The sequence below is a fragment of the Sander vitreus genome, chromosome 22 (genome assembly GCF_031162955.1).
Source record: "Sander vitreus isolate 19-12246 chromosome 22, sanVit1, whole genome shotgun sequence".
NCBI lineage: Eukaryota > Metazoa > Chordata > Actinopteri > Perciformes > Percidae > Sander > Sander vitreus.
In genome coordinates, this window is record NC_135876.1 from 12,462,940 (window position 1) to 12,680,788 (window position 217,849).

Below are 217,849 nucleotides of genomic sequence, written 5' to 3' on the forward strand. Positions count from 1 at the left end.
TGATGGAGTAGTCAGATGCTACTTGAATTTCATTATCTTATCAGATGTGATATATCCATTACTGAAATAAAAACGCTGAGTTAATAAACATAAATGAAATTCAATGTCAGATGGGTATAGAAAGGTACTTTGGGTTGTTGATTCTTGGATTGAGTACAGTTTGTTTGAGAGAGATCTTGAGGCGGCAATTGAGGAAAACATGATCGCTCCTGTTTAAGGTGTGAATGTCCTACCCAACAACGACACTTAGCAGCTTGTAAGCGCCAGAAACCCCACAAATGGTGTTGAATAGCCCCCGTATTTCCTCACATGCTAAGCAGCTTCTTTGGGCAGGAACAGTCTCCAGCTTGCCAACGGGGTTCCTCCTAATCCAACTTGTTTTCACTATCTTGCTGGTGCTGTGTGTGTTGGACAGCTGTTAATTATCTGGGCAGCCTGGGAAGAAAGCGTTTGCACATTAGCACTACGTTAACATGAACAAAAGACATGCATTCCCGAAACTTAGTCCTTCAACAGTGAATGGTATTCTGCATAGCCACAGGGAGACCCTACTGTGCTCAAAACACCCCCGAATGTTGCGCGCTCTCAGCACCACCAATGTCTCCAAATTATGTATTCTGCGTCAGATGACCAATACCAATTTGTACATTTTCCTCAAAATAGAAAAGCTTTTTGAGGGGTGGCCATGTGCATGGTTTTCTCTCTGGAATAACCTGCATCAGAAATAGCCTATAGTAACTTGGCTTCTTTCAATGTATTCCTCACAATCTAAAAATGCTTAAACATGATTTAAGACTGATTAATTTCATGTAGCCTATCAAAAGGAATGGATCCTTAATGATTCCATTAATGTTTCAACGTTTGTATATTAGCCATTCCTCATGTATATTGCTCACCAAAAATTGTTGATTGCATGTAAGCTTCAATCGAAATTACTTCTTTCTTGCACCCAACCCCCATTCCCCACAAGTTTTACTTTTCGCCTCTGCGCCCAAGTGTCACTCTTAAGAGAAACGTCTTCATGATTTAATATCTACAGGCAACATGATACGTGGTTTTAAATGGAGATCCTACGATGAAGAAGTTGCCCATGTCTCTGGAATTGTTAAAACAGAAAGTGTATTGCCTACTCCAAATACGCACTTAATACTTAAGGCCTTTGTGCGTAAATCTTCTAAGCACTGATTCCAGAGCAAACTCGGAATATTTGCGTTGTAAATGGCATGTTGATATTATCATAAGGGTTATTTACAGGTTTACTGTCTTTCTCTCGCCCCTCCTCGTACACAGACCCTCCCCAGCCCCCCGGGGCGATCAGTCATTCTGCTCTCAGATAACGCGTCATTCTCCCCACGATTACGCAGCGGGATTTACATGAAACTGTTAATTGTTTGCTCTTCAAATAGAGTCAGCCTGGAGCCAGCAGTCTGCCAGAAGTTAAGGACCGACTCTTTGACCTCCCTCCCCCTCTTCGTGCTCCTGTCCGAACGTGCGGGCCGATCTCCCCCCCAGGCTGATCAGCATGACAAAGCACTGGCCGGAGCAGAGCCTCTTGGCACCACCCGCTCTGTCCCACCTTGGAGAACATCACGACCATCAACTTGACTTCCACAGAAATGCGCAGCAGAGTTTTTCACAAAGCGGTGTAGCGCGGAGCTCTTCAGCTGAACATTGGCCTTACCACCTGGCTCGGATGGTTCCCCAGCAGTTGTCGCGCTTGGAGAAACCCGCAGCGCGCCTCGAACACCTCACCAGTGCCACGGCATTCATGGATACAGCCGTACTGCCGGACTCATCGTACCCGAATCCTCAAGATGCCCACTTCAAACAGGAAGGTATCACCCGGGACTCGTGTAACAGTGAACGGGAGAAGAGTAGCACGAGTGGTGGGAAGAAAAAGAACTATCAGCGGTATCCAAAACCACCGTACTCGTACCTTGCTATGATTGCTATGGTCATCCAAAGGTCGCCAGAGAAGAAACTGCCGTTATCTGAGGTAAGAATTAATTTAGATTGCTCACATATTTGTATGCCCAGTGCTTTACTTGAGGCAATTTGGGTAGAGGTGGCGCACGGTGTATTTTACGCACGGTGCTGCTTATAATGCTCACTTTTGTTCCGCACTATTTTATTGAAATACAGTACATCTCAGATGAAATACAAGAGTATATTTCTATCATGAAAGTCAGTAGAATCAGAGAGTTATTGTTACTTTACTATTAAATATATCGATAACACAGTGGCAGATCATTTTGTCATAAAGTGACACAAAACAGCAGCCTCACGGTGACACTTGATTGACCACCACTTCTTCCATTCTTGGTTTGCTTTGATAAGGTTGTCTGCAGTGAAACCAGACACTGATCTGTATCAGAAAAGTGATAACATAGCGATATACAGTGCATGGTAAAATCACGTTTCAGTTGAGGTTGTTAAACTATAAACATACTGCCCATACAACTTAAATTCTCATATTGATTATCTTGTATTCTTTTTTAATTCATTAACAAAGTTTAAGTGAAATGTACAGTATATGTAGTTGGCACTCACTTCTGCAACTATGTACACTAACTCACCATACATACATCACATCAGTGTGTATTTAAATAGAGTTGGCCCACAGTGAAGACGAGCATCTTCAGACAGCCATTCTGACATTTTTGTTTTATTTCCAGATCCTCAAGGAGATCAGTACTCTCTTCCCATTCTTCAAAGGAAACTACAAGGGATGGCGGGATTCTGTGCGACACAACCTCTCCTCTTATGACTGCTTTGTAAAGGTATGTACAAACTGGTAAACAATTCCATGGTTAAATCCCCATTTAGTCTTGTCAGTGGGCTTGATGGAAAGAGATCACAAAATACAAGGTTAACATTTGCATTGCACTATCCTGAGTTGAGATTTGTAGATGTCTTTAACCTTTGTAGAAATACAATCTGAGGGCATTTGGAATGATTGTTAATGTGAAACTAGGTCATTCCTGCTGGGTTAGGTTCTCAGACCAAGTGCTCATCTCATTGTCCATCCTCCCTCCACCTGTAGGTGCTGAAGGACCCGGGGAAGCCTCAGGGCAAAGGCAACTTCTGGGCGGTGGAGTTGAGCCGCGTTCCTCTGGAGCTCCTCAAGAGGCAAAACACGGCTGTGTCTCGCCAGGATGAGACAATCTTTGCCCAGGATCTGGCCCCCTACATCCTGCAGGGACACAAACCAGAATCTGAACCACCACCTGCCCTTCTCAGCCCCCACCCAACCATGCGCTCAAGAAACCCCTCCCCAGCTCAGGAGGACTTGTTCCGACCCAAGCTGGAGTCATCCTTCGCCATCGACTCTCTGCTACACAGCCTGCAGCCACCTAGTGCCTCCGGGGATGTGGATGTGTCTAGCAGGGACTGCTGGGGCAAGGTGGAGCGCCCTCGGTCTTCACCACCTCCGCGGCCTCGCTACGCCTCCTCTGCCCGTAGTGCCTCGGCCAGCTCTGCCAGCCCAGCCTCCACCTCCTCCTCTGATGAGGAATGGAAAGGGATGTCCCTGTCTGGGAAGCATGTTCCTCTTGATGGTGAGGCTGGGTCAGACGGTTATGAGGACTACAGACCGCCGCTGCACAAGTCCGCCCGACGGGAGACTGTTGCACCTCCATGGGAGCTTCCCACCTCCTACGCTAAATATGCTCCCCCTAATGCTGTTGCCCCACCCAGCATGCGGTTCAACGGAGGTCCTCTAATGCCACTGCATGGAGGACTTCCTCTTTATGGCTACAGTGGCTCTCCTGTGGCACCTGGTCACTTCTTAGGTCACGCCTATTGGCCCATCCTCCCCAGCGGACGAGTTTCTGTCCAAGCCCCTTCCCTCATCATGGACCTGGACAACATGTTGCAATCTGTGCCTCCAAATAAAAGTGTGTTTGACGTGTTAGTACCAACCAATCAGAACTCTCACCCACATCATCAACAACCCAGTCAGTACACCCTGCAGAATGGGCCTCCCCTAAACAGGTATCCTCAGTACTGACTCTGAAATACTTATGTATGAGACTTGGTTCCTCATACTGAGCCATACTGTCACTCAGAAATACACGGATGCTAACCCACTAGGATGCAGGATGAGAGGTTTAATCAAGATCCACAAGGGAAACACATTTCTGCTGCACACTCTCTTAAATCCAGTCTCAAGCTAAATAAATGTTGACTGTTTAAGATGCAAAAAGGGCGCTGAACTACAGACAGTGTAATGGATTCATGTTTTTAACAAGATGAAAAGTCAATGTTGACTTTTTTAAGATCAAGTTTTTTAAAAGCAAACACCTTATTTCTCATCAATGTGTGGAGTATTACATGGTTTCACTGGAGAAAATGTACCTCAAACAGCTATACAATTAAACAAGTATCTACCTCAGGATTTCAATGAAATGGAGTATTGTGGAGTAATGTATTTCTACAGGCTCTTTGCACTGCAGGTGTTTTTATTGGCATGAATTTGTTTTCTTACACACAATTCTTTTGCATGTTGTCTAGTTATTGTGACTGCTGAATGTACTGTTGGAATGAATCTTGAATTTTACAGTTGTGTGAAAAATGAGTGATGAGCTGGACTGTTGATTTACGTACAGTCAACTTGAGCTTAAAGTATCAAATGCAATATATTTCTTTACAGTTTATCCTGCCAGCATAATGTATAGGATTTTTTTAGGGAAATAACTTGCATCATTTCAGTAAAAAAAAAGTTTTTTTGTCAAGGTATGTCTGTGTGAACAGATCAATGTGTACACACACTTGTGTTCTTTGTGAGTTTCAGTTTGTTTGTTCAGATGGTGAAATACAGGACCGGCTGTTTACCGTAATCTTAAATGTCAGTCTAAACTGTCTGCATTGGTCTTACAGCATATTAACCAGTATCTACCTCAGGTTTTTAAATGGACTGGGACATGTTTTCTGTGGACTTTGCACTGCCGGTTATTTGCACTATTTTTGTGTCATTATGATCATCTTCCAAAAGGAAATTGCTTATAAACGTTTGCCTACCTCGACAGGTGAATATTTTGTAAGTTGTTTTTTTGCCATTTTCCTGTGGTCTTGTTAGAAGTTTGTACAGTACTGAGCTGAAGTTTCAAAAGAAGGGTATGGAGTTGAACAGGGTATGTAATAAAATGCTGTTTATTTTAACTGTGCTGCTGATTGTTGTATATGGCAATAAGTGAACTAAAACTGCACAATCTTAACTTAATTTCCTTTGTATGGTATTTGTACATGTGGGACTCTATCATTTATATGTTACTTTATATGTTTGTTCAGGTGGCTGTTTAGTCCTGGTTGGTTTATTTGCTTGACCTTCCATGTCTTTAAAGCTGGACTGCAAATTATTTAGTTCTTACCAAGATAAAAAAAAAACTTAGATTTAGAAGTGTTAGATAATTTATCTTGTTTTAAGAGTGAAGTTCTTATTTTAAGTGTTCGACTTGACACTATAATCTTAAATCAAGCACAACCTTATCTTTTTTGTCTCAAATAGGCAGGAAATCTTAAAATGAGGTAAATAACTGTTAAAATAAGATTACATATCTCCCCCAAATTCTCATCAAAATAAATCTTGTTTTAAGATTCAGTAACAAACTCAAGTTGCTTGATTCAAGAGTCGCACAAAAAGCATCTGAAAGAAACCGAGTTTATTATTGCTCTGACTTCAAGGACTGTAGTAGTTCAGCACAACTCGCAGCTGTCTTAAGGTTAGACATCTATAGATCGTAACAGGATTTCTGGGTTCAGTGTCGGTAAACTACAGTCACTCTTCATTTGCGTTCTTGGTGGCAGTTTAGAATTTGACCACTTTCACATGGCCTAACGTTGTTCTGATTTAGTTTTATTGCAGTCAGGGTGGCGTCTTTCCTCCTTGGTAAATACAAGCTCTAAATTCTCATGGCAGCTACATAGAAAAGGCCACTTTCATTTCAAACCCTTCGAGTGTAATTGTTTCATGAGAATATAATGGAAAAACTCCAGCCGACCAGCTCAATCATCTTTGCTCTATAGTCATTTGGTGCATAAAATGTATAAGAAGCAGCAAAAGTAGCAATACTACAATGTACTAATAATCCTTTACAAGTAAAATGTAAAAAAGAAATAAGGTAAATGTACCTGTAAGTACCAAAAGTAAAAAACCGTAAAGCAGAAAAGTCCCCTGTGAGTGTTATACTATAATACATCATTAAGTTACTGTTAATGACAAATTAATATGTAAGCATTTTACTGTTGTGGCTGGTTATGGTGGAACTAATTTTGACAATTTTATATTTTGTTGGGTAGTTTAACCTACACAATGTCAAGTTATATGGAATGATCTCATGTTTGATTGAATCTTAACTTGTAAAGTAACGTCAGCTGTCAAATGTAGTGGAGTAAAAAGTACAATATTTCCATTAAATTAAATTTTTTTAGCTTAAGCTATTAGATTATCCTCTAAAATGTAATAACAGAAGTATAAAGTAACAAGACAAGTTAATTTCAAGGTATACCTGCATGTTTAAAAAAAAAACTATTAAATGTACTTTACTTTAAGCAGCTGCCTAACTACAGGCTAGTTCAGACTTTAACAGAAATTGAAAATATTTCACTAGTGGGACTCTGAATAGTGTATTTGCCCAACAGTTGCACCCTCTGTTTTCCCGTCCCACAAAAGTCACTGGATGCTCTATGACTCTGTTAGCATTTGAATTAACTGTGGATATTTACCTTCACGAATAAGGACTTTCTCGTGATTCACGCTTGTTTTCTGTTCACACAGTCTCACATTCTCCCATAATGAGAGCACAGATCCCAAAACCTAAAGCTGACTATTAGCCAACGGATGAAGTGTAAAGATGGAGAGATTGTCCCAGGCAGCAGCAGGGGGTGAGTCTCAAATCCTCTCAGTATGATAGATTGTTTTACCACAGGAATGATCTATAAACAAGGAAACTTTGATCCAGTCCATTGACACACACACACACACACACACACACACACACACACCCTGATTTCCTTCAACAGTCCAGCAGCCGTCAGCCTCCTGCTGCTTCCACTGCTATCTCTTTATCAGCTGCCTACGCATGCCTGCACTCCCCTCACCATCCTTCCTCCTCTCCTCCCCGATCATTCCTGACCAAAAGATGGGAGGAGGGGACACCACTTAAACAGGGACATGTCCCCCTCCCCCAAACACACACCCCCATTCTGGATTCCAGAATGTGTGTGTGTGTTCCCAGTGTGACTGTCAATCATGCATTTACATGTATCATACTAGGAACTGGGTTGTTTCCGCAGTTTCAAGTCCCTGACCAACTGCTTACATGTTGAAGAAATATCTTTGAATGAGCCAAATCAATGTTGATAGATAACTCGACTAAACAACCCTTTAACAAGGAGATAAGACTGGCATTATAAAACTGATATGGTATGGAGACGGAGCATGCCTCAAAAAATAAATCACAATATGATTTGATAATAATAATCGTTGCAACCATTTCACATAATTTCTACATACTCTCTAAACCGATTCCCCCTGTCCTACACTCTTAAAATAAGTGAAACTACTGTTTTCATTGAAAAGGATAGTAGGGAACAAAAAGAGGACACTCTTATTAGTAGAAATGGGGTTTATTTGTCTGTCCTGTTAAAGTAACAGAAGAACAGTAACCACGTTGTGGCTTTGTGTTGTTAGATAAGTGGTTGTTCCAGTTGAAACTGATTAGCAGCTGCTTCCTGCACAGTTAGACTGGAACTCATTTAAAAAAATTTCAGTTGGAAAAAATACACACTGTTTTACCTTCAAATGTGAACACTAGGATATGTATTATCAAAATGAGACTGTAAAACTTGCTGTTCCGGGAGCGAGGTTCGCCCGCCATAAAATGACGTCACCACGGCTGTTTCCAGCGCGAAGGCTCCGCAAGCTGTCGCGGTGCAGGGTCGTGCACCTCTGCGCTTTCAATTCAACACTGTCGGCTAGGAAGAGCAGGTTCGTCTGTACAATATGTATGATTCTTCATGTACAGACCACAGCGAGTCAAACAGAGTTCGACTCCAGTTTACCCGACGCTTTATGTGTCCGTCACTCAAATCTAAATGATGCTTGAACTATTAGTATTCACTTACTTGGCCTGCTAATGTAAGCAGAGCCTTATTGTCTTTTGAATATATGTTAGACACACAGATTCTGCAAAACAGTAATATTGAAGACATTTTAGTTGTAATGGTTGACTAGGATGATAGATAACAAGGGTTGCTAGTCTACATCTTGAAATGTTTTTCCCCTTTTAACTGTAGCATGTTCCTTCCTCATTCATTCCTCACGGTATAATGCTGTTCCCACTGTTTTCCTCGATCATTTTAAAGAATCTTTCCATCTCTCACTCTGCTTGAGTTCCTGTTATTTCCCTACCTCTTTCATTCTTCTCTTCTGGCTTGTCTGTTAACTCTCCCTCCCTTTTTTATTTTCTATTCACACTCCCTCTTGTGCCATTCGGTATTCAAAGACGCTGCCTCTCTCAGGGAAAGACTCATTCAAGCGCCTGCGCTTCGTCTGGGGTCTTCCGTTCGCGTCCTCCTCTCTTCCATATCCCCCTCCTCCAGGGGTGTAGAGGCAGAACATGTCCTGTAAGGGGAGACACACAGCCAAAGAGTGGATTCAGCTCACTAATCACTTTATACTAACAGTTACCTCATTACAATTCTAAAGGATTAACCAATGTCAATTCGGAAAAGAAAGGGGGGGGGGGAGAGGGGGGAGATATGCAGCAAAGGGCCGCAAGTCGGATTCAAACCCTGGGCTGCTGCAGTAAGGACTGAACCTTGGTACATGGGGCGCACACTCTTCCAAGTGAGCTACCAGGGCTCCCTCTATGGTTAATTCTTGATAGTATTTCGTTCACACATCTTACCCCGGGCTGAAGGCTGACGCTGGTTTTGGCTCCCAGGTTGAGGACTCGGCCGTCTGCTCTGTGAAGCAGGTTCAGCCCTGCTGCACCGTCCTCACCACCTAACCAGCAGAGAGAGGTTACACAGGACAGAGTGTAAACAGTAGAAGAAAGAAAGATGTCCCCAGTTGGTTTTTAAGAAAATGGTTTGCAATACTATTTTTGAGGGTTACAAATGTGGTTAATTTTCTTGTTTCTTTACTTCCTTTCAGTTACTGTTTACTGTTTGAGTTTACACTGTGATAAGTATATCATTATTGTTTTTATGATGACTGAATAAAACTACTACTACCATCATTTCAAAACCAAATAGAAAAACATGAAAATGGCTGATGAGGACTTTTGCTGGCAGGTTCTAAGGGTCAGAGTTTACCCAGCAGGCCGTAGGGCCGGGTGGATCGCCTCTCGGTCAGAACAGATAGAACCACTGTGTTCCTGAATAGAAGTTTCCGCATCACACCGTCTCCACCGCTGTATTTTCCTGCACCTCCTGAGCCGGGCCGCAGAGAGAACTGCTCTAAAATGACTGGATACCTGAACACCGGATGGACAGCAGCAACATACAGATCAATAATATTGGAAACATTATTATTACTGGACACCAAAACTTAAATTCATGGCTGACCTCTTCTCCAGAATCTCGGGATCAGTGATGCGGGTGTTGGTCATGTGACTGTGAACCCCACTCCGCCCATTCCAGCCTGGCCCCGCCCCTGCTCCCCCGGCAACTGTCTCATAGTAACCTATACTCTCACTGCCAAATGAAATGTTGTTCATGCAGCCCTGATGGAAAGAGGAATGCCAATAAATAAGCAAATAACACAAAGAAATCCAATACATGGATCAATTTACCAATTAAGATGTTTAGTGCTTTATCATAATTCATTTGGCTAAACTACCTGAGAAGGATTTTTTATTTTAAATGTACAAAACCAGTTTTTCTTACTTGCGAAGCGGCGCACACCTCAAATGCCCTAAAGATGACATCAACCACTCTCTGGGATGTGAGGACATTTCCTCCAACCACAGCGGCATTCTGGGAAGGCTGAAGGATTGAGCCAGGGGGTATGATGACTTTGATTGGTGCAAGACAGCCCTGGATATAAAAAAAAGAAAGAAAAAGGAAACACCTGAATAATACAAACTATATGGAATTGAATATAATTTTTTTAAGCACCCACTTTACCTGATTAAGGGGAATGTCCTGTCCGACCATGCAGCGCAGGCAGTAGATGAGGGCAGAGAGGGTGATGGCGCGTGGAGCATTGCAGTTCCCCCAAACCTCTGTTCCCGTCCCTGTGAAATCAAACACCGCACTGCCCTGTGGTGATGGAGGTTTTAATATACATTGATCAGTTCATTGTGCAAGACAAAACCTTTAGATTATCATGAGAGGATTCTCCCTGCTCACCTCTTCATTTATCTGAACCCGCAGTCTGATTGCGGTCCCATCGTCCATGAAATCTTCTGACTCCACCGCCAAGGATCCAGTCTGTTGCCGTCGACGATGTGCAAAGTCTCTCAGCATGTCCCTCACTGCCAGCTCTGCATTACTCTGAAACATTAACATTATTAAGGCTGTAGCAGCACAACACCAGCAGTACTCACTATTACTACTTTGCACAATAACAGTATGTTGGTTTTTCTTCTGTCCCTTGAAGCCACAGTTACCTGAATGTATCCCATGTAGGCCTGGACCACAGCTAACCCGTAACTGTCAATCAACTCCCCTACCAGCTGGCTGCCTCTCTGATTGGCTGCCACCTGAGCCCGCAGGTCTGACAGGTTGTCATGGAGATTACGAGTCCCAGAGGAGTCTGGGTACTGGGCCGGAGCCATCAGAGCTTCAGTTACAGCTGATATGGAGATAGAAAGAAAAGGCAAGAGAGGAATCCAGTGGGGGAAAAGAGACAAAGAGAAAAGCATTATGGGAAGTAAGATTGGGCAAAGTAATGTGAATGTTTAGTAAGATAAACAAACGGTGCATGTTGGATTCATGTTGATTTCTCGGATCTCCTTACAGGACCATACTGCCTGGTGGTTTTGCATGTTTTAGCTCATTAACTATATATATTTATTTTATTTTTTATTTATATTTATTTATGAATTTCTCCCAAAGCATGCAGTATATTTTTAGAGCTTGACTGGTTTGTATTCACTTCAATATGCAAAATAAGTATGCTTAAAGAGAAACCTTGTGCAAGTTGAGTAATTCATCCCCCGCCTTTATTTTTTTTGTTAAAGTTACAATATTGCAGTGTAACACAGTTGCGAGCAGTGGCTATTTTAAAAGCTGACCTTTATGGTGCGTTCAAAGACATTCTGACATATGAGATTTCAGTCTGCTGCCAAACAGTAACCTCTTAATGTCAGAAAATGACCAAATTCACAGCATTCATGCATGCTTTTTATTTGTCTTCCAAACTTGCCCCTTCTCACCTGTGCATTACATTACATTTAGCTGACGCTTACAGTTGCTGTAAGAGGCCTTGTAGTTGCTGTCAGAGGCCGCACGCCTCATCACGGTTAAGTGTGATGCTGTGTCTTGCTCAGGATGCATTGGTTGACGTATCGCAGTGGGAATCGAACCCAAGTCTCCCACACCAAAGGCATGTGTCATATCCACTGCGCCATCACCACCCATTACCACATAATTAACATAAAATACAGGTCACTAGGCATTTATAAAAAGGTGTATTGCCTATCTCAAGTAAGTTGGTAAGCTTTGGAAAATGAGAGGTAGTAACGTTAAGTATCAGCTACTTGTAGTTTTTTTGGCTACAGTATGCAAAGCGACTGTGTGTATAGTGAACACTATGGCAATATGGCTCTTTATCTAGACTTGTCAACAACACAGCTCTGTATTATCTCTGTTACCTCCTTTCATCAGTCTCTCACATTCATTCTTGGGTCACCCTCCTCCTCCCTTACCCTCTTCCTGGAAGACGCCACCAGTGACGAGTTTAAAGGAAGTGAAGACGGCCCCCTCCTGCTGAAGGGAGGTGGAGTGGGGGGGCATGGAGCCTGGAGTGATGCCCCCAATGTCAGCATGGTGCCCTCTGCTGGCTACAAAGAACACTGGACTGCTCACCCCTTTCCTAAACACCTGGGGGGGAAAGGTGGACCAAAAACAGATGAAAGTAAAAGGTATGTAGTGAAGAAAAAAAAAAAAGTTTGTAAATGAGGACAGCAAGAATATACAAAGCTTGACGGACTGACCGGTGTGATGACTGTGAGGTCTGGGAGGTGGCTGCCCCCGGCACGTGGGTGGTTACTCAGAATCACATCGCCTTCTTTCAGCTTGTTCCCCAACGATCTGATCTGCACAGAGAAGAAGAAGAAAGAACAGAACATTCTTTGTGTCACAGTGGGGTTTTTTAATAGTATGTCCAAACTCTGAAACACACGGGAGGTACACTTCCTGCACCTGGTACTGGACGGTCTCTTGCATGGCCCCCAGGTGGACAGGGATGTGGGGCGCATTGGACACTAAACCACCGTCCGGTCCAAACACAGCGCAGGAGAAATCGAGACGTTCCTTGATGTTGGTGGAGATGGAGGTTCTTTGGAGAACTCGACCCATCTGTTCTGTAGAGGTAGAGAGGTAGAACACAACTGAGCAAGCTAATAGGAAATTAATAAAACCCTCTTTCACTTCACACCTTCATTTTCTGCCTGCCTTCTCATAGTTTCTCCCTAACAACCTTTCACTCCTTCCTCATTCTCGCCTCTCCATCCTCTCTCCTCTGTTGTGTACCTGCTATGCTCATGAAGCGGTGGGAGAAGATGGAGAGCTGCACAGTGTTGAGCTCAGTGCCCAGGGCGCAGTGAGGGTCAGAGCCTACAGTCATACTAACATCGCCCCCTTCTGTCAGACGGGCCTCACAGCACGGCTCCACCAGGATGGTACTGATGGAGGAGAAAAAGAAATACATTTGCACAAGCACAGACGTTTAGACAGGGTAAATACAGGCATTTTGAAGCATTTTAAAAAGGCCCAAAAAAAGACCTAATTTACTTTAAACTTAACCCAGAAAAATAAAAAAGTACAGTGGAAGTATTTGAGTATGTAAGTAAAGTATTGAAGCAACAAAACAAAATGTAAAGCCTTTGAAACTGTACTACAAATTCAAAGGCATCATTTTACAGTATTTAATAGATTTTAATGTCCTTTAAACAAATAAGTTGAAAACATTAAAGTAAAATTTAGAATAGCCGATACTATAATAAAATATAGAAAAATAATAGTAAGGAGGTCCCAATGAAGTTTCTTTGGACCCGATCCCAAGACTTATATTTACCTACATGTTGATTTAATATGTACCTGACACATTGAAATAACAGCTGTAGCCTTCTTAATTTGGCACACCTTATTTTTTCACATCCTACTTGATCCAAATAATAAAAATGTCCTCATCATAATAGCTTAAATTATTGATGCGATATGATTGAAAGTATAACTGGGAGAATGTGACTCCTGAAATTGACGTGAAGCGATCAGTGAGAGAGAAGACTTCTCCCTCTGTTGGAGTTGTTGGGACACAAAGGGCCCTATTTTGCACCCGGCGCAGCGCTGCGCAAAGCCCGACGCAAGACAGTGTCTTTGCTAGTTTAAGACCGACGAGTTGTTAATTTCCCATCCAGCACCCGCGTCGTTTAAATAGCAAATGCACCTGCGCCCATCTGTGCGCCCATCTGTGCGCCCATCTGTGCGCCCATGGGTGTGCTGGTCTTACAGGGAGGTGTGTTCAGTTGAATTCTAGGCGTATTGCTATCTTGAGGCAGCGGGTGATCGCGCCTTTGACCAACAAAAACATGGTCTATAGACAATAACGCAGCATTTCATTGTTATTTTAACAGCAAATTAGTAAAATGTGCCTATGCTTATACACAGCGCGCACACACTATGCTTGTCACACACACACACACACACACAGGGAAGTGCAGCAGCACACAAACATGCAAAAGATTATAAATAAAAATATTACAGTACAAATCCGCCATCATAATAGCAATGCGCCAAGGCACAAACGCGCCTGGCCTTTAAAGGGAATGGGAGATGACACTGATTAGTTTATTGCATGTTACACCCAAAACACACCTATGAATTAATGAAGACACCAAGTACAACCCTTTTAAACCATGCGCCCGTCGCACGGACCCTTTTTTCCACCATCAAACTAGCAAAAGTGGATTTGGACATGCCCTAAACGCACCTACGCCATGTGCTTCACGCCGTGTGCTTAAATCGTTAAAATAGGGCCCAAAAACTGAGAACTGTCGAGTTTAGTAAAAAAGAATCAGCTTTTGATACCGATCTATTAAAATATGCCCCGATTGGCCCGATACAGATACTTAGGATTGGCTCTGCACATCTATAATAATTATGTTTTCATTGATGCTTTTTGAAAGCACAGTAATGGGTAAATGCCTGCCTGTTTTTGTCAATGATGATGGCTGGTCCCTGGATGCTGTGACCACAAGGCAGCTCCTCCCATAGATACACACCGGTGTCCAGGTAACCTTCCTCAAAGTAACACTTGGTCATCTACAGAGAAGGACAGAGATTGCCACAAGTTAACTGTTTTCAGACCAAAAAGTCTCATTACGTTAAGAACAAATAAATTCATAAATGTTTTCATTGTTATCTATAAAGTATAATTTATATGTTTGTGAAAGGAAGGGAAAGGAAATGCAATGTTGATGAAAAAGATTCAGGCTTCAACAAGATGACTATCATTCCCTGGTCTAAGTTATAATAGAATGGTGTTTATATGTATATGTGCAGCTGTATGTACTGTATGTATAAGAGTCTGTTTACCGTGACTGGTTTGGCCTGTCCGTGCCCCATCTTTGTGTTATACACTGATTTAATACCAGATTTCCCACAACCCCTCACTCTGATGTCATCAACCATGATGGCTCTGTCTGGGATAGTGAATCCAAACTCCTTCAGATAACTAAAGAGAAGATATGTAGAGTGATTAAGGTTAGAGGAACATTAAAAGCCATTAGTAGTGTAAACAAATGCCAGCTCCAAAGTTTACTGAGCTTATCTCGGAAAAATGACACATTAACTTGGTGCGTTTGCTAAAAACCATGTAAACAGAGGGCACAAAGAAGCAAAATGTAAGTAATGATTTATCCACAATAACTCAGTACATGATTAAACTAACAAATCATTGAGCAAATGAGTGAACATAGAGCTAACCGCTTGGTAAAGGCACTGCGGAAGTCTCCAGCTAGACAGGTCTGGGCGTTGCTGGGGTAACCGGCAGCAGTTACCATGAGAGCGCAGTCGGTGCCCTTGTAACGCAGGTGAAGGAAAACCTCAGTGGTTATCTGACCGCTGAAGAGGACAAGAAACACAAGGTGGCATCATTACTTAGTGAGTGTAGCAGTGAAAAGACAACGGCTAACACCAGAGGCCTGTACTACGAAGCAAGATTTGGCGTAAACGAGGTAACTTCAGGTTCAACCCATGGTTTTCTGTACCACGATGGTGGATCACTTGTTACCGGGTTCAATCGCTGTGTTAACTTATGCTGAACACCTAATCTGGTCGGGAGCAGGTTAAATTGGAGATTAGAGATCAGCTGGTGTAAAAGCACCGCCTACTGACCAATCAATACTCAATTGATAACGGCGTCACCGTTCTTAGAAGATCAGGCGGAGCTCGGTGCGCGGAGAGGGAAAGAGGGGGAGAGAGGGATGCGCTCATAAAAGTTAAAACATTTAGAGACCGACAACCCCGTTAACATTCCCTGATGGGTATCTTTATGAAAGATATAGATTTTCAGCAGAGGGAGTTACGTATCTTTGTCAGCTTCTTGAGCCGTGTGTTGCCAATGCGACACATCGGTTTCAATTATGTTTTTATATTTTTTATTTATCATTATTATATCACGATCATTATTATATCATGATCGCTTACCACTGCCAGGGTTGCAACTGAAATAATAGACTAAAGCAACGACAGTTTATGGAAAGCACAAGTGTAATTATGGTCAGATCTTGTGCCTGACTGATGGAGAAGTGATATTGCTAAGCGTTGTGATTTACGCATTTACAGCGTCGGCCTTTTTTTTGCCAGCTTTCTTTCCTGGGTTAGGAAGCAGCGACTGTGTTGCGTTTTGCTTGTAAAACCGTGTCTGTGTTCTTCATATTTATGTATGATTATCGTTTGCTATTCTTATGTAAAATATGCAGCTCTGGTAGACTTGTCCATGTTTGTGATTGGTCATATAGAGCAAACACTGCCGCTTTTATGTGAACGTGCGCGTCGCTGGATTGGCAAACCCTGGGTTGATTGAACTAGTTGTTAACTACCGTTGTGACACAGCTTATGCGGGACCGCGGTTGTTAGGGTTAGTGAAGCCAGGTAACTGAAAAAAAATCCAGGGCATGTTGATCTTGCTTCGTAGTACAGGCCTCTGGAGAGGCATACGGTTAACCCCAAACCATGCAGTGTTTTGTGGGTGCTGACCTAGTGAATCCACGTGCACAGAGTGTATCGTGGCAGCGTTTTATGAGCTGCTCCACCCTCCGATCAAGCTCGCTGAAAGAGTGCTGCTCGTACTGCAGCGAGCACGGCTCCTGCACTTCCTCTACCACGTCAGCTAGAGCCAGACCATAGGCTGACAGCACGCCGCTGTATCTGCAACACACACAACACACATTACAGCCAAAATATTGTATACACACACACACACACACACGAAAAACAACCTATTCCTCTTACTTGTGTATGAAGACAGTCTTCATCCCCAGGGCTCGGGCGATAGCACAGGCATGTTGGCCACCTGCACCCCCGAAACATGCCAACACATGCTGAGATGTATCATGGCCCTTAGCCTATGGAGGTATGGGAGGTGGGCGAGGAGTGAGAGAGCGACAGAGTGAGAGTAAGAAAAAAAACAACAACATTATTTTAAATTGTTTAACAACCAAACATTCAGCGTACTATTTCACCTGGAGCAAAGACTTCAAAACCCAAAATACTGTACCTGTGTCAGCGCTCTGATTGGTCGGCACATGGCCTCATTTGCAACGCGAATGAATCCCATAGCGACCTCCTCCACGCTCATCTCTGACGTGCTGTTGTGTGAGCGGTTGGCCCCATTTGTGCTAACCTGCGAATGAAAACACATTTTAGCCTCATCATTAACACTCCCTTATATAATTATTAAAGAAGATTTGACACTCTACTCAAAATCTCAGTAAATATTCGTGCCTGTGATTGGTTAGAAGACAAGAAGAGGTTGATCTCCCGGGTCAGATGATGGAAATGCTTCATGGTTTCTTCCAATGACAGCGGTTCATTTTCCCCTGGCCCAAAGATCTTTGGGAAGAAGGAAGGGAGGAGTCGACCCAGGGCTAAGTTAGCATCGGTGACAGTCAGAGGGCCGCCTAAGAGAATCCGCAGGGAATCAATATTAGGTTTTTGTGTATGATGCTTCACTAGGTGTTTCAGTCTTGTATTTTTGTGTACTAGTGCAGTGCCCGCTGAAAATGTGCCTGTTTGGAACGGGCGATTACTTGGCCTGTGGTATTGCTGCTTGTAGAATTCATCAAAACTAAATTGTACCCCAAAATGACTTAATATGCAACTCCACTATATAGCCTACTACTGACTTACAGTGTAGGCTACTTCTACATCAGAGGAAGACATTGTACTACTGTATTTACCTGACAGAGAACGCTGCAGATTCAGAATGTAATCACAAATTATCACAATAACAATGCGGAGTAATCAGACATTAGCGTCATGGACTCATGGCCGTGTGCTACCCACCCGGCCCGTTATGAGAGCTAATCAGCACATATCTGCGTTCACGGACTGTTTGTGTGCAGAGAGAGAGAGAGAGAGAGAGAGAGAGAGAGAGAGAGAGAGAGAGAGAGAGAGAGAGAGAGAGAGAGAGAGAGAGAGAGAGAGAGAGAGAGAGAGAGAGAGAGAGAGAGAGAGAGAGAGAGAGAGAGAGAGAGAGAGAATTGTTAATGAATTTAACACTTCAGCAGAGGTGTTCATTTCCATACAGGTTTAGTGGCTTGACAGTTAACGGTGACGTAGGGGATTTGATTTGCAGGGGTATTTTGGCGACTTAACTAACCCGACCCAGGGCGAGTCTGATGAAAACTGATGTGTCTGCCCGGTTCAACTCTGAGATTTTCTCGCATTGCACAGCGCTCTGAAGGAATGATCTCCGAGATTACGTTATGTTCTGCCAGCTCACAGCAATTTAATACAATAGCAGGAAAAGAGTCCCCCCGCTGTTCTAAAGCATTCTGCATGTGGCATCTGCTGATATGCAGGTTACCTTCCCCCCAAAGACGGACACACATATATACAGATACGTCTCGCTTTATAAGATAAATAGCCTGCTTATAAGTGGCATCACGCTCTGTCTGCACTTGTTGTCTGGTTGTGCTTTGTGTGGGATGTGTGGGGTTGTCGATTGTTTATTCAAAGTCAAAGACAGTCCAAAGTAGTGCTACTTTGCACATTTTTGTGGGTCTGAAGTGTATGTCACATTTTAGCTGCCAAAGCTCTGCTGCTCTCTGTCTCTGGTCCTCAGTGTCAGAGGGGGAGTGGCCAGCGGCTAGAGCGGCAAAAGCCAACGTGTGCTTCTTTTACCGATATATATTTAATGATATCTTTTGCATTTCTAATCCAAACGTCAAACTTGGCACCGCACTTACTCGTGCCCGTAGCAAGACACCTGTCAAGTTTGACGGTTCGAGAGATATGCGCATAACACCCACACTGACAGACAGACGTTCCTGCATTTTATAGATAGATGATGCTTCACTAGGTGTTTCAGTTTTGTATTTTTAACATTATTTTATGTAATTCTGTGAAAAATGTGAAAGCACTGAAGATTATGTCTGAAATGGAGCTAAATGCTTCCCAACTGTCCTATAGGGAACATCAGCAAGGAAGTCAGCAAGAGTCATGTTTCTTTTTGTTAGCACACATCCCAGTTCCAACTGAGAACTATGAGGCAAGCTTCAGTTGTATAATCTGAAACTTGGACTTTTGCCAATGTCCAACCTTCATGCAACTAAACCAGATTCTATATCATGAGAAGGGGGAAGAAAACAGGACATGGGAACGCAGAAGCTTTGTGTGGATTTTTTTTCTAACAGCTGGATTTAATGATTTAAAGAGTAGAAGAAACCACTAAAAGGTGGGGAAAGTGACCCAGAAATGTATAGTTTATCATCTACCATGTCATGGGAAGATGAAATCACAATAATGCATTGAAAGAATTTGGAAAGAGTAAAGCAGAAATAAAAAGGAGTTATGGTCTATTACCTTTTCTGTAACAGGCTGGTCCTGGATGGGCCCCTGCAGACTCTGGTCCAACCACAAACATCCCTGATCTGAGAGGGAAGAAGGAGTAAAGGAAGGAGAGAAAACAGAAAGGAGAGAGGTCACATAACAGGGGGAAAAAGTAGAAAATAATAGTTGAAATACAATCTTGATTCAATTCACAGGATTTGATTTGGAATTAAAGTTAAAACAATTTTAACTTCAAATAAGCAGGTGGAATCAAATCACAAGTAAGCCGTTTCCACATCCAGTTCTGAAGAGTTGCGTCATGACAGATTTTTAGCCAATCATGATGTCTTACTTAAAAGACACCAATTTAGCACTCCGTCTGAAATTGTCAGACTCACGATGGACAATTTAAAAAAGACATTGTATTTTTATTCCATGCATACTTCCTTGTTGGTGCCTACATTACCCACAATGCAACTCAACTGCTGACAGTGTAGTCAAAGATTCGGGGGAGGGGGAAATGGCTTCAAAGCTCAGCCGAAATGAGGAGCCACAGAGGTCCGACTAACAGACCTGAAGAAGAGTCGTGATCCTCCGCCTGCAGCCACAGTGTTGATGTCCAGCTGAGGTGCCTGCAGGGTGACTCCAGCTGTGGTAGCCTCAAACACGTGTTCATACTGGCCAGCATACCGACTTACATCAGTGGATGTTCCTGGAGAGAAAGACAAGACAGAGGCAGTCAGGAAGACAAGACGCATGAAAAAGCTTTAAAACTGAGCATTTCTCCTGTGTCAAACACAAAGATTTTTCTTTAATCTGTAATCTGTAATTAGTCTATGCAGTTAAATACCATTTGTAATATGTGTACTTGAAAGTCAGAAATAAAAAAAACAAGTGCAACGTCACATGTAATAATAAAAATTGGAGACAATTTAAATGCACAGTAAATTGTGGAACAAAATACTACAAAACAATAGCAAAGTCTGTGCACTCAGTTACTGTCCAAGGTATCAACACTATCCCTCAGCATCCCCCTACTCACCACCCATGTCAAAGCCAATCACAGGTTTTTTCTCCATTTGGCTGTATGAAGTGATGGCGTATCCCACCACCCCCCCCGCTGGGCCAGATAGAACGGCCCGTGAACCGCAGAACTGCTCCATGGGAGTCAGACCGCCATCTGACTGCATGAACAGGACATCCACATCCTAAAACAACAGAGGAAAATAAGAGATGGAGGAGATCATTCCAATGTTGAGATGAAACAGGCTCTTGAATTGACCCCCAGCTGGAAGGATCATCTGGAAAATCCTGCCTGTGATCTGTAAGGTGGAGGCCATGAGTGACCCACTCACAGCTCTTTAGAAGAATAAGCACACACGAAAGAAAATGTGGTATTTTGTAATAACAACAATAAAGAAGAACACAAATATTGATGTGAGAAACACACCTTCAGGCCACCCTTGAACCCAGAGGTGAAGCCTTTTAAATACTGATGAATTTTTGGTGTGAGGTAGGCATCGGCGCAGACGGTGTAGCCCCGAGGCACCGCCCGCACCATGGGCATAACCTCGCTGGACAGAGACACCTGGGTAAAGCCCAGGCGACGTGCCAGGGCGCCCACTGCTTTCTCATGATCGGACCATCTGAAGGAGAGGGGGAGAGGGAGAAGAATGGGGTGGAGCTGGACTGCAAGACAAACATAAAGCTCTTATGCAATTTCACCGCTGCTATACAGCCTATTCTGTCGGTCTTATCACTTAAAAGCTTTGGTCAACTGCTGGTTTCCAGAAAGTGCCTTTTAAACTCAATCCATCTGCTTTGATCACTTTCACTAAAGTGAATAAGAGGTAACAACATTATAAGTGTGAATGGATTTCGAGGAATACATAGGAACTCGAAGTTAAGTGGAAAACTTTCACCCAGTTAACCACATGGTAGAAACCAGACACCTCTGATATGTACAGTGCACATGCCACTACTCCCACAGGGACAAGAGCAAGAGTTGTGTAATTGAGTGTACAGTGACAAAGAGAAAAAAACGAATGAGTTCTATAAGTAAGTTAAAAGATAAAATAAAATATTGGCTTGGAGAGAGCCCAAGATATCGGATTAGGTAAGTACCCCTGTATGCCTAATAGTACAAAAACAAGATGTACTACTGACGTGTACGAGTGCAGCAGAAGGACAGCAAGACTGGTGATCCCACGAGACAGAACTCCCTGAAGGTCTTTTTCCACCCGCTCCAGATCCAGATCCCTCCACACCTCCAGAGAATCCCCTGTACTGCCTGGGACACACACACACACACACACACACACACACACACACACACACACACACACACACACACACACACACACACACACACACACACACACACACACACACACACACACACACACACACAATGTAAACGTTAAGAACATAAGCAGAATGAAAGCTGAGGAGAACTAGAAGGAGATTTGGAGGTAGAGGCAGTACAACAAGAAGTACACAGTAGTATTTCAGACCTGTGACGATACGTTTGGGATCTTTTCTAACCAGCTGGCAGCCATCTTGCCTGAGAACGACTCGCTCATCCACCTCTATTACCTCTTCATACAGCACTTCAGGAACCGCCACCTCCTACACAAACACACACAGTGATGAGATGATCAGATCACACACACACACACACACACGCACACACAGTGTACTAACAACAGGAACAACAACTAAGTAACAGTACATGCCAGTGACATACAGATTAGAATGAATGCATCATAATGCAACATGCATAGAGAGCATCAGCTTAAAACAGTAGATATGTGACCATTTAAAGCATTAATGGTACAACTGGTCTGGGGACAAACTCCAAGACACGCCCCCTGTTTCTGTGACACAAAATAATGTCTAAACCTCAAGCCGTACTCAGGTGACTTATGACAGTATAGTGACAAAGGTTGGTGCTGACTGGGGTAGCTGTGGTTTAAGTGGTTCTCACTACTCAGAGTCAAGTATTTCATCTGTGGCTTTTTCACAAGCGTTTGTGTATATTGCATATATATATATATATAGAAAAAAGCATTACAAACCAGATCAAACAGCTTTGGCCTGGCCTGTGTGCCGATGTGCAACAAGTCTTTAAAGCCCAGCGTGACCAGGAGAGCAGTCCTCTCTCCCTCTCTCTCCAGCAGCGCATTGGTCGCCACCGTTGTGCCCATTCTGATCCAGCCAATCAGAGAGGTGTCTACAGGCTGGTCGCGAGGAAAGGCCCGCCCCGTTTCCTGTCAACAAATTCACATAAATATGTATATATTATATACTGTTCATGATGTAGAGGTGTAACTGTGATTATACATGACATGGTATGAAATACTATGACTCAAGTCTCTCTCTGGTTCATGCTTTGTTCGACTGCTGTCTGATCTGGTTTGCAGATATGTTTTGATCTGCTTTCATGCTGTCTGCTCAATAATTATAGAATAGTGCAACAGCAATAACACTGACAATTATTTAGCTAAAAGTGGTGATTCCTGCTTCACATTGTTTTTGTTTTAATGTTTATTTAATGAGTAAACAGTACAAAGATTTTCCATTTCCGCTCTAATGAACTACAAAAGCTACACGGATCATTGTAGCATGCATTCATCTACCACAACATGTGTACAGACAAGGGCACGTCATTGCTGTGCCAACAAATACATCTATTTGAATGTTGAATCCTGCTATTTTTAGAACAACAGCCTGCTTTATACTCATAAAGTTACACACACTTCCATGTGCTAGCTGTCCATTACAAACACAATCTCTTTGTTTTGACCGTTGGTATAAATGGCATCAGCAGAGATGTGGACTCAATCTAATGACGATGATAGTATCGTGTTAAATCTGTGAGAATTTAATAAGAAGCACTTAAGGAGTCAAAGAGCAAAGTTTAGATTTGGGACAGCTATCTTGAAAATCTCAAGCTCAACCACACATTGACTGGTGAGTGATTCCACAAAACTCTTTGTATAAATTGAATATGAACTATAAAGTGCTTGCTAATATTTCAAAAAAAGTATGTATTAGTACATCCTTCCCATGATCATGTCACCTTTTCCAGGACTCTGCGTATTCCCTCCGTGGGAGCGTCTTTGTAGTTCTGGGGGTCCCGGGACAGCAGTTTCAGGACTCTCTCTTGACCGTCAGGCAGCCGGGCAAACACATCGGTGAAGGTGCCACCCCGGTCGATGGCAAAGTCGAATTTCCCCTTAGTCTCAGCCATAGTGTAGAGAGAGAAGAGCTGCTGCTGCTGCTGAGTCTGTGACTAACTGGACACAAGGTAGGAGAGAGGGAGAGAGTATCCACTCTGTAACACTGTACTGATAAGAGAACAGCTGAGACACCGGTTCATTCACAAAATCAATACAATGACACAACAACTACTTTTCTTTTTAGCCACCACCAAGCTCCTATAAGCCACTGCTCCTAGGCTTCACAGCTCCAGGTTTTGGTTTGACATGTTGCTGCCTACAACACTCGCTCACACATTCCTCACTCATGTCATGATACATTTCATAAACACCTGATGCATCTGAACTTCCCACCTCATGCTTATCTTTCCCTAAACAGTCACACTTGATGAAATAAAACCACATTTATTGGCACTTTAACGTGGCTTGTCTCCTCTCAGTCTCATTCTTTGAGCTGGTCTGTGACAATTTTTTTTTAAATGCAGGTATTCAGGAATAGCCTACGAATAAACCAGACTGCCATCAAATAAAATAAGGCCACTATTAACTAGCAAAGATGAATTCTCCGTTGCGAGTTTATCTTTTAGACCGTTATTTGGGCTGTTCCAGAGACAGTACGAGAGGCACAGTGGATACATGAGAAAACTGCACTACCTCAATGCAATCGAGTTCAAAACTAAATACTTGAAGGGTCAGCAGCAGCTATGCATGCTTTGGCTATACAACCCAGTCACTGTCTGTGTGCAACGGGAGCATGCACATGCTGAATTCGAAGCAACGAAGCTAAAGATTCAGTAACCAACATCTTTACTCACCTGTCCGCCGCCGCCGCTGCTGCTGCTGCACAGGAAGAGTGTTAATCTTTGATAATCCAGTAATTGACACCTCCCTTCACCTCTCTGCTGCTCTCGTTAGAACAGGAAACAGAACACGCATTGATGAAGTCCGGGCTCTTTCTATGGGCTACTGGCCTGGGGTTTAAACCCCGCCCTCCTGCGAGGACCCTGTGTATATATGCCGAGAACCGCACAGCTTTAACCTATCTGATTACTAGACGGGCTTTCCCACATTATATAAAGGTCCGTAACGGGTCTGAATCACAAAGATTTCAATAAGAAGAGGCTGCAGTTGTTTCTTTTAATCAAGAAACCCTTTCAGCAGTTTATTACCCGAAACATTTCAGAAAACATTTCAAAATTGAAACGCTACAGTGCCTTTTATGAGTCAATCCAATCTCTCGTTATCTCTAGGGTGACACTAGACTTGCCATGCTAGCATGCTGTCCACGCGTCTATGGTGTCCACCACTCCCATTCATAGACTGTATAGGGTCTATGCCCCCATTAACCGGACATTACCCCGATGTCCACACATAGCGTGTAACAACACTACACAGCGACACTGACACCTGTTGACAATTTACTGGTAGTACATTATATGGACAAATATATGTAATATAGAGAAAAAAAACTTGTGAACTGGAAGACAAAAAAAGGGCATCTAAAATATGCCAATATAGATTTTAATATGTCTTTTTAATTACCTTCTGACTAGAAATATTGAAAAAAAGAGATGGACTTCATTCAGAAGTGATATGCTGAGAAGATTTTCCCATTTTTAAAAGTTGGTATAAAGTAATTATAAAAACAGCGGCTATGTTTTGTATAGAACTGAACTTGAGAATTAGAAGGGAACTGTCATGTATTTTATCATACGCTCAACATTTTACAGGTTTTTACTCAACAGTAATATTCTACATAAAATGTATTTGCACAAATACATATACAGTATAAAACAATGGTTTTTTTTCAAAATAATGTTATAATGCAACCCCCGGCCATACATGAGAAGTTAAACTGAGTTGTTGGGTTGGTGTTTTTTACGTGTATCCATTTCTAAGAGCAATAACGTAATCTAAATCAGTTTGGATTTTCTTCAAAAGTCTATTAACACAAACAGAGGGCAGAGGAGATAATGAAAAAGTTGTTGATTTCACTGCTGAATGATGAAAAAAGCAAAAGTGTGTCTTAAAAACTGATTAAAGTCTATAATTTTGAATTCTTTACTACAGATATATAGGCAATAAAAGGCATTATATCAACCATACTCTTCTTTATTTATATTAGAGCTAAAACTTTTTAAGACTGTACTACCAGTGCCAAAATTGCATCTCACCAAAAACTAGAACATGATTAATACCCACAGACTTGTGTGCAGTACATGTAAATAACACAGGGGAGCTGTCTAACCCAGACAGTTGGTGTGTGATAAATAATAAAATAAATCTGATGCCCCTTGTTCCAAAATATGTTTTCTTTTTTAGGGTTAGGGTCAGAAATATTCACCTAAATGCATTTGAACTTGTGATCACTGCGTCACTATCACCATCAGCAGCAGCAGCAGCACATTTATAGTTTATGATATAGGCAGGAGCCTGACCTTTACCAGAATAAAGCATGTTGGAATTGTCAAGTCTGGGGTCGCATGACCTTTTCTAGATCTGCAGATGAAAGGAATGGCCTAATTTTGGTTAAATGTGACAGTTGGACCGTACCACATTAGTCACCTAAACATCAAAAGACAATTCAGAGTCAAAAAGTACAGAACCACATAAGTAAAATAAGTTTGATAAAATCAGAAGAAAGAAGTAGCAGCAAAAAGAGACCTGAGAACAACTAAAGTCATTTCTGTGCGTTACTGCGAGGCCACCGCCTCGACCAATCAATCTTGGCTGGTGGAAAAATAAAATCAATCCTCTACACTGCCAGTAATCAAATTCTTATGGATAAAACTTTTTTTTTTCGTTGGCTTAACATATCCACATAATTTAGTTGTATCTAAATAAAATAAAGACCAAAGAAGTCTGTGAGTTTGAAGGGTATTTATTTAAGGCACAATCAGCAACACAGAGCTGGTATTTTAACACAAGTAACAGTGAAGACCTAATAATGGCTTGTCAGTGCAGGACAGTAGTGTAGTCGAGGGCAGTCTGGGTAACAGAGAGTGCAGTTGGTGAGCCTACATGCTCTTATCCTGGTAAAGGGGATACAGGATACGTTGTTGATTTACATTAATGTAGTAGAATAACAAATTCATGCACAGATGAATTAAAAAAATATTTCCATGGTTACAAAGCTTTCACATATTAAAAAAGCTGTTAAGTAGCCTATGCTGGCTAACATCATCATATGCACCGTATCATATTTAAACAGGATTATGAGCTTATCGTCAAAATATATTCACATGTGCCTTCTCAGAAAGTATTCAAGTATTGCATCTAACATCTGACTATTAATCAATTCCCTCTGCTATTTATTGATGATGTCATCATCAAGTAACACACAGCTAGTCAGCAGTACCTCAGTGACCTCTGCACCGCTTGTCAAATACAGAACCTTGTGAGAGATTAACAGAATGCAAACAGCCTGGTTCCACTCAAATCAGTCTCAAACAACATGAGACTCAGATTAACACTCAGACACATTTCAGACCTCTTTGGTAACAAAGGAGCACATGCAGTCAGGCTTTCACACAGACACAAAAATGATTACCATGTATAACTCCATACACTTGTTTGATCTATCTCAATGCAGAAAAATTGCATATAAAAGAACACAAAAAGTGTCATCATAAAACACCCTGCTACAGCTTTTGTGCACAATAATAAGGCCGCTTCAGTTTAATTTAATATATCCTGGTATGTAACTACCAAAACAGAAAACAACACACCTGTATTGCTAGATGTACATTGCAATCATTGTGAAGTTAATACTCTTTCCCTGCATACTTGTAACCATACTTCTCATCATTACAGTCAGATGTGATAACTTCATTTATACTGTTATAACGCTGACTTCAAATCACACGGCCTGCATCTTAATGTTTGTGAGAGGCAGAGCTAAGCGCCGTATAATTTAAAACGTATAATTTATGTTATTCTGATGGCACTGAAAAGCCAAGGGAAACAAGTGATGGTTAGAAATTTGCTGAGAGAAAATTGAGATGTCTTTCCAGTTATAACAAGCAAGATGCATCGTATGTAACAATCCTGCAGTTTCGACTTAAATATACTTTTTTTTTATTCACCTTAATCCTCTTTTTTTCCTATTTTAGAGAATAGTTTGTTTCAGTTTGACTCTTTCATTCCCTTCTACAAACTGACCACTCTTGAGATTCTCAGTGGCAGTTTTGGCATTTGGGATGGCATTTCTGATTGTTGACATTGCAGCGACATCCTCCGCTGGTGTCTCCAGGACCCTTGGAAAGGATCAGAATAAGAGTTATCAAACCTTTGACTTACCTTGCAAATAAAACCTTCTTTTTTTAAACCACCATGCCCTGGCTGTATTTTGGCTTTTGAGAGACTAACAAAAGGTTTACGAATTATACTTCCATTCCATAGACTAGAGCTGGGCAATATATCGATATTATATCAATATCGTGACATGAGACTAGATATCGTCTTAGATTTTGGATATCGTAATATCGTAATATGGCATAAGTGTTGTCTTTTCCTGGTTTTAAAAGCTGCATTACAGTAAAGTGATGTCATTTTCTGAACTTACCAGACTGGTATAGCTGTTCTATTATTTGCCTTTACCCACTTAGTCATAATATCCACATTACTGATGATTATTTATCAAAAATCTCATGGTGTAAATATTTTGTGAAAGCACCGATCAACACTACAATATCGTTTGCGGTATCGATATCGAGGTATTTGGTCAAAAATATCGTGATATTTGATTTTCTCCATATTGCCCAGCCCTACCATAGACCATCAAAAGAATCAGTTTACAAATCCTGAGGGTGTCGGAGATCAGTTAGCTACATTAGGAAATAAAATATGCCATTAGGAAAGGAAGGAAAGATTTCTTACCCTAGGTCCCCAGCGGGGTCCTCTGGTTACCCAGCAGATCTCAGTGTGACAGACAGTGCAGCGTAGCCAATCACATCCATCCCTTTTCTGCACAATGATGCCACACTGGGGACAGTGCATTGCCTCGCCTGACTGCACAAGAGTCTGTTTGTGAGACAGAAAATGAGTTTCAGCTTCTGTTTGATCTGTAAGCACGTGGGACACAAAGGCCATCCATCTCTGGGTAACACAGCTTAGATTCCCCTCTTTCCCTTTCACTGCATATGTACACATATACACAAGTGTATTACACAGCTTGCCTTGAGTAGATGTGTTGTCCTTCTAGCAGCAGAGTCATTTATAGCGCGGGCTGCAAGGTCATCCTGATATTGCTTACAGTTCATTCCCTCATGGATAGACTGAGGAGAGAAGAAAAAAAGAAACAGGGACAGAAAAAGATGTGATCATTTTCATGTGCATTTAACCTCAGTGAAAGTCTCAGATTCATAAAGACAGAAACATGGCTGTTTTTGAACAGCAGTTAGCTTGAGGGGACGAGGCCCGTTAAAAACATGTGACTACTCTCAAATGTGTAATGTCACTTGCTTCTTTCAAAGGATTTGTTGTTATCAATTGGCTCTGACTAACGGATTGGTGCACGCTACAATCTCTCACCCCATTTGTACCATGGTTGTGCGTTTATTGATATGTAAATTTAGTGCACATCTCTTTTAGAGTGCTCATATTATGCTCATTTTCAGGTTGATAATTGTATTTAGAGGTTATATCAGAATAGGTTTACATAGTTTAATTTTCAAAAAACACCATCTTTTTTGTTGTACTGCACATTGCTGCACCTCCTCTTTTCCCCCTGTGTGTTGAGCTCTCTGTTTTAGCTACAGAGTGAGGCATCTCACTTCTATTCCATCTTTGTTGGGAGTCGCACATGCGCAGTACCTAGGTCAGCAATACAAGCCAGTCAGAAGCAGAGTATGAGGGCGTGCCATGCTAGCAGCTAGGCGAGCATTATACCATGTTACAAAGTGACGCACGTTTGTCTCTGAAGTAAAGGCTGGACTACAATAGAGCTGTTTGGAGGAGTTTGTGAACAGTGTTTTCTGTTGGAGATGGTAAGACCCTTTGGGGTGGACTTTGGGATTTTTCACTTTGTAAACCTATTACATGCACAAAAAAGATATATAATACAATAAAGGAAAGGGAAAAAGCCAAAAAGCATAATATGAGCACTTTAAGTACACCAAGACAATTTCCTAAAATCTACGGTAGTAAATAACCAAATACTATATTACTTGTTTGTGTGTACTTATATATTTCATACCTTGCAAATCAGACAGTTGTGTTTCCTGCAGACGGGGCAGTGGAAGACATTGACTGTGTCCTCGTACACACACCAGCCAAGACAGTCTGGGGTGGCACAGTGATAGCTGCCCTCACATCGAGACTCTGCCACTGACAGGCCTCTTTGCAGCCAGCGCTCATACTCCTCTGCTGGCACCAACTGTAAAGGAAAAATGGGATGGGAATTGTGGTTGGACCATAGTTTATTGTTTAACATTTAGCAGCTGGGGAAGTTGCCTAACTGTTGCTTCATATTAGCTGAAGCAGCTGAAGGCTGTCCACGCACAGAGAGAACGGTCAAAGTCTGGGCTGACAACATGTGGCGGAGCAGCAGCTTCGGCTTCTTGGCTGGTACTGACAGTGATGAAATGAGCTTTTCTTGCTACATTAAAACGTAATTAACAGTAAGATGGATTTACATATTCTGATGCTTTAGGATGCCGATACTGCCTGCTAATGCTTGTGTATGAGAGCTGTGTTTGTTGTGTGTAACTCACAGCTCTGATCTCCCTCTCCTGCAGGGAGCAGGAACAGGAATATGTGTCATCTCTGTAGGGACAGGCCACCTCTGGCTCCTCACTCAGCATGATGACTGAACGTAAGCACTCTCTGGACAGACATACGCACAAACATGCAAACTCAGACAGAAACAAGGATATTCAATCAGGGTGAAAAAACACTTCCTGAGCTACAAACCTGCTTCTTTCTCAAAACCTCTTTCTATTCAGTATTTTTTATATATCCCCCCCACCTCCTGAATCTTACCTGCAGAAGCAGTGGAGACACTCCCTGAGCAGGACCCCCTCTCTAGGCTGCAGGTCCACGTAACAGATCCTACAGTCCACAGGCTCTGGGTTAGGCAGCAGGTCCTGTCCATCCATCATCACTAGCCGGGCAAAATTCTCCCTACGCTCCTCTTCCCTTGCCTGGTGGTGTTGTTGGGAGGGTTAAACATATAGTCCTTAAACTATTTCCCTTTAGTTTTTATTATAGGGGCACAATAAGATTGGCAATGCATATCATGTATATGAAGTATTGTTGGCTAGATTTACACAGTCACAGTACAGACATGCATACACGTATACACACACACACACGGTAAACATTTTATTTTAATCTGTTTCACAGAGTATATACAATGAACAGTGCAAAATTAACAGTCAGGCTAATACATTCAATTTAGTAGCAATCTCTGCTATTTAGGTGTTCATTAAAAATCCACCCGATGCGGAAAGTCAACAGTGATCGTGATTATCCAGCTGGATTGTCAATATAGGGAAAAGTCTTTCATAACCTTTTTACCTAGAGTTTGACCAATCTATATTGCCAGGGGGGTTACCACGAAGTGAAATTAGTGGGTTATAGTCAGATATCTTTGGACTTCACTCAGGTTTTCCACTATCGCGACGCTGGCTCACTTTTAACCCTGGTGGTAGATCACCATGGTAACCTATGCTGCATGGCTAACTACAGAGGATTAGATCAAAACCTGTACACAGCCTGACCACTGACCAGTCGGCTCCCTGGAAATACGGAGTTATCATTCCTACAGGATCCTGACAGGGACAAAGTAGTGAAGCCAGGTAGCCCTAAGAGAGTCAGACTACAGGCCCAAAAAATATTGCATTTATTAGGTGTTTATGTGATTTAAAAAAAAATCATCTTTCCCAGATTTTTTTAAAAGTCTCAAATGTCAATATTGGCCTCTAAAGTCCAGTATCGGTCAGGTACTATTTTTCACCAGAACAGAGTTGGCACGCAGCTAAAATGTGTAATCAACTGTTTTCATACAGTTTCTCTACTGTAGGATCTCATGAACATGGGATAACAGAACCATATGCTTTTAATTCAAGCACATAGATGTGTAGACATAGCTTTGTGCATGATGATTTCTTATGTGATCTAAAAGTGAGTGTCTGATGAGTGCAACAGAAATGATGCTACAAGTGTGATGGAAACATAAATAACCATGGAGTGTATGTGTGCCTGTGTGTGTTCAGTAGTCCTGGTCCAGGTTATACAGGAGTGAGTTGTTTTGAGCCTCAGCACTCCTCAGCACCTCTCTTCTCCCTTTCTCCTTCAAAAAAACAGAGACAGAAGAGAAGAGAGTCAACCTGAGAGGGCCTGCAAATTTGAATTCAAATGTCAACTTTGTATCAATTTCATACTTTCCTCATACTAATTAGTATTGGGTCCAATTTGGAGCCCTATGCTGCCTTGCACTCTTTGACCAAGGCTCGTTGTTGAACTCTTCTATGTAATTGTCACCAAATGGTATGCCAAAATAAGGTTTTACTCTGAGTATTTATGGGTAAAAGAAATTGTCGCTTCATACATACAGGTGTGTGATTGTATATGTAAGACTGTGGGTGTGTGGTACGCTCAGTGGTACAGGTGTGAGTGTGAGTTTTACATACCTGCTGGTACTGTCTGATAGCCTCCTTCTCCTGCTGGATCCGTCTGAGTTCCAGTGCATCAGGTCGGTATCCCCCCGGGATGACGTAGTTCTCAGGGCGATTTGTACTGCAGATCTCACAGCCCGGCCGTGTTGGTTTGTTAATGTAAGTGCAAGAAGGGCACGACCAACCCTAAGGAACAGAGTAGTGCGGTATAGAGTATGTTTTACCACGTGAGAAACAGCACTACATGCAACTTCTGTCTCATCCAATGATTTTTCTTATGACATATTTTATCAAAACATTGACCATTTTGAACACGACTCTAATTAAACCACCATAACTGCCGTCTATTACCTGGGTGGAGGCTGTGTTGGGGCTTAGTGCTTCATTGAGTTGAGGCATCTCTAGGTTGATGAGATCTCTGATCTCACTGATGTTTCTTCTCTCTGAGCCACGTGAAACATTTAAGGAGAAAAAAGTATCTAATAAGCAACCAGTGACAATATGTGCACCCATTATGTTTATGAACGGTTTGTACAAATTGATGTACCCTTTGATACAGTATATCTGCTGTATGCAGGATATTCCATTTATACAAGAGTTTTGAACAAGAGTTTATTACGAGGCTAAGGATATTTAAATCACAAATCTATTTTACTTTTCCCATTACTGTCCACTGCTATATTCTTGTGGCATTGCTTATGTTTTGTGTTGTACAGCAGCTCTATAATAGGTCAGGTCAGAAATAAGTTATTCTTCTTCTTCTACCTACTACTAAAAGAGTTTATGACTGAGCATTATTGTAAACTTTAATAAATACACCAGTGAGTTTAGACTTTTCCTGGGCAATAATGTTAACAGGAAACTGGTATTACCATCTGTGGGGCACTAGCATTAGTCTAAAGCACTAAATAAACAGGTCTAATCTCATGTGTGCTCAATGAAATTGAAAAGTTAAAGCAAATCTGATCTGATACCTGTCAAACTCATGTGCTCTTGCCCTCACTCACCAGTGTTGCTGCTGGTATGGAGTCTAGGAGGCAGGGTGGTGTAAGCCCTCCGGCACAGAGATGAGGGGCCATTTGCAGAGGTAGCAGGGAGGGGAGGAGTGGGGAGAGACAGAGATGGAGGACTAAGGAGGAGGGCACTCTCCTGGTCCTGCTGGAGGACTTGGTGGGTCAAGCGAGCATGACGGGCTGACAGGAGGTACAAGAAGGCTGTGTTACTGTCCTGACGAACCCCATATGAGGCCAGAGAGCGCTGGTCGGTGCACAGACACTGGCCAATCACCCAGCGCTGCACCCGCGGGTGAAAGCCATACTCAAGAAACATCTGAGGTTGTAGAAAACCAGAGAAGGAGAGAAGAAAAAGAAATAGTGAGATAGAAATGTGAACCTTTTAGATAAACTGATAGTGATTCTTTTTGTTTTCTGTGATCAACTTTTTTTATTGGCACCTTCAGACATACAAAACAAATTCCACAACGTGTGACAGGTAATAGCAGATTGTGCACAGAACAGATACTGATAGTGATTCTTTAAGGAAAATGTGATTTGTAATTTTGGGCGACATCAATAAAATTGTCTTGAGAAAAGTTCTTTCAGGACACAAATGAAGAGGAGAAGCTTTCTTCAGACTAACCTGCTGTTTCAGTGCTGCGGTAGTCATATGTGGGTAGACTTTCACAGTGACACAACAGGACGAAGAACAATCCTCAACCGCAACAGCCAAGCTGTTAGATAAAATAAGACACAATCCATAAGCCACATCATTTGTGTAAACTGGGAAATAATCTACTCTCTATCACATCTTAAAACAACCATCAATTGTGTTTTTGAATGAGGATGCACCTACTTGATTTCACTGTCTTCATAGTCTCTGGCAGAGGGACAAATCTTGAGCGTGGCATTTTGTCGGGCGAGTGTGGCAGCAAAGACAGACGCAGACTGCATGTCACCTGCTTCTATGGCTCGGGTTAGCTCTATGCAGGCTTCCTCTACAGATGGACACACACACAGACACAAACAGACACACAGACACACACACAGACACACAGACAGACAAACAGACACACACACACACAGACACGTGAACATATGGGCAAGTGCGTGCAGAGGATGTTGCCATACCTCCAAACAGCAACTAGAGGGCTTAAATGATTAAATGAATGAATGAATGAATCAAATGAGTGAAGAAATCATTGAATTAGTTAAATCACTTCTAAAATGAAAAAGATAAGATAATAATTTATATTGGAAGGAAGATGTTCGGTATACACACCGGTCTGTTGCAAAGCCAAGGTGTTCTGACCATCCTGCGGGAGCTGTGGACCATCATCTTGAGGGGCTACTGCCAATGTTGAAAACCAGAAAGAAGCATTTAGATAAACAAATGGATAGAAAACACAAGAAAGAAACCAACAGCCAACATGTTCTACTAAAAACCTTGCCTAATGTCTAATTGTTCTCTGTCTGTAACAGCAGACTGAACTCTTTAACTGTTCGTCCACACAGGAAAGGAAAGATTTGTCTTAACAGCGACACTTTTTAGTAGAACAGTCAGCAACATAGTAAATAGAAAGGTGAAGATTTCCTTCAGATCTTGGATGCTTATTTATCATGCTTTTTATCATGCTTTCAAATGCATTTGAGTGCGTAAACAAGGACATATTATGTAAGTAAGCACAGACCAATTCATTGAAATCCCCTCTGAAGTCAAAATATGAAGTTTGGTTTCAGTGGTTGAGATTGACTGTGGAGATGTTAACAGGGCAATGAAAAGCTCTTTTGTTTAAATAAATAAATAAGCAGCTTGATTTGTCAAGCTCAATTCACATTAACTAAGTTCACTGTAGGGCAAATGAATTCCACATTATCGCACACAACAGGGGTTTCCTAGAACATTGTACTGTGGGTTTAAAAAGGCTCATGGGATCCTGTTACAAGGTATCATATACATTTTCCCACCTTGCTGTGTTATCTTAAAGAACATTAAGTATTTAGCAAGTAGGGTGACTGACCTCTTTGTGCTTCCCTCAACGAGGACATCACCACTGTAGCCCATTCCCGGGCCTCCTGCTCACAGCGGAAGTTGAAGCTGATGCGGTCATGCGGAGGCACAGCCAAACTCAGATCGTGGCACTTTGGTGACTTCACCTCATAGTTTACCGTCCTCAAATCAAATTCAGCGATGGTCTGGAAAAAGAGGAAGAAAGCAAGAGATGAGTTAACACAAATTAGGGAAGGTAAATGAATCACTGGTTACGTTGTATGTGTGCACTTGGTATGGTGAAACGTAATTTTAACATTTTATTATACTATAAACTTAAATACTGTATATTATAGGTGCACTGTTACGGTATGTAAGTAAGAAAAATATTGGGTGTGTAGCTATAATAACACTTGTTAAAAAAATAAAGGCTCTGTATGTAAGTTACAGGAGCGACCAATATTCAAAGACTAGTTGATTTCAGACTTGGATTGTGTGAACCCTTCTTTGCATCTTTTGGTAAGACCAGGGTTTAGCTGTACCTTAGCATTCTCAGACTCCTCAAAGGGATGGCTGCTTGCTAACACAGTGGGCTGAACTCTTGTCCTCTCTGCCAGTGATTTCTAACCTAAGGCGCCAAAAGCTTAATCTGTGGGGTCTCCATAGATGATTAATAGGATAAGGAAGAAAAAACAGTTATGCTACAACACAGTGTACAGTATATAGTTTATTCTGTTTTATCTGTGTAATACTGGAAAGGTTTACCTCTTCAGTCATTTACAACCTGTAACACTGCTTCGTATTACTGGGGTCCAAGCAGTGCTAAATTACCAACTGGGCAACTGCTCCATGGCCCCTGACATTCACAGGGACCAAAGGCTCCAGGTTCACAGTAGTAGTCTGGCAATAATTCTGAGGTTATTGCATGCTACTTTGATAAATTGTACCAAAACATTTTTAGCCCGTCTTGAGGCCCTGACTAGTAGAAGGAAATTAATACCTTTATTGTTTCAGTTGTTATTATGCTAACATGTTGCATATTCCCAAATAAACGTGCTGAAACAAATTACCACAATAATCTGGCCCTGGTGGTAAACGAGTAGCCTTTAGAAACCACTGCCCTAGGTGGTCCCTGTGAGTTAGGTCAAATGAAGTTTTATTTCACCTTATTTCCACACACCAAGTATGGAGTCATATCTAGCATAATTAGTCTTCCTCTGGACATATTTTTTATTAAATTGGGGGTATTCCCACTCAAACCACACACGTAGGCTATCACAACAAGTCCAACACTACTGCCGCCTTGCTGCCGTGAACTCACCACACTCCGTCCAGTCCCGCAGCTGTCCTGGAGCGACAGCCGGAATTCCCCGGATTTCCCCGGGTCCATACTGAGCTGCAGGCGGAGTGTCTCATCACCTGCTCCGGGAAGACACAGCGGCCGAATACCAGAATGGCATACCGACACCCGAACCGACATGAGGACGGTTTGGCAGCCAAGTTGTGACTGCGAGGCCCCATAGTGACTGGGGAGGGCGGCGGACTGGTCCGGTGGGTAGCCAGGGGTGTGAGTCCAACCGCCTGAACTCAGCGACATTCTGCCAAGAGACTCATGTAGAAAACAGACTCACGGAGTCCGGTGGTTTGTTTACTTCCTGTTGTTACCTGCCCTTGATTTGAGTATCCTTTCACGATATTTCTTACATTGTATCTCGTCGCTGGGTATTCTAATAGCCACACTAACAACAGGAAGGAAGCAAGCACGTCGAGTCTGTCAACTGTTTCGGGTGACTTCCAAAAAAAGTAAAGTTAGCCAGCTGCTCCAGCTAGAGGTTTCACTTCTCTCTTCTTCCACTTTACTATAGCGTCGTTTCAGGCAGAGTTAGTGTTTCTGTTTTTGCTGCGAAGCACTAACAGTATTCTTCTAAGTATCTGATACCTTTCTAACATCAAGGTTATTGACAATAGTTTGACACTGGTAACGCTGAGTATGTTGTTGATCCGTATGCTTTTACTTCGTATGCGCATGCGTTGCTTGTAGGCTGACGTATGTGTTATAATATTCATGAAGGTTGTCTTTTTCTCCTCCCTTTTGAGATTACGCGGCAACTGGCATCCTTAGTGGTGCATTACTGCCATCTGCCGGAGATAGTTAACTCCTACAGTATTCGGTTTGTCAGATATTTCTTTTCGGCAAGCTGACAAAGCATAATCTGCAATACCCACTTTATGTCTTCCCCTTATCTCTTGATCTCAGTGTTGTTGCCACGCTTTATTGATTGTCTTCTATAGCCTGCAATGCCTTTCCCCTCTGACTTACAGTACTATGCAAAAGTGTTATGCAGGTATGAAAAAATGCTGTAAACTAAGAATACTTTTAAAAATGGAAGTGTTAATAGTTTATTTTCATCAATTAACAAAATGCAGTGAATGAACAGAAGAGAAATCTAAATCAAATCATATTGCTGTGACCACCGTTTGCATCAATTCTTCTAGGTACACTTGCACAAAGTTTTTGAAGGAACTCGGCAGGTAGGTTATTCCAAACATCTTGGAGAACTAACCACAGATCTTCTGTGGATGTAGGCTTCCTCAAATCCTTCTGTCTCTTCATGTTATCCCAGACAGACTCGATGATGCTGAGATCAGGGCTCTGTGGGCCCATGCCATCACTTCCAGGACTTCTTGTTCTTTACACTGAAGATAGTTCTTAATGATCTTGGCTGTATATTTGGGGTTGTTGTCCTGCTGCAGAATAAATTTGGGGCCAATCATACGCCTCCCTGATGGTATTGCATAATAGATAAGTATCTGCCTGTATTTCTCAGCATTGAGGAGACCATTAATCCTGAACAAATCTCCAACTCCATTTGCAGAAATGCAGCCCCAAACTTGCAAGGAACTTCCATCATGCTTCACTGTTGCCTGCAGACACTCATTATTGTACCGCTCTACAGCCCTTCGGCGAACATCCTGCCTTCTGCTACAGCTAAATATTTCTAATTTTGACTCATCAGTCCAGAGCACCTGCTGCCATTTTTCTGCACCCCAGTTCCTATGTTTTTGTGTATAGTTAAGTCGCTTGGCCTTGTTTCTATGTCGGAGGTATGGCTTTTTGGCTGCAACTCTTCCATGAAGACCACTTCTGGCCAGACTTCTCCAGACAGTAGATGGGTGTACCTGGGTCCCACTGGTTTCTGCCAGTTCTGAGCTGATGGCACTGCTGGACATCTTCCGATTTCGAAGGGAAGTAAGCTTGATGTGTTTTTCATCTGCTGCACTAAGTTTTCTTGGCCGACCACTGCGTCTACGATCCTCAACGTTGCCTGTTTCTTTGTGCTTTTTCAAAAGAGCTTGAACAGCACATCTTGAAACACCAGTCTGCTTTGAAATATTTGTCTTGGGAGAGACCTTGCTGATGCAGTATAACTACCTACATACTATAATTGGTTGATCATACACCTGACTACAATCCTACAAAATCCCTGACTTTTTGCAAGTACCTATAATAATTAATGCTGGTTTGAAGGCAAAGGGTAGTAACACCAAATATTGATGTGATTTAGATTTTTCTTTTGTTCGCTCACTTTGCATTTTGTAAATTGATAAAAATAAACAATCATTATTTATATTTTTGAAAGCATTCTTAGTTTACAGCATTTTTTCATACCTGCCTAAGACTTTTGCACAGTACTGTATACAGTGGTGTGAAAAAGTGTTTGCCCCCTTCCTCATTTCCTGTTCCTTTGCATGTTTGTCACACTTAAGTGTTTCGGAACATCAAACCAATTTAAACAAAAGTCAAGGACAACACAAGTAAACACAAAATGCAATTTGTAAATGAAGGTGTTTATTATTAAAGGTGAAAAAAAATCCAAACCATCATGGCCCTGTGTGAAAAAGTGATTGCCCCCCTTGTTAAAACATACTATAACTGTGGTTGTCCACACCTGAGTTCAATTTCTCTAGCCACACCCAGGCCTGATTATTGCCACACCTGTTCACAATCAAGGCATCACTTAAATAGGAGCTGCTTGACACAGTAAGGTCCACCAGAAGATCCTTAAAAGCTACACATCATGCCGAGACCCAAAGAAATTCAGGAACAATTGAGAAAGAAAGTAATTGAGATCTATCAGTCTGGAAAGGGTTATAAAGCCATTTCCAAAGCTTTGGGAATCCAGCGAACCACAGTGAGAGCCATTATCCACAAATGGCGAAGACATGGAACAGTGGTGAACCTTCCCAGGAGTGGCCGGCCGCCCAAAATTACCCCAAGAGCGCAGCGACGACTCATCCAAGAGGTCACAAAAGACCCCACAACAACGTCCAAAGAACTGCAGGCCTCACTTGCCTCAGTTAAGGTCAGCGTTCATGCCTCCACCATCAGGAAAAGACTGGGCAAAAATGGCCTGCATGGCAGAGTTCCAAGGAGAAAACCACTGCTGAGCAAAAAGAACATCAAAGCTTGTCTCAATTTCTCCAGAACACATCTTGATGATCCCCAAGACTTTTGGGACAACATTCTGTGGACCGATGAGACAAAAGTGGAACTCTTTGGAAGGTGTGTGTCCAAGTATATCTGGCGTAGAAGGAACACTGCATTTCATAAAAAGAACATTATACCAACTGTAAAATATGGTGGTGGTAGTGTGATGGTCTGGGGCTGTTTTGCTGCTTCAGGACCTGGAAGACTTGCCGTGATAAAAGGAACTATGAATTCTGCTGTCTACCAAGAGATCCTGAAGGAGAATGTCCGACCATCTGTTCGTGTACTCAAGCTGAAACGAACTTGGGTTCTGCAGCAGGACAATGATCCTAAACACACCAGCAAGTCCACCACCGAATGGCTGAAGAAAAACTAAATGAAGACTTTGGAGTGGCCTAGCCAAAGTCCTGACCTGAATCCTATTGAGATGTTGTGGTATGACCTTAAAAAGGCCGTTCATGCTCGAAAACCCTCTAATGTAACTGAATTAGGACAATTCTGCAAAGATGAGTGGGCCAAAATTCCTCCAGGACGCTGTAAAAGCCTCATTGCACGTTATCGCAAACGCTTGGTTGCAGTTGTTGCTGCTAAGGGTGGCCCAACCAGTTATTAGGTTTAGGGGGCAATCACTTTTTCACACAGGGCCATGATGGTTTGGATTTTTTTTTCACCTTTTAATAATTAACACCTTCATTTACAAATTGCATTTTGTGTTTACTTGTGTTGTCCTTGACTATTGTTTAAATTGGTTTGATGTTCCGAAACACTTAAGTGTGACAAACATGCAAAGGAACAGGAAATGAGGAAGGGGGCAAACACTTTTTCACACCACTGTATGTCTGTGTTTTCTTTTCTTTTTTAACAGCTTGTTCGGCTAGTTTGTCTGCTCTATCATTACCCAGAATGCTCTTGAATGTTCCATCATTTCAAATAGTAAGTCCTGGCCATTACTAGCCTGACAAGCTAGACCCACATCAAATCAAATTTGCTGCCGCTACGGTGCGTCTAGATTTCTAGGCTAGGACATTACTGGATTTAAGACTGAACTAGAACTTTGTTCAATCCATTCTAAAGTCGCAATGAGCTAGGCTACATATATTTCAAGAATGCAATATTGGCTCCCCAGTCCAACCCTACAAGGCATCTCATTGCAAATGTTTTTTTTATAGGCTACTTATCCACAATATTATATTTTGAAGGTGTTCCCTCCAAAATAAGTTCTCCCTCTTTTCCACAAAGGCCCATCATCAGCAAATAACGATCTTCCCATATATATTGATACATTTTCATGATGATACATTTTCAAATGACGGATGACAGACTTTTTGTTAAAATTTAGATTTTAGACAAGTATGCCATGCATTATCATTGCAGTGCAGTAGAAGCTATTGGTATTATACGTGTGTGTGTGTGTGTGTGTGTGTGTGTGTGTGTGTGTGTGTGTGTGTGTGTGTGTGCACATATTTTACCACAAAGGGGCAGCAAATCATCCCATATAAAACGTTATATGGCCTCCCCTCTCTTTTTCATAATAAAAATATCAAATATGTCCCATAAACAATAAATGATGCTTGTTAATGTGGCAGTAATTTTAATCCAGTAGTATTATACTTAAGGTATATATGTATACCTAAAATATATTTAGCTAAGTAACATTTTGAGACTCAAGACTTTTATTTTAACTTGTTTAACTCTAGTACCAATATTTAACCATCACAAAACAGAATGCTTTCTTTGCTGCGTTCAGTTATTTAATTAAGATAACATGCCTGATAAGGTTATTTACCATGAGAAATGACCATAACAACAAACATGTCCTTCTTCACAACAGCAGCTTAATGCACTATATTTACAGGACCTATGTGCAAGGCAAAATATTACTTTCATTTTGATTACAAGGTCTCACACACTGTTTCATTTTTTACAGTTATCTGTGACCCAAACCTATGATATATTAGGGTCATTCTATCATCATTAACAATCTTTAACATAGTGTAGGTCTTTTCACAAGCAGATAATTTGACATTCTATTCATTCTATTCAGGCGTCCCCTGATATGCCATCAATGATTTTATAATGTTCCTACAGTGACATGTCAAACGGTCTTATGTGAAAAGGGCCAATGTTCCGTGCACTTCATTCCTGCAGTGCAGTTATTATAAACATGTTGATGCATCATAAGATGGATGAAAGTACAATCCAGACCCACATGACCCAGGTCATGGCCACTGGGCCATGAATAAAATCCTAGACCAACAGGAACTGACCACTGGCCTCCCAACTGAAGTCTTTTTCAGAAAGAGGGTCAACCAAACAGGGTCAATGAAATGTCCCGGCCCACACACTCTGTGGGTCACGAATTACGAGGCAATTAACAAAATATACTGTAGCACGTAAAGGGAATGATTTAGACCACAAACCTTGGCCGGTTCAAGCTGTTAATCATTCTGCAAGCGGGGATTTCTCAATCAATACTGCATTCCTCAGAACCCTCATGTCCAACAATATCATGGAAATATCCTTTTTAATCATTATAGTTTTCATGAATGAATTCTATAACGGAATATCTTTTCTCAGTTGCTCATATGGATACATAGGTCAGGATCCCTCAGAAATGTTATTCACAAAGTATAATGAAGCGTGAAAGTGCCAGACGCCTCATGCTGTGACTCAACTGGTGGTCCTTTTCCCTACATTCACAAAAACACAGATAACACAGGCGAGATGAAGGCATTCAATCAGCAATCAGATTTAGTGAGTTTAGAGCAGTGATGATTCAAGGGCCATATGCATAAAAATAGGTTTAGAATGACTCTAAATCTATAATAAAAATCTATTATATCTATTCATAAACAAGACCACATTTTAACCACAAAGCAAGGATGACCAAACCTTTCACACCTGCCTGTGACTGGGCATCAAAAAGAGGCAACGAACCATTCACTGTGTTTTCAAATAAAGGCTCCCTATCATAAATTTACATTAGCTTCATCAGTTGAGGATTCTTTCATGTTGTGGTGTTATTACACATCCGCAGGTAGTTTTCTTCTCATTATTGCAGCCATATACTCTCCCACAGGCAGGGCTTGTGTCTGCAGCATACACCATCAAGACAAAGTAATGGCTGCCCTAATGCGTGGAGGAGAACCAAAGTGCTGCCCGAAGGTGTACGTGCACATACTCACATGGTAACACACATACACCCTTTTACATCACATGCTACGCAGGACGTTGATATCATCCCGATTTTCTTTAATAGAGTTTTAGATGATTATATTGTATATGGGAAAGGTTTATTTCAACAGGATCATAATGATTCTACCAGTTAAAATACCATGTAAGGAAACTGACATCAGAAAGTGATGTCAGAAGTGAATTCTTCAACATGTACAGTACAGCACAAATGTTCACATTTACACTATGCACATTGTTACTATTCTGATCAAAAGGCACATGTACCTAAAGCTGCAGCTATTTATTTTCATTATAGAGTCATATGTTGATTATTTTCTCGATTTTTATTAATTTGTGCTAGAAAATGTCAGAAAACAGTGAAAAACAATCTGTGATGTCTTCAGACACGACTACTCCAAAACTCATATTCAATTTACTATCACATAAGAAAATAAAAAGCATTACATTTTCACATTTGAGAAGTTGGAACCAGCGACTGTTTGTCATTTTTACATGAAAAAAAGATTTAAATGGCTATTGCTTTTCTGTCGATTGACCAATTGATTCATTGACAACTTTAGCTCTACATCTAGTTCAGAATCCATTGACTTGGCTTTGCAAATAAGCATGTATTCCTTTAATAAGTTACAAATGAAAATAATGAATTACAATATGCACATCTTAAAGGGGAACACCACCTAAATTAAGAATTCCAATATGTGATTTCCATGGCCGAAGAATGAGCTACTCTCTCTCAAAGCCAGCAACCAGAGAAGTATGTCTCAAACTTGTGATGTCATCAAGTATAAAGTCTGGAGTTGCTCCACAGACAATGAATGCAGGACTGATTTTATGGACCCATAGAATGTTTGTTTGCTTGTTTTATACACAAATGAGCTTTATTCTATTGTAGAGTTCTCAGTTCTGAAACAGAAACTGTACCTATATCGACCCAATCACAATGTTTGTTTACAATAACTTCTAGGTAGAAAACTCCTGCGTCCGGTGCATACAACTTAAAAGCGTTGAGAAAACGGGGATGAGAAACAATGTGATACACTCTCATCTCATTCATCTAAAATGCATGTTTGATGCTTTCATATTTCAACAATTAATTAATTAACATTAGGTTGGAGACCTAATTTGCCTGTTGGGTCACAGACTGAAGAAATTACACCACCCAAACTAGCAAGCTGGGGAGCTGTGAGATGTTGCTGTTCGTAACACTAGATTTGGTTCATCAAAGATGCTAGCAAAGCAATATAGTACAGAAAATAAGCACAGCAGAAACGTCAAATAAGTTGAACCACAGTGTTTAACGATAGATAAATATATATATATATATATATATATATATATATATATATATATGTATATATATATGTTACAGTTATGGCTAAAAATGACAACAGAAATAAACAAGTTTGCCGATTTCACATATCTCTGCAATTCAAATCAACTGCCATGTGTCCACTTAGAAGTGATTTTTGTATTAGCGTGACTTCACAGTGATTCGGTCTATACTCAGAACATTACCCTGGGAGCTCTCCGTGACATTTCTCAAGGTAACATTTATTGTCTATGGAGCAGTTCCGCACTTTCGTTGTGGCACTCTTGTTTTTGGATTTGGGAGAAAGTTGTTCATGTTTACTAATATTTTTGGACCGTCTTAGACTATAGGAATAACATGTATGACTTTTGAAAATGGGCGTAGATCCCCTTGAAGGTTACATTTTGAGCAGCATTGTCACACAGTATCGTGACCTTTACAGGCCTTGAGGCAACCTTACACCTGAGAACATTTGACCTTTCACTTGTTATTCATCACTGTCACCTCTCAGCACATACTGGTGGCAAATGCGTGGCATGCAGTAGAATGAATTCACACACACCTACAGTATAGTTAAAGCTCTCACCCCTTCCTGAATCAGTTTGATTGAAATACTAGTATTATTCAAACGTAAGCTCTATTCTTGTATTTAACTATCAGACATTGATTTTATATCTTAACAGAGTGACAGAGGCAGTGGGCTGCTTGCATTTATAATCTTTGGAGCGGATTATTATTAAGAAAGTTCCAAAAGCTTAGTTTCCGATGACAACACCGTCTGCTCAACAATAGCTGATTGTGTCCTGCCTTGTCCCCTGTAATCAAGCTGATCGATGAAAGGCTCATCAAAAAACGCCCACCACAGATCCCAGTCAGTCTGACAGGCCTACTTGAGGCGGTGGGTCTCCCCATGTTCACTAATTTAAAGTTGTCCCTGTGTCATTGACTTCCTGATGGACTGCTATGCTGCGTGACAGACATCAGGAAAACTCCAAAACCAAAGCTCCTTTCTCAAAGAGAGGATGGGGTTTAAAGAGTGGGAGGAGGGGAGGAGAAGGGAGGGGAGGTGGGGGGGTGATGCATCTTGTTGTCTGGGATCACTGTGTGTGACTGACGTTCTTGATTCATCATCCAACAACCACATGAGCAGCATGGATATATAAGCTGGAGCACACCTGCTCCACAATAACGACTTCAGAGCTCCGCCAACTGACCTCAGCCTGTTACCAAAGTCCAGGGTAAGGAGCTGCTGTTTGGGGTCCAGATTGTATATTTCTTTTTTTTTTTTACAGATTCACTGTATTAAATGCAAGAGAAGGAGGACACCACAGGTTATGTGTTTAACCAATTATTTTAAGAAGGTTCCTCCTGGTGAATTTGTGTTAACTATTTTAACACTTTGCTTTAACAATTGAGTGACATTACTAACGGGGTGAATACTTATATGATATTGATGGACTACAGTTTGTAATGGTCACCATTGTGTATTTTTGAATCCTAGTAAATTCAGTATATATATATATATCATAATATCACATATGAGCTTTTTGGTGCTTACTGCTTCATAATGAAATTTAAATGATTTAATCCTATTTCATGGTATTTTTTAATCTCTTATAAATAATGTCCTACCATGTTCCTATCTGGAAGTACAGTTTTTCTATAATACTGAAAGTAATTTTAATGATCTTCCCTAACTTCAAGATATGTTTTATGTCTAATTGTATGAGTTGCAGCATTCTTTGGGCTCTTTTTTTCACAAGTCTTTCTGTTTTCAGTGTCCTTCCTTAAACGGTGGTTGCTAAGCTACTTCACTGACCAGCGTCCCTCCGTCCTCTCTAGTGCCTTGAGCGAGTCCACAGCATGCTGCCCGGGAGAGCGGCTGATGTCCGGCACTGCGTCCTGATGAGCCGCTGTCTGCCTGCAGCTCTGGCGCTCCTCCTCCTCCTCTCCTCCAGCTTCAGCAGCGCTCACAGCACCACGGTGGAGCACGACTTCCACATTGTTCACAATGTCGACAACAGAAGTAAGACTTGGTTTTATTCTTCTCTTAATATATATATATATATATATAACCTGCAGAAATTGTGGAAGAAATTTAATGGTAAAACATGTTTTAGCATACAGAATGTTTATGGGCTGTTCTTGGCTCCTAGTGGTGAGTTCACTGACCTTCTTCTACTTTCTGTTCCAATAGGGATTTATTTTAAGATACCTGAACAATATCCTTCTTCTTTTCTTCTGTTTAGCCTACTATTAGATGTTTTACTTCTAGAAATTAAGTGTTTTTGGAAAAACCTCTCTGAGTCACATTTACTGCATTTAAGTATTAGCTGTTTGTTTGTCAAGAGAGATGCTCAACATGAAGAATATCCTCATCCACTTATTGGTCGTAGACTAGTTCATCATATAACCTACTTAGTGCATTATTTTGTGATACAATACAAAAGCAGCTCGATTATTGCTGTATTCATTGGTACAATATAGCCTGGTGGATTCATTTAAATGTAAAATATATTTGAATGTGATTTGCTCTAGATCGCAGTTGAAGACATGTTTTAGTACTATACTATTTTCTGTTCCCTTCTGTACCGTATCACATGCTTATATCACAATGGCTTGAAGTAAATGTATCCATATAGTTTCTGAACGCATCAAATCATCTTAGAAAATCACGTATGTTCAAATAGACAACAGTGTATGTCGACAAGAGTATGTGAACACTAAAAAAAGAAACTATAGACTAAAAAAATATTGTAGCCTTTGTACCAATCTTTTAGGTTTTCTATCAAAATTAGATTTCCGTTTTGTTTTTTTAGGACTGAAAATGGACTCATTGAAGTAAAAGCATGATAAAGTCACAGTTTTCTGGGAGTAATGTTTTGAACATAATCACCACAGCATTTCGGTAGTTGTTTCCAGCATCGAAAGAGACTTTCAGTGCTTGCCAACGTTTTCCCAAAAGTGAATTCTGTTCTCAAATGAGCTGTTAATATTGTACACATGATTAACCCCATCTGCCATTGATGTACTTGTGTGGTGTCCAGGTCCAGAGATAGACCCATTCTGGTACGTGGGGCGTGGAGTGAGACCCATCGGGCGCTTCGGGAAGAGGGACAGCAGCGTTGAGGCTCTGGGCAGCGGAGGGATGCAGCCTGTCCTCAGGACGTTAGGGCTGCTGCTCAGCAGCCTCAGAAACAAGGAGAATCTTGGGAAAATGCTGGATGGGGAAGACAGGGATTGGTTACCGTGACAGCTAGTCCTCCTCCCTTCATCTACAAACTTAGTGTCTTGTTTTTTTTTTTTTTAAATCTTGATTGAGGTTATATACTCTTTTGCTCTAGCTCTTAACTGTATTTCTCTCTGGTGTCTGCTATGAGGCCTTGGTTGATAGGATCCTTGATATCTGTACAGAAAAAAAACATTCTATATTGATTAATAAACCAGATTGTTGTGATTATATATCTGTTTGTCAACAAACATTTTCGTTCAAAAGAGGAAGCTTTTAAGTTTGCAAATTTTATTCATTTCATAATACATGTTTTTCTCAGAGTACTGTGGCACATAGAGAATCTGTATTTTTTGCTTGTTAATATTTTCCCCAACATGTCATATGGATCGCAGCAAATGATTGCACATAAAAGTGAATGGCCCTCCTGTGGAGCTGTGCACAGTGAACCTCATCATAATCATTCACACTGGATTTAAACAGGAACAAAAGTGAGCTCTGTGTGAATCTCATCATTTCGGAGTATCTGGGACACCGTTTCAGTAAATTAGACGTCCTGTGTGAATCCAGCCGACAAGTCATGACAATTATACACTGTCTCTCGCACACAACACTGAAAGATTGGTCAACTATGATTGGGCAATACACATATTATTCTATATCATATCCATCTTTTCACACATATACATATATTAATAAATTCTGTGACGAGATATTTTTTTTTTTACATTAGAAAAATACAGGACACTAATGATTGGACCCTTGTGGCTGTGCTTTTCATGGGACATTTTACATCAATTTTGATAAAACCAGAAACATGCTTTTATACATCGACACCTCATGAGAACAATATTGACAAAAGTACAGGATCAATGTGCAAAACCCGAGATGTGAAAGGCTGGGATGAAAAGGTCACTAATAGAAGGGGCTGAGCATTCATACTGAAGATTATCACACCTTTTAGTTCAAGCAGTCCATCAGGAAATCCAACTCTGCTCTTGAGCTGTATAGCCAGAGCAAACACTTTGACAACCGTATACATGGCTAACTGAGATACTGACTAATGTAAGTGGTCACAGAATGAAGAAAAGTAACCCAAAATGAAAGGCAGTATTCTCAAATCTAGTGTTTAAGGAGTACAAATACAGTATGAATTGTACTAGCCGCTCCAAAAAAATGCCTCTTGTCACCCGTGTTTTTGTAACATTTACCATTGTCATTACTGGCAGAATATCAAATGGTAAATGCAGGCATACACTGAAAGCACTTTGAATCATCACACATGAGAGGGTCTAATAGGACTGACTGAGGAGGGCTCCTTTGAGGAGAGAATAAAGCCTTTAATTTGCAATAGTACTTATTTCAGTGGTATTGCATAAAAACGTTCAGTAAGTACAAAAATAAATTGCTTGTAACAAAATCATGGTTTCATGGCATTTGTCATATAGCCCATCAGACTTCATTATGTAAAAATCTTTACAGTATTTTCTGAACGCAACACGAAAGTTCGGACATAACCCAGCAAAGTGGAAACATGAACATACCTTTTTTGTTCAAATAAAAGGCCACAACGTTTGAAAGTAAAGTAAATGAAGAAAATGACAGAGGACGAGAATGACTTTGGGTCGAAGAATGCTGCAAGAGGGAAGGCTGTCAGACCGAACCTGAATGTCAAACTACTGAGACAATCTGTCGAGCTGAGTTTGTCTGACATTCAGACATTATTCAAACCTTATTTTGACTCATTTCAATTTAAAAGCCCACAGCTTCCATATTAAGGCTGTTAAGGAAACAGCTAGCCTGGCTTTGTCTGAAGGTAACAATACTTGCCTAGTTGTACAGTTTAAACAAACAAAAAATATATGTTAATCAGTGAGCTTTAGAAGTGCTGCTCGGCTTATATTTTTACCTTTTTAAAAAGGAGTCAATCTATCTTTTTCCCAGTTTCCAGTCTTTATGATAAGCTAAGCTAACAGGCTACATTTTTACTGTACAGACATCGATCTTCTCCTGTAACTCCTGAATTTCCCAACACTATTCCTTTAACTTTTTTAAACTATGTTTACAAAGAATGACAGACTTCCCAAATGTGCTTTGTGTTCCATTATTGCCATCTAGCAATTTTAGCGTCAGGAAGGGAGTACAAACATGTTTTGGCCCTGATGATTTGCGTATTTAAACACTGATTTTCTGGTAAGTCCATTAATTCTTAAAATGGTTAAATGTCAAAAGGTGTTACAATCGTTCCCCAAATGAGGATTACCATCTGATAGCTGTGTGTGTGTGTGTGTGTGTGTGTGTGTGTGTGTGTGAGAAAACAGACAATCATCCAAAAAAGCTCTTAAAGGCCCAGTGTGTAACGTGTTTAGTTGTTCATTATCAAAATCTGTGTTGCCCGTTCACAAACGTGTCCTTTTTCATGAATATTTACCACCACCATCAATTCCAAGTATTTCTTTTGGCTTGAAATTTTACATTTGCATTTGCATGAACTGGGGTAAATGCTCCATATTCATGCGGCATCTTGAAATACGTTAGCCGGTAAGGGACATACAGGACATACTGCTCCGCCTTTCACGTTTTCGCTGTCACATGATAAACTCACAGGTGCTGCTAATGCTGCTAATGGGTATCGTAGCTTCCCGCCCTGGCAATTTTGAAGAAGGAAACATGGAGGACCACACGTATTCAAAATCAAAATTTCAGGAACAGGAGTCTTCTTCTTCGCCCAGAAAAAGAAAATGGATATTGAAAAGAGCAAGAGACCGGCTTTTTGAAGCGTGAAGGCTACCGTAGCTGTAATACGTACTTTGAACTGCGTGGTGTGAGAGAGTTGATTGCGATATATGATCTCAACGCTAGATGGGAGAAATTCCTACACATTGGACCTTTAAGGGGCTTATGATAAGATTCCTCATGACATTTCATTTGGTGAGAAAGAAGATGCAGTACAAAACACAGCTCAGCCTCTTTTTGGGACACTGAATCACAGAAAGTTTCACATGAAGTTTTTCCACATCTTCATTGTACAGTAAATCACAATACTCTTGCAAACAGATAGAAAAAGGAAATGAGTTATTTTTGTCTGTACATATATTCTATTTCAGTTGGGTCATGAGGAGTGTTTTTAAGTGATTTTTAAGGCAGAGACACCGACTGCTGAGTCATCCTTGCTTGATGTTGTGTGCGTGGAGAGGAGGAGAAAATGGAGGATAAAGTGGAAAGAGCCAGTCATCTTTTCTGTGAGGCATTTGACTGACAGGGTACCGTGCCTGGCTGAGGGCTGAGTGCTTGGTAGGTCACACAGGGCAGGTGTTGGCCCCTGCTTGGCCTGGAGCTGGAGGCGGACACTGGGTCAAGGCACTGGATGAGACGGGCCCCCGTCCCTGGGGCTCTGAAGTGGCCCTGAGGGACTTATTATGCTGCTGACTGTCACTATGGCCGAAACACTTTCACCTGTAGCTCTGGCTCCAACTTCTCTGAAATTCAAAAAACAAAAAAACAGCATTAAGCAAAGTAGCATGTAAAAAAGAAATATATTAGTTACATGTGATAAAGATGAACACAGCTGACTTCTATAAGTCAGGACAGTCTTCCCAGCTATAAATATAAAGCATACTGTACGATGGACTGATAATAAGGACACGCTAAGCTGGAATCAATGATATGATTACAAGTCTTGGTCACTGATTTTGCCCCATTGTCCTGCAGGCTGTCTGTCTTTGGAGCTGTGCTGAAAAGCTATTCTGAATCAGAGCTATTGTGTGGATGCTGCTGAAGAAAAAAAAGAGACGACAGAAATGAAAATAAAGACAGCCCCAACAGAAAAAGGCCATTCACTGATATCAAAAGGAAGCGTTGTCTTCTTCTTTGGTTGATAAAACAGCCTTATCCTGTACCGTGCGTGTTTCCATTTGGCTGCTTTACATCTAATGGAGCTATTCAGTTACTTAGCAGATGTATTCACTTTTACATCCATTTAGCTGCCAATCTCTTCTTTTAGGACAAAGCGCAAAATGTGTGATGTGAACTAAAGGTCCTCTCGTCTCCGTCTCACTCCCCCTCTCTAGAAAGTAATTTTGCTCCAAAGCTGATAACCTTAATCATTCTACACACAGAGGGCTTGCTAATCCTACTTGAAAAGGATTTTATTTAAATGACAAGTACTATATATATATATATATATATATATATATATATATATATATATATATATATATATATATATACACACACATATACACACACATACATATATATATATGCATATACACACACACACATATATATATATATATATATATATATATATAATTATATAATTATATAAATTACATATAAACTGTTATAAATAAATATATGATATAATTAAAACTATTTTATTTATTTATGCATACACATTTTTTCTTTACGTTCACTTATAATTTTTAGGAAAAACTGAGAGGTAGTTAGGTACCTCTCAGTGGAGGGGCTGGAAGCTTCCTCCTTTGATGGCGTGATGAGTCCAGGGTTTGAGGCTGTAATCAGAGTATTTGTATTATACACTTCATACACATTCAAAATTAGCAAATCATCCTTGCTCAGAGCTGCTAATATCTTCTAATTTTCTCACTTTAAGTATCAGGTTTAGTTTAGTTACTTTATTAGTAGTAAGTTAGAGTAGTGTACACATCCAGAAAAGCTCAGTGGGCAAAATTTGCCTGTACTAATTTACAGGCAAATGTTACTTAACATACCGGTACTTTGTGATAAAATGGTACACAACCAGACAAACATTGCACATATGGCTGTGTGGGAGAATTGTTAGGTAAAGGGGCAGTGAGTTACCTTAGCATTTGGCTTGAACTTGGAGAACTGATTGCAGACAGTCACATTCAACCCAGCTGTTTTCAGTGCTGATATCCTGGCCTCAATGTTTGAAATCTTAAAATGATGCACAGACTTTGTTTAAAAGCACAATCCAATACAACATTAAAAAAAAACAACAACAACGGTATCATTGAGTTGGGTTAAAAGTCTGGGATTTAGGGGCTGTTTGGCATAAACAAAACTGAAGAACAAGATAGCTGCAGAGAAGAAGTCCTTTAGTACAGTGTTTCTCAAATTGGGGTAAGAATACCTAGGGGTTTTACTGCATAGAGGAATTGATAAACCAAAATGATAAAAAAGAAATGAAAATAGCAATTCAAATGTGTCTCTAAATGTGTTTAAGAGCAATTTACCAAACAACCATTGAACAAGCAGAATATAAACTTGAATATGAGAGCTAATCTCAGTTTTATTTTTTTCTAGATTCAGGCTGTACCAGGCTCTCTCAGTGATTTATTTAAATATTAATATTATTTGTTTAACCAGTTTTGTGAATTGGGGTTTTATTTTTCTCAAGCATAATATACATTTTTGTTTATCAAATTGTCAGAAATAACAGGCAAATGCATAGATTTCTGTCAAATAAGGTAACAGACCGACGGACCGATCACGCTTACTGCCGTGCGTAACACACACACACACACACACACACACACACACACACACACCCAAAGGCCCATTCTGAGCCAGGAAAAACCCTGATACACCTAGGGGTACTTTGGAGTACTGCAGTTGGTACGTGAGATTTCATTTATGCATAATTCCTAAAATAATTACACTATAATAACAAACAAACCTCTTTATATAGACTTTTCTTTCCTAACAACAATGTTTTGCACTGTTCAGGGGACAGTTGGCTAAAAACATATTTCAAAGCGGGTACATTATCATTATTGAAAAAAGTTTGAGAACCACTGTTCCAGTACCTGTAGCTCAGAGTGCTGAACCTGAGCGGCTGCGGTGGCCACCTGGTCCTCCAGGAAGGCCAGCTCTGTGTCTGTGGTGCCACTCTCAATACCACGGGCACACTGCTCCAGGTCCCCCAGCGCCCCCTCTAGCCCATACACAGCACCAGCAGCCAGGTAGACCTGTACAGAGAACAAACATTTAGACTTGAAACTCAACCTTTTCTTATTGGGTGGAAATACACTGAGTGGTAAAACTAAGGTGCCCTTTTAGCTTACATTCTCCTCCATCTTGGTCAGCCTCTGGTCCAGCCTGCGGGTCTCTGAGCTGTTGGAGATGGGAGAAGCACTCATGGACTCAGATGGGATGTAGCTCTCACCTACTGCCTCACCGATCAGCTCTTCTGTAGCGTTCAAAACCTTCAGCACCTCGGTGGTAATGCTGCAGAGAGAGGCCGCCGAGTACTTCTGCTTCATTTAAAGAGCATATACACACACGCACACACACACACACACACACACACACACACACACACACACACACACACACACACACATCAGTAATCTAGGTGGCTAATGGCCATAAATATTAGGTGCAGTGATGAACTGAGAAACATTTTTTTTAAGACATAGGCTATTGGGAGCAAAAGGACTTGGTATAGAGAAAATTTGGCACCCTTAGGTTCTTTATCAGCACCTCTGCTCAATGCAGTAGTAAGGACAAAGGAGGAGGAAACGAAACAAAGAAAGTTTCTAAGACATAGCTGGAGAAGTGAAGATCGTTTTTTTGGGCTTTGATCAGTTAAAAGTCTGACTAATTTTGCAGGGAATATCTCTTATTAGTGTACAACAGTGGGCTGAAGGATAGCAATTATGGAGTTTGGGTGTGCAGCTGAGGAATCAGGAATTCAATCAGTTCATCATGTTTCAAATTTAAGCTTATATCCATGATTGTATGTCCATTTTAAGCAATACCCAAAATGCTGATGAAAAATCATTTGTTTTGACCTTTCAGTTTGAAAATTGGCATTTGAGTTTCCAAAAAAAGAGACCAAAAAAGTGTAGTTAAATGTCACAGGCTCATTGATTTTGGAATGGATGTACAAATCAGTTAGCGGACATATCAAAATGCCTTAGACAGACAAAGGGGAAAAAAAAAAAGTTTAGTCATTGTGTATACTGCCAGTCAGTGTTAACTAGAGCAGCTTGTTCCATCCAAATCCAAGCTGGTTTCCAAATTAATTTTCTTTTTCAATAGATGAAAACACTAAGCAAGAAAAGAAAAGGGCAGTGAAGAGAGACACATGTAATTCAATAATGAATGAATCACTGGCCGAAGCTTTGATCAGTAGGATCGGAGGTGTATTAATCCTTCTCTCAGCCAGACAGACACTGTGAAAGGAAGCGTTTTAGGCGGTGACAGGAGAGCCAGCTACAAGAAGAAGAAAAAAGAAAAAAACACCATTCAGTGATCTTATAAATACTTGAGAAGCAGAGACACACGGTCTGAGATATTGATTTGTGTTGGTCGATGGAGAAAAGGATGTTAAGAGTCTGACGTTCTCATCCTCTCCACAGAACCAGACCATCACCATGCAGATCAAACAGTCTGACACACCAACACGTCACACGGATATTGATGTTTGATGTGATTTTTGTGTTTTTGATGTGATTAAACATATATAAAAATAACGTTGGGTTCCATATCAAGATAGAAATACTGTATAATGTAAGTAAGGAAAATATGAGTTGCTAGAATATAAGCAAAGCACTGTGGTTTAGTTTACAATTACAATGGTTCCTCCGTGAGGAGCTCGGAGTAGAGCCGCTGCTCCTTTGCGTCGAAAGGAGCCAGTTGAGGTGGTTCGGGCATCTGGTAAGGATGCCCCCTGGGCGCCTCCCTAGGGAGGTGTTCCAGGCACGTCCAGCTGGGAGGAGGCCTCGGGGAGACCCAGGACTAGGTGGAGGGATTATATCTCTAACCTGGCCTGGGAACGCCTCGGGATCCCCCAGTCGGAGCTGGTTAATGTGGCCCGGGAAAGGGAAGTTTGGGGTCCCCTGCTGAGCTGCTACCCCCGCGACCCGACCCCGGATAAGCGGATGAAGATGGATGGATGGATGGATGGTTAACAGCAGGAAACCTTTAAATGGGGAGGCCAGACTGGGGCACATATTTGAAGAAGGGGGCACAATTGCAAAAAAGTATTAAGACTTCAATTGTCTCTTTCTGGTCATTCTGCCTCTTTTTAGTTTTTTTACGCCTCGTTCGTGTCTTAGTGGTCATTTTGTGTCTTTTTGTGGGTGTTTGATTGACTTTCAAACAAGAAATGACGGCTGCATCTGCAAAGGTGTCTGAGTGAGTGTACCTGTGTGTGTGTGTGTGTGTGTGTGTGTGTGTCTCCATGTGTGAAAGAGTGAGAAAACTTGATCCGCTTTCTGTTAAGAGAAAATGGAAAAGATACAACAAGTACATGTCTGTATTGGTATTTCTTTTCTTTGTTATTATTACAACCTAACTTCTTTGTTTCCCAATGGTTCTTTCAAAAGTTGGATGTTTTGTCCTCCAACATTGATCATTCAGTGCTGTGTGTAATACTTAACTTTACAACTATTGCAAAATACAGCTACACAGGCAGAACTTTTATTTTTGTTTTTATTTAGTCTTTTTTTAAGCCATTTGGAGGCAATTAGTGTCCAATTTGTGTCTTTGGAGTATGGGAAGAACAGAAGCAAACAGGGGAAACTCACGCTGACACGGGAGGGGTATGGGTCTTAGTTGGAGGGCCTGCCTGACCTCTACCTCAGCTTTGAGCTTGGTGTCAGGCTTGAGGTTGGTTCAAGTCAGTTCCTCCAGTCTTATTTTTCAGTTCGCTCATCTCTTGACGGATGGCAAACTGCTCACTCCTCAGATTCTAGATCAGCTACTGATCCTCTTTCACCCTTTCAGTGTGAGACTTTTTCTCTGCCCCAAGTTGCTGCTGTTGATCTTTTTGTTGCTGCAACTGCTCACTGAGCTCAAGCCAAGCTCACCAAGCTCCATTCTTTCTGGAGCTTCTCTGGAGTTTCCCCAGAGAATTGTTGTCTTTGGTCTCTGTCTCCAGCCTGGCAGAGAGCTCACACACCTTCTCCTCCCTGCAGGCAACATTCTGCTCTGCACCCTGTCGTCTCTGTTCAAAGTTTTCTCTCTCTAAAAAATGCTGTGTCACCTTTTGAAATGTCTCAAAAGAAATGATTCTGCTATTAAAGTAAACATGTTATCAATGTATACGTTTTTATGTATAAATATGTATAAACTTGTCAGTTATATTTGTGGAAATATCTGTAATCAGGAGCCGATTTAGAAACTACGTCAAGTAGATTTGATGTAAATACAAAATAAAGCCACAAATATCACAGTCATCGTCACGTTTTCCCTTATTCACATCAAACTGAGCTGTCCTGGTTGGTTTCTAAAGGAGCTGTGAAAACCAGCACAAATAGATCACACTAGTACATGTGTCATACACATTTTAAAAGACACACATTACTCACAGGAGCTCTTATAATGAGTCTGACTAATGACCAACATCGACCCACACGCCTCAGATGTAACACTACAGGATGTGAGCATGTAAGTGCCTGTCCAAGTGTGTGTGTGTGTGCATTTTATGTCTATCGACCTGTCTTTGTGTGGGTTTTGACTTGTCCGTATGTTCATGAATGGAGTGGATTTACTATGTGAAAATATCAATACTGGAACACTGCTGTTAAACTAAGGGATCATAAATATTACATCCAGTTTATGAAATGTAAGCAACTTCAGATTGTTTGGATATCTCGAACCATAGCTGTATCCCAATTCCCTAATAACTTACATACAGCATTCAGTGTGTACTGTATACACTTTTTCATACACTTTTTCTTTTGTAGTTAATATACAACGTATCAATGTACCTCTTTTACAGGACAATTTAAACTGTAATTTTGGAAAGAAAAAGCTCATTCATTTTACTGTGTGCAGAGCATTGCTGCACAATAGCGTACATCAACAGCACGCACAAGCTGAACCAAGCAGATTTAGTGCATACTGACATCTTTATGTCTTTATGTACAGTTTATAGTTGATTTTGTCACGTTTCTAGTATGAACACACTACATTCCCAAAAACCTGCTTAGAGTTCGTAACAGGATGCAACTTGTCTATTAATAAAAGTGCACCACAATTTTGCACAGATTTTAAATCGATTTTGGGAGTTGGTGCATTTTCCTTCATGAGTGACTTTTTTATTTAAAAAGGATGTCATTGTCATTTGTTTCAATATACTGTGTGGATGCCTCTTGTCACTGTGTACTACATGTTCATTGTTTTGGATGCTCCTGCTCGATGCATTTCAGGAGATATTTGTGTTTGTACTTTACACTACCCACTTTAACTCAACCTGCCTTTGTCTGATTCAGCTATGGTTAAACCTGTAGATGAAAAAAGTGATATCTACAGCAACAGGACAGAGGCAGTCAAAATGAATAAATAAAAGTTGTCTTCATAAACACAACTGGGCCGGTGGCTGTGTTGCATTCTGCCCTTTTGAGGCTTTTATTAATGAAATAAATTATATTTGCAGCTCTTCTGTGATAGATGTATTCCAGTATGATTATTGAAAACCACTGCAAAGCAGGGGGCTTAGACACAAGACCTTGCTGCTTGGCTGTTTTCTTTTGAGTGACTAACAGCTAAAATGTTACCACTTTATGTTTAGAGAGCTACACCAATTTGATGCTACATGCTAATTTAGCTGCAATGTACTGGCCTGAAGCTTCATCTGCAGAAAAAAACACACCTGTGTGTGTGTGTGTGTGTGTGTGTGTGTGTGTGTGTGTGTGTGTGTGTGTGTGTGTGTGTGTGTGTGTGTGAGAGAGAGAGTGTGTGTGTGTGTGTGCATGCATGTTAAGATGGAGGTTTAGAGTTGCATCCTGCAGAAGTCATCTCAGAATCCTTTTGCTTTCTAGTCGATGTCTCACCTGCTGTAAGAGAGAGGAAAGCAACTGAAGCCTCTGCTGTTGCTCCAAGTCATTCTGTTCCGAGTCCTGACACACAGACACACACCACACCCACCCACACACCCACCCACACACAAGCCAAAAAAGAAGGGAAGCACAAAAAAAGAGGGAAAACACAGGATGAGGGACACAGAAGGACAGCAGTGATTGTCACATAAATAAAGAGAGGAATGTGGGAGGATTAAGAGTTATTGAGGGTAAAGCGAGAAAGAAAGAAAAATAAATGTATCAAAAGGCAGACAGACAGAAAGCACCAAAAGCAGAAGACGAGCGGTGGACATGAATCAATCTACTGTGCTTTCTCTAATCTCCTTACCTGGTTGTCTGACAGCACCCTCTCCTGGGAAGAAGGTGTACTAGCAGGTGAATTTGTGCTGGAGCCACTCCTTCTTGCTCCTCCTTTCTGTCCTGCTTCTTTCTCCACATCTCTTTTATGTTGTCTCTTACTTTGTCTGTTCAGCTCTCTGTTATCTCCCCTCTTTTGCTCCCGGTCGCCTACGTTCTCTTCCAAACATTCCACTCCCATCTCTAACCACCTCTCCCTGCCTCTCCCTTCCTCTCTCACTGAATTAATCTTTATTAGTCTCTGACTTCTTTTCACCACTTGTCCATTCACTTGTTCCACTGTTTCACACACTTTCTCTCTTTCTTTACTGCCGGTCCTGTCTCTTAATCTGTCACTTCCCTTCTGCCTTTCTCTTTCAGTGTCTTTTGGCCTCGTCTTCTCTCTCTGTCTGTCAATTCCTTTATCCGTCTGCTTCGTGCACTCCTCCTCAGATGAGCTGCTGTCTTTGCTGTTAGCACGGCTGACCAGCTGGCTGAGTCTGGATCGTAGCTCCTCTTCCAGAGGGTCTCCAGGCCATGAGCTGCTGGGTGATTGCTGGGACCCCGGATCCAGAGCATGGGGCTGTGGAGGGATCAAGACTGCTGAGTTCGGGGCCACTGTGTCCAAGGCATCTGGCTCGGGTGTCACAGCGCCTAATTTGAAGGCGTCTGGTGCAGTTGTGGCCATTGGTGTAGTGCCAGGTACTGACTGTTCCTCACTTAGACCCCTCTTCAGAAGGGCGTTGTGTAAAAAAACACTGTTCTCCTTTAGTGGGGAGACAAAGGGACATAAATATATACTCAGAAAGCATAGTACACCTATTTCAACTACTCATTATTTAACAAAGAGTACAAACAAGACTAGGGAGCCTGAACTGCATATTCAAACACTTCTTCCTCCCAATGGGGAAACAATATGTTACACTACATTTTTCACTGGGATGGCGAGAATCAATTAGAAAACTACTAAGAGCAGTGTAAGTGCAGGTGTAATGATATCTTACCTGTACTAATGGGTAGATGGACTGTGTGTGGCTCTGGCCTCCAGCTTTGCTCTGCTCTGTTGACGACTCTCTCTTGCTTTTCCTGCGTCGCCGTGATCTTCTGACTGGGTCGCTCTGCCTCTCCTCCGCCTCGCTGCTGTCTCCCATCACCTGGGAACAGACATTACATTCACTCAAGTACAGTTCTGACGTAGTTACTGGTCACACAAAATACTATTATACAAAAAAAACTACAGTTATCGCCTTGTATTGCCGTATGCCTCTGCCAACCAGTGAAGTTGCAGTTAACAACTTCCATTTGTCTATCCTGACTCATATAATATATGTAGTAAAGACTTTGAAGCAATTTAATGAAAAGGTATTAAGTGTATTATTTGGCAAAAGTGGATGCTTCACGCATATCTTCAACCCAGCAGCACAGAAGACCTATACAATCACAAGTTTCAAGATTAGTGTCCCCAATTCAGTATCCGACCAAACGCTCTCCTTCTGTTCCTGAGTTATAGCGTTGAATAATGGCCAGAAAAGTGTTTTTGCAGAACTTTATGATGTCACAGTGAAGGTGACCTTTGCCATTTTGGATATGGAAAGTCATCACTTCATCATTTTATTATATTAGACATTTGTGTGAAATGTTATCATAATTAGAGTAAGAGTTCTTGAGTTATGGCCAAAAAGACGTTTTGTGAGGTCCCAGTGACCTTATCCTTTGACCACCAAAAACCTAATCAGTTCATCCTTAAGTCCAAGAGGATGTTTGTGTGAAATTGGAGATACCCCGTTCATGAGAATGGGACAGAGGGCAACTCAAAAACATAATGCCGGGCACCCAGATAGCTCAGTTGGTAGAGCGGCCGCCCATATATAGAGGTTTACTCCTCGACGCAGCAAAAAAAGTTTGCTTCAAAACTTTTTAAAAATTGAAATAAAATATTTGTTCAAGGTACAAAAAGGTCAAATTATCTAATTCACAAAAAGAGTGTCAACAGATTTGTGTAGTATAACCACTGAATTAAACTAACTGTTCTGTTTCTAAAGTAGTTAAAAGACAAAACTCAACCAGCTAGTCACAGGGGCCAATTTCTGCTGAATGAGTACTTTTACTTTGATACTTTTAAGTACACTTTGCTTCTGTACTATTTTTTTTATATATAATTTTACTTGTAATGGAGTATTTTATTACATTGTTCTATTGGTTCTTTTATTTAATGTTTTTCCATGCTTAACTTGCTAGATAATGAGACACAGACTAAGTCACATTTTCAGTGCAAATTCATCCCATCTAATAATATAAAACACATTATTGACATAAGACTTTGTAGTACAGAATAACCAATAGTTATAATGTAATGTAAAGACAAATCACCTTAGGGTTAAAGTTGACATCCAGTGCCTCTGAGTTGCGTCGATGGGGAGATTTCTGGTGAAGAAGATTTCCGGGGAGGTTCTGGTGAAGGTGTTGTTGGTAGAGCGGCTGGTGATGAGGGTGCAGGTGTGTGTCTGGCGGTCCTTTCTTCCTCAGCAGGTTGTGAGGCGGTTTGCGAGGACATGCAGACAGCGCTGATGAGGCCTCTGAGTCTGAGTTGAGAGTCTCTGTGTTGGTGTACTGGCCAGAGGACGGCGAGGTAATTGGAAGGTGCTGGGTGTACGTCCACTCCGGGTCGTGCTGCGAGTCTGTGTAGTAAGTCTCGTCGGAGAGTTTGCGCCGGAACTGTCGCAACGCTGCACCCCAGCCACCTTTGTCGTCCTCCTCAGGGTCGGATCCCATCTCGTCGTAAGCCGACACGACGCCGGACTCCTTTTCCAACACGCTGAACACCAGGTTCTTCCTCTTTGTTAGCAGGCTGGGCCGGGACATCTGTGAGCTGTGCAGAGCGATCCAGTTACCGTCTGGGCTCTGGAGCACTGAGGATGCACCTTGAAGAACATGAACAGACCGTTTAGAAAAACTCACTCCTATTTCCAACTGTACTTTTTGGATAGGCTGTGACCCCAACTTCTTTAAGTGTCACTAAGCACAGTGGCAACAGCAGAAGTAATTGTATTTAGCCAAGTCTTGACAAAACAATGACGTTTGTATGGACTTTTTAATAGTTTTTACCATAGTAAAAACATTGGAAACCAGTGGAACCACTGAATTCAAGATGATTTATATGGGCACAAGTCAAACTACTTTACAGTTAAATTCCACAAAAGCCTTGTTTCACCAGTGAGCAGGTTTGGATTTAATTAGATTCAAGTTTTAAATTTGAAAAGGACATGGTGGTGCTGTCTTTCAATTATTTTACCCTAGTATGCTCTGCATCATTAAGATATTAGCAGGAAATGCTTTAATCAATGCAATTGTGTATCCTTTGTGTCTGCATCTGAGATCAAGAGGGCTCAAAAGAACACAGCTTAGCCAACTGACATTAAACAGTCTGTGAGTGGGATATTTACTGGAGTTGTCCAGGCGGTCAACACTCTTCCAGCTGGGTAGAGACGTGGCCTTGCCCTCCCTCTTCAGAGAAGAGTACTCCTCCAAGCCGCCTCCCGCCTCGGCCCCCTCCTCGTCTGGACCTTTCTCCGGGGAGTCGTCACTGGTGAGGGAGAACGCGGACTGCGACCGCTGCAAGCACACACATAAAACACACAGGTTTGAGACACACAAATGTGATTTGTGAGCAAAAAAAATGCTGCCGTGAAAAAATTATATAATGTGGACTCACAAGTGCATGCTGGCATAAACTCCATAGTGAAAGTCAGAGGTCAGACATTGTCTTTCTCAAAAAGAAACCTCAATGAGGAAGATGTTTGACAGCTCTGGAAAAGTTAAACCCGATCTTTTTAATATCGGGTCATTGCTCACTTGAGTCTGAGCAGGTGCTTCAGACAGACATTCAATCAAAGCAGCTCCAGACAGGTTATTACTGCTTGGGCAGAGGTAGCAGCACAGTGGCCAGGAGCAGTCACATATAATATCCACATACAGTAATAACATAATATAAAGGAGAGCACTTGGTCCAGCTGGCTAGTCTACTTCCTGTCTGGGCAGATATCTGTTCAGTCATTAATCTCATCAGCAGGTGGAGCTAGAAGACAACTAAATAACAAGGCAGACAGCAGAGGCTCTACACGTCTATCTCTGTGTGTGTGTGTGTGTGTGTGTGTGTGTGTGTGTGTGTGTGTGTGTGTGTGTGACGTATGACCAACTACCTTTACGTATGATCATAAAATATCTCTATAATGAAAGAAATATGTTCAAAATGTTCGCTAAAAAGACATTTTGCCATATTGATACAGAGGAGTTATCAGCACTTTTACATTTCTCCGCCATGTTTCATTCATAAAATAGTGATACCATGGCGGCAGGAAAAATGAGGATGATAGCAGCTAGCAGCTGACCTGATGACAGCAAGGGTCCCAGGTTAAGAGGTCCCGGAGGTTTGGCCTACTAAGTAGCCTGCCTACAATTTTAAGCGAGAAGAAAAATATATAGTTTTTATACAGACTTTTGTATACATTATATATTCTAGTGTATTATCATAATTTGTTTAACATGTGCAAATATTTTGTTTTACCTCAACCTCAAACCAGATAAAGACTTGCGCACCCCCTGTGATCTTTGCCGCCCACCTGAGGGGTCCCCGGACCCCAGGTTGGGAACCACGGTAAAAGGGCACAGAAGAATTAGAGAAATAAAATATCAGTTCTTAAAATGGGTGGGATGCACCATTAAGATTACCCTAAGGATCAATGTTAAGGCAGCACACCACAGATTTTAGAGTGCATTTGCATGCATGGTGTCTTAGTGAGTGTGTCGGCAGAGAGCTGATAAACAGGGCCTGTCCCATGGCAGGCCGAGCAGCTGAGGAGGATCCCTTCGTATTTCACAGGACTTTGATCTTCGCTGAGTGAAACAGAACGGCGATGCCACGGGAGCGCAGCTTTGATGCTTCGCTCACACAAGGGACGATGACAAATCTCGAGCCGCTGCTGGCTGACTAGCAGCGCAAACCACTGCCAGGTGTGTGTGCATTGCCAATTTGTGTGTATGTGTTCCTGTGTGTGCTATATAACTGTCTGTGCCCGTGTAACCTGGGTGTTGTTATCATATTGTGTGTACTCAGAATTGGCTCGTACTTGGTTCAAATCTCATTTGCAGTATATCTAAATCTTTCCTTTAAAACACTTAAAACAGTGGTAACAAGTGCTATTAGCCATGCACATAGGGATCTATTTCTTGCTTGGTGCTCTTTTTTCTCTTAATCTTGAGGAAAATGGTGAAACTTACAGTAGATGAAACTCAAAGTCCAAGCAATCCTTTAAATGTATTGCTTTATTGTTTAGACTTGCTACACACCAATGTGTAGCACCCAATGTGTAGCACCCCCCTGGGTGATAAACAGCAGCCTTACTACGCCAGACGCTCACCACACATCAGCTCAGTAGAGAGGAAGGGGAACATGTTTTTAGTGGTGGGGGAAACTGGAGCACCCGGAGAAATCCAGAACAGCATCAAAATACACATCAAGGGGTCAGACCCCTCACCACTGGCTTTCTATACAACAGCTACAAGAGCCACAGAGCACATCTGGCAAAGAAAGAGACCAGAATACAATGCTTAATGAGACCACATGTGTGCGTGTGTGTGACCAGTGCTACTAAAAAGTTAGAGATTTTTTGCCAAACACAACATTCCTGTTTTTTAAACCTGACAAACACACAGTGGCTGGTCCACCCAGAGGAACACATACCTATACACAGACAGAGGGAATAGTATACGGTATGTGCTGTAAAATGAATTGAAAAAACCAAACCACCCTTCTTTAAACACACAGTGCACGATATGAAAGCAAAATGCTTCTGGCCAAGACTCTGCAGTTCCGACCCGCCTGTTACAGGACAGATATATGGTTATTTGTTGTTTTTAACAGTTTGAGTGGAGGCAAAGACTGACCCAGAGGGAGTTTGAGGTCTTTAGGGGGTCCTGCGGTCCTTGTGAAGAAGCTTGAGGCTGAGACGGAGAGGGGAGTTCACTGGACTGGATCAGGGACTGAGGCCAGACTAGGTCATATTCTGTGTGCATCTCTGAACGCCTCCTCCTCTGAATGATCTGAGAAGCAAAGAGAGGAAGGAGAAAAAGAAAGTGAAAGAAGACAAAGCTTTATTTAAATAATACATTAAAATAATTGCAAATTGGAAAATGCAAATGCAATCCCATAACAGCATTTCACGTTTACCCCTAGGCATGAATAATTTGCTATAATGAAACTTTAAAACCAATGATCAAGTTTCCATTTGAATCTTTATGTATTAGTATCCACCGGCATCCTTAAAGTGGAGATACAAAATTTTTTTTATTTTTTATTTCACCTTCAAAGACTTAATGGCCAACATATGTTAATTAAAACTGCGAACTTTGTCTCCATTTACTATGTGTATGCAAATTACAAGACATGATTAAATGATGGTTGTCATTTCAATCTTAATTCAAATTAAAATATGTTCAAAGACTCTCTGCCCTTTTCCTCAAACAGTTCTGTAATCCCAATTTAAAAAAAAGAGATACTTTTATTTAACATTTTAATGGTCTACTGATCTGTTAGTCTGTCAAAGAAAAAAAAACTGAAAACTGAGATGGGACCTAGCTTGATGTATTACATTTTTTTTCATTTTCTAGTGTGCAATTACATTTGAATGGTGTTAACTACACATACAAAAGGAAAATAAACATGTAAAAATAAAAACTTACTCAACCTACTTTTTGTACAATTGTTGTGGCGAGTTCCTCTATGAGCTCCTCTTTGTGGTCCTGCAGATACCGAGCCTCATTCTGCTTTTCCTACACACACACACACACACACACACACACACACACACACACACACACACACAGTTCAAAGTGCCTGTGAATAACCAGGAGACCAGGGACCAGGGATAACCAGTCAGAGGCCATGACAGAGAAAGCAGGAATCAAAAAGAGGGGCAAATGGAGAAGAGAGGAGGGAGACAGAGAGAGAAAGAAAGGAAGAAGAGCAACAGAGGGATGTCTCACCAAGCTGTCACTGAACTCCTCTGCCTTAGCGATGGCCTCCTCTATAGCCTCCTCAGCAACACGCAGGGCGACTGTGAGCGTCTCTGCCATACTGTGTCCTGATATCAAACACATGAGCCACACATAAACATGTCTGAGCTGTTACACCTGTGTAAAACAACCTCTAGACAACCCTTCACACAATTCCAAGTGAAATTAATAAGCAATGTGATATTTTATGTGATGTTTTATTTAGCAGAATTACATTGTGTTGTTCTATCCTATCCAATATTTCCAAGCAGATTTTCTATGCTGTATTCTGATAAAATTGTATAAAGCCTTTTGTGGCTCCAGAGGGAGTTGCGTGGGGGCTGAAGACTACAAGTTTGCAAATGAAAGAAATCTGGCGGTGTGGAGTTAGAAAGAAGAGATCCAGCCGGCTCTACAGCCGCTCTACTAGCATACCACACCAAATCTCTAACCCCACTGTCGGCGCTCCAGTTGCATTGTAGGTAATGTAGGCACCAGGTTTTGACAAGGAAGAAGAATGTGTGGAATAAAAAAAGATGATATCTCTGGTTCAGCTGCATCAATTTTTATACTTTTTTTGTCCATTGGGATCGACGTCAAAGTGCAATGCTAAATAGATAAGAGTACTCTTATATGGTTCAAATGCAGATGCTCCTAACACATTTTATTCCTAGCTTTAACCCTTTAACAATTTTTTTTTATTTATTTCTGTAAATAATTACACACAAAAAACAGTACAGTAGTAGAAAACAATGCAACATGGTTCAAACTACCCATTTGAACACAGGTTTAATGAAAGCACAGATCCCACACACACACACACACACACACACACACACACACACACACACACACACACACACACACACACTTTGTTTGTGGGCTTCTCAAGAGCTGCCATCATCTCAATGACAGATCTCGATCCTTGCATAAACAATTGATAATTACTGGCAACCAAATTAAATTAGCTTTATCATGAGATTGGGGCTATTTGGTTGTTTGTGTATTTATTTGTGTATGAAGGGATGTGTGCTGTAAATGGCGCCAGAATATGTGTCTAAATGTTTTGCCTGTGGTGTGTAGGAGGCTATAATTTTATTTGTGCGTGTGTGTTTGTTCGAGACAGCACAACAGTGATTTTATGTTTATCCTGCGGATTCATGTGTGTGTCTGTGTGTGAATTTGAATGTGTGTGCAGTTTAATGATCAACAAGAACTGGCACTCTGTGTTTCAACACACTTTAATGTTGTGTAACACTGATATGATCCTCGCCCCTACACACATGACCTTTGCAGAATGGTCTATATATGGAAAGGCAACAATTAATGAGCAATAAACATAAAAGCTCAACCTTTTAAGAAAATGGGACAAACGGTGTAGAAAAAAATCAATACGGCCACCACAGCAGGCAAGAAACGACTGTAAGGTGGAAAAGATAATGTCAATTATAATTGTGGCTGAAATTACCCATCTGCACTGCCACAAACCGCTGCCCGTTCATCACCGCATCGCTCACCTTCACTCTGTTTGTAGAAGGCGGAGTCGCTACCACAGACGCTGCCATCATTGTCGTTGTCATCGTTGTCGTTGCCGGTGCTTCCCTCGTGAACACTGCTTTCTAAAGGGGGGAGAGAAAGACAAATGAAGTGGGCAGATGAAAGTCTTCAAACTGACGCCTGTCAGACAAATGCAAATATCACGCTCATATCATACCATATAATAATGTAGCTGCACATTCTTTTACACTGTTGCCACATTAAAAGTAGGTTACACTGCGCACAATGCTACTAAACCCCTTTTTGTACTCTTGTCAACTGTATTCCCAACTCATCTTGTCATCTTGTCAATTATATAGTCTTATTTCTTCTACTTAGTGCCTTTCCCTATTGTGCATAAAAAACACACAAAATGAAACAAAATGACAGTTGAAAGAAAATTACAATTCCTTTTGCCTTTCAAACTCAACATGCTTTATGACACTTATCAAAGGCATATTCTCAGTGCACATAAGCATCACCATGTAGTATGTTGTTTTCTTTATAGCTCATTCAGGCCAAGTCTCTTGTGAGTTAGTGCTATATTTGTGAATGTATCCTTTTCAAACTAACTCCAAAATCTAGAGTTACAGCAAAGGGACATTTCATGTCACCCCAAATTGACAATTTGGGAGTATAATTCTAAGACAGGTCTACTAAAAGAGCTGTGAAAGCCTGGAGAAGGTGTAGTGGTTACAACATCCCCGCCTTCAAAACCACATATTCCCTTAGTGGCCCATTAACTCCTGTTAGACAGCTCTCCTGTGGTTTGCATTTATTGTATGCCTTCTCATCAATCCAGCTGTAAAAGTGAAGAGAGCATAAATGGACATGCAGGTTATTAAAAAGACAAACTGTCAGACAAAGCCGGCAGGAGAGGGATTTGGAGACCACCAAGGTAGAATATAATGCTACTGGAATGAGGGAAGTAAGTCCTCTAACTGACCACACTCCAGCTACATTTCCATCTAATCCTGTGACCAGAGTCCATCCATACCCACTCTTAAACATGGCTCCAGACAAAGCACAAGAGCACCCTGGCTCCGGTTCCACCTCTGATCCCCACTTTAGCTCATTTCCATCCCCTAACCAGAGCCAAAACCAAACCAAACCTATCCCAAACCCAGGCCTTGTTCCAAAGCTTTGGCCTCTGCTGCTAGCAAAACACAAGCACAACCAAACTCCATGACTCCTGTCCTTGGCTAGTCTCCTTCGCCTCCAACATTCATTTAGTCAACACTGTCCTGTTGCTGCTCCTGTTGGACAGGCTGCAGCTTCTGGCTGAATGCGCAGAGCCGTTAAAATGCTTGCTGGTTTGGTCCGCCTTCAAGGAGCCAGAACCACTCATGATCTCTGCCATAGCTAACTTTAACACCGCCAGGAATACAGCCAAACACCCAGCAATCACTTTTCTATGCCACAATGTTGCCAATGGATGAGTTCTTGGTATCTCCCACAAGAGTACGTCTTATTGAAATACATACATTTCACATAAAATAGCAATAAATGTAATAGAATAATTTCAGAAGGAGTTTAATGAGCCCAAAACATGAAAGTTTAAAGCCAGGCAAACAAAAAGAAATGCATCAAAATCAAAGAAGCTGGCCTTTTCTATTTCTTTTTTCCGTTGACGCATAGCAGTAACAGCGCCAGCTGTCAGATATGTTATACCATTTCAGCTTTACTGCAAAATAAACTGCTGTTTGTCAAAGCACTGCGAGATTCAGTGCAGAGCCTGTAAGCCAGCAATCACAAACTCTTACAGTGACATGCTGTCACTCTTTTTTTATATTCTTCTACACATCCAACAACAGGCAACATGTCTTAACAGTAGCTTCACCTGAAAGATGTGTGTGTAGCTCCACTTTGATGAGTGTGTATTTGATTTCATGCCGCCCTGTGTGTATCTCCGTTCACAGGCCCAGTCCTCCCAGTCGCAGCAACAAGTCCCCAAACCATTACACGCTCCACCTGTCCTTCACTCCCAGAGTTGTCTCACTCTGACTGAAGCGGTGTTCGACAGAGCTGTACGGTTCTCGCTTGGTTAGAGCTGAATTACAGTTTCTGGGAGTGTGGAAGGGGACAAAAGGTGGGGAAATTACCTGCAGCAGCTCAGGACAGAAGTACTGCTGTCAGAGTAAGTGAGCCGCCTGGTAAGAAACACACACACACACACACACACACACACACACACACACACACACACACACACACACACACACACACACACACACACACACACACACACACACACACACACACACACACACACACACACACACACACACACACACGGGATTGACCGATATGGATTCTTTAGTGCCTTAGCTGATGACCTGCCAATTTTCTTGAGCCGATACTGCCTTTGCTCCCTCAATTTACATCATAAAAATGTAAACCCTGCCACACTGGATTTGTTTTTGGAATCTGCTCTCCCATTTCTTTAAAAATAATAAACAAAAACACAGCTCAGTTTCACTTCTGCAATCATCTTACATTCATATCACCCATATGGATGGGTGCACTGCATATGGTTAACTGTGCAAGGGTAAAAGGCTTTCATCAACATCTACAACACAGCCTTGATGATGCATTGCTTGCTGACACATTATAAGATATATAATCAGGTCATCACAAAATGTCCTTTGTCAACATATTTAAATCATTTAAGAAAACAATAAACCTGAAAAGTAGCCATTGAAATAAAGTGCTTGATTTGTAATTTAAGACTGCACCAGCACTCTGCTATTGGGGGAGGGACAGTGCATGGTCTGCACGTGAACTGCAGCGTCTCCAGCAACACAGAGCTGCCTGTGGACATCGGTCTGTAAATAATGTCGGGAAAAAACTATCGGTGAACGCAGCAGCCACATATCGGCCGATGCACGTAAAAACACAAATATCGGCCCAATATATCGGCACACACACACAAAGCTCCTGAGGAAAGGGTATCACGATAATTCATCCCAAACCGAAACCAGCTTACTGTTCACATACCAATGTCAACCTCTGTCACAACAGCTTGTTAGCATAACAGCTTGGCCATCTGTGAGATATCCAGAAAAGTGTTGCTGTCACCTGTCAGTCATATGGCTGCAGCCTGCAGCAAGCAGTCCTGTACGCAGCGTATGTTTAAGCAGGAAAATGTACCTGCGTGTCACCGTGTATTGGGACTAAACATCATGTCCTTAGCTCCCTCATTAGTTTGTCAGATGCAGTGGTCAGAGATAACGCTGTATATTTACTCAAGCAGTGTAATCTCTTACAGTTTTGAGGCATTTGCACCTTACTTGACTATTTGTTTGATGCTATTTTGTACTTTTACCCAACTAGATTTCAGAGCAAAATATTTTACTTTTCCATCACATTTATGAGAGCTGCGGTTACTTTTTTCAGATTGAGATTTTACTCGTAAACATTAAATCAGTATGATGCATTGGTAAGTACTTATTTGAACCCAAACCATTATCTTTCCTTAAACCTAAGTAGTTTATGTTCCGAAACCATCACAGTACAGATTTATTTACCATCTTCAGCATTTTTAAGATGACAGTGATCACTAAGAGGGGGGACGCCACATCAGTTTTGTTCGTCATTCTTTCCACTCACATCTGCTGTTCATCCATGAGTCAAATATGACAAGGCAGCAGTGATACAATGACTAGTGTGACCCAACAGAGTGATGCTTTTGTCTTTAATTGGCCCTGAATGCTGAATGGCAATGCTGTCATTACAAAGGTGATGGAACGTCAGAGTGTGTGTGTCCAGTACATTTCTCCTCGCGTCCAACTTCTGTATTTTTTCACCAAGACCATTGTCTGATCTTTGTCCCTCACTACTCAGGGGAGTGGAGGAGTAAATCGCTCAATATCTCCATGGTAACCACACAGACAGTGGTGGCCTGCAACTGCAAGGGTCTCTGAGTGTGTGTGTGCCAATGTACGTTGTATGTGAGTGAGTGGGTTTTTCTGTGAGTGAGAGAGCGGGAGAACTGCATAACCTTTCGGATAAGAGAAAATGGAAAAGAAACAACAATGCATGTATGTATTGGGATATTTTTCCTCTTTTTTATTATTACAACGACAACATTATTCTGTTTCCAAGATGCTTTTGTAAATGACTGATGTGTAATTTAAAGACATGTAAGTGGATTTTGGTACTGAAAGTTAGCACCTCGTAAAGCAACTTTTATATAACACTGGTATTAATCAATCAAATACTATTTAACCTTTGCAGATGTGCTATATTCATTTTGTGCTATGGGGAAGTTAAATATAGGCCTTGTCCAAAAGCACTTCCTTAAAATCACATTTATCGAGGTAGGCCATTCTGATAGATATTTTCTGCCCCACAGAATGAGCTACCCTCCTTTTAGTCTTGCGTTGCCAGATCTTCCTCCACAGCGATGCGGAGGAGGGTCTGGCTAGTCCACACAGCATTCCGGGATGGGAGAAAAACATGCTCTGGTTTATTGGCATTTCTTTAAACCAATCACAATCGTCTTGGGCGGTGCTAAGCGCCATACGGAGCGACGGTGCCGCTGCAAAATAGCTTCTGGAAGGAACTTGTTTTGGTGGACCATGTGTACGTTCAAAAGTTGTTTTAGTCGTGCAACAGAAAACTCAGATTGGACAGATAGTCTAGCTAGCTGTCTGGATTTACCCTGCAGAGATCTGAGGAGCAGTTAACCATAGTCCTCATAAATCAACCAGAGTTTAAAATGCCAACACAAAGGAAGCCCAAGGCAACGGATATCCGGCTGAAATGTGTGAAATCCGGCGGAATTTTCGTTGGCAACGGAGCAATCCCAGAAGTGGAACGTCGTGGATATAGACTACCCTCCTTTTAATCACTTGTTCACTACTTCCTATATAGTAGACGCTCACTATAATGAATCATCGTCAATTTGTGTTATCACTGACAGATGTAGAGCATTTAAAATACATCCATGTTGTGGAGTCGCACAACATTAATCTTTGCATGTATAATATAAAATGTTACGCTTTGCATTTTGGGATTGTTGACAGAAAGTAGTGCATTTTCTTTCTCAATTGTGAAGAATTGGAGAGCACTATATAGTACGGTGGCCCTGAAGTGCAAATCACAACAGCAAATAGAAAAACGCAACAGCAAATCATAAAACACAACGGCAAATAGGAAAACAGAACGGCAAATATGAAAACACGACAGCAAATATGAAAACACGACAGCAAATATGAGAACACGACAGCAAACATGAGAACACGACAGCAAACATGAGAACACGACAGCAAACATGAGAACACGACAGCAAACATGAGAACACGACAGCAAATAGGAAAACACGACAGCAAACATGAAAACACGACAGCAAACATGAAAACACGACAGCAAATAGGAAAACACTTCAATAAATCATAAAACACAACGGCAAATACGAAAACATGACAGCAAATAGGAAAACACTTCAATAAATCATAAAACACAACGGCAAATACGAAAACATGACAGCAAATAGGAAAACACGACAGCAAATAGAAAAACATGAAAGCAAATAGGAAAACAAAATGGCATCAACTTCTACTGGAAAAGGTAGGGCCTATCTAGCAGAGGACGAAGCCTCCTGATTGGACAGACGGACTGTCTCTCTGTTAAAAGTAGGCGCTTTTCCGTGTTTTTCACCTCTCCTTCCTGTTAAAAGACAGACAGTCCGTCTGTCCAATCAGGAGGGTCCATCCTCTGCTAGATAGGCCCTACCTTTTCCGGTAGAAGTTAATGCTGTCGTGTTTTCATATTTGCTGTTGTGAGTTCCTATTTGCTGTTGTGTTTTCATATTTGCTGTCGCGTTTTCCCATTTGCTGTCGTATTTTCCGATTTGCTGTTGTGTTTTATGATTTGTTGAAGTGTTTTCATATTTGCTGTCGTGTTTTCCTATTTGCTGTCATGTTTTCCTATTTGCCGTTGTGTTTTATGATTTGTTGAAGTGTTTTCATATTTGCTGTCGTGTTTTCCTATTTGCCGTTGTGTTTTATGATTTGTTGAAGTGTTTTCATATTTGCTGTCGTGTTTTCCTATTTGCCGTTGTGTTTTATGATTTGTTGAAGTGTTTTCATATTTGCTGTCGTGTTTTCCTATTTGCCGTTGTGTTTTATGATTTGCTGTTGCGTTTTTCTATTTGCTGTTGTGATTTGCACTTCAGGGCCACCGTAATATAGTGCAGAACCTTGACACGATTACAACATAAAATGGATACACGTAGTGAACTATAAAGTAAACAGGGAGTGATTTAAGACACAATTATTAAATCATGTCAAAACAAGTTTTAGACCAAACACAACTTGGATGTTTTGTCTACAACAATCGCGCTGTCATACATTGATTATTAAGTGCTCTGTACTTCACAACTTACCTTTAACAACTACTACAAAATAGAGCTACACAGGCAGAACTTTTATTTTGAAATGTTTTCATGAAAGCCCGAATTGGAGTGGGAGGAAATCGAAGCACTTGGAGGAAACCTACGCTAACTCCAGAAAGGGACATGAGGACTCCACACAAAGAGAACCAAGCTGGTTGGCTAAGGTCTGTGCGTGTGGCCAGACCTTACCACTAGGCCACCGTGCCACCCTGTAGCATACAGCTGCTGATGGTGAAAGGTGCTGAGCTGCTGAGGTGTAGGAGTCTTAGTTGGATGTGGACTCCTCCTCCCGCCTCTCCTTATACTTCTTCTTCAAACCGAGGAAGTGGCGGACTCTTTTCCAGACTGAGCGCCTCTTTTTTTTTTTTTTTTTCCCTACTCAGAGACTTTGGGCTCTGGAACAAGTATGAGGGCCTGTAAAACAGTGAGGGACTCCACCTCCTGCTCCTTCAGCTGGGCAGTTTCTCTCTCTTTCTTTGGTTGGTTCAAGTCGGTCTTATTTTTCAGTTCGCTCATCTCTTGACGGATGGCAAACTGCTCACTCCTCAGATTCTGGATCAGCTACTGATCCTCTTTCACCCTTTCAGTGTGAGACTTTTTCTCTGCTTCAAGTTGCTGCTGATGATCTTTTTGATGCTGCAACTGCTCACTCAGCTCAAGTCTCAAGCTCCATTCTTTCTGGAGCTCGATGGTAAGACATGTTGTATATTTAGTTGCAGCACTGCGTTGCCGATGTGTGGAGAAGGAACTTCGTTGACACTGTTCTTGATTATAAAAAGGTTTATTACATCAAAGATTCCAGCATCAATTTACAGACTCCATGGACATCTGGAGAGATGACCGACCCAATCTTCAAAATTTGTCGCTCTGAAGTTCTGCAGCTATCTCATTGTATATATTCTGTGCATTTAGTGGGGGTGTGAGTATATGCTTGGAGTAGGGAACTGACCATTTAAGACCCCATACATGGTACAGCTCCAACAAAATATCTTCTGTCTTAGGGGGCCCCTTCTAATGTTAACAGTTTCCAAATGTTTCAGCAACAGTAGGATAAAGTTCATAGGAATTCCCTTATATGGCAATCCTTAAGTCAAAGTTGTAAATCTTCAGATACCACAGACACTCTAGCTGTTTCCCCAGAGACTTGTTGTCTTTGGTCTCTGTCTCCAGCCTGGCAGAGAGCTCACCCACCTTCTCCTCCCTGCAGGCAATAGGCCTCCTGCACACTCTTGTACACATGTATGTTTCCCATTGATAAAATAAAATGGTAGCATTTTCTTCAACTTTATTTTGTCAATATTTTTGTGTTTGTACATTTGTTTGCATATAATTCAATATATATATAGTTTTTATTTCAATTCCCTTTCCTGAGATAATAAAGTCCATGTTATTGTTTTATTAGAATCCAATTGAAATTTAAAAAGGAAGAGAAAATGTCATTTATTAAATGTATTTGTGTCAAAATGACATATAAACATCTTTTTTCGTATTCTATTTTGCCTGGAAACGCTTCCAACGCGCTTGCGTGTCGCGTGAAAATAGGCGTCGATCCTATTTCTAGCATGCACACGTTTTCTGATACATGCGTGTGCAGGCAGTGTGTAAGCTCTAACCTGTTAACATGGGAGCTGAAATAAAAACGGACACACCACGCAGCTGACACGCTCACGCCACGCAGGCAGTGTGCAGGAGCCCATATTTTGCTCTGCACCCTGGAGGTGAGCCTTCAACACCTCGGCCTGGGTGCCTAGAGCCTTGTTTCTGTCTCAGTCTTCCAGCTGCTTGGCCCACTTGTTGGAGCCCCAGGCTGATAGATTAAGCTTAAAGTTCATGGTGCAGTTATAGTTGGTCTCTGAACAACTTTTGTTGCAGATGAACGCAGAGTTGAATAATATGGTTTGATGGGACCACTTGAAGCAAAAGAAATCAGAACATTCTGTTGTTTTGGCTGAAGCATTTTGAAATTTTGCAAATTGCTCATTCAGTGTGGGGATTAAGTTGAGTGAAATAGCGTGTCAGGAAGAGACAATATGTGGAGGGACAGAGAGAACTAACAAAAGACCGTATAAATAAATGAGCCAGTAAAGTTCCACTTAGAGCTAACGTTCCTGAAGTGCCAGCAGCAGCAGGAGGAGGAAGGAGAGTCCAGATGGTTTTTCTTTCAATTAACAATGCAGCATCTGGCAACACACACAGTCTCATAAACAACGTCGTCAGAACAACGACTGAACGACAGGATGTCCGTTTACATCACGACAGGCTGGGAGGTAGTTTGCCTCTTTTATATGGGAGATGAGAGTTTTTACTCACCTTTTGTGGAGATGATGCCAATGTAAATAGGGTGTTCTCGGACAAAACTGCACTCTAAAATGAATATGTTTTGATCCATAATACTGACTATTCAGGTGGTGCTCGCAGCATTTACATTTGTGTGTGTGTGTGTCTGTGTGTGTACTGTATGTGTACTGTGTGTGTGTGTGTGTGTGTGTGTGTGTATATACAGAAATTAATTGGTCCATTAATTGGTCCCAGGGCCAACATGGCCTTTAAAGTTCAAATGACGGAGGTGGAATGCAAAATGAAGGAGCAAACTATCGGCAGTAATTAACAATAGCTTTTAGTGTTTAATTTTTACAATTTTTATAATGCAACTACTGTCACTGCCGCGGGCCACTGCACCGGCTTAAAAAGTGCTGTAGAAAGCCTTGAATGAATCTGTTGAATGAGGTGAATCGGCAGGTCCTTGTGTTTTGTTACTACATTCTGCTTTGCTATTTTGGCAGAACTGCAGCAAGGTCACTGTTCACATTGCCCTGGCTCTGACTCACTAGATTAGCCACATCTAACCTACTGCACTGGAGTTCAATGCTGAGACAGTTTTTGGCAAAGTAACCACTTGGACAGAAAAAGATCAGCAGCATAGCACTCACTCTGCTTGACAAGTGGAATTTTCATGCAGAATGCTCACTTCCTATTCTACCTTCTTGATATAACCACAGTTATGAAACATTGCTAGTTTTCATGGAGGCATTTGCAACCAACCAACAGCTGTAAAACCAAAAAGGTGGCAAACATTTGCAACTAGTTGTTTAGCATAATGGCACAAAATAAAAGTTGGGCCAAAGAGGGAAATAGGATTGCAGAAACACAGCTACAGCTATGAAGGCACTTTGTGTAGAACAAACATTAATTAACACTGAACAATGATCCCAACTGCAGGGTTGCAGTTTCGGTTAACAGTTTATATTTGTTTATTCTTTATCTTTTTTATTTGTTTATTCTGTATCTTTTTTAACAAAACAGAGCATGATTGGAAAGCTGCTCTTCAGCAGCTCAAAAGGTAGCCCACATGTCAAACTCTCGCTCATAAACTCAGCACAGTAGTGACGGTCAGAAAAACTGTATGATGGAGAAAAACTCACATTCACTATCCTGTTACTAACTGATTTATAAGCCAACAGCAATTTGACCACCAATTCACTTGTAAACTCTGAGGTGGTAATTTAGCTTCTCAACTTTGGAAATGGACACAGAACTGATGGTGTTTATCTCTAGGAATTTGTCTACCGACTAATTTTTTTACAAAGTGCATCACTGCATGCTCTGATGCTATAAGATGTGATTGAGTCTCTGTCCCACATACACAAGGACAACATCTCTTCCTTTGATACCGTACTGAAAAGAGGGCTGCAGCCATAGAAAGCTTCAAAAGACTGCACTGCTTCTCCTCTATCTCTCAATCTTTTTCACCAGAGAGAGAATAATGTGTGATAATACTGTGTGTTTGAACATTTCTTGAGTCACCGTCATCTTACTGGATAGGTGGGAAGCCTCCCGCAGACATTTGGAGGGATGCGACAACAAACACGAAATGCAGGAGAAAAGTGGGACAACAGTAATCCCCTGTTTGAAATGAATGAGATTTAAGTGTAAAAAAAAATTCATTCCTGCTTTTGATACTTCATAACAGACTCATCAGGTTGCATTTCATGGTGGATTTTATGATGCTATATCATTAAACCAGACTGGAGAGGTAATGTCCAAAAATGACACTGTGATGGAGAACCGAATAGCTGAGCCGTTTTTTTTATTTTTTTATAATCACTATAAGCTATGAATTACAAGTATAGCCAATGTGCTTATTCTAGGGCTGCAGACTGATCTCATGAAGTGGCGTATGTATGACACTCCAATTCGTATGCCGTTATAGCCGTGTTATGAAAACGCACACTCGCTTTTCAGCGTGTTTATCAACGCCGTTTGTCCTCCATTGACTTACATTTCCTTGCGTTTGTGTGTGAATTGACGCCGTAGCGAGTAGTATGAAAGGGCAAAAATCCACATATGGAGGTTGGTCGGGGTGGTGGATGGGTAAAACACAGGACTTTCACACAGGAGAGCAGGGATCGCGTCCCGCCAACCGTAGCCTCGCGATAACACGCCACTTGGCATTAGCAAAGTGGCGTGTATGTTTACATGTGTGGTATCTGACGATTTACACTTTGACTTAAGATTTGGTTTAAGGAGATGCATGAACTTTACCCCACTTGTATGAAAACATCTGGAAACTGTTAACATGAACAGAGGGCCCCAAGACAGAAGAGTCCTGTTTCTGGCATTGTGCCAGATAAAAGGCATCGATTGGTCAGTTCCCTACTCCAATCATATACTTACACATATCACACCTTATGTTATTACAATGTAAAGGATATCTACTGAATTCACACAAAGAAAAGGCAGAGCGACAAATTTGGAAGATTGGGTCGGTCATCTCTCCAGATGTCCATGGAGTCTGTAAATTGATGCTGGAATCTTTGATGTAATAAACCTTTTTATAATCAAGAACAGTGTCAACGAAGTTCCTTCTCCACACATCGGCAACGCAGTGCTGCAACTAAATATACAACAAATCTGGCGTCACGTGATTCGGCTTTGTCGGCCACGGACGCATCGCCTGTGGGGCTTCGGTGGAGGGTGAATGTTCCTCACATTTTTGGGGTGGCAGTCGTTCATGGGAGCCGCGTGTGCGTGTGTGTGTGTGTGTGTGCGTGTGTGCGTGTGTGTGTGTGTCAGGCTGCATTGAAAAGAAACCTGTGTGTGCAGCTGCGGTACTGAGTGTGTTGATGTGGGGGCTGGGACTTTGTTTCAAATTTCTTTGCATTGTGATAAAGGGGGAAATGTGGTATCTGACGATTTACACTTTGACTTAAGATTTGGTATAAGGAGCTGCATGAACTTTACCCCACTTGTACTGAAAACATCTGGAAACTGTTAACATGAGCAGAGGGCCCCCCAAGACAGAAGAGTCCTGTTTTTGGGGTTATGCCAAATAAAAGGCACCGATTGGTCAGTTCCCTACTCCAATCATATACTTACACATATCACGCCTTATGTTATTACAATGTAAAGGATATATACTGGATTGACACAAAGAAAAGGGAGAGAGCGACAATATTTGAAGATTGGGTTGGTCGCCTCTCCGAGCTCCTGCAGAAGCTTGTAAAATTAACCTTTTTATAATCAAGAACAGTGTCAACAAAGTTCCTTCTCCATACATCAGCAACGCAGTGCTGCAACTAAATATACAACACATGAAGTCATGATATCACGTTGAAGGCTGTGCAATTAATCAAATTTTAATCGCGATTTTGATTTTGACTTCCAACAATCACAATAATAATGTAATCGAGAAAAACGATTATTGTCATGGTTATTGTTTTGGTGGAACGTGTATGTTCAAAAGTTGTTTTAGTCGTGCGAGTGAAAACTCAGATTGAACAGATAGTCAGGCTAGCTGTCTGGATTTACCCTGCAGAGATCTGAGGAGCAGTTAACCATAGTCCTCATAAATCGACTGGAGTTTGCACTGGAGCAATTCCGGAAGTCGAACGTCGTGGATATAGACTACCAACACTATATCGTATTTTTGTTTAATGTTAAAAGTCTCTAAAGGCCACATCTCTATCATGCAGAGCAACACTCTCACTTTCTTCTGCACGTGCACACATACACACACACACACACACACACACACACACACACACACACACACAAGTATGATATTTGTAACAGGTCACACAGGAGCATTGCTCCCTTCCACCGGAGATGATGGGCAGGAAAGTACAAGTCGCTCGCTCGCTGTTGAAGGTCACACATTTTCTCTGGGGAATTGATAGATGTAAAACGCTCACATCTCTCTTACCAACTGTCATGTCAGCTGCCATTTCACACAGAATTGATTTCACAAGCATTGGCCCCTTTAGGAACTTTACTAGCACACGTATAGAAACATACAGTGGGGCAAAAAAGTATTTAGTCAGCCAACAATTGTGCAAGTTCTCCCACTTAAAAAGATGAGAGAGGCCTGTAATTGTCATCATAGGTCCACTTCAACTATGAGAGACAAAGTGAGAAAAAAAAATCCAGAAAATCACATTGTAGGAGTTTTAATGAATTTATTTGCAAATTCCTCGGGAAAATAAGTATTTGGTCACCTATAAACAAGCAAGATTTCTGGCTCTCACAGACCTGTAACTTCTTCTTTAAGAGGCTCCTCTGTCCTCCACTCGTTACCTGTATGAATGGCACCTGTTTGAACTTGTTATCAGTATAAAAGACACCTGTCCACAACCTCAAACAGTCACACTCCAAACTCCACTATGGCCAAGACCAAAGAGCTGTCAGAGGACACCAGAAACAAAATTGTAGACCTGCACCAGGCTGGGAAGACTGAATCTGCAATAGGTAAGCAGCTTGGTGTGAAGAAATCAACTGTGGGAGCAATTATAAGAAAATGGAAGACATATAAGACCACTAATAATCTCCCTCGATCCAGGGCTCCACGCAAGATCTCACCCCGTGGGGTCAAAATGATCACAAGAACGATGAGCAAAAATCCCAGGACCACACGGGGGGACCTAGTGAATGACCTGCAGAGAGCTGGGACCAAAGTAACAAAGGCTACCATCAGTAACACACTACGCCGCCAGGGACTCCTGCAGTGCCAGACGTGTCCCCCTGCTTAAGCCAGTACATGTCCAGGCCCGTCTGGAGTTTGCTAGAGAGCATTTGGATGATCCAGAAGAGGATTGGGAGAATGTCCTATGGTCAGATGAAACCAAAATAGAACTTTTTGGTAAAAATTCAACTCAAGGGCATTGAAGATGAAACGTGGCTTGGTCTTTCAGCATGACAATGATCTCAAACACACCGCCCGGGCAACGAAGGAGTGGCTTCGTAAGAAGCATTTCAAGGTCCTGGAGTGGCCTAGCCAGTCTCCAGATCTCAACCCCATAGAAAATCTTTGGAGGGAGTTGAAAGTCCGTGTTGCCCAGCGACAGCCCCAAAACATCACTGCTCTAGAGGAGATCTGCATGGAGGAATGGGCCAAAATACCAACAACAGTGTGTGAAAACCTTGTGAAGACTTACAGAAAACGTTTGACCTCTGTCATTGCCAAAAAAGGGTATATAACAAAGTATTGAGATGAACTTTTGTTATTGACCAAATACTCATTTTCCACCATAATTTGCAAATAAATTCATTAAAAATCCTACAATGTGATTTTCTGGATTTTTTTTCTCATTTTGTCTCTCATAGTTGAAGTGTACCTATGATGACAATTACAGGCCTCTCTCATCTTTTTAAGTGTGAGAACTTGCACAATGGGTGGCTGACTAAATACTTTTTTGCCCCACTGTATGGTTGGGAAACAGTTTATGAGAATGTTTTACATTCCTGCGGCTGCTTTTCTATATGCATGAAGAGAGGGGACCAGTATTAAGACTGTAGCAGAGTTTCTGGTCTTCATGATAAAAGCTCCTTTCCTTGGAGCGTAATAGACAGAGCGAGATGTTGCAACATCAGTGTGTTAATGAGCAACATCTTTATCTAATTTAATGTTTTTTTTCCAATCTAGTGCTGATTTACTTGCCAAAGTAAAATCTCATTATATTCTGTTCAATTGAAAGCACAGACGTTCTGATATACATCACCATAATCTGTTACTGTTAAAAACTCGTTCTAACACTTGACATATCCAATTACTTGCTGCAAAAGAGGTTTAAAAATGCATTTTGTTTTCAAATAAATAAAAACTCAATCATATTTTTGACAGGTCTAGCTTTGGCTTTTTTGTTGTTGACATTTTTATAATCCCTTTTAATTAAATCTGATATATAACATGGAGGGGTGGGCGAAGGATGAAAAAACAAGATATTTTCATGTACACACATATAAGAATACATCAAATGGAGAAAAAGATTATACCGTAAATCAGGAAACATTTCTCGTGGACGAGCCAACAATATCGGCTTTAACATCCAGATACACAAAAGCAACATACACACACATCACAGTATATCCATAATTATATGGCAAGTCAGCTAGCCAGTTAGTGGAAGTGGTGGTGCGAGTATTTGAGAATTGGAAGAGGTTTAATCTATTGGGCTCATGTGAGCTGGGAGACCAGCAGCCGTGTCGCATAATCCTTCATCCTCCACCCCAGATGATGTGAGAGGAGAGGAGAGAGCTGGGAAGAGTGGAGTGGGATTGATGAATAAAGTGGAGTAAAGAGAGGAAATCAGAAAACTGCAGGTTTAGAAGGAGAATCATTCTGTCCACTCATAATAATAATAATAATAATGAATTACATTTATATAGCGCTTTATCATAGACAATCAAAGCGCTTTGGGGGGGGACGACTATTCTCTACCACCACCAATGTGTAGCACCAACACATACACCACAGTAGAAGCTATGGTCACAACAAATATCATGATTGCTCTGGGAGAGCTTCCAATGTAGAGTCAGACTCTATCATGATAGTAAAATTATTGCTGGGGAACTGAACACATATATTTTCACTGTACATATTTTCACATTCATGTGTTTCCTTTTTGAGTGTGTTGTTGTAATGGTTTAAGGTTCCTGTTTCTTGATTTTGCACTGGAACTGAGCTACCATGCTGTACCAAAACAATTACCACCAGCACAGTAGCATGGCAATAACAAAGTATCTATCTATCTATCTATCTATCTATCTATCTATCTATCAAGTAGCCTAAATGAACTGTAAAATGCCAAAAATGTCAGGGGGAAACTTAGCCAATACTGTATTTCATGCCTTTAGTTTTGGCTTTTTTACACTGCAGACTATGATTGATAAATACAGTTAAGCTATAAAAACAACTAAAGCATTAAAGCGACTTAATTGGTTATCTCAGCTCTTATTTTTGCAATTATCCTCGCTTGTATCACATAAACCTTTGTTTTCTGTAATGTTTGGGCAGTACTTAAAAAGTGTTCAATTGCCTTAGTGTTTTTATTGTGTTTATGCGTTATGATTTCATGTTTTTATGCTGCATAGAATTCCCTCTTGTGGGACAATACAAATGTGAACTGAACTATTGTGTTATTAGGCTAAACACTTGAAAGCTTCTTTCTGACCAACATATTTTTAGATTTCAAGTGAGCCAAATCTAGCAATGTTATCCTGTAAATATAGTCATGCCGGCTTTTACAAGACATGCTGTCTGCAAAAAGGAAAATTTAATAATGTTTCGGTAAAAACTGTAGCTGTACTGTATTGTACTGTAACTGTCCTCTACTGTGTGCAGACATTATTTCTTATGATTACGATGGAACTCTTTTTGTTCGTATCACTCAGGTCTACAAACTCACTTTACACAATACAGACTAAATAAACTTCAGTTGGCTCATCCAGTTCTGCCTCAAGTCTGACCTGATTTATCCTCTCTGTGCTCTCTTCATCCATTTAATCCCATGTACCAGGGTTTGAAATAATGCCTTGTAGTCAGCCACAGAGGCAGACCGATCATGTTGCGGCTGGGTCAAAACAATGTTATCTGGAGCGAGGGAGGCTGGATAAAAGCTGCCCTGCTGCTGTCCTGCACACGAACAATTCACTGAGGATGCAAAGTGGCCTGAGCCACCACACAGGGATTAACTGGCAGGACGAGTCCGCGGGGCAGCCGTAGTCTGTCACCACCATCACTACTGACACACTCACACACAAACACCAACGCTGCCTTACTCACACATAGCAAATGCAAGTTCATAACAGGCTATACTTCAGCCATGGAAGAAAGTGGTTTGCTCAAATCAAACTAACAATGTTGCGATCAAAGTAAAGTGAAAATAGAAATAGTTCCACTTAGCAATCACCGGCCCTGAACATAACCCTGGAGATGTGTGTATATATGTGTGTTTGTCTGTGGGAAAATCTTTGTCTCTACATGCCAGTGAAAAAGTAATTAAGTGAATCAGTCAGTGAGAGAACAAAAATGTGTGAAACAGAGTGAGTTATCATTTAACAAAGCAAACTAATGAGCAATCAAGTGAGCTTGTCTGTATTTACTCTTAATGTCCGACCAAAACCTTGCATCTCAAATGAAGCCTTGTTTTTTTTCTTTGAGTTGTTTGAGGACGTTATATTACGTCTCTGGCCAAATTGCCGTTAATCACAATGTGACACAACAGAAACAGAAGGCTGCTCTGCAATCAAAATCATGCAGACAAGAATTATTAAAAGCATATAAACAGCAAAAGAATGGCAATATAACAAAGATCATGCATGGCTGATTAAAAATGAGTGAGACGATGAAGTTACCTGGGAGATCAGACAACGCTCCGCTCTCTATAATGTGCTTTCTGTACAGAGTCTTCAAAACCTTGGCGCTGCCGAACCTCTTGAAGCGACTCTTCACAATGTTATAATACCATTCAAGCGACTGTGTCCTTAAAACCCTGCAGACAAGAAAGAAAGAAAGAAGGATGGGAGGAGGGAAGAAAGAAAACATGATATTAAGTCAAAAAGAACAGATGGCAAAGACACTGGCAGGAATCAGATTTGATTATAATTACACCAGGATTAAAACTTTGAGTTCAAGCCAAGTCTTCCATTAAAATCTGCTTTAAATAATGTAGATAACCAGACCTTAGCGACTTTTTCAATGATTTTAAGAAATAAAGGATATATATATATATAAAATAAATTGAGTCAGGTAGGACTGCGGTTTACTTTTAATATAGGTTTGTATTTTCTGTCAGGCTGTCATATTTAAAGCCCTGCTATTTGATTTAAAGTAAATAATGTTTTAAGAAGATATTCTCTCTCTCTCTCTCTCTCTCTCTCTTATTAAAGATATGAAGCATATTTATTAACAGTCATATTATGCAGGATCCAAGCTGTGTCTTGTAGCCGTTGATGCATAGGTTTTCAGATGTGACGTCACATCATTTTCCAGGCTTTTCCTCATGTCATGGTGCACGGCCAGTTGGTGCTCGAATGCCAGCCAGTCAGACCTCAGCACAGAGCAGGTGATTACATAAGCAGTAATTCTAAACGGAGAGGGTTATGCAAAGCCCTCAGAAAAGCGCTCCCTTTGCGCCAGTGTGGCATCGGCTTGCAGGTTATTCGGCCAACTCTGTGTTTAATCACGCGGTCCCTCCTGCTCTCGTTTTGCTTTTTCACACCACTGTCACACACACATTAGTGAGGCTAAACAAAAAATGCACACATACTAACAGCCTACTTTATTTGTGTATTTATTAACAGAATGAGAGTTAACTTTTCTAAATTTTTTTAATTCCTGTGTTTTTGTATTTAACGACTTATATTTAGTTTAGTTTTAACACACATGGATATAACCAGGTGAATATGACATTTTCTGTTTTCATTGGGTACAGTATTTGCTAGGCGAAGAACACGTTTGGTACCAGTAACACCTGTCTTTAAAAGATAAGGCTGATGATATTCTATAGGCTATTTTTGTTATAGTCAACAATCACCATGAAAAGAGCAAAACCAAGTGTTGCCTGTGTTGCCAAAGCCTGATTGATTCTGTGCCAGAGGCCTCCACAAACTATTAAAAACACATCAATTAGCTACACCTTCATCACAATGAACACAGGCACTGTAGTTTATTTTGAGTCAATCCCACATGCATGTTGATGCTTCTGCTCAATGAAGAGACAGGCTGAAAGAGTCAGGGTGAAAATAGCCATGCTAATAAAGGGATCCTGAGTGCCCCTGAGGCTGCATGGGCTGCCACATTCATCCCACACCCCCTCCTTCTTAACCTCCCTCCTCTTTCTCAGTGGATTTATTATCCTCTGCCTCTATCAGCTGGGCTGCTCAATGGGCCTCAGCTCCTTAATTTCTTGCCACGGGTCAACCTAGTCACTCTAATGGTGGCTGCTGAGCTCCAGTAAAGAGGCCCGACTCTTTTTATCTCCCTCTGGGCCCGAGGAAGGCGGTGCAGAAATGAATCTGGAAGATCAATGCAGCGTCTAGTTGGCATCATACGAGGCAGAAATACAAATTGGTTCCACCTGTACTCTGAAATGAGCTGGAGCCACAGGGAGCCATATTTGAACTGAAAAGGTATATTCAAGGAGATGGGTGCCAGGGATATGGTGGAGATATTGTTATCTGAGTGGAATCTTGGTTCACTTCAAATTATGCTGTAGCCTATGCCTGAGTAGCATGGGTGATCACACTATCAAATTAAAGATAAGTAATTGACTGTTTGCTACACCCCTATGTTACTGTTGCTAAGCCCTCCATTCTTCGTTTTCAATAACACTGGCAGATTTACCACTCAAAACAATTTTATGATTACATTTTTTTGTGATTAACAATTTTTGTTTTATTTTTAAGAAAACACACAATTTGCAATATGCACCTATCCCCCCCTTATCATTACCACCCACCCAGACAAAAATCAAGAAAATATGACACAATAACCACAATATTCAAGACCATACAACAAAATAATAAAGTAGACACACTATAAACCAAATAAACATGTATAAATGACAACCATACATCATATTAGCACAAAGCTTCTTAGGAGCCTTCCAGAAAGCTTGAGTACCTTCCCCATTTTCCCATGTAGACATCCAATCTGGCGAACCGTTTGCATGAAACATCTTTTTAATGCCGCCACCCTAGCAATCTCACAAGCCCACTCTTGAATTAACGGCACCCCTTCATTCCTCCATCCTCTTATCATTGGCTATCATTAAACTATTTTGGACCCAACTTCTTATGTGCTTATCTATTCCGCTTAGGATTGATCCATCTTCTAGAACAAATAATCTCAGGCTGAATGGAAGATGGGTCCCTGTGATCCGACATAGGTTATCATGTATCCCGGTCCAAAATTCCTAGACCTTATCACAGGACCACAGGACATAAAGTAATTGGCTGTTCTCTCTCTTACATTTCCAACAATTTGTGTGTGTTCAAACCAAGTCGAAACAATCTGGAGGTAGTCTAATAGAAACAATGCACAATCTTGAACTGAATGAGGCGCACCCACACATTGCATTAAAATTCTGTCCCACTCCTCATTATCCAGTTTAATACTCAGATCCCTTTCCCATGTCTTCTTGAGGGCTGACCAGGCTCAATCCCCCAGGTTCTGCATAAGCATAGAATAATACCCAGAGCCCAAATTTCCTTTTCCATAGCTTTCATACCTTTTCTTCAGCCGTCGGGCTGAAGAACTGGATCCAAAAATCCTAACTAAAAGATGGCGAAGTTGCAAAAAGTGGAGACATAGGGACTCCAAATTGCTGTACCACATCCTCAAAGGATTTCAATATGCCACCATTCTTTGTCATTTTTGAAACACTGGGTGTTTGACAAAGGTAATGCGATCTCAGGTAACAAGTTTGGCTTGGCAAGTTTTGGCTCCCAAAATTCAATAGCAAAGTGCAAGTCAGAGCTGCTAAAGTTAGCCTACATTCATATATACAGAACTAGTATCCACAAAGAGGGAAAAATACTACACAGTGGATGTACATGTTTTTTTAATGTAACCCCACAAAATATAGTAGCTAATGATGTGCTCCTTGGCCTGGGAAGTAATGCTGGATTAGTTTACTACTGTAGGAAGTAAGATAGTTAACTGGACAATCTAACGTTTGCAGTTTACGTTGAAATAGCTTTGGAAAAGCTAAGACACCTCCCTCCAAATACTGAAATTAAATTGCTCTTACTAAAGCCCAAAGCACACCGTTTCTGCATGTGGAGAAATCCAAAGCGTACAGATGCTAAACTATGATTACACAATCGCGGAGGGGTTTAACTGAAGAAACTAGTATTTACAGTACAGTACATTTTAACAGAAGAAAATTACTTTGCATGCTGCTTGGCTTTAAATGTTGTTGCACAGTGATTCAATGTCACTTGCTTTTGGCACAAAAACAGATAAGTAAATGCAAAGTTTAGCTAAAGCATTTGCTGCCTTCCATGCCAGTTACACAAACTTGTTGAAATTGGCCAAGCTTTCCTTTTTAGAGAAATAGGAGAGGGATTTAGGATGATGCGAGAAGCGTCTCGATGAATCAAGCATGACATTGCTTCCCTAGAGCGATCTGATCTAAAAAAGATAGGAAGAAGGGAGGAGAGTGGAGTGGATAAGCAGAGGCTTTCAAGCAAGAGCTGCACTGCTTTGTGAGCTTCTGCAAACACATTTCGTAATGAGGCTGGGAGATTCCCTGATGCTCGGCTGATGCATGAATAAGTAAGAGGGATTCCTGTGGATGGTCTCCTGACACTTGGTTTACCCTTCCTCTATCATCCCTTTGCCTTAGCTCAACTACGTGCAACCAACGCCTCTTTTCTAATCCTCTCCTCTCTAGCCCTTTTGCCCTCTATACTTCAGAAGATCGATTTGCACATTTAAATGAGGTATAAATAAAATATATAGAAGAATATGTAGAAGTGCAATAAAAAGTATCTGGCTTTGCTGAGTTTCCACCTCCCCTGGCAAAAGGAACCATTACCATAATTGACTTTCTGAGCCTTCTAATGAATTGGTTCAGCTTCTGTTGAGGCTGCTGTAGAGAGGGGAGCAAAGAGAGAAGAAAGAAGGGTGGGGATTGCCTTAAACAGAACATAAAATAGACTCTTCTGATGACTTGCAGAGTGACTGTTCTTGTTATAGAAGAAAATAAGACAACAAATTAGATTGTTCTCAGTTCCAGGGTTAGATCAAAGTGTCTGATGTTCGGGAAGTAAAAGCCCTCGAGTTGTGAGGTCTCAATGAGCGAAAAGCTGAAGGAGTTATTATATGTAGTACAGTCTTGCTTTCTTTCCACAAATAAAACCTTTATGCACACATGAAAATTTCTATTTTATTTTATATCTATTTTATGAGGGAATATGAAAGTAATGAAAAAACAGACATGACGAGATATCAGCTGAAACTTAAATAGGTTTATCTGATATCTATGTATGCAATAGACTACTAAAAGTATTAGATACAAGTATTTTTAAAGGAAGACAATCAGCTACCAACACTCAACTGGAAATTCTTTTTGGCAAATTAACAAAAATGTACGTTTGGCGAATTATTAATTGGATAGGGGACTCTATACACATCACCTATGGCCAGTTTTATGCAGATGATGTGTTACTGTTCCTACAGGACTCTCAGTCGTCCCTACAGAAATCCTTTATTCTATCCAACTACTCAGCTAACTAGTCAAAATCTACTATTGTACTCTCTGCATGGATGGATGGGAATACTAAAAGAATAGTGACCAGCATTCATTTGATGATACTTACAGATCCCTGAAGGAAAATTCTATCTTTACCCAACCCTCCTCCACAGAAAGGTCAACAATGGAGATTTAGTGTCTTGCTCTGTAGGGTTGGATACCGAAACCCGGTGCCAATACGCCGCAGGTTCCTTAACGACCGGTATCTACCGGACAAAATAGCAACGCTGTTTTCGGTGCCTCATTTAGGTGACACTTAAATGCCTGCACTGCTTGTGACGCTAGTTAACATTACACTTGGCAGCCGGTAATGTTAGCCTAACGTTAGCTAGTAGCTGGCTTAAACATGAAACATGAAAATGCTGACAGCTAAACGGTCTAATATGTGGCTGTATTTCACTGGAAAGGATTCCAACAACAGGATGTGCAACAGTCTGCAGCTAAAGACACAGAGTAGACTAGCTGCACTTTGAGACACCATTGCCACTGCCATAGTCAGAGTTGTCGGAGAAACAACACCGACGGGACTTAATGATGCTTTCAATTGCAACTTGTAAGATCATGGTGCATTCAAAGTTATTGTAAAATACCCTCCTCTAGTTTTTCTTCTTTTTGATGTTTAACAGCAATTTACTGGTAAAAGAAGTTATTGTTATAAAAAAATCATTTAAATTTGACCATATGGCCTCAGCAATAACAAGACATTCTTTAATGTGTCGTTTGTGCTCTTCTTCTGTTTTTTGAAGTATTGGTTCAGGCACCGTCAGTTTTAAAAATATCGTTTTAGCAGTTATTGGAGAAAAAAAAAACAATACCCAACCCCATTGCTCAGTAAAAATGACTGACTTCCCTTCCATCATTCCATCATTATTCTACCATATTCTACCTGATCTGTTACACAAATATGTAAACTGCAACCCAAATATGTCCTCAGCTGAAGGCGGGCCAATTCAAAAACAACAAATGTAGCACACAACCGGGAAGGGATATTAATATTGATTCATTTCTGTTATAAGGACTAGGAGAAAACCTAATCCCAAACAAGAATTAATGGCCTTTTAGCCACATCTCTTGCCGCTTCTGTGGTTGTGTATTTATACATGTCAGAGCAGATTTGTGTAAGAGGGAGAAGTGGGAAAAGGACGATTTATTTGTTTTATTGTGAAATAAAACAAGAAATGTGTGCTTTTAAGATATATTTTTTTAAACTGTGTAAGTAAATATTCATATACTGTAGATATCTTTACAGGCATGACACCTGGATGTTCACTTCCTAAATGTGTCGACTAGGTTTACAGACCACGTATTTATATACTTTTTAAATATTTTTGTATAAAGCATGTAGGTTGTCGTATACTGTAGTACTGTGAAAATGTCTGCACATTTGAGGCATTGTTTTGCTGCACAGATTCTCTCTGAGCTATGCTGTCTGTGTCGCTACAATACAGCACTAAAAACATAAAATATATTCAGTGCTGGCAGAACAGGCCGAAGGACAGAGGACAAGGTTGTGGGTCAACTGCTAAAAAGCCCATGAGATTTTCAGCAAACCCAGGGACAGCTGTACTAACCTGTTGGTATGATTTAAAACAGGCAGAAAAAAACAACTCTCTTCCAGCAGTGGCTCTGTACATAACCTTTACAGGAAGCAGCTGGAATTCTGTACCTCTGTGATTGACATTCAGACATTCAGACAGGCAGGAAGGGGAATATAAAAAGAGCTTGTCCTGCATACTAAGGTAGTTAGAGATGTTCTTGTGTTCATGCACTATGTCTTCTCTGTTTACTTTCCCTCTACCTTCTCATCTCATACGTTTAAAAACTGGCAAATTGGCCAGGCTGCAACCAAAACAACACATTCCATGCCGCTCATTTAGAAGATCAATTCATTTGAGACAAGACTTCTTATGTTGAGAGGATGCGTGCCCTTACAGTGTATGATCATAGAAGCAGGGTCTATATAAAACACGGTTTCTATTTTATTTAGACAACCCAGTGGCTGGCACGCTCTCCCATACAGAGCAGAGGGTCACTGAATGACCTGTACGACTGGAGACATATTTTCATGCCACACAGCAGTTTGAATTTGCACAATTGTTATTGTGTTTCTGGTACACTGCAGCATTTAACCTGGACAGCTACTGCAGGTTCACAGCAGGGATTCTGCAACATTCACTTCACTTACCTGTGTCTTTAAATAGTCTAAATTTAGGAGTAACACAGCTGCAGTCAATTTACGCTGCCATCCCTTACTACATACTCTTTCTTTTAAGACCTAAAGCTCTCTCTCTCTCTCTCTCTCCCATACATGGTGATACAGATGAATGTGTCAGCATGTGAGAGAGCCCATGGCACAGTATGGAAGACTGGAAATTAGTTCTGTGGTGATAAAGTGTTTTGAAAAGATGATTAGAGATTCATCACATCCTCCTTACCTGCCACCCTAGACCCCTTGCAATTCGCATATCGTCCCAACAGATCCACAGATGACGCCATAGCCTACATGCTCCACAAAAAACACTAGCCCACTTAGAGTGGATTATTGCTCCGCATTTAACACAATAACCCCCCCAGACTGGCCACTAAGCTGAGAGACCTAGGTCTGCACTCCTCCCTGTGCAGCTGGGTCCTCGACTTTCTGACCAGCAGTACCCAGGTAGTGCAAGTGGGCCACCATGTCTCATCCCCCCTCATCCTCAACACCGGAGCCTGCCAAGGCTGTGTACTGAACCCCCTGTTGTACTCCTTATACACATACGACTGCATGGCCACATCTGACTCGAACATCATTGTAAATTGTTTGCTGACGATACAGCTGTGGTGGGTCTGATCACTGATAATGATGAGAAGGCCTACCTGAAGGAACTCGACCACCTTGAGAATTGGTGCCAGGAAAACAATCAGCGGGGCTCAGGTAGAGAGGGTTGACAGCTATAAATATCTTGGGGTTCATATTACTCAGGAGCTAACATGGTCGCTCCACATCACCTCCCTAGTGAAGGTCTTCTGTCACTTATACACAGCTGAATACTGATTTTGTATTAGTTATTCAATGAAAAGTAGGATAAGCCCTTATCCCTTTAGGTTAAAAAACAAACATGACAGCTAAATAATCAATCTTATATCTCTCTAATATTCTCTGTGTGGACGAGGCACATCCATCCATCCATCCATCTTCATCCTCTTATCCGGGGTCGGGTCGCGGGGGTAGCAGCTCCAGCAGGGGACCCCAAACTTCCCTTTCCCGGGCCACATTAACCAGCTCCGACTGGGGGATCCCGAGGCGTTCCCAGGCCAGGTTAGAGATATAATCCCTCCACCTAGTCCTGGGTCTCCCCCGAGGCCTCCTCCCAGCTGGACGTGCCTGGAACACCTCCCTAGGGAGGCGCCCAGGGGGCATCCTTACCAGATGCCCAAACCACCTCAACTGGCTCCTTTCGACGCAAAGGAGCAGCGGCTCTACTCCGAGCTCCTCACGGATAACTGAGCTTCTCACCCTATCTCTAAGGGAGACGCCAGCTACCCTCCTGAGGAAACCCATTTCGCCGCTTGTACCCTGGATCTTGTTCTTCGGTCATGACCCAGCCTTCATGACCATAGGTGAGGGTAGGAACAAAAACTGACCGGTAGATTGAGAGCTTTGCCTTCTGGCTCAGCTCTCTTTTCGCCACAACGGTGCGATAAATTGAATGTAATACCGCACCTGCTGTGCCGATTCTCCGACCAATCTCCCGCTCCATTGTCCCCTCACTCGCGAACAAGACCCCAAGGTACTTGAACTCCTTCACTTGGGGTAAGGACTCATTCCCTACCTGGAGAAGGCACTCCATCGGTTTCCTGCTGAGAACCATGGCCTCCGATTTAGAGGTGCTGATCCTCATCCCAGCCGCTTCACACTCGGGCTGCGAACCGATCCAGTGAGTGCTGAAGGTCACAGGCCGATGATGCCATCAGGACCACATCATCTGCAAAAGCAGCGATGAGATCCCCAGCCCACCGAACTGCAACCCCTCTCCACCCCGACTCACGCCGATATCCTGTCCATAAATACTACAAACAGGATTGGTGACAAAGCGCAGCCCTGGCGGAGGCCAACTCTCACCTGAAACGAGTCCGACTTACTGCCGAGAACCCGACACAGCTCTCGCTTGGTCGTACAGAGATTGGATGGCCCTGAGAAGGGACCCCCTCACCCCGTACTCCCGCAGCACCTCCCACAGTATCTCCCGGGGCACCCGGTCATACGCCTTCTCCAGATCCACAAAACACATGTAGACTGGTTGGGCATACTCCCAGGCTCCCTCCAGGATCCTTGCGAGAGTAAAGATCTGGTCCGTTGTTCCACGACCAGGACGGAAACCGCATTGTTCCTCTTCAACCTGAGATTCGACTATCGACCGAACCCTCCTTTCCAGCACCTTGGAGTAGACTTTACCGGGAGGCTGAGAAGTGTGATACCCCTGTAATTGGCACACACCCTCTGGTCCCCCCTTTTAAAAAGGGGAACCACCACCCCGGTCTGCCACTCCTTAGGCACCGTCCCCAGACTTCCACGCAATGTTGAAGAGGCGTGTCAACCAAGACAACCCCTCCACACCCAGAGCTTTAAGCATTTCTGGACGGATCTCATCAATTCCTGGGGCTTTGCCACTGTGGAGTTGTTTAACTACCTCAGCAACCTCCACCAGGGAAATTGATGCCAATCCCCTCATCCTCCAGCTCTGCCTCTACCATAGAGGGCGATTAGTCGGATTTAGGAGTTCCTCAAAGTGCTCCTTCCACCGCCCCTATTACCTCCTCAGTTGAGGTCAACAGCGTCCCCATCCTTACTGTACACAGCTTGGATGGTTCACCGCTCCCCTCCTGAGGTGGCGAACGGTTTTCCAGAAGTACCTTGGTGCCGACCGAAAGTCCTTCTCCATGTCTTCTCCCAAACTTCTCCCACACACGCTGCTTTGCCTCTTTCACGGCAGAGGCTGCAGCCCTTCGGGCCCTTCGGTACCTTGCAACTGCCTCCGGAGTCGTCTGGGATAACATATCCCGGAAAGACTCCTTCTTCAGTCGGACGGCTTCCCTGACCACCGGTGTCCACCACGGTGTTCGTGGGTTACCGCCCCTTGAGGCACCTAAGACCCTAAGACCACAGCTCCCTCACCGCAGCTTCAGCAATGGAAACTTTGAACATTGTCCACTCGGGTTCAATGCCCCCCAGCCTCCACAGGGATGCACGAAAAGCTCCGCCGGAGGTGTGAGTTGAAAGTCTGTCGGACAGGGGCCTCCTCCAGACGTTCCCAATTTACCCGCACTACCCGCTTGGGCTTACCAGGTCTGTCCAGAGTCTTCCCCCACCCCCTGACCCAACTCACCACCAGATGGTGATCGGTTGACAGCTCCGCCCCTCTCTTCACCCGAGTGTCCAAAACATATGGCCTCAGATCAGATGAAACGATTATAAAATCGATCATTGACCTTTGGCCTAGGGTGCTCTGGGTACCAAGTACACTTATGAGCATCCCTATGTTCGAACATGGTGTTCAAGTATAGACAATCCATGACTAGCACAGAAGTCCAACAACAAACAACCACTCTGGTTTAGATCAGGGAGGCCGTTCCTCCCAATCACGCCTCTCCATGTGTCTCCATCATTACCCACGTGCGCGTTGAAGTCCCCCCAGCAGAACTATGGAGTCCCCGACTGGAGCCCCCATGCAGGACTCCACTCAAGGTCTCCAAGAAGGTCGAATACTCTGAACTCTTGTTTGGTGCATATGCACAAACAACAGTCAGAGTTTTTCCCCCACAACCCGCAGGCGTAGGGAGGCGACCCTCTCGTCCCACCGGGTTAAACTCCAACGTAGCGGCGCTCAGCCGGGGGCTTGTGAGTATCCCCACACCCGCCCGGCGCCTCACACCCTGGGCAACTCCGGAGAAGAAAAGAGTCCAACCCCTATCCAGGAGTATGGTTCCAGAACCAAGACTGTGCGTAGAGGTAAGCCCCCACCAGATCTAACCGGTAGCGCTCCACCTCCCGCACAAGTTCCGGCTCCTTCCCCCACAGAGAGGTGACATTCCACGTCCCCCAGAGCCAGCCTCTGCTGCCCGGGTCTGGTCCGTCGAGGCCCCTGACCTTCACTGCCACCCATGTGGCAGCGCACCCGACCCAAGCGGTTCCTCCCACAGGTGGTGGGCCCATGGGATGGAGGGATGTCTGCCACGTAGCTTTTTCGGGCTGTGCCCGACCGGGCTCCGTGGCAAACCCGGCCACCAGACGCTCGCTGACGAGCCCTCCATCTGGGCCTGGCTCCAGACGGGGGCCCCGGGCTTCCTCCGGGCAGGGTCACTTCATCCCTTCCTCGATTTTTCATAGGATTTTTTGAACCATTCTTTGTCTGGCCCCTCACCTGAGACCACTTTGCCTTGGGAGACCCTACCAGGAGCACCAAGCTCCAGACAACACAGCCCTCAGGTTCATAGGGACACACAAACCTCTCCACCACGATAAGGTGATGGTTCCCGGAGAAGTGATGGTTCCCTCGGACGAGGCACAAAGTTTAGTAAATGGGGTTTAATTTCTGAAATGTTTCATAAAACAATCTCACTCAGTCTCTGAAATTCTTCAATACCATATCTATCCTCTTTTAGGTCATTCACTTAACATCTGTTACCTGATATACTGGTATCAGTGCATCCTGACACAGCAATAGATTGCACTCTCTCCACTGCAGATCAGAAGATGAATGTAATAAGAGTATTAACGTGCACCTTTATCACTGTAGTGTGATACAATAGTCTATTATCATCTTTCTTCAGAGCAGCTTTTGAGGGAACCCTACCTCACCTCAGTTCATTTTATGAAGCATTTGGTCCTATCATGCCAAAAGTAAGTCTCTGAGAGTCTGATAACTACAATCCAAGAATGCTATTCAGTACAAAGAGTGATATATCCTTTATAATGCTTACTATCAGTTCGGAATGACTCCTCAATAATGCATTTACAAGACTTGAGCTACAGTGAGACTGCAGGTAAAAGTATTCTTAATCAATTTTTTAAGGAATTTCATGGTTTGAAATGTCATACTACATCATAATATGTCTTATCCGTGTCCATGTGCCTGCAGTCTGAAATTACCAGATACCACAATTTGTATTGTTTTTACGGTCACTCTGCATGGAACAGAATATAATTAGAGCATACAGTAGTGTGATCCAGCATTTGAAAGGTTAGAGCATGGACCACAATTTGGCTCCCACAACAGCTGGCCAGATGTCACATCATTTGTTGTTGTTCAGCTGCACATGTGGGTTATTTCAGCATGGAGGTCTGTTCAAAATGATATCAGATATAGGTCACACACAGAGTCCAAATCATACTCCAACAGGCTGCGGTGTATTTACATATACTTATGTGTGGATGTATATAGAACATATGGTGAAAGTGAGATAATCTGCTCTCAGCCTCCTGCTTCTGCCCAGCCAGAGCACCACATGGGATTTAAGGGGAGCATTCGGAGAGGCAGAGCTCTGCAGCAGCCCAGCAATGTGGGGAAATCTATCGACAGAATAGACTGTGGTTATGCTTTCCACCACTCAAGTCTTTCTCCATCTGGCTATTCTGTGCGGATAATGAAAACGGCAGCTCCCCGCAGCCTTTATCTGAGCAATTATGTGGAGCCAAAATCGTGAAAAGCCAATATGATTAGGGGCTGAAAGAGGCAAATGTCTGTAAACAAAATGAATTTGTTAAATGTCATGTGAGATAACTACAAAGCCAATGATGGCAATTCAATCTCAATAAGGTGGCTTTTTCAAGGTTTTCTTTTAGGTCACTGTAGGAGTGGAAACCCCGGTTTCATCCTCTTAATGTCATCAAACACCTCGGACAGGAAATGAAAATCCACGGAAATAACAGGATTTTAGAGATTACACAACAACTGTGCAAGAAAGCTTATTTTTTTAATGATTATTTAAGTGTTTTATTTTCTATTGCACCACATACAGGGGGATAGAGTTACTTAAAAGTGGCCAACTTGTTATTGAGATAGACCTGTAACCAGAGGATCAGTCATCCTAACATTCAACAACCATGTGTCTTGCAGAAATGCTCTTTTGCAAATTATAGACAACCCCCATTCTTTGTAACCTCAGGTGGATAATGATCTCAGCAATACATGTACACCATAACATGTAAAAGCAGTCAGTGAAGAATGAGAGAGGAAGGCTTGGGTAAATGTCAATAACCTAATTCAAACCCCAGACATTGTACACAAGTCAAGAAAAGGAAAAACAACTGGATAATGGGGGAATAGCATCCTGACGCTGCCAGAGCCCAATGTACTGACGTGTCAGTCTTAACAGCCTGTTAGGGAGCAGAAGGAACCAGCCAGACAACACCAGACTACATACACTGCTGTCACCTGAAGAGAGGAGCAACGGAGGGGAAAGAGAGGCCAGAGGAGGACAGTGAAAGGGATATACAGACAAAGGGGAAAAGAATGACACAATGATCATATTAAGAAAAAGGTCCTTGCTTTGATTGCATCATGGAGCCAAGGCATATGGGGGCATTTGTTTCGTGGGATCTATTTTAAGAGGTCCCTTTTTTAAAGCACAACCCCAGTCTATGTAATCCATCTTCAGTGGAAAAATGGGGGAAGCAGAGAGACCGTCTTTTGGCTGCAGTTGCTCTTTTAGAACCTGTGTGTGTGTGTGTGTGTGTGTGTGTGTGCCTGATAAGCTAGGAAGCTGTGAAAAAGGTTCTTTTCACAGAAGAAGAACATAGTGTATGGGTAGTATTTTACAGAAGGTTACGGAACAGCTCCAGGCATCAAGGTTTGACAGTTGTGGCAAGTGCCTGTCTAAAGCAGTGACCTATACTATGACCAAGGGCCCTATCTAGCACCCGGCGCAGTAGGGAGGTGTGTTCAGGTGCATTCTTTGTGTATTGCTATCTTGAGGCAGCGGGAAGTGATCGCGCCATTGACCAACAAAAACCTGGTCTAAAGTCAATAGTGCAGCATTTCATTGTTATTTTAACAGCGCATTAGTAAAATGCGCCTATGCTTATGCACAGCACGCACACTATGCTTGTTACACACACACACACACAGGGAAGTGCAGCAGCACACAAACATGCAAAAGATTACAAATAAAAATATTATGGTGCAAATCCGCCATCATAATAGCAATGCGCCAAGGTACAAACGCGCCTGGCTTTTAAAAGGAATGGGAGATGACACTGATTGGTTTATTGCATGTTACACCAAAAACACACCTATGTAAGTAATGAAGACACTAAGTACAACCCTTTTGAACCATGCGCCCGGAACGGACCCTTTTTTCCGCCATTAAACTAGCAAAAGTGGATTTGGACACGCCCTAAACGCATCTATGCCATGTGCTTCACGCCGTGCGCTTAGATCGTTAAAATAGGGCCCCAAGGCCGATTTGAATGGAAATGTAAAAGATCATCTCACTTCCTGTTTGCATAACGGAAAACTGTCTGTGAAGTGCTTACTGCCTGAGCAGAGATTAAAACACTCCAGATTAGAAAGGTTTCAGGTCGTGTTTATGCAGCAGATAAAGCACACGCCCTTGGCTTTAAAGACATTTACCATTAATGCACCAGTTTCATTTATAACATAAGTAGAGCTTTATTATTCTATACACCAGAGAGGCTGCATGGAGTTGAAGAGAAATCAGATTAACACCGGGTATACGTAATGTTTTTAAGTGCAGATTATTTCCTGTCAAACACTAAAACACTGCATTGCTTTGTGTCTGAAATTCAAACACATATAGGGAATAAAGACTCACAGTCAGAAGATTCAGACACACACATGGCTTAAAAAATCATATCCACAAATCTGATCACAAACACCAGCATGTCTGGCTCTATTTTACAAGGACTTTTGATGAATATTATGGATGGCATCAGAAGATCTCTGATCAAGATTAAGACATTTAAATAACCCCAACAAACCTCCTGCTACATCTCAGTGTGTGTTTTATGTCTGTAAGTATTTTCATATTGAAATTATTCCTGTGTTTCTGTGACCTGAGGGCCACATCCTCCACTCAGTGGTGCATTTCATTGGAGGAAAGGCAGCCAAAAATCAGGCCAATAAAGTTAGCCATTTCACTGCACTCCCACCAATTAGGAAACCAATGAATGGCCCGCTTCCCAAACAAGCCTCTGGCTGCCCTCATCCTGGGAGCAGTTCCCATCAAGTTAGTCACACAACACCAACCAAGAAACAGAAATCGCAGTTGGAACCGCAGACTCTACTTACAACCTCTCTCTGTCTCTCTCTCTCTCTCTCTCTCTCTGGAACAGTGCAGATGTATGGAAGTGCAGATTGCATGATGCTTATTCCCTTATTGTATTACCTTATTTAACCAACAACAAGTTTTGTGCCATTGAATACGTCCTTTGGCCGTGCTCAGCTAGAGAAAGGAACTAATGTGTATTTTTAATGGGCCAAAAATGCATACACCTAAAAAAACAACATTCATTGAAATGGGGGGCCATGATCTGCAACTTGGAGTAAAACAAAGCGTAAAACTGCAACGATTCCTCAACCCGTTCAATTGGCTGCAGACACATGTTGGGAAGCCAGTGAGGAATCATGTCCTTGTCGCTGCATTAGCACCTCTTACGGATTTGTCCCCTAGCATGGAGTGTAAAGGCGTAGCCACACTTGTGTCAGTCTTTAATCGAAGCTCATGCAACTGAGACATTTCCTGTTTCAGTGCTGGATTAAGCTGACTCGCAGGTCAAAACTCGCCATTGTTCAACCTGCAAATTTGCATGGCAGGTCAACAGAAACTGTGTTGTGTTGATGCGTATTTAGTTTGAAAATGAAGGGGTAATTGTTGTTGTGGCGTGTCATCTCCTTGTGTAAATTACACTAGACTAGACTTATAACTTAATTATTATTGTTAATTATCATCTGACATGTGGCATCACGTCCTTTTTCGGGGCAGTTTTGTTGGACTGAATGTGACCATACAGTACCTTGAGCTCTCTCTCACAAACTCTGGTACAAAGCAAACAATGCTCTCCTGTATCAGTCTGGCAGACAGGGCGTGGGAGACGGATGACGATGAATCATTGATGCTCGGCACACAGATCACAAACAAAACACACAAGCACACACACCAGATGCATGTATGCACGCACACACACACACACACACACACACACAGACAGACAGACAGACAGAGACACACACACACACACACACACACCTCCTCTCTCTTACTCATAAGTCCTTTCCCGTTTACAGTGTGGTGTTTTTCTCTGTGCCATCACTGATTTTGTGGTGACAGAGACAGATGGAGGGATTGAGAGGGGAATGGCTCAGCAACAGAAAAGAGAGAAATCTCCCTCTGCCATTTACTTTGGTCTGATATACCATTAATAGCCACTGTGAGCCTTTTTTCTGGCTTGGACTTTTGAATCAATCCCTCTTTGCACTCTTTGTTCCTTTGTGTCTCTCAGTCTTTATTTCCCATCACAACCTGATATCTATCTTATAACAGTTAGAGAGAAGTGTCACAGTAGCAGAGAGTCTCTTTATACAGTAGAATGTTGCAGATTATCAAACACATTTGATATATTCAGGAGAGAAATGTGTCAAATGTTTAAGGTCAATGTCTGCGTGTTTTTTAAAATGCTTCTGTAAATGGTTCTATGACAGTTAATATTAGTTTTAAGATAAACAAATAAAAAACATCCAAAAGGTCTTTGTTTGTTGTAAATGATGATGTCGGACTGTAACAGTCCAGTCACGCACGGATGGCTATCGTATCTTCAGGCTAGAGATCATAAGAGAGGACTGTATATAGGAGAAGGGTGATGGTGTGAAGTAGGAGCGAGGGTGACAGATTGCATGTGGAGATGGATGCCATATAGACGAAATGCAGCGCCATTCATCAACCGATGGCCCCTGTGACAGTCAACTCCATACCCTGCATGACTTACTGATCACAATACCAGCCTGGAAAGAATATAACACAGTGTGAGAGGACACATTTTGGCCTTGAAACTATTTCATTATGCAGTTGGATTAGTTTTTTTTAAATCTACGGTACATTTTATCCAGCCTTTTAATTACCCATGTAAGCCTCATTAGGATAAAACATCCCTCAACAGTATCAAAGGAGCCTGAAGCAAAAACATCCCCGGGAAAAAAAAAGCTCAGCTTTAAACACTATTAATCATAGAAATGCTGAATAACAATGACAGCTGAGTACAAGGATCATGTGGGGTTACATGTTGAGTGGAATGCATGCCTCAGTGATTGAGCTCATTTGGGTGACCAGTGTATAACACACTGCTGTTTCAGCTTCTGCATTGTTCTTATTTGATCATTCATAAGAACCTTTGCCCTCTCACTTTCATGTCAGTAGGCACACATAGGCGTTCATCTCACTCCAGGCCAGGGCAGGGGACCACTGCATTATTCATACTAGTGCCGTCACAGCGAGTAATTGAAGCCATGCAGCGGGGGAGAAGGAGGGTGGAAGGCGCAGGCGTATAGACACATTCTAGCTCTGCCGCTCAGGAGAAATTGTTTTGATCATTATCGGTGACCTCTGAGTGTGATCAGTGCAGACATCAAGGTACTCTCCATCTGAGGGCAAAGTGAAATCTGAAAAAATAAAACTTTTTTCAGAAATGGAATACATAGCATTGCTCGCTTTATCTGTTTAAGTCATGTTTTATGCTGGCTTCCATCTTCTGTAGGTAATACACTGACTATGGATAAGTATACAACACCACTTCAAAATATCTCAACTATCCCTCTGATTATTGACCATCGTCAGCACGGCGGACACTTGCCCTCATTTCTCACTAAAAAGAGAAAATGATAATAAATACATTATCCCATCAATTGCTGCTTTTTTGGCAATGTACAGCCAACGCACAAGGATAGACTAACTACATCATAGACTGATCTGTCATTAAAAATTCCTCAGCAACTTAAAAAGGGTTTATTCACTGCCTTTTGTGGTTTAATTTCTCTTTGTGCTTAAGAGATGACGCTAAAGTGATAAATTACAGTGCTCTTACTAAGGCATATGCATCTAATCTCTCGCTGTGCATATTTAACCGTGTGGCGTGTGCTTCTGCAGCCTTTATGTTATCATGACGACATTCAATTCACACCTATGTTGCCATGTTGAACGTGTTATGGAAATGGTACTAGGTCTGTTGTCTTATTTGTACTATCTACTTTGTAATTGTGCTTTTTCATAAGTGCTATATGAATAAAGAAATAATATTAATATGATTGTATCAATAAAACACAGTAACATCAGGAAATGCCCTCATATACACCTGTGTGTGTAAATACTCATGCAAGATTAAAGGTTTCCTGTGGAGTTTGGGACCTCTAGTAGCACTGTGGAGCTGTTTTTCTATACGTAGGTCCCTGTATCGTTTATCTCAAGCACCCGCATGAGGACTTACTGTACATGCACACGAGTGATGCAGTACACAGTCCTGTAAATGGTTTCACACTATTCCACTGATCAACAGGTGGCGTTAACATGCCAAGGTATGCAACCAACAAATGGCAGGGAAGAAGAAGAATGCAAGCTAGTAAACATGGAGGTAAACAATAATAGTGAATTTAATGTACTTAAAAAAAATTTAATTAGCAAATGTTTTATGAGGAAGGAAAGGCACTCAACACGTTTGTTACACCTCAAGGGTACACAATGCATTTTAGTGAGTAAATATAACTTGTTAGTTTACAAGAAAACTCCACAGGGCATCTTGAAACACATTACAAAATAGAATAATCAAACTACTGGACTGGAAAAGGTTTTCTGCTTGGTTCATGTTTATTTATGTAGCACAGCTCGGCTTGTGCTGTGACTGTGACTGCTGCCCTCACGTAAATGTATAAAATGTAAATGCTGTGAAGCTAATTGTAAGGATAGGCATACTGATGCGACAACCCACAGTTAGAAATGGAAATGTTGGGTGCTGTTAAATGAATCCCTCATTAAGACTGGTATGCGTGTATATAGGTGTTCTCTGTATCGCACAGGGGACTCAAATATGGACAGTGGTGAGACAAACTAATGAACTGCACGTGACTTAGAAATCAAACTGCCCAAAAGCTCCATACCCTTACACTGTAAAACTACAGCAAATGCAGCATTAAGGCAAACTGCTGTGTGTTGTGGCATGTGGAGGTGGAAAGGGATTAGCGTGCATGACAGGCTTACCAAAATACGTGTTTAGCCTACACTCAGTTTTTCTTTCCCTTTCTTGTTTGTCCCCATGTGTTTTTTTTCCTGTCTTTGTGTTTATTTCATTCTGTCTTTGTGCTGTCTTAGTACTCCTGTGTGCTGTCTTAGTACTCCTGTATTCCTGTGTCTGTTGGTACTTCAATATTCTTTTTGCAGCTGTTACCTTGTCCTACATGTTGTGTTACATCCGTGCGTGTCTGAGAAAGGAGGTGTGTTTGTGTGCTTGTAGACACCAGATCTATGCTTGTTTATCTGCCTGAAGGTATTTGAGGCAGGGACACCAGGTGGGAGCCATTACGTCAGTGCGTGTTCTCTGCAGGTAGGCAGGCTAGCAAAGTCATATTTACCTTTAGTGCATCAACAGGAGACTGAGAATGAGGAGGGAGGCAGGTTCAGAGGATATCAAGCACACTCACTCACTCTAGCTGGGAAAAAAAGTGTTTGCGGAAACCAATTTGCCCAAGATGTGTACGTTTCATAATGTGTTGAAGTAAACAGAAAGTGCATCCTGCGGCTGTTTGGTGGCGTGAAAAATGATCTCAACTGCAGACGGGTGTGGAAGAGAGAGGAGAGCAGAGATACAGAATGAGAGAGCGACAGGGTGAAAGAGTGGGGGGAGAGAGAGAGAGAGAGAGAGAGAGAGAGAGAGAGAGAGAGAGAGAGGGGGGAACTGGAAGATATATAGAGAGACCTTCATTCAAAATGGATGAATCTACTTCAGAACCTGCAGGGCCTCCACAACTCACCTCTCTGCAGGTGAGAGCAAGTACACTTGACACAAATGGCACTTACACTCACACACAACTCAAGTTAGTTAGATATGTAAGTGTCCAGCCCACATAGACCCATCAGAGCATACTGCAGAAAACTGGAGAATAAGGCAAACACACACACGCACAAAATGACCACAAGACCAGATAGATTTACAGTGGTGCATTTGTGTTTCTGTTAGTGCATTTGTGTGCTCTCGTGAGCCATCATGCAGGATGTACACACAGTGCCTCCCTTTGTGTTTGTTTGTGTGTGTGTGTGTGTGTGTGTGTGTGTGTGTGTGTGTGTGTGTGTGTGTGTGTGTGTGTGTGTGTGTCAGCTGGATATGTGTGTCTGGTTGCCGCTTTGATATCTCTCCCATTGGCAGCCCTGATATGAATGCATGCTTTGATCCCATTTGAATCAGACAGCATCACCCGAGTTCCTTTGCTACTGCTCTGAACAAATAGCCCAAAAGACAGAGAGACAGAGAAAGAAAGAGAGAGGGGGGGGGAGGGGATCCCTATTTTTTCCCAGTTGTTTTGGTTGTTCCAGGCCACTCTGTGTTGCAACAGTATAGCAGCTAGCTGCTACAAGATGCCCTGTGGTATTTCAACCGTCAACAGCTTAATAATACTGAACTGTCCATATTTGTTAAACGGTATTGTTTTTAGTGTATGTACACCATTTTTCTAAAGCAAAGTAAAGTAGGAAACCCATAACTTTCTGCATGGTATTATTCTCTGCAGCAGAAACAGATCCACAGCAAAGATGGTGGAAGGTATTGTGAAACTGATTACGGCCCTTATGCTTGATTTGAATGCATGAAAATGATGAAATCTGAAATGTATCCCCTCCTGCTCCGTTCTGACTGTACATATCATGACTAACCAATCAACACTTCTAGAGTGTAGTTTCTAAATATACAGATTGATTTAAGTTAACTAATCAACTGAAAACAATTACCTTCTTAGCTAAATTACCACAGCAAATGCCAGAAAGCACAAGTAGTTGTGAAATATAGCAGGACTAAGGCAAGAAAATGTTTTCCAGACTGCACTCTCAGAGCTGACCACAGGGGCAAACAGCCAGCACCAACCTGCTAGTCCCAGAAGCCCAGGAGGTACAGACTTAACATCAGATGATTTTAAACAAATGAGATCAAACAGCATTCCTCGCTCAGGTGGGAAATCATGACCAAACAAGGTGAGCAGAGTGCAGTCAGCTCTGCAGCAAAGCACCGGCTATGCCTCATTTAAAGTTCTGAAAAAATGGGTGAGGCGGTGCAATGAGACAGCGGCCTGGAGCGATGCACAACCATTGATATGCAAGAGAGAGAGAGAGAGAGAGAGAGAGAGAGAGAGAGAGAGAGAGAGAGATAGATAGATCAATAACTTCACCATCTGAAGTCCCTCGGAACTCCACCAGTACGGGGAAAGTGAGATAACAACATTAGCATATTCTGCTAATTATTATTCATTAACACAGGCTATATTTCCCAGTACATCACGTCCATGTGTGTGAGATGTGTGCATTCTATTTCTCAGCATGCATGTGCATATGCTTCAAAAACTACACTTACTTAACTATACAAAAACTATTGTTAACCAAGTTTCCAGCTTATTGTCCATTAATACATTTATTTCCTAATTCTGCCTTTCAATTATGAATTCAATCATGGCATTTATACATTTTTAAATGTCTTTTAAATGTGTGTTTGTGTGTGTATTTCTATCTAAATACATCTCTTATGAACTGTATTAACCTTCTTCACATACATTCAAAGTTTTTGTGTGGTTCATATTTTATTTTAAGATATACAGCTGAAATTTGTTTTTTTTGTTTGTTTGTTTTTTCCTAAAGCCTATTAGCTACTAGTTATTCTGGTGGTAGTGCACTCCAGCCTCCAGAAAAACTGACCTGGTAGTCCACATGAATGAATTTGAGTACTGTGAATGCCTCAGGTCCCATTATCACGCTTTACCTGCTGGTGAGTTATGAGTAATGGCCAAGAAAATGTGCTCCAAATTCGATCCAGGACTTCATCATGTGCTACTATTATTATTTGTAGTTCTGCGGTTTTGAGAAATAATCCACAACATGACACACATTCAGATTATCATTAAACATCATACACTTTTACAGAATAGCCTTTCTTAACAACTCCTATACTTTCTTTTATCATGAGCTGGCCACTGCTTCGGTACATTTTCCTAACGTTGGAAAACACTTTGTGCTCATTGCTTGGAAAATAAAACTGTGATTATCATCATCATCATTATTATTATTAACAACAGTATACTAAAATACCAGGACATTGGAAAAAAACTAAAATGTCTCTTTAATCAAAGGGGTTCTTGGTTTGACAGGCGTAGAATGGGCAATGAGTATGAAAATCCTGCGGTACCAATATCTTATCTCTCTCATGCTACAGAGAGTTGACTGTGGCAGGAGATCAGACAGCGTGATCTGCCTAAGGGAGGGGATGACGGCGCAAGATAGTTAGAAAAAAAAGTGAAGGGGGTGAAGTTAGAGGAGGAGGAAGAAAGATTACTATTCATCCAGCAGCTTAAGTCCCCTTCCGACCGCAGGGCTTTTTGCAGTTCCTAGAACATAACGTTCCTACAACCCATTTTTTCTCGTGTTCCGACTGGACCAATTTGGGGATTATTAAGTTCCTTTGACCGCAATTCCTGTAACTCTTTCAGCTCCTACTTCAGGGCGGGGTCTTTCCCCTTTTCCCTTTTCCACAAAGGAACCCTTAGTGACCTAGCAACATCTGAAACACAAACAGTACATATTCTTCACTGTCTGTTGCAATTCGCCTACGTATGCTAACTCATAAGACAAACATCACGCATTCAACCAGCTAATTGTTAATGCTAGTTAAACTTACACGTCGTTTCATTTGCCTGTTGCGCTCTGCTCTTCTATCTTCTTCCATCATATTAATAAGGACCATATTACGCTGGAGCCTTCGTCTTCTGTGTTTCTCTGTTAAGTACTCCAGCCTAGTCTTTAAACGCCGCTGTTCAAACTCCGTTATGAGGATCCCGGCAAGGCACAACAGGAACATTCTGATGGCCTCCTCCATGCTGGTTTGTTGTTGTATGTGGCGCTAAAGTCAAGTGACGACGCTATAAAGACCGTTGCCGTGCTTGCGTCACTCCCTTATCCCTCCTACCAGTTCCTATGGCCACTTGGCCAGTGCGAATGCAAATGGCAAAACCGGTTTTGGGGGTGAGTAGTTAGTAGAACTGTTTAGAAGTGGACTGTTCCTATAACTACGTTCCTGTAACTACTTGGTCGGAAAGAGGCTTTAGAGAGGTTTCTATCATTCTGTGCCAAATTCTTAGAAAGATACACAGAAAACGAGGGCAAAAAGAGTGATTTAACAGTTTAGTGAAAAACATCAAACTAAATTGTTAATCAGAAAAGCAGAGAGCCACTTCGTCTGCCATTAATGCAGCTCACATCCTCTCCTGCCAGCCTACAAGGATATGAGACACGACTGGCTGCTCTGTGGGGTGCCTCCCATGCTTGAGATGTTTTTGATAGATCACATCTGCAGAATCAGGAGGGAAGGATTCAGAGGGAATAGAGATTCAATGCAGGCATTAACATTCATAACAGCTTCTGAGCCACTGTAAAGGTTTGTAGATGGATCAAAAGTCATGACCTCAGAAGCCATGATTGAAACATAACTTAACATAACTTAAGTTCTTTACCAGCAGCAATGCACCAGTGCTGGGCCAAACAGTAGCAGCAAATAAATCTCTTAAATCAGTTTGAATCACCTTGGAAAATACATTTGGCTTTAATTACCAAATTAAATTTGAACTGAAATTGTATAAACTATAATGATTCTGCAGCTATTGTGCCTATTGTTTAAATAGATATATTTAAATATATTTAAAGGAAACTGTTTAAGTTTCAGGATTTTGGTTGGGAGATTCCCACAGCAGCAGTTGACTGACATACGAGGGGCCAGTGTTGCTAGGGGATGCATTCATTTTTGTGGTGCACTAAAATAAATGTTGGTTTCCGTCCCTTTACATTTTGGAGAACCTGTCGTGTTTGTATTTCACTCAGATACTGGAAACATGCAAGCTAAGCTAACGAGCTTCCACTCAGCAGAAGGTAAAAGCTAGTTAACCTAGCTAGTTAAAGCTGCAGTAGGTAGAAAGCAAAAAAAACGTCAGAATTAGACGTAAAGTGGGGCAGCCTCTGGCTCACCCAGTGGGAGCGTTCGCCCCATGTTGGCCGAGTCCTGCAGCGACGCAGGGTTCGAGTCCGACCTGCTGCCCTTTGCTGTGTGTCGTCCCACATCTCTCTCCCCCTTTCATGTCTATCCACTTTCAAATAGAGGGAAAAGCTGCAAAAAATAATCTTAAAAAAAAAAGAAAAAAAGAACAATTTCAAGTGAGACATCCTCCTGTAACTCTCCCTCTTCCATCTGTATGTATGTGTAGAACAGCCAATAGGAACACTCTCTCTATGGAATGACCTGTGATTGGCCAAAGTCTCCTGTCACGGCTAGATTTTCTAAAGGTATTCCAAATATGCGGAAAGGTTATAATGGACATTTTTGCCCAATGACGCCAAATATATACTGCCTACCACAGCTTTAACCTAGTTTGTGTTTGACTTTAAGATAATTCAAATAAATTAAGGAGAGTTGTCAGTTACAGAGACATTAAACTGTACCAAAAAAAGGAAGAAAAGTAATAAGGCTCAAAGCAAAATTAGATTTTGACCACTGAATGCAACACACAGAGGACAGACACACAACTGTAAAACATCCAGAGTGGAAGTGTTATTGGGCATTACCTGTGTCTTGCTCCACTCTGTGGCAAACCGTTTCTGTCTCCAATCCCACTAACCTACAATAAAAACAAGCTGCTTTAGCTTCTGTTCTGATCCACTAGCCAACTTACTGCATAAACCGATTTAAGAATCATGACATTTCCAATCACCTACAGAGTGAGCACTGTGAGCCACAAATTACCTGTTCACATGGAGTTTCCTCAATCATGAAATGATGGGAATTTACAGAACATACCCGCAGGTACACATAACAGGAACTACAGACTGTACTGGCTCACTGTAACTGGCTTCACAACTGGACCTGGAGTGGTGCTCAGATTGTAGGTGTTACTGATTCAGTCTCACCCACCTCCACACTCAAACACACACAGGAGGCCTGGGAGATGGAGGCCGACCAGTGAAGTCAGAGAGGCTGTGACTTATAGAAATTGAAGCAAAATAACACACAACGGTATTCACACAACTGACAGGAATTAACATACCCACAAGAAGGTGTGTGTCTATCTCTGTGCATGTATGTGTACATATTGTTTATCTGGATAGCCGTGATTTATCACCTGCTACAGAACCCCCACACACACACACACACACACACACACACACACACACACACACACACACAGCTTCAAGGCTGAACTCAGCAGTAATTTGTTTTAAAGGAAACTCTTGCACATTGCATTAGTAAGATTAAGGCGCTGATTCTGATTTAGGCAATGTTTCAATTAATGAGACCAAGGTACTTAAATAGATCTTAGTCAAAGCTAAGTCGGGACCACCAGGAGGTGTTTAGAACTTAAAACCCCAGTGTGTGTGTGTGTGTGTGTGTGTGTGTGTGTGTGTGTGTGTGTATTGTGTGTAAGGAATTCTCCCATGTGTGTACCTACTGTCGAGCCCGACTGTGTATAAAGTGCAAAATCATCATTGAGAGTTACGATCGACTGGTGGCTCCTGTGTCAGCTGGGTTGGACACGAGACAAGGCCGCGGAAGGGGGGGGGGGAAGAGCAGGATATGGAAGGAGAGAGGGTGATTAGTGGCTCTCCTTCCTGTGCCTGCAGCTCATAGAGATGAGCCCGTTGGTTCAGCTGCACTCTATGTACTTTAAACCGTTTCAATTGATGAAAAGCTTCCTGGGTATCAAGTGTGGGAATGTTCAGACACCTGATTTAGTCAATTTTGTGTGCTGATTGGAATGAAAAATTGCTTTATTAATCCCGAGCACGTTAACATGTGGGGTTAGCTGTGACTGCAGAGATGAAATATGGCACACATAAACTTTCTTTGCCATTAATGTTGTGGTGTGTGATTTAAAAGCTCCAACCTGCAAATTGATAGCGCCACAGTGTGACGAATGAGAGGGGAGACTTCATCTACTAAGGCTTGCTGCTTGCTGTTTTGGCGTCTGTGGCTCAGGAGGTTGAGCGGGTCGTCCTTTAACCACAAGGTTGACGGTTCGATCGCAAGCTCCTCCTGTCCGCATGTCCAAGTGTCCTTGAGCAAGACACTGAACTCCAAGTTGCTCCCGATGGCAGGCCAGTGCCTTGCATGGCAGCTCCGCCACTTTTGGTGTGTGAATGGGTGAACGAGGCAATGGCAAATTGTAAAGCGCTTTGTCTGATAAGGTAGAAAGGCGCTATATAAATGCAGACCATTTTAACATTTTATTGGAAAAAAAACACACACAATAATAAGTCCTGCAATCCATTGTTCATCCATCTGCTATAAAACCAGACAAACACAGAGCTAACAAGCAGCAAGACACGAACAGACTTAGACATGTAAATGCCTTATTAAAGCTGAGACATCGGTGGTGGTGTGCACACATTTTCATCTGTAGCCTGGTGCTGTAGGGCAGACCCACCCTGTCTAAGACTAGTCTTGCTCACCCGCACTGATAGAAAATACCCCCGCAAGGAGGACAGAAAAAGATCACACTTTGACTCTCTGCCTCTCCTAGCCGCAGGTGCTTGTCTGACAGCAACAACAGAGGGTTCATGGAGTTTATAATGCTGGTGTCTTTAGAAACACACATAGACTGCTATTGTTGTGGGATCGTTTTGAGATGTAAAAATAAATATTCATGCACGTGAAATATACATGCATGGAAACATGAGAAACATACGCCTACACTTTTGTATGGAGGTCTTAATATGGAGCAGGTGAATGGAACAGAAGCTGACAGACAGGTGAAGGGTCACAGAAACCGTGCAGTCCAGGGAAAAAGTCCCTTCGTTTATTTCCTGCCTCTCAATACCATTATACATGTCCATTAAATCTACAGAAACAATACAAACACTGTCATAAAGGATTCTGGATTTGTCAGCCTGTTTAAGAAATCAAACGGTTATAGGATCTATTTTCTTTGTGGACAACAACAAAAAAGGCAGCATATAGATTTATTCAAGCAATAAAGCATCTACAATATTAATCCATAAATAAAAAGGGGTGTTGGGACCATCAGTTGTGTTAAACCTGATTTTAACCAAAAGGCCTCAGAGCATCTGTCTCTGAAAGACAAAAGACCAAGCGGTCTTTCAGACAAAGAGATTTTCGGCCTACATGGAAAATTCCAATCCATGTCTCCTCAGAAAACAGGGTGAAGCCATTTCACGGCAACAACCAGCAAGTCACACGTAGGTGCTACTGCACAAAATGGCCACAGGTCAGAGAACTCTGATCTCCCATTGGCTCCTGGGACCATAAAACAGCATGGAGCCAGGTCAGGGGACCTGAGCCATAAATAGCCTGACCACCCAAAAATCCCGGTCTTCCGCTGGTGGCTCACGCTGCTGCAGGAAGCACACAAGCGCTTGTGCTAAAAACTTCAATTTCTGAACAAAGTGGATTTAATTAAGGGGATCCTGGAAACAATGCTGCAGAGAGAACAACAACGTTCTCTAGAAGAAAATCGGACACGGACACCGTTGTTTTTTAAAGACGACTCTGGCCTGTTCCCCGCTGCCCTGGGGATCAGAACGCTTTTCTCCGCGCCCGTTGACAAGCGGCCGGATTGCCTTCTGTTTTTTCTGTGGAAACCTACGGACTGATGGACTGAACACACAGTAAGAAGGCTTAAGGTTTTCTGGGCAGAGGAATAGTGTGTTTTATTAAAGTGTACAGTGCATTTGTTGATATGTTGTGTTGAATATGTAGCTTGTTCAGACTGTAAAGGCTTGTGCTTCTCCCACTGCTGAGGAGTTTAGTTACTGTTCGGCGAGATAATAATCTCCGTCGGTCCGTCTGTTCATAGCCGCGAGGCGACGAGGACGCCACCCTGCGGTCTGTGTAGACCGGCGGAGCTGTGTTATCTCCGCAGAGAATCAGCTGTTTAGCGCACCAGAGTGGTTATAATGAACGTCCCCTCAGTCAGACGAAATACTCAGAGTCTGCCCTAATTTCACGTTAGTCCAGACCTGAGTGACTGAGAGGGCTGGTCATTATCGATAACTAAGATCTAAGTGTGTCCCTTTCTTTCCCCTTTCTTCTTTCACTAACCTAATGCACACAAACACACACACACACACACACACGCACGCACACAAACACACACGCACGCACGCAAACTCGTGCATGAATAGCTAAACCGCTGGCCCATAGCAAAGTAGCTAGTGTGTTCTTTTGGTCTGTAAGATGTTAGCCTGAAAGCTAACTGGCTTGCTCTAGCCACACAGCGCTGCACCCAGCACCACTACCGCCCTCTTGAGGCTAAACAGTTTTGTGCGGCTCACAGGAGTAGCCATTTTTGTAGTCTTTGAACTAGACTACATTTCGACACCCCCTCCTCCTCACACTCTCTCACACACACACACACACACACTCACACTCATACAGACACAATCATAGACGTGTCTCCTCACATCACGTGCTAGTTTGTTTTTGCTTTGTTTTGTTAAGGTATATTGGATTTAATTGATCGAAGGATTATTGATTGGCCATTGATAATTTTGAAGTTAATAAATTCTACTATATTTTAAATAGCAGTTGTCTGTTATTATTTGTGTACTTATTGTAATAAGCTGGTTAAACAGGTCGTTGCTTGGATTCACCCTTCCTTTTGTTCCTTTAGAATACACCAGATAAATTAACCAAGTTAATTCAGATCGATATTTTAAAAGGGAACACCACCGAAATGAGACTGTTTCACAGTTTGATTATTGGTCCCTGACTTCCAGGGTGGTGCCCCGTTTTGATTGTTTGTCGATTTGATAAAGTTATTAATAACCATATTCATAACCAACATCTTTGATAATTTGCCAATAATTAAATCTGTACCCTACCGATATCCAACAGGAGGGTGAAAAGGGGGAAGAAATAGCCTCGAGATGTCAAAAGTCAGTTATTAAATTAATGGAAAACTACGAAATTGCCCAAATATGTAATGCTGTACAAGATACAGATTCCATAGCAGGAGTAAATAGGCAGGATTTATATGATCAGATCAAACTGGTACATCTCGGTGTGTTGGGATTGACAGTCTATCTGGTGACATATGAATCCTGTTATATGGTAAAAAAAACATCCATTCACTTCTCCTCTTAGGTGAAAACATACAGCAAGTATTCACAGTCTTTGAGAAAGTGGCATGAGCTGCTATTGTAACAATAGATAGATGTAACATGCATGTGATATCTGTAAATGTGAGTGTGTGTGCATTTGTGTGGTTGCATGTTAAACAAACTATGACAGTACTAGATTTCCTACGACTAGAGAGTGTTTGTACGTGCTTGTAAGATAGTGTCCTGAGGCCCTTGAGCTAAATCAGCTCCTGCTTGGCCTTTCAAAGAAGGCAGCCCCATGGCAAAGAACCAACCAAATAATGAAATGTGAACTGTGTGCGTGGCTGCATGTCAGCAACGTGGATGCACCACCATGACAGCGCCAGAGCTCGCTCAGACCCACATTTAAAATACGACAGACGGTTAATGTCGCACTTTAACTGCAGCAGTGTGTGTGCGTATTTATGTGGATGGAGAGCTTATGTGTGGCTCTGTATTTACAGACTGTTTGCAGTCGTGCAATGCAACAGTACAATGATATGCTTCCATGCATGGAGAATTACACCCTAATTACAATATCTAAAAAAGATTTTAATGCCAAAAATGTATTTCAATTGAATTAAAATGCTCTGTATAGGTGTGTGCACTGTGCATGTGCTTATGTGTAAGCCTCTCCTGTTTGTGTGTGTGTGCGCGTGTGTGTGTGTGTGTGCATGTGTGCGTGTGTGTGCGTGTGTGTGCACTGTGCATGTGCTTATGTGTAAGCCTCTCCTGTTTGTGTGTGTCTGTCTGTGTGTGTGTGTGTATATATATATATATATATATATATATATATATATATATATATATATATATATATATATATATATATATATATATATATATATATGTACAGTATAGTATACATAGGTCTGCAGCAAATGCCATAATCTCCCAACAGTCGTGCTTTAAAATGAGATTATGAAAGCCATGAAGTGGTAAGAACAGTTTGTCATTTTAGTGTATTGCCATTTCTGTGCACACACACATACACACGCACGCACAAACATGCATGCACGCACGCAATCACATACACAGGCTCTCAAACACACACACACACAAACAAACACACTGTATATATAGGTACATCATTATGTGGCCTGAGGACTGTATAGACAGGCACAGAGCCGTCCATTTCTGCAGATTAAGCGCAGAGAAGTGCAGTAGCTCAAATGTAAATGTGGAAAATGGAGACTTCATCAGGTAGAGAGAGGGGGAGGTGACAGAGAGAGGGTGTTAGAATATAAAGGGGACCGGAAAAAAAGGTGGAGAAAGGATAAGACAGAGAGAAGCAGGGAAATAAAACGGTGAGAGGAACAATTCAATGCGACAGTCTTAACAAAAGAATAATCAAATAGCATTTCACCTCTCGGATAATTAGGACAAGTACTTTCCTCCTCTGTCATTCCCTCTTCTAATCTTTTTCATCCTCCTGCCCTCCCCCTCTTCCTCTCGCTCTTGACCTTCATCGCTCTTCATCTCCTGCGCTCCCCTTTAACATTCTCCCCACTGCTTTGGGCGTGGAGCCAAAACAGGAATAAATGACTTTTCAGTTTCCACTAAAAATGTTTTGACTGTGTGTGTGTGTGTGTGTGTGTGTGTGTGTGTGTGTGTGTGTGTGTGTGTGTGTGAGAGATTTACAAGACGAGAAAGGTGTTATGACAAAGCTGCTGATGCACTCTTTTCTTTTTATTCACCATCTGTCTTTGACATGCAAACATCTCACATCAATTGACAAAAACCAATCAATGACAATGTCCACCTCTAACTAACTAACTAACTAACTAACTAACTAACATATGATGTATGCGCTCCCATGTCTGTTTGCTTGCAAGCAACGTCTCTGCCTGGATGTAAAATAATTCATTACTGTCTTATGCGCATCCATGTGTGAGTGGGTGACTTTACCCTCCCAAGTGTGTCCATGTGTGCAATGATTAGAAATCTGCTTTCCCTACACACATCGCGCCTGTGAGCAGCGTGGCCGTGCCACTGTGAATGTTGATGGACAGCCGGTACATGCGAGGGAGACCATTTGGCGGTCTGTTCCCTTTTGCGGATTGATTTTGTGTTTGGATTCAGCAGAACTCCCTCAGAAATGGTTCATAAAGAACCACAACCCATTGACAATCAGGAGGTGAAGATCCTGATAAGTAGATTTATTATGAATGAATGCATAGTATATTTCTTTGAACTTGTGATTTTTGACTTGACTTATACTGATGCTATATTTCATTTTAAGATTTGTTTCTTAAAAGTACTGTAAATGACATTCAGATAGCTTAATTAGCATTTAGTGCACAATGACTCCAAACTGATCCTAGTAGAAGAAAGCAAGCATTAGAAAGCATTACTTCGCAGTTTAGTTATTTCCCACCAGTTATGCTCTGTTTAGCAATAAATCAAAGCCTTTCGTTTGCAACCATCCACTCCACCAGTAGACTAATAGCTATTTCCAAAATAATGTCCAGGGCGCCTCTCTAGCCTCAAGCTCAACACTCGTGCAAGCTGTAAATTACTGTTCCAACTGATACGACTCCACCCAGAGAGAGAGAGTAATTCATGCTAAAACCAGATTTAAGCCCTTTTAATGTGCTAATGAAAAGTGCTGTATTTATATGTAACTGGTCGACGGCAATGTTGTGACATCAGGCCCATCTGTTACTCAGTCTAAACCCCTAATGAGAACATTACTGAGCCCCCGGGAGAGACACATGCAGAGTGTGAGGGAAGAGATGATCAACGCAAACCTTGCCACCTCTTTTGACTGTCATCATCTTTCCCTCCTCCCACTCCTCCCTACTGTCTCATACACCAGGACTCAGGGCAGTGGGTCTAACTCAATACACCGTGCAGCAAAAAATCAATGAAAGACAAAAAGAGACAGAGCTGAGGGTTTGAGGGGAAGAAATAAGGCCAAGTGGAGGGGCTCTGCGATCCTGTCCACCTCCACCTTAACACACAAAAACAGGGAGAAAATCCGAAACGCACCATCGACACACCTGCGTCTCTAATCCTTTGCTGTCTTCTTTGTAATATTGCACTCTAAATATCACAACAAAGGTACTGTATCACACCCTGCTTTAAATCCCCCACAAAGATGGACTTGCACACTCCAGTGTTACAGTATTTCCAACACCCCACCCTTGCTGCCCAGACAGAGAGAAAGCTTAATATTCATCCAATGGTAAGTCGGGGCACTAGAACAACTCCCAAAGCTTTGGGACAGACATGCATGCATAAACAGCATTAAACACACACACACACACACACACACACACACAGAAATTGAGAGTTGTATGGCAAAAATCTTTGACAAAAACTGCCACATGCATGATAATTCATCTTCCCTGCTATGCCGTGTTTACATCTTTCTGTGTCCGTTTTTTTCCAGCAGTGTACATATTGTCATTTCACCCCAACACACATTACTTTAGACTACACACGTTTCCTTTGATTTAGTCCCCTCTTTTCCTTAATAGCCCCATCTTCTCCTCCCTTTGCTGTACAACTACCAGGAATGTTAAAAAGGCAGGGAAGCAAAGCTGAAAACAATTATTTTTCATGAGAAATTAACAGTTGGATGTCCTAAATACAAATCAAACAACATTCTAAATCCATCCATCCTTGCAGCGCTGACTCAATCAAATTCCTGTGTTCCCTCTCATTCATTCACTTTCCCCCCTCACATCTGTCTCCTTCAGTGTCCATATTTCCTCAACACTCTTCTCAATCCCTTCTTTTTCCCCCATAAATGCCACATATCTATTTTTTCTCCATCCCAATTCCCTCCCTACTTCAGCGTCCTCCACTTTACAAATTCACAGCATCTCTCGTATCTCTCGTCCCAATTCATTCCTCTGTCTCTAATCTCTCCCCGTCTCCGCCGCCGGCGTGTATGTGAATGTGTAAGAAAACACTAACCTGCCCTTCTGGCATGCAGAGCAGAGCCAGGCTTTGTCCTTCTTGTTGTAGGTGCAGCAGGTCTTGCAGACGTTGTACTGGCAGTCCAGGCACAGGCGCTTGGGGTTGAACAGGAAGGTGAAGGGCGCGCAGCAGCGGATGCAGCAGTGCTTGTTGAAGCGGTGCTGCTTGGAGAGGATGGAGCATCTGCTGCCTTCCTCCGCCAGCTCCTGCTTCAGCTCACTGAAACCGAGAGAGGGGGAGAGAGAGAGGACAGGAGGGGGAGGGGGGAGAGAGAGAGAGCAGGAGGATGGTGAGTCTGGTCGAGAGGTAGAACGTGAAAACGGCGGAGGATGGCAATGCGGAATAATTGGAAATGCTGTGGTAAATAAAAAATTAAAGGGGGGGCGGTATTAAAACAAGAAGGGGGGAGGTCAGAAGGGGTCATGGGTTTGGTGAAAACACTTCCACACTCTGTTTGCCTCCTTCCTCTCCCCCTCTTTCTTTCTTACACTGATTCTGTGGAATTAAGTTGATGGCTGACATTTCAATTTGGGAGGACCTGTCATGCCTTGTTTGCCCACATCAGTCAGAACACAGTTGAGGAGAGCACGGCATGCACGTCTTCTATGTCCCAAAATAAAAAAGCATTGTAACTTTGTTAATGAGGGCATGGACGGCACTGTGAGGATGATATGCTATATCATCATGCATATGATGAATAATGCTAAGTTGAAGGTCCCTTGGTGGAGATTCTCATGTTCAACACACACAAACTAGCCTGAGAGAAAAATCGATGAAAAGCCTCCACAGTCACACTGGAGAGCTGTTTGGGCTTTAATCCAAAAATTACAGTTTAAAACTACAGCAGTGAAGGAGCACCAGCCTTAATTATCTTAACGCCTCTGAGAATTGTTCACACTAATGAACTATTAGGATTATAGACTGAAATACTGGACCAAAGCTTGTTTAAAAATCTAATCCACAGTCACACCTGACATTGACATTGCAACAGCTGCACACAACTTATTGTGCATCGTGTTATATGAATTTCCCCATATTTTCAAGTCAGGTTTTGATATTGAATGGCTGATAAAAAAGAAAACAGAGACTGGATAATATAGGTTGTTAATCAGTGTGTTAACCAGCAAAGCAGCTTTGCTATCCGCGGCCTGTACTCAACTGTTCACATAAATTATGTACATGGGTTTTCCCTCTGTAAGATTTGCGCTGACTGAGCAATGCACCATATGCAGAGGCTGCAATAAATTATGTAATGTTTTGCATTTATATCATAAACCTTTCATCATAAGTACATATTGCACTCCTGTCAATTATATTTAAAATAATACACAGAGAGGAGACAAGACAAGAGATTAAGTAACACGTTTATCTGTGTTTACACTATTAGCCATCAGTTGTCATTAGGCCGAGAAGAGGCTTGAGATGGAGCTGTTGCTGCTGGGAAGGTGTGAAAGTGCATTCAGCTCGAATGGGCGGTGAGTAAATTATTTAAGCTGCTCTTCTATACACTACACACAGCCAGGTTACAGCATACACTGTTCTAACTGATCCTAAAGATACACACAGAGCACACGCCATGTACAGTATATGCTAACAGATGTGTACAAAACATAAGACACAAAAAATATCTTTTTTACAGAAAAAAAAACATATCTGAATACAGTGGTGCATGCAATACAAAATACACCCTAACCTAAACATAACCACTAAGTCATACATGGGAAATTAAGTGCATAGCAAAACCCGAGTGCTGAATGCAGCATATTGTGAATTTCCTGTGTGTACTGTATGTGCGTCTGTTGAGCCAGCGGGGGCATTGCAATCTCCTGCTTCCCTAAGTTATTAACGCCGCTCCTCAAGCAGATCCTCTGCTGCCTCACTGATTGCTTTTCATATGCATCATTAGACGCAGCATATTAACAAGATGAACAAACCATTTCATATACAGTGTCATGTGAGAATGGGCTATGTGAGGATTGAAGGGCAGTGTTTGGCATATGCATACTGACATACATACGGCTATATACCAAGATGATCAAAAGGAGGTTTTGTATTTTGCACATGCAAGGTCACAAGAAGCCATTGCCTGGGAATCATATTCTTCAATTTAGATTAGGATTGGGTTCCATTTTGCATCTCTGTGTCTGTGATAAGGGTTTAATGAACAGCCCAGTTATGGCGGCTAGCGCCGGCCATTTAATTAAATGAGTGTGGGGGGGGGGATATTAACTCATATCTCTGTTAATGAGGCAGGAAAACCTGTGCTTATCTAACAGCCATGACTGGAGATACATTTGGGTCATTCAGGTGCCAGTAAGGTACGATTAGCTCAGAAGAAATAACAGTAGTCACTCTTTATTAGCAAGTGACCACTCATGGAATTTAACATGTTTCTTAGACAATAAATTACTCAAGCCTTGCATTAAGGTCAACATGATGTATTGTAGTATAGCTCTGGACAAATTTGAAACTTTATCAAATGCTGAAAGTTTACAGGAAACCAAACTCTTGAATTAAAAACTATTGATTATGTAAATAAGTGTGTGTGGAAGGTAAAGTGGATTCACAGTGAGGAACACAGCTGAATACCAATTAATTTTGTGATTTAAAATCAGGGCAGCAGAACGGTATGTGGATTTCTGACTGCCTGTCACTCCTGGCAAATATTATTTGCACTGAAGGTCTATTAACTCAGCTCTCTCATCTCTGATTTTCCATAGTCTGCCCTGCTTCTCCTTTCTCACTTTCTCTTCCTACTAATGATGTATTAACAGTTATTTTTCATGATGAATACCCTCATGTCTGTTGCTCCTTACTTTCCATTTTGTCGCTTTCTCTCTTTCAGCTGACAAACAGACAGGCTTAAGTTTTCCAGGTGATGTTGAATTATGTTATGGCCAGATTTGTAATCAAGATAATGGCATTTTGAGGTCCAGCTACAGCTTGATCAGAAAACAAAAACAAGTGATGTATCGCCCTCTCAGCAGCTGTTCTCCGGTTCAGTGCAGTGCTTAAAAGTTACAGCTCTTAAATCTGATGCACTGCTGACCAACTCACAACTGAAAAGTAATGTGATGAATCAGCTTAGGTGAAAAAGTAAACACTATTGTGTTTAGAATATGCACTTTTATGTCAATTAGTTGAATATTTATAGAGACCAATTCAACCTTCTGGTCGCTTATGAGGGTGAACATGAGTGTGTTGATCCATACGCATAATTGCGATTAAACTAAATTAAAGGTGCTGTAGGTAGGATCGGGAAGATCCAGGACTTAGCCAAAGAATTTGAACATCGACAACTTCTCAGTCCTTCCCCCCTTTCTGCTAAAGCCCAAACGGCCTCCTAAGCCCCTCCCCCCACAAGGGAGAATGAATGCGTGTGCATGAGCAGTGACTGACTGATTGGAGGATCTGAACAGGGAGCTGTGGATTTTTGCAAATCACACTACAGGCTGTAGGTGATGCCAGAGGAGCTGGATTTTTTTCTAAATGACCTCTTTCATGTAGTTCTACTCAAACATAGGGTCAGTTTCAGCAAATATGACAGAAAGTTAGTTTTACAAGTCTCACCTACTGCATCTTTAATTGCTTGATACTAGATGACAACGGAAAAAAACTGAATGTGTAACAAAGAATGAGCATCAGAATAGCAATCCTAACAGTAAAACTTTATTAGCATCTTCAAATTACACATTTGATTATTAAGGCATAATAGTGCATACCCTAACGTTTTGTGATGCACAACATAACTCCTGAGAGCAAAGTCTTCCACACCCATGCATAATGAATGGAAGTAATTATTAAACAAATAGTGAGGGACAATTAAAATCTGAAATGGCATAAATCAAACCCTGTTTTAACACCATGTGTGTTTTTATGCACATACATTTTTTATCATGGTAGGATATGTACAGTATTAACTGCACACAAGAGGACCCAACACACAAACAGTGGATATACAATAACCAGGTTGACATGCACATAATGTCCTTTTAATATATATATATATATATATATATATATATATATATATATATATATATATATATATATATATATATATATATATATATATATAGTATGGCTCTCCTCCTACAGAGCCAGGCACTACAACCAAGAAGGAAAAAACAGAAACGAGAGGGAGCCATGTTGGAGTATTGTTAAGCCAGTGGAAGATCCTGGAGAAAATGAGCATACAATATAGCAGAGAGTCTTTGATCAGTGCTTTGATCCGCCTGCTGCAGCGGAAACCCACAACAGCAACATCTGCTGTTCACCATTACACCAGTAAATCATACAGGCCCGGAGCAGAGAGATGTGGGAGCACACCTGAGGAGGGTGTGTATGTGGACTCTTAGTGTGTTCATGTGTGTTTATTGATCTGAGTCAATGTGCATTTTCAAGTGTACAGTAGCCAGATGTACTCGGTAATTGTGAATTGATCGAGGTCTTTCCAAGCGCTTAAGGTGCTTTTAATTGAAAGCGGGCAATTTCAAGAGTAAAGACGTTGTTTTCCTGTTACTGTGTAAATCTTTGTGCATGTGTGTGTGTATACTCTGTTAAGTCTGTGCGTAGGGATCCTAGGGGACCTGAAGTGACATTAGACATAATGACGTTATCTCACTGTGTTGCGTGTATGTGCCCGTGAGTGTGTGTTATGTGTGCATGCATTCATTTCTATCTTTGTACACTCTGTGTGCATTAGAGCTGGAGGAATTCTTATCTGTTCCGGGAGGGCAAATTTGGCCTCAATCGATCGATCATTTGCATATAGCCCCCGACTGGGTGAAGCCGAGTTACACAGTTCATCCATCTTGAATGCCAGCTCCAAGAGTGAACAGAGAGAACCACTGTAAACAATCTCAACTCTCTTTCTCCTCTGCAATGCAGTGGCAGACTGGCACGTGGGTCATACATTTCAAGGTAGAGAGTTTCTGGAGTTAGGCTATTGGGATTAAGCTGTTGATTAAGGTGCAGGTGTTGGGAGGCTGGTGAGCTGAGATGAACTATTGCTTGTAGGTGGAAACGGGACATTCCTATCATCTGCAGGAATATATTTGTGCATATTAGTCACTTTAAAATATTCTAAAGTCATAAATGAATAATCCACTCATCAATTCATAACAGACAACCCTAAAACATTTGAATAACAGGCTAAGGAAGATAAAGTAACCCCAAACATCTACCTAGGTCTCCTGCAGGATGATGCACTCTACACGGTACAAATTATTTGACGGCAACTGTCTATCAGCACTCTCATACATGAGAGATTTGACAAATTGCAGTTCTGGCCAACTCCAGAAAATCCATGTAAGTATATCTCCGACAACAGAAGAGAGTTTTGAGCCGAGTCTCAGCCAACAAGGTAATTTTCTCCGACCAAAGCGTCTGTAAAAAGGGCTGAGTGACTTGAAATGATGGAGAGATATAATTCCTGTAGCCTGTCATCTTCCTCCAAACTCTCCTGGTTGACATGTGGAGGACTGCAGGCTACTCCAAACACAAGGAGGTTCCAGTGTTTATTGCTCATATTTATTGTAACAACAGTGTTACAATTTTATATTTAACAAAATTGGTGTTGAAAAATGTCACTTAGCAGAAATACCTGATGAAAAAGAGCAGTGTCATGACAACTTAAACACTAATATCGTGTAGCCAATATGTGCAAACATATATTAATCAGCAAAAACACAAAGTTAAGTCTGCAAAGACACCATTTTCTTCATAACACCTCCAAGGTAGTAAAGAGACAGAACTCTCCTTCAGCAATCAGGAAACTAATTACAGTAAGTGTGTGTTCTTTATACTTTTGTATTTTCTACTGTGACTGAAGGGAAAGAAAGTAAAAAATAATTTCCTCAAACTGCAAGTGGAATTTCCACCAAGTACAAGAAAACTAATGATAAGGAAAAAGACCAAGAATATCATTAAATATTAAAGAGAAAATTAATAAAAGTACATTTGCACAGTGTCAGCTAATAAACCAGGAGATAGAGTACATGGTGAAATGATGAGGTCAGGAATAAACATCAATGCTGCATATTATATTTTATATTATATTATATAGGTCTAAATCATGGAAGAAAATGCTCCAATCATTTTACAAACTTAAATTTAAGACTCTTTAGCCACCCTGGCGGCTCTGTGAGACTGTACTATAGGCACAGCGGTACTTTAAGCTAAATGCTAATATGCTCACAATGACAATGCCAACATTCTGATGTTAAGCCGGTTTAACGTTTACCATATTCACCATCTTAGTTTAGCTTATTACCACATTAAAATTTGCTAAGTAGCATACAAAACAAAGGAGTCTTCTGTGGTGGCCTTGGTGTGGTTTATTCATCCACTGCATGAATAAAGAGGAAACACAGACAACTTGCTCTCTTTGCTCTCTGCTGTTCTCTCTCTTACATCTTCAATACACATGTATATCAAATATCAGGCACAGTGGATGCTTTTCATGCACAATATGTCTCCTCTTTCATTTAGCCTGTCTGCCTATCATTCTGCAGGTATAGTGTACGAGAAGCTCAAGGTGACCACAACAGAGATGAAGCGATGCTGCTGCTGCTCCCCTTTCTCTCACTTGAAATGAACTGAGATAGTACACACACACACACACACACACACACACACACACACACACACACACACACACACACACCTCAAATAATGTCAAGAATATAAATCCCAGAAGTATTCAGCCTCCTAAATGTCAGAACATCCTCCTCCTTGTGTGTGACAGCCAACTGCTAATGCTGGTAATATATTCTTAGCTGTTCTGCTGTATGTCTGGAATCCTAAATAATATGTGTGCATATATTTGTGCTTGCAAGCATTTCTAAGAACACTGTGCCATAAGAGCAATACCTGAGGTTGGAGTTCCTCCTAAAGAAACTCAGAATGGAACCCCCCTGGTAAGATTTTTTCACAGGGACTCATTCTTGCAGCATCACCAAGCACATATAAAGACCTGCTCCATCTCTTCACATACTTGACATCAACCCTGGGAGGCTTTTCAGCCCGTTGAGCTAAGAGGCATGTTAGCAAACACTATTGGAAAAAACACATATGCAGGCATGCAAGCATTAATGGATGAACACATGCACACATATTAAAGACACAAGGGGACATAGTCCTTTTCCGTGAGTGATGGTGCTGTCCCCACAGGGATACTAAAAGGCACAGTCCATCTCACTATGATGACGAGGGAAGGGCTTCTGATCTATAGGTCCAGCTGAGACTCAATACCAAATTGACATAATGACTATGATGATTATTAAATGTTCCAATCGCTTCAGTTCCCTTAATTAACATGATATACTGTAACTGCAGTCATCTATGTCATTCACTGTATTAAACTAATGAACCTGTCTGAGAAGCCTTGCAGATGGTCTGCAGACATTTCCACAGCACTAACAGTGACAGCTATAATCGACTGCATTAGTAAAATTTGATTAGAATTTTAAAAGTTCGTACCCAAACTCACTTTTGGCTCTTACAGCGAGTGCATACATAGTGTGATAACATGATTAGAGAATATGCATATACTCTGGGAGTGTTAATATTGACATAGTCGACAATGTTGAGTTTACCCACAGCTTAACAGCAAAGTCAGAGCAATTATTAAAGGCTATATTCCGGAGAAGAATCAATTACACACACAACTTCCAGGCAGATTATCAGACTACCAGTGGTTTGAGATAATGTCACGCTCACTATTAACTATTTCCTGTCTTTCTTTCAAAAGGATTTCTCCTATTTTTGAATTTCTTCTCTGTCATGTACCCCTCTGTACCTAAGCACTTTCTGTCCCCCTGATCATTTGTGAGTTTTTGATGCATTTCAGACCTGTGCTACAGTACCATCAATCCAAGCCTGTAAGTGCGTGAATTCCACACTGCAGCTATGGCTATGTTACCCACATCTCAATACGTCGGCAGCCTCTTTATCCCCTCCCCCCCCCCCCTTCCCCTATCTCCTCTCCTCTCTGTGAACCCTGAGCTAAAATGAAGCCTCGGGGCAATGGGGAAACTTCTCTCTGAACCAACTTTGGCTGCCGACGATTATCCAACAGGCCAATAATGAGCCCTCACTTTGGGAAACAATCCAAGTCAAATGTGTGCTCCGCTGATAACGTTTCCAATCAGAACTGCCTGCCTGCGTGGCAACTGTGTGAATGAGAGAGAGATAAGGAGGGGGAGAAAATAATGTTTCTTGCTACCCCAGCAAGGTGCTGAGATAATTTTGAAGTGAGAGGGAATTCATTTTTACAGATTAAATTCAAAGAGAGAAATAAGCATTTTATTTGACCATTCCTACTCCTCAATGGGTATAATTGTTTTCCAGAAAATTGAAACTGGAGCAGTGCACAAAATTTCCTCTGTGTCAAGAAAGAAGATGGGTGAAATAGGAATAAAAAAATACTGAATTTCAGAGGCTTGAAAAAAAAGTCAGATGCATAATCACACGGCTAACAAAGACTCATTCAGGTATATTTTTTATGTATCGACTAAGTATCTTCTGACACGTTCTTACCTCCTTTAATCCAGCCCTCAATCCCTGTCACTCACTTCATCAAACACTCTACTGATGCCCCATCATGCCGCTTCTCCTTCTTTTCATCCCTTTAACCCATTTTTCCAGCCAGCTACTGTGCATCTCAGATTAGCAGCTGTAGCTCTTATAAACCACAGTAACAGGCGCAGATTGTTCTTTCCTCTGCTGAATAATCTCTATTCACACAGTGAAATCAAACCCAGTGTGCCAAGAATGCATCTTAAGTGTCAACCACACCGATGGATGCCAAGTGAAGAAGGAAAAGGGAGGGAATGGCAGCGGCTACTGAGCACACATCCAACACCAGTGCCTCCATCCGGGGGGGGGAATACACTGTTTGTAGTTATTGGGAGAGTCAATCTGTTGTTCGGCTGCTACAAGGAAACAAAGGCAGTCTACAATATGCTGCATGTTTCATTTATGTGAGTGAAATATGAGCAGCAGCAGTCCATATTCTTTCATTTGCATTTTTAAATGTAACCACTTCTCATACAGCTATAAAACTGACAACATTATACTTACTTCCAGGATATTTACATAACACCTTAATTTTAGCATTTACATCTATGCCTTTTTGAAAATTAAACAATACGCATCTTAAAATCCTCCTAAAATCTCAATCTACATCAGCAGCTTGTGATGCTTTATCTTCCTCTTCAGTTTAGCTACAATGGTACAGTGGCAATATGCTGTGTAGTGCACATTAGCCGTGAATGCGGGTGCGAGAGGATGTGCTGCTGTATATTAAGAGGAGGCCAGGGATAGCCGCTAGGGAGCGAGTGGCTATTTCTGTGGTAACAAAGACGCAGAGCTACAGAAGAGCAATGTTCTCTGAATTCCCCTGTGATGAGAGAGGAGATCTGCATGCAAGGAAAATAAAAGAGGAATGAACAGGGCTAAGACAGACAGAGAGAAATAATTAGGGCTGAACCAAGCAGAAGAGACAAGGGAGTTATTTTTGGGAGATGCCAATTCAATTACAGGAGATGGGGGTTTGGCTGTGGTTCTGACATAATGAGGGCTCTTCTACTGACCAGGCCTCCAGATCCCGATTAGACTCTGAGGGAGCCTGACTGGCAGCCCCAGCCCACCTGCTGTATCTTAGTGTGTGTAGGTTGGGGAGACAAAGCATGTAGTCTATGTGGATCCATGACAGATTTGACACCCACGCACACGCACGCACACACACACAATTAAATCAATCTGTTACACACTCTGGCATCAGCAGGAGAAGGGCATGTCGGCTTCACATACACAGATATGGAGGCAGAATCAAATGCACACACACAGCTGCAGTGTGACTGATGGTTGTGTGACACCTACCACCGTGGATCGTTTTCAGGTCCTGGGAGAGCAGCTTTTGTCAGAGGTGGTTTGGGGGAAGAGAAGGTGGAATATGGTATTGAATGTAGACCAAAAGCTATTGACTGCAGCCTGAGAAAGGAGGGTATTTCTAACTGTACAGCACTTTTGATTTAAGCCCCACAACGACTGCTAGTGACAGAGAGCGGGGAGGCAGCACATTTTATCAGTGCTAAGTGCATTTTGAATAAGTGCCTCAACGCAACAGTACATCCAGCAATGATGCACTTGCAAATTAGAGATTTATAAAGAACATACACTGAAAGAAATGCAAAGAGAAAGACTTAAGAGAGGAATAAAGCAAAGGCTGACAAATAAAAAGGTAGAAAATAACAAACAAAACGGACAAAATGATCATGACAGATTGTCCGTGTAGATGTGTTTGCTAACGGATCAGTGTTGATAACAAACCAACCACCCTAATGCACTTCCCACAGCTGACAGACATGCATATTGGCTTTATGATAATACAGTGCAGGTGGCAAATCAATAGAATCAACACGACAGAGACACTCATACTGTGCTACCCGGGGCATGTCAGGTAATATGAACGTGCTGCAGGCTGTTCACACCTGCAGTACTCAAAAACAGAAAAAGCAATAGTAAATGTCTTTATTTACTTTTTCCTATCTATCCACCTGGGAAACAGTTCGTGGATCTGTTTCAGTGACGCAGACACGCTGCATACACACAGAGAGAAAAGCTTTCCAAAATATCAGTTTTTAAAAAACTAGAACACACATCTTCATCACAGAGTTGTTCCGATATCGATACCAGTATTGGAAATACTTCCGATACTTACTAAAATGCCAGTATTGGTACTGGTGAGTACGCCAGTCTATGCACCCATCCGATACCACGTAATTTAGCCCCAAAAAAAAACAACTTTAAAAGTAGTTAATGTTCTTTTTCTGTTATAACTAGATAATAAAAAACACACACATATATATATATATACGCGTGTGTGTGTGTGTGTGTGTGTGTGTGTGTGTGTGTGTGTGTGTGTATGTATGTATGTATGTATATATGTATGTATGTATGTATGTGTGTATTTTGTTATATATTCGGATAACGATACTGAGTGTCAATCAGATAGATAGATGGATAGATGGATAGATAGATATCTCTGTCTGTCTGTCTGTCTGTCTGTCTGTCTATCTATCTATCTGATTGATACTCAGTATCGGGCGATTTGCAAGTTCAAGTATCCAAATTTGTATCGAGAAGATAAAAATGGTATTGGAACATCTGTAATCCTACATGAAGGAAATTAACATTATTTGAAGATCTTTGTTACATTGGTTGATTGAATTTAAAGTGGAATACAACAAAATCAGATTATAACACTGAATTCTATAAAAACCTGAACTGGTGTACAGACATTATTTAATAAAGTTTGCATTCAAAAACTCGCATTCACTCTCATCACATACTTATTTTTCATTCTGGTAAAATGGCTTTAACCTTGTAAAAAAGCTATCTTATAATGGCCACTGTGAGCTAAAGTGAACTGTCTGATGTTCAAGCGTTCTCAGATAACCCAATAGAACCACTCGTAAATACAATTATCTCAGCCTCAACACACACATAATACTCTATGATATCTGGACAGCTTGCACCATAGGGAGTCCAGTTCACACGGTGGTCTTGTCCTTTCAAGCCAGACACATTAATTTCCAGATTGGTTATTATTTCCTGAGGCGCTCTCTGCGATAAGTTTGTTTTTTAATCTTAGGTGGAAGTGTGCAGACAGAAGTCTGTGTGTAATCTTGCAAAAATGTACACCGAGGAACTCATGTTCAACCATACCAAAACACATGTTCACATGCACACAAAATACAGACTTCTGGGATTTAGAGAAAGAGAGAGGGAGTGACAGCGAATAAAAAAGGCTTCATAGAGAGAAAATCACATCACTATGTCCTTGCATCGGTCACCTTGGGTTTCTTGTAGCAGTTGAGTTAGAGGGAAAGAGAGAGAGTGGAAAAAACTGAGTGGGGGAAAAGAGATTTATCACAGCTGGACAGGTGCAGCTGAGGCAGAGGTTGAATGACCAGAACTCTCTGGGAATTACGGCTACATGAAAGGAGACTTAAAAGTGTTTTGCTCAAGCAATTACTGCATTGTAACTTACTGAAGCAACACCAGGAGGAGCTGCAGCAAAAACATGACCACTGATATGCTGAGACACATGCACTCGTGCATCCAAGCATGCCTATCGCATAATTCCGAACACAAACACACACTGCAGCTACACAAGCCACATGGAATAACAATGATATGGCTTTCAGCCGGGGGCAAAAAAAATGGCTCATCCATTACAGGATGGTCTGAGCAGTCAGAAAGCCATTTCTTATGGCATCCAGCTACGGAGGCAAAATGCCTCATTGCATAAAAGCATAAACGCCTGTCAGCTTATGGCCCGAGTCATCAATGATGTGCACTCAGGGAAGGCAGAGTAGGTAATGATTATAATCTAACTGAAATCAGATTTTTATTTGCACACTATTTAATACATTTAAATTCAACTTGGTTTAGATCCATTTGTAATAGTGTAAAATAATATGAGAATAGCAGAAAGGATCTGTCTCTTTTCTCTTTCACTCTTGTACAACATAAATGTGCCCATCCTTTTTGTCTGATGATACATGCCAAAATGATATGGTTATGTATGAATGTGTCAAAAGGAACTACATATACTTATATAAAATGTATGTCGTGATATGTTCACACTCATATCAGATTTTTGGCAGCTTGGGTATTGAGTCGATTTGGACTTGGTCTTGACTGTGCTGGGTCTTGGACTTGACTGAGGAGCTTGCCTACTAGGCTGTCCCTGGCCAGTCATCTCTTCAATAACTCAATTTAATGAAGTAACAAACCCCAGTGACAGCGATGACAAGAACTGACACGGCCCTGACACTCCATCCATTCCCCTTCATTGGTAACATGACATTGACTCATAGGTTACACTGTAGCTTATGGCCTTAAAGAGCACGAAGACAGATCATGGTACATAGGTGTCCCCATGAGTGTGTGTGTGTGTGTGTGTGTGTGTGTGTGTGTGTGTGTATGTGTGTGTGTTTTAGCAGCAGGCAAATCAAATAAACAAGTAGGTGATACTTGCACTACTACTGACATTACAAAACTGTGTAACACATAAGGTGAAAAGAGTACACGCACACAAGGGAATAGGTAGTAAAGTAAACCTGATACTATGGTGTGTGTGTGTGTGTGTGAGCCAGTCGAATAATGGACAGAAAGTTGTCAAAACGCTGTTAAATGTCCTTATAATGAGAATGCAAAAAAATATTGTAAATGTAATAAATTGCAGTTTAATACTTGCAACTTTATATTTTAATTGGTGTAATAACGCTCCTTTAAAATGACTTATTACATCGTAAGTTAAAAGTCAGCTACACCTTTTATTTTAGTAATAATTCCTGGTTAATGCTGTAAAAGGGATGTCATTACCTTATCGGAAAATTCATTACATTACATTTTATTACATTTCTGATTATTTAAAGTAAAATATTTATGACAGTTATTACAACAGTATTATTATCCGATGCCGCACAACTACGCTCTCTACCTCTTCCCAGAATGATAACTATACATTTTCTCTCTCTCACGCACACTCTCCCACTCCATTCACACTGATATGGCACATCTCTTGAACACTCAGTTGAGATCCAACTCTAGCAGATCAGAGACTTGGCAGTGTACTCTAGTCTGCGTGCAAGGGCACGCTGTGTGTTTACTTCACCATCAGCGAGCGTCAACCTTTACAACCCCAACTCTCAGCTGAACAGACAGCCCCGATGGCAGCCATTTATCTCCCCATCTGATTGCCGTCAGCTGTCTCCTACTGCCAAGGAATGGGGCTACCTCTAGTCTACACTGACAAAGGGCAAAATGCCACCAACTGATTATGAACTGTAATGTAAACAGCTTTTCTAAATCCTTCTATAAGTCATAGCTGAAGAGCAGAGAAAGGTTTATGAAAAGGCAAAAATATTAATCCAAGGAGCAAAAGTAGATTGCTTTTAGTAATGACAGATGATGGAATGGCATAACAAAGGCAAAGAGATACTTCCTAAGAGAAAATATTTAAAACTGCATCAGCAAATTAACATTTTTGATATTTACTCTGTGTGTGAATTGGGGTGCAGAACTAAGAATTCAGGATTGGGCTGGTGATAATTGTATATTTGCCTCATTGTCAAATACCATGAAAAAAACAAATCCCACCAATGACAGAGAATTATTATTATTTTTTAAATACGTTTACGACTTCCTCGGCCTGTCTGTGGCTTTCCTACTGAAGATAAATCTTTAAAAAGAAACGGGTCACAAATATATACATTTTGAAACTAGAATTACTGCCTTGCGGTTGTATGCCTCTGCCAACCAGTCAAGTTGCAGTTTACATCCATGTCTGTCCAGACTCATATAATATATGTGGTGAAGACTGAAGGAATTTAATAAAAGGTATTAGGTGTATATTTTGGTGAAACGTGGATGCTTCACGTGCATCTTCAACCCAGCAGCACAGAAGATCTATACAATCACAAGTTTCAAGATAAGTGTCCCCAATTCAGTATCCGACCAAACGCTCTCCTTCTGTTCCCGAGTTATACCATTAAATAATGGCCAGAAATTTTCAGAACACTATGATGTCACAGTGAAGGTGACCTTTTGGATATAAAATGCCATCACTTTCAAAAGAATCACATAATTAAATTGGAAGCAAAAGATATAATTCTATATTACGATAACAAAAACAAAACAATTCATTGGATTGTCAACCTATTAATTCTACAAGGAAAACTTCATATTCATAAATGTTCAGATGAACAACCCGAAAACACAAGCCAAAAAATGTCCTAAAAGAGCAGGGCACTGTAGCTTTCAGTTAATGTGTCTGACAGGAGTAAATTGTGCATTTGTCTGGGACTATTTTCAGCCACGGATTTAGTTGGTGATTATTTACACCACCAGTACGAAGAATGTGTGATTAACTAAAAATTAAATACAGTCCTTCTGCCCCCTAGTGGTAAAAGTCACCCAACGTTGCTTTAAACACAATAATTGTATAAGAAGTAAGTTTATAAACAAGGATTTAGCTGTATAAAAACATTTAAAAAACACAACAAACACAGTTAAATGTCAGGCAACAACAGCAACAAGAGAAAAAATTCATACAAACGAAAGCTGTTAGCGACTTCAAACCGTGTATCGATCCTAGCCTCTAATAATTCAGCTGTGTCTGAGGATGACCTTCTAAAGTGACAACAGAGCATTTTTCTATTCATTATGATACAGCCTTGGGGAGGGGGGTTAGAAGACAACACAGACAGTAACAAACAGTACGCCTATTTATCTGCCTTTATGTGTAACTTCATTAAAAAAACATTGTGTGTAGCATCTTAATTATTCCCCAGAGGAATGACAGTTCCACATCCACAGACAGTTCTGGTCATAGCACCCATTTTAGCTACAAAGAGTGTACAGCTAAAGCAAAAGCAACTTTACCTCTAACAGGAGGCGTATGCATATAAAAGTACAATTTATTAAATAAGAATTAAAGAATAAAATAAGTGAACATTTAGACTGGTTTCTTTAAAAAAAAAAAATAAGATAGATAAGACTTCCTGGACTACATTTTCCCACCAAACATAACAGTCAATCATCAAATCTATGGCTGCTGCTTTAACTCACTACTTTAAAGTAGGTCTGACCTGTATGTGAACTCATGAGTGGTTCCTGATTTGTGATGATATATACACAGCTTCATTAAAAACTGCAAGACACTGCAGTAGATTTAAAGTTTGTGTAATAGTGTGGTTCTCTCACACTCCCAACACATGTGCATGACAAATTGTTCCCTCAAGTGTCTTGTAGATGTAAATGAGGATTAACCTGGCTGGCATAGACACAGACCGAGAGAGTTATGGGCCTTCGCAGAATGAAAGTTCAAAATATATCAGACTCTGATTTATCTCACCAGAAAATGGCCTCAAAAATGAACATGTCTCTTGAAGAATTACTGCAGATAATTCAAGCTCTTATCAGCCATTTAAAATGCAGTCATCTACTTAGAGAGGGAAATCAATGAAGCTTCTTTCTTGCATCCTATCTCTCTTTGAAATGTGATATTCTAGTAGCAATTCATGGTTTAAGGTATAGATCGGCATTTTGGGGAAATAGGATTATTGGCTTTCTTGCAAAGAGTTCAAAGATCAATACCACTTTTCTGTCCATTGAGTATAAAGCTAGAGCCAGAGGTGATTAGCTTAGCTTAGCAGGGGTAAGCAGTTAGCTTGGCTCTGTCCAAAGTTTAAAAAAAGATTAGGTGATTAAACATGTGTTAATTAGTGAAATGGTTGTATTTTTTTAACTTTGGACAGAGCTTTCAAACTGCTTCCAGTGCCAAGCTAAGCTGATCACCCCCTGGCTGTAACATAGGCTACTAAATACTACATACAGACAAAATTAGACATCTGACTAACAATACATGGTTAGGAATATATCAGCACTTTGGAAACTATGATTAGTCTATTCACTTTTAATATCAAGCCTTAGATAAGATCCTCACGCTCATGTCTGTCTGTCTGTTAAGTATGAAGCTGGAACTAAGAGATGATTAGCTTAGCATGAAGACTGAAAGCAGGGAAAACCGCTCTGTCCAAAAAAAAAATTGAAATACAAATAAAAATCTTTAGGAGGTGATGGTGAGTGTTTTCCCGTACTTCAGGTATTTATGCTAAGCTAATTAACCCCGGACTGTAGCATTATTTTCAGCAGACAAAATATGATATCCTACTAACATTACATGGTTAAAGGAGTAGATCGTCATTTTGTGAAATATCATTAGCCTATTGCTTTTTTTAAGTTAGATGAGATCCAAACTATTCTAATGTCTGTGTCCATTAAGTATAAAGCTGGAGCCAGGAGGTGGTTAGCTTAACTTAGCATAGCATGAATTAGTGAGCTTTAGAGGTGCTGGCAGGTGTATTTCTAAACTTTGGACAGCACTGTTTCTCCCTGCTTTCTTTCTTTATGCTAAGCTAAGTTAGTCGCCTCCTGGCCCTAGCTGTACTTAATGGACAAATATGAGAGTAGTGTCAATCTTTTTATCTAACTATAAGCAACTAAACTAAACTAGGCTACTCCTTTAATTGTGCAACATGCCCCCCTCACTTACTTCCAAACATAGTCCCTGGTAAATTACTGGGAGAACCGTTCAGGCACATCTCTTTATTTTCACTCTTCATACATGAAGCCATATTCAGGAACATTTCCGCATTGCGCCTTCTCACACTTGCCATGGCAATGCCAGAATACAATGTTGCAATGTTCCTGCTTGCATTCATACCACAGACATGCCAGCATTTTTCCTGGCATGTTACTAGGTCCTGAGGTTGGAAATTGGTGGAACCAATTACCCTGCATACCAAGCCCTGCTCCCATTCACACATGACCCAATGCAGGAAAGGTCCCTGCATAATTCAGGGAAAGACTTTATGTGTGAAAGGGGCTTTATAACCCACTCTGTTGCACTGGTCTTAACATATTGTATGGGGTGAGATGGGGTCTCTTGTGTCCTTAAAGTATCAATGTGATGACAGATGATGAAAAGACAACACTGTTGCCTCGAGCCACAGCGGAGGATGACAGACACCGATGACAGTGGACAATCTACAGGAGAGAGACAGTGGGATGGGGTGAGAGGGAGATGAAAGAAAGTAGACAGAGAGAGACGGGAGGGGAAAGAGTGAGTGATAGTGAGTAAACAGAGGGGGAGGAACAGTGGATTGGAGCAAACAAACAGGGATTTCCAGATGAAAGTGGGTAGAGAGCAGTGAAGAAAACGGATTAGCATTTGGAAAGACTGTGTTTGTGTGTGTTTGTGTGTGTGCATGCAGACATGCACACATGGATGAGTCATAGCTGGACTCATGCTGATTTCTACCAGTCAGTACGGAGAAATAGCCCAACAATTTTGAACGAGAAGTTGTACTTCAGCACGTACATTTTATCATTTCTAAAAAGGGAGTCATGTTTCAATGTCATGAGTACATTTACATATACTCAAACAAAACTGCATATGTGCATCATTCTGCATACATCTGTTTATGCATTTGTGTATTAGCAGACATGTGCACACATAGATGGGATGACATGCAGAGATGAGCATCCATGCACTGCGGCTTAATGCTAAACAAATCCTTATCTAGACATTAATCCCTATATTAAGACAGGCTTAGCTGCTGCCTAATGATACCTAGCTGGGTATGAGCATGTTGAGTATAATTTCAGGATGACGAGAAACCAAAAATATCAATTTCAACAAGCAATTACTATGTTAGACACCTGTAAAATTCCATCTCTAAAATATGTAGGATAATATGCCCATTCTTTTGGATAATCATGGTTATAAATGCTGTGTATGTGGCACAGGGCAGGGTGATGCAAAATAATGAAAAAGCGGTTCATCGTGTCACTGTGGTGATGCGTTCATTCATGTCAGCCATGCTGATGAATCTTAATCTCCTGACAAATGAAAATGAAGCCAATCTCATTAGCAGGTGTAACCGTATTATGGCAACAGAAGTGACTGACAAGGTGGCATAAGTGAGAGTCGGAAATGCTGTGAGGGTAATTAAGAAGCGCGCCCTTAAAACTACACACACAGTCAGACTTTTCTCTGTGCTCTATCCTTGCCCCAATGTATTTGAGTTTTCCCCTCATTTCCTGTCTGCCCTCGCTGTATTCCTTTCTCAATATCACTCTGAGTTTTTTTTTTACACACACACACACACACACACACACACACACACACGGCCTGAAATTCCACACAGTGGTGGGCTGTATTCCTCTATGAATCACGGCTGCATCCTGCTGCTACTGTAGCTACACTTGTGTCCCACACAGTTCGATTCACACACACAGCTACAGGCAGCCCGTTACCATCTCTACTGTCACCTCTGAGACCTCACACCCTTACACCAAACTGTGAGATCCACATGAATGCTGTCGTCTTACCAAGCTAACAGACCACTGCTAAACAGTTGACTTTTTGAATTCATAAGGGAAAGATTAAAGGCCACTTATGTACTGTATGCTTAATATAAAGCTACACAGCCAGTTATCTTAGAGGGAAAGCGCTAGCGTGGCCTTTGTAACGCAAATAAGCATCTGTAATTTCCAAGAAGAGGAATTCTCAGAGTTGACAAGGCTTCTCAAGAGTTACAAAATACATGATAAAACTAGTTTAAATTCTAGCAAACTAGCAATTCAGTCTCCCTGTGACTAGTAAATTTGATTTGACATGTAAAATAACTTTGGAGTCCCTCTTTATACAAACAATATATAACTATTAATTAGTGAGCTTTAGAGGCTGGTAGGCCAATGTTGTAACCTTTGGACGAAAACAGACTGTGTTTCCCCGTTTTCAGTCTTTATGCTATGTTAGCTGGCTGCTTTATTTTTTTACCGTACTTACAATAGTAGTATCAATCTTGTCATCTAACTCTTGGCAATAAATAGAATAATCATATCTCCCAAAATGTCAAACTATTCTTTTAACATTTAAATAAACACGTAGGCTACAAGCATAATTAAAAGGACAGAAATTGAAATATTTCTGCTAGTAACATATCACATCTCTTTGACATTGTGACAAAGCATCAATAAAGCTGTGACATTATACTCTACTGTATCTTGCAATATCCATGGGCTGTAATAAAGGTTATAACACAGCTATCATAATGCAAGTCACTATAGAGGTATTGCAGGATATGTGGTGCCCCAAAGCTTGTGGTAAACAAAATTTGTGCCACTGCAGCTACCGGCAAGTACAAAACAATAAAGTATCAGCAGTTAGCCCAAACTGAGGCCATAAAAGAAGGAGGGAGGTGAAGAAGAAGGTGGACAAATGTTGGGGTGTCAAGAGTCTATTAGAGTGGATGGACAACTTTATTATACGTTTTATCCGTGCACACATCACTATTATGTCCTCCTCCATGTCCTCCTAAGCACAAGGCAAGTCATCCATTTATATAAATACCAGAAAGTGTTTAGTTAATGCTGCAGTTAGCATCATGTCTTCAGCTGCATTGTGTTTGTTGTCTTATCTTTGAGGTGTTTGTTCTGCCCCTTGACTGTTTAGTAAACCACTTGACTGTTCTGTTAACCACTTTTCTTATTAAATTTACTTCATAAATATTTTCCAACTTGAACTGGGGGTGAGGAGAGAATTATTATTGCTGATATAACACCTAGTAGAGCACGTTAGGATAATAAAGTGTTGCTTATACAAAATGGGGCCATAAATACAGCGCCCGCAATGTAAGCCGCTACATCAAGATTCCCTTCAGGTGGAGAACGTAACTTTTCTCAGTGTTACCTTGGGAACTAGCTTGATGAAATTACACCGTCAGTCTTCCTGTCATGTAGGGACTAACCAGAAAGAAGAACATGATTCATAATTTATTAAATACAGACCTCTGCTGTACAGGCCCTGAGGCGCTGCCAGAGGAACATCATGAAGCACATTTTGATTTGATATTTACCTGTCATTAAATAATATTTGTTAATGATTCATGTCTTGTATATACAGTATGTACGTTTCTTCTCGGCTTGTTTAGTATGCACCGTTTAAAAGAGGTCTAAAAGGTCTAAAAGTAAGGTGAAAGATCATCTACAAGAAACACAAGTGGAAAATCAGTGCCTCGGCTGGTGCGTGCAGTGCAATTGATGTCTGAAACCAGCTGAGTGGAGACAAAGAGGCAGTGTTTAAGGAAACATACAACCATTCCTTCTGACTTGAAGATGTCCAGGGGCATTTTTTTAGATACCTAGTGTTCATCCAGAGCTGTGTTGATAGTACAAAATATTAAACCATTCTCTTCCATGAAACTGTTGGTGTTGTGGCTCCTCACTAAAACTCTCATGCCTTATCTATTTTAATCTTTAAAGTCAATTTCAGGCCTGAAGAGACCAGGGAGATGAATGAAGGATGTTCGCTAAAGGGACGCTTTCAGTTTTGAGAATCTATACGTAGGCCTGTCCCAGAACGCCTCCAACACCACTGATTCCAACTTTTAAATAGCTGAAAAACCCCATCCCATTGTGGATATAATCTTTGTTTTTAGTCATTATTCATAAATGGTGTTTTATGTAGGTCGACATGGTGAGGCTTACTGGATGCACTGTGTGTCTCACAAAACAGCTAAACCTGCCATTAGTGATCCTGTACCGCCCACAACAACAAACCTAACAGACATAGAGAAGAGCGCATCTGCACATAAGGAAGGTAATATAGTTGTTTTGTTTGTACATTCACTGTAAGTCTGAGTTGTCCTGTTACCTAACAATTCACAGTTCCTTAATGCACCAGCGTGACATTGCAATGTTTGCTTCAACAACAGTCGTTTTTCTGGGGAGAACAAGGCAAACAGGTGTGTATGAGAAAATAAGGAGTACAGTTGATTGACAGTTATTGCTCTTGTGTAATATCAATCAATACTTAGTAGGAATAAAGGCTCTTGTTTCAAAGATGTGCATCTACTCAGGGATACTGTATAGAGAGAAAAGTGCCTGTAGTTATGAATATGAACATTTTGAAAAAGGTGTACCACCTTTTTAATATTAGACAATGATGGTAATCTTCTAATATTACTGTCAACAGAAACCATCAAGGCCCATTACTTATTGGATTGCTTAGCCTGCAGGTCTGAAGACATACACTTACTAGAGCAGTGCAGCAAATTCATCTTTCATTTTGAAGATAACAGAAAAACAACAAGCTTCTTCAGCAGCATTAATGAAAATGTATCACCATATGGAATTGAGGTGAAGTATCGCTCCTCATAAAAACAATGCAAAAAACGAACCGGTACCAAAGGGATCACTGTGCAGGAGCAAACTCATCCTCTGTGTTCGCATTACTTCTGGCCCATAAACAAACAGCAGTGAGACATGGAGGGAGCAGATATGGAGCTGAACTGAGCCGCACTTCTGTACTGCAGTGCAGTGACCCAGGCCTTGCATGTCACATAGCCGCTAACAGCAGTACAGCCAATTTAACTCCATGCACCTACCGAGCATGCTTCTAAATCAGTGTTTAATCACTAGAATGACAAGCTCAGCTAATTATTGCCCTCCTCCTCACCCACATCCTCCCTGCTCTCTTCCCCCTGTCAACTCTTTCTGCGGTGTGCTGGCTGCTCAAGTACTCAGGCGATGACTGGCTATTTTGAGCTACGCTGTCGTCTGGAGCTATGTTATATGAGTGTCTTCTTTCGGCCTGCTAATTATTACGATCATCCAGCAGCGATTCCACAAAGTCTGCCTGTGCTGTGATGGGTTTCTGTGAGTGAAAACATGGTCAAGTTTGACGGGATGTCTGCAGTGCGAAAGTTTGTTTTTTTACACAGAATTGGGATTGAAATGTATGAAGTGTTAGCGTTAGCCTTGTAAGCGCATTTCTAATCCATTATTTCCAACAAAAAAACTCTTCTCTGATCTAAAAATCTGTCTGTTGTATCCTTTCAGCAAGTATAAACACAAGCACAGACCCATGATTAAAAAAATTGCACACAGCCTCAAGAATCTCTGAGCCTATTTGAGTTTAGAAATGTATCCCTGAAACAATGTGTGTGTGTGTGTGTGTGTGTGTGTGTGTGTGTGTGTGCATCTGTCTATCCTCGGAAATGAAAGTAGGAAGGAATGATTTGTTTTCACAGGGACAGTATCAACCAGGAGTTTCTTTTTGACTCCCTAAACACTCACACAGAGATAGATCATTTTTCAGAGTGACATCTCCCAACAATATGCTTTTAAAGGCCACACTGAAGCCTAATGAAATCTTACAGATACAAAAGTCCTCTCTACTTTTTCACACAATATTGATAGTATAATAACCATCCATTCCAGTAGAAGAGTATACTCATAAAATAACCTGAGACACAAATAATTATGAATCTCATGAAGCCAAGATGAGAAAAACAGAGCACTAAAATATGCAATGACTCCTGACTCCAGAGGAGGGCACTAAATACAATTTTAATGCAATTAAATACTAGAATTAATGGATTATATGCTATAAAATTTAAACAGTTCTTTCATAGAAATATGGCCTCGAATGATACTGGACTTTTCATCTCAAGTATGAAACAAAAAAGACAAAAAGAAAATGCATAATTCACTAAACGACTAACACCCTTTAGTATAGTACTTAAAACACAATTATATCAACTTTTCTTGTTAGAACTTTGAAACACAGCAAAAATTTTTTTTTAGCAACAAAGCAGGGCAGACTTAGACTGCATTAGGCTTAAATATAGTGATGAAAAAAACAGTCTGATTCGAGGTTGTGGTTTAAAAAAAGAGACTGGCAGAAGTGTTGTGTGTCACTCAGACTGGTCTGAGGCCTGTGGTCAGCCAGTGGGACGAACAAAGTGCAGCCATGTGTGGACAGTGCAGCCCGGTCTTGACAACATGGACAACAGTGCTCCCTATGGGCCCAGCTGAGAAGGTCATTTTCAAAGACTGCACACAGAGGGGAGGGTTTGGAGACTGGGAGTGCATTTTAATAGTTCAGTGGTATTTTACTTTCTGAGCCACTGTTCCTTAATCATGGAAACTTTAAAAAATAAAATAAAATAAAAGAAATAAAAAAAAAAAAAATAAAAAAAAGAAGAAAAAAGTTATATTGTTGACATAAATAGGCCACCTTTGGCTGAATACCGCACTACAGTGCAGTGTACAAGTATCTGGACAGTAATATGTTTTTTCATTGTTTTGGCCGTTCTCCAGCACTGGATTTGAAGAAAAAAAAACAATGGGTTTAAAGTGCTGACTTCCAGCTTTAAGGATGTTTGGGGGTGTTCATATCTATATTGGGTGAACAGTAGGACTCACAGTGCTTTATATCTTGAGGAGGTACATATAAAAAGGGCTACCATTTATTTATGATTTATGTGGATGTAAACACCCTCAAAATAGAGCTGAAACTCAGCACTTTACACTCATATTTTCCTTTCAAATCCGATGTGCTGGAGTACAGAGACAAAACATAATGGTCTGAGTACTTACAGACTGCACTGTATGCTATTAGATGTTTCTTTTAAGATCACAAACTCCATTTACAGAACATATTTTATTGCTTTATTTCATTTTCAAAATCCAGCTTGCGTTTGCGCCTGGCAACCCCCTCGGAGAGCAATCGCAAAGCTTCATTAACATATTTGGGTTAGCTTCTCACAACCTGGCAACCGAGTAGTGCAGCTGTGCAGAACCCTCACTACAGAGGACACAGTCATAACACACAATCAGTCTCCATTAAAACACAGGGAATAGACAGGGTCAGTTTGACTTGTGCACACCCTGCGAAACAGTCGCGCAATGAGAAACGCAGGTGGTGCTGCTACAGTACTGAACCATTGCATGTTAATATTTCATTGGATTATCAATCTGTCTTCCCCACTTTAGCTGAAAAAGTGGTTAATCCCGCTAAACATAGAGAGCAGGATGTAACCCAAGCTGGCTATATATTTAATTGCAATTAAAGATGTTATGTTGGGTTTCCCTAAATGACAAAGAGAAGTCTGGATATGTATTCCACATGTCTTCAGATGTCCCCAACTACACCACTGCTTTCCTTCACTTAACCACAGCTGTAATTGCAGATGTAGAGCTGGCGGGGACCCGGCGCTGAACTAATGTGTACCAGTAGACGAGCAGTGCGCCCCAGGCTTCATCCACCTACGCTATATACAGTAGCACCCCAGAAATGGTTTACGATGGCTGAAAATTATTAGGGCAGGGATGAGCTACAGAGAAAAGAGCATGGATATTGGACTGGCTTCCATAAAGGGTACTGAGCCTGTTAAAATGGAATATATGGCAGGGGAAGGTATAAGCAGGCCTGCCAAAACTACCATCAAAGAGAAAAATGGAAAGAGGGAGAAAGAGAAAAAGAGAGAGAAAGTTGCTTCTAGAGAATCAGAAGGAAAGAGAAGAAAAAAAACAAACCATCCTTAATTCTAGGTCATCACAAAAGAAGCCCAGCTACAGTTTGTGTTAGGCCTGAGTTTCTAATCAGTTGGCTTTGACACAGCGAGTAAATGGAGACAAGTTGTTGCACTCCAATGCTCCACAGCTCCTCTGCTGGCCATCTTCCTTTGAAAGGAATGGCTTGAATCATAGGACTTTGTTTCAGCTCTGGAAAACTGCTTGTTGTTGTGGCGGTATTACGCCACATGGCTGCAGCTCACTAGCCTTGTAAGACCGTCCTGATCTCGTGAGCTCCAGTTTTCCACTCGCAGATCAGTCTGGCATCTTGAGACCAAGGGGGTAAGCTTCTCCTCACAACCCGTACCTCCTATGGCGCCATTTTGATGCTAGCAAGCACTCACCCCCCGTTAGCATCCCATTGACTCATTCATTTTAGTGTCACTTTGACAGCGAATAACTTCACATCTGAAGCGTTAAAATACTTTATTTGTCCATTGTTTATTTCTAAAGAAACACAACAATGTATAAAAGGCTCCATTACCTTGTACCTCACGTTATGGCTCCGTAGCAGACGTTTCTGTAAAAATAGGCTAATGATTGTGTCATAACCACGCGACTTACGGTCGCATAGTAGAGGAATTACCGTACAGTACAGGAGAAGCTCGCAGGTAGTTTCGACTTACATTAGCTGTTTAAGTTTAATTACTAATGTTAACTAGCATTTTAGTTAGCAATAATTAGCCTGTGTCCATGTTATCGCCTTACATATACCTACGCTCTCGGTCTCTGCAAGATTGGGAATGATTGAGATTTCTCTTGGCACAGCTACCAGAAGACTTCCAACTTTCAGACAGGTTGCTCACGTCACATTTACGTTGTCTCTCTCAGTTGGAGGCTGCGCAGTAATGCTCGGCGCTCACTGGAAAAGTGCTTCTAATGGCCTTCACTGGTCTCCGTCCAGAGCAACGGGATCTGTTGGTCCATTCTTATATACTGTCTATGTTCGATACAGAGAAAATTTGACCGACCAATCAGTCGACTGGTTTCAGCAAGAGTTTGATATATCGTTGATCTGATTGGTTGATTTGGCCCATCTATCACCAACATAGGTGGTGATAGACAGATGGTTTATCCAATCAGCTAACCAGTATTTTCACCCCTTCTCAAAACTTCTCCAACGGAAAGTTCCCAGATGGATATTCCGAGCAAATGCGAAGCAATCCATTTGGCGGAGTCAGGTTAGCAGCTCACTGCCTTTGAAAAAAAGCTGTTTGAGAGGATCAGACACGTTGGGATGGATTATGACAGTAGTGGAAGTCTTTCAGCTGGGTTTTCTGCCATTCAGGCGAATGAAAAGTTGCATCTCTGAAATTTACTCTCAATCAATTATACTGCAGGAGGTGCGAGTCCTCTAGAAATGATCAATCACCAGCAATATGTCACCAGCAATACGTCGAGATGTATGATAAAACGGCAGCAGCTACATCTAATGCAGTGTGCTTTAAAAGAAGGCCTTCGGTGTGTGCACTTAATCATACAGCCAGAGATTAGTGCTGCACCATACATCTTCATTTTGATACTGAACAGAAGATAAAACACACACACACACACACACACACACACAAGCTGTAATAAACCAGCAGCAGCCTCAGCTAATGGGGCAGAGCTCTCAGCATCTGCATCTCCTGTGTCTCATCAAGGACGGATGACAAACATCCTCCAACTCCCGTCCGTCCGTCCGTCTGTCCTCTCTCCCTCTACCTCTTATCCGTCTGCCCCACCTCATGCCCGTCCTTGCAGTCGCCACATTCTCAACAAATCACACATCACAGACAGACTCTTCTCCTGTCCTCCTCCAGTAACAGTTTCAGACAAACAGACAGGAATGTGAAAAAGCACAGAGCAAAGTCTATATTTCTATAAGTGGATACATTACATGAGACTTTGAGGCAAAGTTACAAATATGAGACTAGCATAACAATAGGATTTAACAGTGTAGGAAAGTTCTGGCTGGATTTGGCGGTGCAAATGACATTCAGCAGGTTGAAATCCCAAGTATTTTCCTGAGATCAAAAAGCTGGGAAAGCCATCTAAAATTATCTCAGTACCATATGGCAAGTCAAACTGTACAGACGCCCCTATAAAGGCAGACAAATTTCAAAAGGAAATCGTTAAAATCAATCCTGCAGAGGTTAAGATATCCTGACTTTTAGTGTCTAATGTCACATTAAATTAAAGTTATATTGTCCATTATATCCAGAAGAAACAATGCATCCCATGTATCGTGTTTTTAAAGATTTACTTTTTAGGCTTTTTCCTTTATTAGAGCAGCTGAAGAGTGACAGGAAATGGGGGAGAGAGAGAGGGGATGACATGGAGCAAAAGGCCGGGGCTTGGATTCGAACGTGCGCCGCTGCCCAGGACTGAGCCTACATGGGCCGCACGATCTGAGCTAGAGGTCACCCCACACGTATCCTTGAGGTCTAACAACATTGAATGCATTTCCTTGCTCATAAAACATTTGCTAAGCCAATGTTTTTTTTTATAATTGTCAAGCATGCATTGTTAACATCCATATATACTTGCTCATGTGTGTGCATGAAAACAAAAAAATGGGTATCCACTCATGAAAACATTGCTTTATAGCACTTCTAGTTAAGTTCCCATAGGGTTAACAACACAGTATATAATTAATCTAGTACACAGCCCAGTTAGCCAAACACAGTACATTAACAATTACTTACAATGCTATTTTAGCCTCAGATGGTTATCTTGGTTAGTCAGAAAAAAGAACAAAAAACATAACAATGTTTAAACAGCTAAGAGAGTGCCTACATATACTGATCCAAGTGCATATAGGGAGTAGATAAAAGATACCTGCCAATTAGGGCTGGGCAATATCAATATTGTGATATGAGTCTAGATATCGTATACATTTTGGATATCGTAAAATTGTTATATTGAAAGTGTTGCCAATCGCAATATCAACATTGAGGTATTTGGCCAAGAATATCATGATATCCGATTTTCTCCATATCGCTCAGCCCCCCCTGCCTATTATTTACAATGATGCTATGGAACTATACCAGTAGTGGTTGCTACTAGCAACAGGATGTTCAACTGAAACCAACTGCTGGGGGCTCTGGTTGACATTTCCTTTAGAAATTAAATGCTGTATGTAGTTACATGATCTAAATACTTTCTTTCCAATTGCAATTAATCAGATTGACAGATACTTATTGATACTTATTATTGACAGACCCTTACTAGTGCTAGGTCCGATAAGGTGTTTTGTTAACTTCACAGGAAGTAATCTGGGCCAAAGGTTCAAGGGCTCAGATATGTGCAATAAACTAAATTCTAACAATCCACCATTGGCAAACATTTGAGAAAGGAGGATCTGTATTGAGTGTTCGGCTTGCTGGTTTACTACCAAAGCAACAGTTTTATCAGAACACATGGCTGCTGCAGTCATTCAACAGAGGAGGGCGAACCAAACCGCAGCACCAGCTGTGACTCATAATCTCTAGAAACACATGTTACTTGAAAAACGACCACGGGTGGCAGAGTGGTACCACCAAATGATGAAACAATAGAGAGTGAGTCAGCCTTTAGAGTTTGATTTAATTTAAGTGGGTGAGTGTGTGCATAAAGATTACAGATATTCAAACAAACAGACATTTATCGCAATGATGGTTTAAAGCATAACTTTGAACAGATTTTATAAGGTTTAAATCACCAATCAGTCAATACATCTGTCATGTCTTATGCATGATTTATATACATTATTATTAATAATACAGATATTGACTCACAGGTGTCTTAACCTATCACATTATGCCATAAAGGCCGGCGCCTGCTCCTCTCACCTCAGGCCACAGGACAGTTTAATGGTGGTGATGTACATTCTTTGGACGACTTTATACTGTCATTATTGGGTTGTTTTGATTACAAGTCATGGAAAAAGTCTTCATTCATGTCTGGCCCATGTGTTGTTAGGTGTATGGCGTTCTGGTTTAAAAATCATACTTGGAGCATTCAATGACGTTCAATACACTAAATGTCACTGAATGCTCCGAGGATGATTGTTTATGTGAAAAATAAGTCTTTACATCTAGATTTCTGTATATTTGAGATAAGATAACTTAACATTTAAGGTATTTTTACTTTGATTAGAGGGCAAGACGGTGGTTAGTGAAGTTTCTAACAACAACAACACTTTCCTTCAGGCATCTCTAATTTGGATAAACTGGAGGTAGCAATGATCTGGTATGTCCTTCTCTGTATTTACTCCGATTGTGGTCGAAGGTCATGAGAAGTGTAGGGAGACACACACACACACACACACACACACGTTTGAAGAGTCAAGAAATACCAAGACTTTTTAGGTTTTTGAATTCTGTCAAGATATCAAACATCAGTTGGAGAAGAGAGACAGCCAGCTCTTACTACTTAAAATAAACATTATTTTGTAGTCAATGTATATAAATGATTTAAACTAATAATTACCATTCTCATCAACGTCAGCAGCATCATCTCAGGAACAAGGAGACATCATGCTTATTTTCAGGATCATACTTATATTTGTTTTGTTTTTTACTAGAACATGTTTACATGCTTTAACGTTCAAAAGACATTATTTTTCTCATGCTGTCTGTCTGAATATACCGGTTTCACCCTCTGTCTGAAAAGCTCTGTTTTAGCACCTATTTTTTAAGCCCCCCTCCTGAAAAGCCCAGTCTGCTCTGATATGCTTGCAATAAAAATATGGCACACCTTTGCCAAGGTAGTTCGATGGAGAGGGTGGACAGATTTACCTTGGTGTCCACAACACCGACTGACTTATGCCTGGAGCAGACAGCCCCAAGTGAAGCATTTGTCCAATCAGGTTCAGCCACCGGGGTTGTAGGAGGTTGTTTTCTTTGCTTGTCAGTGGTCAGTGAAGAGAAACTGATAACTGCTAGTGGTAAGCCCACTAGCGTGCAATGCTGAGAAGCGGGGCGATCCCTGCCGTGAAAAAAAGCCTGGGCACTGTGTGTATCTTTCCTCCGTCTCGTTGCTCCACAGGACAGCAGCAGTAGCGCCTCTACTTCTTTTCGCCAAGTTTACAAATGTGCGCCAGAGAGCACTCTCTCGTGCTATTGGTCAATGTCAAGGAACATCTCTTAGAATATGTCACACTAGGTGGAAAAAGAGAAAAAATTCTGACATGCTAGACTTTCTGCGTCGTGGTCGTGAAGCCTCCCAGGCATAAGATCGCTGATCATTGATTATGTCACACTACAAGAGGTAAAGACGCCCTTTCGTCTGTCCCGACCCTCATAATTGGGCACGACTCTGACTGTCTGTCTGCGACGTGTCTGTTGGGTCAAAATCGGGCTGATCCTGTAGTCTGATCCTGGCATTAAGCGCTGCATACTGACTCAGTGGTGAGAAAGGCAAGGCAGAGACTGTTCTACTCCTGCATGATTGAGAGCGTCCTGGCATGGAACATCACTGCCTGCTACGGAAACAGCACTGAACAGGACTGCAAGGCCCTGCAAAGAGTGGTTTGTGCAGCTAAACAAACAATAAGTGGTGCCCTAACATGCATTTACACCAGGTGCTGCAAGAAAAAGGCTAGGAGACTCATTAAAGATCCAAACCACCCAGGTAACAGCCTTTTCTCCCTGTTGAGGTTGGGTAGAAGGTACCAGATACATCAGGCCAGCGCTGAGAGGCTCAGGAGGAGCTTCTACCCTCAGGCCACTACAATCCTAACAAAGGACACTGCCTAAGACTGCCTAATTGAAGCCGTGGGTGGAGATACTCCGCGATACTTCAAGCACTGAAAAAGTGAGTATTTCATGAAATGTGTCTTTAATGCACTTACATAAAATTTGTTTTTATGAAGTGCTTTACAGGACGGCATATCAAACAAGAATAGTAAAACACACGAGAAGCTAAAAATAAGCACAAGCAAAAGAAGAGAGGAATAATAAAACGGGAATCACAAGATGCATAAAATTACAGTTTTAGTAAAGAAACCATGAAAACGAGCATTAAAAGTGGGTAGGATCTGAATCTGTAACTGTACATAAAAGCAAGAATAAGTCATAAAAGTGTTTTAAGATGTGTTTTAAGTACAGTCCATAATCCTTACGAGTGTGAGAAAAAAAAGCAGAAAATCAAGTTGCTTTGCTTTAATTGGGAGTGCTTTATGGAGCTCATTAGTATTGGGCTTTAAAAGAGAGCAAAGCCAGCTGAGCATATCAGCTATATGAGGCCATCACCTCCACCGGCCAAAACAGAAGGTACAGCATACAGATACTCTACACACACATGCAGTGCTGCCATGGCAATATTGACTGAAACAAACAGATGATACACTTTATTCTTTGTTATATATACACACACACACACACACACACTCTATTTTATGAGAGGAGTATGAGAGATAGTGCAGGAAAGATACTGAGTAAACAGGCAGAAAGATCAGGTCAAACATACAAAGAGACATACAGAAATTGAACACCGTGTCAAAGTGTGTCGTCCACTGTGTTGTCTGATGGAATACAGGAACAGTCCTGAGGGAACTATTGATCAGGCTCTGCCCATTTTCTCAAAGAAAGGCAGTGAGATTACACACACACACACACACACACACACACACACACTTATCTGATTAGATACATCTCATAAATTAGAGCTCCTGAGGTTTGGGGTCAGAGATGCCAGAGCAAAGGGAGATCTCCCATCTAATTGGGTAGATGAAGCACAGGACTGTAGGGAAAGATCATCACTAATTTAATTATGTGTGCGTTTGTGTGTCCCGGCATGTGTGCAGAATGGGTGACGTATTGCCAACGCTGCTTCGTTATCGATGATGTGATGTAAACAGATGTAAACCTCTGCTGCAATCTGCTGCCAACCTCAGCTGATGCGTTGCTTTGTTCGTGAGCCTTCACAGGGAATTGAGCATTTTCTAGCTAATTGGTCCACAAACTGAGGGAAGCTAGTAAGCCCTTGGTAAGGACAATGCCTCTTTATATTTTAAAATCTGCAGCACACTTAATGTAAAGCTAATTTGACTGAAAAGGTCAAATCGTTTTTTCTCTTTCTTTGGATAACATTAACATTCACAAAGTGGCAGCTGACAAGTTATTCAAAAGCAGCAAATTCTCAAATTTAAGAAGCTGTAAGCAGTGACTGTTTGGCATATTTTTTTCTGTTTGGGTAATCGTTCGAAAATCCTGGTTTTAAAAGAGTCATACACAGATTTTTTTTTTTTTCAGTTTGTATTGCTTATTGCACTCACTTTGATTAAGTATTTAATTACCATTATAATGTTGTTATTATATGCAAATGCTGCTTACATTGAGATGCCTTAGTAAAACTCATGATTCATGATCATGATTGCTTATCATGAATCTAAAAACACATGATGCAGCTATATGTAAAGTCATCCATTTTCCCCTCTTCAGCATTACCATTCTGTGTCAGACAGTATATTGAAATGCTCGGAGGGGATGATAGCAGAAAACACGCTTCAGAGGAAAAACAAGACAACTGCAACAAGAGACAGAACAGAGGGTTTAACACCAAGGTGCAGCAGTTCTACAAAAGGAAGAGGAGGATTTATTTTCGGTAATGAGCCAAACGGCACCTTGTACAGAGTGTACTGTCTGTCTCCCTCCTCGCCTCTCAGACACACTGTAATCCAACAGAGGATCCTTCACTTGCTCTCATTTTAAACTCCCACAAAGACAGACCCTCTCTGAAGCTATGAGTAACCGACTGTGTCCGAGCACTTGAACCTTGCCTTGCTGCCTAACACCCCTGCAAACAGCACAAGCTCTCGTAATTAACAATGCTGGCGGAAGTTCAACCGCTTCAAAGTCACGCAGGAGATAAGGCCCATGGGTGAGCTGGCTTTTTGGGAGGTAAAAAAGTCTTTTGTCTCTTGGCCTGGGTATAATGCAGAACCAGAAAAGTGTGGCGAATATTTAGAAAAAAAAGAAAAGTCTCCATGCTGTCGGGCCAAGCATCACTCACTCCCTCTGGACAGAGGGCAGCTCGTCCAACACTGCCCTCCATCTCAACACAACATGGCTACTGCTAATGAGGCTCTGCAGATGTAGGAAGAAAGAAACAGACAGGGCATTTAGGAGGATAAGAACACTGAATGGAAAATAAAGAGGAAGAAATAGAAAATAACAAAATGGAGAGGTCGAAAACTAGAAAGAATCAGGAGACAGGGAGTGAGATAACGCCATCCTCGTGTTGCAACCAACTATTTTCCTCTGAGTCAAAAGAGCCCCTGACATTTGGCCCACAGCAGAAGTAATCACTGCAAACCTGAACAAATATCAAAGTAACAGCTCAAGCGATTTCTCTGAGTGTCTTAGTCTTTTTGCAGATTACTCCTATCTAGGTGTAAAACACGTTTATCTGGAGGAAGACAAGGCCGAGCACTGATCCATTCACCTCCATTTGACCCTTAGCAAAAGCTAAAATGCAACACACACACACACACACACATGGTTATTGAGGAGAAACCTATCTACTCAGTCAGCTGGAAACACTAAAGCGGTGTATGAAGTATGAAAGCGACTGTGCCACAAGTAGCCGAGGTGGATTATTTTCACTATCTCATCAGCCGATCCTGTGTGCTCAGCAGCTCCAGAGGACGGCGGCGCTGCGCAGCTGCTGATTTGTCACACTCAGGGGAAATCAGAATCTTCCTCCATCAGACGCCATAAACTACCGTCTGTTTAGGACACTTTGCTCAGGAATCTGCAAATGCACAGGCAGCACACACAGACTGATGTCCTCAGAGATGCACACTTTCCTTTATTAGGGATTTCACGCACCAAACTTCTATCAACACTCAAGTGCAACGGTGTTGCTTGACCAATCTTCCACATGAACATGCAGAGCGGGAAGCTTGGTGCAGCTGTACGGGCTCTTGCTCAAGACTGCAAACAAACAACAACAACAGCGCTACAGTATCTACTGTAAATTAGATTAGACACACACATATATTAACTGGTTTATGTTCAAATGTATCTTGAATTTTTGAATTGTGCTCGCTATAAAGTGGAAATTAAATTTGCAACAGCATCCAACAACAATGCTGCAGTAATTACATAAATACTGAATCACTCTCGAGACCTGGAATGCTTTTGTATACAGTATTACTAAGTATTTAAATGGGAAACATGTATATCATACATACAAATATATATTTGACCATTCAAAATGTACGGATTACGATTCTTTCTGTAACTTTCTGTGCATTATGTTAACACAAAGAGCTGCTGCACCTCTGATAGACTTCAGTGTGTGTGTGTGTGTGTGTGTGTGTGTGTGTGTGTGTGTGTGTGTGTGTGTGTGTGTGTGTGTGTGTGTGTGTGTGTGTGTGTGTGTGTCAGAGAGAGATTGAACACAGTATGCATAAGCATGGGCCATGTATAATTGCCGTGGTCAGGAGGGCTATATTTCTGTCTGCTAATTAACTTTAATTATATTGAATATCATCTACTAAGGGCCATATTAAAGACTAATTACAAATCACAGAGTCTATGGCAGCTGTACCGATCACCTCAACAGCCCTGAACACATGAAAGCAAATTAAAGCACAACCAAGCTGATCAGAAACTCGCTCTGCTTCTGTATGCTTTCAAATCCTCCTTGCAAAACAGCAAAGGGAGCAGAGGAGGGGGGGTTGCTTATTTCATCCTTTGACATGTCAAAGTCATTTCAATACTTTGAATGATAACAACTTAAAATAAATATTTCATATTGCAGGATATTTGCACTTTGATCTTTATAAATCTGCCCACCTTCCTGCCCACCAGAATACTCGGCCCTGTCTCATCGGAGTGGGTGACATTATTAAAACGTCTACTGCATAAAAGTCAGGCCAAAACATGGGGCACCCAGGTAGCTTGCGGTACAAAGCTACCTGACAGCTGCAAGTCCACACGCCCTAGGCAAATCACATCACAAGTTCAATCATTTGAAAACCAATCAGGTGGCGTGGTCAATCTTTTGCATGCAAATTCAAAATTAGAATTTGAAAACCAACTCCGCTGCATAATCCATCTTTCTAAACAGCAATCAAATGGTGAGGTCAATCTTTAATAAGCAAATCAGATCGCATTTGATTTTTTTTCCGCATTATGTTCTTGTCTGAATTGAATTAAATGTGATTCTTATGAACGCTGATGAAACGGCGTTTGTTCATTTTGATTGCTCCCTTTCACGTAAAAGTCACCACCACATCTTACTAAATAACTAATGTTAGCTATTCCAGACCAGGCTAACCAGATGTCCCGGTTTAAGGTTAAGGTAGCCTACCCGGCGCCGGGAAAGTCTTGGTCTTACTAGTTTTTCCCAGTGTCTAGATTATTATAAACAAAAAAGAAATCTAAAAATGTCCCAGTTATATATGTAACGCAGCTTTAGCTCACCTGGTAGAGCATGCTCCCCTTATACTAAGAATGAGTACTGACTGCAGGGGCCAGGTTTCGATTCCAACCCACAGCCCTTTGCTGCATTCTATCAAATAAAGGCAACATATTTTAAAAACATTTAATAATAATAATAATAATAATAATAATAATAATAGTAAAGTACTGACATAGCCAGCTGTCAGGGAAAACAAATACATTTTTTTGGAAACAATAGTCTAAAAACAAAAGACTGAAAAAGAAAGTAAATTAAGCCTGGCAGTTGTAAATATTATAAGGTCACTGTGAGCATAAATGGGCACTGTATCAGTCATTATGTTACCCTTGCAGACCATAAAATGTGATGAATCACACAATTCTACTGTTAATATACCTGCCAATGTGGCTACAGAAAAAAAAAAGGTCAAACGGATTTTTCCTTCCTGCTCGCTGTGCACAAACACATACACACACTGAACGAGATCAGCACATAAACACACAGACACATGCATCACGTCCACATCAAAAACAATCCACATCAACATGACTCAGACAAACAACCCACACCAATAACATAACACAGCTAATCCCCACCAAAACAGAACAGCAGCCAAGAGATCACAACAACAGGCAGACTGAAATTAACTCTTCTTTGGCTGCTACATACAATTAATGCTAAAGATGTAGGGAGGTGTGGCGATAAGCCACATAAAGCTGTTTAATTGTTAAATTGTCTGTGTGTGAGTGTGTGTGTGTGTGTGTGTGTGTGTGGTTACACATTTACATCCCCGCAGCTTTGGGCCGTTTCATGTGAAAGAACGTCACATGTTAACATAGGACCCAACACTGGATTATGGCACAGAATAAACACCTTTGAGAAGAAAGTCTGTTTAACACAATGGAGCTATTCAACCACCCACAAAGCTGCGCTGGACTGGTTACACGATTTCAGGATTTCTAAAGTTCAGGTCAACGAGTCTGGGAAACCTGCTTCATTAAAGAACCACATCAAACAATAAACAAGCTAATACAAAGACTATTCAATCCGACACTGTGAAGGACATGACCCCAGAGGATCTGTCCATATTAAGCGCTGCTTTAATAGAGGAGATGGTACTGCAGCCCAAAGGGACTGTCCTGCAACCAAGAGTAACATCCTCTGACTACGTGTGCTCTGAAATCCAATTACACCAATTTATCGATCGTCACGTATACTGAGCTACAGTGGGGCAAAAAAGTATTTAGTCAGCCACCAATCGTGCAAGTTCTCCCACTTAAAAAGATGAGAGAGGCCTGTAATTTTCATCATAGGTACACTTCAACTATGAGAGACAAAATGAGAAAAACAAAAAATCTGGAAAATCACGTTGTAGGATTTTTTATTAATTTATTTGCAAATTCCTCGGGAAAATAAGTATTTGGTCACCTACAAACAAGCAAGATTTCTGGCTCTCACAGACCTGTAACTTCTTCTTTAAGAGGCTCCTCTGTCCTCCACTCGTTACCTGTATTAATGGCACCTGTTTGAACTTGTTATCAATAAAATAAAAGACACCTGTCCACAACCTCAAACAGTCACACTCCAAACTCCACTATGGCCAAGACCAAAAGAGCTGTCAAAGGACACCAGAAACAAAATTGTAGACCTGCACCAGGCTGGGAAGACTGAATCTGCAATAGGTAAGCAGCTTGGTGTGAAGAAATCAACTGTGGGAGCAATTATAAGAAAATGGAAGACATACAAGACCACTAATAATCTCCCTCGATCCGGGGCTCCACGCAAGATCTCACCCCGTGGGGTCAAAATGATCACAAGAACGGTGAGCAAAAATCCCAGGACCACACAGGGGGACCTAGTGAATGACCTGCAGAGAGCTGGGACCAAAGTAACAAAGGCTACCATCAGTAACACACTACGCCGCCAGGGACTCAAATCCTGCAGTGCCAGACGTGTCCCCCTGCTTAAGCCAGTACATGTCCAGGCCCGTCTGGAGTTTGCTAGAGAGCATTTGGATGATCCAGAAGAGGATTGGGAGAATGTCATATGATCAGATGAAACCAAAATAGAACTTTTTGGTAAAAACTCAACTCGTCGTGTTTGGAGGGGAAAGAATGCTGAGTTGCATCCAAAGGACACCATACCTACTTAACACATTATTTTTGAGCCAAGATAAAAGCCAGTTTTTAAGTTGTCCTCTTTTTTATGGACTGCTGAGTGTGTGTCAGTATATGTGTCATCTCTAGACAGAGAGCCAAGAAAATAAATATAGGAGGAAATAGGAGGTCAGTTCCTGCCCTGACAGAGTGACATCCTCTGCCACCTTCTCTCAAAAAGATCTAACCTCCCAGTGTGACACCTGCTCCCTGTACCTGCCTGCCTGTCGCATTCACTGGAGCTAAAACAAACAACAGCTGACATAAAGAAAAAGAAAAAAAGAAGCTACAGCCTTTGCCTGCATGAGATGTGGACAAATTCAAATACTATGTACAACAAGTCAGTCTTACAGATGGTTTGATTAAAGCTACAAAGTTGAACATTAATAAGATAAGAAGATGGTTACTGCTCAGCCTCACTTGTCTGAACACAACATCACAATTTAATTACAAGAGCAGTCACTATTTGACTGACTAATTAAAACTGCTGATGCAAAAATATCACCCTCTGATAAACGGCTGCATTCTTGAGCCAGGAATTACTAAGCACAAAGAAAGAGTGAAAGATTACGATGGAGAGAGAACGACTGTGGAGTGAATCAGCCCACAACCTCACAAATAATCAAGACTTATCCATGTAGCATTGTACAGGAAGGATGGATTTGTCATAGCCATAAAATGACCTGCCAGACACGTGTAAAGTGGCTCCTTCCTAACACTGAGAAATTACCCGTAAGAGTCACCAATAGCTGGAGATCCAGCCATCTTCTCACCACTCACACAGAGGCAGTGGTGGATTTCTATCTATAATCATTTTCCAGTCTGACTCCCTTGGGAGTGCTTGTGCTGTTTGTTAAGTGGGCCCACGTCTGTGCTCCCCTGAGTCTCCTGCTGCTCCATAATGAGCCTCTCCAACTGTATGACCACTGAGACAGCGGAGGTCAGAGGTTGAGCTGCTCACCTTCTCTAATTGTCACTCTTTAGCAAACCAGGTGCATATAAGTTACTAGAGCTTTATTTTTGTTGTACTATTGCAAAAAAGTTGTGCCGTGGCTCACAGTTAAAACCATCAGCAGAACATCTCAAAACAAACAGAAGAATACAACAAAAGAGAACTGAAGAAGCCAACACTTCGGTCTGTAGAAGCTAATTAACTAAAAAATGTAAAAGCTATTCCAGGTTTAGCGGCAAAGACAGCACCGTTACAGTTTCCCTTCGTTTTAACCCGAGCTCCTGGGACATCCACTAGACACTGGGGAAGCAGAAATGAGATGCTTCAAGTGTGAATGGATAAAATTCAGTAATGTACTCAACGAAAAATTGTGGTTGTTTGAGGCCTAATAAACAAATTAAATGCATTTCCTTCCTCATAAAACATTTACCGTGCAGATGGTAGAAACCTACAAATCCACTTTGTTTACCCCATGTTTGCTTGCTTGCAGTCTTCTTCTTCCTTGCCCTTGTTGGCGCACTGGCACATTTCTTGGCACATAACCGCCACCAACTGTCAACACGCACCGGATACCGACAAAACAAGAACCCACTCTTAAAAACATCTCTCCATAGTGCTGTGGTTGTCAAAAACGTAACATGGTAAAGTGATAGGATTTACGGAACCTGAGGTAACTGAAGTTAGAGGTGTTACTAATAACATTAACAATGGTTCCATTCTATTCAAGTGTCTCAGTAACTCCTAACAGTGTGACAGTTCAATTTATTCATTACACCTGTGCTTTTCCTACTATGAAAAAAGGCCTATAAAATGTGTAGTAGTCCCGCCCAACAGGTGAAAAAACCTAACAGGAGAGTCAGGGAGATGTCAATCAAGCACAGTGTAAACACTGAAGTCCTGAGAAGAGGTCTAATCAGACAACATATGTAAGTGAAAACCAAGTGTAGGTGCATTAAGGGTGTGGAGGGCCTTTAATGGCCCTGACACACCAAAGCCAGACGTCTTTTGAAAGTGCTGTAGAGTGGTGTGTCGTCAGCATAAAATGATATTAGTAACATCTAATAGTCCCAGGGGTAGAATTTAGATAAGATAAGAAAAAGAACACACCCTTTAAGCACTTCATACTACAGCCTAGCAACATTAGATATCTCATCATTAATGGCCACTGATGATGGTCTACTGTATATCTGACACATCAGATATAGACCAATAAGGACCATGTTCAGACGGAAGCCCACTCTCGATGCATTGTATCTCTTTATTGAGAGTCTTTATCTAAACTTGGAAAATCTGATTGGTTAAACACCACACTAAAGCCTTTAAACCTGTATGTTCTTATATAATATACATAATAATAATAATAATAATATACAACATGATAATAAAAAGTCCCTCACACAGTGATAAAAGCATGAAACTGCAGATACATCATAAACTAGCCCACATTGAAACTTTAGGTGAACTAAAAAACTGTGTAGATTGCCCCTAACTTATAGCTGTGCGCATCACTTTATTTACATATTTATTACAGTTCCGCATTTATGAGACAGAAGGTAATATCATTTAAGTGTTTCGCATTTCTTATTATTCAGCATGGAAGAAAATTAAAATGGAGCATTTAAAGTGCCAGCTGAGGCTTATAAACTATCCCATGAATCCATCAACAGGGTAATTTACAACTCTGCAGGGCTGACTTCATTCAAGGAAGAAAAACAAATGTCAGCCATGCATGGAAGCGATAAAACCCACAGGGAGAGAGCTTTCTGCTGAAACACTCAACCACCATCTGCTGTACGCATGCTTTCATATTCCTATTCATATACTGTAAACGTTTTACATTTCATATGAAAGGCAAATTGGTTTTCTCTCTCTTTCTGTAACCTGATTGGTTACACAAAAGCCAATGCACAAGCATTCAAGACAATAGTTCAACAACACAGACTGACCAAGGACATGTCCTTGTTCTTTAGAGGAAATGGAGTAACAGCATTTAGTAGTAGTGACCAGTACTTGTATGTTCAAGTATATCAGAGTTGGAACATGCATGCACTACTCTTCAACAAGGAAATATTCATTTATAAAAACAAAATCTATTGATTCTGGATTGTAGAAATATTCTGATAAATAATAAGAAAGTAGAAAGATGGTTTTCTTGTTGTGTTACTGAAAACTGTAAACGGTAAAGGAAAATAGGGCTGCAACTCAAGTCACAAATAATTCCTTTGGCCTGTAAAATGTCCGAAAATAGTAAAAATGTTCAAGGCAATGTCTTCAGATTGCTTGTTTTGTCTGACTAATAAAACCAGCAAATATTCACATTTCAGAAGCTGAATCCACAAAATTCTTGCCATTTTTGCTCAAAAAAGAAACAATTAATGATGATAACAATTCATCATCGATCAAAATTCAAAATTGTTGCCAATTAATTTTTGTGTCAATTGATTAATTAATTTTCTTACCTTATTTACCCAATTATTGTATTTAAGTGCAACTTTGAAATATCTATTTATATATATATATATATATATTTTTTTTTTTTCTTTTTTTTTTTTCTCCATTTTCTGATTTTCCACGGTTTACTTGTCTTTGTATTGCACTTTTTTATTCCTCTGCACTCTGCCAGCAATAGTTGCTAAATAATTTGTTGCTAAAGATCCAATACACAAAACATATTGTCGGCTTATGAAATATGATGCGTTGTTTAGATTAGACCACACGGTGATTACAACTGGCTGGACATCGATCTCCAAGATTAAAATGCTTTTTACAAATGAATGCATGAATGAAATTCTGAAAGGGGCCAATCTGTATAATGAGTACTTCTATTTTTTTTATAGAATATATAGTAGTATATTTTGCTGATAATACTTCTGTACTTTAATATTCAAGGCAGGACTTTTACTTGTATTAGAATATTTGACCAGCCTAACTTTAGTTAAAAGTTTTTCCATTACTGTGAAAAAATTACAAAAAGAGTGTGACACGTGTGACGAGCGCTGATGCTGAGGGCAACATGGCATCATGACTTTGCGTAAACATACAGGCCACTTTCCTAAAGCTAAATGGCGTGTTATCTGTACGCATTTTGAGCTATCCACGTGTATGTCTACGCTGTATACATACACATACACGCGTTGCCACGTGCCATGTTATCGCGAGAACGTGCCGTACTATCATGAGAACAACGTCACACACATGTAAAAAGGTTGGGTTTAGGGAAAGAACATTGGGAAAGGCTTTAGTAACACTAAAAAAAATGACAAAAACACGACGGTGACCAACGTCACACGCTTAGGAAAACAATAAACGGTTGGGTTTAGGAAAAGAACATTGGGGAAGGCTTTATTAAAAAAAGAAAGAAAAAAAAAGAAAACGGTTGTTAAACGCCACACGCGGGGCACGATCCCGCCTCTCCTGGGTGAAAGTCCTGTGTTTTACCCATCCACGGACCTCCGTCCTTTCATACTACTCGCTACGGCAAAAATTCACATGTAATGGAGGTAAATGGAGGCCAAACGGCGTTGATAAACACGCTAAAAAACGATTGTGTCTTCATAACACGCAAAAACGGCATACGAATTGGCATGTCATACATACGCCACTTAGTGAGATTAGTCTGCCGAGGGAGTCGAGTCATCAATTAGGTGTTCAGGAGGCACTGCCTGAAGAAACACACAACATCTAACAGTAAAAACAAATTGAAACAAATAAAGAAGGAAAGAAATCATTATTATCAGCTGTGCGATTGTGTAACACAAAAGTTTAATCTGCTGAAACAATCTAATTCGAGTCAGTTTGCATCTAATATGTACTTTGGAAACTTCGCTTTTAAAACATTTAACAAGTTGCAATAACTCAATAAAGCTACAAACTCAGAGCCTGATTGCTTTTATGAAGAAATGTTGCCTTATCAATGTCTACCTGCTACTACAGTACATCAACATTAATGTGCTCATCTTTTTTTGCAGTAAACAGCAGTAATAACAGCCTGAGAGGCATACATTATTTTTGATCATTCATGACAGCTTGGTGGGAGAACATTTTACAGCCCAGTAATTTGGGAATACGTCTTTGCTTTGAAACAGATTCTGGGAAAAGAGTTCAAGCAGCGCAGACCAACGGCTGCTTTTTTGGTTTGTGGAGCAACTTTGCTCCTCAGAGTACAGCTAAGATGTTTAGTGTTCTGAGTACAGCAGCCTAATCACTCGTGGCATCCAGTCAAGATCACAAAACCACTGAGGATCACCGTGCACATCTGAAGAAAGACATCAAATCTCCACAACAAAATAGCTGATGCTGGGGCCTGGTAGGTAGTCAAAAGAGCATTTTTGTGCAATTATAGGGTACAACCACACTTAAAACACGGCAGCAAACATATTATACATACACTGGAGTTTTAATACTAAAACTTCCCCCTGTAGTCCTGCTGAAACAACACAAAGCACGCACACTGATCTGACCAAATGTGATGGCCAAACCCCCATGGAGGCCTGTCACAACCGAACCGAATCCCCTCTGACTACAGGCTGTCACAAGGAGGGGAGGGATGGAGAGAAGGACAAGGAGGTGAGGAGGAGTAACATGCCAGCACTTGTCGCATGTTAAGTAAGAAGCTGTGACACCGGAGCAGAGTCTTGAGGCCCGAACCGACTGACTCCCACAGACCGATCACAAAACAAGCATCTTCCTTCTTACAGCCCGACTGTGCAAAATTGAATTATTTAAAAAAAATGGCACAAACGTACAAAAAGTCTTTGAATTTCTGGCCATCCTCAACTGTTTTAAACTTTGAAATGAACAAATATTTTGGTTCTTTCAGGGTGAACGTTCCAGGGGTCGTATCAGGAAGGAGGTTTAACAAACTCTGAGTCTAACCCTGATCTGTGAGTTGATTTACCCTGAGATGGGAAACTCTTGAGTTTTCGGTTCCAGAACAGCTGATTTGAGTTGGTTCAATCAACTCAGAGTAGGTTCACTCGGAGTTAAGCGCGTGCACCGCCACAATAAAAAGGCAGCATGAATGGAGCCATGATACGCCGATTCACCATGGTAACAACCACAAACAAACGGGTCGGTGGAAATACTCATGCACACATACAGCGAGTTTGAACATGTATTTCGTTAAAAAAGCAACACAGCAGCTGCTGCACAATAGCGAGAATTGGTGTGGGAGAAAATTGCTGCAAGAGTAAATGCGTAAGCTCTAATATAGTGTATTAATTTCATATTTAAATCACAGGTAACCTATAATATTACTGGTGAAAACTGGCATGGTAGTAGGCTACACCTATAATTTCATTTAGGTGCAATCCTCCAGGCGAAAAAGTAAACTACTACTAATCCCATTCTGAGGTTGCAGCACCATCATTAACAGAATTATGATTTACAATCATTTATTTCTTTTTAATGTCTCTTACTGGTTTGTGTTCAGGGAACTCTATATAAATGTTTAAAACATGTTCCAGAGTGAGTCACATTCTTCTGACGGCTCTGCAGCAGCTTTACTAATATGCTCCTCATCACCAATGTTGTAAAGAAAACTGCCGTTCGCAAAAAAACAATGCAACACAAATAATGTGCTGGGATGTAGAGCATGTCCACGATGGGTGACGTTAGCAATATGATGACGGATAAGGTTATGTAGGCTACATAACTGATAGACTGGGAAGAAAAACGATACAGCTCAAATAGGTAGTTATCTGGAAATGAAAATGCATCTAATCGAGGCCTCAATATCATCTACCGACGTATGTTTAACTCTCTGCGAAGTAATACAGCTTCTTCATCAACAGGATCGTCGACAAAAGGAAATGCCATGTTCGGAACACAAACGTTTTATAGTCTGCCTAACATAGTTAATAAACCAACACTGTTTTTTTTATTCATGCCGATAACAAATGTGCCTGATACAGACTGAATGAATGAGGAAATGAAAGAGTGCTGTGTCAGAGGGAGGAGACTGAGAGAAACTCAAGGTTTCTTGAAGAAAACCTGCTCCCGACCAGGTTAGGTTCACAACCTCAGTTACCATAGTAACTGACTCTGAGGTTAAGTTACCTCTCTTTCTGAAACGGGCTGGAGTTACCCCTCTCTCTCAGGTTTGATTAACCTCCCTTTCTGAAACAGAAAACCCAGAGTTTCCCTCATCTCAGGGTTAACAAACTCAGAGTTTTCACTAAACCTGCTTTCTGAAACGGTCCCCTGAACAGGTTTTATTCTAACTTAACCTCTAAACCCACAAAATAATGTTTGTTCTTTGGAAGTACAACGTGGTTACTAATGTAGTAAGCTAGCCAGATGCTAACATTGGCAGCTTACATTAGAGCAGATAAACACACAATTTAATCCATTCCTTACACCTTTTCACTCGTTTTCTGGTCTTGTCAATACATTATATATAATATTTAATAATTATTATTTATCGTAAAGTAGAAAGAGCAATGTAGCCTATATGAGGACGTAGAAGGGAGATTTGAACATAAATTTGAACTCTTGACAATATATAGTAAGTGTCTTTGTCAGCTAAGCCAGCTGGACACAACTATATCTGGTCATATTTACTCACAGGCGAATGTCATCCTTTTTATCAGCTCCACTCAAATCACCCTGAATGTGTCGCCTTAAATGTGTAAAAATACTCCAAAAAAAAAGCACTGGCAGGGGAATCCCATCTCACCTCAGCCTCTCTTCCTCCTTCTTTCGCAGCTTCATGTCACGCTGGACAACTTTCAAAACATGCTCCGCCTCGTCCTCCGTCAGGCCAGACAGGTCCAGTTTCCGGCCCATCGTTCCTGGCCTCGCTACGCTGAGCTGCTGGTCCAAGAGGGGAGGACGAGGAGAGGCACTGCTGCTCTGGGGGCCGAGGCTGAGACAACCCTAGAGGAAGAACAGAGGGATGGAGACAGGGATGGAAAGCTGAACATTAATATGCATTTGACATTTGACTTGTCCGAGTGTCTTAAGGAACTACTGTACACCTGGTATTCAGTAATTTATGACTTTCATCAATCTCTATTAGCTAAGGAATTACAACATTAATAGGACTCTGGCACAGCTTATAGTGTAATGAACAGAAAACATAAAACTCCAAAATCCAACATACTGTAAAGAAACCAAAATATCACTATGCAAATAATGCTGCAATGTTTAACTTTATGACTTGTGAACAAAATATAGCCTACTGTGGCACTACAGTTGTTGCTTGACTGCAGCATGATCTCTTGAGTAAGGCTGTGTATTGGCAAGAATCTGGCGATACGATACGTATCACGATACATGGGTCACGATTCAATATATTGCAATATATTTCGATACTGTGCATAAGGCGATATATTGGCATTTTTTAAAAGTATAATTTTAGAAAAACTAATATTTAAAAAAAGACATGATGTGCACAAAAGTCAAAGAAGTTTACTTTAGGTAAACAATTCAGTACACAGAAAATCAAACTGCCAGTTTGGGATAGTGGTTCACAGGTTCTTAGTGAGCAAATATTTATATGCTAAAGCAGGCCAAAGTTCAGCCATAGCTACATTGTTAGCTTCTAGCAAAAAGTCAGGCACTGCTAGGCACTGTTAGGCAAGGACACTAGTGGTGCGTCTCAGCATAGCCATCTAGCGGTAGGGGGTTTAAACACAACATAAATGTGAACCACTGTCTTACATGAATATTTTTGCATGTAAACTTAAAAAAAAATTTTTAAAAAAAAATTGATAATGCGTTTCTGAAAATCGAAATAGTATTGTTAAATAAAATATAGCGATACTCCAGTATATCGATTTTTTCTTACACCCCTACTATTGAGCAGCTGAAAATTGGATTAAAACCAGAGTTTAGTGGATGGAAAAATTGACCTTTTTACTGTTTTAGGTCATTACTAATGTGATACGTAACAGTATGTTAACCAAGATAACAAATACTGCCCTCCCTATACCAAAAATAGGGCAGGGCATCATCAAAGTCATTAAGAGTTATCTATCAGTCAATACATTTGTATTAATCCCTAACCTTGTGCATGATTCATCATAAAGCAGAATGTTGATGTCAGATAAGCACACAGAAAAAGAGTCACCTGGTTTAATGACATGATCCAGCCAAGTCTCGTAAAGTCTAGTGAATTTAAATATTTCAAGTAGAAAACTTTGACAGCTCTTTCTTTTATAAGCCGCTAGCACGGCAACACAATTCAACAGCACCACGAACTACAGCCTCGAATGACAATATAATATCATCAATCTATGCAACTGTGTACAGTAGCTTTACTCTCCACATCATAGGCATTCAAATCACATTTTCTTTGCATACAGCATACAAGGCAGGCAGGTAGCTGCGAAGTCTGTCTAGTGTCAACAAACACGGTAGTTACAGGATGACAGATGTCACGTTAAGGTATTTTCTCTGCTTTGGAACGGGTCATCCTGTCTGGTATGAGGAACAGTGGGTGTGTGCTCTAATGTAAACATCCTGTATTACACTTGGCTGCAATCCAGCCGCAAACCTCACATTATCTAGGGCATTTTCCTTATCCATATAAGATATTCAGCTATACAGCATTATAGTGAAATCATGTATGGACTTTTCTGATAGTGGACCTTTGGACCACACTGTAATATTCATATTTTAAAGTTAGGGGGTGACACATGTAAGGAAAAGAAGTGCAGAAAGGGTGAGAGACCAAGGGCCAGCCCATAAAACTAAAACAAAAGAATGATGGGAGGAAGAGAGAAACAGAGACAGATGAGTAGATGGACAGAAGGAAAAGTCCATTAACTGCAGCGTGGAAACAGGATAGGAGAGCACTGGCAGCGGAGAGAGAGCAATGATGACTCAGAAGGCCAGACAATTATGTCCGTTCTATTATTGGGCCAATAGCTTCATCGACAGAGCGTCTCTCCTCTCGCTCAGCACATCACTTATTCCTCCAGTTCAGCTCTGGGCCTGTCTCATGACAGACTGCTGTTGAACTTTGTTGAATTTTACATTCTAAATACAGAAAACCAAATTGAGCTGATGATCCTGCTTCTGTACGCCAACAAGTCATGTTTCATGTATTGCAAAGACACTTTTTAATATTATCGATTACTGCTGGACTTCCTGGAGCATACATGCAATAAAATAAACCTCACTTCATTTGTCTAAAATTTAAGAGTGTTTGTCATTTTGATGAAAAGCTTCAGGGAAACCAGAGGAATGTTGTTTTTTTGAGTTATCATTTTATTTCATACTTACAGATATCTCCATCAGAAGCTTTTATGAGTCATTTGTATCAGTGGGAATATAAAACCCACAAGGGCAAAATACAAGAAAAGGACAGTGTGAGAAAGAGCTTTTGTCACATTCTCAGCTACAGTGGAAAAAAAGCTGTAAAATCTCTCAGTCTCCGATATTTGGTATCATACAGTGTAAATACAGACTGTCACAATGCCATTCACAAATGCTCCTCATTCAACCGTTGTGATAAGAGACCTTACCTCGCCTCTGGAAAAGCTACCCAGTCTGACAGAATCACATATTATACACACATACAGTACATACTCAGGCTCATGTGGACGTACATGTGCCAGACTGATCCTACATATCACAGGCAATGGACTATATTGCCTGAGACTTCAATTTTGCGGAGCTCTTTACATTTTACAGTATTCATTTGTGTGTTCTAGTATGAACTAGAAGTAATTTGGGAAACACAAATACTAATACAAAGATAAGCAAGAATGCCTCTGGTGTAAAAACTTGTCACCCTAGCTTTATTGTATTAGTAAGCAAAAGTATCAAAATCAATGTACAACTCACTAATACCACTCATGTCTATTCAGTATATTCAATATGAAGCTACAACCAGCAGCAGCTTAGCTTAGCAAAGCATAAAGACTGGAAACAGGGGACGTTACGTTATATCTTGTTTGTTTAAACTGTACACCTAAAGTGTGAAAAAGACAAGTTGAGGTAAAATACATACATATATATATATATATATATATTTTAGGGCTGTCAATCGATTAAAAAATGTAATCTAATTAATTACATACTCTGTGATTAATTAATCGCATACATAATTAACGGTGCCAGAACCGATACTTTTTAAGAAAGTAAAAAAAGAAAAGAAAAAAAAGGGTACTAAACAACAGTTGGTGACAAAAACAACCACCAGATGGGAAAAGGACATTTACAATAACTGTATTTTATCTACAGGCTGTAGTTTACCAGTTTCATTGAATGCACAGTCAAACTTTACACCGTTCAGCGTTAGCTGTCAGGATTTTAACCGTGTTTAATCCAGCTACTAGCTAGCAGTTGGCTAACGTTAGCTGCTGTCGAGTATAGTGTTAACTAGCGTCACGTGCAGCGGTGTTTGTGTTGTCTGTTTCAGAGCATCAGAGAGAAGCGCAGACATATCAGTGGCAGCCGATTTTGTTAGCCAGGGTTGGCAGGAAGAAGATTTTTACAAGTAAATGATCCAATTAATGATCCAGGCAGAACATTCTCGTCTCCCTCCTTCATTTTACAGTTGAATGGTGGCTAGAACGGCTCCGGGTCAAACGTCAATATGGAATGGATTAATCTGCGTTATTTTTTCTCAGATTAATTAAATGGAAGCATATGTTTTCACACCTGAAGATTCACTCTCTTGGTCTCAAATTATTCCGTCTTCATGACGAAGCAGTATCTCAGCTAATTTTAGAGTGAAATTTCCCAGAAAAAAAGTATCATTAGCATTGCAATGTACAGCTTCATTTCTTGCAAAGAACCCATTTTCACAACTTCTCAGCCCTTTCAACACCAAAATGCATTTGTCTTCAGTCCCCGTCTCTCCTAATGTATAGAGGAGGTTAATGCACCACTACTGTATGGCCATTATTGTATAGCCACAAGGGAAGGCAATTATCCAGGCCTTCTTTTTATAGTGAGTGGTGTCAAGGACGGGGATGGAGCATCATTTATGTCTGCGCCTGAGTGTGTGCTTCGGTGACGCACATACTTTGGGGCAGCCAGCAACTGTACACAGACAATCCCTTTTCAACACACACACACACACACACACACACACACACACACACCTCGGCAGAAAAGGCAGTTGGACTGATCAGTCTCCCAGAGTTGGTCAGAAAAGTGCCTCGGAACACACCAAAGCGACGAGACGTAATACTTCTCCATAACAGCAGGCGGCGCTAATCTGTATTGTCGCCCAAAAAAGAAAACTAGCAGCTGATTGGACGAACGCGTCACGTGGGTCAGGTTTCTCCGGAAATTCAAAGACAGACTGTCGTGGCGGCTTGTTCAGAATACGATCTCATATTTTACTAAAATAGTTCACCGAAACGCGTTTCTGAAAACATTTTAAGCGAGAAATAGGCCATGCAGTTGCTGAATCTGTCTTCATTTCAGATCGACAAAGTTAGTTCAGTTCAGTTTAGTCAGTTTAAAAGATTTTTGTCAGATTTTGAGAGACTCTAGTCACGCTCATTCTGCTCCCCGTTTCCGGGTTAGCACTCTACCAATCAGATGGGTCATTTGAGTCCAACTGCCGGCAGTGCCTGCCCCACCAATTATACATGTCAAATCGGCCAAAATGAAGGCCGATGGCCCCTCGGACGGATGACGGCATGGAACACACTGAATAGACTCGAGTCACTGACCTCGCCAGACTGTCCGACGGCCGATTATCGGCTCGGTGTGTAATAGGCTTAACACACTCTGGCACAGATGAGCTATCAGTCTATACACAGTGGAAAAGAGAGTGGGCTATTCCAACAGACAAACGCTCCATAAGTGACACTGATTGGAGTATGTCTCGGTGGTTCAATGCTTCACCAATTGTGTTCAGCAGTCTCAGACAAGAGAGGTTGTGGGTTAAACTGAACACCATCTTGGTAAGCTAAAGTAGAAGTGAGCTGTCTCCGATCATCAGTACAATTGACCTGTATGTGTGCATGCCCCAGCAAATACAATTTATCCAACTCTATCGCCAAACAAGAATGTCAATATTAGACTGCAATATTAGATTCTGCAAGCTTACGTTCGGTGCCAACATTTAGTAAATTCTTGCTTTCTGCAATATCTACGCATGACAACAACAGTATAGAGTTATGTTTAGGGAAAGATAGTGGCTATGGCAAAAGAAATATGATTAATATTAGGTAATGAAAACTGTAATGCAAACATTAACTGCAGGTCTGTGACAGTAGGCGAACCCAGGTCTCCGGTCTACATGAAAGCCATCCACCACCTAAATCTCCACACCCTTACTTTCCACCTCGCTACATGATGGCTAAACTATTTCCTGCATTTGGAAAGAACGTTGGCATTGGACATAAATCTTGCCCAACATGGACATAATTCCTGGGGAAGCTGGGCTGATGTATCACAAACATTTTCTGCACACAAAGGAATTTCATCAAAAATTATGTTTTAATGGTTGAGCCATTCAGAACACGTGCTTTTGCACAAAATGTTAACAGCTACTATGGACATATCTAAATAAGCACACTCATTTATGTACATATGTCACGCAATTGTTTAATACTTAACAGAATTCTACAAAATAATCAGTTCACACAGAGACCATGGTCTTCTTTAGCATTCTCTATGTTAATAACAAGAGCAGGCAATAGCAAAGGAAACTGCCACAATGTTCATGTTTTCTATGCTACTAGTTTCAAGTACATTTTTAGAATAACTGACTGCACCAAGGAGAGGGACATAGTTTCACTAATAATGTTTATTTTGCAAATGGCAATAAATCATTTTAATTCTTTTGGTGTTATTGGAATAATTAACACTTCAAAATCAACAAAAACCTTCACACTAAACTGAAAAAGGCAGTTTTTAGCAGGTGCTGCTGTTTTGTTAATTTTACAGAAAGAAACACTGCAAACATAATAAAAAGCACTGTTGTTATTAGATGAGAAGCCTACGATCAAAATGATGAACTTACTGTTTAACGCAGGACACTATTTTCATGTTGTGGTCAATTTTGAGATTTTGGTCTATTTTGCTTCCATGTCTTCTCTTTTTCTAATGGAAATATAACTTCCAAAATACATATTTAGATGGTATTTGTTTTAGGCGGCATCTGTAGATTTCTTCTAAATGAATCTGCATATTTAAACATAACATTTCAGGGGGAAAGTCTCTTGATGTAAGTCATTAACTGGGGAAGTCCTGTGGTGATATGTTTTAGGAATTTTGTTTATCCTATTCACCTGCAGTGCCTGGTCAAATATATGCAAATTAGCCTGCCTACCTGTCAGGGAAGCTGTGCGCAAACAGGAATATATACCGTTTGATGTCTATGTGTACAAGTGTCAAGGATATATTCATACATTCATAAAACCAATATTCAGTGTGTTCTCACTTGTATTTTCAGTAGACTCGTGCTTATCATGGTGGCAACAACTCATTTTACCCCACGAGGGTCTTGTGTTTCACATTATCTTATTTTTAGAGCTTTCAGCGGAAGTAAGGGGGATTAGATGAGTTTGATTTGCTTTGCTATTGTAGCCAGATGCTTGGAAAGGAGTCTTGTAAAACGTTCCTCTGCAGCTCATTATTTTATCAGTTGTAACCTTTGAACAATCCTGATGTGAATTTGTTTTGAAGACAAGCGGTTTACTGTTACGGAGTTGAAACACACTGTAAAAGCCATGTTGTATTGTTTATAGTTTTTGTGTTTAATCACTACACACACCCAACAATTGTTAAATTGTAAAATATAAAAATATAGATTTGGTCACTGTTGTCAAATTTTGACTGGCACTACAATGAAGTGTACCAGTGTTAAACTGTCAGATTACAAGAGTTCAGACTGACACTGCTCAAAAAAAGAGAGAAAGGGGGAGGGGGAGGGAGAGAGAGAGAGAGAGAGAGAGAGAGAGAGAGAGAGAGAGAGAGAGAGAGAATGCTTCAGGGGGAAAATACTGATGCATCTCTCAGGAGAATGAACAGGAACATGTATTTTCCCCAAAGCTCACCATGTGCATCAATCAGCTGTGTCACACTGATATAGATCATCCCAAATACACTCGAACGCGTACAAAAACACCACATCCTCCACCATACTGTAGAGCAGGGGTCTTCAATGTTTTTTAGGCCAAGGACCCCTTAGCTGAAAGAGAGATGAGGTAGGGACCCCCTACTACATATACTGTCTAACATTTTGTTGCATATTAAACTGGGCTGGATGGATGAAATTAATGGATATCATTTATACATCATGTTTTAATGTTAAACATACATGTGCAAAGCACAGTGAATCCTTAGGATGAACTGTATGGCGAACATAGTGGCTACCTTACCTATAGTACGCTTATTTCAATGTATAAATAAAAAAAGAATTTCACAAATAGGCCAATTTATCTTTCCTTTTAATATGTTTAATTCATATTAATGTATATTTTCAGACTTTTAGAAAAAATAAACTTTCAAATGTTTTTTTGACATCATTTGGCAGCCCCCCTGTACATACTCTGAGGACCCCCTGTTGAAGATCTCTGCTGTAGAGCACTTGGTTCTGCTGCCGTTTATCACCTCAGAGAGTCAGCAGTGGATAGGCGGGCTGAGGACAAGGCCCTGTTGAAGCGCTAAAAGGGCAGGTGCAGCCAAGTGCTAAATTAACTGCTTGTTTTAGACACTCTCCATTGGATCAGCGTTTTGTCACAGCCAAAAGGAAGGGGATTGAGATCGACTTCACTGAAGTGAACTGACTTTGCAGATCTGCATTTACAGCCAAAGTATTCTGTGTGATGCATGATTGGGAAATATGTGCTGGAGATTATCCTACACTGTGCTTGAAAGTATATGGGAATAGCTTGCTGTAACTCCTTTACAACCTGAGCTCTGTTTTTGTGTGTGATGGCCTTTCTTTGTCTCTCTGCTCATGTGTCTTTCTACATCCACATGACAGCAGAAACATGGGTGTTCAAGGTATTTTTGCAACCCCAGGATATGAGCAGTATCTGTCAAAATGACATCAAGAGGAGTCATCAGAGAAAAGAGAAGCAACAACAATAGTGGACTACAGGACTGTAGTTTAGCTTTTAGTTAAGGGCACATACTGCATCTCAACTCATGATTAATATTCCTCCAACTGCTCCCCCATCTGACTAGATGTGACGTAAGAAGCCAAGTGTGAACCGGCCAGTCGGCAGTCAGGAATTTAATAACACCAGTCAACCAAGGAACCTCATTCATACCTAACATCCTTAAGGGAAGAGCAGTTACAAACAGCATTAGCATCTGCAAATTAACTAAATGCTTCAAAGAATTTGCATAATATGCAGAATATTGGCCAGTATTGCCTTTATAAAGCAATATCAGCTTGAAACACAATAGATAATATGCACTGACATCACTTTTTTTTATGTGGTAAAACCCTCCTCAATGCCACTGAAGCAAACCGTCTATGGTTGCAGAGGATGGGAGAAAGTGGAAGACAAACAAAGTAATGTCTTGAAAAAGTAAAGTCTATTGAATCAATGAGCTTTATGGCATGTGTGGAGGTTGACATGTGGACTATACACCTTGTTTGAACACATGGGAAGTGCATTTAACCGCACAGAGAGAGTTTAAAAAGGTAATTAAGAGTAGTTTCAAAATAATCTAGGACCTTACGTGAAACTGTAATATATATGCTATATAATAGACTGTGTGCATGTGACAAAGTGTTGAGCACAAACACAAACTCTAAGAATGGGATGTAATTCCGGCTGAGTGATCTCCATTTTTTTCTTGAATGAATCGCTCAGAATAGCAGACTGATTCCTCCAGTATGTGGGTGAGAGTATTCCTGGTGTCTCCCTAAAGAGCTTCCCAAGATAACTGTCGTCAACAGGTGACAGTCATCACCACCAAACAAAACAACAGAAATAAACTGCACTGAGCTTACTTGAGCTAAATGCACACCCACTGCTGCCAAATAAGGATTTTCAGCTTGCAATCCTTTTGGGTTAAAGGTTTTTTTTCTGCAACCATGGCTCTGAGACAAAACGTGGCTTTATGTTGAATAGCTTCAGCTAATGAAACCACTGTCCCTATCCCATAAAAGATGAGTCACATCCTGCACCTGCTGCATCTGGTTTCAGTTTCTTCTCAGCACTCTGGACTGTGTCGAGCTTTGAGGCAAATCTACCTGATTATATACACCTCACATCCCGCAAACAAATGCCGCACTTTCCCTCATTGTAAAACCAGCATTTCATTCAGACTGCCAGTGGCCGACTGCATGATAACATCTGTGTGAAATGCTGCGGTGACAAATGTCAGCTATACAGTATATGGCAGTGAAGCAGGCAGTTAGCAGCAAACGGTGCTGAATAAAGGTGATCAAAGACATTTCACAGAAACGTGCGTTTTCATATCAAGCTATGCACGCGTGCAAACGAGCCTCTAAACCACACACATGTAAAAGCAGCCACCTGTCACCAAGGCTCATGTTCCAATCATTCATCTTGCTCATTCTATCTGGCTAAAATTCACATATTCGCAGTGAGTTGATGTGGAGAATCACTTACACAGGATCAGTGGGTGCCGGATGACCGCCAGTTACAGTCTCTTTCGCGTTATCCCAGATAATGACAAAAATACGCGGAGGGATGCGCCTCAGCAAGTGTAAACTTCCGCGACACCTGTCTGCCTCCAGATACTTTTGGCTTGCCTGACCCTCGGCTAGTCGGCTTATCATCCCCCCCCCCCCCCCAAAAAAAAGCAGCAGACGCAGGCACCGATGAATGGGTGATCACGAGGTTTGTATTACACCGAGGAGAAAGGAGGAGGAGGAGGAGGAGGGAGCACGGCGAGCGAGGTGAGGGATTGGCACCCAACCTTGATACTTCCTGTATTGGTGATAACACAGAGCGGTGTCGGGATGGAACTATGAGGGGAAATCTGCAGGTTGGAAATAGTTATAGGTTGGATAGTTGAGTCTCTCTCTGTGCTTGGCTGATCTGATATCTAATCCCATTTATTTCTGCTGGCACCTGGGCACCCTGTGCTCACAATTTGGCACTGCTGCTCCTGGAGGAGGAGGAGGCACTGTGTTGGCTGGCTCCATTCACAAAGCCAGTCACAGTGCAATTAACCTCGGAGAGATATGAAAACATCCCAATTAATCCATCTCTCAGATTCTCATGTCTGCTATCAAACAATTTAATTGCCTCGCTATATGAATAAGCTGTTTTACTTAACGTCCATATTTCAGTTGAATAAGAAATAACAATGCATTATAAAACAAATTAAAATATACTAAAACAAAAACTTATAGAATAGAGAAATTATAGAAAATAAAAATAGAAATGATCATCTATCTATCTATCTTATAAAACCTGACATAGTCACACCATTATATTACCCTGATTGTGTTTTTGCAGATCCACTTGAGTACCCACTGTCTTCCTGAGTTGTGGTCTGGCAGAGCATCAGAGGAGCTGTTTGTTCTCTTTATTAGTGCACAGCCTTCTGAAAAAAAGGCTGACAGGGGTGTATTGCAAAAACACTATCTGGGCTGTACTTGCTCAACAACTACATTTTAACAAGATAGATTGCAATAATAATATAATACAATATAATAATACGTTAGAGAGATTATAAATCAAGCTGGACTGACGTTGTTTTAGCCGTAGCCAAATAAGGCTGCATTTTACAACATATACTGCCAGGAAAACTTTTCCAAGTCATGTATTGTAAATATTAGACCCTATTTTCACTTGCAAAAACACCACCATGAGTCATTATGGACTTGTGTGCTGGAAACCTGTGTGCCGCCCTCACTCATGTCACACCCTTGATCTACAGAATGTACAGAATCAGTCACAGTGCTGCTGCAGTGGCAAGTCTATATCTCTGTAATCTTAAGTATTTGATTCATATCACAGTTTCAATGTACACAGATAAAACAAACACAAAGTCCATGTAGGCATATTCACACAAATGCTTTGTAAAATTCTTACACAACAAAGATTGGCACAAAGATGAATAGCATCACTCCTTATTCTAATATTTGCTCTGTCTCTCTGTCCTGTCAACCCTGTGCATCTCCTTTTTGCCATCATCCCCGGCCTGAATAGAAGATATTTGGTCCTAAACATTAAGCAGACACTCAGACACACTGGGACGCATTGTTTGCATTAACATAAACTGCTAAAAACTGCAAGATAAGGTCAGGATTATTGTCCATTTTTAATTTCTAGACTTGTAACTTTTCTAAACCTCATATTTTAGACATAAGTACTTTTATACATTTTTCAGCTAAAATGTATAGAAACTTTATTCTACTGTATATATTCTTATAATTAGCCTAGAAATATAAGGTCTGGGCAATTACTGCTAGAAGGTCACAGGCGGGGATTATTCAAATCTTTAACTTCAGCAAATATGACTGCTTAGCGGATGTTCTGTGGTGCACTCAATAAAATGAGTGTGCTTATTATGGTTCAGTGCTCATTGCTTGGAGATTTAAATAACACATGTCTGGACTTTTAAACTGCTGTTTTGCTTGCTTTGTCTGCAAGATGCAGTTAAAGCAGGGAAAACAAACACATTGGAATTATAACCACATATGTTGCTGGTGTAACACAACAAAGGCAAGGTTCACAATGCAGACTTGAACTGAAGGCAGGAGAGAGAAGAGAGGTGAACCCAGCAGATTACAAAAACATGAGGATAGAAAGAGAAGCAACTTTGCATGGACACTCCCAGTACAATCGTAGTCCTCTATTGTAGGTCACTAAGTACTGTAGCTCCAGTGTAGAGTGAGGGGTTATTCTAGGGTTCCACGTCAGCAATCCTCAGGTCACAAGCACATTTCTGCAACCTTAAGGCAACTGCTGGTCACATACAGTACATGTTTGAGTAAAGTTTATTAAAGGCTTCTTGCTCCAGTACTGGTGTTTATGCTTTATGTTCTGCTGCTGAGTCATTTGCAGTATGGCACTGCATTTACATCTGCACACCTCAGGTGACTACAACTATGATCTCTTCATTTTGTGGCTTTTTCGTCAAACTTTTCTTTTTTTGCGAAAAGGCTGCATACAGTGGGTGTTGTTAACATTTCTGCCTGGGGGATTTGGGCGTGTTACACAAGAGTATGTGCATTTGCACACTTTATTAATCCCATGTATCAGGCTCCAGGTTGTAGCAGAGGGAATATTCATCCACAGTAGCTGCCGTGTAAAATGCAATCAGCAGGTCAGAGCGGTATGCTTTAACACCTATCAACAATGTGTGATAGATTTTCCGAGCATGGGGAGTCATGATTGCTAAAGTGAATTAAGAATATTAAGAGTGACTAAGGAGAGTAAATCATTCTGGTTCTTCTATCCGTGTCACATGCTGGTGTTGCAGTGTTGTGTGCGCACATGTGTATGTGTATGGCTATTGTCTGTGGTGACATTCAGTATTTCTGTGTTTGAAGGCAGATTACACCTCCACAGCCTGAATGTTGGCATATGAGGTCCCTTTTTTCTGAGGGCTTCACAGCACACTATATGATCTCTTCCTTCAACCAAATGGCTGCCTTCAAAACCCTATAAATGGCCAATGAATCATCACTGCATGTTAGCAGCCAGTAAAAGTTGATTGATGGATGTTTTTTCAGGGAAACTTGTAACAGTGATTCTTTTTGCAAGGCAACAATTTGTACTATTACTGTAATTTCACACAGGCAGGAAATACTAACCACTCAAATGTGTACCCACTGGACGAGGTAATGACAAGGCGCAAAGCTCAGCCACCAGGGGTCCTCCAAAATGAAATCTGCCTTTTGGTTGTTCTGTGTGTTATTGTCATAATTTCATGCATTTAAAAAAAACAATCCATGATTTTGCCAAAAACAACCCAAATTCTAAAATATCTGGAGTTGTGGGTGGCTTGTGCGACACATTTTGAGGTTGTATCCAAAATGTGGTGATTTAGAGGCACTATACAAATCCCTCGACATTATAACATGTACTTCAACTGAAGTCATTCTTCTAAATACACAAAATAGTCCATGGAAAAAGAGGTGATTATGACAAAAAAAATTGTATGCTTAGGGACTGTTCGTTATTTATTTAAGGGGCCACCGGAGGAGTTTTGGGACCTTGACCCTGACATGACCTGACATGACCCTCCCCTCGCCAGTAAAAAAATTTCTATGACCCTCAAAAACAATTTGGAAAAAAGGCATGACCCTCCCCCAGCAATTTATTGATACCTTCTGTACTGGTTTGTGCTTGACAAATAGACAGATTCCCATTGTTTCTTAACAGCCATAACATATGTGACTAAACCTCTGCATTCTCATCTGACGCATCACACTCCTCTGTTATGGTGTGGTGGCCATTTCAGTAGATTTACTCACTAACATTGTTGTGGAAACACAATAAGCATGGAAACTAAATGCACACTTCCTGCATTACTGCATTACTTCAAATACTAAGTTACTCCTCTAGTGAACTAGTATTCACTTGAAATAAAACAATAAAATATTGAGACCATTCAACAAGGCACTCTGGGTAACATTCAACACACAAACTGGTTGCTACGGACTCGTCACTAGGCTTCATCCACTTCGCCGTTTAAACAAAGTGGAATAAACGTATAAAAGTCCAAATCTACACAAAACCTGCAATCAATTAGTAAGCTGACATCAAATGTGGCATTTAGGAAACCTTTATTGCAACCTTGGCATGGTAAGATGTCCAGACATAGTACAACAGTCATTTTCGTTTTTTACATCCTGCTGCTGCCATCGTCAGCCAGGAAATACTTTTTACTTTTTACGTTTTACTAAAGCAGTATATGAAATCAGATGTATTACCTACCACCATTTAGTTGTTTTGTGTTATTTAAGATATTTATAAAATATCTGATCATGTCAGACGTAATTATTCCACTCATTTTTTAAACAATGCAATTATCCGTTTCAGCCACCAGGGGGCAGCTCCACCTGCCCCACAGCAAACTCATAGGTCAGACCCATCTGGTAGCGAAGGAGGGCCGAGACTAAGAGCTACATGAAAAAATATGCACCAAACAAGCCACTTTGAAATGTTGCTGTTTCATGAATACAAAAGTTGGGTGACCCCCCCCCCATCCCCCCCCTCTGGACTGAAAAAATGTTGTATGACCCTCCCCTCAGCAAAGAACAAAAAGACATGACCCTCCCCTATTTTTCCTCCGGTGGTCCATTCCATAAATACCGAGCGGTCCCTTAATGCTGATTCTTTAGATGGTTGAATGAGTGTTTTTTAGTCTGAGAAGTATTTTTGACATAGCAATGCTCGCTACCTTCTTTAAAGGTGCTCTAAGTGATGTCACACATTTTTTTAGGCTACAACATTTTTTGTCACATACAGCAAACATCTCCTCACTATCCATAAGCTGCCTGTCTCCTGAACACACTGTAAAAAAAAACACGGTCTCTGTAGACAGCCCAGGCTCCACAAATGCCAACAAAAACAAACTGTGACAACCTGTACCACCAAACATAACAAACAGTGTTCCAGCATTCCAGCCAATAACTGACAAGAAGGATTTGGGGGTGGGAGTTGGGGGGTTAGTGCACAGAAGGGAGGGAGAGGGGATGGGATGAGGAGGAGGGAGGGGCGAGCTAGCCTCGTATTGTTTGAAAATACTTCGAACATCAACAAGAAGTGCCGTCACCCAACATCGCATAAGGTCGTGACACACCAACCAGACGGCCGACCCTCGGCAGAAAAGGCAGTTGGACTGATCAGTCTCCCAGAGTTGGTCAGAAAAGTGCCTCGGAACACACCAAAGCGACGAGACGTAATACTTCTCCATAACAGCAGGCGGCGCTAATCTGTATTGTCGCCCAAAAATGAAAACCACCAGCTGACTGGACGAATGCGTCACGTGGGTCGGGTTTCTCCGGAAATTCAAAGACAGACTGTCATGGCGGCTTGTTCAGAATACGATCTCATATTTTACTAAAATAGTTCACCGAAACGTGTTTCTGAAAACATTTTAAGCGAGAAATAGGCCGTGCAGTTGCTGAATCTGTCTTCATTTCAGATCGACAAAGGTCAGTTTAAAAGATTTTCGTCAGATTTTGAGAGACTCTAGTCACGCTCATCCCGCTCCTCGTTTCCAGTTAGCACTCTACCAATCAGATTGGTCATTTGAGTCCGACTGCTGGCAGTGCCCGCCTTCTGATTCAGCATGTCAAATCGGCCAAAATGAAGGCCGATGGCCCCTCGGACGGACGACGGCACAGAACACACTGAATAGACTCGAGTCACTGACCTCGCCAGACTGTCCGACGGCCGATTATCGGCTTGGTGTGTCTCGGGCTTTAGAGCACCTTTAACAAAAAATGTATTCATGATATGTTCCAGTTAACTGAATCTCATCAGGTAAAAATAGCCAATACTACCTGCTCACAAAGAAAAAAAATATTTACTGTCCATTTTAAAGTGCCCATATTATGCTCATTTTCAGATTCATTTATTTGAGGTTATATCAGAATAGGTTTACATGGTTTAATTTTCAAAAAACAGCATATATTTGTTGTGCTGCACATTGCTGCAGCTCTTCTTTTCACCCTGCGTGTTGAGCTCTCTGTTTTAGCTACAGAGTGAGGCATCCCACTTCTATCCCATCTTTGTTGGGAGTCGCACATGCGCAGTACCTAGGTAAGGACTACTAGCTAGAAGCTAGCGCTGCTAGCGGTTAGCCACCTCATTCTCAATAGCAAAACACTGCTACAACACTATAGAACTACTGACATGTCCCTCGTCTGCAGTTATTCCACGCAAAGTTGGAGGTGCGCCCTCGTTTAGAAGAAGTCTCCAGGCTAATCCTGCCTTGTACTGACTGAAGTTGGAGAAACAGCTAGCTGATGTGGTATTAGCTAAAGTGGTTATCACACACCAAATGTTTCGGCCGATGATGTAGACGGCCCTGTCGATTTTGACCAGCTCACCCCGAGACTGAAGACAGGATACATCTCACATCTCACTCAAAACAGCATGGATGTTTTTTATTCCAAGTTTGTATGCGTGTGGAAGCACCAGAGACACAAAATAACACCCCAAATCCCAGAAAAAGTGTTTTTTTCATAATATGGGCACTTTAAATTAATCAGTGTGAATTAGCACAATAGCGGATTTATCATTTTGAAAGCAAAGAGTGCCCTTCTGTAAGAAAATGCTCAGAGATCATATTGCTGTAATGAAATCACTGTGACTTCTCAGTGTTAATGGAGGTGCGTCAGATGCACTTACCTAAGAAGACAGGCTCTTGCTCTTGCACCTACGACACTCAACATTCAGTCACTCCTCAGTGATCGTGATCTGTATTGACCTACATACATTAGTTTGCCTGTGTCTCCACCTGGTAACACTGGTGATTCTCAGGGGGAAGCTTTTTAAGGCCACACCACCTCTTCTGAGATGTAGACAACTGAGGTAGTACGTGTTCAATCACATCTGACAGATAATTTGCCACCAATCAATAGGATTGTCTTTTAAAGTTTGCATTTGTAGAATAAATATGTTGCCAACAAGATGTGTTCCATTTCAAGTATCATGTCATTCAGATAACCCAACCAATAAAGTGCCAACTCCCAGAACCCCCATCTTTATTGTAGTTCAATCATAATTTCACTTAACTCGTGCTGTCCTTGAGGGCAACATGTGGAAAGGTAGGAATTCACCTTTAATCTAAGACTGACGATTCTAGAGTCTGATCTTTGAAAAAGACATTTTATTGTGTGAATGCTTAATGGTGCGAAAGTGTACTGTAATTTGAAAATCTGTTTACATGCATGTCTTAAGACATAACAAGCATCATTTCCATCAGCAGGGACTGACCTCTCTTGAGTAGAATCATATGATTACCCTGTAAACTACAAGTGGCTATAAAGCAGATGTTAAGCCCATAAAGCATATTCAGATAATCAATGGAAAACAATTTATAGAATACATGATTTGTAGTAATTGCTATCAAAGGATTAAATGCCTGAGGTACCACAGACCTCTGGGTCAGAGTATTGATTTTGGTTTAAAGCCCCTGCTTTTAATCCAACAATAATGTATTTGTTAAATCCTCTGCTTTCTATGTACTAATGCCAAGATGAGCAACACATTTCCCCCCTTACCACAGTCGGCTCGTTCAGTCTGCAGTCCCTCAGCTTCCACATACATTTTCTTTGTGTTTGTCAGTGACGAGGTGGAGGTGAAGCCTCTGCCCACTCAGCATGACTAATTGCCTGTAAGTGGCCATCCCAGTGTTGGAAACAACGCAAACAAATACCAAACAAACACAGTGAGTCACTCCATTCATTGTTCTCTTCACTGTGTGGAGTAAGGGGAAGAAAGAGTATTTCATTTTATAGGGAGGGGAAAAAAGAGAAGCTTGTTTTTTTATTTATTTAATATGTTTTTACATTTGATGAATAGATGGATGGATTTTAGCTTTTCATAATTTTTACATTTGATAAATGCATTTTCAGAAATCCCCAGGGTGGATGGGGCTTCAGTGGCGGAAGGGAGTCATGAAGCCATTTCCCCCGTTTACTCAGGTGCTGCAAAATGCCTTCAGAGCAGATGTTCATTAAGACTGTTTTGCATTTGAACACAAACAAAAATGCAATGCATGAATATGCCAGGTCATGGAAAGTAAAACGTCTGGACAACAGGAGGTCAGATATTCCTGTGAGGAATGGTGGCCTGCAGCTTTAAAGCTCCTCAGAGTATGAACATTTTCTGGCCAGATCCCATTTCACTGTGTTTTTCACATAGTGCAAAGCTTTCTAGATTGGCACTGACACTCTAAGATGTTCCTTTTAGTCCTCCAGCAGCCCAACTAATTCTTTTCCCTTCCAGTGTTTAGAAACCACAACATATTGACAGTCTGGTCAATCTCCTTCCAGACTATATTAGTCACACTGCACAGAAGCCTGCTACCCCCCTTCCTTTCCTGTGTTTATTTCACAAATGTGGATGAGTGAGAGTAAATTTGCCAGCCGCTCTACTTCCCGTTTTGCTTGCCAATAGTTTTCTCTAGCCAAGTTTAGCCACAGCTGTTTACAAAAGAGGTGTTTTTGTTGCTAGCCACCCAGATTTAGCAACACTTGTTAACCACCAGTGAATCAGCCCAGACTATGATCATTTCAGCAATGAGTGCACCTGGATATCTGAAGAAATTTAGATGAATTTATTATTTATCTTCTAGTTAAAATATACATTTAAACAAACTTTAAAATCTAAATCTAAATTAAACTTAAATTAAATTTAAATCAAACTACTTTCCACAAATCCATTAGCTAGCTTAAAGCATTCTAGCACCACTTTAAAGGTCCAGTGTGTAACGTGTTTAGTTGTTCATTATCAAAATTTGTGTTGCCCGTTCACAAACTTGTCCTTTTTCATGAATATTTACCACCACCATCAATTCCAAGTATTCCTTTTGGCTCGAAATTTTACATTTGCATTTGCATGAATTGGGGTAGACACTCCATAGCCATGCGCCATCTTGAAATACGTTAGCCGGTAAGGGACATACAGGACATACTGCTCCGCCTTTCACGTTTTCGCTGTCACATGATAAACTCACAGGTGATACCAATGCTGCTAATGGGTATTGTAGCTTCCCGGCCCCGGCAAATTTGAAGAAGGAAACATGGATGACCACACATATTCAAATTAGGGTTGTCAAAATAACGCATTCATTTTGATTAATTAATCTGAGAAAAAATAACGCTGATTAATCCATTCCATATTGACGTTTGACCCGGAGCCGTTCTAGCCACCATTCGACTGTAAAATGAAGGAGGGAGACGAGAATGTGCTGCCTGGATTATTAATTGGAACATTTACTTGTAAAAATCTTCTTCCTGCCAACCCTGGCTAACGAAATCTGGTGCCACTGATATGTCTGCGCTTCTCTGCTGCTCTGAAACAGACGATACAGGAAACAGAAACCCCGCTGCATGTGACGCTAGTTAACACTACACTCGACAGCAGCTAACGTTAGCCTACCGCTAGCTAGTAGCTGGATTAAACACGGTTAAAATGCTGACAGCTAACACTAAACGGTGTAAAGTTTGACTGTGTTTTACTGTAGAGGATTCAACACCAATATGTAACAATCTGCAGCTGCCATCGGAGAAACAACACAGACGGTGCGTTCAATGAAACTGGTAAACTACAGTCTCGTGGTGCATTTGAAGTTATTGTAAATGTCCTTTTCCCATCTGGTGGTTGTTTTTGTTGTTCAACAGCAATTTACTAGTGAAATAAGTTATTGTTATACATTATTATTAAACATTTAATTTTGACCATATGGCCTTAGCAATAAACAAGGCGTTCATTAATGTCACCAACTGTTGTTTAGTACCCTTTTTTTTTCTTTTTAGGCACCGTTAATTATGTATGCGATTAATTTCAATTAATTAATCACAGAGTATGCAATTAATTAGATTACATATTTTAATCGATTGACAGCCCTAATTCAAATCATAATTTCAGGAACAGGAGTCTTCTTCTTCGCCCAAAAAAAGAAAAAGGATATTGAAAAGAGCAAGAGACTATCTGCAATTTGTAAGGGGTCACTCGTAGTGACAAACAGAGAATTATCACAAACTCTGCAGTTCCCCATAGCACTGCGTTTTAGCATCTTTCAGTTCATTTTTTTTTTTGCTACGTCCCTTAACAAACTTACATCTCAAAGATCTCGTCAAACTCATTTAAAGCCCACAGCTGGTTTTAGAAAAGAAAAAGCTGTGATACTGTTTCTACCCATCAACAAATGGCAGAGAAACAAAGTTAGTGGCTAGCTGGTAAACATAGCAAATAAATTAGCTGCTAATGAACCAGATATGTTACACAAGAGTTGGTGGAGACTTGAGCAGAGCTGAAAGGAGGGTCAATATTGGACTACATTCCACAGGTAGTTTACAAGTAAATGTTTCTGAATGGAATATGTAATTCTGTTGGTAGATAGTAGATAGTTGACTGTGCACTTGTATGACTTTTGTGATACTAGGACAGTAAAGTAAAAGCACATGAATAAAAACAAATGATTTTTACCACATTTGTAGACGTGATTGCTATCCCCCTCTAGGGAGCGAAGTTGTTTGTTGGTGATTATCAAGGACTCGCAAGTCTTTAGTATGTGGACGAAGTAGCAGTCCTCACTTTCAGAGCAACGACATCTGACATGTGTTGGAGGACAAAAAGCAAAAAAGGCCTGTTAGTCAAATAATATTTCAGATTCAATTCAATCCACATGTTCACAGAGACAAAAAAGAGAATTTCAGTTCCTATGTGCATCTGAACAACACATCCAGAGAAAAACTGTTCTTTATGGATCCATATTCACCTAACAAAACTAGACTGTACTCTGGTAATGTATGTAATAATGCATGTGTGGTGCAGCAGCTGGAGAGAGCCGTACAGCAGCGTACACGTCACACTGAGCCCGTCCACACCTTGTCTAACCCAGAAACAGAAATGGTCAGCTCTCTCCTCTCGTCAACGGCCTCAACCCTCAGTGGCATTGTTTGAATCCAACTCCTTGCTGCCATGGTAACCAGAGCAAGGAGAGGAAGGGAAATAAATGAGAGATAGTGAGAGGGCACGACCCATACTACGTTTGACACTCTCTCTGAATATCCTGTTTGGTATTCTGGCTGACTGAACACTGGTCGGTGTGCTGTGATTTTATTCATTCCCCATGTGCTTTGCAATGACCCTATACAGCTGTGGCTTCTAAGATTCAGTGATGGGCAAAGGGTGTCACAGGATTCGTTCATATCCATTGTTTTACTACATTTTTACATTTTGTTTGGGTGAAAGCTATTTGGCTTAAGGCTTTTAGTGGAGAAGGGAAGGCTAGCTGTGACATACTGGGGTGCCTCATCTGCAAGGAAAAGCTATCAAAGGCTGCAGTTGTGCCAAGTAAGCTCACACAAAAAAAGACTTTCCTTTTAAATGACTTGTATGATGACCTTCATACAGGCAGTAAAAGCTGCTGACTCTGAATGATCTTACTCTGAATGATTGAGAACAAACCTACATGTTTCACTTAATATTGATGTTTGTACAAGTTACATCAGTGTCATTTGTTTTGTTGGTTCAATAGGTTCTTTTAACCGATATATTGTCTAATTTTAAGCTGAAAAGGTAGCAGGTGTGCTTGTAGAGGTGGGTAAGAGGGGTTGCCATGAAAAACAAATCACTATCAAGGAGTGCCATGGTTTAAAACAAACAAACTTGACACACTGACAATCAACAAAATTGACCCAAAGATTGAAGTTGCATTATGAAAATAGCTACCGTTTAACAGTGTTTTAGGCTGTAGTGCTCATTTTACAAAGACTATGCCTGTCAACAAAGCTTACAACTGGCTTACACCCTCAAAATAAATGTTAGCACACATGTCTAACTGTCACATAATGTCAGTCGTCATATTAAATCCTTAAAATTGTTTATTTGTTACCAAGCAAATGTTTTAACATGCACCTGGCCTACTTTCTTGCTTTTGTGGAGTAAGATAGGCCAGCCACAGTGACTTGTGATTTAATTGATTTTCTACTGACAGAATGTTTTCCCTTCCTGGGAGCTTTGATGTCTAATTTGATTATGGCAATCTGTAGATAGATCTAAAGGACTGCATTTGGAATAAAGCCATATTTCATCTGTCTGGTGCTGGGAAAATGAGGGCTGTGATTGCCGAATGCCTCTTTAGTCAGTAAAATTCTGTGGCGGGCATCAGATGTGAGATTAAAGACAAATACTGTCAGTAAATGATGATATATTTAAGGTTTACTTTGAATCAAATGAGCACTCCTCTGCGTTCTAATGCTCAAACAGCCAAGGAGACATAAACGGAAAGTGAAACGTAATAATAATCACTCTTTGTTCAATGACAAATACACAAATTGCAGCACAGCCATACCGTTTTTTCCTCAGCCTCGTCCTTGGCTTCCTCCGCTGTTTCCACATGAAAGGATTGAAAGCCTCACTGCTTTTCTCTCACTCGCACCTTTCCCAAAGCTGTTACCAAAGCAGCTGCATAGAAAGAGAAGAGGACAATGTGCTGTAGAGGAGTATTGATTTATAATCAGACTTAAAAGCCTGTCCAGTTGTACAGAGTGAAGGTGGGGACATGAGTTTCAGTTCTCAGCTAGAGATTATTATCTACATGACCCGACAAAGTATACTCTGTTCTCCCCTTAGGCTACCCTTCCCACACATAGGAGTTCGCTTGAATATTTGAATTTGGATTTGTTTAGTTTGCACAATAAAATCAAGACAACAGTAATACAAGAAAATAAAGTAATAAAATAAAGATTGTGCAATGTGAGATTAAAGCTATAGTGCTTAGTTTCTGTCGCCCCCATGAGGAATTCTAAATTGGCGCATCCACATGATACAAGCCTTCCGTGATTGCGCACAGCCCCCAGCCCTCCTCCACGCAGTTGCTAGTAGCCAAGGAGGACACGGAGGATTAAAAAACATGATGGACTTTTCTCAGTAGAGGTAATTATCTTCACTCGAGTTTCTGCGCGCAAAAATCGCCAGACGACACAATCTTCTGAACATAGCCATACTGAGAAATACAGAGAGAGTTGTGTGGAGCTGATAGTCTTAATTAGCTTTATAGCAACTCATTTGGCAATGGCTTTAATGTAACAGACGTTCATTAATATAAAAAAGTTACGCACTAAAGCTTTAAGGAAACCCCTAGGGGCTTATAGAAGGAAGAGAAGAAGAAAAAATATATAATGAGCAATTACAATTACAAGAGTCGTAAAAAACAACAACAAATTGAATGCAAGTAAGCACAGAATTTTAAAAAAAAACAAGCATAAGGTTGGCTACATAAACAATAAAGGCATAAAATAAATGACAAGAATATAGATAAAATGAGGATATGTGGACTTATGTGTGTATGTGTGAGTAGTTATGAGAGACAGAAAGGCCAAACAAAATCAGATATGAATAGTTCAGATCAATAAAGAGTTAAAGTTTGGTTAATCAGACAAGTCCTAAGCCTCTTTTCATAATTTTTTGACAGAAGTTGACTGAAATGCAGTGTTGATATAACTGTTCCATAGCTGTGCTCCCCTGTATCTAATAGAGAATTGACAGAGCCTAATACGGAACATTGGAAGATGTAAATATTTGGCATGTCTTGTATTATACGTTGTACGTCAGCATTAGACTGAAAAAATACTACACAAGGCATTGGAAGGGAAGCTGGCTGGTGCAAAATTTTTAAAATAAAAACACAAGTTTGGTATTTATTTATATTAAAGATTGATAGAATCTTGAGCTCTTTAAGTCATATTGTCATATTTGGCTTCATCTGCCAAACAGACACTATTTGCATACAATTACACAGAGACATGATTGGAAATGTTATTTGGAGCATGACTGAGTTTGGGTTGCCAAATGGAGGCCTAAATAGGACAAATGTCACCTTGATGCACAAGGAGGCTAATTGACTGTTAGATGTTCATTTCATCTAATGGCAAGCCAAGAGCAAAGCAATTCCTCTCACACTGGCTATTTTTTGTTTTAGTGTTCACATGCATACATACAGTATGTAGGCTAGAGCTATAAAGGGTAGCTGTAGTTTTTAATTTACAGCAACATTGCTCTATAGAGCACTGAGCTGAGGACCAACACAATCCCTTTACAGTATGTGATAAGGAGAATGCATGGCTTTTCCAAATCAAAGATTGATTTTCTTACTGTGTTCAGACAGAATGCAAAGCAAATTTAAGTGCAGTGCAACTGAATATAAAAGTAAATGGAAAAACACAGTTAGAAGCAAATTCGACCAAGTGGTGCGTATTGACGCAAAGACACATCTTGCTAACTTGATAGCCTACCCCTCTCATGTATTTTCGTTCAATATCAGCTAGGAAACAACCAATTATCTTAGCTTAGCATAAAGACTGGATGCAGGGGAAAACAGCTAGCCTAGCTCTGTCCTAAGTTTACAGAATCTGCCTACCAGCACTTTTAAAGCTCACTAACTAACATGTAATATCTTGTTTATCTAGAGGTGCTGGTAGAGGTATTTTTTAGTTTTAGAGACAGGCTAGCTGTTTTCCTGTTTCCAGTTTTTATGCTATACTAAGATGAGCCGACTGTCTCTTGGCTATAGTAGCAAGAAAGCAAATAAGATAACAGTCAAGGGTTAGATTAGCAATTTCAACAATAACAAATGTTTTAATTTACCCCACTTTGTTAACCATTTTTTACATCAGGACTATTTATTTTGGCAAAAAATAGTCCTGATGTAAAAATGGTTCAAAGTGAGGTCTGTAGCTACAGAGTAGCCTAACAGGGAGAATGTGTCTGGAAAGACACAACCCTATTGTAGCCTACTTTTTAGTAATGCCTTCAGCACCACCAACATAATTCCACATACCTCCATAGTATTTGGGCGGAGGCGTTATTTTCAGATATCTCAAAATCTGGGCAAATAAAACCAAAAATATCTGCATGAATAGATACCATAAGTGAGACAAAATGTTTCTCTGTAATTTGGGTGAACCAACCCTTTAGCAAATGTGGCCGTCAGAGAGTCGATGTTTCAATTACATAATCCAAAACATCCATTACTTTATGAGTCATGTCTCCTAATCCAGATGTTGTTTCCTAATTCACATTTCCTGTTTTCTCTCATCTGCCATACTGCTGCCAAACAACTTTGTGTCTTACCCTCAAACGCAGACACAAACACATTTCTACAAGTATTTCTGTGTCACAAATGGCCAGTCTTCTTATCTCTGGTCAGAGTAGACAATTTTTTTCACAAGGTCAACAGCTGCTGGCCATTGTGCATTATTCTCAGACACTGACAGCAGCTCAAAACAGAGCCGCTGCCACTTTCCCCATAGGGAGGCAGAGGCTCTGCATAGCAATTTGTTTTACAGTAAACTCCCTGAGATGCATTAAATAGTTACTTTTAACTTGAAAGTGTAGAGGGAATAACAGGGATTTAGGGTATGAAATAACTCTCCTTTGCTGTGATTACTGTCTCTTAACATGGCCACATTGTGGTTTATGAGAGGTTAATGCAAACTTGTAACCTTGGCAACATGATTTCAGCACCGTCTTACGATAATTTATCTGATGTTTTGTTAAACTGAAGCACAGACTTTGATTCTCAAAAGGTCTGACACTGGAATGAATTGCTTGGGCTGTCCAGTAAAATGGCTGACATGTTTGTCCACTCCTAGACTTGAGTCCATTTTGGATTGGCTGCCAAGTAAAGCAGTGTTTGCTGTTTTGAGGTCTAATCTCTTCCTTTGTTTTCTGACTAAACAGCCCCTCCATCAATTCATATCATTAGCCCGCAGCTGTCTAGTGTAGTCTCTCCGAACCTCCAGGGAGAACTTTGTAACAACAGTTCCGACACAGCGTCGAAGAAAAAGGTGTAGGTGTGTGTGTGTGTGTGTGTGTGTGTGTGTGTGTGTGTGTGTGTGTGTGTGTGTGTGTGTGTGTGTGTGTGTGTGTGTGTGTGTGGTGGGGGTGACTCAATGGGAAATTGTCAGAGAGATTACAGATTTATTGATGCAAGTTTGTTGAGTAAGATGCATCATATTTCACTGATATGCCGGAGCACAGGGAAGTGGTGAATGGGCTTATTTAATTTCCACAATTTTCACAGAAGTGTATGTTTCCAATCCTAGCGGGAGACAATTCCTCTGCGACCCACTGCCTGAGGTTTTAAGACATTATACTAGATTCTCCTCCTCCCACTCACTCTTTCCATCCTGCAATACACCTTGAGACAGGGTGCCTATTCATGTGTAACATGCCACATCAGGAGATGCATTCTTCATGGTGTGCTGTTTTAAAGGCCATATAAACACAAAGGTACATTAACCTCTCTCAATGTAAAACATACAATTTAAAGAGGTAATGAACTCTAACACACTAGGTTTCTGTCTTTTTTCAGTTTTTTTCTTTCCCAAATGATCATGAGTAGTTTCCCTAATAGACCCATAATGATTGTTATCCACATCTGACAATCCTTTGCCAGTGTTCAGTCAACAGAAGTCGCGAGCTGAAAGATGGACTGACAGTGTTGATAGCTGCTGTATATTCCACCAAGAAGCCTACTGAGGACTAATTACTGTAATTCCAAAAGGCTTACTGAAGTGTTTGGATCAGTGCAGAACTGTATAAACAGCCACTGTACATATACTGTACATTTTGAAAGCACAAAAAAAGTGATTCAGCTACACTGAGCCAGCAGACTAATTCACTGCATAATGCAGCATTTCTTCAAGACATTACAAGAACCAAACCACCAATTTTTCATTTATGTACAGAGGTTTGACAACAAAAGTTTCCTCTCTCTCTCTCCCCACTCTTTCTGTGCTCTCTCTGATTTACACACACACACACACAGTTTGGCAGGAGCTACAGTGCAGGCATAAGTGGAAAATGTCGTCTTTGAGTTGGGTGAGCGGGGTAGGGGGAGGTAGCTTTTAAAGGGGAGGCCCCTCAAGATGTCTGACATGTTTCTGCAGGACCGCAGGCCACTGGCTGGCGTAAAGCACAGGCTTGTGGTGGGCTGTTTGTCTGCGTGAAGCTGGCATGGCCTCCCGTTCCCCTGCATCTGTTCCCCATTAGCAGAGCCGAGAGTATAAAGCACGGAGCTGACAGGGGCTGGGAACACTCGAGTTCCTGCCTGGATCATGGGGTTTACTATCTGGCTGTGCCTGCTCTGCCTGCAAGCAAGCCTGCTGTCACACGCCCTTGACTGCTCAGGAGCAACACAGGGAGAGCTGTGTGTCAGCGGACAGACCGCAGATGGACAGGTAAGAGACGCACTTCTAATAGATGTGATAGTTAGGGAAGGACAGTGGTAACCAGAGGTGTTCATTATGTGTCAGTCATATGTGCTGTTGTGACACTACAGAGGTAAGTGCAGCCTGTTTAATGCCATTTAAATGTTGTTTGCTGGAGCGAACTACATAATAACTAACCCTTCTCTCTAATGAAAGTGAAAAGAATCTGAATTATCAGCATTTTTTTCCTCAGCAAGGACGTTACAGAGCACTTTATGTAATGCAAGCTGGCAGTGAAACATGGAGCTACATCTCTAATGTTACGTTAAGTCAGTTTGATTTTAATTTTAAGAGAATAGTGTTTTAAATTTTGGAAAATTGCAGTGAATTTGTAAAATAGTTTAGGCATTTTAATAGTTTATCACTTTTCTACAAGCCAATTCTCAGTTGACTCAAAGCTTAAAAAGCTCGGTCTCTAACACATCTGCCTTTTTAACCAACATTTCCTCCTTGTGATTGGCATAACAATTTAGGAAGCACCTCAATAATCAGTATAATTCATGAAAAGAACAGTGATATTGAACAGGTTGTACTTTCAGTTTAGGTTTAAATGACCAGTAGTGTACTGATTTAGTTTTAGTAATTTTTGCTCAGACACAGTGGTCTGTGTTCTTACAGTGGTCAGAGGAAGCCAGTAACTCTGCTGGAATGTAAGTTCACTCTGACTCCTTCGAGAGTGGCTGCTGTGACGATAATAGTGGTCAAGTGTGTGTCAGGATGGCAGCAGACATGTACAGTCTAACCCTGACCTGTGGAGACATATAATTTTTTTTCTTCTAACAGAAACAAAGTCTCATTGTTATGGTTTTTACAGTCACCACACCAAAAATATACCCCTCCGTGGAACAAAATCTTTCAGCTCCCTTTTTTGGCTTTTCATGTGGCTCACAGCTGTTATACTTTAAACTTGTGGTTGGCATTTTTCTGTGGACAGTCCTCATGTTCTGTCCAAACTAATCACCCTCATCTGGACAACGGATTGCATAGCTGCTAGGAGTGAAGACGATTTTCACTCACACATGAGTTTTCATTGGGAATTCTGTTCCATCTGAGGGAGTTTTTGCCGCATGTGTGCTTTTATGCAGCAGTTATTTGTATTTTAATTACAGCATGCGCAATTGTAAATCAAATGTGGTGGGAACTAACTAATAACTGATTCAGCATCTTTTCAGAGGCTACATTTGGTTTAGTTTCCTTGTATTTATACCACAGTGGAATACATTAAATGACTCATTTATAGGACTCGTCAACACATAACAGCAGAAAGCCAGCTGGATTGTGGCAGGTTTAAATGGAGCCTGAATTTTGCTTATTATCTCTCACACACACACACACACACACACGCACACGCACACGCACACGCACACACACACACACACACACACACACACACCTAGCCAAAAATGCTGCCATGTATGATGACTTTGGTGCTGAAGAATTATTTGTATTGTCAAGTAATGACATATATGTGACATTTTGTTAGACAGGACAATGTGTCATGGTTTGTCTGGGTCAGTGAACTATTTTCACACAGTAAAACTAAATGAAAACATAACCAATGTGAAGGACTGTGAAGGAATTACTAATTGGTCACATATTCATAAATTGTTAACAATGCACAGGCCAGCTTTTCAGTCAGTAGCTAGTGTTTGAACTGTGAAAACAATGCATTGAATCATACTGCAGTGTAAGAATATCACAGCATCAGTGTTGACTCTTGATCCTCTCCTCCTTCACTTCTCAGTATGATGATCACAAGCAGCAGAGGGCGCTACCCTTGACTGAAGAACAGGTATGTGCCACCACTCCTGTACTCCTGTTCTACTCAAGGATATTGCTTCAGTCTGAATCCTTTAGTTCCTGTTTGCCAGGGCTCCAGTTCAGAGCCGATTTTACTCTGAGGGAGTCTGATTCATGGTCATAGGAATTACACAGCAGGCATAAGATAAGGGAATACTGCACAAAGCTCATTCCACAATAATAAACTTATAAAAAAGAATTCAAATGTAGGTCAACCGCAATCACTGTAACACTTTATATGCCAGCGCAAATGATTGCGGGGAAAATATTTTGTAGTCGTCTACAAGTAAAAAAAGAGAAAGGGTAGGAAGTTATTATCCAATACTGGAAACAATGTGGTACCGGTAAGTCCTCCTGGCAAACTGAAATCTGTTGTTTTCTTAAAGTGACAGTCCATTTATTATGAAAATGACTGGATCAATAGCAGTGCTTCGTTTATGCACAGATCAATGAGAAATGCAGGAAATGGTGGAGCCACTGACAATAATAATTTTGCAGTTTCCTCCCCTTAATGCTGGAGTTTGACTGCCTAAATGTGACAAGGATGGCAATGGCTAGGATGAGAGAAGATGAGAATGTGCTCCACTCAGTATCCAGCTCACATTAGACTTGATGCACTGTCCCAAACAGGGAGAGACGTGCAGGAGTTGTTGTTTCCATCTGTGGTTGTGGATGTGGTTGTGACCGTCTTACCCTTGTAGGTTTTGTTCAGACGTAAAAGACAGTTGGAGCAGAGGGGTTCCACCCACCTGAGCCACTCAGGCCTGCCTGGGGCCGTCTCCATCAAAGGCTTCCCTAACACTCTCATCCAGGTAAACCACTTCTTCTTTAGTCACACAGGAGTCACAGGAGTGACTCCTGAAGGTGGGGACTGGTTTTCAGCGGTGGCTGCTGCTGTTTTAGTTTGAGTCATCCTGAATCATCTGCTGAAATACAGAAATGATCCACAGAAACCACATTATTTGTTGATGAAAGTGATCAAAAAAAGTACCATATAAGAGCATCTGAAGGGATGTAGATGTAATATCCAAAACTCTGGGCTGGGAATTGTGTGTTATCCAAATTGTAAATCAATTGAGTGGATTTAAAAAGAACACAAAGGGTGTGTACAGGATATATCAATATATATACTAATGCCAGTGTCCATTGTGTATCAGGCTGATAGGTCCAGGCGGCACTTTACACTTCAAGCTGCGAATAAGAAAAAGAAGAAGCTTAAATCCCGCCTCGGCTCCTTCTCCCTCCTTACCAACAACAAGACATCCAACCCCCTACAGGTGAGTCTCCATGACAACCCCAGAGCAAAGGAAAAGCTGGGGCAAAAAGCCTGGATATGCAGGCAGAGTTATAAGGCCACCTTACTTGGTTTTATTGGATCACTTTGGTCTACTCGCCGGTTTAATCTTGTTTGTCGAAATGGCTTTTTGATATCATTCTGATGATGTCCTTTAATTTTTGCTCTGGAAAATGTTCAAAATCTCTTTCAGTGTGCTGAAATAAGTTTGTGTCCTCAAATGTGAGTTGTTAAGACAATCTTCTATCTGGGATTTCACTTCCAGGTGATAAGAGCAAGAAGACAGGTGAAGATCGAGCCACCCAAGAGGAATTCAGGTCGTTCTGGGGCTTTCTCTGTCCTGGTGAGTCCTCACATACAGTAGTGTTTATTCTCCTACACACAAACTTACGATATTCGATGAATATTTACATGACTTGTTGTGTGTTCTCAGGGAGATCCACTGAATGATGGACAGAACGACAGACCCAAAAGAAGCATAAAGAAGATGGATGCTGCAAAATAAAATGTGCTTTCTCATTGTGGCAAAGCCTGATAAGGGGTGTGCACAGTACAAATGTGTCCAAATTTCCCCAAAGAACATGTAAACACACACTGAAGATTGGTGTGAAAATCTGACAACTTCTGTGTTTATTTTTGAAAGCTATCTTATTTTTATCAGCCAGTTTGCACTTACGGATACTTTTTATATACTATTTTAAGTTTCTAATATATTCCTGCATGTTATAAAATCATGAATGATCCCATATTAATATTATAGTTTGCCATTTTGTTGTAACCTATTTAATCACAGATTCCTTCTGAAGATTGGGGGTATATTTTTGCAGAAATATTTCTTGTCTTGTTGTATCAGATTTCAATAAAAGTTGAGTAGAGACATACTGTATGGTCTAAGTCTTTGAAAATTAAGCACTTTATGCTCCACTGGAGCACAATGTCATACAAAGTCTTACCCAGAATGACACATTACATTTCCCACTCAAGGGTCTGGGAAACTGCCTATGACTAATTCATAAAATTAAGTATCATGGGGTTTGGCATTTGTAAGTCCTCCTCAGAGATGGCAAGTGTTACATGTATGGTGCATGGTTGGCAAAGATGGCAGCAGAATAATACAGCTGGAACCTCTTTTCTATAAAAGGCCCTAATCCATTTACATTACAGCAGCCAAGGGCAAATAGCCTGGGTGTGTGAGAGAGAGAAAAAAATCTAACTGTAGTCCAGACCATCTGTTTCAGGAGTCAAACTTTGTCTATTTAAATATCTTGTGTCATTTTTAATTCATTTGGCCGGGAATGGAAACACAGAATATGGTCTGACCAGAAGGTTAGTTTGAGTATTTCTGCAGGACACTGACGTAAATGTGTGCACAAAATCTGATCTCTGTGGGCTGCTTTGCATCCCTACCTATTTACAGCATATCAGATTAAACAAATCACCTGTGTCACAACACAGAAAAAGAGTGCTGTACTGTAATGACTGTATGCTGGGTTAAAAAATAAAACAGCAAAAATGACATCTAAAATTGTACTTGGGGACCACCCAAAGTGACGCCACCAGAAAAATCTAGAGTATGAGGCAATCTGATGAGGAAAAAAGCCTTTGTAAAAGTGTAAGGCAATCTAAATGAATAGGATGACTCATCCTCCACCCTTTTACCGATCAAAGCCCTCAGCTGATGACGTAGGTATACAGTTAGTACTCAGTCTCATTTTAATGTGGTTTTATAGACACAGAGAGTAAAGGGAAAAAAATAACCCAACAAAATGTTATTTATAAACTTGGCATTTTCCCTGAAGCACAGAAGTGATGCTGAATTTGCTTCAGCAACTTGCTCTGGGAGAATATAGACAAGTGTAAGGTCCTGAGCTGCTGACATACCCATCAGGTAACCTGGATTAGCTGGTAGCTTGGTGTTGTCTTGGTGACAAACAACCACAGGATGCCATTCGGATTTCTCAGAAAACAGTGATGCTCTGATAAGGACCAAGTGCTTATTATTCCTATTTAGAGGCAACAAGAGAAACAGCCTCAGCCCACTCCCCTGTCATCTTCATCAACGTGCACCCGCTTGCACACACACACACACACACACACACACACACACACACACACACACACACACAGCTACCAGCAGGGTATCCCTAACTGCCTGTACCCTTGGGTTAATGCATCCTGGGAAAACTCATAGTTGATGACCTGATGGAACGAGGCAAAAGTGTCAGAGTGTGTGCATATCAGTTGTAGACACTGCACACAGACAAAGACACACAAACATCCTACAAAGCAATATTATAATATATATCGTAGTGATATATAATATGTGATATAAATGTTAAATCAAAGTTCAGACTTCAATCTGAGCATGTGTGACTGTGTGTGGTCAACACAAAAGGAATCCTTACAGCTTATTTCAGTCATTGCGGTTGGTGTAATGGTGTGTGGCATTGTTTCCACCCTGTTTTAGATTCAGTCATCCCCTAGAGAACAAAGCTGATGATAATCACTAGAACGAAATTATTTGGAAGCCTTCAATCTATAGGATTGTGGTCGGAAATGGCGCAAGCAGAGTGATATGTCACAATTTCCCATAAAAGCTTCAGTCAGGTTCATATGTAGTTAGTGGCTTACAGTCAACATCCTTTTCAAGCAGCGGAAAACCCCAGCGTAAGTATTAGTTTCTGTTGACAGGAGCATCTCATCCCAAACATGTGGAAAAAGACAGTCACAAACAAGTTCTACGTTCTAGCAATGGTTTGTCTTTAAAGGGAGATATAGGATTAACCCTGAGTCAGGAACTACACTATGCAGAATCATCCAGTGATGAAATCCACTGTCTTGTCTTTAATGGCGTCAACATAGCTGAAAAAAAAGGTGATGGGTCAAAAAATACTAGCAGTCAGATGACTATACAGGTTTTAAACTAAATCCTAGCCAAACTTCGCCTGGTTCCACACTTTAAATCAGCAGCCACATCTCTGATTTGTTCAGCAATTCAGATAGTTCTGCGGTTGTGCCCATCTAGAGTAACGATTCACCGCTTAGTAGGCAGTAATAAGAATGGAGACATCAGCTTACTAGCTAGCTAGCTACATTTATCAAAAATAGCGACAGAAAATATCGGCAAGCTTGGAAGTGACTGACGCAGCTACACATGTTGTAAGTCAACTTACAGAAATAACAACTCTTAAAAGGAAAGATTGATAATTTAGAAAATTTGCTTGATGGGCTGATTTAGCTTATCAAAAAGTCTGGAAACTAGCTGTTAAAAAGGTGACAACATCTGTACAGTCAGTACGACTGCTATAGGTAGCTTCATATTTAGTGTACAGATGTGAGAGTGGAATCAATGTTCTTTTCTAACTCTTGGTAAGATGTGTATTCCCCAAAAAGTTTACATATTTCTTAGAATTAGGTAAAAAGGGTTAGCTAAAACTTCTCCTAGCAACCACTAAGGCTTTTGGTGGGACAAGGGACTGATATCACTACTGGCGGGTTTTTCAAATTGGCTAACATGAACACAATGTCAGGCTCAATGAACAACATAAAACAAAATGGCAATGTAGTCTGATTATCAGGCTTAGCCAACTTTTATTTGAAAGAGAAAATGAATGGTAAAATGGCCAAACTGTTGTCAACATCCATCACAATTTACAGACTTCTTGGTTCTTTGTTGACCTACACCTGCATACAGTTTTCCTACGCAATGAGGGATTATTAGCAATATTTCATACTTGGAGGTAAAACCCAAAAGTGAGCACACCTAAAATATTGCTACTGTTGGCTTGTTTACAACCTGTCTGATAGCCTAACAGCTTGTGTTTTTCGGACTGGTAGACTACAGTGTAGCAATGTTGCTGTGTTCCTAGATCACAGCAGTTACTTTGCTCAGTGTAATGTTATCATAACTGCATAAGGCCAAAACTTTTTTTTTAAATCAACCCAAGTTGGAATAAACTGGAATTATGTTTTGACATCATTGCATCGTGCCGTAAAAGTAAAGAAAGTATTGTAGCAACTACAGACTCTCTGTGAAGTGTGATTTATTTGTGATTAACAGTCAAGACAAGGTATTCCCTAACCCTACTCAGTATGACTAGAGTGGTTCTCCTTGTCCATTCCTGTTCCCGCTGACCTCACACTACGATCACGCTTTCAGGCTGAATTTGGCTGCTTCTCTTCATGTCCTGCCACTTCCCATCAGATCAGATACAGGGCGTTGTCCCCTCACCTCTGTCACCCCTCTTTGACCTGACATCACCTCCCACAAACAGCCTCCCTTACTCTGCCTGTCAAGACTCTAACTGCTGTCACAGCGGCCCGGCCCTGTCACATCACTCTGGTCCTAATGAAGGAAAGGCAGAAAGACAGAGAGACAAATCAAGATGTATGTCTGATATGTGTAAGTCATCAGTAACAGTGTTGTAATGTCAGCTCAATATATCAGCCTGCTGACCTTTCTAGATGTATGGCAGCGGGAGGGTTATTTATGGGCCAATGCAGAACTCATTGACTTTTCCAGGCTCTGTCAGCTTCCTTTTATAAACAAAGCCTTTATCTGCACATCCAGAGGCAGTCTGCCAACTGCATTGCCTTCATTTTGTTGCTAAAAACAAAAAGGTCTAAAAAATTTCTCTGACACTGCTGAAATCTAATTTAGATCAAACTTTGTAGTCACAGTCTCTAATGGCATGCATGAACTACAGTTAATGCAAAATGTTGATGCTACAGTCAGAGTGTACCTTGTTGCTGCTATTAGCCTACACATTACTGATATACAGCATATAGACTGCTATGATGTTGTGAATGGTTTCAATTGGATACAAATTAGTCCGCATCATAAAATATCAGCAGTGTTGGTTTAAAGGAATAGTTTTGATCAACACTTTTTTACCACGGGTTAGATTAGTTAACCTGATTATGTCTGTATACTATATGAAGGTAGAATCAAGAGATTATTAGCTTATTTTAGCTTAGCATAAATACTGGAGGCTAGTTGCCTGGCAACCTCATGGCCAGGATAAGACTTCAGGAAGAGACAGGTCCTGGCCAAGGGGGTAAAGCTTAGCTTCAGCGCTCGAACCTCCTATGGCGCGATTTTGATGCTACCAAACGATCACCCGACGTTAGCATCCCATTGACTGCCATTCATTTTGACGTCACTTTGACAGCAAATAACTTTACATCTGAAGCGTCTAAAGACTTTTTTTGTCCATTGTTTATTTTTAAAGAAACTCAACAATGTATAAAAGGCTCCATTACCTTGTATCTCACGTTGAGATAACGTCGGGTGATCGTTTGGTAGCATCAAAATGGCGCCATAGGAGGTTCGAGCTCTGAAGCGAAGCTTACCCCCTTGGTGTCCACACCTTAAGAGTGCTCTTTTCTGGAATTTCTTCCCGGTTCCCTAGGCATTCAAGCTCTGTGGCATAGCTTACCTGCTGCACCATGCGAATAATGAGATCTTTGGATTGAGAGAGCTCATCCACTGGGTATGCCGTCTGGCAGTAATGCCAGCCTGTGCATTTACTTGGTCCTAATGACGATGTTTTCTTGAAGAGTCGAGCCACGTGGATCAAGCAAGTAACAGCACGAGTCAATGACCTCCAGCTTGAAAACTTCTCGAAGTGTTGTGATCCAAGCTGTGCATTTGAGGCAGTGGTGCTCAGAGTAGACACTTGAGTTTGAATTTCTGGATCCGATTTTGGATCTGCAATTTCAAAGATATCCTCCTCAGGAAGACTAGATTCACAGGAGCATATCCTGTTGTCTTAAAGAAAGGCTTTTTGGTCTTCAAGAGATTTCCCTTTGAAACTGCAACATCTTTGCAGAGGGTGAGGCTTTCTACGTATGGGGCACTGCCTGTCAGGCTCCTCAGTCTTCTTTTCGGTCCTCTCGGCATTGGAGGGGGAAGACACTTCAGTTTTATGGACTGAAATAGGTGCTCTCTGATTGCTTTGCTTGGGGGCAGGCCTGTCTGATTTGGACATGGATGTGTTGAACATGGTGAGGTCGAAGCTAGGGTCATTCCTAGTGGTTGCTTGGTGGCAGACAAAGTCCACGAAAAAGGGAAATGGTGGAAACGGTACTCTGTTTTGTTGTTTGTACCGCGTGCCTTCATTTATCCATTTCTCTTGCAAGTTGTAGGGTAACTTTTGTGCAATGGGGTTGACGCCATGTGAGGTATCCAGGAAGGCTAGGCCCGGTAGATCTCCCTCAGCTTTGGCAGAAAGAACCTCCATCAACAGATCCCCCAGCTCTCTCAATTTCTGGGAATCTTTATTATGTATCGCGGGGAACACGTCAAGTCTCTTGAAGAGTGCACTCTCTATGGGATGGTTGCGTTATTTATTCCTCCTCTCCTGATACAACCATCGCTCTCTCTCCCTTTAGCAGTATAGGTCTGGTCTGTTCTAGGATCAACCTTCATTGCCTGTTGTGTAGGAACATTACTAGGAAGGAGGGTGTTGTCGTCCTTTACTTGGTTAATGTGTGGAGCTGGAACAATTCTATCTTGATGTGGCATATAAGTTACATATCCTAACCAGCTAAATTTTTTCCCATCAGTGTCTGCAGCTGCCTTAAGGACCTCTGCCTCAGCAATGGCTTCTTTCTCCATTTTCAATATGTCTAGTAATGCATCTAAGCGTGCCCTCTCTATCTTCATTTGCATTTCTTTTTCAGCAAAGGCAACTCATGCTTTTGTGCCTCTGCCTTAGCACATGCAATTGCTGCTGCTTTATTATTATTATTTATTATTTATTTGTTGATGAAGTGCTTGAGCTTTTCCCAGAGTACGAGGTGGCAGACCTGGTCTCAAACGTGGTTGCCTGTTTTTCTTCCATGTTGTGGCAAAGGATGAGGTTGCCTGTGTTAGCGTTGCCTTAGTACTTAGCTGTAACGTAGAGGCAGTAACTCCAATCAGCTCAAACTTGTTGTCCAGCCCGCTAGAAAGCTCTCGTTTCACTGTCTTGTCCTGCATGCACGTAACCCTGTGCAATCTGACAAGCAGCTAAACACCTTCCACCATCAAGCACTGGAGACTGGGATCGTCGTAACTCAGTTTATTTGACTTAGAAAGGGTGAAAATGCAGCACAACCCAAGATAATAGTGTCAAACTAGCTTACTGAAGCATACTGTCTAATATGTGCTATCAATCATCATCAAAAATATACATATTGCACATCAAACTTACTGACAATAATTAACAAAGATATAAGAACAGTATGTCAGTATCTATTTCACATACCGAGAATGCTACCAAAGGCATGAACGTCAGAAGATTGAAGCGCATAGTATGGAGAGATCATAACACAAACCATGAGGCTGTCCTGCTCACATTCAACTTCCTGACTAAATCCCATGATGCAATGGTCCTACTGTTCTTAAAGGAACAAACAAACAAATGTGGAACAAACTACTGCCAGCAATGGGAGAAGAAAAACATTTAAGTGAACTAATGTCCTGATGGGGACAGAACAGATATGGATTGACCAGGGGCCTCTGGGGCCCCAAGGCAGAGGTCCACTTTGTGCTGGAAATCAAACACTGGCTATGATTGGAACTCATCATAAAATGTCATGAACTGAGAAGAAACACTGTTGGTTTAAACTTGACCGCCATGCATTTTTTAAAGTTCGTTTCTCAAGACTTTTCTTAACCAAATAGAAGCAAAGAAATTACAATCTTAACCAAAATTGGTTTTACAAGGTGTTCACATGCCAACGACAACATGCTGGATACTGATCTTGACAGCCCAGGCATCAGGGGTCCCCACATAGCAATTCACAGGCAGCTTTGGGGTGAATATTGCCAGAGAAATCTGAAAATTGATGTAAAAGCCGAGCGCTGAGACGAGCATAGCTGAAAGAAAAATGCAGGATTCTGTCGATTCCGTCTCTGGGCAATTAATCTATGTAGCTCTCCTCAGAGATGATGGATGCCTGCTTAGTCACTGCCACTGCCCCATCGCTGCCCTGCTCAGTTCATTAAAGTAGAAAATACTGCTGAGTTTGACCCACTGCCCACTACATAGGTCCATGGAAAGCTGATTTATTAAGAAGAGAATATTCTCAGACAGGGTGAATCAATTTCCTAGATATAGATTAGAATAGGAAGGCAGAGAGAATTGATGATGAATTGAGAAATCAGAGTTTCTTAAAAATATATCGAGGAATAAGGAGCCAACACATCATACATATGGCTGGTAACTAGGCTAAAGCAATCTCTCTCAATCAATCAATCAAAATTCAAAGCTGGGTGTACTTAAGTCCAGAACAGGACAAATGATTCAGTGAGAAATAGGCGCAGATGCAGAGAGATGAAGGGACGAGAGGCAGGTTTGCTTTAGCCTGAGCCAAGTCGGCTGGAACGTAAGTTTTCTCCTTCTCATTCTCCTTTCTCTTTGGTATGACACAAAGGTCGTTGCGGGCTGTGAAGTGGACAGGGCTGTCAGTGGAGAGAGGAGCTGAGGGGGCAGCACAGGGAGCCGGGCAGGCAGTGGAGGAATTCCAATCAGCCTGACGTATTCAAGATGAAGCCACAAAGTTGAAAACTTCTTATAAAGGCTGTGAAAGAAAACCATGTCTCTTCAGACCTGAGGAATAAGTAGGGAGGGAGAGGCGGGCCGGCTGAAAACAGTAATATGGGCATGGGAGGTACAAAATGTTGGCTGGAAATACAGAGCCTCCTGCCTCCAGCCAATACCTCATTGACCTAATTTGTGAAATTTACAAACGCTCTAAATTGGCACAATTATGTACTGTAGATGAAAACAAGGGTGGTAAGGAACATAACATTCCTTAGTTACATTCCTCAAGGGCAGCAGATCTCTGGGCAAAGAAATAGTATGAGTACCAAAGAGCATGCATAACACATTAGGTCATTGTCTCTAAGTCTACAAACCACTTCAGGGATCATTGGTGAGGAACAAGGAGAAAAGTACTTGTAGCTTGTGGTCGGAAAAGAAACCTACTTCTACTTTCCAAGCCAGGCTCGTATGTCGAAGTCATTTTGAAAGACCAAAACAGCGCAAAACAACTTCTGATTACTGGGTGTGATTACGTCTTGCAAGGTGACACAGCAGGGGCGTCGGACTGGGGGGGAAAAAGGGGACTGAGTACCCAGGGCCCTCATGTGAGGAGGGCCCAAAAAGATGCTAGAATGAATAGCTGTGGATGCGGGGAGGGGCCCATAGAAAATGCCTTTCTACAGGGCCCAGAATTTGGTGCTACGCCCCTGTGGCACAGACTGCTGATAGAAATCCTCCATGCCTTTTCATTCATGTTCCATCTCTCAGTCTCTAACTGCCTCCATGTCTATATCACATCTTCTCTATCTCACGATTCTCTGTCAGAAGCTTTGCACAGTGTATCAGTGCATCCACATAAACGTCAGTCAGCATCACTGATGTACGATGAAGAATAAAATACCAAATGTTTTGTGGAAAGGAAGACATAAAGGGGTGTGGAAGTGAAGGATGCAGGCTGTAAGTAAAGAAATAGGGGAGAAAAAATGACTTTTTGTTGCTATTGTGCACACAGCGCAGAAACTTCCCAAATTTCAACTCCAAATCCAGGTCTGCCAGATGCCAGCCAGGGCAGAGATATATTAATATTTCATTTCAGGCTGAAAACAGTTCTGAAAACAGAATATTATGGAGAGAGAGAGAGAGAGAGAGAGAGAGAGAGAGAGAGAGAGAGAGAGAGAGAGAGAAGGCTCATTGGCCTGGGAGTGTGGTCTCACATTGAGTTTTGAAGTCATAAATGAATGTTTCAAAACTGCAGAGCGGATGGTGCTTTAGAGGTCCTGAGAGGACAATAAATCATTTGGTCACACGTAGTGTAGCTTCGCCGGGGCCTCTCCAGATCAAAGAGCTCTCTCAGCATCTCTGTACTCTACAACTCCAGTATGAAGTGTGAGAAGAGGGAGAAAAAGAACTTCTGTGTAAGAAGTTAAATCTATGTATTGCATAATCTAATTGTAAAGCCACCGAGATATCTGTGAACGTGTTATATGACAGTTCAGCTTTACTTAAATTCCAACATTCTGGTGTAATAAAACAAAGTACAACAACCAGATAAACTCTTACAAAACAAATTGTAGCTGCAAAGAATTTAGGAAAGTAATATAGCACTGTGCCAATATAAGGATTGTGATCTTTGCACAAGGAGTCTAGTGTAATTTCACTGCAAGAGCAATATTAGCTCAGTAATGTTACTGCCTACCTACTGTGTGTAGTGGCTTTTTCCATCCAAACCCCATGCTGTTGAGTGGTAGCATTTCTGTGGTTGTCAAAGGGAAAAATGAGCACACATATGAGCAGGAATGATACTGGTACTTTACTGGTTTATCTTTGAGTGCAGCTCAGCAGATTCCCTGCTGCTACAAATGTCCCTTCTCTAGTCTAACTTGAAGCTGCAGTTAGCTGATATTCACTCTATGGTTGTGTAACCAAATCTTGCCAGAGATTGCCCTCTTGTGGTTATATTCTACAATGCAACATGTCTGAACTTCAATGACAGGTGGCTGGTATTGGTATGGTAGTATATGAAAACAATATGGATGTAATATAACAATAGTTTTTTTTTAAATCAGTGTGTGAGTGTTTTGCTAAAAGGAAAGCTGTCCTCATAGGATTGGGTAGACCATGATGGACATGAGATCAAGGTAAAACTAACAAAATAATAAATAAAATAATGAATCAAACATCTTTATACTTTATACTGACATGCAGGCAGAAGAATCAAAAGCTGTTATGTCGTGTAATACAATGTGTCAATATCCCAATGGAAATGGGGGATGAAATAAAATATGTGCATACTATTTTATATAGCCTAATCATGTACTGTTTTGGGTGTAAAGTCTTATCTTACACACACACATAGGCCTATTTATGACAATGGTCAGTAAATAACCTATAACCTAGTGCAGTACAAATAAATAACACCAGAATGTCTTACAAAATGTAAATACATCAGGAAAGTGTTGGTACCTCAATACTATACAGCCTGCTAGAGCAGTGATCTTCAACAGGGGGCCCGCGACCCCTGGGGGGTCCTCAGAGTCATTGCAGGGGGGCCGCCAAATTATTGTTTAATACTTTTTTAACGTTTTTATCCCAAAAAATAAAAAATATGTCTGAAAATATCAACATGAATCCAACATATTAGCAAAGATAAATCGGCATATTCGTAAAAAACAACCTCAACAACATTGATGATACGCTTACTGGCCTGTAAGGTAGCCACTATGGTAGCCATCAGTTAAGCTTATGGATTCACTGTGTGTTTGACATTAAAACACAATGATATATGAATATGTAAACAAAAATTTGAATAGCTTAGTATTGTAGGGCACCATAAAAAGGTATGTGTAAAGGCTCTAGACCGCCCTACACGTTATTGTAGGCCCAGTTTAATATGCAACTAAATTTTATACAATGTAGTAGGGGGTGCCTGCTCCGTCTCTTTCAGTTAAGGGTTCCTCGGCTTAAAAAACGTTGAAGACCCCTGTGCTAGAGGAAAGTTAGGCTGTTAGACTTCATATTTATTTCAACAAACATTTGCCTTCACTAACTTCACCCTAGTCTGACTCCTTGGACTATTTGCTGATGTAGGAGGTCTTGGTCGGATCACTGGATGAGTTGTCCCTTTGCCACTTGGCTCTCCTGTCCAGGCTGCTCCTTCTTCCCCCGCAGGCCCGCAGAAGGAGATGTTGTGCTGAGCTCTGGTTGCCTGTCCAAAGGCCTTGTCCATCTCCAAAGTCATCAGCATGGTCTGCTTTAAAACTGCTTGGTATTTTTCATTCATCCGCTTCACTGCAGGTTTGTAGTTGTTGCACTGTACTTTGAGTTTTCTCATCTCCTCGATGAGCCTGTTTTTCTCCTGGACAACACGCTTATGTTTTAGCCGGTGGAAGTCTCTGTCTTTCTGGACCTTGGCCAGTGTCTCAGCTCCGGCAGAGGCTGCCAGTCTGTACTCCTCCCCCTCTCGCTTCGCATTTTTCAGCTCCCTGTCCAGACGCTGGTTTTCAGTGTACACTTCTGGTACCACACCAACCCGTTCTGTATCCACCAACCCTTTCAGCACCATCTCGGTCCACTCAGTCTGAAAACAATCAAGGGTTTCTGTCATGCCCATTTGAAAGAGAAAGTTGCGTAAGAAGTCATCCACGGCCTCGCCTTGGTGTGTGATGGAGGTCGCGTTGGGGCTGGGAGCAGCAGCAGCAGCAGCAGCAGCAGCAGCAGCAGCACTGGCCTCTGCCCGGTCTTGGATAGCTTTCACCGTTGCCTCCAAATCTTCCTCCCCTTCTGTCAAACTCCAGTCATCTTCTAGATATACTTCTTCATACTGAAAGTCATCATCGCTTTCAGACAGAACACTCTCGTCCTTTTCTTGATTTCTGTTATTTGCGCTCATTGTTTCATTAGACACACGCAGCGGGAGAAAGTTTGATGTTGCTGTGGCGACGAGTCGGACGTTCAACGCGAGATTTCACGAGCTCACGTTCGCCCCATTTCCATCCGTCATCAAACAATCATGGCGGACTACCGAGAGGCGCCCTTGGCTAGTCGGCCAAAAACACTGGACCCAAATGAGTATTTCAACCTTTCGCCGAATCACCGGCGTTCCGAAGAGGACAGGGCAGCACTACGAGCGAATCTAAAGAGGCAGTATCAGATGCAACTCAATAACCCGCACAGAAAAGAGCTCATTGTAAGTGACTAACCGCTGGCGAGCAATGTCACCCTTAAATGGCTCAGGCTAACGTTACTTGCTAACCGTAGCATCCTAGGGCACACAAGTCTCACGAACCCAGTAATACTAAAGAATATTGGTATAGTTTAGTGTCGCTTGTTTATGTGCATGTTGTGTTAATGTGTGGATGGAATTAATATCATTGTTTTATTTTTGACAAAACTAACGTCACAGTATCGCTTCTACTGTCTGTGTATTGTTTCTTCCTGTAGTATATCTTCTAAATTGTTTCATATGCTACAGTGTTGCCATGGAGAAAGTTAATGCACACCAATTGAAAATGTTACTTTAAGTAAAGTTAAAAAGTTGAGATAATTGCTACATACCTGTCCCTTTCAACTCGGCAACTAAACTGAGCCTAGTGCAGACTGCATCTCCAGCTGCTTCAGTTAAACTGCAATTAACTATTTTGTTGCAGTTGTAGACTCGTACATTTGCATGTTCATGTGTCCTATCTAACACACAGACTGTATATCAACAGTCTATGATCTAACACTAACATACTGAAACAAACACACAAGCGTACATGAAACTAGTCAACTCGTCATACTAAATATTTACTTAATACATGTCATTGTCATTGCTTTTCTCTGTATTGTAGTACTACAACGGCAACTACTGTCTATTCTTTACACACTGTGGCACAGCAGACAAAGCACAGGTGTTACTAATAATATTAACGGTGGCTTGATCTTTATTCAAGAGTCCTATTAAGCTGTGACAGTGAGCCAGCATGCACAATACTATGACCCTTAAAATCAAAAGAGCTATATGGAATTCAGCCATCATTATTTTTTTTATTTAAACCTGTACATTTTTGATCAAGACATGTTAAAACTGTATGAAAAAGGTCTGTCTTGGCAGAGGGATCCCTTATCGGTTGCTTATCCAGAGTTTTCTCCCTTTGTCCCTCCTAAAGTTGTTTTAATGTGTTTTGATTTTTCATTGGTAATGAAAGTAAAGGGCTTTAGGGTAGAAGGTCGGTATCCCAACAATTTTGTAGTATGATCATCATCATCATATTATATATTTTATACTCTTGTAGTAAATAATTTTTTGACTTTCAACTTTTTCTCAACTGCAATGATTCCATTATACAGGGCGATCATTGAAATTGAATTGCATACTTTTGTCTTTACAGGAAGACCCTGCCCTGACACGCTGGGTGCATGCACGCGCTAACCCCTACCTAACCTTCAAGCCCACTTTCAAGACATCTCTGATGGGTGCCATGTTTGGAGTTGTGCCCCTCTTCGTCCTTTACTACGTCTTCAAGACAGACAGGGTATGAGACAAGATGCACTGACCACTCTTGCTTGATTTTCAGTGTTAATAAATGGCACGACCTACCGGTGGCTCCTTGAGCAATAGGTTTAATAACCACCAGATTTTGGCATAACTAACGTCTATTTAATACAGATTCAGAAGCACGTGTTAATGTATGTAACAAATATTGATATTTAGAGAACCATTCAGTTTTGGCCCACTGACCTTCCTTAGGAGAAAGACTGACAGACTACAACCAAATATAAGAAACAAAAATCAGAAATAAGACAAGAAGATATGCCCAAAAATGGTTGGTACAGTAGGTTAAAGTCCTTTTTCTCAATTAGTGCCATTGTGCTACAGGTGTCTGAGCTTTATTTCCAATCTCTGCTGCTGTCTTCTTTGCATTGCATCTTTCTGCTGTTATTTTAACAATACTTAGTGCCAAACTGGTGGTCAAAACAGCAGTGCTTTATTTGATATAATGCATAATATACACCATATTGGTATGAGAACACTAGGTCATTGTACCATGTTATAGCACTAAAATAAGTTTTATTAGCCAATCTTATACACTGACGCCTAAAATAATTCCTAAATGTGGTACTTGGTCATGAATGGCATCATAGATCTGAAAAGATATTTAGTTGATGATTGGGACACATTATTCCGTTGTAGGTGTGCAGTTGATCTGGATTTCTTTTTTTCCTCCCCATTGTCATGGAGATTCACCTTCTAAATCCTCGCCAATAGACATTTTAGAGAAAATTTGGTGCAATTGTCACACTGCTGGGCTATCATGTTCTTGTCCCTCTTTCTGTGTGAGGAAAAAAAACTGCTCGACAATCACAAAATGCTCACTCATAAAACATGCAATTGAGAAAATGTCCAGAAGGTGAAGGGGGTGATATGACTTTGTTGCCATGGAAACTATATTAACCCATCGTCTGTTTGTCGTCTGTTTTACAGGATAGGAAGGAGGAGCAGATTAAGGCTGGAACCCTCGAGCGCAAGTTCAGTTTGTCATCATGAGCGCCGATGTCTAAAGACCTCCTTTATGTTCTAGTGATGCCATTGCATGTGTAATTATTATTAACCAAATAAAATTATATTGTCAAAAACAGTCATGTGGTTTGGATTGGTGGAGGCAAAATTGGGGAAAACATGATGTGAAGGTGGGCACAATTTACATGTTCACAGACCAGGTAATACAACAAGTATTAGAGTGGTGTATTAACCAGTAGACACTGGGGCAGGGAGGCTCACCTTGGAAACAACAAGAGTGAATTTGCATTTTAGTTGAAGGGAAAACATTGTTGATGACTGACAGATCACCAGCTAAAATCCCTTGCCACATACATTAAAATGTGTACAGGGAAAGTAAATGAGATACACGTCTTCATCGTCAATGATCACTGCTGTGCTCTTGAGTAAGCCAGTTTAAAGGGAGACTGTATGTGACTATGTAACTTGCTAAACAACTACTGTGGCCACAAGTGACAATTATGGGATAATGGTGAATAACATGGATAACCGTGGCACAGTAGAGAAGGGTATTTAAGTCAGTAAAATGACTCAGTGACTGTCCTACAGAAATATCTGAAGTTTGCCAACATTAGCCACCACAAGCTACTGGTCATACCAGACCACTGCATCAGCAAAACCTGGGAGTGTGTTGAGCTGAGAAGGCTGCCTTCTATTGCTTACAAGTTTGCCTTGTTATTTGTAAGAGGTAAAATGTGTTATATATTTAACAAATCTCATAGTCTTAATATTAGTATTCAGTTTTCCAGGAAATTAAAGTTTCCATTTAATGGTGTATTTAATTTCCAAACTGTGAAAGTACAGTAGGAGAGCCACACAGAAGGCATACATGTTCAGCATGACTGACCTGTACAGTTGCATGTACAGAAACTATTCATGCAGCATAATTCATGACAAACAGCAAATCTTTGTATGAATCTTTATAGTGCAACTCAAATCATAGTCAAAATAAATGACATCATACCTTCTGTAATGTCATCAAACAACACAAGAAAGCCAAGTTCCACAAACTGGTCCTTTTTTTGTCTTTTGTATAACAATGATATTTGGTTCAGATTTCATCTCACTTTGTTCTACTTTTTGCTGGGCTTCCAGTTGGGATTAAAGTGGCTGCGGAGAGATTCCCAGCACTGGTAGTAGCTCTTGTCAAGTTTCTGGCATGTTTGTAGACCCCACTTGGTCACTGCCATACTGAAGGATGACTCAAACATGAAAGCCTGAAGGAAGGGAAGACAATACATGTAAGGATGTAATCACTGGTGGCACTGATTGGATTTCCAACTTTTAATTTTGCTTCTCTAGTTGACCTTGAAGCTTTATATGTATATTTATTTTACCATGGTTCCCTCAGCCACCCTCTCAGGTTGGAGCTCAGCGGCGCTGTTCTTCTCAAAGCATTCAGCATCTGGGCCGTGTGGGGTCATCGCGCTGTGGAGGCTTGCCCCTCCTGGCTGGAAGCCCTCCTCTTTGGCTTCATAGTGGCCTTTGATCAGACCCATGAATTCACTCATGCAGTTACCTAAAGTGACAAGCAGGAGGCGCTGTAACAACACTACCGTGTACAGTTTGCTGTATGAAAGGCACTGATTTCCACTAGATGGCCTTATATATCTGTGGTGAAAACAGACAAAAGGTGCTGTGGCCGTACAGTAGGTGGATTGTTATCACCTGCAGTCTTGAACTTGAACTGACTGGCTTGTATTATTTTCATGATACACTACAATGAGCTTCACTAGACAGAATTGGACATTTCCATTCAAATAAGGATTCAATTTTAGCCACATCTCAACAACCTAGTTCTCAAAATGTATTCTCATTCATTGTTTAAGTCTTCTTGTCCTCCCCTGCAAAATGTGAACAAACCACTTTAGAGTTGAAGCAAGGTGTGTGTGTGTGTGTGTGTGTGTGTGTGTGTGTGTGTGTGTGTGTGTGTGTGTGTGTGTGTGTGTGTGTGTGTGTGTGTGTTATCATGGTCTTACGGTGATAGTATGGTGGCCGGAAGGTGCGGTCAGCCACACCCCACCGAGGGGGGAAGATGACAAAGTCAGCAATGGCCACACCTGGTCGCGTGGATTTGGCAGTCAGCACAGTAAAGATAGATGGATCCTACAGGAAGATCAGTATGTGACTTGAGACTTCAAAGGCATAAAGCAAAGAGAAATTAATACATTTCTTTTACATATATTGGAAAGTAGTGTAGTATTTTGGAGTGTGTCTTTAAACATGACTCTCACCGCATGATCGAAGGCCACAGCGTTGATAACCATGAAGTTCTCCAGGTTGTATTTGTAAGGTGTGTAGTTCCCGTGCCAAGCTACCACATTGAATGGAGAGAAATCCTACGTGCAGAGCACAAAACCAAACAAATAAGACGAGTCTGCCCAAGCGGTAAACACAAGAGACTTTAAATTGAGCTTTTCACAAGAAAAAAGGAATAATGAATAATGTCTTTGTAATCTTAAATTCCCAGAGAGTAGGCTACTTCTTGACATAAAGAGAAAAAAACTGGTCATAATGAAAAGGGTTGATTGTGAAAGAGGGTGTGCTTCTTTCTTCTCTTTCATTCCCCCTGTTCTTTGTGATAATAGGCTCCAGGTATTATGGGGTAATTGGCTTCCCAATCAAACTTTCCCAAACTTTGAGCATTTTGATGGAGCGGCACAGTTATGGGGGGGGGGTGCAGTAACAGTGGGTGCAGAGATATTTCTTTATCTTGATTGTTAAAACCACAGCAATTTCATATAGTTTCTCTGTTCTGATAATGCCACTGCGAAAAAGACATTCAACAGCAGCTCTAAAATCAATATAGTTCATTACAACTCAAACAGCCTCCTTAGTGACCTCCGTTCTCCTCGCACACATGCTCACGTACACTTCCACACATGAACAGCTAGTACACACAAACAATGAAACACACATGCATACACAAACATGCGTGAATAAATTCATACACATTACATAACTAATAAACACTAAGAGCAAGCCTTAACCACACAGATTTACTGTAGCTACCATACCAAAAGGCCTTCAGGAAACCCAGTGCATCTCTTGGACATTCATCTGTGGTAACTCTACTACATTTGATGAAGTGAAGGAAAAAATGGAGGAGAGCAAGCACTTGCACACACATGCACACAAAACACAAACATATTGGCCCAGTCGAGCAAATAATAAGTTAATTTGAGCAATTTCAGCACTCTGCGGGGGAACAAAACAGCAGGACCAGACGGGAGCAGCAGCATCTTCCCTGAGATGACGCCCGCGTCCCCCCACCATATTTTCTTACCCATGTAGCCTCACCCTCCTTGCTCGGGGAAGGGTGGACAACAGGAAAAGAGTGTCAGGTGCAGTCAGCAGCCTCTACCTCCGACATCCAGCACATAACAGGGCACGGATACTCAAGTAGAGGCAGCGAGAGAGATGGAATTCTTTCTTGTTTTGCTACAAAAAAGACAATATCTTGCCCTTGTGTAGTTTATACAATGAATAATAACAGTGTGGTTTGACATGGTTTCCACAGTAACAACCTCTGCCTCTAAAAAAACCTCTCCTCCCACCTCCTCCCTGTCTCAGTAGAAAAACCTCCTTTCAGACATTATGTGTTGATCCAATTATGCACCCAACAGGACATTTGGGGAGGGGCGGATCATTCCACGAGTGAAATATGCTGAAATGAATGCTTAACTTGGAAAAAGGTTTTTACTACAAAGCAAAGCTTCACAGGTACACAGTCTGGAACTCCAGAATGCCATAGCTAATTATGAGTGATTAAGGCTCATAAGGGAGCCGAGGCGGAAACCTGCTGAATGGATAACAGCTAACACTTGGATATTAAATCATCAGGGATGGCAATTCAATCGTCAGGAGCAGTTAATGGATCATATGCTTCACTTGGACAGTTTCCTGTTTTGTTGCGGCTCAATGGTGTTTACTGAAGCGTATGCAAACCTAAATAGGGTAATAGGGCAAGTATGCCATATGAGTCTGTGTACATGTGAGTGTACTAATGCACAAAAACTGAAATATCACCAAAAGAAACACCTGTTGGCAGGAGAAGAGCTTTCCTTGGTACTTGTTGATGACAGTGTAACCTGTGGCCACTGTGCGATCCTCATACCAAGCAACTGGACACAGGAAATCCCTTGGGTTGGCCAGACCATTGGCTCCTGCAAAACATACACGCATGGTCATACATATGCACACATACACAAAACATTGAAATTCTACACACTGCTTTGGCACAGCAGTACTTAGCTTAATGCTAACGTCAGCACGCTACCGTGCTCACAATGACAATGCTTACATGCTGATGTTTAGCAGGTTAAATGAATATCCATATGTTCACCATTGTAGTTTAGCGTGTTTGCGTGCTAACATCTGCTAAGCCTAAACACAAAGTACAACTGTGGCTTATGGGACCGCCATTTGTTTTGCAGCTTTTTTGTCATAAACCAAAGTATTGTACACATTGAAATTTTATCTTTGAAAGGAATGAAATGTGCTCTCCATTGCTTGACTACATGGCTGGGGAATTGGCTCGATTAGTGCTGAGGGGCCAATGCTTCTTGCAATGGCCGCACCCATCTAGAATAAACTCTCTTCTATCACTGCTTCCATACTGATATGTAACTATTATATACCGTGATACTATATATATATATATATATATATATCCATCAACCTTCGTCCGCTTATCCGGGGTCGGGTTACGGGGGCAGCAACTCCAGCAGGGGACCCCCAAACTTTCCTTTCCCGAGCCACATTAACCAGCTCCGACTGGGGGATCCCGAGGCGTTCCCAGGCCAGGTTGGAAATATAATCCCTCCACCTAGTCCTGGGTCTTCCCCGAGGCCTCCTCCCAGCTAGACGTGCCTGGAACACCTCCCTAGGGAGGCGCCCAGGGGGCATCCTCACCAGATGCCCGAACCACCTCAACTGGCTCCTTTCGACGTGAAGGAGCAGCGGCTCTACTCCGAGCTCCTCACGGATAACTGAGCTTCTCACCCTATCTCTAAGGGAGACGCCAGCTACCCTCCTGAGGAAACCCATTTCGGCCGCTTGTACCCTGGATCTCGTTCTTTCGGTCATGACCCAGCCTTCATGACCATAAGTGAGGGTAGGAACGAAAATTGACTGGTAGATCGAAAGCTTTGCCTTCTGGCTCAGCTCTCTGTTCGTCACAACGGTGCGATACATTTATATATATATATATATATATATATATACTGTATTTACATTTATTTATTTTACTTTTTATAATTTTTATAGTAATTTCTTCATTTCTAGCTGTGCGCTATTGATATGATGGCAAAATTTGGTTTTTGTTGAAAACCAATAAAATCCTTATTTAAAAAAGACATTTTCACCTGATGTCGCTAGATGAAAAGTTAATGGATCACTAAAGTTATTACAATTCATCCCAAAGAAACATAAACATCTGTGCCAAATTTCATGACAATCAATCCAATAGTTGCTGAGACATTTCGCTTAAAAATCCAAAATATGAACCTCAGGGTAGTGCTAGAGGAAAATTCAGGTCACTTAAGTCATTGGGATTCATCTTCTGGGGATCATGAATGCCTGAACAAAATGTTATGGCAATCCGTTCAATAGTTATTGAGATATTTTGGACAACTATAGGTAATTGCAAGAAACAAACACAAAGAGGTTGGTGGCAGCTTTAAAGAAAGGATGAACATATGCAACACATATCCACACTCAGAGACATCGCACAGACACACACCTATGGGCCCCAGGTCAGGGAGTTCGAAATGGGCCCCATACACCTCCAGTATATAGCCTCTGGTTTCTCCAAACACATCCACACTGAAGCGCATCCCTTGCTGGAAAAAAACACATAAGAAGTGGTGGTGAGGGGAAATGAACAGCTGTTATGAATCACATGTGGGATGTACCAAGGCTGGGGGGACTTATGGGTTCATGGACCAATGTGTTTGGGAAAACTGGCATCCTGGTGGTCAGGGTTTCTGTAGCTCAAACCTCTTTCTACTGTTATTTATCTTTACGGTAATTTTTGAAAAGTACCAAACCATGTCTTTCAAAATATGGTAAGTGGGGTGTGAGGGCAGACACAGTGGTACATTTCTGTGTGAAAACTGGGGAAATGAAAAACATAGACCTCACCTGGAGGACACAGATCTCGTTCGGCTCGACCATTATCTTCCCAAACTCTGTGGTGATCAAGATCTTACCCTGCTGGGGGACTAGAGCGACAAACAGAGAAAAGAAAATTTGAAGGAGAAGAAGGGCCAAGGATTGAGCTATCATTGTTCTCGTGATGAATCACAGTGAAAACCACCAACAGCCCTTTTCCTCACCAATCAGAAAGTCTCCATCTGAGTTGTTGAAGCACCTGGAACAAGAAAGAGAGAGAGAGAGAGAGAGAGAGAGAGAGAGAGAGAGAGAGAGAGAGAGAGAGAGAGAGAGAGAGAGAGCTTGGAAATTATCTTTAAAGTATACCCAAATATTATAGTTATAATATCATAATATTAGCTATTATATAGATGTTTGATATGTGGAAATGCATCTATTTGTTATATGATAAGACATATTTGCACACAAATACACACTCACTTGTCAACCATGGAGGTGTTGCAGGCGTACACATGGATGCCAATGCCGTTGCGAGATTTGGCATCTCCGGCACCGCAGACAGTATGCAGACCCTGCAACATACCAATTAGTGAACTGAGCATCTTTAATGAAAAAATAATATGGGGGGAAAAAACTCACAGCCACAAAGTCCACTTTCTTCTCTGCAGATTTGGGGATGGTGAACGGCAGCCATCGCAGCTGTGAGAGAAACCTCAGAGTCAGAATCTACTTATTCAGTATATACAGAGAATTTAAAGGAATTCATTGGTGCAGACAAGTGTTATAGGGAACATTTAGAATATGAAAACATGTTTTCAGACACTTAACAAGATTCAGACAAAATTAGCAGGAACTCTTCCTTTTGAGCCCTTATATACCTGGTTAGGGTCAGGTTCCACCTCGTTCCAGTTCTCTGTTAGGTTTCCACAGGGCACTGCGGTAAAAGGCTTATGTTTGACAGACGGCAAGATGCGGTACAACCAGCTGGAGAAAGAAAAAATTAACTAATGTTAAGTCATTCATTATGGCTTCATTTTGGTCTTATAGTGGCAAGTGAGCTGATTTAAATGTCAGGAACAGACATACCTCCTCTTATTGGCTGGCCGCGGGCATGTGAAGGCAGAGCCAGAGAGCTGCTCAGCATAGAGGCCGTAGGGACAGACCTGAGGATTGTTCTGTAGAGAATACAGTGTGTTAAGACAGGTCTGTCTGAAGCACAATATATTGTTTGATTTTTTTTCTTTTGCAGTCACATAAGGCCAGTTAGTCAAATGATTAAGAATGACTCAATAGATGTGAGGAAGAAAGGCAAGCTGAAGCTGATTATGAAAGAGTCACACTTCCTAACTCCAATGATGTTCCAATGCAATTCACTAAGCAAAACAGTTTAGCAAAATTAGTAAATAAATAATGATCCCAATGCGTTTTTGTGGATGTGTGTGTTACCTGTCCCTCAGGTAAAGATCCAGGACAGCGAGGGTCTTCAGAAGAGAACTCGTTCCCAAAACCGCTCATGTACTGCAAGAGACATTCAAGTCAAGCCAAGTTAAAGTGAAAAATAAAATAAAAAATCACATGTAAACACCATGCGGCTTCATTGTAATGCAGGATAAATGTGTTCATGCTGGTTATAATTAAATTGGAAGGCTTGTCATTAAGGCTTGTCTTTTTGTTAATTGTTGTCATATTGATTCACATTAGATCTATGATAAAAACAAACTGCGGTTATGCCAAATTTCCCCCTTGCAGTCATCCATTATTTGTGTTATTGTGATACAGCGACAGAGTAATTATCCACAGTACTTTTTGATCAATATTTTCAATTATGATAGGATCATTACACTTCTGCACTGCACTGGCACTGATCACAAGCAACTATGGCTGAACTATGTCTTCCCCTACAACAGAGAAACTTGGCACAATGTAAAGAAATCTTGCTGAGTCATTATTGGTCTGCAAAAAAGCACGCTCACAGGCATATGGGTTCCATATGTGCGCGTTCATGCGTGTTTGGTGCGTGCGTAAAAGCGTTTTTGAGTCTCCAGTTTGTTCCTCAAGAAAACATTTTATGTAATGTTTGAATCAACTAAGAGTAGCAAGACGGGCAAAAACATCAACAACATTTGGCAAAAAGGTTAAAATGAACTGTCAGTCATAATCAGGTCAGAAGTCATTTAGTCACGTTTTGAGTGAAAACGTATGCCAACGAGCTGACACAACACTCCACTAACGCCTTAGACATTATAAGAATGCTTTTGCATCGACAAACCAGTGAAATAATGAATGTAGCCTACACTGAGAGCCCATGCTGCACTAAATGGTTTGGAGGTTTGGAACTTTAACTTTTAATGGCCGTTACTAAAATACATGTATGTAAAATGTTTTTTTTATTGACACGAGGCTTTTCCGCTGAAATATTATTGTTCTGTGAAGCTGTCGAGGCGTCTCAGACCACAGCTGGGCAGCTGCTGAATGCACCACTCTGATTGGTGGAAGGCAACGCCGCCCTTCAGCTAGCCAGTCTGCTTCTGTTATAGTTAATGATGGCGCGATCGTATTATTAAAAATAATGTTAAATAGAGTAAACGCTGCCTTACCTTGAACCCAGCCATTGTGCTGTGTGTTAAAACTTTCCTGTAGCGTCCTGAAGTGTCTCAGTGGTTACAAATTAACTTGCAATTCCCTTGGACCAAAATCCACTGCAGGGCGCGTGCATGCCAGTATATAAACTACTTGGAAAAGGGGGCTGGATTTATGCTCTTTCTCAATCTGGGTTTAATTAGGCCTTGACAGGCTCTGTGACGCAACAGCAGGGTCTCATGCAAAGTTTTAAGGACGGGGTCGGATGGGCAAAAAGTGCGCAAACAAGGACCAGTATCACTGCCAAGACAAACAAGAACCAAGACTGCATTTAAAATGCAACATACAGGTAACAAATAGGACCTATTTAATACAGTTCACGATGGAAAGAAAGACTGTATCTCCGGTTATGGTTTCAAAGGCAACTGTAATCCTATCAGAACATTTTAGCATATTGATAAAGGGAGAAGATGCTAGATTATCATCAACTAATTATAGCTAGTATTATATTATTATAGGCTATAAGGAAGTAAGAATAAATAAGCAGCCTATACATGACAGTGTATACAGACACAATATTAGTCTGTTATAGTGGTCAGATTGTGGTGACCCTGGGACTGCTTGTGCAAACAATGGTGTCATGCATATCCTCACGTCCTGCAAAACAAACATCTACACACAGAAATCTATTAGTAGAGTTTTCAGTTTAGTCCCCCCCCAGTCCTAAATTTGTTGTAACCTACCTTTAGTAGTTTATTCTAAAGATTAAGTGTTTAGACTGCAATGGAGGCAAACGTGTCAGCAGCCTGAAAAGTTGGGTGCCACCATCTCTCCGTTTTTTATGCTCCACAAGTTCATCAAGATGTCCTTAACTTCGTCATGCTTAACACATGCTGAGTTACTGATTTATTTAAAGTGAGTTATTATTCCTGTACAGCTGCTTGATTAATTGGCTTCTCCTAAAACCCAGCATAATACACAGGTTAACCTCTGCATGCTGCAGCGAGCTCTTGATATGAACAACAGCAGAAGGCCTCCAAAAGGCCTATACATTACTTTAGGCAAAAATGTATTCAGTTAATTTCTTAAAATAGATCATCAAACGAGGGGTACCTAATGTCCCCCATACAGCATGTATCAAAAAGAATCAATTTCGCCTCTCTCAGTCTTGCCTCGCTTCCCCTCTTGTCAATTTCTTTTCTTTTTGGGAGGTGTTGGGGAAGGGTAAATGATGGCAATTCTTATAGCGAGGCGCAAATAAACTCGCCGCAGCAGAAGTAACTGTTCTCCGGCGAGGCGTGCAGTCAGGCCCGGGCCCCCCGCTGGCAGCCAGTCAGGGTGCTGTGCCAAAGATGAGAAAGCCCAATGGCAGGAAAATATCACGTCCCAGTCTCCGGAAATTGATCTGCTCCTTGTATGGAGAAAGAAATTGAGTGATTTTAATTTCATCCCCGACTCTGATG

At 41.2% G+C, this 217,849-nt stretch overlaps 8 protein-coding genes across 10 annotated transcripts; 4 read left to right on the forward strand and 4 right to left on the reverse strand.

Moving 5' to 3' along the window:
• Positions 1–1,522: 1,522 nt before the first annotated feature.
• foxh1 (forkhead box H1) lies at positions 1,523–4,009 on the forward strand. Its single transcript, XM_078280122.1, has 3 exons — positions 1,523–1,996; positions 2,676–2,780; positions 3,044–4,009. Exons 1-3 carry the CDS (start codon positions 1,523–1,525, stop codon positions 4,007–4,009), a joined length of 1,545 nt encoding a protein of 514 aa, XP_078136248.1.
• A 3,604-nt stretch (positions 4,010–7,613) lies between these two features.
• oplah (5-oxoprolinase, ATP-hydrolysing) lies at positions 7,614–24,512 on the reverse strand. 2 transcript variants are annotated; one of them, XM_078280863.1, is made up of 28 exons: positions 24,263–24,512; positions 23,309–23,521; positions 22,305–22,496; positions 21,741–21,855; positions 21,394–21,517; positions 20,678–20,873; positions 20,270–20,435; positions 19,801–19,939; positions 19,261–19,328; positions 17,179–17,354; positions 16,952–17,077; positions 16,687–16,799; positions 16,432–16,602; positions 15,157–15,294; positions 14,767–14,905; positions 14,381–14,493; positions 12,703–12,854; positions 12,373–12,533; positions 12,165–12,266; positions 11,877–12,051; positions 10,617–10,801; positions 10,357–10,500; positions 10,132–10,266; positions 9,892–10,041; positions 9,571–9,728; positions 9,319–9,479; positions 8,910–9,007; positions 7,614–8,623 (listed from the first exon to the last, which is right to left on the reverse strand). In XM_078280863.1, the coding sequence occupies exons 2-28, from the start codon at positions 23,477–23,479 to the stop codon at positions 8,471–8,473; spliced, it is 3,921 nt and encodes a 1,306-aa protein (XP_078136989.1). In that variant the 5' UTR covers positions 23,480–23,521; positions 24,263–24,512; the 3' UTR covers positions 7,614–8,470. The 2 variants fall into 2 exon arrangements, with proteins under 2 accessions (XP_078136989.1, XP_078136988.1); XM_078280862.1 differs by having other exon boundaries at positions 23,309–23,525.
• A 1,800-nt stretch (positions 24,513–26,312) lies between these two features.
• shrprbck1r (sharpin and rbck1 related) lies at positions 26,313–37,081 on the reverse strand. The gene is made up of 14 exons (XM_078280406.1): positions 36,372–37,081; positions 35,082–35,256; positions 34,343–34,411; positions 33,917–34,058; positions 33,704–33,794; positions 33,073–33,394; positions 32,417–32,508; positions 32,081–32,251; positions 30,429–30,589; positions 30,161–30,272; positions 29,644–29,823; positions 28,625–28,723; positions 28,326–28,469; positions 26,313–27,703 (listed from the first exon to the last, which is right to left on the reverse strand). Exons 1-14 carry the CDS (start codon positions 36,645–36,647, stop codon positions 27,623–27,625), a joined length of 2,115 nt encoding a protein of 704 aa, XP_078136532.1. The 5' UTR covers positions 36,648–37,081; the 3' UTR covers positions 26,313–27,622.
• Positions 37,082–45,832: 8,751 nt separating this feature from the next.
• Positions 45,833–47,439, forward strand: prlh2 (prolactin releasing hormone 2). The gene is made up of 2 exons (XM_078280970.1): positions 45,833–46,069; positions 47,091–47,439. Exons 1-2 carry the CDS (start codon positions 45,907–45,909, stop codon positions 47,294–47,296), a joined length of 369 nt encoding a protein of 122 aa, XP_078137096.1. The 5' UTR covers positions 45,833–45,906; the 3' UTR covers positions 47,297–47,439.
• A 125-nt stretch (positions 47,440–47,564) lies between these two features.
• Positions 47,565–172,375, reverse strand: myripb (myosin VIIA and Rab interacting protein b). 2 transcript variants are annotated; one of them, XM_078280969.1, is made up of 17 exons: positions 172,221–172,375; positions 162,389–162,588; positions 117,223–117,444; positions 84,020–84,156; positions 66,975–67,076; positions 65,449–65,546; positions 65,155–65,235; positions 64,351–64,506; positions 61,851–62,019; positions 60,778–61,328; positions 59,412–59,561; positions 58,400–59,173; positions 53,326–53,514; positions 53,068–53,229; positions 52,100–52,195; positions 51,729–51,789; positions 47,565–50,751 (listed from the first exon to the last, which is right to left on the reverse strand). In XM_078280969.1, exons 2-17 carry the CDS (start codon positions 162,496–162,498, stop codon positions 50,708–50,710), a joined length of 3,102 nt encoding a protein of 1,033 aa, XP_078137095.1. In that variant the 5' UTR covers positions 162,499–162,588; positions 172,221–172,375; the 3' UTR covers positions 47,565–50,707. The 2 variants fall into 2 exon arrangements, with proteins under 2 accessions (XP_078137095.1, XP_078137094.1); XM_078280968.1 differs by having other exon boundaries at positions 53,326–53,517.
• A 16,827-nt stretch (positions 172,376–189,202) lies between these two features.
• On the forward strand, positions 189,203–193,500 carry LOC144537008 (uncharacterized). Its single transcript, XM_078280401.1, has 6 exons — positions 189,203–189,499; positions 191,274–191,321; positions 192,031–192,141; positions 192,487–192,606; positions 192,889–192,966; positions 193,057–193,500. The coding sequence occupies exons 1-6, from the start codon at positions 189,377–189,379 to the stop codon at positions 193,126–193,128; spliced, it is 552 nt and encodes a 183-aa protein (XP_078136527.1). The 5' UTR covers positions 189,203–189,376; the 3' UTR covers positions 193,129–193,500.
• An 11,641-nt stretch (positions 193,501–205,141) lies between these two features.
• On the forward strand, positions 205,142–207,771 carry ndufb4 (NADH:ubiquinone oxidoreductase subunit B4). The gene is made up of 3 exons (XM_078280916.1): positions 205,142–205,340; positions 206,524–206,667; positions 207,618–207,771. Exons 1-3 carry the CDS (start codon positions 205,164–205,166, stop codon positions 207,678–207,680), a joined length of 384 nt encoding a protein of 127 aa, XP_078137042.1. The 5' UTR covers positions 205,142–205,163; the 3' UTR covers positions 207,681–207,771.
• Positions 207,772–208,597: 826 nt separating this feature from the next.
• hgd (homogentisate 1,2-dioxygenase) lies at positions 208,598–216,543 on the reverse strand. Its single transcript, XM_078280914.1, has 14 exons — positions 216,404–216,543; positions 215,253–215,324; positions 214,893–214,981; positions 214,685–214,790; positions 214,446–214,505; positions 214,287–214,378; positions 214,031–214,065; positions 213,837–213,916; positions 213,436–213,535; positions 211,734–211,858; positions 209,927–210,031; positions 209,672–209,798; positions 209,030–209,211; positions 208,598–208,909 (listed from the first exon to the last, which is right to left on the reverse strand). The coding sequence occupies exons 1-14, from the start codon at positions 216,416–216,418 to the stop codon at positions 208,766–208,768; spliced, it is 1,332 nt and encodes a 443-aa protein (XP_078137040.1). The 5' UTR covers positions 216,419–216,543; the 3' UTR covers positions 208,598–208,765.
• Between the last annotated feature and the right edge of the window lie 1,306 nt (positions 216,544–217,849).

Bases quoted from the DNA above. Each gene is read 5' to 3' on its own strand.
- LOC144537008 (XM_078280401.1), top strand. From the start codon at position 189,377: ATGGGGTTTACTATCTGGCTGTGCCTGCTCTGCCTGCAAGCAAGCCTG. The intron at 191,322-192,030 runs GTATGTGCCACC...TTACCCTTGTAG, and splicing joins TACCCTTGACTGAAGAACAG to GTTTTGTTCAGACGTAAAAG. The intron at 192,607-192,888 runs GTGAGTCTCCAT...TTTCACTTCCAG, and splicing joins AGACATCCAACCCCCTACAG to GTGATAAGAGCAAGAAGACA.
- oplah (XM_078280863.1), bottom strand. From the start codon at position 23,479: ATGGCTGAGACTAAGGGGAAATTCGACTTTGCCATCGACCGGGGTGGC. The intron at 17,355-19,260 runs GTAATAGACCAT...GGATTCTCTTAG, and splicing joins ACCAGCCTGTTACAGAAAAG to GCGGCCCTCTGACTGTCACC. The intron at 10,802-11,876 runs GTAAGGGAGGAG...TCTCCATATCAG, and splicing joins TGGCGTCTTCCAGGAAGAGG to CTGTAACTGAAGCTCTGATG.
- shrprbck1r (XM_078280406.1), bottom strand. From the start codon at position 36,647: ATGTCGCTGAGTTCAGGCGGTTGGACTCACACCCCTGGCTACCCACCG. The intron at 34,412-35,081 runs GTCAGTCACCCT...CAACATTGGCAG, and splicing joins GTTGAGGGAAGCACAAAGAG to TAGCCCCTCAAGATGATGGT. The intron at 33,795-33,916 runs GTAGGTGCATCC...TTTATCTAACAG, and splicing joins TATGAAGACAGTGAAATCAA to CTTGGCTGTTGCGGTTGAGG.
- hgd (XM_078280914.1), bottom strand. The intron at 214,791-214,892 runs GTATGTCTGTTC...TTCTTTCTCCAG, and splicing joins CGGCCAGCCAATAAGAGGAG to CTGGTTGTACCGCATCTTGC. The intron at 210,032-211,733 runs GTGTTTCTTTTG...CTCTGCACGTAG, and splicing joins AGCTCTTCTCCTGCCAACAG to GATTTCTCTCCATTCAATGT.
- prlh2 (XM_078280970.1), top strand. From the start codon at position 45,907: ATGCTGCCCGGGAGAGCGGCTGATGTCCGGCACTGCGTCCTGATGAGC. The intron at 46,070-47,090 runs GTAAGACTTGGT...TGTGGTGTCCAG, and splicing joins TCACAATGTCGACAACAGAA to GTCCAGAGATAGACCCATTC.
- myripb (XM_078280968.1), bottom strand. From the start codon at position 162,498: ATGGGCCGGAAACTGGACCTGTCTGGCCTGACGGAGGACGAGGCGGAG. The intron at 84,157-117,222 runs GTTAGTGTTTTC...TCTTGTCTGCAG, and splicing joins TCTGCATGCCAGAAGGGCAG to GGTTTTAAGGACACAGTCGC. The intron at 65,236-65,448 runs GTGAGACATCCC...GTGTGTGTGTAG, and splicing joins AGGAGTTCAGTGACAGCTTG to GAAAAGCAGAATGAGGCTCG.
- ndufb4 (XM_078280916.1), top strand. From the start codon at position 205,164: ATGGCGGACTACCGAGAGGCGCCCTTGGCTAGTCGGCCAAAAACACTG. The intron at 205,341-206,523 runs GTAAGTGACTAA...TTGTCTTTACAG, and splicing joins CGCACAGAAAAGAGCTCATT to GAAGACCCTGCCCTGACACG. The intron at 206,668-207,617 runs GTATGAGACAAG...TCTGTTTTACAG, and splicing joins ACGTCTTCAAGACAGACAGG to GATAGGAAGGAGGAGCAGAT.
- foxh1 (XM_078280122.1), top strand. From the start codon at position 1,523: ATGACAAAGCACTGGCCGGAGCAGAGCCTCTTGGCACCACCCGCTCTG. The intron at 1,997-2,675 runs GTAAGAATTAAT...TTTTATTTCCAG, and splicing joins AGAAACTGCCGTTATCTGAG to ATCCTCAAGGAGATCAGTAC. The intron at 2,781-3,043 runs GTATGTACAAAC...CTCCACCTGTAG, and splicing joins CTTATGACTGCTTTGTAAAG to GTGCTGAAGGACCCGGGGAA.